General features: G+C 31.8%; 4 protein-coding genes across 10 annotated transcripts; 2 read left to right on the top strand and 2 right to left on the bottom strand.

The window, feature by feature from the left end:
- The first annotated feature begins 16,632 nt into the window (after positions 1–16,632).
- Positions 16,633–143,796, top strand: LOC118187504 (uncharacterized). Of its 5 annotated transcripts, XM_035357741.2 has the most exons (31): positions 16,634–16,773; positions 43,334–43,514; positions 68,359–68,564; positions 68,647–68,858; positions 71,724–71,887; positions 75,635–75,766; positions 75,904–76,016; positions 77,340–77,532; positions 82,519–82,671; positions 82,930–83,106; positions 85,777–85,983; positions 87,607–87,815; positions 92,312–92,495; positions 92,614–93,077; positions 96,467–96,673; positions 101,060–101,186; positions 103,447–103,605; positions 105,175–105,394; positions 111,754–111,896; positions 114,274–114,428; positions 114,513–114,794; positions 117,794–117,986; positions 118,652–118,876; positions 120,283–120,491; positions 126,306–126,489; positions 129,130–129,226; positions 130,562–130,771; positions 132,034–132,197; positions 136,953–137,158; positions 140,239–140,473; positions 143,471–143,796. In XM_035357741.2, exons 1-31 carry the CDS (start codon positions 16,744–16,746, stop codon positions 143,689–143,691), a joined length of 5,862 nt encoding a protein of 1,953 aa, XP_035213632.2. In that variant the 5' UTR covers positions 16,634–16,743; the 3' UTR covers positions 143,692–143,796. The 5 variants fall into 5 exon arrangements, with proteins under 5 accessions (XP_085680487.1, XP_085680488.1, XP_035213632.2 ...); XM_085824358.1 differs by lacking the exon at positions 130,562–130,771; XM_085824359.1 differs by lacking the exons at positions 16,634–16,773; positions 43,334–43,514 and adding an exon at positions 64,870–65,066.
- Positions 143,797–148,120: 4,324 nt separating this feature from the next.
- Positions 148,121–166,809, bottom strand: LOC118187505 (glutathione S-transferase kappa 1-like). The gene is made up of 8 exons (XM_035357742.2): positions 166,621–166,809; positions 166,409–166,490; positions 166,044–166,144; positions 154,069–154,197; positions 152,942–152,977; positions 152,740–152,856; positions 148,379–148,472; positions 148,121–148,296 (listed from the first exon to the last, which is right to left on the bottom strand). The coding sequence occupies exons 1-8, from the start codon at positions 166,690–166,692 to the stop codon at positions 148,247–148,249; spliced, it is 681 nt and encodes a 226-aa protein (XP_035213633.1). The 5' UTR covers positions 166,693–166,809; the 3' UTR covers positions 148,121–148,246.
- A 263-nt stretch (positions 166,810–167,072) lies between these two features.
- On the top strand, positions 167,073–196,200 carry LOC118187506 (COMM domain-containing protein 7-like). The gene is made up of 9 exons (XM_035357743.1): positions 167,073–167,177; positions 170,935–170,984; positions 173,111–173,164; positions 177,545–177,647; positions 182,807–182,863; positions 186,717–186,754; positions 186,854–186,944; positions 195,806–195,907; positions 196,004–196,200. The coding sequence occupies exons 2-9, from the start codon at positions 170,946–170,948 to the stop codon at positions 196,078–196,080; spliced, it is 561 nt and encodes a 186-aa protein (XP_035213634.1). The 5' UTR covers positions 167,073–167,177; positions 170,935–170,945; the 3' UTR covers positions 196,081–196,200.
- A 2,800-nt stretch (positions 196,201–199,000) lies between these two features.
- Rbsn-5 (Rabenosyn-5) lies at positions 199,001–252,524 on the bottom strand. Of its 3 annotated transcripts, none has more exons than XM_035357744.2 (9): positions 252,381–252,524; positions 247,851–248,030; positions 241,563–241,691; positions 224,261–224,401; positions 223,662–223,823; positions 210,262–210,473; positions 203,018–203,088; positions 200,791–200,877; positions 199,001–199,748 (listed from the first exon to the last, which is right to left on the bottom strand). In XM_035357744.2, the coding sequence occupies exons 2-9, from the start codon at positions 248,014–248,016 to the stop codon at positions 199,268–199,270; spliced, it is 1,449 nt and encodes a 482-aa protein (XP_035213635.1). In that variant the 5' UTR covers positions 248,017–248,030; positions 252,381–252,524; the 3' UTR covers positions 199,001–199,267. The 3 variants fall into 3 exon arrangements, with proteins under 3 accessions (XP_035213635.1, XP_035213637.1, XP_035213636.1); XM_035357746.2 differs by having other exon boundaries at positions 223,710–223,823; XM_035357745.2 differs by lacking the exon at positions 252,381–252,524 and adding an exon at positions 252,282–252,299.
- Positions 252,525–257,704: the final 5,180 nt, after the last annotated feature.

Here is a 257,704-nt window from a genome sequence, read left to right as displayed (position 1 = left end):
TATTTCAAAGCAAAAGAAGTAATATGCCTGTAAGAAATATTTTTGTATTTTCCTTCTGCTGTTACATATCCCTAAATATTCACAAAGATTCACAAAATCCCTAAATAATTTTATCCTATTACTGTGAATACTCTGTCAGAAGCAATGCTGTAAATTTTTGTGGTGTTATTACGCGTGTATAAATGTTTTCCTAACAATTTATTTTGGTTTCATATACACATGAAGTGAGGATTTGAGAACCCAAAAATCCTCATGTCAAAAGGAAGCTGAAGCGAGACTACCGAAATTGCATGTTTGGTGTGAGATGTTGCATAATAAGATTATAGGGCCATTTTTCTTTCATGAACAAAGAATAACAGCCGGAGTTTACCTTTATTGATTAAATACATTTGTTAACAGTTGGAGGATCGTCAACCAGAGATTATTTTATAACAGGATGGCACTCTAGCACCCCACGAGACACTCTTCACCAAAACTTTAAACCTTGCTTACCAAAGATGTAAGTTGTTTTATTCTCAAACATCAAATTATGTTTCTTACTTTGTTATGTTGTTAAACTTGTTCAGGGACCTTGGACATCCTGTATTACATTGGTAGGCAGAAGCGTTTAAGTATGTAAAAGAAAACTGTAAATATTCTAATGCCATTTTAGACTGATTGGATTTTTATCATTAAGCCAGTCTGGAAAATCAAAGATAATTCTTGTCTCTTTCTATTACCAAGTTCCTTACTCAAATAAAAAAAGTTCAACAACATGACAAAGAAACATAATTTGATGATAGAGAGGAAATGAATATTGAGAAATATTTTAAAACAAATTTAACTTTAATATATATTTTAAAAAAGTCGGAAAATATTCATTTTTATTTCATGGTTTATGAGCTGATCACCAAATAATTACTTCAAAGTTTGCTTTCTGCTGAATGACCCAAAACCAAGCATAAAATTTAGTATTGTTTTGTTTCATTTAAGGCATGGTTAAATGCTAGTTCTTTTATTAATTTTTAAATACAAGAGCAAGGTAAGAATGAATTTGTGACTGTGCAGTTGAATCAATTATTTTAGGACACTTTCTTATGGCAAATTACATGAGAGCCAGCTATGCAGAAGTGATGCCAACGAATATTTACACAACATGTGAGGCGGAAACAACAACCTTATATAACCAGCCTATTCATACGCAAAGATTAACCGGATAATTTTGGATTACACTAGAACATACTAACGCTAACTCTCTAAGAGAAATGATGCCTTCATAAAGGACTTTTAAAAGTCTTTCAAGTTTGACGTTTTCTGTATGGATGAAGCAACTAAAGCGCTTATGCAACAAAAGTTTGCCTTGATTCGAATTACTCAGCGTTCAAATATCTCATGTACTTGGTCAATGGTGGACTGCTTTGTTAAGAAAGGAAACAGTATGTGGATTTTCCCATTTATCAGAATGTAATCTGAACTTTTATATGAAACTAATAAGAGATTTTAGATTAAAGTTACAGCTGACAAATAGACAATACCGTTGAATACTAATAGTAAAGGCTGGCAGAACTAAGCAAAATAAGCACAGGGTTATAACAGCAAGGAAAAGCGACACCACAAAACGTCAATAGAAACTCAAAGAAAGGAGGTATCACAAAAAATTTCCATTGCAGATTTTACTGACGAATGATGCATCAAAATCGAGATCCCGAGAGAGAAATGATGGGGGAGGACAGGCGCAAATATATATGGAGTCACCCAAACCTTCTAAGAACGTAGGACAACTAAAAGTCTTAATCCGCCCCTGAAGCCCTGTTTCGAATCCCAGAGAATGGGTTGGCTGAAACTGACTTAGAAAGTTCTACACGAAAGTATCCTACCCTTAGGAGGATAAGCCTAAGATTGTCTTTTCCTTTACTCAAAACAACATACTGCTTAGTTATGATTGTGAATATTTAACATTTCTATTAGGCAATTACTTACTCTTTTATGCGCATTATATCCGAACTATATCTACAATACGAAAATGAAAATAAAACGTCCAATTTTTCTCTTGTCACATACATCAAGGACACAGTTACTGTAACAAACGATTACCATGACAACAGTCGAAGAAAGACTTTTTAAATCACTTAAAAAAAAAAAAAAAAAAAAAAAAGTCTAATTTTAATTCACTACATTGTGCTTTCTAGTAAATTAGTTTTAGTTTTTATACTAAAGTATTCGAAAGTTAGCTATATTTTGACTGCGAGAACGGGCAAAATAATTTTGGACATATCCAGAAACTATGCTGAGTAATAACGATTTCGGTAGACTGGTTCGGTCAGTCCTATTCTTGGCCTCTTTACGCTTGATGTGACACCAATGGACGTTTTTATGCGGGAATATAAAAAATATATACATTCTGAAAAATTTCGTGGCCTAACTATCTTCGAAAGAGAATCATAGCAGCAGCTGTTAAAGTTGTGCCGCAGCACCAGCGAACGAGTGCCTAAGACCGTTGTAAGTTTTTTTTTATGGGTTCGATTCCAGGTGAATGGGCTGGCTGCATAATTGGCTTTCGTATTTTTTCCCATGTGCAGTGTGAATATGAGCCAGTTTCCTTCAGAAAGTTTTCAACAAAGGCATCCTTTCCCTTTAGGCAGATAACTCTTCAGTACTTTGCCATTTATAGAAATCCAAAATTAACTACAGTTGCGAGAGACAATGATTCAACGCACGTGAATAAAAATAGATATCGCTTTGAAATCAACAAGGTAACCAAAGAACAAAATATTTTTTTGCTATTAGTTAGTACTTCCGCCTTGATTGATATAGTGGTTAGCAACTCTGGCTGAGGTAGCTAGGTGTCCAAGCTCAAGTCCCGAGAAAAACGTCGATATTTGCAATTGTATAATATCTGTGCACCACGGGAAGACTCGAAATACTGTAGAGCCAAAATGCCTTCGAGTCGCTTGGTGGTGGGAGAAGAGGGATTAAAAGTCCTCAGATCGTTCCGAGGGAAACTGCGTATAAAAATTGGAGCAGAGTTGCACAATTAATGTGGTGAAGCAAATGACGCAGACAGCAGTTCCAGTAGCATTGTATGCTTTGATGTCTTGGGAGTAGCAGGGATAACAATAAGAGCGGATGAGGTTCAAGATGCAAGGAAACAGAAATAAATATATTTCATTAGATATCAAAATATTAATATTATCATGTCATCTTACTAAAATATAGATTTCGTTTAAACAATTTTATAATGTTTTCTGGTAGTTTATCCATGACTACTTTTCATTTACGATGTTCTTATTGCAACTGCATCATTCGGAAATTAAATTATCCTTGTAACTTTCTCTTCTCGATTTTAATACGTCAAAATTAGAAGAAGAAGAAAAAAAAAAAAAAAAAAAAAAAAAGGGAAATATACTGGAATAAATAATACACTATTTTCTTCCTTCTTTTTTATAAGAACTACTCAACGCTTCTGGGAGTGCAAATCATTTAATTAAAAATAAAATGCTAGTTATTTAACAATAAGGAAATTGAGCATTTTTCTTATTGCTAATCATTTCGGTGTATTAAAAAGCTATTCATTTCACAAAAAAAAAAAAAAAAAAAAAAAAAAAAAAAACTCAAACTGGACCAGAATACCACTCTGTACACGCACAATACTAACATCATCTCTTGGAACAAGTTAAGTCAAATATCTTAGTGTTAATTTAGGCCAAAGACTCACGTAGATCCCACACGTTACACATGTCATTACTAAGTTTTGGGGTACTAAAGCTTTACTTAACCAATTTATTGCTCGAAACTCCGTCCTCTGCGCATGTTGCGTCCTATTTTTATATATGCCTATCCCGTCTGTGGTTTCCTATGCTATGTCGCCTTAAAAAAGCTACAGAAAACGCAGAACGTAACTTAAAGAAAAATCACAAAATGCCAGTGGTTTATCAGAAATGATGCTCTTCATAGTGAACTAGACGTGAATAAACTATATATATATTTTTTTTTGATAAATTTCTTTGCAAAAATTGCAAAGAAATTTATCAAAAAAAAAAAAAAAAAAATCTGACGTGTACACCACATGACTTCTTTGTACGGAATATTAAATTATACGCAATTTTCCTGTATTTCATTTAAACTTATTTTCTCGAATTTCATTAGAGATATATTTCTCATTCAATTAATTCAGTTCTCACTTCGCAACAAGACAAAAATACATAAAACCTCAAAATATCTTTATTAAAAATTAAAAAAATATACAAAAACATAAATACAGTTAAATTTAAACAATTATACATAATTGTAATATATATGATACAATTTAAAGAACAACTTTTACAATTAAAATTAGAGTTTCTACGCAAAAACAAGCAATTCGGCTAGCGGGCAGGATAGCAGACTTTCCAGTGCAAAAAACTGAAAGTTTACTTTTAGTCTCACTCTGCAAAAGACACTAAAAGCGTAGAAACTGACTTAATTTGTTGTGGACGCTATGCTGATTCAACACATGAGAAAATTTAACAACTTAAATAATACGTAATTCGAGAATGGATTAAGCATGATTTAATTTGCAATAATAAAAGAAGACGTTAGCTTTGTTGTTGCAAAGATTAGTTTCTCCAGGCTGGCAACAAATCCACTATTCTGTCTAAGTTTCATATGTAAACGAATATGGCTGCTATGGTAAAAAAATTAGGCTTAGTCGCACTGAAACAACTACTTTTAAATTGTTGATAATGGTACAACTAATGCATTCAGATTAACTACAGGCATAAAAATCTTAACCGGAAAATAAGAACAACATAATTCAATCATTTTTAAGGCAAAAAGTGCACAACTTACCAACTTATAAAAATAAAAAACTCAGCTCACGGAGGCGAGTAGCAGAGTGGGTATATACTTTTGGTGAGGCCGATTGCCACCAAAAAAGGAGATGCACAACTGCATGTTATAGCAGTCCTATGTACAAGATTTCAACGTTCTAAGGCTACTCGTTTTTGAGTTATGCGTGATACATACGTACACACGTACAGACGCCACGAAAAAAATCTCTTCTGAATCGATTTTAAACCAGTTTTATAATTCGTTTGGGGGAAATGAGTCCTTTATTCTGACCTTATGTACAGATGTCAAGCAGAAACATCGTTAAATTACATTCGATAACGGTCAAAATCGATATTTTCGTTGAAATATGGTACCCAGATTATTTCGTGCTTACAATACTTCCTTTATTTCTTACAAGGAAGTAAAAAATAGAATAACAGTTGAGTCTTTCTAATGAATGAACATTATTAATCTATATTAATGAACGAGTAATAAATAGCTTTTCTTTCTTTTTTTTTTTTAAATTCTTTAGATTTTGCTTTATCTTAAATGCCCTTTCCTCTCTTTTCCCAAATATTTCGGCTTCCCTTTATTCAAAATTGTATAATTCTGAAAGAGTCCCGCACAACAACAAATGTCTGACTACACCATTGATTCCAAAAGTATTCTACACCTTTGATTCCAAAAGGATCCGGTCAGATGCCTCCTTCTCAAGCATCCATCTTGTCTTTCACTCACTTTGAACCTCTGCATTATGCTACACAATGATCTGTTGGGCTGCTGAATAATTGCTTTCATAATTGCTCAGCATCTTCGCCCAACACCATCTATTTTAAGCTGGACCGTAGCTTCCTCATGTTGTTATCCATGATTTTACTTTGAACTAAAAGATTTATAAAGCATCCACTAGATTAGGCTTAGTCCAATCTTACTTCGAACAACTTCCATGTTATGCTTAGAAATGCTATACGTATCTTGCTTACGTATTCTACTCAGGATGTGGCTGTCACCCAGGAGACTGTCACAAGGGTCAATGCCTTTTTTAAACTGTTTAAGAAGGTATTGCAAGTGCAAGTATTGTAAGTAAGTATAGTATTTAGAAAATTATATTACCTAAAAAGCAGAGCTTAAATTGCGCCGGAGCCCAACGGAGCCCGACTCCGATACTTCTTAGTTTTGGGGATAAATTCCAATACTAGCCGGAGTGCACCCGGAGCCCTAAATAGGAGGCTCCGACACTTTTTTTTATGTAACTGAACAACAATTTGAGTAGAAATCTGATCTCTAAAATTTTATCTTTAGCAATAAAATTACATTAAAAATTGCTTATTAAAATTTATCTCTTTACGGTTTATTTAATGTTAATTATTTAATAACTTTAAAGTGAAATTATTTAATTATTTAATAATTAATTAATAATTAATATATATTGATTATTGATATGAATTAAATAATTATTAATTAATTTTATTTTTAAATTATGAATGATTTTAATACTCCTTTTATTTATTTATTTACTCTTGTTCCTCTTTCCTGAAGGTCTTTCATATCACTCATGCTCCGGCACTTCTACTTTTAGAAATTAAGCCCTGCCTAAAATGAAATATAAATCTTTCTTTATTCGTTTCTTTTACAATTAATTTAATGTTACTTATTTAATGACTTTAAACTGAAATTATTTAATAATTAATTAATAATTAATATATATTGATTATTAATATGAATTAAATAATTATTAATTAATTTGATTTTTAAATTTTCCTCTTTCCTGAAGGTCTTTCATAGCACTCATGCTCCGGCACTTCTACTTTTAGAAATTAAGCCCTGCCTAAAATGAAATATAAATCTTTCTTTATTCGTTTCTTTTACAATTAATTTAATGTTAGTTATTTAATGACTTTAAACTGAAATTATTTAATTATTTAATAATTAATTAATAATTAATATATATTGATTATTGATATGAATTAAATAATTATTAATTAATTTGATTTTTAAATTATGAATGATTTTAATACTCATTTTATTTATTTATTTACTCTTGTTCCTCTTTCCTGAAGGTCTTCCAAAGGCTCCGGCACTTCTACTTTTAGAAATTAAGCCCTGCCTAAAAAGAAATATAAATCTTTCTTTATTCGTTTCTTTTACATTTTCCAAGCAATAAGTAACAAATAACTGTCAACTTACAAATTTCGTATCCATTTGAATACGAGCGATATGTTGTTAAATATTCCGTTAGAAAAATCTGATGCTAATTCTTTGATGTAAGCTTACCAGAACTCTAAAACGTTTTACAAATATTTGCTGAGACAGTTTGACAAAAGGCATCTTTTATCTGATAAAACTACTTTTTTTTCACTCTAAAAAAGGATTTTCTACTTGGAACAGTATTAGATATATTTAATTTGTCATGATCGACTAATTATCTAATTAGTTATTTAAAAATATATTTAAATATTTATTAATTAACTAAGTAGGATTTCAAAACCGAATAATTGTTAGTGCTGTCAAGAAATAAACCACATAGCGCGGAAGAGATGCCAGAAACACTCTTTACCTTAAATACGCACACAGATTATAAAGTTGCTTATGTGGCTTCCGAAGGGATCTTAATAAGCTGGATAACAAAAATAAGCCTCTAATGGCACAAGACATTAACGAGCCAGCAGCTGAAACTTCAAGAATGGTCAAGAAAGTGCGGCGATCATTGTCTCCTCTACTGCTTGTGTGTCAATCAGGTGAAAAGTGACGAGAGACAAAAGTCGCGCCCCACAAGAAAACAAGTAATAGCTGGCAATCAAATCTAGGTTAGGAAGTTGCGATCTTGAAGCATGTGAGTAGCAAATGATCTAGTCAAATTTATCTTCTGGAAGGATTTCGTTAACTATTGACTTCCAACTATTGAAAAATGCAGCATCGTACTCAAGTCCAGTTTTGAAGAAACTTTTATGAGTTTTAGTAATGTGGTGCTCTAATAAGGTCGAATTTTAAGTCATCATGAATGAGTTTGTTTCTTATCAGGAAATGAGCATTCACAATTCTTCTCAGAATCTTATTCTGTAGCACTTGAAGTTTCTGGATGTCTGTCTTTGAGGCTGACTCCCAGACTGCAGATGCGTAGCTTCGAATTGGCCTCCCTTGCACATGTATATCCTTCTCGTTTTGTTGAGAGACAATCCAGAATAAGTACAGAAAGTTGGTTGTCCCATACCACAGGCTTTTCCTGTAACATGCTTGATATGACCATAGTACATGCGAGTAAAGATAACCCATAGATAACTTATCTTCTCTGTTTCAAATCCAAAAACCTCAGCTCAAATACTTACTACTAATTTGCATTTTTGTGAGGAATATGGAAAGGAGAAGTTATGGTAAAGACTAAGATATAATAACTGGTTAATTAACATGAGATTCCATACATTATCTTCAGCAGAAATTTAAGTAACAGCAACGAAGGTCTTTAATGACTTTACGAAGATTCTAAATTCTAAAACTGCAACATAAGCCCAGTTTTTACGATTATGAAGTTAAATGTTTAAAACTTAATTTTAAAAAAAATTTCAGAAGTTCTTTCCATCATGTCATCACCATTTAATTAAATGTTATCTTCTTCCAGATGCTGGAAGGAAAAATAGTTTAACAAGAAATTACTTAACAGTTATAATTTACAACATAATATTTACAACTTCATCCCACCTTTCTAACTTTTTGTGTCTTCTAAACTCAGTTTCTTTTCCCTGCTCTTCAGCATTGTAATGTATGCAAATACGTGTGAAAAAGTGTGCAGAGTTTCCACAAGCCACCTGTTAACCAAAATCCTACATGTTAATAACTTAACTCGGCGGAAGTCGCACCAAGAAAAGTTACTAAAGTGGGCGCGTGGGGTATCACATACCCCAATATTTAAAATATGATAAAAATAGTATTATTTAGTTATAAAACTTTTTTTTTTCTCGTGTATTATAAATAAGTGAATAATAATTGGGTTTCAAAAAATTAATTTCCGAAATAATCTTAGATTTAAAATTAAGATAAATGAAAATAATAAAAAAATAAACATCATCCTCTAAGTTTCATTGCATCTCTAATACACCATGCTTATTTTATTTCTTTACACTTTGAAAGAAATACATTCATATGTTCTTGGCACAGAATGTTTTCACATTTTAAACATTGCATTCACGTTCTTCTGTCCTTGCGCGAGGGCAAAAAATTTATCACATCTTTCATACTTAGTTGTTTCGAATTTCATGTATTCGTTTTAATTCTTCGTTGAAACTTATGCTTTTGTTTTGCATGCAGTACGTCGATTTCTTGGAAAAGTATTAATCTCTGATTCTTTGTTCAATACTTTTTTTCAGTAATTGTAATGCTATCTTATTCTGCAGTACATTCTGTGCTTCAAAAGCAGACTTCTGTTTCTGGTTGGTGGATTAGCAGTTGAATGTAATATAATTCAAGCATTTATTACAGCAACATTCAGTGCAGGAAAGAAAATTACCATTGGCCACCTCCTTGTTATTCTGGCAATTGCTGAATAATTGACTGACATTTCATCCCCCATATCCACTGCTCCTTTAGTCATATTATTAAAACATATAATTCCTGATATTTTATTTTCTCCAATAGTATCATCTATAATATGATCGTTATATAGCGTTGAAAGCATAAGAACAGTTTTTCTTTTTTTAGGAACATCAGGAATTAATGTTTTATCTTTTTCGAAACCAAAACATTGTAGAAAATATTCTTAGTTTCATCTTCAGTTTCCGAAATGCAATCTTCATCGCTTTCAAATATTTCTAATAAATCTCACATGCGTTGCATCTCCAGTTCATAGGGACTCTTTTTTACCATAATGCAGTTAGAAATTTTTAAGAATTTAATGTCAAGTACTTTAAAATCACTTGCGAGTAGAAATATTTACTGTTACACTCTAGAAATAAATTTCTGAACTAAGTATTCAGTCAGAAAAACACTTACACGGACAGGCACGTGGGGTGTGTCATACCCCAGTTCCAACAAAATACCGATAAATATTTTTCTGAAACACACAGGCAAAGAAAAAGCGGTTCTGAAAATCAACCACAACTAGAAACTCAGCTACTGAAAGCAGCACAGAATTTCAGTTTCACAAGTTAGGAATATTCCACTTTTATGTAGGTTTGGGATATGATAAACCCCACGCGCTTTCCCGCGGGTTAAATACACTAGACCTCAACAATGCCTTATTTCAAGACTGTATACCTGATGTTCTAAGCTTAATTTTCATTAAATCTCATATACTGATTAGACAGCCTAACTTCTAGCAGCTTATTCATTTCCAGCTGCATAATGGCTCCCTGGCAATTAATTTTACCCCCCGCTGTCTTTACAAGAATCCATCCCCAATATTAAATTGGCCTGTAGATTTTTCACAACAAAGAAAACCGCATTCTAGTGTTCATTTTATACCTTCATATTTAAATTTACTTTCCCTATGAACTCACACAGTTTGCATTGGGTGGATATTTAATCTTGTTCCTGCCATACCAAACACTCTATACCAGCAGTTATCAACCTTTTGACTAACGCGTACCATCTGCACAAAAATTGGAAAACCTTTGTACCACCACTACATTTTACAATCATTAGTTTTCAATTTCTCTACAGAAATATTAAAATATATATATATATATATATATATATATATATATATATATATACTGCGCCATTTGCACAATCTATTGGCTATTTGTATTGAATACGCACACATAAAAAACATTAGATAAAAAATTGGTTACCATTTTAATTATTAAAATTTAAGTTATAATACTGTAATTATAAATTTAGCGTGAAATTTGGGCCCATCTAAGAGATAGCTTTTCCTTATGTCTGGTTTTATTTCATTTGGTTTTAAACGTAACTTAAGATCCACTTTCAATTTTGTTCTGCATTTATTTTACAAATATAACATGGAAGAAAATCATTGCTCACAAAAATAGGTTATGCAAAATGGCAGTAAAAATTTAATAGTTTTTTTTTTTTTTTTTTTTTTTTTTTTGTTCAGCCAAAAGTTAACGTGTGTGCTATTTTTGGAATCTTCAGTTCGAGTTCGATCACAGAAAATTTCTATCAGTTATTCTTTTTCTTCACAAGATTTTTTAATTTAATAGTTAAAAATACTTTATTCCTTTTTTGCATACCACTTGTTTTTCTCTTCCTTACCACCAGTTGGGAATCAATGCTCTATACCGTTTAAAATTTTCCTGCCAAAAATTACTCTCCGTATCCAATAATCCTTTTTTTAGTACGTTATTTAACAAAATTTGAGTCACTAGAAGGGACATATTTTTATCAACACTGCATTAAATTGAATCTGAGAGGGATTTTTTCCCCTGTCCGTGATAACTGTATCCTCTTATTTCAGCACATTATTTTGGCAATCACCATCAGCGCGTGAAAATGTCTTCCGGTTATCAACTCGTCGGCTGCCGTCAAACTGGGCTTCTTCCGTTACAGATCTACGAAAATATCCCCTGGACTGCTGCGCATATCCCACAGAGCGTATACTTTTTGATATTCTCCGCTAGCTCCGATAACTGCTGTAGCGTACCCGAGGCTCGTAATTCAACAAATTCCTGAAACTGTGGCAACAACCTTGACAACGTAATTTTGATAATCATCCACATCATTTTTTTTTTTTTTTTTTTTCAATGCAAAAAAATTCACAACTTGATTTTCCTCAATATAAATTCGGTTACTTTTCCACCTTAGTTTGATATCCACCAAAGCAGTCCCTCTTCTAATTTTGCCCTGTTTTTCACCACTGGGAATTCTTTCACAAGGGGGGTTTTATACTTCACTCTCATTGCCTGGTTCATCCAATAAAAAGCTTACCGATGCTTTTATATCAGCTCTTTGCCTGTCCTCAAAACATGGCGGTTGCTATGGTAACCTTCTGTAATTATGCAACCGGGTAAAATAGAAAGTAAATCTCTAATCGTTCCAAAAATGTTACTATAACCATATACTTCTACCATCAAATATAACGGCTGGTTTCATCGACGCTTCTATAGTATCTAAGATGAACTCGAAGCCGTCCACTGGGCTTCCTGATGTTAGCAGATGTTGGGTAAATAATAATAATTTAAGCATAAAAATGAAGAAAAGGAACAAATACAAACATTTAGACAAGAGCAGACACTAAAGACAAAAACAAAAAAGCGAATAACAAACACAAACAATGGTAACAACAAATTATTAAAATATACCAACTAGTGATGGCAATAAAATGCAAATATCAGACACTGATTCCCACTGCTCGGCGCTCACCGTCAATAAATTTCATCACAGATTTACATAATTGTGCGAAATCTTTATAGCATAAAAAGGGATTTTCAAAATCAATATTTTTATTGTTTCTTAAGCCATCAAAGTAGGGACAGACCTCGAAGAAATGCTTAGCATCACCAAACAAATCACATAGTTTACATTTATCGTTGTTCTGTATCTTAAACCTAGCGAAGTATCCCGGGAAACACCCATGTCCGGTCAGAAACTGGTTAACTTCAAAATCATTAAAGATAATTTTTGTTTTCCTAATCAGTTCTAAATGTTTCAAATAGCTACTTTTCCTTTTAGAAGAATTCCATCGTAACTGCCATTGCTTAAAATAAAACGAATAAATAACTTTAGTTGCTATTTTTTTTTAACCCTGAACATAAGGCGTCCCCGAAACACTCCCTATGGCAGCCTCTTTTGCGAGCACATCCGCTCTCTCATTACCGTATATTCCGATATGGGCTTTAACCCAATCAAAACTTAATATTAAAGGATAAGGATAGTTTTTGGAAAAGATCTTTAATATCGATAATCAGACCATTATTATTTTCTGCATTATAAAGTGCATTTAAACAAGACATGCAATCTGTAAAAATATGGAAGTTATAATTTCTTGCAAAATTACTTTTCAATATTCATTTAAGGGCATAGAGGACGGCGATGAGCTCGGCTTGATAAACAGAGTTATATTTTTCAAGGCCCAATTTATAGTGATAGATCTCAGTATCAAAATAATATACAACAAAAGCCGAACCCACCCCGCCCTCATAACCCGATCCATCAGTAAAAATTTGGTAATGTTAATGTTGGGTGCAGTCTTGGGAGGGAGCCGACTAAATATTGCTTTTTCCTGACACATAATCTTTAATTTGTTCGGGCGCAACTTATAGGATTACGCTTGATTCGGTAAAGTTACTTAAGTCCTATGAGTTATCGCTATGTCAGAGAGCAAGAACAAAATCTTGAGAAGGTTAAAATAACTTTTTTATTTAAACAAAACTAAGAACATTAGTGCATGATATTGTGCTACAATGACCACAGTTGATGGTGATGGCAAACGTATAGAACAGCCCAGTTTAACTTAAACGTTGAACAGTAGTCAAAGACTTATAAGGTATTTCTCCCGCCTTCTTAACATGCCTTTGTGGTGAGGCGATCTGCACCCTGGGCGCGTATTCCAGAGGTCTGTGGTTTGATTCCCTGCGAGGGCGTTTCTCATTTTTCCTCTTTCCTTCTTCCGAAAAATCCTAATGTCTCTACAGACTCCACAGTTAAATACTGTACTTGAAAGCTGCCTCACTGCAGAGCATCAGAATTAAAGTGTCTGCAGGGAGAGACCGCAAAGCCAAATAACCGTTAGAGCTGGAAGAAAACTAACCACGTAGAACGCACGGAATGCTAGAAACGCTCTCTGTTTCAAGTCCAAAAATCTCAGTTCAAATACTCACTACTAATTTGCACTGTGGTGAAGAACACGGAAAGAAGTTATGGTTAAAAACTGAAATTATAATAACTGGTTAATTAACGTAAGATTCACTACAACCTTAAAATTCAATACATTTCATTAAAAGTTATTCAAACAGTGATGCCCATTTAAATCAGGAACCAAAAAAGAGAAGAGACTATATAACTTCTTCCTTTCTCCATGCCCTCGTGGTGTAACGGTAGCACACTCGGCGCGTATTCGAGAGGTCCAGGTTCGAATTGCTCATTTTTCATGTCTCCTGCTTGAAAAATCCCAACGACTCTACAGTGGCGCCTGAACTAAAAGGTAGTGGATGATAATTCATCGCCACCAGGATTTGGCGATTGGGCCCCCTCATCCCCAGAGTTGCCATTTAAAAGGGGAAGTATATAAGGTATTTTCTTTCTCTTTTCTTTATACCTTCGTGGTGTAAAGGTAGCACACACAGAGTGTATTCGGGAAGCCCAGGCTCGAGTCCTGGCTAGGATATTACAGTCAAAAGTCGTTAATTCGGACACCCATAATCCGGAATGATCTATAATCCGGACCTCAAAGCTAAAATCTTTCTGCGCATGCGCCGCATTGACGCATGCGCATAGGCGTTTTACTCGTGCGCGCAAGACATTTTCGACTGCGTATATGCGTCTGCGCAAGTGCAGAATACGTTTTCGCCTGCGCATTTAATGTATAACGGACGGTATAAGCTAAAATTATCTAATTATCTATTTCAGTTAATGTTGATGATTGCGTTGTTCCTTAATCTTCGAATTGGATCCGGCTTACTATTTTTTGCAGTCTGTAAGAGCAATTTTCTAAAAGTAAGCTTGAACTTTCGATTATGTCAAATAGAATTTCCGATGCTGGAGCTCCCAAAGGATCTAGAAAACGAAAGTATGTTCCGATGTCCATCAAACAAAAAACGAATTGCTACAAAAAATGGCTAAAGGCATATTCTTTGTTTATCTAACCGTTCCGAAATCTGTTTATCAATTTCACGCTGCTCTGCGCGGGGGGGGGGACGTCGCGGCGCGCAATGAACTGAAAGTTGATTTGTCAACACTATCGTTATCTTCAGGGCATTCCTTATTTTATTCGGCTTATAATTCCTTACTAAATGTAGTATTTAATTTCGATGTACTCCGTCTTTGATATGATTTAAATTAAATTCCTCGTCATTATAAATATCACGAATACAAATCAAATAGTTTTCTGGTTGCAATTTTCTAATTTCGGCTGTGCGTAAGGTATGCTTTACGCATCCGCGCGTTGAAAGAAATGTTTAATAAAGTAAACAAATAAATATTAGGTTTCTTTTTTGGTAAATTTTGATACCCTTTAGATCATAATTGCTCATTATTTTATAAATTACGGTTTCATATTTTTAATTTTATAATTTCTGCATGCCATCTTACCAGATTTAAACTGATGATCTATAATACGGAAAAATCGATAATCCGGAATCGCCGAAGTCCCGACGAGTCCGGATTAAAGACTTTTGACTGTACTCCTTTTTCATGTCTCCTGCTTCGAAAATCCTACTGACTCCGCAACTAAAGAAGTCCTGCGGATTTCTCTACAAACTTTAGTAAGTTATAGGAATATGACCAAATAAATACAATAAAGTTGTTTTCAATTCAGTAGTCAAACGTGTGAATAAAATTTATCCCTCTTCTGCTTCGTCTCAATAAATTAGTCAATTGTTATATAAATCGTAGATATCGATGATTAAAAAGTTATGGGCATCATATATATAATTCATATTATATATGCATATATTAAATCAGTCATAATATGATGTTTAAGATTAATATACTTAAATTCAACCTCAAAAGAACGGTGGTTTGCGATTGTTTTTCTAAATTCCATTCACCGCTTTTATATTAAGAAGTAATAATCACATTGTTGAGCTAAAATTTTGAGTTCCTAATCCACGAGTTCTGTTCAACTTGTTTTTAAAATTTGATATTTCTTTTAGACATTTTTAAATGTTTAGTATATATTAAAGCCCAAGAAAAATGTTTTAAGAATCAAACGATTGAACACTCCTGAATTTTATTATGTGTCATGATTTTATTAAAATGGACCTCAATGTCTCTCTTCAGTCGAAACGTGAAGTTGCAAATTCGATACTTGAGACAATTTACGAAATTTAAAAAATGATGGCGAAGAAAACAAAAGAAGGGTAATTAGATCCATCCTACTGAAATCTAGCACAGCAGATACAAAAGCAAGATAAAAATTGCTGTTGGCCAAGAAGAAGTAATACTCAAATTGTCCCTTAAACGGGAGGAAAGCAATGACATCACGAAAATATCACATTTGACTTATATAGTACAAACTCTATAACACAAAAAGCGACGGACGCACCACAGAGTTGTACGAATTGGATGAAATTATGTATTCCCATACCTTAGAATAGAACATGCAGATGATTAAATTTTAGCTGTTAATAACTGACTAGTTGAAGCTCCATTGCATTGGAAAGGAGCATCCGTATGGTATATAAGAGAAAGGAAGTGTTAAAGCTTTTTCTTTCATGAGAATTTTATTCTGTCGATATATTAGGTCTGTAGACAGACGTGTTCGGAAACTAAAATTGTAATCTATCATTATTAGAAGAGATTATACTGAAAATTTCTCTTCTTAATACCAAAGTAAATGAACATTTCTAAATAGAATAACTAATATATGTTTCTTCATTTAGTTTTCAACATTTATGTCATGCATACACTTCGAAGAAATGATTAACTTATTATGGAACATTCTTATAGCCAAATTTCTTAAAATTCCTTCCTAACCGAGATTCTGATAGTTTTCTTTCAAAAGGTGAAGGTAATAATAATATTGAAAATCACAGCAGCCAATTCTTTTTTTTAAACTATTAACTTAAGATAATTAATAAAGCAAGAACTAGTTACTTTACTCTGATTCAGTATTTAGGTTGTGGTAGAGTGAGCAGGATTGCTCAATAAGCTTTATCCTCTTAACCGAAATGGCAGAAAATTATTTACATAAAGGCAACTCAATTTTACTTGCCGTTCGGTGGTTCAATTGAATTTTCAGTAAACGGTAGGAGTTAACGAAGAAAATACTTCTGGAAACGAAGAGATCCAACTTAATTATCTCTTCTCTTCAACTAGAGTCTGAAGAAGTTACAGCTTGGGAAAATGGGTTTATTTTTCGGGATGTATATGAAGGTAAATATTTTAGTTTTTCCTAGAAAGTAAAATGAATTAGAGTCCAATAGTTTTCTGGTTAAATATAATCCCATGGTTGCATAACGTAACCGAAGAATAATTGTTACAGTTTCCTTACCGCAGAATTTTTCGTGCTTTATGTATCTTTTGCATAAACTGAAATTAAACAAAATGTCTGAAACTGAAATATTTTACGAATTTAGATGCTTGTTTCGCAATATATTATTCTAATTCATATTTGTAAAACAATAAGAATGAATAAAGTTTGGTACTTTATCTTGTATGATTAATATTAGAACTGACGAATATAATAAATGTTGCCATTTCTTCACGCGTTTAATTGCATCAGTAATTTAATTTCTTCAAGTGGGAATGAATCCAAACTAATCTTATGTTTAAAAAATGTAGTTTTTTTTAATATACGACAATTTACCAAACTTCTCATAATTCTTTACTTGCTGGAATTAAAGATATTTGCAGAAGGAAATTTCAATATTTGAAGTTAATAAATGATCCTGTCGCAAAAGTAAATTTCGAATTAATAGCAACACTGCGATGTACAGCTTTACTTATCCTGGAACTGTAGCAATTGCCCAGTATGTATTTAAATTGCTTGGAATAAATTATAACGCAATTGCTAATTGAGTTAAAACTTTTGAGGGTTGATTCATAGACACGAATTTATACTAAATCTCGTTATAACTGCACATTCGTTTGGTTAAAATAATTGAATAACTGCGATTCAGATTAAAAATTTGAGTTTCTTTAAATTTATAAATCTTTTTTTTTTTTTTTTTTTCTGTAAATATATATATGTGTGTGTGGTTTCTGTAAAATGTATATTATATGTAGTAACATTTGCGTTTTATAAGTAATTTTAATTAATAAGCTAACTACAGTTTAGTTTATTATTATTTAATTACCGATTTCTTGTTTTCTGTTTTTCACTCCGGCTAAAATCGCTCCAGGAGAGATCACTTTAAGAATATAGTATTTAAAGCAATTGTTCCCTTCAGAGATTTTTGTGGCAAGGTACTATTTCCTGTAGAAACTTTAGTGCAGTTTTTTGCATTGCAGATGAATTACAAAAGTGCCTATTTTAAAAAAGGTTAAGAGTTTTAGACCTTTTATTACGTCCAAAGGACCGTTTTTTAACGTTTTGAGTGTTACCTTTATTTATTAAATATCATGTTCTTCGCACTTAAACTATAAAACTTAATTCAACACCAATACACAAAATAATTTAAAAGAGCATATCTTTAGAATTTCCGAAACGCAGCGTGCTAGAGATAAAAACGTTTCTCTCTCTTTTTTTTTTTTTTTTTTTTTTTTCCGTGCAGTGTTGCGATTGCTCGCTTTGAAATCGTTGAGTTTGTTAATCAAAAATTCGTTAAGCTTTACAAAATTTCAAATAGCTAGTAAAATAAATTCTAAATTCCAAATTTGGGCTTCCAGATGCGCATGTTCAAGTCGATGACTATGTTATTCAAAATTTGATGTCTCAAGTTGCCGTTTTTTCACTATCACTGAAACGTACATTCATGCAGATTCTTCATTAATTAACTTTTTTAAATATAATGCAAGGATCTGATATTTGGTGGCAACAATTTGAAAAGAGAAACTCCGTTTATACTGAACCAACGCAAAATGCCAAAACGAAACTAATAGCCCTTCTGAGCAAATTACCCCTTTGGACTAAAAATCACGATTTATCTATAAAAATCATCTATAAAAACTTGGAATGCAATAAAAAGAATACAAAGGAACATAGCGACGTTGTTTATTAAAACTGAAGAATTGTTACGCGCATGATTGCTTGAGTTTGGCGAATTTTGAAAAATTTAGCTACATCTACTAAACTGGTTACTCTTACTGGTTAATTTTTCATGTTAGACATAATATGGTAACTTTGGCTAATCTTTGGAATATGGTAAAATGTAGTTTGGCGACATTTTGGTAAGGCGATAAAGGTTACTAGCTAGGACTTTAGCAATAATCTGAGAAGTACACAATTCGAATCACAGATTATTTTGTCTCAGAGAAATGAGAGATCATGAGACATGTAATGTGACATTTTCCGGAAAATTCCGATCTGGATTTTAGCTAATAAGCACTTAGAAACAATTTCGCTGCTAAAGTGCAGAATCGCTCGCTTATTTGTTTGGCGCTTTTTACAAGAGTAAGAAGAATTGGATTTTTGTCAATTTTCTTTGACTTTTTAAGTGAAAATAGTACGATGTGTACATGGATAAAGTCAAGAGTATGCGCAATGCCATTTTTGTGCAATTCTGGGATTTTTTTTTAAGTGAAAATAGGTCGATGTGTAGTATATGCAATTCTTAAAAACGCGGCTAGCAGTGGGCGATTCTACACTTTCTCTCAATTTCGCACATAATCTTCGTCATGATTGAGCACTTTTTTTCCATAAAAGTTCTAGCATAAGCGTAATTCGGCTAGCAGATTGTTGGAAAAATGTTGAGTAAAAAAAAAAAAAGAAAAGAAAAATGCCGTGAAAACAAAATGGCGTTCGAAAAACTAGCAGGGTTGTTCGTCAAAAAATCGCCAAGTTACCATAATCCGAAGATTCACCCATTATCTATATATAATTAATTAAAAATTAAATATATCGCAGCGTAATCCTTTGTTCTAATAAGGGACTGCCTAAATATATCAAGCATTTTTAACATTATCTGTTATGGTAAATTACTTGTGTCAAAATCTACGAATACCTTAAAAAGGGGGGGGTCTTGTTGAAACTACAAATTAATGGTAGCCAGTATGAAAATGATTAATAACGTCACTATAAGATTAGATTTTTTTCAATACTTTATAGGAAGCGAGAAAGTTATAAAATAAACTTTTGTTTAAACTCCCAAGATAACTAAATTAAAAGTAGAAAAACAATTTTATCATATAATTCAATGGGAGTAAGCTTACATAAGGGTCGTTCAAATATTCATCTATGGTTTTATATCACGGATAATAAAACCGTGGGGTGCCTTTGATAAATTTATAAAGTCAATGACTTATAAAGTCTGCGTACATCAAGAAAAGTAATATCAAATCCAAATTTTAAGGTGCGAAAAGGGTAGTTTCTTAAAGTTTTATTTTTTAAATATTGTTTCAATAAGGGACTTTGAAATTATTTAATTGTAATATTCTCATATCTAATAATTTATGTACACTAATTTTTAAAAGATAAGTGGCCAGAAATCAAAGCCAATAAAGTTTGCGTACAACGCGAAGGAGGCGGGGGATTTCTTATCTAACTTTTAAACTTCAAACTTGAGAATGCAAAGAAGGTTACACTTTCAAGGTCATTGACTTCCGAAGCAAATTTCACTTTGATTGGAAGTTAATATTTCTATTTTCTTTGACGAAAATGACAACCAATAAAGAAATTCGTTTAGTTACGAGATAACTAATTATCAAATTGAGAGATGAAGGTAAAACTCTTCGTTATATTGGTAAAACCATTGAAAAACCATTTTCCAGTGTGCAAAGAGTTATTCAAAACTATCTTGACAAGGGTAGTCTTGCTGTAAAACCAAGATGTGGGAGACCGAAGAAAGCTAACGCAGAAAGAAGAAAGAAAAATTCTTTTACGAATTAAACAAAATCCTAAACTTTCTGCTGCAAGCATTGCAAAAGACATTTTTTTAACTAGCAACAAGGAAATTTCTCCTGAAACTGTACTAACAGTTCTGCGAAAGTCCGATTATCATGGACGCAAACCTAGGTCTAAGCCATACATTTCCGAGACAAATAGAAAGAAAAGAATTGCTTTTGCCAAAACATATTTAAACTCTTCGCAGAACTTCTGGAACAATGTAATTTGGTCAGATGAAAGTAAATTTACAATATTTAAAGTTAATGGCCACCCTATTGTATGGAGAAAACCAGGAACAGAACTGAATCTGAGAAATTTAAATCCAACTGTCAAACATGGAGTTGGCGGTGTGATGGTATGGGGGTGTATGTCGTCGAAAGGAGTTGGAAATTTTCACATTATTGATAAAGTCATGGATAAGTATGTTTATCTGAATATTCTGAAGAAACATCTGCGAGACAGTGCCCGAAATTTAAACCTTTGTAATACCTTTATTTTCCAACAAGACAACAACTCGAAACATACAGCTAAAATTGTGAAGGAATATCTCCTCTATCACACTCCAAGACAGTTACGTACTTCTCCACAGTCACCAGACCTCAATCCAATCGAACATTTGTGGGCAAAATTGGAGAAATGAATTCGAAAACACAATATTACCTCGCAAAATAAGCTAATTAGTAAATTGCAGGAAGAATGGGCGAAATTTACGTCGGATGACACTGAAAAACTAGTTCAGTCAATGCCCAGATGTCTGCAAGCTGTTTTGAAGAATAAAGGATATCCTACAAAGTATTGAAGTAATGTAAAAACTTATATATATATATTTTTTTGAAAGTGTACTCAGACTTATTGGAGGGAATTTCTGAGTTTTTTTGACAAAATATATTTTGAAAAAATGTAAAAAGTATTATACTGATATTATTTACTTTTTATTAAAGCTTACAATTTTAGCTAATAGAAGAAAAAAATGCAATGATTAAAATACATTTTTCTATGCTTTAAGTGTTTTTTTAATTTAAAATTTAGTCTGTACGCAGACTTTTGTGACTAACTGTACTTTCATAAGCAACGCGATTCGATTATTTAGGCTTCATTATTCAGGCGTCAACGCTTTCGTTATTTGTAGCATAAAATTGTGAGAAATTCCTATAAAAGAATTATTTAATCTAATGCTCTCGTTGAATTATTACCGATAAAACTCCCATTAAAATTACGTTTCTATTTTTAGTTCATGATTTTGTGAGTTTTGAATAAGATTATTTTACAAAGAAATTTATTTAATTTTTAATTCTTTTCATTTAATCATTTTCATTTCGTTTAATGCCTTAATGACACGTTATCAATCAAATTATTCAATTAAGAAATTATTATTCGACAGTGAATAATCCTTTTACTTGCAACAAGTATTAACCTTCAAATGACTGGCAAAATAAGGAAATTTTGCCAAACAATCGAATTACATTAAAATCTCACATAAAACTTCATTTAAAAGAAATTTTCTGCTCTATTCGACGGTACAAATAGTAAAATTCTGAACAAACAAATTTTAAAAGGTTTTTAATTTGTTTGTTAAACGAAGATAACTACAAAAAAAAAAAAAAAAAAATCTTTTCAGCATTAAATTAAAAAATATCAAAATCGAATTTTGAAAACCAATCGGTTCACTAAATTTTTGTGCCTTTCAGCAACAGTTATGTATACTACATTTTTCTCCAATTCCGCAACAGTTTTGAGAATATCTATTACAATTTTTAAAACGAAAATTTTCCCGCCGTCTTATTAATATTTCAGAAGTGATTAAGGTACTTACGTATTAACGCAACCAGGCCAAAATTCGCATAAATTGCCAAATTTGGCGACCCTACTTACGGCAACCCTACGTGTGTGAAAATAGACGAAAGTTTATTTGTAAAAAGAAAAAATAACACTGGGCGTGTACTACCACAGCAATGGGTTTTCGGCAGAATTTGCCGAGAAAAGAAAGAGACTTTTTTGGTTACTGTACCTAACAGAAGCGGCCGTTACCCTCATGGAAAAAATTTGCGAAAATATCAAGGAAGGAAGCATCATTTATTCGGATTGCTGGAAAGGATACAATACAAGTGAGTTCGAAAATGCTGGATTTCTGCATGGAACTGTTAATCACAAATATAACTTTGTGGATCCCAACACGGGCGTTCACACACAACATGTGGAGCGCATGTGGGGCTCAGCCAAATGGCGCAACAAAAAACGGAGAGGAACAGCCCGTCATCATCTTGACTCATACCTTATCGAATTTATATGGCGCCAAGCTCAAGCTGTTAATGGCGAAGACGGTTTTCAATCGGTGCTAAAAGCAATAGCCAAAAGATTTCCGCCGAAAAAATAATTCTGCAACTTATTCAAATTCGAAACCGGAAGGGTTTAATTGCTATTTTATATTTTAAAACAAAATAATATAAAAAAACTGTATTAAAAATTATCTGCAATTAATAAATGTACATTTTCTTTCTATTCATACTTTTTACTCAAACTTACAAATCGCGCCAACCTGGTTGCGATAATACGTAAGTACCGTGATGGTAATTAATTTTAATTCTTGAAAGACGAGTTTTAATTCGTCCTTCATTGATTGGCAATTAAACATGCTGTAAACTATAAGCGAATCTAAACAAAAGTGCTTTGTATGTAATGATATGACGTAATGAAACTGTTTTCCAGGCGACGGAAAAAATAGTAGTTTGGTTCTGCTTTATGGCAATATTTTTTAAATGTGAAAAACTGGCCAATCAATTCTTTTATCATTCTTGTTTTAAAAGAGGACGGAAGTGTTTATTTTATAATCTGTGAAAATTAGAAAACTTTGTAACCGATACATTTTTAGGTGTTTAAATTTTAAAATAATAGACGTCAAATAATAGAAAAAATTGAGTGTTTTCAGGCATTTCGCCATAAAATCAAATTACGGTCAAAATTTCATAGAATCTTCATTTAAATATATTTTTGCTCTTTCTTTACAAAATTCTGAAAGTCTTATTTCTTTCCATAAATTAAGATATTATGATTCCATAAATTAGATTCCATAAATTAAGATATGAGCGAAAAATCCTTTCAACTTTAAATTTAAAAAATCTTAATCGAATTTTCAAAAGATTGCTTCACTACATAGTATTCTCATCTACAAGCTGTGCGCGTGCAAAACTGTAACTTGACAGCTTATCAGGAAATAATTTAAAAAACGATGGCAAACATTCTAAAATAAATAAACAAAAGGCTTTTAAAAAAGATCTGAAAGCTTTTAAATATTATGTTACGTCCAAAGGGGCGTTTTTTTTCCTTTACGCATACATACACGTTTCGAGAGCATTTGGGTCAACGCCCTTTCAGACTAAAAATATTTAAAAACAGTATATCTTTGGAATTTCCGGTAGACAGTCTTTCGCATTGGAGATGTTTTTTTTTTTTTTTTTTTTTTTTCTTTCTTCCGTACAGTGTGTTACCATTACTCGCATTGAAATCATTGAGTTTCATAATAAAAAATTCGTTAAAGTTTAAATATATATATATATGAAATAGACAATAAAACAAATTCGAAATCCATGTGCCCAATGTTCAGGTGCAGGATTACGTTATTTAAAATTTAATGGCTCTGGGTATCGTTCTTTTTTCAGTTTGAGAAACATACATACATTCTTTATTATTTAATTTCTTTAAATATAATAGTGGTAATATTTGGTGGCAACAATTTAAAAAAAGATACCCCCGTTGGTACTTACGTATTATCGCAACCAGGTTGGCGCTATTTGTAAGTTTGAGTAAAGTATAAATAGAAAGAAAATGTACATTTATTAATTACAGATAATTTTTAATACAGTTTTTTGTATTTTGTTTTAAAATATAAAATAGCAATTAAACCCTTCCGGTTTCGAATTTGAATAAGTAGCAGAATTATTTTTTCGGCGGAAATCTTTTGGCTATTGCTTTTAGCACTGATTGAAAACCGTATTCGCCATAGCCATGTACACGTCGACTTATTTTAACTTAAAAAAAGCATCCCAGAATTGCACAAAAATGGCATTGCGCAAACTCTTGACTTTATCCATGTACACTGCTATTTTCTCATAAATTACAAAAATTTGCACGAAAATGCAGGAAAATTTTGTGAATTTCCACATGCTCTTTTTACAAAACTACGTATAACACGTAGGGTTGCCGTAAGTAGGGTCGCCAAATTTGGTAATTTATGCGAATTTTGGCCTGGTTGCGATAATACGTAAGTACTCAGCCTGTAATAGTGATTCGACGCAAAAAGCCGTATTGATACTAATAGCCCCACTTTGGTCTAATAATTATGAAACGTAGTGTTTTGGTCCCCGAATTTATTATTCTACTTAAAAACAAATTTTCAAAGAATCTAAAAATCCATCAAATCATTCGAAGTTTATCAAACTGAAATTGTGAAAATAATTTATGAAACGAAAATTATTTAATAAATAAAAGTCGTCTGTGTTAGGGTTTGATTTTTCTAAAGATTTTTTTATAATGCCATTGCCGAGCTTTTTTCATTGATAAACTTTTTTATAGATCATTCTGCTATTCGTATTTTATGTCTGAGTATAAAAAAGATAAAAAATCTAATATAGAAAATGAAACCTTCCCGTCAAATCGTATGAATTCGATCAATATATTTCTTGTCATGCTTCTGTAGTCTCTCATTCAAATTCAGGTCTACCAGCGGCTGACCGGCAAAGTGGCTGAACACTGGGATTTCGACCTGGGTTCGTTTCTAGACGAACGGGGCTGGCTGCATATGCGTTTTCGTAGTTTTCCTCTTGTGTAATGAGGTTCGAAACCCGCGAACGGGCTGGCTGCATGGGCGTTTTCGTGGTTTTCCCCATGTGTAATGTGTGTACGAGCCAGTCTTCCTTAGAAAGTCCTCCACGAAGGCATCCCTCCCCTTAGGCAGATAGCCCTAGTGTGCTTTACCGTAATCTCAATAAAGCAAACTAAACCAAACCTCTTGTGTAATATGGATACAAGCCAGTTTCTCTTAAGGTCCTCCACGAAGGCATCACATCTTAGGTAAATTACCCTCATGTGGTTTCCTATAATCGAAAACTTTCATTCAATTGAATTCAAATATGTGATTTCACGGAGAGATTTTTAAAAAATTTCACTTTTCAGTTAACGAATTGTTAGTTTTAATCGGGCTTTGAATTGCCAAAAATACTAAGGCTGTTCGCCCATTTTGTAGACTATTTTCATTGTATTTACAAATATATTTTACCTGAAATTTTTGTGTTTTAAGTGTTCCATTTGATAACCCTTATTCTTCACTGCCTTTCTGCACCGCAATTTCCTAGACAGTAAAGTTTTCTTAGTAGCGGAAAAAGTATTTATCCTATTCCTCTTGAGCAGCTTTTCCAAAGTCCAAGGAGGATTGAGGGTCGACGTCTGGACAATTCGCTTTTTAGAAGTCCCAAAGTACAAAAATCCCTTGATGATTACATCAGGAAATTTAATAGGGATATGAATAAAGGCCTTGATACACACTTCTAATTCCTTTTTTTCCCCAGCAAATTAGCAGTGCATTTTGATGTTCAGCTGCTTGCTTTGTCTTGATGTAGTTCTATCGATTGATGGCGGGTAACGAGAAGATATTTCATCTTTGAAAATTGGGTATAAAATGTCCCCGATTACAGGTGGAGTTGACGCTAACAGTTTTTTGCACTCTCTTTAATTTTTATTTGTCATTATATCAAAAACTAGCAACAATCATAAAGCCATGTGAAAAACTTTCTTTAGATTCTTTGAACCATATTCTAAGAATTCTTCTTCTCTTTGATGATAATGGGTTTCTTTTATCCCGGTCATTTAAATACACCTCAGATTCATCTATTGTGACAACATTTTTCCATTTTTGTCCGAATAACTGTTTCTCACTGAGAATTTTGCAGTGCGTTCTGCTTTCGGCGATATGTCCTGGAGAAAGACTATGCACATTACGTTTTTTCGCATTGTTAGCCATTTGAGTGTCACGTGCGTTTGCTGTTTTCCCGTCCGAAAATGCCAAGGAGCGCTTTTTCTCCGATTAAAAATGTCAAGGAGCGCTGCTCTGTTTTCTGCTCTTATACGGTAAGTTGTAATTCTTTCAATTCAGTGTTGTTCTGACGTCTTTTTGAGCATAAGTACAGATATCAGCGTCTTTAAATAATAATAATTTTACCTAAAATGGAATGGTAACCATAAAATTGCTCATCGACAGAGGAAAACGGAGCTTGTCGCGGTTATCGGCTCCGCAGCCTAATAAGTCCCAATTGCATTATGTTTCGGCTACGTGGAATTTGACGTCGAAAGGGACAATTCTCAGAACCCGCACAATTCCAGGAAACACACGTAGCTAGGTTAACATTCTCACTTAGTGTACAAAGACTTGAACGCCAAACAGTAATCGATTATCGCTCAAATCGGGATCACGTGATCCTTCAGAAGCAGAACTTTCGTCTGATTGGTTGTCTCTACCCGGGACACGAGACATTTTCAGTGAGGTTTGAAAAAATCCCGCGTAGCTGCAACATTGCTTCCGTAGCTAGGCGGGGCTTTTTTTTTTTTTTAGGAATCCTCCCGTTTAAAGCAGTGCTACCAGAAAAGTTTCGTCTAGCAGGGACTGTAGCCATGTGTGATAACCTCTTAAAGCGCTGGAGTTTTTCTAGCAACATAGAAGAAGCGCAAAATCGCTCCTTGGCTCCTCCTCCTCAAATCAAAATCAATATGGCATTCAAATCGTTATTAATAAGTTTGTTTACTGTTGACACTGAGCATTTATACAACTATCCTTTGACCTTCGAAGATTTTCTTTTAATATGTAAGTTCTTACCTTTGCAACATTCGAAACATTTCGTTTTTTCTTTGGTTAAGTCTTTTCGGCTAATCTTTGGAATATGGTAACAGGTAGTTTGGCGACATTTTGGTAAAGCGATAAAGGTTACTAGCTAGGACTTTAGCAGTGTACATCGATAAAGTCAAGAGTGTGCGCAATGCCATTTTTGTGCAATTCTGGGATGTTTTTTTAAGTGAAAATAGGTCGACGTGTACATGGATGACACCGTGTATGTGCAATTCTTAAAAACGCGGCAAGCAGTGGGCGATTCTGCATTTTCTCCCAATTTCGCACCTAATCTTCGTCATGATTAAGCACTTTTGTTCCATAAAAGTTCTAGCATAAGCGTAATTCGGCTAGCAGATTGTTGGAAAATAATGTTGAGTTTAAAAAAAAAAAAAATGCTTTTACTTCGTGAAAACAAAATGGCGTCCAAAAAATAGCAGGTTGCTGTACCAGGGTTGGTCGCCAAATTTTCGCCAAAAAATCGCCAAGTTACCATACTCCAAAGATTAACCGTATTTTCAACAATATTTCTCCTTGAAGCCAAACTTTGACGTTGTTTTCCATTCTTATTGACAATATTATCTATTCTTGTTTTAAACACCGAAAAACCATGGCTTTCACAGCATTTTTTAATAACTAAATGCGAATAATTTTCTTTGGAAAACAGAGCCTTCCGTTCATTGCTTCTTTGCATGAAAACAAAATTGTCATATAGCAGATAATTTACGCTTTCAAAAAAATACTTGCAGTTAAAAAAAAATTCTCCAATCAGGCGATTTTTTCATAGCAAAGAAAAGTCATCTAAAAAATGTGCGAAGAGCCTTTGTTGTAAATTACTTCTTTACTTCTTTTACTTCACGAGTTACGCATAAGCGCTACGTTATTACGCATTAGCGCGAGGACTTCCAGTGGCAGGGCGGTAAAGTCGCTAAACACTGGTAGTTCGGCTCGAATCTCGGCAAACGTGCTGGCTGGCTGCATGGGCATTTTCGTGGCGTTTTTCCATGTGTAACGTGTATACCAGCCAGTTTTCCTCAGAAAGTCTCCAGCTCGACAGTACTGCTTGGAGACTGTTTCACTGTCGGCAATAATACTTAACTATAGAAAACCCTTTTTTTTTTGGGGGGGGCAAGAGTTAAATTATGCATTTCCTATTTCAAAAGAGATTGTATTGCTAAAATGTTTTTATTTCTGTAAAATAAAATACAAAGCGCTATTTTCTTGGGAAATTGAACATTAAAAATTATTTGCCTAAACACACTATATTTCAATGGCAATAAAGCGAGGAAATTAATTTTTTTTTTACGGGGTTAAACTAAACATGGAATTTTAGTTCTTACTCTATCAGTGCAAACAAAATTTTCGTTTGTATTTTGCTTCAAAGCTCATTTCTTTCTCTTCAACTAAAATTAAGTATTATTTTACAGGCAACCCATACACAATAAATTATTGCTTCTCACTTTATAGTTGTTACACATTTGCCGTATGCTTGATGATCAGTCTATGTGGCACATATATTCGTCTAAATCCAATTTTAACAACTTTAGTAAAAGGATTTTTACTGCATTGTGTTACCTTTGGTACTTGTTTAAATAAATGAAAGATTAAGAACTAATTAACAAGATGCTTAATTTTATGCCATCTGTCAGGGCCGTTTCCTAGGCCATTGGCTGCTCGCGTACTTTCCTATGTTTGCCGTCCCCAAATTAAAAAGCTCAATGATTAACACGTTGAGCGCCAAGCGTATTTCTTAGGCAATCCCGTTCAGGCCACGCGCGCCGCTTAAAAGTGCTGGTATTGTAGGGCCAGCGATTCTTATCGCTGTAGAAGATAGTTTACGTTTGGAACGTGATTCCTATAGGCATTCATTTAACACGTTACGCGCAAAGTCTGTTTTGTAAATAGTTACATTCTATAGAAAGATATTACGAACCAGAAAATTAGCATTACTGAAGTCCGAAAAGAATTAGCGCTATCCCTTACAAGTTGTGAAAAAGAAAATATTCCATCTAACAGATATGCAAGAATATCTAAAAAACGACAGCGTAAACTCCAAAGAAAACCGGGAAAAGCCTCTGAAGTACGGAAATATTGTAAATTACAGTGGGTACAAAAAGTATTTGCACACATACATTTTTGTTCACAATTTATAAGAAAATGCATTAAGAAATACAAAAATTGGCATTCAAAAAATAGAATAAGCTTATTCATTTAAATTAATTACAAAAAATACAATAATATTAATAAAAAACATTTTTTGCAACAATATTAAAATAGCTTATGTCAAAAAAGTATTTGCCCACTCAACTTTAGCAAATTTGCATTTTTATGCTATTATTTGACAGTCATCCCGCAGTAAATAACATACGTAAGAGGACTATAAAAGGAGGTGATGTCGAAACGTTATCAGTTGATTGTCTATTTCAAATTGTAATGGCACCTAAGACATCTGAATTGCCGATTTCGTTGCGAGAAAAAATTGTTTCTCTACGTGAAAATGGCCTAAGTTATCGAGAAATAGGTAAAAAAGTAAATGTTTGCTTCTCTACTGTTCGGTATATTATAAAACGTCATAAAGAAAGAGTATCTACATCAAATAACTTGCGCTTTGGACGCCCAAAGAAACTTTCACTGCGAATAAAGCGAAAAATCATAAGAGAAGCATCGAAAAATTCATTTGTTAGTGCAATTACTTAAGCCAATGATATCGCTTCAACATCTGGAGTTCAAATCTGTGCCCAAAGTGTTCGAAATGTCCTGCACGATGCACACATTTATAGGAGATCTCCAAGGAAAAAACCTCTCATAACTGAACGAAATAGACTGAAGAGACTTGAATTCGCTAAGGAATATATCAATATGCCAATTGATTTCTGGAAAAATGTCATACTCTCCGACGAGAGTAAGTTCAATATCTTTAAATCGGATGGCAGGAAATTAGTTTGGAGAAAACCTTGTACTGCTTTTCATACCAAAAATGTGTTACCTACAGTTAAACATGGAGGAAGTTCTGCTATGATTTGGGGGTGCATGGCTAGCAAAGGAGTTGGTAATTTGTGTTTCATTGATGGGAATATGACAGCTCGAACCTATATAGATGTGTTACGAGATAACTTGCCACAAAGTGCAATAAAATTGGGTATCAGTAATTCGTACTATTTTCAGCAAGACAACTATCTCAAGTACACTACCGGTATAACACGTATGTGGTTGCTTTATAATGTACCCAGAAAACTTGCTACTCCACCACAAACACCAGACTTAAATCCTTTGGAAAATTTGTGGAATTCTTTGGATTTAAAAATAAGAAAAAAGGAAGATTTCAAGCAAATCTGCCCTTAAACAAGCCCTTATTGAAAAATGGTCGAATACTGACCCTACTGTTACAGAAAATTTAATTAAATCAATGCCAGCAAGATTACAAGCAGTAATAGATGCTAAAGGAATGCATACTAAATATTAGTTATTTGAAATTTGCTTATATATTTTATTTCTTTTGTATCCATGCAGGTGTGCAAATACTTTTTTGATACGAGATATTTTAATTTTGTTACAAAAAAGCATTGTTATTTATATTATTGTAATTTTTCTGTTTGTTTTGGATGATTAAACTTATTCTGATTTGGCAATACAATTTTTTTTTCTCAATGCTTCTTTTTATGAATTGCAAACAAAAATGTAGGTGTGCAAATGCTTTTTTTACCCACAGTATGTTATGATAAAAATGCAACTGAAGCTATCAGAGTAATGGCCAGAAAAAAGACTAAAAGACAGTTGTCACAATTTGTAATAGTGGAGAACCGTTTTTATACTTACCGTGTTTCAATGAAATCCATTAGCCCTGTAATGAATGAAAATTAAGTAAATTTTAAATAATTTTTCTGTAATTCCATAAAACAGGGTAAATTGTATAGTTATATATCATGTTACACGCTGTCAGCCAGCAGCGGTCGACGCGGCCTAAACGGAAAGTCTAGTGTCAGCCACAGATGGCTGATGCGGCCTAAACGGAAAGTCTAGTGTCAGCCACAGATGGCTGATGCGGCCTAAACGGAAAGTCTAGTGTCAGCCACAGATGGCTGACATGGCGCTCAACGTGTTAATAAAATTTTTCTATTTCATACTCACTAAGTACAGTAGAACTCCAATTATCCGAATCAAATGGGACCGGACCCCATTCGGATATTCAAAAGCTCGGATAATTAGATTTTTTCCAAAGAAAGGGTCTAAGTAGAGTTTGCTAATTAATGTATATACAGTATCTTGAAAATGAGAGGAAAAAAACTATTTTTAAAGAAAAACAGGTTTTAATTAATTAAAATGAAACGGCAACGCTTTTACATACTACATGTTAGATAGCATACTGTACAGTACTTACAAGTGCTGAAAGTCGCTGTTTGCTGAAGAACTCTGTCAAAGAAAGCTGACGAACACCTGCCAGCACTTAAAATTTCTTAGCCAGCCGTTACACTTTTGAATGATGACCAGCCAAGCTTCTGGGCTAAGATTTTAGCTTTTTCACAAAGAATCTGACCCGAAATTCAGTTTCCTCATCGAACGTTGCTGCAAAAACCACTTAAAAACATCTTCTAAATTTGCGTTTGTTGCTGCCATCATCGATTTTCTTGAACTACCACCTTTGTTTTCAAGCATCGACACGGAGTTTAAAAGTGTAGGTTTGCTCCTTTCAGTGTCTGAAATCGTTGATTGTCCACCATCATGTTTGTCTTTATTGTTTACTTAAATTCTGAAAGCGATTCGGATAGTCGGAGTTCGGATAACTGGTGTTGTACTCTACTTACATACGACAAATTGTATAAAAAGTACCTGTATTTGACAAGTATTTATAACGAATTTAATAAATTTAAAATATTTAGTGGTGGTGTCGCGAGAATCCAGCCGCCCTTCATTTGATACTTTGATACTTTTGATATGCCTGTTTCAGCAGGAAATATATCCCGCTATTACAGGCACCTCAAATAACCTCGGTTAGGGGAGACATAACATACAATGCTTCGCAGGAATACCTTGACAAGGGACTGCAGGAAGATTGTGTAGATGTGGCCCAGACCAGTGTAAATGAAAACATCATACTTTGAAACTTCAAAATTGGCTGGAAGAAGTTAAGATTATTTATAGAGGATTCCGATAAATGTGGGTTGCATAGAGCCTTAAATTGATGTCAATTTCTAGGAGCTCGTACTCAGAATTGTCTGAATAATTTACCTCCGCGTTGGTGATGGCTTTCTTGAAAAAATTATTTAATTTATTGATGAATAACGCCAGACTTTGGAGTTTAAGGTCTCTGTTAAGCTGTTCATTGCGAACGAACCAGGGGGCTCCTGTGATTTTTCGTAAGTAGTTGTTTTTGGAAAACCTGAAATTTATTTGATACTGTGGGAACAGAGCACCATGCAGGGGAGGCATATGTAAGGATGGGTCTTAATATTGATGTGCAAATGTGCTTCTTGCGAGCAAGATCCAGTGGTGAGGAGGCGTGAAGAAAGTTTCGGAGCTTCCTAGAGACTCCTATGGCTTTCCCGATGGTCATGGAAATGTGAGGACCCCATGTGAGTGAACCGTTACAACGAACTCCCAAGTATGTAGCCTCTCTGACTTGCCCCTGATTTGGGACGCCCGCGTACTTTTATACGCTGCACCCTTGCTAGGAACGGCCCTGCAGTCTATAGAAAAGATAAAGCATTTTGGATACCTGGAGCTTTAGAATCTGTTGCACGGATAATCGAATTTCTACTGAAGCTGAACGATACTGAAAATACATGGAATTATTCAGAAGATAGTAGAAACTGCAACTCGAAATTAAAGACCCGTTAGCATAGTTAGTGACAATGGAGGAAAATGACAATTTTACTTCGAAACGCTGATTAACCAATACCTAACTGCAGATAGTTAAAAGTCAATAACATTTAGCTAACTAAATATTAAAGGAATTAATTTTTAATATTTAATGTCAGAAATTTTATTCCTAAAGATATAGTGGTTTCATTTTACCGCAAATAAAATTCTGGATCTTTTCTAAAATTGGTTGTGTGCATGTACTAGACGCTTTTAGCCAAATTTTGATGCACAACAGGCGCCAAACAGTTTTTTCTTGAAATCTCCAACTTGGTGTTCACTTTGCGAGAAAAGTACTTTCGTCGTCAGCTTAGTATTTTAGTAAAGGTAAAATTTGCTTGATCATACTAAATCTCTTAAGTTACTCCTTTTAATAAATATAGCACAAAAAAATGGCGCGTTTTTAAATATTTTATTGACAATATTTTGAAAACAAGAATACTGTTTTGATAAGAATAAGCAGTGTTGGCGTATGTATTTTCCCGTAGAAAACGTTTGGTACTTGTAATGGGAAAGTTCGGTAACGGAAAAGATCCGAAAATTTTCTTTAAGTGTCATCTTTTAATAAGATTAAAATCATTTTGCTTCGTAAGGCAGTAACAAGCCCTTGTGGAAATTTTCTCCGTTCCTGAGCTTGGCAGCGTTTTTAAATTCTTAAGCTGATCTTGTAGGTTGAATTCTTATTTCTCGAGTCAAGCATAGTATGAGATACTGAGTTGCAAGGAATGAAGGGTTTATTTTGTTATTAAAGGAAACAATAGAACGCTAAATACTTAGGGTAAAAACTACACTATTAAAATAAAAGTAAAAATTAATTACAATTTGAAAATTTCAGATTACTGCACAAGAAATTCGACGTAATTTTGATTTTGATGCAACAGTTTGAAGGATTTGTATGTCCTATAGCGTGGGACGTACGCTTTCTACTATGGGACGTACGCTTTTTTACTTCCTTGTAAAGAAAATATTGTAATCGTGAAAAATTCCGGGTGTCATATTTGAAGGAAAATATCCATTTTGGCCGCTATCTAATGCAATATAACGACGTTTTTGAGTGACATCTGTACGTAAGGACAGAATAGAGGACTTCCCCCCCTCCAAACGAATTTTAAGACTGATTTTTAAATGTATTCAGAAGAGATTTTTTGTGGCGTCTGTACGTACGTATGTATCTCCTATAACTCAAAAGAGTAGCCTCGGAACATTGAAATTTTGTATATAGAGCTGCTATAACATATAATTGTGCACCTCCCTTTTTGGTTGCAATTGGCAGCACCAAAAGTATATATAAATAGTATACCCACTCTGACTCAGCTCCGTGAGCTCAGTGTTTTTATTTATATGTTGGTAAATTGTGTATTTTTTGCTTTAAAAATGACTGTTTTATATTTTTATCTTCCGGTTAAGGTTTTTATGCCTTTAGTCAATCTGCATGCAATAATTGTAGAATTAGCAACAATTTAAAAGCTGTTTAAGTGAGGCTTTTTTTTTTAACCATAGCAGCCATATTTGTTTACATTTGTAACTTAGCAGGATAGTGAATTAAGTCAGTTGCTGCATCTTCAGTGCATTTTTCCTGAGTGGGACAAAACGGAAACTTTTAGTTTTATGTACCGAAAAATCTGCCTTCTTGCCTGCTGGCCGAACTGCTTGTTATTGCGTAGAAACACTAATTTTAAATGTAAAAATTGTTTTTTTAATTGTTTTAACTATATTTGATGTTTTATGTTTTTCTATACCTTTCAACTTTTAATGAACATATATAAAGGTTTTACGTATTTCACCTTGCCGCGAAGTGAGAACTGAATTAATTGAATAAGAAATCTATCTGTAATGAAATTCGAGGAAATAAGTTTAAATAAAATGCCGCAAAAATTGCGTATAATTTAATATTCCGTACAAAGAACTCATCTGGTGTTCCCATCAGACCTTTTTCATAAGAAATTGATAACAAAAGATGGTTTACTAATTAAGGCACTTTTTTCCACTTATTAGGCCTTCTACGGTCTTCAACAAACAGCGGTTTCCAATCTCTGTTATACTTAGTAATGCTTAAGTTCGCACCTATCCAGTGCTTGCCTGTTGATTGAGAAATAATTCGTAACTTGTCACTCAAAGATATAAACCAATACTGAGAGCTGATTCTTGTTGGAAAGTTCTCCATGAAGACATATCTTATTCTAAGCAGATACTTCTCAATATCAACGGAATCCTCTTCCAGAGGTTTATCGCTTAAGATGATATCTTTTGCATCGCCAAGCTAAATGACTAAACGTGTTGCATTTTCTGATTTGTCAAGGTTGTTATTATTTGTCGATTATAACAGTTATGAGTATTATTACTATAAGTTACATTTAGTTTATTCAATTATAAATGTATTAAAGTATTCTGATATTCAATGTACAGGAGTATAACGTGCGCCTGTAATTTTAAACTATATTTATTAATTTTTTCAAATATTTTCGCCGTATATCGCGCACCCATTTTGTTACGAAGAAACCTAAAAGATACATGCGCGATGCTGTTATCTTTTGAAGTCCTTCATTCGAAGACCCCCCCCAAAGTCCTGCTATGCTGCCTCAACGTGGCGGGGGGTGTCACTGGGCGGAACGGGCGAAGTACGTCGGGAGCATAGCTCCTGGTAGGGCCACCCTAGGCGTGAAGGCTGTTCCAACATGCCCAGCTAAAGCATAGCACGTGAAGAACCCTCAGGGGATTGCCGTCTTGGTGATCGGGTATCACACTCCCGGGGCCCCAGTGACCTTTCCTCCTCTCTTTCCTCTCCTCTTGTCTAGCTCTCTCTCCTATTTTTCTCCCTTGTGGTTTCCTCTACTGGAGGTTGGGGCTCACTGTGAGATGCAGCTACTACTCTTGGTTTCTGTCTCACCATGATCAGAATACCGCCTATGCGTTTGCCGTGCATGGTGACCCGTAGGGTGGGAAAGGAGGATCCTGGCAGTTGAGGGGCGAGGTACTGTCCCCAACACACTGCTTTGGCCTCTGCTTCTACTTAAAACGGGAGGCACTTAGCTGTCCCCGCTAGTGTCAATCGGCTGGCCACTAGTCCTATTGGTCAGTGGCTAGGGGATAAGCTCTCGGAAGTCTCCGCTTTTGGGAAAGCCGACTGTGGGGACTTCAGTTTGCGTATAGGCCCGGCTAGCCCTAACACAGGGATCTGTGTTCCCTTGTTGGGCTCCATAGTGGGTGGGGTGGTCGGGCCCGAAACCTTCTCTCTTTTCAATATGAATACTTTAACTTCTTCTCCTAACCATATGGATACGAAAAATTCTGGAGCTGCTAAAAGAATTTGTACTTCGATCTTAATTAGCACAAACAAATATCCAAAGTTCTTAGTTATCACTGGTGAGCTAGAAAATCTATCACCATTCTTCATCCATAAGCATATTGCGGCCTCAGTAGGCGAGCCAAAACACATAAAAAAGCTCCGTTCAGGATCTCTGCTCATCGAGACTACATCTGATGCACAATCTTCCTCTCTCCAAAAAATGACCAAAATGGGGGAACATTCTATTACTGTATCCCCACATAAGTCTTTGAACACGTCAAGAGGTGTCATTTCGGAAATAGACTTGATATCAGTCTCTGAGGATGAACTTTCAAAAGAACTCGCCGAGCAAAATGTATGTGGCGTCCGCCGATTAAAAGTCCGTAGAGACGGAAACTCGTCAACACAAAACATCTTATTCTGTCTTTCTCCTCTCCAGAGCTACCGAAAGCCATTAAGGCAGGTTACCTAAATTGCCCCATCAGACCTTACGTGCCGAACCCACTGCGCTGCTTCAAGTGTTAACGGTTTGGCCATGCGAAGGCCGCATGCCGGAGAAACCTGGCATGTGCTCGCTGTTCTGCAGGAGGTCACGAAAGTCAGGATTGTGTAGCTGATCCAAAATGTGCAAACTGTCAGGGCAATCATCCAGCATACTCACGAAACTGCCCTAAGTGGAAAGAAGAGAAAGAAATACAGCATATTAAGACTACAAGAAAAATCTCCTATCCTGAAGCTAAGAAACTTTTTAGCACGGGTCAGTCAAAAGCAAATGTCTCCTATGCACAAGCCACTAAATCATATCGGTCAATAAGTACACAAACATCGCATAGCACACAGAAGAAGATACCTGAACCAAAAACAAATGACAAAGAAAAAGTCTTTCTTCCACCTCCTCCCAAACAGACAATAGAAAGTCGAGAAATAAAAACACAAGAAACAGAGAGTTCAAAAAAGAAAATCAAAAGCTCAGAAAAGAGAAGCTCAAGCCGAAGCTCTATTGAAGGGACCTTTTCAGACTTTATCGATTCTGAGATGGAAACAGATGGAGGCGGAGATCTCTCGAAAAATGTTCTACCTCACAAAACAAAGAAACAGCATCGAAGCAATAAACATTCCTAATGGCTACTCTCATTTCGTGGAACTGCCGGGGCTTCTATCAGGGTATTGATGGCATTAAGCAACTTATTAATAAATATCGACCTATTTGTATAGCGATACAAGAGACATTCCTCAAACCTGGTAATTTTGCAAAGCTACGTAGGTACTCGATGACAAGAAAGGATAAGACATTCAGTGAACGCGCAAGTGGTGGTGTCTGTCTACTTACCTCAATTAATTGCCCTTCGAGTGCTCTCCCTTTGGATACTCCTCTCCAAGCAGTTGCAGTACAGTTGAGCATTCGAACACTGACTACTGTCTGCAGTATTTACATCCCGCCTAATGAGAACATTAACTTAAAAGATTTAGAGGATCTAATTGCCCAATTACCAGCTCCGTTTATTCTAGTCGGTGATTTCAATGGACACAATCCCTTGTGGGGTAGTAAAGACACCAACCCACGAGGAAAGCAAATTGAACAGCTACTCCACGACCACTGTCTCTGTATCCTTAACAACACAGAAAGCACTTATTTTCATCAGCCAACAAGGACCTTTCATTCCATTGACCTTGCTATTGTTTCTCCACAGCTTTTGCCTTTTTGTTTTTTTAATGTCGAGAATTATCTATATAATAGCGATCATTTTCCTATTATCATAAGCATTACAGGAAATAGGAGTGTGTTTATACCTAGAACACCACGCTTTTTGTTGGACAAAGCCGACTGGGACTCTTTCTTACATTATGCTCTTTTTACTGAAGAAATAATAAAGAATGTGCACATTGATCAGGCTGTGAAGATCATTACAGATAAAATTATTCAAGCAGCTGATATATGTATACCAAAAACGTTGGGTAAACAGCCAAAATACCCAAAGCCCTGGTGGAATCCTGAATGCCAGGACGCCATCAGAAAACAAAGAAAAGCTTGGAGCATTTTTCGGCGATATCCTTCAGAATCAAATCTCGTAATATTCAAAAGGGCTAAAGCAAAAGCTCGACAGGTGCGAAGGAAAAGTCAGAAGAATTCTTGGATCTCGTATGTGTCTTCGATTAGCTCTTCAACTTCGGGTAAGAAGGTGTGGGAGAGAGTGCGGAAAGCGTCCGGTATCTACAAAGAGCACACACTTTCCATTTTAAAGAAAAGTGGCGAAACAGTTACTAGTAGGGAAGAAATTGCCAACGCTATTGGACAGAGTTTCTCAGCCGTCTCACACAGTAGTAACTACCCTCTTGAATTTCTTTCCGCAAAAAAATTGCATTGAAAAACAACTAATTAATTTCAACTCTCCCAATACTGAACCATATAATCAGGATTTTACTGTGCTTGAACTGAAAAGAGCTCTGCTGCAGACAAAAAATTCATGTCCTGGTCCAGATGATATTGCCTATCCTATGCTGAAACATCTTCCTTCCAAGTCATTGGCAACCATCCTCTTTCTCTTTAATAGAGTATGGAAGGAACAAGTCTTTCCAAATGACTGGAAAATAGCTTTTGTCATCCCCATTGTTAAACCAGGAAAAGACCCTACTAATCCGTCGAATTACCGTCCCATCGCCCTTACTAGCTGCCTCTGCAAATTCTTTGAAAAGATGGTCAACACTCGTCTGGTTTATTATTTAGAGACAAATAATTGTATCTCCCCTTATCAGAACGGTTTTAGAAAAGGAAGAGCAACTATCAATAATATCCTACTCTTAGAAACAGGTATCCGTAGAGCGTTCGTTAGAAGAAATCATTGTTTCCATTTTCTTTGATATAAAGAAAGCCTATGATACCACCTGGAGATACGGTATCCTTCGTGACCTATATAACAATGGTTTACGAGGAAACATGCCGATATTCATCAAACATTTCCTACAGGATCGGAAGTTTCATGTGAAGATAGGCGATACACTTTCTGACATGTTCCATCAAGAAGAGGGCGTTCCGCAAGGAAGTGTATTAAGTGTTACATTATTTAGTATAAAAATTAATTCTGTTTTAAAACAACTGCCTCTAGTAGTCCAGGGTATGCTCTATGTCGATGACCTGCAAGTCAGTTGCCAGGGAGAAGACCTGAAAGACATCGAATGTAAATTGCAGACATCTCTCAATAGAATTGTTAAATGGTCACAGGAAAATGGTTTTAGATTCTCTACTCAAAAGACTGTGTGTGTACATTTCTGTCGAAAGAAAATTCTTCATCCTGACCCCGAACTTTATCTGCAAGATGTGCTGATTCCTGTAGAAAAGGAAATAAAATTCCTAGGAATGATATTTGACCATAAGCTTACGTTCCTCCCCCATATTACATATCTAAAAAAGAAATGTTTAAAAACTATGAATATTCTGAAAGTACTGTCAAATACTTCTTGGGGTGCTGATCGAAGCTCAATGCTTCTTATATATAGAGCTCTCATTCGTTCGAAACTAGATTATGGATCAATCATTTATGGGTCGGCAAGGCCTTCAGTATTAGCCAAACATCACCATGCACTTCGGATATGCACTAGTGCCTTTAGAACTTCTCCAGTGGAAAGCTTATATGTGGAAAGTAACGAGACCTCCCTGCGGTTAAGACGTGAAAATCTGTCTTAAGCATTATTTCAAAGTCTTATCACAAACCGAAAATTCTACACGGTCAATATTGCTTAATGACCAATACTCCCGTTTATATCAGGCACGACCATCATGTGTCCCATCTTTCGGCTTGCGGATGAGTGCTCTGGTGGAGGAGTATAATTTATCTAATATAGATATACAGATGCAGGATTTTTTTGGAATTCCTCCCTGGGAGGATAGGAGAATCCATTCTCTGGATACTTTTCGACACTGGAATAAATCACAAACTAATGAAATCATCTACAAGCAGATTTTTTTTCAACATAGAAACAAATATAGGAAATATATCCCTCTATATACAGACGGATCAAAATCCCAGGATCATGTTGGCGCTGCTTTCGTCACAGAAAAAACAATAGTAGGGGTTCGATTACATACAATTTGCTCTGTGCTTACTTCTGAGCTTACTGCAATCCATCTGGCTTTGACTTACCTTTCAAAACAAAAGTACACAAAATTTATTATCTACACAGATTCCATGAGTGCCTTAATGTCATTGAAAAATCACGCTCAATGTACCCATCCAGTTGCAATCAGAATCCTAAAGTTGAATCATTCTTTAAAAATTCGGGGATACCAGATTCTATATTCGTGGATCCCTGGACACGTTGCCATTAAGGGGAATGAATTGGCAGATATTGCAGCTAAAACTGCAACCACAATGTACAATCTTCAGATTCCACTAGCAGACATCAAAGGGTTTGTCAAAAGCAAAATCCTCAGCAAATGGCAGAAGCAATGGGATGACAGAGTATGTAACAAGCTGAGAAATGTAAAACCCACCATTGGATACTGGCCATGTATGGTTAATAGAAAGGAAGATGTCCTCTTGACTCAACTGAGAATTGGCCATTGTCGCCTGACCCATGAGTATCTTCTGAAGGGAGAAGAGAATCCCAGCTGCCCAAAGTGCAACGCAGATCTGACAGTTCATATCTTGGTGGAATGCCAGAGTTTTAATTATTTTCGCCAAAAACATTTTAATAGTTCAGAACTGGACTTAAAAAATTTAATTGGAAAAGCACATCATCGTAATTTGTTTCTGTTTTTAAAAGATATTGGCTTTTATAATGGATTTTAACCTGTTTTTTTTTAAGATATGAGCTCTTATCATAGACTGTAATCTGTCTCTTACCTAAGCTGGAAGTTTTTACAAATGACTAATTGCATTGTTACCATTTGTCTGGCGCAGATAACCTAGACAGGTTTTGTGCCAAATTACAATAATCCAATCCAATCCAATCCTTCATTCGAAGACTTATGACAGGCTTTCGAACAATGGCATACCGAACTGACAAGCGGTAAGAGAAACAACATGTGTGTGGGGGGAAATGACTGAGGGAGTAAATTACTCTGCAGGGAGAGTGGGTTGTATTTATTGCAGGTGTGCACAAGAATGTTATTCTGTGTTTGAGGAGAAAGGGGGACATAATTTGGGATAAGAATGTACTTCCGATCTCAATGAATTTGCGGAATTATGTGTCAGATATTTTCTATTTCTACAGCATTTGAAGCCGTTATTTTGAAGTGAACATCGAAGGCTTTAGTAAATCGTATTTGCTTTAGTTGAAATATAGTTGAACTAGAGTTTCTTTTAGTAGTAAATATGGCTCCTGCCAAACGAAACAAACGCAGTGCTGGTTTCATATCCAAAGTCATTCAATTTGCAAAAGAAAATGAAAATCATGCTGTACCAAGGATGTTAGGTATTGAATGTTAGTATAGGATCTTAAGTATGAAAGTTCCATACTTGAGTAGAAGAAAAATAAAGTCACAATAATTGATATGTTAAAGAATGAATGTGTTTCGGGAAAAGGAGTAACGAAATGGCTTACACTAGAAGAAATTGCTACGAATTGGGTCTTAGAAAATCGCAAGAATCGCCAATAAAAGCATTTAGGTACAAGTAGAAATCAAATTTTTGTATGCTGATCTTTTCCTTATTTTTAAATGTATCTTTTATAAATTCGGCGTATAACTCAAACACGTAAATTTCGATCTCATTTTTTGTATTAAAAGTTCGCATTATACGATCTGGAAATAACTCGGAGGAAAAAAAAAATTCCCGTGGAATGTCCCTAAAAAATCCGGTTTTCATTGCAGTGAGTTACTGCATAGAAAACATTCATAATAAAAGCCAATATCAATTTTGCGTATTTATCATTGATTTGAGAATAGCATAGGTTCTATAAACTAGATGAAGTTTCGCCTTGACTTCTATGAAAAGATTTTCTTTTGACGGATGATAATGCCAGATCTCATTAAGCCTGTATGGTAGATAAGTATCCTGAAGGTGAAGATATCGATTTGACTGGTCATCATTCTAATCGAATCTCTCTTATTGAACGCTCATCAGCGGCCGAACAATATAATCGCTGACCTGGGCCTTCCAGTTCCGGCCTCAGTCCGAATCCATGCAAATGGGCTGGCTGCATGGGCGTCTTTTTTCCTCGTGCGTAATCTATACGTAAGCCAGTTTCTCCTAGAAAGCCCTCCACGAAGGCATACCTCCCCATAAGCAGAGAGCCCTTATGTGCTTTATCGTAATCAAATAAAACAAACCTCCTGCAGAACATGAATGGGCTGGCTGCATGGGCGTTTTTTTCCCTCGTGTGTAATCTATACATAAGCCAGTTTCTCCTAGAAAACCCTCCACGAAAGCATATCTCCCCATAAGCAGATAGCCCTTATGTGCTTTATCGTAATCAAATAAAACAAACCTCCTTCAGAACATGAATGGGCTTTCTTAGTAGGCTGAGCTTCTAGATGCATTTCCCTCTATTTACCGATCTAAACTATTTACAGTCTCTTAAGAGACTGTAAACATCGGATCTAAGAGACTGTAAATAGTTTAGATCCGATGTTCTAGAAGAAGGCAGATTTAATTCACAGCCTAATTAATGTCGCGAAATGATATTGTGATGCTCATATTAACTCACACTAATCACATACCATACCGACTTCCATTAGGGATAATCGAGTTATCATGATTTACCTGAATGTACACTGCGCCAAAAAAAAAAAGGGGGGGAGACAGTTCTATATCTCTCGTTCTACTCGGCCGATTGACGAAATTCAACTTGCGTATTTCATGCCTCGAAAGCTCGACTTATGATGTGTATTAGATTTATACATTTGCCTGTTCTATCTAAAAATCTAATGTTCACTAATTGATAATATATTCAGAGCTTCAGTGGGAATTTTAAATACTTTAAATACAATATCTTTCAGCAATTTTTATGGATAATGACACTGTATATTGCAAGAGGCCAATCTACTCAAAGCACAGACGTCTCCTCCCTGCACAGAACACTTGCAGAAGAGAAAGTAGATGATTTTATGATGAAACTGCATCTGAATTTGGAAGATATTCGTATTCAACGGATAGGTTCAGTTTTTGAACGGAATGGGAGTAAGTTTTTTCAATTTCGTTATTTATATATTTAATCCAAATGTGATCTCATTTTCTTGGAAAATGCAGTAAATTCGGTACTTGGGTATTATCCAGCCAACCGTGAAACTGTCGCCAAGCAGAGCGATTTAGTTGTAATTATGTATAAGCGTGACGTCGCAATACACTCATAATATCTGCGCTGAATACGTCACCTCGAAAATTCAAACTGTCATAACAGTGCTGAGTGACTGAAGATTTTGATCATAGAAACTGAACATTATTTTACCAAAGCTGCTTCTATTGTTTTGATTTGAAGATTAGCCCTTTAATTCTTAAAATTCTATTCACTGAAACAGGCTCTTAAAAACGAATTTAATAAAAATGATCTGTTTTTAAAATTGTTTTCTAGATGAATTATAAATTTTTGACTTAATGTAGTTTTGTTACTTGAAGGCGTTGTTTGCCAGAGCAAAATTTAAAAATGCTAGGCAATCAGAAGTAATAGGGGGACCGGAAAGTAATGTCTCTTTCTTAAATTAAATTCAAACGAATAAATTTGTAACGAGATTTTATTTTTAATCAATAATATAATCACCCTCGTTATCAGCAACCTTTTGCCATCTAGTATGCCGATTTCAATCCCACACCGATAAAAAATCAATTGGTTTTTGAGTAAAATATCTCGAGATGGCATTTTGGACATCATCCAAATTTTTCAAATTTTTTGTCACTAAGAAAATGTTGTAGGGATCGGAATAAATGGAAATCCGAGGGCGCGATATCGTGTGAGGCAGTACCTCCCACCCCAATTCATTATATTTTTTCAGTGTTCGCCTTGCACAGTGCGTTCTTCAGTGGCGTAGCGAGAGGGGGGCATAAGGTGCATGATGCCCCGGGCGCCGCTCGTAGAGGTGCGCCAAATGGTCTCCAAACAAGATTTTCCGGAAAATTTCAGTTTTTATTTTGATCGATTTCGGGAAAATATATTTAAACTTAATAACTATTGTAATTATTTATATATAATTAATTATTTTCTTGATTTGTCTGATAAAATGTGTAACAAAATGTTTGCAGTACATCAACCAAAACGTTCTTCCTGACCACTTTATTTCTCCAAAGTAGAGATATATTTATATATTTTTTAAACGAAATGCACGTATATTGTCTGCTTTTATTTTGAAACGATTTCTCAAACATATCCAGTTTCTAAAACCCGATTCCATAATCTGGAAATGACATTTTGGGACAATCCTAACGCTTCCGCTACAATGGATTGCGTTTGACTCTCCTGTAAACGACTGATGTCCTTCCTGGCTACCCATTCAACTATGTCATCTTGCTGAGACATCGTATATTCACTACTACGAAGCATTCAACGCATGTGAATTGTTTTTAATCTCCTATTACAAAAGAAATACTGAAAGTCGCTCCTCACTCCTTATCTAAAACGCATAGTTTTTGACGTCACAGACTAAATTTGCATATTCCCAACTTTGTAAACGTTATAATTTTCCTTTATAATCTCTTTTATTTCCTTTTGTTCAAAAAAGTTGTCGATTATATGGTTATTTCATACCGAACCCACAATATCTCCTAATTGTTTTGAGCAGTGAATGTGACTGTATGACGTTACTCCGCAGTAGAAAAGAAACGGAACCTAAAACTCCACTACAGATCTATAGATAAAATGTTTTTCCAAACCTAAGTGTCGCACTTCAAATACTACTTACTATTTCATTATCAAATGCTAATTATGAAAGTTCGTTCAGCATATTAAATAAATTTTCCCATATTTACGATCAACGATGGGACAAGATCCCTTAAGTCATCTAGCATTTTTAAGTGTGGAAAGAGAAAAATTTGAAAGGATCGACTTTGTTGACGTAAATAATAAATTTGCTTCATCCAAGGTAAGAAAAATGTATATATAATAATTAATTGTATTCATGTATTACATTATTATTAATAAATATAAGTGCCCGACCAAGTCGAGGTGCACGTGATTGAAGGGAGATGAGGGCAAATTAAAATTTTAAAGTTGTCTGGCTGTGAGTCTGACAATTTCAGATCTTTGGCACTCCAAGCACGAACGTGTCTAGTTGGCTATGTTCTTTTGCATGCTAGGCCGTACGAAACGTTGGTGTATCATTTTTTTCGAAGCCTTGATGCCAGGATGTGACAGACGATGTAACTGACTCAAAATGGCATGGTGAAATCCGAAGGGAACAAAGGTCGAAATCTTGAATCCTGAACATCACAATTAAGTGATTTTCCAGGTGACAGCTGCATCGGCTGCAAGTTGAGATTGGTGGAAGATTTGCTTTTCAAGAGGTTTTGTAGTTCTGAATCCTGGTGTTATTCATTCGGCAAGGGCAGCAAACTTTATTGGCGAAGGAACGGCTAGTTCTTCAATACGAGACAAGGTGTCTGCAACAATATTCTGCGAACCCTCAATATAACGGATAGCTGTTGAAAATTGCCCTATGAAGTCTAGGTGTCTCATATGACGAGGAGAAGTTTTATCCTGTTGAAAAGCATAAGCCTTTTTAAAGGGCGACTGATGTTTTCAGGGAACCCCATCGCCAAATCCTGGGTGTGGAGAATCCTCATCCTTTTAGTTCGAGCGCCATTATAGAGACATTAGTATATTTGGAAGCAAGAGAGATTGAAAAATTAGCAACCGCCTTCGCCGGAAATCGAACCGCGGACCTCTGGAGTACCGGCCGAGCGTGCAGAATCACCAGACCACACCACACCACACCACACCTCGAAGGCACACTAGGAAAGCGGGAGAAATACCTTATAAACGTAGAGTGATAATGGTTTAGATGCGGAAGGATACTGCAAATTTGTTGACTAAATTAAATCATTTTTGCATTTTTGGAACGCTTCGCGAGATTCTGCGGTACAGGTTATAACACGTTTATCGTTTTTCTTGCTTCCAACCAAAAAAGAATTTAGAGGTGCTTGTATGGTTACTGCATGAAGTAAGAAACGTCGATAAAAATTGAGCATAGCAAGAAATCTTAAGTTCTTCACTGTAGATGGTTCGGGCATATCGCGGATAGCGGTGACTCTGGAAGGGGTTGAACGCCATTAGCGGAAATTTCATGACCAAGAAAGGATACTCTTGGTTGACCAAGAACGCATTTGGAAAGATTAAGACTTGACACCGTACCTTTGAAAACGTTCAAAAACTGTTCTCAAATGTGATAGGTGTTCTTGCTCTGTAGAGGAGGCGATTAAGACGTCATCAAAATAAAGTACACGAAAGTCGAGGCCGATTAACACCAGATTCATGAAGAGTTGGAACGTTTGAGCAGCACTGCATAAGTCGAAAATCATGACCAGAAACTCAAATAGTCCAAAAGGCGTAATAACCGCAATTTCAGCTGGGTTAACAGCTGGGACTATCAGCTGAGTTAACGGGCATTTGGTGATACGCCCGCTCAAGATTAAGGGTTTTGAAAATTGCTTTCCCTCTAAAACTTGCATACAGTTTTGAATGCGCGGGATTGGGTAACGATGAGAAATTGTAGCTGCATTTAACCGGTGATAATCGCCACTTACCATTTTGTTTCCGAACTAGATGGAGCGGAGTGGCCCATGTACTTTTTGAAAAACGGCAAATTCCCTTTTCCATCATGTATTAAAATTCCTCTTTGGCGGCTTTAAGCTTGTCCGGAGGTAAGCGTCTAGGTTTAGCGGCAATTCGAGGTCTGTTAGTTTCAATATAATGTAGTACATCGTTCTTGGGTTCGGAAATACACATAACTGTGCGCGTGATTGTAGGTAATTCTCTGAGAAGTTGATGTCATGGGGAGTTACCCGAAATCAGTTTAATGCTCAAATCTTCACTATTGCGAATTACTCCATGATAAGTTAAGTTGGTTATGGAATCTATCAAACTGCGATTTTTAATATCGACAAGCAAAGAAAATTTATGTAAAAAGTCAGCGTCAATAATAGGGCAGTAGCAATAATAAATTGTCATTGGAAGTTGCGGCGCAATCTTAAATCAACAGATATCAGGCGTTCACCAGAAGTTTGAATAGGAGTTCCATTTGCTATATAAAGTTGTAACTTAATAAGGCGCTTTTGTTCGTGAAAATGTGGTGGAACGACAGAAACATCAACCCGGTGTCTACAAGAAACCTTAAGCCCGAATTCTTTTCGATGACGAAAAGGCGTGCAAAATTCCGGCCGCTGTCATTCATGACTTTGACCAACGGCCCTTCTCGTTTCCCTGGTCACGGTGGCTGGCATTTGTTGGCACGGTGGGTCACACGGAGGGTGGCATTTGTTTGCCTTGTTTCCATATTTGTGGTGGTAAAAAACAAATACTCGGAGGAGGGCTTTCATAATGTTTCCTCAGTGGGTTAGGACGTGTATTTCGACTACGTGATGTGGAGAGGTTGCGGTGAAAAGGTTAAGCTTGGATGGCTACTAACTGAGCAACCTGTTTGGACAAATCATCAATTTGAGCCTGTAACGCCACAATACCTGAACCAGGAGCCTGCACTGCGTGTATTTGCGCAGGAATGGCCAGTTCGTGAATTTTATCAGCGATTTCGGGAAGATTGTTAAGTGGATCGCTACTGGCCGCTAAAATGGTTTGTATGTTAGATGGGAGTCTATTCGTCCATAATGTTTTAAGAATGTTATCCGTTAGGTTACCGGCGGCTAAGTCTGACATTTTAGATAGCAACTAAGAAGGCCTTATATCACTCAACTGTAAATCGTGCAACAGCTGCTTGATTTTAACTATCTCGGATTCTTCATAAACAGAAATTAATCTTTTTTTAAAGATTTGTATTTGTCCGTCGCCGGTGGATTCAAAATTATTTCACGAGCTGATTGCAGTACCTCTGATTCTAACGCGGCGATCGCTGTATAAAATAGTTCCGTCGACAGTTATGTAACTCAATTTAAACTGCGCATCCAACTGAATGAACCATAACGATGGGTCTCCGCGACAAAAAGGCGGTGGCTTAACTGCCACTTGCGCCAATTGTGAAGCAGCATCGTTGTCAACCACTTTAGATCAAATATGCACAGTAATAATATGTATAGAAAAATAATCAATATGTATATAGTGATACAGTTTCTTGGTACTTGAAATCAGAGAATTTGGCGGCTCAAATGCAGCAGGCGATACATATATCCGCTGAAATTATGACAGAAATACACTCATGTCCATAAATTAAGGATAATTCGGAGTCACGCGGAAATCGGAATCTAAAATAAATATATCACCTGTAAAATCACTACACACGTCTTCAAGAATCATATGCAAATTTCAGGAAGTAACCAGATGACACCGATGGTACGTCACAATGACGAGAGTGTAAGAGAGTGATATATAAGGAATACAGGCAAAGAAGTAAAATTGTTCGCAGGCGCTTTATAAGCATTTCAGTGCAATAACCGAATAGTTATGACACAAAGGACGCATTTGGATGATTTTTTACGTGGTAGAATTATCGACCATCTGGAATGTGGGCCTACCCAACTGGAAGTATCAGACAAACTTGGAATTGCCCAAAGTGTCATCTCCAGGCTTTGGCAATGATTCCAAGATGATGGTAATGTGAGTAGACGTTACAGCACAGGTCGCCCCAGAGTTACAACGACGCCGAATGAGGACCGGTATTTGGCAGTTACTGCCAAAAGAAACAGGCGGAGCACAGCCTTAGACCTGTCTCGTCAGCTCTCTTCAGCCACTGGTACGACAATTTCAAGGCAGACCGTGTACAGACGCTTAGGGCACATTGGTCTATATGCTCGTAGACCTGTCAGATGCGTTCCACTTACTGCAACTCACTGTCGCCTGCGGTTATCCTGGAGTAGAGAACATGCATTGTGGACACCGCAACAGTGGTCTTGTGTGAGTTTTCCGACGAGTCCAGGTTTAGCTTGCAGTCTGATTCTCGCCGGACTTTCATATGGAAAGCTACAGGTACCCGTTACCACCAAGAAAACATCATTGAACGACACCGTTACGGTGGTGCAGGAGTACTCGTTTGGGGTGGAATTATTCTAGGTTCCAGAACTGACCTGCATGTTCAAATTGGAACCATGACAAGCCAAATCTATCGGGACGTCATTCTGGAACAACATGTACGTTTCTTTCGGGGCGCCATGGGCGCACAATTTGTGTTTATGGATGACAACGCCCGTCCTCACCGTGCAAACATCGTAAGTCAATCCAGTAGAGCACGTGTGTGACATGCTTGGCCGACGAGTTGCAGTCCGTCAACCTGCTCCTACATGTCTACCGGGACTTCGGAGAGCATTGCTTTTTGAGTGGTATAATATCCCCCAAGATCAGATCGATAATTTGATACTCAGCATGCCTAGGCTTTGTACTGACTGTATTGCATCGTCTGGGAGACATACAATGTATTAAAAATCATACCAACCATGTAATATTTTTTTTTGTGTGTGTAATTTGCTCCAGGGAGAAAAAATCGCTAATTTTTTTAATAATATTAAACATATAGCATCTTTTTTTGATCTTTACCTTTTGTTTAATAAATAAGCTTTACAAATAAGTCAATTTTTTTTTTGCTTCTAAGTCTTCCTTTGCCTGATTTTGCATTATCCTTAATTTATGGACATGAGTGCATATTGACTCATCGGAATGCGGCACAACGCTTGAAATCACAGGTGAAATGTTTTACTTGCATCTCATCAGACTGGATAATTTACTGGTGCTCAGAATTTTGACATATACTCCATATTCGTACAATATTGAAGATTGCTATTCGTAATAAATACGGGTCACCTATTATGGTAGTACAATTTTTTTAGACAGATCGTTAAATAATTATAACAATTGAATAGAATAAATATTATTTTGTTTTTGGTTGATATGGGTTACCAGACTGGCAGAGTTGAGTTGTAGTAGGCAAGTTGCCACATATCTATTTATCTATAATGTATATTAAACTTGTAATTGTTTAAAAATTTTACTTTTTAAAAACACTTGTATAAATATGTAAAAGAAATAACAGCTTTTTATCTAATTCTAGATCATGGTATGTCTGATTTTTTTCGCCGACACAGATGCATTTCCGAACCCAAGGCTAGTGTAGTTAGGTAGTGACTATTCTTAATATATTTTTGAGTATTTTATAGCAATTTAGCATTTTATTATTATTTGCATTATTTTGTTATTACGAATATATTCTATACATTATATACTGAAAGTTTTTTTTGGGGGGGGCGCCAGTTATGCTTGCTATGCCACTGGCGGTCTTGCATTGTCGTGTTGCAGAATGACGCTTTTTCCAGATATCTTTCTATTAAAGATTGGTTTGCCAGATATTTTTCGATTAAAGATTGGTTCACTAGATCCAATTGTTCATAATAAAGGTCTACATTAACAGTTTTTCCAGGTTTCAGCAATTCAAAATGAACAATTCCGTGAATACTCCATCAAACACCCAGAAGCGCCTTTTCGGAATGTAAACCCTTTGTAAGCCCTATTGAAAGTGCCTTTTGAGTTTTGGATTATCATACAGGACTTATTTTTTTGTCTCCACTAATCAAACGATCAAAAAAACGGTTCTGTATGGTGCCGTTGAAGCAATACGTTGCATGTGATGAATAGGATGGCTTTGTTCTTTTCGGACAGATTATGGGGGGACTCAAACACCTGCTTTGCTTATTTTTCCATTCTGCTTTAAATGTTCTTGGATAGTCGACCAAGGTTGGTTAAGAGTGTTTGACATGGATTTGCTTCCACTTCTGCACTTGACATGTTGTTGTCGACATGAGCAAAAACGAGATTACTTTCCGGTCCTCCTATTATATCTAAAGAATTTGTAGGGATCCTTCCTTTTATCTATTAGCTAAGTGGGGAGGAACCTAGTGTACTACTAAGCGAATAATCGCATAAATCCAGAAACGTAAAATTCAAGAAGGGTTAATTACCCCTTATTGCTCACAATAAAGATGTAGAGACGGTCCTTTTCTCAGGACGTACAACAAAGCCTCCACTTGGGCTTAAACTCAAAAATGTAAGAGATAAGAACTCAACTAATGACTAACTAAAGAGAGTTAGCCGAAGCTAACACAATTTCTAAACTAGTTGTCCCGTAATATTAAATTAGCTAGCGAAGCTATCTTGGGCACGTAATACGACCGGGCTTATAGCTTAGAGAGACCGGTCTTATAGCTTAGAGAGTTTATAGTTATAGCTTAGAGAGACGTAGACAAAACTCAAACGCGCGCTATTCAGGAGATCTAAAATTAGAAGAGAAAGGAATGTGTGACAAACTTAAAAATAGTTGTTCTAAACTTAGGATTTACATTACAAGTTTAATAAACCGTATTGGTCTATAGTTCTAAAAAATTTATTACCATAGGTATGAATACAGTTGCTCAGTATATTCGCTTCCCATGTCTATCACCTTTCGTCAACTTTCTAGAAGACTTCGTACATTATTAGCACTTTGACTTCTATTGATACTCCACAGCAACGGCCACAAATCTCGGATGCACCTCCTCTCTACTATTGTAATGGATCCCTTGCAGTGGTTCTGTTGTTTAGCTGAAGAGATTATAGTTACACGGAATCATACCCAGCCAGTATGGCAGATGTTCCATTGCTCCACTAAACGGTCGATCGGTAGTCGCTGAATAGAGTTAATTCGAAGCGGACGGTTCGAATCCCAGCTAAAGGGCTGGCTGCATGGGCGTTTTCGTGTGGCTTACCCCATATGTAATGTACATACGAGCCAGCTTGCCTTAGAAAGCCTCTGGGCAGATAACCTTCGACATCGGACATCGCTGGTGGTTCTTGAGACATCAACCGCTAGAAGTTTTGACCATGGAGATAGGAAAGGAAGGAGGGGCCAGTCGGCACTAGAAGTGAAGCACTACTTTGAAGCTTCGGTCACCAGATGGGGTGTTATTTTTTTACATTCAGAAGCTCGCTTGACACGGTTCTGATAGTATTTCGACACACGACAGTTCCATACAAATCGAAAAAGGGACACTTTCGCATGAAAGAAACATTCATAGTGTGATGGATAATAGCAATTTGTATAGTTTAGTGACATTTACGCAAAAATCACATCTTGGTTATTTTTCGATAACTAACAACAGCGCGACTTTGATTATGAATTTGTTTTATAAAATTCTAAGCTGTTGAACTACAAAAATATAGATTTTAAGAAAAACGTTATGCTTAAAGAATGAAAAATACCTTACGGTACACTTAAAATTGTATAAGTCTTTCGATACCCTTGATAGAGTATTCGCTACTTTTATTTTATTTTCCAAATGCCAAAATGTTTTAAATAAAACAAATTTTTTTCACATCCATATATTATTGTTGCATATTATTGCAAAAAGCATGTATCTGCCTTTGACAAAATACATAAATATTCATTAAATTATTTATAAATGTATTTGAAATGAAGAATTTATTCACTTATAAACAACTGTGAAAGTACTGTGAAGAAATCTAATTATTAAATGTATCTAATTTATAATGATTATAAATGTTATCTAAATACATAATAACCTTAATATTGAATTGTAAACATAAATTGAAATCCTGTTGACAAAATACGTTATAAAACGATTTAAGCAAGAATTGTTCGTATTGGAAAGCAATCTGTTAAAAGGTATTGTAAAGCAAATGCTATGAGATGCGCACTTAAGAACGTAATAAAGAGTTTTGGAATATGTATTGTTGAAATGAAGGGTAAAAAAAAATCTGATAAGTATAATTAAAAGAATTATTCCCCTTACATTTTATAGTAACTCAGTTACAAGTTTTAAATAATACTTAAAAAAAAAAACTTATTTTATTCCCTTTCAGAAATGTTCAGAGAAAGTCAAGTACTATTTAAAGTATTTCGCTAATTCCTAATAATTCTCTAATTTAAAATGAACCGAATAGAGCATTTATTATAAATTGACTTACATTTTTCGATTTAAAAGAAGCCAAAAAATCATGTCATATTTAAGAAAGTATTTTAGGAAGAAGCTCTATAAATAGAAAAGAAATAATGCATAATTTTAATATTAATAATACAATAAACTTTGATCTTAATTTTTGTACCTTTAACCGAATAAAATCGAATTACCTTAATTTTTTGTTCTAATGTAATTAACGAAAACTTGTGAAAATATTTCATTCAAATTAAACCATTCTGAGAAAACTGCCCTGGGAAAAGTATAGCGTTTAATTCCGTTCAGAATGAAATGTTGTTTAAAAATATGTTGTTTTCACATACTTAGGACTCTGAAGTGTTGTAGAAAAAGAAAATATATACATTTATATGCATATTTACGACGTAATTACAAAATATTTACATCCGAACGCGTCAAATCCCATTGAACTCAATGGTAAATGACCCAATGTTTTGGTCACCACGTAGGGATCGCAGGTGCTTCAGAGCAGGGTACGGGAGAACTTGTTTAGTGCAACTCCATCTTACTTCCTACCTCCATGGTTTTGACCTCTAGGTTGGCGCTGTGCTCTGAGTCCTTTGCTTGGAAATAGAAAAATAAGCGCTTTTGCGCGACTTAGATTAGTATCTATGTAAAACAAACATGAAAATGTTATTTTGCTATATGAGAAATGCATAATAAAGTTGAAATTTAATAAACACAGATGAATTATATATCAAGAAATTGTATTCTTGCGATGAGGACTTGAAAATTATTTCCCGAGTTTAAATGCTCTAATACTAGAATAATGAAAATGCGTTGAGAGTAATAATTATATGGGTTGAAGTAAGGTACAACAAAGTCCTATTCCCGCTTTGTAGAATAACCTTCGAGTGCTTTACCGTAATTAAATAAACCAAACCAAATGAACCATTATTACATCATGACAGGAGAAACGAAACAGCGCTCGCTTTATGACACTGCGCATTGTCGTAGAAGATGATGCTATTTTTTACCAATATGCATCGTCGTTTTCTCCTATGCACTGGACGCAGATGATCATCATCATCATCCTTCCTATTAATGTGCAGTATCTTAAAAGCGAGCGCTGTCTTCTCCAAAATATCTTCTCCAAAATGAGAGAACCACTGTAAGGGTTACAGCCGAAAACATCGCGGCAAAAACATCGCAGACGAAAACGTCGCGGAGAAAACAACGCAAGGCGAAAACGTCGTGCTACAAAACATCGTAGGAGAAAACATCGCAGTTCTAAAACATCGCGGTACAAAACATCGTCGTCGAAAATAAAGCGGTTCAAAAACTTCGCAGTTTAAAAACATCGTCGTCGAAAATATCGAGGTAAAAAATAAAGTATCTACAAATCATCGCATGACGATAACATCGCAGACATGCTTTTTTCAGGTTTTAATAACTGTAAATGGATATTCCCGTAATGATTTGTGAGCGCAAGATGGAAAGAAGGATAATTTTTACTTTCATATTTTTTATTAATCAATAAATTTTTGCTGAGAAAATAAGGAAACTTAAGCATAGAAAATTAATGCAACTTATAGCACTTAATAGAATTTAAAACCGACATAGTTAACTAACAAAGGCCATGAATAAATCATTTTTTATAAAGTTTTTACTGGTAATTTTTCATGAAAAGTATAATCTATAAGTTGCATTTAATTTTCTATGCTTAAGTTTCCTTCTTACTTTTTCAGCAGAAATTTATTAGTTAATAAAAAAGTGTGAAAGTAAAAATTATCCTTCTTTACATCTTGCGCTCACAAATCATTACGGGAATATCCATTTACAATTATTAAAACCTGAAAAAAGTATGTCTGCGATGTTATAGTCATGCGATGATTTGTAGATACTTTATTTTTTACCACGATATTTTCGACGACGATGTTTTTAAACTGCGAAGTTTTTGAACCGCTTTATTTTCGACGACAATATTTTGTACCGCGATGTTTTAGAACTGCGATGTTGTCTCTTTGCGATGTTTTCACCCACGATGTTTTGTAGCACGACGTTTTCGCCTTGCGTTGTTTTCTCCGCGACGTTTTCGTCCGCGATGTTATCGGCGGACACCACTGTAAGTGATAGATTACCGTACCGCAGTGCATTCTTTAACAGCAAAGAGAGCTATCGGTAGTTTAAAGCAGTCACTGTGGATTATCAATAAAATTGGACGCGATGATGGTGTACGAGGCCTTCCAATAATTTTAGGAATGGTAGAATTGGCAGGAGATTTTTTAGAGGGATATATAAGGGGATCGTATTTATACCTATGCTAACAGTCTTTTTCAGAACTATCAACGAGTTGCCAAAACTTTGGTAACAGCTGAACCAATAGGCTTCGATTTTTGAAAATCCACTTTGCATTTACTTTTTTAAAACCTTCATTATCTTTTCAAGAAAAGACAAAATTCTAAAATATTGTTTCTAGAGACTTTAAGCTCTTTTGTGCAGGAAAGATGAGAAATAAGTCGTTCCGTTGCCGCGGTTTCAAGCAGAGAGCTTCTGTTTTCTGCCGCCCAGACGGTATAGTGGTTAGGGAAGCCTGACTGCGATACCGAAGGGCCTGGGTTCGAATCCCGCAGAAGGCATGGTTGTAACATAGAGCTGTAATGTACTAGAGAGAGAGAAACGGCAACCCTGAAGGGGAACAGGGATACGAACCACGTGACATTTGGAACATTTCCCAGATCGTATTTCCCGCGAATCTTCCTTACCATTACTGTTCAATGGAGAATTTGTGAGAAGCAAGTGTTTTGCGTGTACGCGCGTTGTTTCGGACTTAAAAAATGGTACTTTCGTGCTCCGCATATGGATGTAATTCCAGATACGTGAAAGGTGGAGGAGTAACATTTCACAGATGAGCTTTTTCTAATGTTTTAAAACCTAATTTTATAAAATGTAGAGATTTTTTTATCCTTTCTACTTGCCGTTTTCTAATAAAAAATAGATTTTCTAATTTTATATAATATATGCATACTTGAAATAACATTTAAATGAAAGTATCTTTATATATATGTATGTTTCTAATAACTGTGTTCTGAAAAAAAAAATGTTAATTTTAGTAATATGGTATAATTTTAATGAGTCTAGTATTCTGCTTTGGCGACATTTTTTATACGCCAACAGACTTTGCTTTGAATGCGTTTGTTTATATATTCTTTGTATGGGTTTGCTTATGCGGACATGTGCGAAGTAGTAATGTATGTATTTAATATTTGGTAATGATGATGTAACACTGTGTAAGAACTGCATAAAATTATGTTTTTTTTTGGGGGGGGAGGGGACATGAATGACTTTATTTTATCCCCTTTTCTTGCATCCAAATATAACAAATATGCTTTCTGGGCTTCACTTGTAGCTTTATTGCCTCTGATTTTTTAGTGTCTATGTAATGTATCAATTATTTATTATTATTAGTTAATTATTTTTATACATTTACTGTGTTATAAAGAAAGTTATATCTAATTATGATCAGATGCCATTAGATGTTATTTATTTGGAAAGTGCAAGTTTTTTTAGTCATATTCAGTATAATATATGCATTGTGATTGAAATAAAATTCCTTGAACTTATAGTTATCTTGGAGTTAATTACAATAAAAAGTTTTACTTGTATAAAATTTATATTTTACGATACTAAATTCGTCAAGAATCGTTCTTCATTTGAATCTATCACTGAAATTTTTGTATTTTTAATTTCAGATTATTATTTAGTTTGTTCTCTCCAGTTTTTATTTTATTTTATTTTAAATTTTGTAAACGCCGATGGACATATTACAAAATGTTATTCTACAGCATGAAAATTATCCTGTTAAATTTTAAAATAAAGTGTCCAATTTTAGGGAAATTATTAATTTTAGCTGGTGTTTATCGATTTAACCTCTTCTGCAAATTCAACGGCAGCTTCTGTGAAATGACATCTTTCCAAGTTCGCATTTCGAACTGAGAGAAAAGAGGGGAAAAAATCGCCAGCCATGGCGATAGTACGCCAAAGTCTGGGTTTAGTTCCATTTCATGCCCAAACTCCTACAGCTCATTCCTGTGCCGTTTTTTCACCCGGTTTTGAATGGCGAGGCTCCGTCTAGTATATAACAGGTCTATGGGTTGTAACTGTGGGTCTTTCAAATTTCACAGCAGGTCAGAGGAATTCATGAAAACAATCAGGAGATAAAAACTTCCACTACAATCGTTAATGGATCAAGTTAGACCTACGCTTGCTCCTATTAGGATCATGACATGGAATGCTAGAGGCATTGCTTATAAAACTACGGAACTTTATACCTTTTTCAGGGATCATGATATTGACGTGGCGATGATAACAGAGACTTTTGCTACGCCAAGTACCCAGATGAAAATCCCGAATTATGTTTGCTATAGATGCGATCGACTAAGTCACCGAGGTGGGGGGTCGCAATTTTTGTCCGCAGCTCCCTACAATCCTGTCTTATCAATGACGAGCGATTTAATGGACACGAGCTGGTCACGGTATCTGTCAATCTCCCGCACTATGGAAATGTGTATTTTAACTCTATGTATAATCCTCCGAGGAATATTCTTGATGTCAATTACTTAGCAAAGATACTGGATATTAACAAACAGGTTATTTTGGCGGGTGACCTTAATGCAAAGAACCAAGAATGGAACTGCAGGAGGACTAATAATAACGGTATTAAATTGTCGGAGTTCATTAATAATTACCCGGTTTATTTACATGTGCCGAGTGAGCACACTTATTTGCCCAATAACGGCAATTCGGGTGATATTCTTGACATCTTCCTCTCTACCATCTCACTATCTTTTAGCCTAGAGGTCTTACAGGATCTGGACTCGGATCACTGCCCAGTCATTGCGACTCTTGGCACGACTAAGGAAGTCATGGAAGAGCTTATCAATACGACGAACTGGAGGGAATATAATGAAATTCTCTCTGAAAGTCGCACAAACCTTATATTACGCACTCCCGATGACATAGGGCGTGCTGCGAGGCAACTGACGACAGATATACAAAACGCGTATGACGCTGCCACCAGAAAGATTCCAAGAAAGCATATCACAAATAAACTACCAATTAGAATTAAAAATCTCATCAGAGATAGGAACAAGATCAGAAAGAGGTTTCACTTTACCTATGACCCGAACACAAAGAAAGACATGAATAGGCTCAGTAGAGAAATAAAAAAAAAACAGATAAGTATATACCGTAAGGATCTATGGGATGAAAAGATTGAAAGCTTTAATGAGCCAAGTAATTCATTTTGGTCTTTTGTAAGACGTTTAAAAAATAAGAATACGGTAAACAGACCAATTTATCATGAGCATGGGATTGCACTTACTAATAGTGAAAAATGTAACACGCTTGCTGATCATTTTGAAAAGCAGTTTACCCAGAACACATCACCATCTAATCAGGATTTTTCTACCTTAGTAAACTCCACAGTTTCTAACTGGATGGATAACTTTAATACGCAGAGTCATCTTGAGCTCACATCACCCCAAGAAATACTTAGCATCATCAAAAAACTCAGGAACAGGAAGGCCCCTGGGCAGGACAATATAAATAATGTGGCGCTTAAGTGGCTGCCGATTAACATGATCAACAGGTTCACAGGCATTCTAAACGCTTGCCTTTATAACAGTTATTTTCCGCAAATCTGGAAACCTGTTAAGATGATAGTTCTCCCTAAACCGGGAAAAAATCTTACTAAAACAGAAGGGTAAAGGCCCATTAGCCTGTTACCCAGTATGGGTAAAATACTGGAAAGAATCATCCTTAGCCGTATTCAGCCTCACATGGATAAGCTACCTCTAGAACAATTTGGTTTTAGAAAAGCACTTTCCACGACTAAACAGCTATTTCGACTCAACGAATTCGTAGGCAATGCACTGCACAACAAGAGATATGTTGCCTTACTCATGCTGGACGTGGCGAAGGCGTTCGACCGCGTCTGGCATGAGGGGCTTATTTATAAGTTAATCAGCTTAAAGTTCAGTGATGCGCTGATTAAAATTATTTATTCTTTCTTGACAAACAGAACTTTCCACATTCAAATTGGAGAAAGTAAATCGATTATGAAAGAAGTAAAGGCCGGGGTCCCACAGGGATCTATTTTAGGGCCAGTACTCTATCTTTTTTATGTAACAGACTTACCTGCTGAACACCTTGATCAAAACTTCTTCATGGGGTGCTATGCAGATGATACAGCCTTCGCTGTCAAGTCTGGGACACCGAATTTTGCCCTAAAGAAACTGCAGAGATTTATGCCCAAGCTGGAACATTGGTGCGCCAAATGGAAAATAGCAATCAATGCTGATAAGTCTAAACTGCTAATCTTTAAGAAAAACAAGATGAATCATCCCTTAACAACACAATTGATACTCTTTGATACTTTAGTGCCTATTGCCAAAAGCGCTACCTACCTTGGATTAAAATATTGTTCAAATTTCCTCTGGAAAGAACATATTAACTACATTAGAGGAAAAACTATAGGAGTATTACGAAGTCTCACGCCGCTTCTGTCTGCGACTTCCAGACTAGATTTAAAAAGAAAAAGACACATATATATTTCTATCATACGTCCTATCTTCTCATATGCCTCTCCCGCCTGGGCAACTGTTCAGAAGAAGGAGATAGAAAAGTTGCAAATTTTACAAAATAAAGCTCTTCGAATGATTGCTAACGCACACTATTACGTTTCAAATCACACTCTACACCGTGACTTGAAAATGGACTCCGTAGAGATGTATTTGCATAATGCTAACAACAATTTCTTTAATAAGGCTCAGGAATGTGTACACATGACTGATCTTAATGTCTTGGATTATGTGATTCTTGATGAAGACCCTTCGTTAAGACCACTCGCGACCCACCTCGCCAGGGACTTAAATTTCCCAACGTAAAAATTTTCATGATGGGTACGCACTGCTCTTGTACATATTGTATATAGTGTAATTATTTTTATTTTCATTTTTTTATTTCTCAATTGTATTTTATGTATTTCCCTTTTTACGTTTCAGTAGTATGTATGTAATAAAGTATGTTATGTTTAAATTTCTTATGATGTGTCTTTAACTCAAATGTCAAGATTGAAATTGTTGGATTTTGTCTGTGTTTCTTTGATGTACAACACAAACACTTCACACAGATCCTCACGGCTCCTGCTTTGCGATTTTCTTATTGTGCGCGCCTTTATGGCCTTGCGACGCATGGTCGCCCCCTTTAAACACCTTTGACCTCTCTAAACTTGTCAAGAAACTGCAAAGTCATGTGCCCTTTGGGCTTATTTTCAAGAGCCGGACAAGTTGCGCAGCCGCGCGACATTTCGGCTATAGTCGCACAGACTAGACTAGAACTGTAGGTCCCTTCATAGGAGGCGAAGGTGGCCCACCTATTAGGTGCCTCAATAAATAGACTACCACATCTGGCCTTCTATAGATTAATGGACTGTATTACACTGTAACTGTTCACAATCTGCCATTGGGCCCCAAAAAAAAAAAACTTCTATTTTCTAACTGGAAGGACTAACCGCTTACACCACTTGAGGGCGCATGGGAAAAGGCGATTGCATTCTACTCCACTGAATACATTTATCGCTGTTATAAGAAGCCGGTTGTCAGGATTTTTGTAATCTCTCTTCTACAAAAATCCTTGCAAGGATTTTTGTAGAAGAGAGATTTCAATTGATTTCCCCATGATGAAGTGAATCCCCCATGATGAAGTTCCTTCCCCATGATGAAGTGACATTGAGGTTGATTGAATTCCTCTTCTGTTTTTGTTCATTTTTCATTAAATTTCATAAAAATTTTTGTAAGTGGGATTTTGCTTGTTTGAAATGTTTTGGTTTTTACATTTTAAAATTCTTTGTTGCATTTATATGATTATGAAATTTATTAATTATGAATTTCAGTTTCTGGTCTTTGTGAAATATTAGTTCTAAATTTCTTTGTCTTTAATGATAATTTTTCTGCAGCTTAATGCGAGGAAATACTAGGCATGTTTGTATTTTGTTTTCAAAAGAATTATTAGGTAATTATATATACATAAATATATACACATGAGTACATACATTACCTGTTGAAAGTACACGCTCGTACAAGATTAAGAACGGATGGAAGAATGTTAGAAAGAATAAAAGGGACATTCTTAAAGGAACCAAACGGAAAGATTTCACCATGAGAAACAATTATGACAATGAAAGTCGGGGATACGTAGATGTGAATAAACCTGAAAATAGTAAGAGTGCTCCAAATTTAGATGTGGATGTAAATTCTCCTGCATCTAGCAGAATTGTTGTGCCATCAAATAGTGAAAGAGGTGTTGTATTGTCAGATTTTGCAAATGGTCATAACTAGGTTATTTGAACTAGTAGGACCGTTAAAAAGCCTTTTTATTTAAGAGTATGTAATATCTTTTTATTTCTGTCAAAACGGGGGATATCACATATGTAACTATAGAACAGAATAATAGCTAATAGTATAGAATATATTTAGCTGATCTTATGATCACTATTTAATCTTATATATAATATATAAATGTTGGTTCTTGACTACTAAAATAATACACTGATCTTCAGAAGGTGTAATAAATAACCTTAGGTCGACCGGATGCAGGTCTTTGAACAATTGTTTTACCTAGTTTGAAATTATTTCCATGTTCGAAAAACTACTGAAGGATCAGTATCAAAGAAAAGAACGATATCTTTGCTTGACTGTCTTGCTTCAATTAGTCAGTACGTATGAGCTTACTGTCTGCCATTCTTCTTTTTTCAATCATACATACACGAATATCACACAAAAATCCCCAAGGGGGAATGTATCTCTCTCGACGCGGCATCCAGGTAGCGCCGAACTGATGTTTCGAATGAAATGTTTTCCATTCTTGACAAACAAGACGGGTGCGAGATCTTCAATTGTCCTCGGGCGCTGAAAGCCCTAGTTGCAGCTCTGTTAATTAACTTTGTATTATAAAGTTATTAAATTTTTTATCAACATTTAAAGGAACGTCATAAAACCCTTCAGAATGCTGTCGTCTTCAATGAGTGCCTAGTTAGCACATATAGTTCAGAGAGTCAGTTGTGATTGTCTGTAACATACCATGTTATCGTACTGCTATTTGAATTTGCAACGATTTTCAACAGTTGAATGTCAACCTTGTTTTTCAAAGTTACTCATTTACTTTACGTGTTTGACTTTTGGAAGCTAGTACAGGTGGAGAAATCCTGTTGAAGGCCTCTTGGGCAGGGCTTAATTTCTAAGATTAGAAGTGCCGGAGCCTTATGGAAGACCGTCAGCAAAGAGGAACAAAAGTAAATAAATGAATAAAATGACTATTAAACCCATTAATAATTTAAAAATTAAATAGTTATTATCAAATTAATTAATAGCTATTTAATTAATGTTTATAAATCGTTATTTAATCAATAATTATTATATAATTAAAATTTACTAGATAATTATTAGATAATTAATTTTTAGTTATTGAAATAAATTAAAGATTGAAGTAGGTTATTTAACCACGCCAAAGCCTCGAGAGCTATCTGCCTAAGGGGAGGAATGCCTTCGTGGAGGACTTCTGGTTCGTATACACGTTACACATGGGGGAAACCACGAAAATACCCATGCAGCCAGCCCGTTCGCGGAATTCGAACCTCGGACCGAACTACCAGTGTTCAGCGACTTTACTGCTCGGCCGCAGATGGGCCTTAAAGATTGACGTAATTAAATAATTAAAATTAAATAAAATGCAAAGAGATAAATTGAAATTTAATAAGCGATTTTTAATATAATTTTATTGTTAAAATAAAATTTTTGAGATAAAATTTCTACCGAAATTGTTATTCAATTACATAAAAGAAGTGCCGTAGCCTTCTTATTCAGGGCTCCTGTGCGTTCCGGCTAGAATTATGATTTATTAGAAAAATTAAGAAGCACCGTTGCCGAGATCCGGTGGGCTCTGGCCCAATTTAAGCTCTGATCGTAGGGGGGGTTTCTTTTATCATCACAAAAATTAAATATATTTAAAGGATAGCTGATGAAAATTCCAGCGCGATACAGAATGGGGGTATGATTGGATGGAAACAAAAAATGAGGGGAATCTTGGTGAGAGAGACGTTCTTTTTGACCGAGGCTCTCTGCTGATATACTAATTACAGCCATCAAGTAGATGTGTGTCAGGGGTAAAATGAGTCCTGAATCTGACTCCTAAGGGATGAATGTAAAGTTGTTGGTTACGCTCCCACCCCTTATTAGTGGATACTGTGGGAAGGCGATCGATGTATAGGACGTGCTTGAGCAGTTAATATTTCACTCTTATTGTACTCACTGTCACTTAACGCACATTTATGAACACAAATTTTCCTTCTTGCTAAGATAACTAATTGTAAGCATCGATAACAATACAGTAGATACGATGGTATGGCGAGAAATTTACGCGTTCCTAAACAAACTCCCCCAAATTTATTGACCTTCTTAAAGGGAAAGGTTTCCGCATGCGAGTGAAGGGACTTTACTTGAACGTATCATGTTCTCATAAGTTCCTATTTCCAGAGAAATACGAGTATTGCAAGGTCTGCTTATTGTTAAACTAAAATGTTAGGAGTTCTAAAATTTTTTCCCTTTAAATTGTGCTTCAGTTTTATAAAATGAAGTAACGGAGCTCATCTTATTTAGGGCTTCGGCGCGCTCCGGCTAGAACTGTAATTTATCTTAAAAATTGAGAAGTACCAGAGCCTGGCTCCGACGCAATGTAAGCACTGCTCCTGGGCAATGGCTCTTAAATTTCTCCTTACGGAAAAGTTCTCAATGATGAACGGTTTTTAAGACCACGGTGTGCTTCCGGCAGTAACGACCATTACTAAAAATTTCTTTGGGAAATTGAAATTGCCTTTTATCTGCAATAGGCATTCCCTAGAAATTTCTATTCTTGAAATGTTTCTTTTGGAATTTGGGAGAATCTTTGGAAAAATGTAGCAAGGAAGTTAGAAAAGCGAGGAGGTCTATTCTAAACTCCTTGGAAATTAGATGCTTATCCAATCATCTAAGGGCATGGGTTCTCAACCTGTGGTACGCAAGAGAAAAATAGGTAATACGCAAAGAAGCAAAGTGTTTTTAACTATTAAATCCAAAAATTAAAGCCCCAGCACGCTGACATAGTTTTTTCTCTAATACTTCTAAATTTATGCGATTTGAGCTTTGTTCAAGAGTGGTGGAATATATACTTTGTAGTGGTGGTGCTAAAGGTTTTTAATTTTTGTTTAGATGCTACGTGCTAGTCAAAAGGTTGAGGACCGCTGATCTAGGGCACAATATTCTCATCATAATCATACTTATTCTGATTTCCCTTAGAAAACAGGGAAATGTTTCAGGTGCTCAGGGAAAATTTCATCAGTCTTCATTTTCCCCAAATTTCCCTTTCACTCCTAGCTAACTGTGAAATTGCAGGCGCGAAATACGATGTTAAGACATAAGTTGAACTCATATTTGTAATTTTAGTTCCAAACTCAAGTTTGATTACATCTTGCATATTTCGGCATTTTAGTTTTCTTTTAATTTTTTGGGTACTTGAGTTATTAGCTGTCTGTCTGTATTTTCATCTACGATAATATTCAATAACAGAAACAAGAATATATTTGAGCCGGTATTTAGATTTTATGAACAATTTTTTTAGATTGTTTCAATCTATGTACGTTTAGATAATCTTAAGAGAAGATTTTAGAACAAACATCTGAAAAGTGACAATAACTAAAAAAAAGCTATTTTCCAGAGTATATGGGAGGTTGTATATATGTATAAAGATAAAAATTCATAAGCTATTAGAATATGTATAAACTAATAGCTTATGAATATATATTATATAAAGATAATTTTTCTTGCTCAAAACCGTTTTTAGAATATTGATTTAGCTTGTTAAAGAGAAAAAGGTAGTCCAGGAAAAGGAATCATAAGCAAAGAAAGTCTATGTTGTTTGTCATAAGTGCCACTGACAAAATGTAAACAATTGTCATTTTTCTGTTTATGTGATTTCCTGAAGAGGAATCTGATTGTTAAAAGGAAAAAGATACTGGTTTTTTAGTGTTTTCACGTGATTTTTATATTAACTATCAGTAGCTGTTCAGTAATTTGTTATATAACCAATAGACAATAACTGTTACTGGATGCTGCTGATTTTATCCTATGTTTGGGTGAATCTTTGTCCACACTGTTTTGTTTGTTTAGAATTTTTCCTACTTTTAATGCAAATCTGAATTTTTTTCTGATAATGTAACTCTTAAAAATACTTTTTAAGTTAGCAACCTTTTATACTGTCCAAAGTAATTCCAGCCGAAAATTTCTGCAATATTTCTATGGAGTTCTCTTATAAGAAGACTTATTTTAAATCAAATATTTTATTAGTTAACTGACTTTTATCACAGCAAAAAAAATTTATAATTTTGTACTGCAGCAATATTTAATAATGGTTACAGAATTTATTAAGTTTTCTTAAATTACTTTTAAATAGTTTTTATTAAAACTATTTAAAACTCAAATAATAGAATGAGATTAAATAGTACTTTTAATGGAAAACTGCATAATTTTAGACAGCATTTCTCAAACTGTAGTCTGCGAACCAGAAGTAATCATCATAGCCTGTTTTTGTGATCTTCTTAGATTTAAAAAAAAAGGCCATAAAATAAATAATAATAATAACTGTATGTACCACCCTATAGCTATACATGGCAATTGTTTGTCATTTTTCTGCGAAGATTGACATTTTATAAAATTTATTATCAGTTACCATACTAATGGATTTCTCATTCAAAACAATTAAATGTATTTTAAATATATAAGTATATGAAGAAAATAATAAGACGTGCTCAGATTATTCTAATTTATAAAAGAAGTCCCCACTTGAAAAAGGTTTTGAGAAATGCTGATCCAAGAGGATCCTTTGCATTATATACTGATCAGAAATTTTTAAAATTTATTTACTTTATGTAACATTTTTAACATTATGTAACATTTAAATTAGGAATTATTTTATTACTTGCTTAGAAATAAAACTGCAGTTTATGAATTTATTTTATATATAGCTGAACATGGATATTCATTTTATTGAAAATGAGTATACAAAATTTCTCTACATTGACATTAATGAAAAGAGGAAGGAAACTTCACAAAACTTAATTTAATTGTTTTTGGATATAATTTTCTTTTCCGTTAAAAGTAAGTGTTTAAATGAATAGCTTAACACCTTAACATTAGGTCAGATATATCAGTATACAGTCAAAAGTCGTTAATTCGGACACCCATAATCCGGAATTATCTATAATCCGGACCTCAAAGCTTCAAACTTTCTGCACATGCGTCGGGTTGACGCATGCGCGTAAGGCCTTTACGGCTGAGAATATACTTGTGCACGTGCGTAAAATACGTTTACGAGTGTGCGTTTAATGTAGAACTGACGGTAAAAGCTAAGCTAAAATTATTTAATCATCTATTTCAGTTAATGTTGCAGATTGCATTGTTCCTTAATCTTCGAATTGGATCCGGCTTATTATTTTTTGCAGACTGTTAGAGCAATTTTATAAAAGTAAGCTTGAACTTTCGATTATGTCAAATAGAATTTCTGATATATATTTATTAATATGTAAATGATCTACAAAGCAAAAGTATGTTTTGAAGTTCATTAAACAAAAAGTGGAATTGCTACAAAAAATGGATAAAGGCATATCCTTTGTTTATCTAAACTTAGTTTATCTTTAACGCCGCGGCACCGCACAATGATTTGAAAGTTGATCTGTCAGCACTATCCTTATCTTCAGGGCAGAAGTTTTTATTTTATTTGCTTATAATTCCTTATTAAATGTAGTATTTCATCTCGATGTACCCCATCTTTGATATGATTTAAATCAAATTCCTTGTCATTATAATTCGCTTCTGATAGTGAAGAAAGTGACAGAGGTTATTGAAAACGAAAAAATTTCAATTGAAAAATTAGTCGGTATTCTCGACACAGCAATTATAGGACTTGAACAGCGGAACTTTGTAACTGAACAAGAAATTATGTCTGTTTAAAGAATTAAAGAGAATGTATTATCACATAAAAAATGAAGCAACTTAAACAATTTACATTGAAAGAAATGTTTAATAAAGTAAACAAATAAATATTAAGCTTTTTTTTTGTAAATTTTGATACCCTTTAGATCATAATTGTTCTTTATTTCATAAATTACGGTTTCATATTTTTAATTTTGTAATTTCTGCATGCCATCTTACCAGATTTAAGCTGATGATCTATAATCCGGAATCGCCAAGTCCCGACGAGTCCGGATTATAGATCATCAGTTTAAATCTGGTAAGATGGCATGCAGAAATTATAAAATTAAAAATATGAAACCGTAATTTATGAAATAAAGAACAATTATGATCTAAAGGGTATCAAAATTTACAAAAAAAAAGCTTAATATTTATTTGTTTGATTAACGACTTTTAACTGTATTAAAATATGTTCAAATGCTGTAGAAAACTTTAAATATACAAATTCACACAAATGTCGCATTCAAATTACTTTCATTACAAAGCTTGCTTATAGAGTACATGTGGAATAAGCAGTTATAAGTATATTTAATTTTCTACTCCATTAAAAAACTTTTAAACTGTTAGCTTTGTATAAATGTGAAAATTTACTGAATGTTAATAAATTATCTTATTTGAATTAATGTAATTAAAGATTTGATATGGAAATCTGGTTTAAAATTTTTTTTTTTTTTGGTTTTTTTTTCTTTAAGAATTTGTGTTGTCATTTAAAAATTACATAAATTAATCATGCAGTTTTTATATAAATTTATTGGCTATATATTACTAATTTGTTGTGAAAAGCTAGCTTCTTCTTTCTTGTTTTGGGGATTTAGTTGTTTCATGTCACTAACATGATGAAATTGTTTTAATAGGAATATTTCTGTTGTCTCTTTCATCAAATGTTACAGAATTAACATTCAATTCCTCTGATTCTATAACTGCTTGGTATTCTGTGAATGTTAATGAAACGGAACTTATTTTTGGTGGGACTACAGATGGTAAAATTACTATTTTTTGGAATTTTAAACTTGTTTTGCTCAACTCACCTTTGTCACGACATAAGATTATTGATTTACAGGTATGTTTATATTAACGTATAAATTTTTTTAAAGTTTTTAATTTTGTTTTCAGTTTTTCAATCTGTTTATTTTAATTTTCAGGCATTTTGTAATGAATATGGACTATGGCTAGTTGCCATGTATCAACAAAGAAAAGAAAACTATTTCATTCAAGTTTATGATTATAATAATTTATCCATAAACAAAAAAATGCAGATAAACTTAAAGGGACTCTCTTTTATTTCTATTGCAAAAGCTAAAAAGAGAAACTTTCTTTTAATAGCATCTATGACCCCTTCTGATATTGTTTTACAGTAAGTATAAAATTTTCAACATGTTTTCTTCTATTTTTGTTGAAGTTAAAGATTAAAAAGTCATTTTACATTGTAAGATAATTCATGTGAATACCTGAAGAAAGTTTCTAATGACCACCCATTATTTAAGATTTTGATCTTCTGTGAAGATAGTCTCCCTAGAGAACCCGATTCGCAGTGACTTTTTAATACCAGTATTTAATTATAATTTTTAAAGGTGGTCTTAAAATAATTGTTTTGGGTGGTTTTGCTGTAATTTTTTATACATCACATTAGAAAATTATCTATACAACATAAATTCTGATCGAAGGTATGTTAATGAGTAATACATGTAAATTTCAAATAGAAGTAGGATGTATATTGGGGTTATTAGGATGACATCTGTTTCATGTAATTGTATACCTTTATTGTTTTAACTGTGAAAAATTTAACTTAAAATTGAATTATGTAATAAACAAAATTTGTTTGAGACTTGAAAAAAATTTAAGTTTTCGATTTCTGGAATATAGATTTGCTCGTTTAAATGCTTAGTAATATGCGCTAGTATATCTGTTTTTTAAAAAAGTTACATGTTTAGTTAAAGTTTTTGCATTGCTAACTGAAATTCAGTTAAATGATGTATAATAATTAGATCTTAATTTAAAATTTACTGATATGTAATATTATCAAATTAATAAATTGTTCATTTTTAGATTAAAATTTTCAATATTTAACCATTAAAATAAAATTTTAATATGGCAATATTTATAAAGTTTTTATTAGTCTTTTCCTATAGAGTTTGATTTACTTTGGGAGCACAAACTCCTAACAGACCAAGCGAATTATTGATGTGCCCGAAACAGCTACAGAGACTTGAATAGGTTTTAAACAACCTTTTTATTTAATAGAACTTAGAATGTAAATCCACTCCTCATGCTTGCAGAAATAAACCATCATTTGCAACATTCAAATTTAACTTAAACATACACGGTTAAATTTAAGTTAGCTCTCAAAACTCGAATTGGCATAGCAAATTAAGTATCGGCAGCAAATAGCGCAAAGCCGAATGATTACAAAATTAATCGAGATGGCAAAACTAAAGTTATGTGGCCTTGAGAAATTGAAACAACCTCTGTCTTACAATCCTAAAACATCAGCTTAAGTATTATCTAACTCATTTGCATTTATGGTGAGGAAACAAAAAAGAAGTTAATGGCTGAAATTATGAATAACTGGTTAATGCAAAATCATAGTAACAAGTGTAAGCTAAATTATATTCTCCGGAAAGTGTTACTTCTAAGGTTTTGAGGTATTATACACAGGAATTTGAAAGAGTACTTCAGAAAATGAGAATTGGTTAAATTTTTTGAGCACTTTAACTAAGTAACATTTCTGGCACATTGTAATGCTGAAATTATACAGAATATTTATATTGATGAACTAGAGCCTGTTTTCTTTAAAATATCTCAAGACATAGCATTTATGTATTTTATCCAATATCTTGAAAGTTTGTGCAGATAAAACATTTTAAGAAAGATGCCAAAAATTAAGAATTTATTGTAGTTAAGAAGTAAATATGTATTAATATATTTTTTTAACTAGGAAATTGGTTGAAACATCAATCATGCCTGAATCACTCGCTGTGTTTATAGTAATACTTTTATTAGAACAATTACTAGAAATTTAGATTGCAGTGAACTGTTACTCCACTGTAATATAAATACCGAAATTCAGATTTCTAGTATTGAGAATGATCCAATGCAGACCCCTGCCTACAAAAAAATTCTTAGTTTCAAAATCTCTAGGGATGAAGAATATAATATTCAACAGAATAAGCAGGTGTGTCATAAATGTGATTTTTCTTCCAACTAAGATCTCTGCATGCCACTTTCAGATATAGTGTTAAATGTTTTTAAGTGCCATATATTAATAAAATGTTCATACCTTTGTATCTAATTTGTTGAGTTGACACAAAATAAAGTCCACCTGCGGCTGAGTGGAAAGACTGCTGGAAACTGTTCAAATCTCGGTGAATGGGCTAGTTGCTAAAACTGTTAGCCATTTCTTTATTTAGCAAGCTCTGTAATATTTATTCTGGAATAAAATATTAAAAAAAAGTTAGAAAATAGTTCATGATGAGTTCAAAATGGCAAAACAGATTTTAATGAGTTTGTAAAAAACTTAAATGTCTTGTTATTATTTTTACTTTGAATTAAAAAAATGTTCATTTGTAATACATTTATATATGTTTCTCCTTGTATCATATACATATGTATATGATGTTGAATTTTCATTTCCTCTGTTTAATAATTTTTTGAAGAAATGATCAACTTCAGAATTTATTTTAATAGGTTTTTTCCTCTAGTTGATTTATTTTTAAATTTCTAAGTTAGTAATATTATTCTATTTACTATAAAAGACAATTCTTAAATAATTATATCTGTAATTTATGATTACTGAATTATTGTATTTATCTGTTGTTGAATTAGAACAATTTATATGCATGTATGTATGTTCCTCATATTATGGAAAAATGACAGCACATAGAACTACCAAATTTAGAATATACATAGTCTTCAATGTTTTTCAAATTCTATTATATTGAATTCATTAAAGCAATTTAAAGACTATAAACACAGTTCTTCATGCCTATTATTATTAATTACTAGCTGAACCCATGAAATTATACTTATTGCTCTTATTAAAATCTGCATATAATTTTTGTTCTTTTGTAATTAACTATTTTGAGCAGCTGGCCATGCAGGTGGCTAGAAACTGATACAATTAGTTGTGAAATAATTTAAAACATTGAATTATTTAAAAGAAATTAGGAAAAGCATGTCTCAAAATTTTAGTAAGAGTATTTTAAATTTGCTCCCTTTTTAGATTGTATGAATGGATGAACACACAGTTTGATTTACTTTCAACAACAGAACTGCAAGGCAATGCAGTCATTAAGTCATCAGCAATGTGGGATATTGATGGTTTGATTTATGTTGCTATCAGTCTTGGTATCAGGAATTATGTAAGGATTATGAGATGTAGTAATTGTAAGTATCTATCTTATGTATATAACTGTTTATATGAAAATTTGGTACTTGTGTCTGCTATTGACAGAAATTTTGGCAATGGTTGCCAATCATTATTGTGAATCTAAAGGATATGATCATTCATAATTGGTGCTAAATCATGCTACTTGTCTGAATTATGAATGATGCTGAATTGTGTTGTGAATTGTGCTTTATGAAGTCTTTTCTTGCAATTTTTTTCTTTATTAAAATTGCTATGAAAATTTTAGCATCAGAATTTTGTTAAACTCTTTGTTTTAAATTAGTTGTAAAATTATCATTTATAAAGCAGATAATTTAACAGCAATTACTTATATCTTTTTTTACATCTGTTGTGCTTGTAATTTGATTTTTTACCATTATTGTTGTTTATTTTAAATAATAATTTTTTTTAAATAATGCTTCTATTCCTTTTGGTAAGAAAATATATACCACCATATGCCTCAAATCATTTGTTTTATTATCAAAAAAGCGTTCATCATAATAATCTACATATATTACCAATTTAAGATACCTTCTCTGTTGGGTTTCCAACAAAGATCTTTATTACTTGAAAAGTTTTAATTAAAACAGTATAAGTTAGTAAGTTTTAACTGATGTGAAAAAATACACATTGCTGAATGCTAAGATTTATAGCAATTTGGAATTAAATAACTTCTGTAATTTATTGGACTGGTAATTTTATTAGAAGTCTTTCATATCAACACTGAGATAAATCCAATATTAATTCACATTAATTAACTTGTATTGCATGCGGGCCAAATGCATGAATTGAAAGTAGCCATCGGGATGCAATAAAAAAATTAAAAAGAAAGAAAAATTTTAACTTTAGTTGACAATTTTTTAATAAAAATTTTAAAAAAATGTTACTACAAATTTGCCGAAAAGTACATATAAAAAATCACCCCCTCAAAAAAAAAATTCAAATTTTGCTCCTGTGTATATGTAAGAGATTGTATTTTATCCATTTATTGTATGTATTAACTATGCTGTCCTGTATTTAAATATATAAACTTTATAATATTTCTTCAGTCTTAAGAGAAAGCTGATTGCTTGTAAGGAAATATAATCTGTTATTTAAAAATACACAAGATTTTGAAATTTGCTGATAACTGTTCACTCTACCAAACCAATCAATGTCGTAATGTTTTTTGCAAAAATGTTCTGTCAGTATAAGGGAAAAATAAAGTATAATTATGAGTTTTATATTTTTTATAATTTGACATGAAAATATACATTAAAAGTGTACATTACTGTACAAAAAATTTCGAGATGGTATTAAATAAGGCCAGTATCATGAACACCTTGAATGAATGTGTATGTATATGTTCTGCAAACTGGATTTCAATCCTAGCTTGCGAGGATTTCAATCCTAGTTTTTTAACGCTTTAGAAAGTTACGAGGGGTGTTTTTTTAAGCAAGAGCTGTTTGAAAATAAAAAACCAAGCGAAAAAAAATTTTCAAAATCAAATTTATTTTCAGATTCTATATATGTTTTTCTATTTTTCAACATACCTGCCAAGTTTGTTTAAACACTCACACCTTAGAACTAGATTTTGAATACCCTCTTCATAGAAACTTGCTGCCTGCTTCAATAACTAAGAATTCACAGCCATTTTCATATCTCCGTCATTGTTGAAATGGTTGCTGCCAATATTTTAGAGAGCAAAAAGATGAAAATCGCTTGGTGCAAGATCTGGGCTATAGAGGGGTGTTCAGAACTTCTCAGCCAAAAGAGTTCATTAAAGCTCAGATCTGAGCTGCAGTGTTGAGGATTTGAATTGTGCTGGAGTAGCAAAATTTCTTCTGTCAGGGTGCCATGTCTTTTGTTTTGAATCGTTCTGTGTATCTTTCTCAGGGTTTGGACATTGGCTACTGCATTTATGGTGGTTTTGCATTGCATGAAGTCGACTAACAAAACATCATGCCTATCCTAAAATGTGGACTTCATGATCTCGTGCTGGGACACAGTCTGTTTGGCCTTGACCTTTACAAGAAAGAGTGTATCTCCACTCCATCCTCTGTTTCTTCCATTTGGGCCTGACATGCGAAACCTACTTTCATCTCACATGGTCCGAGTCTACACGGCGTTACCTTCTTCGTTACAATGAATAAAAAAATTCAGTGTACACTCAGATTTTTTGTTTTTGTGGTCCTCGGTTAGGAGTTTAGGGACCCAACGGGAGCACAGTTTCTTAAACCTTAACTTTTTAGAAACAATCTTGTGCAGTACTGTCCTAGATACTTTAAGAAACTCGTTTGAAAGAGTGTTTATGGTGAAGCGTCTGTTCTCAAGAATTTTTGCTTTAACTGAAGCCACCGCATCGTCTGATCGCAGATGCATGACCGGAGCGGGACTCATCATGGACATTCTCGCCGCCAGCTTTGAAGTGTCTGATACACTTATGCACTTTGCTTTCACTCATGTTAGTAACTCTGTAAACTTCACAAATCTGCTAGTGAACGTCTGCAGTAGACAGGTTTCTTGTTGGTAGTAAACATATCACTGACCGTACCTTGCACGTGGTGGGCGATTCGATAATCTTAAACATTTTAAAGACACATAACAGATCATACAGGTTACCTACATAGCTGCAACTGAGCACAGTTGTTTCCAAGGAGTGCAGCGAAACAGCGCAAGCACCCATTGCGGCGTGTGCCTTCTTTTAGTGTACACAACAAAACGGCCCTTAATAATCAAGCTATGTATTATTTTTCAGCTGTTAATAAAATACTCTTAGTTCAGAATAATAAGAATGAAAGCATGTTGATGTCAGTTGGCAATGAATTTAACTTCAATTTATAAAAGCATGTTTTCCTCCAGCAAACTACATAAATCATAAAAATCTTTGTTTCTTAGTGGTATTTCATAGTATGTGTTCTAGTGAAAAAATTCCTATTCTTTGGGTTGAGCATTAAAGGCTAGTTTCAGAAGAAATGTAAAAGTTTTATCATAGCATAGATCTACTGTTGGGGGATTTTAACCATGCTGTTACATTTTCATTACAACTAAAATATTAAATGACAGTCATAAACAATATATATTTATTAGCATTAATAATCTTATTTCTTATATGAAAACTATAACATGCCAGCCTTCTACAAAAAAATTATTTTATTATGTCATTAATTTAAAACTTAAAGTAAAAGTGAATTTTTTAAAGTATTTTTAAAGTGCTAGTTTAAAATATTTTAAAAAGAAAAGAACTATTTAAAAAAATGATCTAAACTTTTTTTAGGGAAGTTTTGACCTAGTTTTTGCTTTTAATTTTCAATGTAACAATAGTGCATGAATAATGGTAGAAATATGATTTTGAGACATAGTGTGGACAAGATGAGAAATACAAAAATGAGCTTGAAAATGATCTGAAATTTCTGCTATTAGCACTACTTGTATTAGAGCTGTTAAAAAAAGGGGGGACATTAAAAAAAGGTGTGTAATCCAGGTATAATAGGAAGCTGATACAATAATGTCCCCTCTTCAAAAGACAGTGCATTTGTTGAATTATTTAAACAATTTATCATACTTTACTAAATTTTATTTAGCTCTATGAAGTTTAAAATCTATTCAGAGGAGTTTTATTCAGTTATAAAAACTATGAAATTTTACCTTTAAATATAGAAAATTATAGAATATTAATATGTAAGGTATAGAATTTGAATAGCTCATTAAAATTCTTTTTTTCTCCTCGCCTAAATACTTATTGGTCTTTTTCTTTTTCATTTTAGTTGAAACTGGGAAATTGATATTGATTCAACTTATTGACAATAGCCCTCATATAATTAAATATTTTAAAGTTGCTGGAAATCATTATATGATTCATGGGCTAAACGAAACTGTTATTATTTATTGGTGGAATGGTAAATATAGATTAGTAAATTTTAATTTTGTGATTTTATTTTTATTTTATTTTATTTATTTATTTATTTTTTGCAGAAGGAATTAAAAAAAAATATTTTGAAAGTAATTTTTATATACAATTCTAAAATATTTTTAGGAGTAAAATTTTTAAAGCAGCAAGAATTTAAGACTTCCAGTTTAAAGGATGTGGTAGATATTTCAGTAATAGAATTGTACTGGACTGTTCCAGTGATAGCTATTGCTACAGATGTGAGTATTCTTTGGATTATTTTAGATGAATGTATATGAGCTTTAGTATTTGTGAGGGTAAACTTTCATATGCAATCATAAGAAATTTAACATTGACTATGTAAAGATTTCAGTGTGTTATTGAACTGTCAGAAAGAGATGTACAAGAAAATAAAATTTCTGGAAATTACCCGAGTTAAATCTGGTCTCTCCCTATAATGTAAAAGTAGTTATTAATGACACTGATGTACAGGTCTTGGAGTCCTTCAGATCTTTAGCCATTATGTATTTGAATATGCCTTTTAACCTGTATATATGTATTTGAATATGCTTTTTATGTTCTGTACAGGATCAAAGGAATAACATTTCAGTTTGGATTTCAGGCTAAAGAATAAATTCAGGTGGTGCTGGATCTGACAAATAGGGAGAATGAGCAACAATGACAAATTTTCTTTTTTCCAAAAACCTACCTGTGTAGTATGCTGTGGTTTTAGTGTTACTGCTGTAAAACAGCCACTTTCCATCTCTGTACTGGTGGAAGTCTTGTAGTAAATGACCTTGTCTATTCTGAGGAATGAATTTCTAATGCACAATCCCTTTCATGTAAAAAAAATATTATCAAAATTGTTTTTATTTCACTGTTACCTTTTTTGATTTAGTCTTCAGAAATGTAAAATTTTATAATGTAAGACCTGTTCCTTCAGTTTAGCATATTGGAAATCGGTTCTATTGATGTCATAGAGATTGTCAAAAGTGATATTCAGGCTGAGTAGCTTTAAGGGGCTATAGAACTGCCATAGTTTTTGGTATGTAATAAATGCAGTGTTCTGAAAGTATTTGGGGCCCACTAGCGGCCGAGTGGTAAAGACGTTGAACACTGGTAGTTCGGTCCAACGTTCGAATCCCGCGAATGGGCTAGCTGCATGGGCATTTTCGCGGTTTTCCCCATGTATAACGTGGATACGAGCCAGTTTCCCTTAGAAAGTCCTCCACGAAGGCATTCCTCCCTTTAGGCAGATAGCCCTCATGTGCTTTGCCATAATTGAATAATCCTAATCCTGAAAGTATTTGTGATCTAGATATTTCCAGTTCTAGAGACACCAAAAGGCTTTCACAGTGATATCCTTTTTCATGAAGTATTGAAATCAGCATACTGACACAGAAGAGAATATTTTATTTGTTAAATTTCATAACCTCATTATTTCATTTCTAATTTTTATCCATATGTATTATTATGTTACATTCAACTTTAGATTTCCTTTCATTCTAAATTTGACTGAACAAAATGTCAACTAATTTACACTAATTTTTTTTTTTTTTTTTTTTTTTTTTTTTTTTTTTTAGAATTCTGTGGAATATTTTGTGCAGAAGTATTCTTATTTGTATGAACAAATAAGCTTTACTGATTTTTCAAATTTTGGTGAACTGAAAAGTATTATTTTATGGAAAAATGAAACAGATTTATACCTGCTGCCTGTGCTTAAAAACTTGCACCCGCCAGTTTTGGTTAAATTGCAGTTAGATTTACAGAACTTAGGTAAATATTAGATCTTGTGCAATTTATTTTTAATTTTGTGTTGTTAATCTACAGGGTGTCTAAAAATTATTAGATGCATTTTAAATTTATTTTAAAGAAATGAGCGCTGCTAGTTTTCAGTTTCAGGTATTATTCACATGATGTAAAGTTTTGTTTTGCAGAAGTGTTTTGTTCAGAATGTTATAGATGGTGCTATATGTGGCATGATGACAAATGGCTGAGACAATTTCATTTACTAGTCATAGGGCATGTAAGGTAGAAAATTATGCACAACTTAAGGGTAACAGAATTAGTTTATCATGAAAATTAAAAGATGATACCAGAAAGAATATGGTTCTAATCCTTTGTCAATGAATTCATTTAAGCAGTGGATGAAATGATTTAAAGAAACTGGCAGTATGATATATTGTAAAGCAGTTAGGTCTCATGTGAGCAGTGAAATTATTAATTATGTTCATAATAATTTCTATCAAACTGTAAGGAAATCCATTTGTAATACAAGTGGAAAACTGTGTAATTCAAAACTGACAGTTCATGATGATATTTTGCACAAGAAATTAAAGATTCATATACATGGTGATTCTAAATTGTTTTTATAAATTAAGAGGGGTGATAGTACCCATCCAGGCGAGCAATAATTACCATAGAATATAGGGTCACATTCCACTCTGAGAGGCAGAAAAGAGGAATATTAGAATTCCAACCTGGACTTACAACAGTGTTTTGAAAGCAAATGAATGAGACCAAAAGTTGCGCTATCAGATTTATTGTTTAGTGAAAAACTCGCAGAAAGGGCTCAAAATGCTGATAACTCACTCTTCCATTTCAGGCTCATACATTTTGTGGGAAACCACTGTTCACACAATCTTCATGTCCTTCCCTTTTACTTCACCGTATGCGAGGTGAATATCTGTCAATTCTTCGTACATGTACTCTGCCATAGCATTCACGAAAAATTTCAGATGATGTTACTAAGGTAATATTTGAAGCAATGATGTGCCGTTTTCAAGAACACAGTTTGCTCTAATTGGCTTTCTCCGACACCAATTAAGAGCAAAATGCCGCTTCTTCTCAGTGCAAATTTGCGTATGGTTAATTTTTCACAGTCCTTAGGAGATAGTCTCTTTGTTCTTCTTCGATGTGTTTCTACTTTCCTCATTTCTGTCTCTCAGAGTGGAATGCCACCCTATGTTCTATGGTAATTATTGCTCATCTGGATGGGTACTATCATCCCTCTTAATTTGTAAAAATAATTTGGAATCATCCTGTATATAAAATTAAAACAGTACTTAGAATGCTTTCTAAATGATCACAATATAGGATTTAAATTTATGGTAAATGCTGAATCAAGTAGAAAACAATGGAAATTTTCTCTTTGCTGTTATCTTTTAAAGAATTCATCAGATGCTGTGAATCATTCTGATTATCAGATCTGGGGCAGTGAATCACTGTATACTTCAATTAGACTGGAAGGCAGTTCTCCAAAAGTTGTATATCCTGTGTCGTATATGCTATCAAAAAGTTCATGATTGGCCTTTTCTTTTATGAAAATAGGATAAATCATAGCATTTACTTTGATATGTTAGAAATTGTTTCCTCCTCCTTCCTAGATCAAAAGGTATAACTCTGCAAGATGGTGCTTCTCTACATTGGCTAGTATGTACACATAATTGCCCTAAATGGAGATTTTCACAACAGGTTGGTCACAGTAGTCCCATTTCTTCTCTTCATTACTTTCCAGGTACAACTTAATTAGCTTTTATTCATTGAAGTTATGTTAAAGATTGTTTATAAGGGACTTTTAATGCTAATTTGCAGGAACTGAAACAGCCTATCACAGATGCTGTTCATTCTGTAATTTCTTGGTTGCTTGCCAATAGCTGGCAGGAAGAGCTAAGGGATCTGTCTTCAAAATTTGTTAATTTTTGTAATTATATTGTTAGTGAATAAAACCATATTATACCTATCCCTTTTAATTCTTTCTAACATAATTTTGAAATGTGTTCAATAGTTGTTGGACACCCTATATTTTACTTCTTTATCCTTTCTTTTAGCAGCAATTTATTCTGATTATATATATTTTTAAGCAGTGAAATCTAGACTCCTTTTGATCATCATATTCTTTCAATTTTGTGATTTTTCAATATTGGGGATGGGGAAATACACAATAACTTTTTCTATACTTTTATAGAATTTTTTATGTTTTATAATAATTCATAATTCAAAATTTGTGATACAAAAATGGAAATAAATTAACATTGAAGAATAATCTTTCAGTATTAAAAATATGCCAAACAATTTTAAAAATGTTAAATAGTTTTCTTAACATTTCCAGTCACAGTTTGAACCAAAATAACAGCAGTGATTATGTATAATAGTAGTTGCCTTTTATGGTAACCACCTATCATATAAAATCATCTCTGAAATCAAACAGTATTTCATAGAATATAACTAAATATCAGTGTCAAGCGTCACATCTCTAGAATAACCACCTCTTTTTGAAGATCAAAATTGTTGCTGTGTTTGTTGGGCCTTACCAATTTCAAATTAAAAATGGGGCAAAACTACTGTTTTATGATATCAAATCAGAATTGTTTACTCTATCAAATCAGTTTTTTTTTATGACTTGCTGCTCACTTTGAATAACCTTAATGAAAAACATCAGGAACAGGGCTTGAATTGAGTGGTTAGTGAGGAGGGAGGAAAGAATGAAAGGAATCAAATGAACAATCGGATCGGTTATGGTTAGTCAGGTTTGATTGAAGAACAGAAAAGAATCAAACAAGCAGTAGGTTCGAAAAAATAGACTCGGTTATTCCCAAAAACATCCTTTCTACACACAACAAACGATAAAATTCTAGAATAAAAAAATTTTAAAAAGTTGGGAAATAATAAGTTTAACATGTAAGAATAAACATTCTTTTCTTCCATAAAGTGGAAACTGAACTTCTGTGATAAGCTTCCAACAAAAGCTTCACTCTTTTCAGGTGAATCAGGTGTTTGCCTGTTTAGTAAAGTTAATTAGTTCATGAATGAATAGCACATCTCTATTCCTGGCATGCTTTCAATAATAGCTCTCTATGAACCTACCATTCCATCTTCTAGAATTAATTGTTTATTCGTTCAGTCAAAATGAATCAGTTCTGAAGTGGATCGTCCAGCCCTGTTTCAGACTTGGGCTGATTGAACTGATAGATTTATTAACTTTATAGTTTTCTTATATTAAAGAATATATGAAAACCCATGCCAGATTTGAACCATAGTTGTAATGCTTTAGAATATATATTATGTTAAATACTAAGAATACCTAGCTTATTGATATTAGTCTGATAAAAAATTTTATGATAAACTAAACCATTCAATGTAATTCTTTTCAGTTAAAAATATGAGTTCTTATTGTTAGAGATGTGAATGACTGATAGATGTATTATGGATTCACCTCCAAATGGCAAAACAGGCTGGCTACTTGAGTGTATTGATTATCTGTTATGTAAATAAAACTAGTTTATACTATATAAGCCTCTTTAAACATAACCTTGTAGAGGCATTAGGTTTATTTTGGCACAGGCGATGTGAAAAATGAGCAGTGCCCTCGTCAGGACTCTAACCTCAGACCTCTCGAATACACGTCGAGTGTACTGACCATTACACCACAAAGGCATGCTAAGAAAGTGTGAGAAATACCATATAACCCTATTTAAAGTTGAGGCCGTTCCTGAGCCCATTGACTGCCTGTGTACGTTCCTAGTATTGCTGCCCCACAATTTAAAAAAAAGCTCAGTGATTAATAAAATTATTTCAGACTCGCTAAGTACTTACAATGAATTTAAAATATTTATTTGTGATAACGCGAGAGTCCGGCCACCCCTAACTTTTGCCACCTGCGTAATTTTACGCTAGGAATGGCCCTGCTTAGTGTGGATATGTGAAAAAAATATTATTGGTTATTGAAGTAATTTTTCCAGAATGCATAAATTTTTTTGCCTGATCCTAAAATAACCAAAAGTTTGCCTACAATTGATGCAAGAAATACTATTTAAAACCTCTAATATTTCTTTGGATGGTGCTGGCATCCCAAAAGTATGTGGTCACTTGATATTCTGATATCCATTGGCCATGAATTTTTTATGCAGTTAATTTTCTGTTCAAAAAGATAGTAGGCATTGTTTTCATTTTTAATTTTCCCTGCCGAATTTATCTTTTAGTCAGTTTGCCTATTTTCACTTCACACTTAGTTGCTTTGTTACATGGTCATGCCAAAATATTAGTCAATATCTTACTGCTAGCAGTGATATTTAGAACATAAGTTTGTTTCAATGGTACAATTCATGCCATTTGATAAGATAGCACATGCTTAATTTTATTTCCTCATTGACAGTTTTCATTACAAAGTAAGATCTTGGTATCAGATAGTCATGTAGAAGCTTTTATATCTAGTTTTTAGCTGATAGATAACAAAGTTTATGTAATCAATCTTTTCAAACTGTTGCTTGACAGCTTTCATTTGTTTTATTGGATTAAACTTGAACACACTTCAAGAATACCTACCAGTGGCATTGAAGTTTTTTAATATCTTTACTTTATTTAAAAATGAATGTATTTGAAATTATGTATGACATTAGTTAATATGTATAACATTTTTATTTTGTATATAGTATATAAATATGTGCATTTTTTCAATAAAATTATAATTTTTTCATATGTTAACTTTAATATGTTTAATATGAAAGTTAACATATGAAAAAATTATAATAAAATTATAATTTTTTCATATGTTAACTTTAACAATACTACTCTCTTAAAGGAATAAAATAGAAAACTGAGTTTTTGTGGCATTTATTTTTTAGAAATCTGCCTGTAAAATGTTTTCTGTTATGCAAATGACTTGTAAGAATTATTTTGTACCACTCTATTTACTTTTAAAAATAAATTCTGCTTTTATATTTTTATAACCCCAAAAATTAAAATTAAATGTTTCTTCTCAAGAATCTGCGTTAACTGAAAAAGAACCAGAATGTATAATTGGTATTGAGACACTTTTAAATAAAAAGACAAAGATAATTGATGATATATCTTCTAAGATGGTCAATGTTTGGCAGAAGAACAACTCAATGGCTTTGCCTTCTGTGGCTATTAATGGTAAGTATTGTTTATCATTATTAAGTATTTATTTTGGTTTTTTTAACCAACTATTAACATCTTTAACAAATGAAGCAGAAAGGTAGTTGATTGTAATTTTTTAAGCAAAAGAAAAGTATTGTGTACCTGTAAAGCGTCACTTATTTAAAAAAATTTACTCTATATTTTCCTTTTTTTTAATTAAAGAATAATAAAATAATTTTTCTTACAATGCTGTGGAAGCTTTATTTGCATTTTAAAATAAACTTTTGCTTCTAGGAACTGTGACAATTAATGAAGCTGTTCCAGAGAAAATTGGTATTACAAATGAAAAGACTGCTATTGGAATAACTCAGAAAATCTTTAACCTTTACAGGGTTTTGCAAAATCAATCTACAATTATATTTAACACTCTTAACAAGGCAGTTCTGAAGTCTGGATATCAACAAATCAAAAGTATACTTTTTAATTTCTGTTGCTTTTAATTTTAGAAAAATAAATGATACATTGATTTAAGACTTAAATCATGCTTTTAAAAATGTTTTTATTTTTAAAATGCATTCATTTTATTAAATGTCAAGCCTAAAGATTTCTGTCGAATACACACTTTCTCAAAATAAAGACAGTTTTAGGAAAATACTTTTTCAACACCTGATTTTTTTATGGTCTTGCTGGGTAAAACTTACAATTTGTAAAATACTTATTGTGCTTTAATAAATGAAATACAAAAGTGTGTATATTAATGAGCAAAAATCATAGGGATAAGTGTAAGTAACATTTTCTTTGGGCAAGTTCCAAATTTAATTGTATTATTAATTTTTTGAATTTAATAAGTGCTGGTATTCTAATACAAAACCAGCAAATATTGCAATGTACAATTTTTGGTTCATGGTTGCTTCCTAATTTTGTTTAAAAATTCTGTAATAGGCACTGGAAAAAACCTAAGTTAATATTTTCTTTTTGAATACCTCTGTAAATTTTGCATGTATGGAACTTTCTGCATTTCTTTTAATGCAAATGTATCGAATATTTTACTAATTCGAATTTTTTTTGTACAAGTATCCTTCCCATCCACAATACTCGCATTGTTTTTAGAACATTATTTACCTTATTTTGAAAAACTTTGTAGCTGGGAGTACAAATCTAAAAATCTGGTTTTAATGAAATAAAGCCTTAGCCACTTCTTCCAGGCCTCGCATATAAAGTTTAAAATATTCAACTTTTTCATTAATAAGTATCAGAATATTTTCATTGATATTGTTTATGGAATATTTTGTTACTTGATAAGTTTGATTAAGAGAAGGACTTGTCATTCTCCAACTTTTTAAGACTCAAACAAGCTTAGAAAGTTGGAGAATGAGAAGTCCTTCTCTTATTCCTGATAGTCCAAGATGCAATGCAGTTATGGCTTTCCATGTGTCTTCAGGACATGATTGCCTTGCTGTTCCCCTGCAACGCATAAAGATTTCAAGCAATCTTGTTTGCCTACTTTGTGATTCTGGAAAAGAAATGGACAGAGACCACCTGCTTCGATGTGGGGCTCTTGTGGTCTTACAGAATAGTCGAGACAACTGGGAGGCAAGAACACTCCTTAGGCAATGACTTTGGTCTTTTTGTTCTTAGTTCTATTGTTTTGTAACCTCTGTTTATAAGATTTTAGTTCTTTGCAATTTTCTTCCTAGCCATTGTTTAAAAAAAAAAAAAAAAAAAGAGAGAGAGAGAGAGAGAAATTATATTTTTCAGCTATTTTGACCTTTTTATGTAGCAAAAAGCTGTTGGACACAATCAATTGATGTTACTTTAGGCTATTTTGTTATTAGTATTGATATCTTTTTGAATAAATTATCTAAATTCCGGTAAATAGCAGTAATTTATCTCCTTACTCTTTAATAAATTTACATTAATTTACATAAGGTAAAGATTGAAAGCCGTTCAGTTACTTTCGGCATGCAACCAGTGCTGCAATTCAGGTTGAAGATATTTTTTTGTGATTTAAAGTTGGGGCTTTGTGCCAAATGGTTAGATTCTTTTCAGCTGTCCTTATTTTCATATCTAAAACAAGTATTTTGTGAATAGATGCATTATCATATTGAAAAAAGAATATATATGTCTTAAATTTTTGCTACAGTGTAGAAAGCCCATTTTCATTCAAAATATCTCAACCAACTCATAGAAACGGCGGGGGGAGCCCTTATTCATACCACTGTATTTCAGTGTAAATATAAAATGCTCTTACAAATGCCTTTGACTGGGTGTTTACCAGATCAATAAAATGTTGTTATGGACAGAGCTGGTGAAATTTGTCAGTTAGAGCTACTTATTAAAATTCAGATAATGAATTTAAATCATTTAAGTGTAAATTATTCTGAAAAATTTTAATAAGTTTCTGATGAAGACCTACCAGTGTCCTAATGACAAAATATTGACATAATAGTTCATACAGGTTTTATTCTGAGGGAGTAAATAGGCTTCTGTATGGGGTTTTCCATGTGTAGGGTAAGTACATACAGTTTTCCTTAGGAAATCCTGTATAATAGCATTTCACCATAAAATAACTAACAATAACCAGAATTGGCATAGTTTGAGTAAACTTGCAATATTATAGTTTCAAAAATCTAATAGAACCAACATTCTTCAACTGGGAAAGTAAAAACAACAAAACATATGTTTGATATGTTAGAACAGAAAAAAAAAAAAAAAAAGATTGAAAATTTTCTAGTCAAATAACAGCAAAACTTCTAGCACCATCTTTTGATGGAAGAGTGAATGATGCAGATTTTGAATGTTTTACTGTATGCAATCATACTAGGAATAAAATCAAATTTAATTTCAGATCAGGTATACTAATTAAGTTGGGATAAATTGTATTTTAGTCAAATCATGGTATTTAATGATAGAACTCTCAGAATGTTTTCATTCCGATTTATTTTTGAGTGCATGATATGTTTAAATGTATTGAAAAAATTAATGAGAAAATGGGATAAGGGACCTGTGGTATGTGAAATTTCAATACTTGCATTATTTTATAATTTTAGAAAGTTATAAAGAATGTCATTTTTTCCTTACATGAAATTGTAATTTTAAAAATGTATATCTAAAATCTAATTTATTGATTTTTATTTGCAGCAAACCTTCGTTTTGAAAAAGAGATGAAAATTAATGGCACTATTGCAGAGCTTACAATATCTTTGATTAATGGTATCAACACTTCCGTACTTAAATCAGCTCTTAAACTTGGGAAAGGACAGCAGACCTGTCTTTCTAATATGACTGTCACGTCTGTAAATGCTAAAGATATTGAGGTGACTTTCTTAAATTCCAAGTCTGTAAATGGTAAGAAGCAATATAACTTTTATTATTTTTTTACAAGTACTTTATTTGAAGGTTTCAATTTTTATAAATTTATGAAATAACATCCATGGTTTTTTCATTTCATGTTTGTCCAACATTTTAAACTGGAACTAGTTATTTCATACTTATATACATTTATATATTTCATAACATATAATCCATGTGATTATACTATATTTGATAGTTTTCTATTTGACATTAAAACAGTAATTTCTTATTAGTAGTGCAATAGTGCAATCTATGTAGTAATTTTACAGAAAGTAATTGGATGTGAAATAAAAACCAAAAACTTCTGATGAGGGATTATTTACAAATATTTATTTGAAAAAGTGTAATATTTGTGTTGTCACAGTTTTTCTAATAATAGTTCATTAATATTCTCTTTCTTGGTGCTGTTTTCAGGTAAATAACACTAAGTCTACAAATAATTTTTAACTACTTTTTGTGTTCTTTTAATCGTTACTGTTACTTGTTGGCATTTGAGCTAAATGGGAGAAATTATACATTTAGTGAAAATAATTTCAATTCTATTACTTCTTTATTTTGGAGGACTAATATTATACTAATCAACAATATTCAAATATTAATAAGCCTTTGAATATGCGTTATATTTATTAATATGCATGTATTAATTTTGCTTTTGCATACATCAAAATTAAATATTAAATTTATACAATATTATATACCACGTTCATGTTTATTTCTGACATTAAATTTAAATTTTGAAAATGCCTAAATTTTGCTCTTTTTTTTTTTAAATTGACTACATATTTTAGTGGACAGTAATGTAGCCCTGTTTCTTTTATGCATATTATGAAGTTTTAAATATGTAATTTAATCTGTAATTCATTTGTAAAGCATGAAATGAGTAGTGTAGCCCTGTTTCTTTTATGCATATTATGAAGTTTTAAATATGTAATTTAATCTGTAATTTATTTGTAAAGCATGAAATGATATATACAGACTAAGATATTTTAAGAGTTTTAATTTTGTGGGTCTTAAAAATGATATATTTTTGTAATTATTTGTAGGATTGAACTCAAACTATCAACAAATGAGTTACTAAATAAAGAATAATAGTTATTCTAAAGGGATTAATCTTATTTTACACATTTTTTATAGCCTGGGATATAGTTATTTTATAAAAACCAAACCATTTTCTCTCATGATATAAATGTAAATTGAACATGAGTTTGTTTTGTTTGCAGTGTGCATATAATGCAATTTCTGAGCTAATATCTTCTTTTTTCATAGAACCAAACTCATTATTCCGCAAGGGTATAAATGTTTCTTTTCAAATTATTGCTGCAAAATTATTTCATAGAAATTTGGCTGTTTTGCTTCAGAACTTTTATTTTTAATCAATTATTTCTGGAAATAAAAGTTAAATGTAACATAAATATGCATTACCATATAAATGATTATATAATCCATTATTGTAATAATTAGTGTAAATGTTGATAAAATTAATACAGAATTTCTTAAGAACAAATTGCATGTTTATGAATGTTATTATAGATCATTATTATTATAATATAAAAATTTTTACTTAAGTAATAACCAGCTTGTTTATCATGTGCTTTTGACTTGTTTATCTATTATTAGATTTTGTGAATTTAAAGAAAAATGTCCAAACTATGAAGGGTAACTTATCCTTTATGGATCTTAGAGCTGGAAGTTTAAGAATACTGGATGATTATACCTTGAATGGATTAGAACTTGGGCATCTTGTTCTTGCTTCCAGTCCACAAGAAATAATTCATAAAAAATGTTTTGACAACCTAACAGCTAAAAATATAAACTCTGTTGGTGGGGTAAGTTTAATTAACAAAATTTATTTTTCAACCTGATAAGCTCAATTTCCTGAATTTTTACGTCTTTCCTTTAATTATTTTTCACTGTACATAAAAATATGTGACATTGTGCTAATTCATGTACTGGTATGTTTGAGAAATTATACATTAATTCAAAGATAAGAAATAGGTAAACGTATAAATATCTTTATCTCAATGCCATTATAAGTACTAAAAGTTTCCTTTTATGATGCAAAATTATTTTTTTGTATTTGCAAATCTTCCACTTCATTCTGTTATATTTTAGAAGTAGAGAATTTAATGAATTTGTTTGCACTTTTGATCAGAGGGGTTATGCATGTTTTAGAACCAGTTATGCCATAATGATCTTTTTAGAATAAAATGTTAACTAAAAACAAATTTAAATCAGAAATTTAAACCATAATGTTGAAAAACAGTTAATTAAGGGGCCTGCCTAAAGTATTGCAAGTAAAGTTATCACTAAGCACTTCCAAAAATTTAATGTTGCACTGAGTTACAGTAATAGCTTGCTAATAGTATTGAATTCCTCATTACAACTATAGCCTCATCCTTGCCAACTGTTTTTAATCACATGTTTATTCTTTTATAAGCTTTGACAAATTTTATATTTATTTTTTAATGTGTTTTAGGGATTAGCCAAATAATGAAATGGAAGTTAATCACTTTTTTAAATTGCAAATATTTATTGAATACGCAAGAATGTTCTAATTTCCATAAAATAGAATTGTCATTTAAGAAAACAAATAGTTGATATGATTAACTAGTTTTCAAAGTTTAGTTAAAAAATTGTGGAATAATTTCAGAATTGATTTTTAGAATAAGTTTGAAATAATTTGTTTGTTTTTGAAATAAATTAAAAAATTTCAAATTAGTTCAAAATGGGAAATGGGGTTTGAAAGAAAATAAATCAAATTAATAACAATCATGAAATTTATATAGTGTTAGTAAAAAGAGATACAATTCTTGACAAAATTTAACTGATATTATGTAGTCTATGAAACTAACATCAATTTTGACAGTTATCTTTAAAAAGTTTGCATTATCAAAATAGAGGCAGAATCAAAATTTTCAGCGTTCAAATTGCCAAAGTCACTGGCATCCACAATGGCAGCCAAGGCACTTTAGACATATTCCAAAATTACTTTGCTATTAGAGTTCTTGGTAATGGTTTGTGTATTAGAAGTGAAAAAATTTCAAAAGAATCACTATGGTTAAAAAGGAGGGGAGGCAGTAGGAAAAACTTGGAAGAAATTTTTAAACATTCTGGGAGTGAAAAAAAGCAGCAACAACACAAATATGTGTTTTAAATGACAAGAATCCCCAACATTCATATATGTAAAGTAAGTTTTTATTTTATGCAAAAGCTTCTGTCCCATAAGAGATGAGCCTAAAATGCAGTAGGTCTGTGTGTGCATTTGCTTTATTTATTCATTACTGTAATATGCTCTTTCAAAATGAGAATAATTCTTATCAGTCATATGTAGAACTTTCTTGATTATAAGTTAATAACCAAATAATTTATTAAATGAAGCATTATTAGAAACTGATTGTTATTAAATTTGCAATTTACGAGTTCCTTAGTAAAATTTTTATCTTAGCTATTGTACTTTTATCTTATGAATATTTAAGCTTACTAAATACCTTAAAAATTCTTATGAATTTTGAAGTTACTTTTTTATTGAGAAAATCATTATGCTTAAAATTTAAGGTTTTAAAATATACTGAGAATACAATTGATAAAACACAAACTTAAAAAAGCTATAATTGCTCATGAAGCTATCTTATAAAAATTGCATAGATACTCCACATTTTGGTGGTGTTACTATCAAGTGATATAGTACAACTCATTATGTTTATCATAATTTTTAAAAGTTGAACAGTTTTTGGTCACATTTTCCTATCATAATGTTTTATAATAGTGAAGTTTTATTTTGTGTTGTATGTAATTTTTTTGTGAAGACACGTTGCGTTTTTAAACATTTGATTTTTTTACAAGAAACTGTTATTTAACCATTTGGGTTTCACTGCCACCGATAATACAGCATTCAAAATATGAACTTTAAATCCATTGTCGCTGCTACAGTAGTTAACTTGTTTTGCTTATTTGAGCGTTTTTGTATGAACTGATGCATATGTTTATTGCTGCAACGTCTTTATCTTTGGCACTGGATTCAAAAATATGAATCTTTCTCTCTTGCTCACTAGATGGCAGGTCTTGCTGGCCACACATCAGTTTATATACTCCAACCATGAAAACTGTTCCTGACAGTGTGCCAACCAGGGAGCAGTTATTTGGGGGTTGGAATATATAAACTGATGCATGAATTTATCTTAATGTGTTTAGCAATCACAATAAATGATTTTTTGTTTCATTCAAAATATTGTAAACCCATATGTAAGATGCCCTAACAAAACAGTAAAAAGGAAAAAGACATGAAATTAATGATTTTTGTGGTAGTTGCCCCAGGAAATCCTGCATGTGTATGGATGATAGTGTCCAAAAATATTACACTATGACAAATTACAAAACATGAAATTTTCTTTTTGTTGAAGATTTATAAACTTGAATTCACTTTAGTATAACTGAGGAATAAATGTTTCCTTTTATTGCAGCAATTATACTTTTTTTCTGTATATGTACACTTGTAACTAATGTAGTGCTGGAGTTATTGGTGTAGTATTAAACGAGTCACTAGGCTTGAGTGCAAAAACTTTTTTTCAGGCATTATACTGTATGGTAAACTAACATTTTATTTACAATGTAAGCTATCCAGAAACATATTGCAGTAAAAGCCTGACTGCCCAGAAAGCATGAGAAATGCTGAATATGTGAAAATTCTGGACAATCAATAATTTTATTTGTTATTAACTTGAATGCCCAATGCCAAGATTTAAGTTTATGTAAGATCTTAAGGGGGGGACATAAAACCAAGGTGTTTCTTGGACCTTAAACATGTGGAAGTAAAACATCTCATTTGGTAATGAATTCCACTGGTTTTCATATATAGCAGATACCATCAAACTTGCACCAATCTGCCAAAAGTTAAAAAAAAACAAAACAGATTTGTATTTATTTAGCTAGGTTACAGCCAGGTATCTACAGAAATAACATATAAAAAACTTAAATTACATATCATAATTTTTCACTTTACATCATCATTCTTTGTTTCCAAATAAAATTATTGTTACTAACCTCTCTTGTCTGAAATCAGAGAAAGTCCACAAAATTCATCGTGACAAGGAGTCAAGACTGCAGCTCACATTAGCTAAAGCCATGGGCACCATAAGACAGTACGACTTCGCTCAGTTCAGGCCCCAGTTTTGAAGGTCATCCGGGGTGGGGGGGCAGGTCCTAGGGTCTCCCATCCCTCTTTCTCTATCACTAGTCTCTTAAGAAGACTTTTGGCTTCCACATATTTTGAGTGTCTAATGCTGCACAGACACAAACATCCATGCCTTCTCCAGGATACGAAACCAAGCCCTTTGTTAACCACTCTTCCAGTTGGTCACTATTCCATTTGGGCTGGAAGTTGCCTTACCACTCGTGTTTCTTCAATGACAGGTACTGTTTGAAAATACTCCACTGCATGCTGTTCCATTAAAAACATGTCCCAAATTTTGATCAGTTTTTGAAAATGTAATGGAAAAACAAATAGCTGTTAACTCATATTATTTAAAAATTTAATCTGGCTCATCAAGAATTAATTGATTTTACATAAAACCAGTGCAAAAATCTTATGATTACATTGTGAGATCTTATCCGATTGCAAGTAGGTAGGAAAATCATGCTTATCTATTTTTGGTTTGTAGATTGCTGCAGAAAGCAGATGTTGAAATACATTGTTTCACTACAGTTTTTGTTTGTCAAAAACAATTGACAGAAAAGTCGAATGGTCGATTTTAAACATATTGGTGAGAACAGTTCTTGCAGAGATGGATTTAGTGCTTGTGATGAATTTTGGAATTTCTGATAAGCTCCTGTGCTATTTCTATGAGTGCCCAGTTCCAAGACAAATTCTTGGAACAGTAAAATGGATACTAGGGTGTGAGTAATCAACATCTTCTGAAAGAGAGTAATGTAATTAATTGCATTCACATTTTAAATGCTATAAGTAGGATGCCAATACAAGTTTTACATATGCTTTATAATGGCTTTAGTTTTTCATTTGCTTAGATTTTTGCTAACAAATTATCTAAAATTCTAAAGGCTTCTGTTTATTTGAGCTTTCTGATTAGCAGAATGTTGAATAGTCAGGCTTTTATTATATAAAGACTTGTTTTACATGTATTCTTATATGTTGCTTTGAAATGATTTGAAAATGCTTCGTTAAAGTTTTTTTAGGTTTAAAATTTATCAATATCTTTAATCTTTTGCTGATAAGTTTATAATGTATTTGGATAAGTACATGTCTTTGTATTATACTGAAAATGGAAAACTTTATGAATACAATTCTGTATGTATATTTTTATTTCAGGCAAAATTAATTCAAGTTATAAAAGATGCAGTTTATTTAAACACAGAGATTTTAACAATGCCTTTGACTTTCTTATCAAACATTACTGTCCTAGCTAATATAACTGCAAAAACTATTAATAAAATGAATATTACTGACTTTGTGGAAAAGGGAATTAAAAAAGTTGGTGATGAGGATATAAAAGGTGAGTTCTATTTTTGTTTCTGGTCTTAAAAAGTATTTCAGATTAAATTTGATTGTTTTTATATTTGTGTACATCATAAAATATCTGTAGTTATTTATGTATTGAATTATTTTTTTAGGTACAAAAAATTTCTTCAAATTATTCAGCATAAGGGAAAATCTCACACTTGATGGACTTGTAAACAAAATCAATGTGTCACAACTTATGTTACTCAAGCTTTCACAGATTCTGCTTGGAAATATGAAATTCAACCATATTTTATTTAATAGTGTGGAAGTAAATTTATTGAATAGAATTGAGCTAAAACATGATGTTGTGAAGAGACTTGAAAATAGCAGTGTTAATGGTTCTGTCCATTTCATGGAAACTGTTTATGTTTCACACATTGCTATGAAAGATGAAGGATTAATTAATAACATAAGCCTAACATCTATAGCTTCTAATATTTTAACCAGTAAAGATGCTGAGTTTAAAAATGATATAACCATTGGCAATATAAATGTGACTCATAATGTAGGTATTGAAAATGATATGCATAATCTTAAAAATTTGACAAGAAATGTTTTGCAGAAGAAATATCAGGTTATTATCTCTTTTATATAGTCTGTTAACAATTATGTGTTATTTCCATAATAATGTTAGAAGTATTATAGTGTGAACAGATTGGATTCTCTTTGCATTCATATTAATCTGGATATGACATAGAGTTATTCTGTTTGTGTAAATATTATCAATTTTTTGTGTAAAGTATGAAATACACTTGCATGAGACATAAAATTGTTTTTTCTATTTTATTTTTCTCTTTGTTTCTCAAAATGTCTTGTGAAGCTAAATATAACGAAGTGCCAAAAGAAACTTTTATACCTGCTTACTACTTTGTGCCACTTCTATAGAAGTGAAGAACTGCAGAAAAATGAACTCTGCAGTTATGCAGAAATATTCTATAAATAATGAACATCATATTTTCTAATGTCAATAATTTTGCTGTATTTAGAGGAGTATGATTTCTATATTTAACAGCACATTGCATAGCATCTCAAATTTGTTCAATAACTTTAAGATTTGGTCGTTAAAGGGGTTGTGGCCAAGTTCTAACTCTTTGTGGGTAAGAAAACATTACTTATGTAACTTTGTGGAGACCATTCATAAAGATCTAAGCTTAGATGAATGAACCTTAATCAGAGTGAATGCAGTGCTTTCTAGAAAGGATGTGCATACTTATCAGAGATGTTTGTAGACATATCCTAGTTCCCAAATCATTGCATTATCATGATATTTTAAGAAACCAGGTATGGTTATGGAGATAACACAGTTTGTAAAGTCTTTAGTTAACATGTGGAATTCATAAATTCATGGGAATAATTCTTCCCTCTGCGCAAAACAGTTTTAAAATGTATGTAGTTCGACCAGACTACTCATTTCTATTTATCAGGTATCAAATTGCTGAACTTGGACTAGTTGCATAGCTCTAGATCAATAACTCTATATTCATTAGGACTGGGATGGTGAATATTTATTCATTTATGTCCCAGTTTTTTTTAAGAAATATTTAATGTGGTCATGACGTGCCAACATGCAATATTAATTCAGAAGTCAAACAACAAAAATCAGCATTATATTTTCAAATTTTCACAGGATTAATTTCGATGGTTTCACCTAACCACCATCCTCTGCTGCGGAAGTGCAAATGAACGAGATAGGATATAATGATCAGATAAGATAAGAAAGCCTGGTCAGAAAATAAGCTAGTGGCGCCATCTGTTAATGAAATCAGAACTAAAACATAATTTCTTTAAAGGCCGAAGGCAAAGATGGATTGGAATTAGAATCGCTAACTAGAACAGAAAGATTTTTTTTTAATATGAAATGCCTCTAGAAAATCCAGTTCTCCAATGGAAGTTGCTTTTTGAATAATTTTGGCAGCAGAAAAATTGAAAGTGTGATTTTCGGACCAACAATGTTGGGTAACAGAAGACTTTTGTGTTTCCTTTTTTCTAACATATGCCTCATGTTCCTTGATGTGAAATTTTAAGGTTCTCTTAGTTTGGCCAATGTAAATTAAACCACACTGGAAAGGAATCCTATAAATACCCCAGGAATTCATGTCCGGAATGGAGTCCTTGAGTATGGAATGGGGTCCTTCAGTATGAGTTAGTTCTTTCAACAATGAATTCCATTGATCCTGCTATTCAGTTCACTTTTGAACTTGAGACTTGCAATTCTCTTCCGTTTCTCGACATTCTGGTCACACGTAACACATCGAACTTCAGTACTATGTTTTACCGTAAACCTTCATCGGTTTGCCTTCCACCACACTTTAAATCATGTAATCCGAATAAACAAAAGTTAGCTTCATTTTATTCCTATGTTTTCCTTGCTCTTCAAGTTTGCTCCTCCAAACTGTCTCTTCATGAAGAGCTAAATTATTTAAAAGCAATAGCTATTGACATGGGCTTTTCACCCAACATTATCAATCAAGCAGTTAAAAAATTCTCATCTCAACACACTGTAAGGCACTCTTGTTTTAGGAGATTATAAAAATTCTGTTGCCATTTCCTTCTTTCTATCAGTTAGCTAGAGTTGCACATATTTTGCAGAAATTTAACTTTTGAGTCGTTTATTCTACCATCAATAAAATTCAGAGTTCCATACTCAAGGACCCCATTCCGGATATGAATTCCTGGGGTATTTATAGGATTCATTGCCAGTGTGGTTTAATTTACATTGGCCAAACTAAAAGAGCCTTAAAATTTCGCGTCAAGGAACATGAGGCATATGTTAGAAAAAAGGAAACACAGAAGTCTTCTGTTGTCCAACATTGTTGTTCTGAAAATCACACTTTCAATTTTTCTGGTGCCAAAATTATTCAAAAAAACATCTTCCATTGGAGAACTGGATTTTCTAGAGGCATTTCACATTGAAAAAAATCTTTCTGTTCTAGTTAACGATCCTAATTCCAATCCATCTTTGTCTTCGGCCATTAAAGAAATTGTTTTAGTTCTGATTCATCAACAGATGGCGCCACTAGCTTATTTTCTGTCCAGGCTTTCTTATCGTATCTGATCATTATATCCTATCTCTTTCATTTGCACTTCCACAGCGGAGGATGGTGGTTAGGTGAAACCATTGAAATTAATCCTGTGAAAATTTGAAAATATAATGCTTATTTTTGTTGTTTGACTTCTGAATTAGTATTTGTTCGGCGTGTTATTGTGTCTTAATGTAATATTAACTTATTGATTAGTGAGGAAAAAAATAAAAATAAAAATAAATACTTCTGCATTAATGATTTTTTATTTGCAAACAGACATTTGCAACACCAGAGTAAATTGGTGCAATTTCTGCTGTTGCAAATTAGATACCAAATAATTTATATAATAGGTTCATACTTTTAGTTGTTACTTACTGAACTATGGTCATCTGACAGTTTCTAAGTCGATTAATGTTACTTCATTTCTGAAAATAACTCACAGGCACAAGTAACTAAAAATATTATAAAAATAACATACATTAACTTCTTCTGACAGATATATATGTCTGGAATTGAATTCCACATTTCTATAATTTTAGTATTGGCATTTTTACTCTTATAGCCTGATAATTTTTTCTAATTCTATCAATTCCAACTCTTTCCTTATTTTTTAAGGGTTTTGACGAAAATTCTTTGACAAAAAATGTGTCGCCAAAGAAAACTCTTCAGGGACTGTGTTTTTTTATAGTTTTTTTTACTTTGTTTTTTCTAGTTTTAGTGGCCTAGTTTTTCATGTACGCAGATGTTTATACACACTGGTGATGTGCATAAGTAATATAACTATGTCTTCTGCATAGGCTCATCTGAAACAGTTTCTTTAGTACTTCAGTGTATCTTTTAGTGTTATAATTGTAAAAAGTTTGTTTTTAATTGTGGCAAACAAAATATGTATTAAATGGTGTCTTTTAAGATTGAAATTAACTTTTTTTTGCCTTCTTAGAATTTTTCAGATGGTTATTTTGAAACATTTTCTGTAAAACATCTATTGGTGAAGTTTTTAAATAATATTCCTCTGAATGAATTTTTAAGTATGAAGTCAGTTAATATCCTTAATGCCAGCAAGTCATTTCAAGATGTTCATGCAGGATCTATTAAATTAGCAAAGAATAAAACTATTAATGGTTTTGATCCATCTTCAGAAGTGTTGGTAAATATTTTTTTTATTCTTTTTATTAACTACAGTTCCATGTAACAAAATTTTGGTAAAACAGACTGAGCTTTAATGTAGATGTAATTTGTAACTTTCAGACGTAATTTTCTTTGTTGTTTCATATTAAAAATCCCCCTCCTTCAAATACATGCAATACAGATTATTATATCTTTGGGCTTTGTTTTTCAAAAATATTTTCATTTGTCTTACATTCTGAAACAAAAATATTTGTAAACTTTTACTGTTGAATTTATTGTATTTTTCTCTTTTCTGAATTATTAGAAAGGGGAAAAAAGAATATACTTTCAATGAAATATTTGAAATCGATTCTTTATGTTAAAAAAAAAAAAAAATTGCATTTTATGTCAGTAAAAATAATTCTGGTGGTGTGTAACTTTCTTCTGAGTTATGTTAAAATTACTGAATTTTTTTTCTTTAATGGCCAGAGAACCATCAGTTTGCAATTTGCTGGTGGGTTGGATGAAAAGGGGGATGGGATAATATTGCATTTGCAGAACAGAAAAGATATGACACCAGAAATTTCCATATTTTATTTTGGAATTCAAACTTGACCTTATAGGTATAATAACTAGTGTCTGCTAATCTGTTGCTTTAAAATATATTTTATCTTTCTGACCCTCTCCCATTTGTAATCACAATGTGTTATTGCATGACATTATTTTTTTCACCTCATTTTAGACTGTAGTTCACATCTGCCTTTATTTGTGTGCATTTTATGCTGCGAAGCATGCTAAAAGAAAGTGGAAGAAAAGGCTTTTGGGGGTAACTTGTCTATCTATTTCAGGTATTGTTTCTGTGGTTATGAAACAAGCCAAGTAGGGATAAATGACTCTAAAGTAACAAGTTACAGTCAGTATAGTATTGCAAAAATTTAAGTGCTAAAAATTCTGTACTTCAGCCAAAAATTTTAACTGGTGATTATTTAAATTACTTTTGGTAGTCTTTAAGTTTTCAATTCACTTAAACACATATGAATAATGCTTTACTGCTTAAGTTAAGCACCAGATATAATGAATGTATAAATGCTATACCTTTTGCCTTCAGATGTTTCTAAAAGAAATAAATTTTTATAAGAAATTCCTATATTTGTGAGGTAGACTGTCTGCATTTTAGTATGTGTATTGGATATCTTCATAGCATTTCTCTAAATATTCAGGCCAGGTATCTTTAGCAAATTTCCAAAGAATATACTCCTTATTTTAAACCAGTTATCAAAAAAGTGTAGTTAATGTTACCCCTTTTTCTCTGTGAATACTTGATTCATCCCTTTCCTATTGTATGTCAGTGATCTGGAGCAGCAATGACAAACGGGTAGCCTCTGAGCTGCATGCATCCCTTAAAGTAGTTTTATGTAGCCTGCAAAAACATTTCAATTCTGTATCTGTAGCAGATAGGGTGTTGAAAAATTTCAAGATTTTAGTTATTTGAAGCCTGTGTTCACATTTTCACTTCCATTAAAAATGGACATGAATAAAGCACCAAAAAATTTATAAATAGACCCAATTAATTTACATTGTGTTGCATGTCTTAGTCAAAGATTTGAAGATAGATTTCATTAACTTTTATTCATACTTATCAAAAAATAATCTCAGTTGCAAATTTTTGCAAAAGAATAATGAATTTATTTATATATGAACAGCTTTTCTTCACAGTTGAAATTTAACAAGAAGAAAATCCAATTAACCGATCAGCATCTACAACACATGTTGAGGATTATTTCTAAAAATTTGTCTCCAAAGCTACAAATTTATCAGAATTGAAATGCCATTGTGTGTTAGGCCATATTAAGAAATAAAGAAGTTTATAATTATTTACAAACAAGCATATATATTTTTATTTATATGTCAAAGAAAAATTAAATGAATAACGGGCTAAATTGTCATTATTTATTCACAAATTTTGTCCTACTTGGTAAATTTTCTCTGAAAGCGTAGTTTTCATAATTTGCATATTTATCATTAAGTTAGATTATTTACCAATTAAGTAAAGATGTTAGAACTATTTGTAAGAAATGTCAGTTTAAGAATTTAATGTATAACTGTCATTACACACTGCTGGCCATTAAAATTGCAAAACCAGGAAGGAATTATCTGAGGAATGTCAAAATCATTTGAAAGGAAGAAGAGGTTGGGATATGCAAACGATTAGTATTTCAGCACATTTAGATGATGCAGGAGGGAGAAACAACATTTGAAGCACTGCATAAAAGAAAAGTTGTATAGTGGATTTCTCATTTGAAAGGGCTTTCTAAGGTCAGAGTTTGTTCAGAATATTGTGTTATGCCTTGAATAATAATAAGAAATGCTTATGAGCAAGAGTCAAAATTCGATAGAGGCAGTATCGTTGCCTATCAAGAGTGTGGGTTATCGTTCCGCAGTATCGCCCATCACACTAGTCGACACCCAACCTTTGGATAAATATCATGTGAATATTGAATCAATGGGTTGCTGAGGGTCATAATGAACGGCATGCAGGTTCTCAATACCCTCCCATGAATAACACCCGAGAGGACAGACATAATGTGATGTCAGCCCTGCAAAACTGTACAATCACATCACGGACCACTAGACAGGAAATAGGGATTTTTGCAGCATGCCCAGTATCGCCACCATCGAGATAGATCTCCGCTGGTATGAAGTATCTATGTTTGCAGCACTGTGGACTGTTAGCACGGCTACCATTATTTCGACTTCCCTAAACATTGCAACATAGAGACGACGAATCTGATGTACCGAATGACGGCTGGATACAGGAGTGTCACAATGTCGTCTTTTCAGATGAGTCCTGGTTTTGTGTGCAGTATTCTGATGGCTGTATACGTGTCTGGAGGCTCCAAGGAGACTTCATGTCGCCTGCTTGCATTTGATATAGGGGCCCTGCACCTGGTGTGTTGGTTTGGGCAGCCATTGGGTACACAACATGAATATCTCTAGTTTGAATCAATGGCAATTTGAATGCAAATCGGTACATTTCTGACATCTTAGGTCCAGTGGTTGTGCTCTATATTTGAAGCCTGACAAACGCCATCTTCCAACAAAATAATGCAAGACTACCTGTTGCACGTCTTGTTCTGACCTTCCTCGATATACAGGATATTTGATTGCTGCCCTGGTCTGTTTTCCTGGTGTTCCTGGCCCTGGTGTTCCTGTTTCTCGCATTGTGATCAAACAAGAGTACCTAGAGCCATCAGCTTTTGAATAACGTAATCTTCCACCGAATATGGGCATCTGAAAGTTTTAATTTGAAATCTGTTTTATTGTCGATTTCATAATTTGTAAAGCATTTATGAGTTTTTGATTAAGAAACTCGAAGATTTCAATGCGAGCGATGATAACACTGTATGAAAAAAAATATTTTTATCTCCAGCGGGTGAGACTGTGTATCAGAAATTCTCAAGATATGCTCATTTTAAAATTATTTTGCTAATGCTGTTGAATTGAATTTTATGGTTTAAGTGTAAAGAACATGATATTAATTAAAGGTAACACACAAAATGTTAAAAAAATGCCCCTTTGGGTGTAATGTAAAATTTTTAGTTAAGAACATTTTTCATTTTGCTTTAAAAAAAAAAAAAAAAAAAAAAAAAAAAAAAAAAAAAAACTGCTCCTTCAGCGGTTTTTAAATTCTGCACTTGGCCTGCAGGTAATTTAGTTTGAGACCACAGATCAGCTGCATTTTTTTAATTTTCTGCTGCCTTTAATTTTAAGTGATTATTTTTTAGGAAACTTATAGCTATTTTTAGAATTATGATCTAAATTTCAAAACCATTCCTGCTGACCACCCGAACTGCTTATAACTGTGAAGAAAAAACTTCTGGAAAGTTATTATTTTGTGTCCAAACTTGTGTATATTTTGTCTTACATAACTCTAAATTTTATTCTGTGTTAGTATCTTTTTACATGATTTAAATCTATTACATATTTTGTTGTGCACATTAAATTTGAATATGCTTCACTTCAAAGCGAAAATTTTCTTTGTGTTTATATTTTAGGTTTTTAAACATGATGCAGAATATGGTTTAAAAGTTTTTAATTCATGACGTATAATTTATATTTTAAATCGCATCTTTAAACACAAATTTTCTATGTGTGATTAGTAAAAGAAAATTTAGATTTCATTTTAAATTACTCTTTTTCTCTTTACTAGTCTCATACATTTTCAAAGCTCTTAATTAATTCATAAGTATTGTACAGCTTTATTTTGTTGCATCTCAAAATATGCTTCCTTCTATTTCTTCCTATTATGCCAAGTATCTGAGGTTAAATTTTAGTGTATTTAATGACATTAAATTATCAATCATGATGATAAAACATATCTAAGACAATAAAAGAATAAAATTTGTAATGTCCTTTATAATTCTAGCATAATATTCTTCTGAATGATATCAGCCTGCAGAATATGAGAGTAGGAGGTAATTTAACTGTCTTCAATATAATGAACATTAATATATCAGATCTGATGAAAGTTCAAGAAATGTCAACATGTTCTGGTATGGATATGAGATATTTCGTTAATGATTGTGTGTCAATTGTATTAATATCAACTTAAACTAGATTTACTTTTTAAAGTTCTTGTACTAAAATAACAAATTTTTATGACATAAATTATATCATGAAGTTAATATTTAATCTGTATTAATACTAATTTCTTTTTTATATATAACATCGAGAGCAATTCATGGATATTTGGGTGGTAGCACAAATGCAAAATGGATGCAAAATGATTTTGTCATAAATTGTCATGTGTTAAAAATTAATCAATTGCCATGTATAGTTTTTTGTACCACTGAATAGAAAAACAGTTCATTTTTCTTGCATGTAAAAAAGGCATAAATCCTTTTTATAATTATAAATTTGTAGCTTCTTCTACTCATGCTGATAAATCTCAGATTATTATGTTAAAAATTTTCATTAATGTACAAATAAATATTACTGAAGCAAGCTCATTTCCTATTAAAATAGAAGTTATTGTTTCTGTTTAGATAGGACTTATGAAGTTGGTATTTTTTGTTTTACTGCTAACATCAGAAAGTTTTTAACCATACTTGGTGACATATCATTTGTGTCTAGCTAACAAGGAAGTGCCAGTTTATAATATATTTATTTGAAAATTTTAGATCAGATTAAACTTTGATTTTTTTAGATCCTGTAATATAAAACAATTTAATTTATGTGTGTGTGTATTGTGTATATCAATCTTTGTCTATACATATAGATACACACACAGTGATCAGAAACTGGATAAAAATTGATTAAAAATACTATTAATGGCTTGCAACATACTGTAAAATTAATTAAGAGAGAAAATAAATAGAATTATTACATATGTAAAATGACAAACTCACTATCTGGAAACCACAGTTCAAAATGTTGCATAAAAAAATATAAAAAAACTATAAGCAATATATATGCTTAAATTTGCATTTTTTATTTTTGGGGCTCTGACTACTCAAAATATTTTTGGTTTTTAAATCTGTTTATATAACTGATGAAGTCACAGGCTACTTTGATTGTTTTAAAATGTAATTACTGTCTTTGTTAGTTCAGAAACAGGCTGATTTATTTACTTCTTTCGTAACTTCAACCCCCTGATGCCGATGCAGCAAAAGATGTAAATTTCAAATATGTAATAAATGTATATATGTAAGAAAAATAAAGAATATGTAAAAGATTAAATTAGCAACGTAAATTTCCCTTCTCAATTCTAAAAATAGTAACCCCTCTCTGCACTGCGTCATTTCGAGACTATTCTATGTCATATGATTCTTACGTAATTATGATCATGTAAATAAATGGAACTAAAACTCAACCAGCCAATAGTAATTTTACAGCAATATTAACTGTAGAATCAAAATGCTTTGAAAACCAAAACTAACTCAGTCTGACTTAAGATTTCATCCTGAACGTTACACACTTGCTTTCCATGCTTTGGCCTAGTTAAACTGCTGTCTGTCTGCTGCTGTTTTCTTGCTACAAAGTTATCAAAAATGTAAGCCCTTTGGAACAGGCACATTTAATGTGCCGACTTGTGTGTAGCCCTAACATGTTGCTGAAAATAAAACTGAAGATTTAATCTGCCTTCACCTCCAATTTCCTAGTCATTATGGATCGACACTTCTAAGCCATCAAAATTTCTGCTCCTGAATATATTACACATATATATGTAATAAAAAAGGACTTTCAATTTGAAAGATTTTCAAAAAACATCTTCCATTGGAGAACTGGATTTTCTAGAGGCATTTCACGTTCAAAAAAATCTTTCTGTTCTAGTTTACGATCCTAATTCCAATCCATCTTTGCCTTCAGCATTTAAAGAAATTATGTTTTAGTTCTGGTTTCAGCAACAGATGGCACCACTTGCTTATTCTTGTCCAGGCTTTCTTACCTAATCATTATATCCTGTCTGGTTCATTTGCGCTTTTGTAGCTGAGCATGGTGGTTCTATAAATCCATCAAAACTAGTCCTGTAAAAATTTGAAAATATAATGCTTATTTTTGTTCTTTGACTTCTGAATTAGTATTTGTTCGCCGTGTTATTGTGTCTTTAATTATGACTAGCTAATGAACTATATTTGGTAAAACTTTTATTACTTCTAACGTAATTTTTCAGGTATCCAAGGTATTGTATGCTATAGAACTTGAGACATAAAAATGTGTTTGCATTAGTTTTCTTTTTGTAAACCCTTCATTAAAATGTTTATATGCATCTTTTTCTTTTTTTATTCCTCATCAAGTTTTTCTTTTCCTCAGGTATAAAACACTTTAAAGAAGCAGAACTTCATAGTTTAACTGCAAATAAGCTCTCCTTTTCCCAGCTTAATTCAAAAAATTTTACTCATTACTTGGATAATTCCATCCTCTTATCACCTAGAAAATTTATTTTGAATAAATGGTTTGAACACTTGGAAGGTAAGTTTGCTTTTGATAGAACTCCCAATCAAATTAGAATTCATTAATTTGTACTAAATAGCATTATCTCAGAGCATGGAAATATTTTGAAGTAAAGGTACTGCATTTTTTAACAGGAATATTTATGATTAATTGTAAATTCATCTTCGAAAAATAAACCGAAAGTATAATCATATTTATAATGTGTATGAATTATTTGCAGAAATTTTAGTTCCAAATTTTTTACACCAATCCAAGCAAAGCTAGTATAATAACAATGATTATTAGAACAGCTTGTTTCTTTAAATTATTGTTTATGTAAGAAGTTTTATGTCTAATTTTATGAAGCTAATATCTGCTAGTTTAGTTTTAAAGGTTAAGCAAAAAGTAATACAAATCTCCCCTCTTTTACAGAAGTAAAGTACAGTCAAAAGTCGTTAATTCGGACACCCATAATCCGGACCTCAAAGCTACAAACTTTCTGCAAATGCGTCGCGTTGACGCATGCGCGTAAGACCATTACGGCTGCGAATATGCATGTGCGCATGCGCATAATACGTTACGCCACGGCGCGCAATGAATTGGAAGCTAATCTCTCAGCACTATCCTTATCTTCAGGGCAGATGTTTTTATTTTATTTGGCTTATAATTCTTTACTAAATGTAGTATTTCATCTCGATGTACTCAGTCTTTGATATGATTTAAATCAAATTGCTCATCGTTATAATTCGCTTCCGATAAAGAAGAAAGTGACACAGAGCTATTGAAAACGAAACAATTTACATTGAAAAAAATGTTTAATAAAGTAAACAAATAAATATTAAGCTTTTTTTTGAAAATTTTGATACCCTTTAGATCATAATAATCCATTTCATAAATTATGTTTTCATACTTTTAATTTTATAATTTCTGCATGCCATCTTACCAGATTTAAACTGATGATCTATAATCCGGAAAAATCGATAATCCGGAATCGCCGAAGTTCCGACGAGTCAGGATTAACGACTTTTGACTGTATAACAATTCTTCCTTTTCGCTAGCCAGCTGAGCGATCTGAGTACCATTATCCACTTTGAGTGTATTTTAGAAATTTAAATACATGTAAAGAAAGAATTGATATATTCTAATAGTACTCGACTTCTACTTAAGCATCCAGAATCCTATGAACATGCCAAGAGGAGTAATGCATTTGAAGGCTTCCCACTAATGTGGTTTTCTTGTTGTCTAAATTTTGTATTAATTAATTCATTAAAACTTTCTTTACCTGTTCTCTCTTATAAATGTTAATTAATATTAACTGGCCCTGCTCGAGTATTTTCAGTGCAGTAGATTATCAGTATTGCTGGCATCTCGGATAAATTAAGCATTTAATAATTCAAAGCAAAATATCCTTTTTATTTAGTTGTCAAGTGACAACTTATCAGGTGCACTTAAAATTTGACACACTATATGCATGTCTGTCATCTATACTTACATACATTCTAAGTGTTAAATCATATTCCGTAAGTATTTGTTTAAAAAATGTATTAATTGAATAATTTTCATTTGTTATTTTACTCTATTAAAATCCTATTTTGCTTTCTTTACTAGGAGATCAAATTGATGATCAAGTTTTAGTTAAAAATATTAGAATATTGCAAGAAGCTGTTGTTACTTTGGATACACATCAAATAATTCATGAGAAAATGACATTTACAAACCATCTGAAATTAAAGTCATTGTTAGTTATTGATTTAAATGGCATTAATTTGTCTGATGTTGTTCTGAAAGATGTTGCAGACAACATACCATCTGTTAAAGTATTCAAAGGGTATGAGTTTTACACTTAATTTCCCATAGCACATATCTTTCAATTAATTTTATGAGTTATTTAAAATTTTGGATTAAATGTTTGTTTCTTTAGTAAAAAAAAAGTATTTTGTTAAAATCTTTATTCAGTATTTTACTTGAAAATATTCTTATATGTGTAAATTAGTGTGATGAAGTTAACTTTGTGTTCTAAAATTTGTTTCCATTCTCTTAAATGTTTGCTATTCATATGAATGTTTAGATACGAGTTAAAAAATTGTTATGATTCAATAGAAGGGTATTTAATGTAATCACACTCATTACTTGTGAAACTAAAAATTGCTCATAAGAATTCTTTAGCAAAATCATGCCATATTTATGTATTAAGAATTCTACAAAGTCATAATCGATTTATATAAGTATATACAAGTCGTTATTGATCTGTATTTTTAAGTAATTATCAATGAGCATTTTTGGATTTCTTGAGTTTTTAAAAATTGGTAAAACACTGAGGAACATGATGCCACAAATTGATAAAGATTTCATGTGCTTAATTCACTGATCAAAGACATTTTACTTTTTCATGCATAATTTTTGTATATTTAAAATTTTTTTATGTATAACAAAGCAACAAATATTGTCTCTAAGCACTTCATAACCAAAAATATCTTAGTCATTTGATATCCAAGCATGTAAATAATCTTTTCAAATCAAGGGAGGTTGCCATTTGTTATGAAACCAAAAAATGTGTAGACTTCTTTTGAAAATATCCTTCATTTTTGTAATTCATTTTGCATTTTTTCCTTTTCAATGATCCAATTATACAAGACACACAGATAAAATGTATAAAATACAATTAGAGAATGATTATCTTCTCTTGTGTCCTTGTTTTTCCTCTTCCATGTTTACTACTGTCATTTTGGTAATCTTTGTTCGGAGCAGTAATGATTGTTCATTGCTTGGATATCTTCATTGTGAGGCTGAATTAATTAAGAATTTTTTTTTTAAATGCTTTGGAATCATACTGAAAATGTGGGCTTGATTGCAGAAAAAGAAATGATTTATTTGGCACAGTTTTTAATAACTGAGACCTGAAAATAATACTGATATATTTGCCTTGAAGCTGATATGATAATTAATGGCTAGCTTCATAATGTGTTGTTGCACACTGAAGTTTACTTTGACCTATAATAGCCGTTATTGCATGTTATGAATCATATTCATTTAATAATAAAGCATTGTTCATTTATTATGAAACCAGAAAATGCGTAGACTTCTTTTAAAAATCCTTCATTTTTGTCATTCATTTTCCATTGTTTTTTTTTTTTTTTTTTTTTTTGCAATGATTCAGTTATACAAGGTACGCAGATAAAACGTATCAAGCAACCAGAGAGTGATCTTCTTGTCTAGTACCCTTGTTTTTCCTCTTCCATGTTTACTAGTGTTATTTTGATAATTTTTCAGAACAGTAATGATTGTTCATTACTTGGATATCTTCATTGTGAGGCTGAATCAGTGCTGACATGCTAGAAAATTATCTTAAAATGCTTTGAAAGCATACTGAAAATGTGGGCTTGATTGCAGAAAGAAAAATGATTTATTTGGCATAGTTTTTAATAACTGAGACCTGAAAATAATACTGATATCTTTACCTTGAAGCTGATATAATGGCTAGCTTCATAATGTGTTGAACAGTAAGGTTTACTTTTACCTGTAATAGCTGTCATTGCTTGTTATGAATCATATTGACTTAATAATAAAGCAGAACATTGTTCTTATTAGCAGTTTTGCCTAATGTAACATATTAATTCTTAACTATGTAAATGCATTCTGTTGAACCATATGAATGTAAAGTCCAGGTTTACTAGTTTTGTGTTTATTTTCAGGTGAAAATGAACAAAGTCATTCTTTTGTAGACTTCATTTTGAGTAAATATTACAGTAGACGTTCGTTTTTACGAACCTCTTTTTTACAAACACTCTCGATTTGACGAACTAGCGAATGGTCCTGAATACACTCCCATAGATGAAATGTAATTTTGCGCTCTTATTTACAAACTACAAATCGGGAAAATCTCTTTTTTGCGAACTGAGTTTTCATAAATCTGCGTGTTTCATTGGGACGAAGTGTGAAGGTCAAATAAAATCTCCAACTATTTTGAGGCAGCAAGTGCAAAACATTTGAAGAAGTACAGTAAGGAAGGAGGGGGTGGAGAAGAGGGGGAATTAGGACAAATTTATGGTGGTGTTTGTTGTGGGAGGCTCTCAGAAGAGCATCGGCCAGATGTTGTTGGGTGGGGGTGAGACCATTCGTCTTAAAGGTGTTTGGGTTCTAAACTCTTCTAAAAGAGAGTTGTTGCTTTTTGTAATGTCATAGTCATTTGATCTGGACAACTCAATCAGTGAAGTCTCGTTAGTCGAGAGGGAGATTGGGCCAGTTTTTGTTAAGTAAGATTCTTAGAGCTATGTCGCAAATAAAGAAACGAATTTGTTTAGCGGTTGAAATAAAGATTTTAAAAGAAGTTGACGAAAAAATATTAAGCAAGACACAAATTGCTCAGAAATATGGAATTCCTAAAAATAGTTTATCAACGATTATAAAGGCAAGAGAGAAGATCTTTGGAGCTAAAAACGGAAACGATGAATGTGGACCCTCCTCTCAAAAATATTTTCGAGAATCAAAACACCCAAATTTGGAAAGGGCTTTGCTCGTTTGGTTTCGAAAGATGAGAAGCTTAAACATTCCAATTGATGGAAATGTACTTAAAGAACAAGCACACTTTTTTACTTCCAAATTAAACATCAAAGATTTTAAAGCATCGGATGGTTGGTTACAGAAATTTAAATTTCGGAATGGTTTGAGTTTCCGGAAAGTGTGCGGTGAAAGTACAGCAGTAGACACGTCATCAGCAAATGAATGGAAAGAAGAAGAGTTGAAATTGCTTCTTTCTGAATGCGCTGCAGATGACATTTTTAATGCAGACGAAACGGCTTTGTTTTTTAAGATTTTGCCAGAAAGAACATTAGCTTACAAAGGAGATAAATGTGTTGGAGGCAATAAAGCTAAAGAGAGACTTACAGTTTTGATTTCGGCCAACATGACTGGGTCACAAAAATTGCCTCTGCTCTTTATTGGAAAATATCTGAAACCAAGGTGTTTCAAAAATGTTCAGAAGATTCCTGCTGCATGTTATGCTAATAATAAGGCCTGGATGATTGGCAACATCTACGAAAAATGGTTGAGAGATTTAGATAACCGTTTTTCAGCAGAGAAGCGCAAAGTTCTCCTAATCGTGGACAATTGTACTGCACACATGGAAGTCACTGGGCTTCAGGCAATCCGTGTGGAATATCTCCCACCAAATGCAACTGCAGTTTTACAGCCAATGGATCAGGGGATAATCAATAGTTTCAAGCGAAAATATAAGACAATGCTCTTGCAAAGAGTAATCCTTGGCTTGGAAAGGGAACAACCTTATCAGATTGATATTCTTGGTGCAATGCATTTATCAATCAGTGCATGGAATGATGTTTTAGATGAAACAATTTCTAAAGCCTTTTGACATGCAGGTTTTATTAAAGAAACAGATGTAACTGAAGAAATCCATGACAATAGATCTCACGACGAAGATGATGTTTTCATGCATGAACTTCGCCGTAGAAATCCACAGTTGCCAGAACTTTCATTCGAGGATTTTTTAAATGTGGATTGTAATGTCATCTGCACGGAGGAAATATTGGATCACGATATTATTAGCAGCATAATCAATGAGAATGAGAGACTTTCAGATCCAGAAGAAGAAGAAAATGAAGTAACACCAAGACCACTTTAAAACAAGCTGCTGAATACTTGTCAGAACTTAGACGATTTTTTGAGGCCAGTGATAATTGTGAAATGCTAAAAAATATAGAGAAGATGGAGTCTTGCATTGTACAATCTGTTGTTTTAAAACAGACAAAGATAAGTGATTATTTTGTTGCTCAATGACTTAATAAAGGTACGTTTTACAAATACTTTATATTTCTTGTTTGTTTAATAGAATGGATATCATTTATTAAGTAGTAATACTATTAAAAATAATTCCTAATACATAAATAAAAGCATGGAATAGTATCACTAACCTGTCTCGAAAACATTAAAATGTGAAATACTAACAATTTCCGATGCCTTTCTAAATTACGAACTCTCGATTTAACGAACTGTTTTCGTAGTCCCTACGAGTTCGTAAAAACGAGCGTCTACTTATATGCTTATTCTGTTGTAAACAAACCATTCATCTTTACTAATAATATGTTTATCCATGTTTTAACCAAGATTTTTTATTTCTGATCTATTATAAATCATTTCACAATATGCTTCCTTTTTATGGTCTGTATTTCCAAACTGACAAGAACAGCAACAGCAAAAAGATTACTGAAATTAATGGTTTAGCTGCACACTTGGTCTAGAAAGAAACCAAACTTCTGTAATTCTCTAACATTACATTAACTATGAACAGCACACTTTTATTGGAATGAAACCCACAATGTAGCAAATATCTTAACTGATTATGCATGTAGTGTGAATTTAATTTCAGTGCACACCATCTTCAGATTCTATTTATATTATTTATGTTTATCAATCAATATAATAGATAATTTCAGCAAGAAATTACAAATAAATAATACCAATCAGAAGGCAAATAGTATTAAAATATTTGCCTTCATGATTTATTAAAACACTGAAATGTAAGCCTGTATTAAATTGTACAAAATATCTAGTTATAACAGAAGTTTTCTACCAAAAAACATTCTTAATAAAGTTATGGCAGGGGGGAGAAGGAAAAAAACATGAAAGCAATATTTTTAGTGCAGGCAGTTATCATCACACAAATCTATGATTTTTCTGCCATTATTTTGGTTGTTTTTCAAAGTCCTTGGGCCAGAAACTTGATAGCTGAGAGTCCAAAAACAGATCAACCTCATTTTGGACATTCTGTGCAGAATGGAAGATGGCACCATCAAGATGTAGCTGAAAGTGTGAAAAAAGGTAGAAGTCTGAAGGAGCGATGTTGCACGCTATATGGTGGGTCGGGTAAAAGATCCCATTTGAGTCCATACAGAGTCTAGCTGGTAAATGCAGACACATGTGGTCTTGCATTATCTTGATGGAACATTGCTGTTTTGTGCCAGAATTTGGTTTGACGTTTTTCCTTAATAGCAACATTAACACTGAATAGCATTTCGCTGTACACCTTAACTGACAATTGTTTTACCTTTTTCCAGATACTCTTTGTGGATAATACTATGGCAATCCCACCAGATACACAGCATTATAATTTTGTTAGTCAGATTACACTTTGCGACATTACCGACCAGCTCACCATGTGTACACCACCCCCCTTTTTGTCCTGTGTTGTTGAAGTAAATCCACTTTTCTTCACAAGTGATGATACAGTCCATAATTTTGTCCTTCCATTGATATTTGAGCAGATAAGTGCAGGCTTGAACACGTCTGTACTTATCTGCTTGAGTTAGCTCATGCGGCACCCAGCGAATTGAACTTGTACATCAAGTTTATGTGATGCATAGCGTGATTAATGGACATGGCAGTAACGCCCAACTCCTTTGCAAGCTCTCAAGTGGTTGCATACTGATCTTCTTTAACAAGTTCTGTCAGGCAGGCCTCATTGACATCAGTAGGCTGACCAGAGAGCTCTGCTTCTTGAATGTCATAGCCCTTGTTTTTGAAGTTTCGGTCCTAAACCTTCACAGTGTCGTATGATACAACATTAGTATCTAAAGCTATACACATGATTTGGTGACATTCTGTAGCTGACATTTTGCAACAGAATTGGAAGTAAATGATAGTTCTAATCTAGTAGCTTGATAGTTCCATTTCAGACACCTTGTACTTATTTGATACCTATATTTTTTAGCAAATTTCACAACACAGTGTTCTAAAGCAAGTCTCTTTCTTTGAAATGGCAAAATATGATTAAACATGTCAACTTTAACTGTTTGTGCAGACGATATTTGTGGAGGTGTGAAACTTTCATTGAAACCCGATAAAAATTGTACCACAACATGTTAAAAAGTCATTAGAAAAGGTGAGGTTGTAAAGGCAAAAGACAACTAGTTAAAAAAATATTGTGTATGTAGGTGGTTTTTCTTTTTAAAGGAGTGATTCATCATTACTAAATCTGACAAAACAGTTGAGAATTTTTTAGATGTAAATAAGATTTCCTTAAAACTGTTTATATTAATCAAAATTGCTCAGTTTTAATTATTTAAATTTAATCAACTAATATTCAGAATAAATTGCTTATACTAGTACATTATTTATTTTGTAATTGTCTATTTCAATTTAAATTTAATGTACATCAACTGTTTTTCATTTCAGATTTTTGTGGGCTGATGACACACAAGTTGATAAAGTGAACAACATTGATATTGAAAATCTGCAGCTGCATGCTTTTAAAAAAAACCAGAATAATACTATATTTGAAACATTCACTTTTGAATCACTTTTAAATGTGACAGCTAGTAAGTCATTTTATGCTATGATTTTAATGATTTTTAAATACATCAGATAATAAATTTTCCATGCATTTAAAGCTGGTTTGAAAATATTTCATTCCTCTTAGTGCTATATAATTTTTTAAAAATCTTTATTTTGCAGTTTAGTATGGTTTTATTTGCATATAGTTTGGTATTATTATGTTTGGAGATTTTAGTGCAGGTTTTGTGTATGCAACTTTAATGTAAATATCTGAGCTTGAAGATGTATTATGACAATTCTGGGGGGGGGTAAATTTAAATGGGTAATACAGTCAAACCCCATTACAAGGAATTTCAAGGGAACAGAGTTCAGTTCGTTATCCGATCTGATAAGAAAAATGAATTAGCATGCAGAAACTTGTAAAAACTGAATGATGAATAAAGAGAAAAGCTGATTAACATTTTCATGTTTATCAAAAAAAGTGAATAATAAATCTGATTTAAAAAATCATATCACTATTTAATTAAAATTATTTTTAAGTGAAGTTATTAAATTTGTTGTTTTCAGTGTGTGGTAAAATTTAGCTTTTGTCTGAAACATTTATCAAGGTGTTGGCAGATGGTGGTTCTTTTGATGACAAATGATTTCACCTATGGTTCTTATCTAAGTGAGATATACCCAGTGAGAACAGAATCATGTTCCCCAAGATATGTATGGTTGTATCATCACAAAGGTTCAATAATCTGTACAAAGAATATATTGTGCCTTGAATTGAGTTCTATCTGGTAGCTCAAAGAATGTGAATGAAATCTGAGAACCTATTCATGTTTTTTAGTTTCAGTGGCCATTTGCACCATATGGTGTCCTCAGATATGTTTATTGCACTCTGTGTCAATGCTGTAAGCCACTCCATCGAGTTTTGTTAGATGTCCATAATTTGCGTGACTGTGGTTGGATTTGGACCAATGGAAGTAGCAATGTGAAGGTATGATAGTTTGCAATCGTTCTGTTGCGTGCGTATGAATTCATAATAGAATGAATGCCCGAGTCCGATAATAGGTTAATAAAATTTATTTTGATTAAAAAATATTTCAGAACTGGAATTTTTCACAGAAATATTCGTACAAGTCTTCACAGTATCACACACTATGATCAGTAGTTGTACTTCAAACTGCTAAGAATGTTAAAGGCAACACAATGCCAAGTGTATCTAAAGAGGAGGCCATCTTGGACATATTTCAGTTCACCCAGAACTAAACAACTCGCAACAACAATAACTAAGCAAATGAGAGCAGATGTTCCCTCTTCAGCCTTAAAGAGTCTACACCTGTCTCGTGTAGCCTTTCTTTAAAACAGAGAAAAATGAAGGGAAAAATAAAAGTAATGTGACATAAATGCAATTTTCTTTGTGGATGGAATGGGGATTCTAATATTTTAAAGGGAAAGGATTTTAATCGTTAGTAATTTTTTTCCCTAAAACTTAGAAATTCTGAAAAGTGAAATACAAAAAATGTTTCAGTCAGAGGTATCCATCCAATTTTCATAGTATTGGAGGTTTGCTATAAGATTATAAAATAACAATTTGGCAACAAAATAAGTCACCCAAACCGTTGTCAGCTCGGCTATATCTTGCCAAATTATAGAGATACCCATTTACTCAATGTTAAATGTAGTTGTCCCTGTATTCTTTTCTGTCATAGCTTTCTCTTAAAAATTTGTCTTGTGCTACATTATGCAGAAAAATACAATTTTACTTGCAATTCTGCTAAAATTACCCATCTAAGTATAAAATTCGTAGCAGTACATTATTTTTCTTTGATCATATTTGGACTCAAACTTCTATATATACCTTCTTTTGGTTTGAAACTGATTATAATAAAAAAAGAAGAATTCCTTTTTTCTGGACAAAACCTTTTTTCTATTTTATATCAGTTCTGGTTAGCATGCAAATGCTGCATCATTGCTTTTGTAATATGCTATCTATTATTTATACAAATACTGCATTATTATTCATTTTTATATCTTACCATACTCTGTTAGGCAAATTTCATTTTGATTTGCTGCATCTTTCATGGTGTTTCTGTTTTAATGGCCAGCTATGTGTAGGTTTCAGGTAACTGAAATAATCCCTGTATCATGGAATAAATATAAAGGATGGAATAAAGGCAGGTGACCCAAAACTGGGAACTGAAAGCGCAACTAAGTTCAGAGATGTTCAGAATGATATTTAAGATAAGATAATGCCAATGCAAAATTTCAATTTCCAGTAAATTTACTTACATGGGATAAAAACCATTGCAAATTAGTTGTCTTTTTATCTAACTTACACTATGAGAATTTTTGAAAAGGTTGAAATTGTTAATATTTTTGCAAAATTTGTAAATTGTACTTCTTAACTTTGGGAGTATTTTATTCTTATAGTTCAAATAGGAAGAAACATATCTGTTGATGGTGTGAAACTTGAAAGCCTTATTTACTTGAATGAAGATGTATCCTTAAGAAATTTGAGGTTAACTAGGACATATGCAAAAAATGTGAACATATCTGGCTATATTAATGAATGTGATTTATTACAGGTGAGACTTATTTCAATGTGGTTTATTTTATTTTTTATCAACTAGATGTATTTTTGATTAATCATTTTTCACATATTGTTACAGATTCTTAATAACTCTGTCTATTTGAAGAATAACCAGATATTCATAACAAGTAAAAAATCTTTAAAAAGTCTGACAATAGATGGTCATTTACATGTGAAAAATGTGTTGAATGGAATAACAGAAGATGAATTTGTTAAAATTTCTGGGAGTCTTAATAGTCAATATGATATGAACATTAATTTTGTAAACATTAATGCTGAAAAATTGTTCCTGCTGCATAGGATTAATGGTGTTGAAATTGGATTTTTGTTAGAAGATGCTGTTTTGAAAGATATTTTCCAGGTAAATGTCTTTTTAATTTAAATAAAAACCTGTCTTTTAATTTAATAAAACTGACATAATAATAATAGTTACTTTACTGCATATACATGCATATGTATAATATACATGGAAGTACTCGTTAAGACTTAAACCAAAACTCTAGAAATCTTATTTTTATCTATGACTTTTTTCTTTTGTTATTGGTAGCATATTGTCCATGCTCTGATAATGATGTTATGCGTAACATATCTTTTTATACATAATAGCACAGACTGATTTCATTGCATGACGTCTGGCTCTTAAAATAATTAGTGGCAAATGCCCCATAAATGATTTTAGTAAGCTCTTCTAGCCCTGCAAATGATTACCATTCTGAGCCTATACTGGAATCTGAACAAGGCAGGTATGTTTGTGAATGTAGTGACTTTGCAGAACAGTGAAATTTTAAAAAAAATGTTGTGGGGATTTTACTTACTGTAATGTTAGCTGTAGGACACAGCATGCTTATGAAAAATTATTATAATTTTTATTATATTAAAATTATTACATTTTTCATTTCCTGCTTCAAAAAAACCTAATGACTCTACAAACTGGCAAAATGACTTGTTGACAGGAAAATTCATTGTACTGAAACAATCAGAAAGAACAAGAACACATTTCTAAAAGTGGTTAGAGGAAAAAAAATGAAAACTGTTGCAAAGTATGTTGATGATATAATGATTGCTAAATGGGGAGATAAAAGATACATCACTTACATTTCTAATGAATATGAAAATGATATTGTAGAAAAAAATAACCCCCCCCCTCCCCAAAAAAAGCAAATTTAAATCAGAGCCACTTCTGTGATTCAATATAATGAATGTATGGCAGGCATTGATAAGCAAGATCAAATGCTTGCCTATTATCCACATGAAAGGAAAACCATTGGCCTACCGAAATATTTTTGTATATTTTTCAAATAATGATGATGAATTTCCCAATTATAGCAAATATTGCAGAGGAAATATTACTTTGATTTTTGTTTATTAATGATACATTGTTTCTTGAAACAGCAATCTGACTTTCATGCCTTTGTTTGTGATCTATCTGAACTGGAATGTGTGCTCAAGCCATAAAAAGAAAAGAGAAGTGGAAAAGTGCTTTAAAAGCAGTGCAAAAATTGCTGTTCCCAAGGAAAACATAAAGGATTCAATCTATATCTGTGAAGTGTATGAAAGAACTCCCAGCTATTGTTTAGATTGTGCAAAAATAATACGCAATAGCATTCTGAAATTAAAAGCTTCTGATAATATCATTGTAACTAACTTGGGATTAATTCGTTTGAAATGTATGTGTTTTTAATACAGTTCCATACCCCCCCCCCCAAAAAAAAACATGCATACTGTTATTATTTTGATTCATTTTTAAATGTCACGTGCCAATGTGTAATGTGGCAGTCAAGGAGTAATTTTCCCTCTAATTCTAATCATGCACTTCAAATCATTTCTTCAAATCAGAAAGTTAAGGAAAGAGCGTATTTTGCTTTGTTAAGTGAACTTAGATTCTTCGAAATCTATGCCCCACTAAGGGTCAAGGGATTTAAACTACTGAATACTGGTAGTTTGATCTGGCTTAGGTTTGAACCTAGGTTAATGGGCTAGCTGCAGAGTTGGTTTCCATGGTTTTCCTCATATGCAGTGTGAATAAGAGCCAGCTTCCATTAAAAAGTCCTCCATAAAGAATTAGAATACCAGTGAACAGTCTGACTATATGGGTGTTTTTGTAGTTTTCCCATGTATAATGTGTGTACAAGCCAGTTTCTCTTGGAATGTCCTTCATAAAGGCCTTCAAAGGATATTGCCTTCAAAGGCTTTGCCATAGGCAAATATACCAAACCACAAAGGCATCCCTGTTCTTAAGAAGACCACCAGAACCTGAGGGGTTAAAGTCTCTGAACACTGGTAGTTTGGTCTGAGATTTGAATCCCGCGAACGGCAGGCTGCATGGCCGTTTTTGTGGTTTTCCCCATTTCTAATGTATATACGAGCCAGTTACCTTTAGAACGTTCTCCACGAAGGCATCCTTCCCCTTAGGCAATAACCTTTGAGGCTTTGCTGCAATTTCATAAACCAAACCTTACTCTTAGGTAAAGAGTTCCTGTGACTTTGCCATATTCGTATAACCTAACCATCGTTCTTGGAATCTAATCCTTTCCTGCTACCATGCCTACCCCCCCAAAAAACCAGTATAAGCAAAGATCAACATCCTATTCTAAATAAATATATCTTGATGCTTTACTTATTGTTTCGATCAGATAGAAAAATGCTAAAGTCTAAAAGTGGGATCATGGCAAACATATCAGTCAAAGCATTGTTGTTGACCACGCTGTAATTTAACCAGCAGGTGTTTGAAAATGACATCAGATATCAGGTAATTGGTAGAAATATTGATTTCAAGGCACACCCTGTTTTTTCTGGAATCCTACATTTTGTAGGAGAAAAAAAAAATGTTGCTAATGGTTTGGTAGTCCAGATAATAGATTATTCTGGATATTGGACATCTGGATTTCGGACTTTGTACTGCATTTTTTAGTCTTTTCTTGTATCACCAACCTCATTAAAGAACTTTCATGCAGTTTTGATATTGGTGTCATGAATAGTCATGCTTTAATTGAGCCTTTCAGCATAAGACAATCTTTTTTTATTATTACTTGATTTGGCAGCAAGGATACCTTTTAATTTTCGGTATACATAACTTCAGTATGTCCTTGTTATTAAAGTATCTCAAATAGAAAGTTCTTCCTTTAAAGTATTCCTTTAAAGACAGACTGCTTTCAAGAACTTGGGTTTAATATATTAGCTGTTGACCACCATATTTTTCTCTGAAATTTTAATTATCGCATAAAATTGGATAGTCCTTTTTAGATATAATTCAAATTAAACATTTCTATGCATCCAATATCTTTTAATCATTCGCTGAAAAGTAAATTATTATATATTTTTATATAATGTACTATAATAGCAGTATTTTTCTCTTTATAGAATATAACAGGACTGAAAATATTTCACAAACTTCATTCAAATACATTATCCATCAGAAATTTGAAAGTTAGTAGTACACTTTGTGAAATAAAGGTTCATCCATTCTTTAAAACATCTGTAATGAAAACAAGCAAGCAGAAATTCTTTTTATCAAGAATGCCAAAAATTGTTGCCAGAAATGTTACAGTTAAAGGTGATATTTACGTATTTAATCTTTAATAATAGTTTTGTTCTTGTGACCTACACTTCAAATAATAAATGTTATGAGATAGCATTTCATAAATATGTTTTGTCACAGCTTTACAGAAGATGAAATTTTATATGTATGGCCTCATAATATGCAGATAACCAAATAATTATCTAAATTGCTCAAACTGAGGTGCAAGTCAAAATAATTGTTTTCAAAATTAACATTAAAAAGCTTTTGTCTATATTACAAACTGCAAATTCTGTTTATTATATTTTCTCAAATACAAATGCAGATATTCTTTTCAAATATTTATCCATATATTTAGATTTTAAGTCATCAGAAAATGTCAGGTTAAATGAATTTGTAGCTTCAGGTTAAATGACTGTAATTTGTAACTGCTTTTAAAAATCTATATTATTAATTAGAAAAACTGAAAATTTAATCTTTGTAACTCATTAGGAGAAAAGAAAATAGATATTAAAAGTAATAAAATCTGTAAATATTTCTATTTGGTAATTATTTGCATTTACTACTGATCTGGTTTTAAGTTTTTGTGCTGTATCAGATTAAAATGATGCAATTATTTTATCTGTTATTTACTAGTAGGTAATAATATGTGTCACGTAAATTTAATGACTCTTCCCTAAATATACCCATTATATTTTCAGGGCTTCTGAATTCAGTGCAGTTACTCAATGATGTGGTGTTGACATATACTGATGATTCTGTGTTGTCTCCTGTTTATTTTAATATATCAAATATGTCTTCTCTTACTGTTTTGGGTGATATAAATGGCATTTCCCTTATAAATTTTCTAGCACAAAGAGTTTCATTAAGTCTTACTGAGGAATTGTTTTCAACTGTTATTTTTGAACAAAGCTTAATAGTAGAAGGTAACTTTACATTTTTGTATTCTTAGTATGATCAGAGATTTGTAAATTTATTTACAAAATTTTTCAAAATGTTATGTTATTTATTATGTTAGTCATGTTATTTAAAGTTATGTTTGTCATATTTTATTATGCAAGTCATGTTATTTTCAAAATGTTATTTATTTATATTAGTCATGTTATTTAAAGCTGTGTAAACTAACTTTATTTTTGTTTGGTTATATTTGAATTTAATAATTTTTCTTTTTATATATATAACTGCTTGTTTAAAATTTCTTTAAAACTACTTAATTTCTTTGTTACCTAATTTAATATCACTCTTCTTGCACAAACACTATAAAATAGCTTTAAAAGTTAAAATAGCTCTTATAAAATTTTTAACAAATTAACTTTTGATTAGTTTTATATTTTCAGATATTTCCAGTGAAATGCTAAATTTCCACTAAACTTATACAGTAATCTACTGTCATTTTGTTCTGAAATGTCTAAAACTGAGTATCAGTCTGTAATTAAATTTTTGATTGAACGACTTAATTCCAAAGAAATTTTTAAAATGCTTTCATCATGTGTATGCCCTTCATTTCCTTTGTTTTCTGCAACGAAAGAATGAGTAAAACAGTTCTGCATGGACTATTGGAGGCACTGCATTAGGAAATGTTGCTTATGTCCAAAAAATATTGAATGGTAGAAGTCAAGCAGTAGTAAAATTGGCTCCGTCTAAAACTATTTAATACATTCCACACAAACATCTTCACATTAACAAATTCTCTGTAAGATAGTTGCCCCTACTTCTTTTTGAAACAGGAGTTTGGCTTTAAGGAGCTTGACCAATCCCCTTACAACCCAACTTTAACACCAAGTGATATTTATAAATTTTCCAAATTGAAATCTTGAAAAAGTATCTCAAGATTTCAATTCTCCAAATTGAAATCTTGAGGAAAGATGACGATATTAGCATGAAAAGAGCTTGCATGGAACATTTTGGGGATGAATCTTTAGATTGCTTATACAGGGGCACGAAGTAGCTCATTAAAGGATATAAAAAGCATATAGAAGTATATGGATGTAATATTTGAAAAAAAAAACTATTAAAATATTCTTTCCTTTAAAAGTATATCAGCCAGAACCTTTTGGATCTACTTATATAGATAGGCATTTGTTGGATACAAACCTGCTTTAAATTCTTATTTTTTTAATTCATTTAATGACTTCATTGATTACATGAAATTTTCTTTTGAAAAATTAAAAGAAAGTATTAAATAAAGTTAACTGTGCTTTAATTAAGCATACTGGAAAATTTTGTTCTCTTAATATTTAACTTTATCCTTGTAGTCTGCAATTTAATATGAATTGAAGATTCCAAGATTTATTTTAAACTTTAATTTTTTTTTTTTTTTTTTTTTTTTCAGGTCAAACACATATAAAGGGAAATTTAAATTCTGTAAATTTTACTGAAATTGCTTATGGAAAGTCTAGTATCAATGGTTCAAAAATATTTCGAAATGAATTATTTCTGGATTCAAACTTAAATGTAATCATTGCTATCAATGAAACAAATCTGGAACTTCTTGTTGCAAATTTGTTAAAAATCTGTTCTGAAGAAAGAATAAATGATTCAGTAAGTATTTATTTGTTCAAGAGGAATTTGAATTAAAATTAAAATTTTAAAATGTAATTCGTCTCTTGAATTTTGCTCCTGATTTGATGTAGAAATTTCGTGAATATTATTTGGACCTTTTACGAGAGAAGAGGTTTTATATGTAACAGTTTATAATTCATAGTTTTTTCCATAAAAAATTTTATTATATGATATTATCAAATTCTGACATTTTATTAATGTTCATTATTTTACTCAATATTAAATGGGGACATGAAAGTTTTTAACATTAGGTTTTAAGGAAAGGTTTTCTGTGAAGACTAGAATTATGTTCTACATAGTTATATTCATTTATTTTTATATTATTACTTGAAATGTCATCTCAGATATTGAAAAATTCATATATAACTTGTTCGTTTTGCTTATTTTAATTCTAAGTAATCAGCATATTTGAAATCAAAGCTTTAAAATTAATGTATTTAATTTTTAATTTATATAATACAATTAAGAAACCTTTCAGAATAGTTTAAATTAAAATACTACATATTTGATTTGCATTTCAAGGTATTCATTAATTAGAAAATTGAAATGTTTTGTAATCATAATGATTATTTAAAATTTAAGTTGTAATAAGGAAATAAAATACAAGTGATTTCATATTTTTATGCTGTAGTAATAAAATATTCTCTTAAATATGTTATGGATTAAAAAAAACAATTTGTTGAATGCTAGTGTTTAATTTAGATGTACTATAATAAAATATTTATATAGATACGTTTTATGAAAATGGGATATTTGCATAAAAAATTAACAGGAATAATATACTTTTGTTTCCCAAAATACTTGTGGCGTATGAATTATGCAGTTCTTGAACTAATATCACTATGTAGGAAGTAAATCCTTTTATTTGGGGCATCATTAGACAATTGTTTATATAAATTAATAACATTGTTTTATATTACAGTCAAAAGTCGTTAATTCGGACACCCATAATCCGGAATGATCTATAATCTGGACCTCAAAGCTACAAACTTTCTGCGCATGCGTCGCGTTCACTCTTAAACGCACATGCGTTTAAGAGTGCACGTAAGACCTTTACGGCTGCGAATATGTTTGTGCGCATGCGCTTTTAATGTGTAACGGAGGTATAAGCTAAGCTAAAATTATCTAATTCAGTTAATGTTGCAGATTGCGTTGTTCCTTAATCTTCGAATTGGATCCGGCTTATTATTTTTTGCACACTGTTAGAGCAATTTCATAAAAGTAAGCTTGAACTTTCAATTATGTCAAATAGAATTTCCGATATATATTTACTAATATATAATTTGTATCTACAAAGGGAAAGTATGTTTTGAAATCGAAATCTGTTTATCAATTTCACGCCGTGGATCGGAAGTTGATCTGTCAGCACTATCCTTATCTTCAGGGCAGATGTTTTTATTTTATTTGGCTTATAATTCCTTACTAAGTGTACTTTTTCATCTCATTGTACTCCGTCTTTGATATGATTTAAATCAAGTTCTTCATCATTATAATTTGCTTCCGATAGTGAAGAAAGTGACCCAGAGGTTATTAGAAACGAAAACATTTCGATTGACAAATTAGTTGGTATTCTCAACGCAGCAATTATAGGGCTTGAACAGCGGAACTTTGTAACTAAACAAGAAATTATGTCTGTTTAATAGAATTAAAGAGAAAGTATTATCACATGAAACGAAGCAACATACATTGAAAGAAATGTTTAACAAAGTAAACATATAAATATTAAGCTTTCTCTTTTTGTAAATTTTGATACCCTTTAGATCATAATTGTTCTTTATTTCATAAATTACGGTTTCATATTTTTAATTTTGTAATTTCTGCATGCCATTTTACCAGATTTAAACTGATGATCTATAATCCAGAATCGAAGTCCCGACGAGTCTGGATTAACGACTTTTGACTGTACCTACATCAGAAACTACAGTGGCAACTATATATATATGGGTTAGAGGTAAACAGTATGTGTATTCAGTGGCACTTCATACTATTAATCAAATTTGGGCTTATATTATGATGATTACAAGATTTCATCATTCATATTCATAGTGAGTGATCTTTCAATACCACACCAGCAGCTGAGCAGTAGAGTTATTGAGCACTGGTAATTTGACTCAGGTTTGATTTCAGGCAAATGGACATTTTGGAAGCTTTCTTCATCTATAATGTGGATACATGCCAGTTTCTGTTAAAAAAAAATCCTTCACAAAGGCTTAGTCCTCCCCTTAGGCAGATGGTCCGTGAGTGCTTTGCCACAATCTAACCAAACTAGTGCTCTCTCAGTAAACATCTTGCATGCTCTTACATAAATTCTTTAACTTTTAATTCTGTCAGATTTAAGATTATTAATAATATAATTAATAGTTAATTTTACAAGGTACTTTATTTATTATAAAGCACTGACTTTTTTTGGTATCTTGCATATCATTTTCATAGAATTTGTATTTATACTGAAACTGAATATTTCATTTATCCCTCTGACTATAAAATTATTGTACAGTGAAAGAAAAAAGTTAACAAAATCACCTGTTTCATAAATATATTACAACTAAAGGAAGAAATGATTAAAATTTCAAGAATTTTGACATACAGAACATAACAGAATCAACAGGTCATGTATCTGCCTCTGGCAATAATAGTAGCTTATACAAATGGACATAGAACAGACTTTTGTTGATGTTTATTGATATTGCAGAGCATGCAGCTTCGGTCTTTGTCATAATGGCTGGTAGATATTATTATGCCAATCTATCTGCAACCATTAACCCGGCATTCTCGTTTGATGAGAGATATAGAAAAGGCATCACTCAAATACACTTTATATTGAGGAAATTTAGGGCAGGTAGCATGCAGCCTCAATAATATCCTATTGAAAATAAGGTGATGGAAGCCTCAAAGGTTGCCTTCAGTTATGTCTAGGTTTGAGCTGGTAAGATGATGAAGTTTACAAGATTTCATCAGTCACTCACTGGAATTTCTACAGGCAAATACTCTCATCCTGATGTTGTAACAAAAAGTTAAATTTATCAGAAAAGATGTTTTGTCATTGATGTGTCTATGTGCATTATTGAATACCATTGTAGGCACTGATTCCCAGTACTGTAGTATCAATTAAAGCCAAAACATTAGTTGCTTTGCTGATAATCCGTGGTACTGCAGGTACACATGCAGATATTTGGTGCTGTACAATATACCCAATTTCATAAGCTGGATGTATGTGGCTATATAATAGCTAAAGGGGATGTGGGCAGGATGTCTATCATGGCAGTCATATGTGAGTGGGAGTTGTAGCAATCTCCTACACATTGTTCTGTAGGGCCTTCTTGGATTTGCAGTTTTCAAATTCTCACAACAGTTATTGGATCTTGATGATTGGAAGCAGCAGTTGCATGATATGATAGTCTGCAATCCCGGTAGGCTACAGTTCTCTTGCAACTGGATTCTGAGACATGGAGTTTCTCCTTGCATGAGGCATAGCATAATCTCGGATACAAAATGAGTAAACACGATTTCAGAATGTAAAATCGGTATTTCTGTCTTCATGTATTGCCTTAAAAGGGTCATTATTCTTGCCTGCAATGTGTGCATGTTATGGAATTCTAATCATTTTGTATATCCTACCATGTTTGAAATTTTCGTAAAATTTCAGATTTGTTGTATATTTCTTAATGGTAGAGAAATTTTAATATTCATTAGGATAGTAAATAGGAATTACTAGTACTTAAATTTCAACTGAAAAACAAAGCATTTAACTTTTTTTTAATTTTAATTTTTTTAAATTTTGTATTAAAAGATATTAGTGTAAATTGGCCTGTTATATATTTGAAAGTTATATAAAACTTCAAATTTGATTTTTAATAATTGTGTGGAATTAATAAAATATTTTATTTGAAGCTTAATTTTGCTTGTGTAATACAGTTCTCAAAATGTATGCATTTAGCTTTTAATGCATTTCTTATTTTATTGCCTACTAAAAAATGTTACATATTTTGCATTTTATCAGTTTTACTATTTTGTGTATCTAATAATGATATTAAATGATTTTATCAAGTAAAACTTGTGAAGTAAATTTTATTTAGTAAGAATCAAAGATGAAGATGGATTGTTACATGCTTCAAATCAAGTCGATACTTTTTAACTTGAATCCAATTCCTCTGTGCATTTTGATGCTATAAAAAAACATGAATAAAATAATACCTTTATTTTTATCTAATTTCTCACTTTTTAACATTTTATTTGTTTCTGAATGTTAAAAAAGCATTCAGTACTCTTCTGTTATCGAGACCACATTCAGAAATGTATGCTTGTATGCATGCATTCATATATGCATATATACATCCATATATTTCTGAATCCGGTCCTGATGACAGAAGAGTACCAAGCATTCATTTTTGCTGTCCTGTATGATATACTGGTTTGCAGTGTTGCATGTCATACTGGATCCAAGTCCTGGAGAATACTTGGATATTTGTAATTTTATTTAATTTCTGAGGTTACGGTCTTCTTTACCACCCTCTTTTTTTAGCGTGTCTCTCCCACCCTCGAGTGACCTATAAAGTGGTGCTTCCCTCCTTGATAAATGTGTTGCACCTTGTGCAACATTCTTAATAATGACATGACTAAATTACTGATGGCTTCAGCCATTTCTGACCAGTACTTAACAAGCAAGTATCCATTTATTAGGAAAAGAAAAAGCATTCTTCTTAAGACAGAAATCTAAAATGTTTCACTGTAATTAACTACAAATAACATGAATTTTCTCTATTTATCTGTATTTTGTTCAAACTTATCCAATATGTTATAGGTTGACAAAGTAAATGATTTATAATCTGTTTAATTAATGGGAGATTTATAAAGAATAGTTTTATTTTATAATTAGTGTACATTTACATACATCTCTTTTGAAATAGATATCAATTACATAATGAATATTTTCAAATTTAAAAGCAAGTTCTGTTACCAAAGGGGAAGAGAAACACACCAATGCAGAATTTAGATTACCTCCCCCCCCCAAAGAAAAACTGATGCAAGTTTTGAATAAAACTCAAAACAATTTTGAGAATGATCCTGTTACATGGTTCTGAAGGCTTATATTTGATCACCTTCAGAATCAGAGTTTTTTTTTTTTTTTTTTTTTTTTTTTTTTTTTTTTTTTTTTCCAGAATCAATACCAATTTAAGATTACCAATTCTACCATTTATAAATCAGGTGTCAGTTACAAAATTTCATATTTTTGTTTCATTTAAACAGAGATGAAACTAAATGAAAATGGTACACTCCATGTGAAATGTTTTCTTCGAGAATATTTTCAGTCTTGAAAATATGTTTCATAAAATGTTTGATGATTTTGCAACATTATTCTAGCCTAAAATATTCTGCCATGCACTAAATAAAGGCATAAATTATTTTTGAATACATTTTATTATGTAGAATAATTGTATATCTTTGCCCAGATATTAATGGGTTCAATAAGGTTGATACAGTTAAGTCAGTCCAAATTATCTCAGAATAAGGGAAAGTGCATATAATGAATTAACTTAGATTATGTCATTAAGTAGTTAAAACTTATATATTTTTTTTTAATTAAGCTTATAGGTAATCGTAGCTAAGTGTAACTGTCTAAGCTTAAACAAAAAAAAAAATTGTTGCATTAACTTGAATTTAATTTTGTCATGCAGCATTTAACTGATGACATTTGCTGAAAACTCGTGCTTTTGAAAAAAAAAAAAAAAAAAAAAGTTTATTTTTATCATGATTGTATAAAGTTAATATGCACCATATTAAAATATTTTACAGGTTGAATTTCACAGCCTAAATGTTTCTGATTTGGTCTTTCAAATAATAAATGAAGTTCCAATAAAATTTTCATGGAACTATATTCTTGATCTTGAAAAAAATATTCCTGCTGTTCTAGATGATTTAATTTTTGAACTTGATTCTAACCAGCAAAGCTTACAGCATTTGGATGGAGAAATTGGAAGTAAGTTTGTGTTCATTTAAACATAAAGTTATTGAGAAATATGTTTGTATAATTAGAAAGCTTTAGAAAAAGTTTTATGCAATTGGCATTGTTCCAATCATTCTATTATGCTTACTTTTAAAAGATTCTTTACTGTTATCTGAAGAAACAGATTTTGTTCTGCAATTAATCAATTAGAATTCTGGCTTCATTATTATTGTAGCATGATAGTTAATAGTAACAGCAGCAAATGGTGAGTGAAAATCATGAATAGAATAATAATCTTAATAGCATTGTGTATTATAGAAATGAAAAAGAAATTACCAACTTAGCTTCCTGTTTGGATGCAAAAAATGTTGTCAGGCATGGAAACTTAAGAATGTCTAGTGTTGCCCTGAGAAAAGTCTCGCCATATTCATTTTAATTGCACAACCTGGCAAAATAGATTTTGCAATGGTTGGAGCCAGTGGTCAACCATATCCCAAATGTGTTCAATGAGAGATAATTTGAGCATTTGAGATGATAACAGAAAAGTTGCCATGTTGCAGAGAAAATCTAAGCTAAGTGTGCTGTGTGCAGACAGATATTATTGTGCTGAAAAATAGCCCCAGCACGCCTAACAAAAGCACTATTACAACAGGCTGCAGGATGTCAGCAAAAGATGGTTCTTGAAAGTGGCTAGCAAATTTTCAGTGTTCTCTTAAGTTCATTCCAGATGTGCTCATTAGGGATTAGATCTAGAATTCTGGCTGGCTGACTTGCAGTTTACCTAATATCCTCACTCTGAAGATACTTGTCCATTAGTTGAGCTCCATGTGGTGAGCATTGTTACTGGTTAAAAAATAACTGCTTTAGTAATATATTCTAGAACCTACAACTCTGATACCATAATAATCCTTTTGTCTGATGTTGGTGGAGCAGTATCAGGATCCAGATTAGCTTCAGATAAGGAATCTACTGACAGTAAGTGTCTAGGCTGAATATGAGGAGAAATGTGGCCACTGAAATTGGATCAAAGATTTATGTTCTCTGTAGAATGCCACATATCTCTTTTTGGGGGTGTGAAGTAAAATGGACACAAAATATCAGGTCTTCTGTCAACAAACTCTCTATTAAGCCTTTCGGACACAGTAATCCTTGAGGTTAAGGCTTTAATGGCAGCAGAAAACTGTATGTCTAACATTCATCGGTTGAAAGTGTCGAATACTAATCCTCTATAAAACTGAATAAAATTTTACAACAAATATTATAATTATTATTGATGTGTATAAGCAAAGTAAGAACAGAATAACAGGTGACCACTTCTTATGCCCACCACTGTCTCAGCATAACCTGCCTTCTACAAGCATGTAATCAATATCATCACTGTTACAATATTATCCACATAGCTTCCTGTTTTGGTTTAGCATTTTTGAGAAATGAGAAATTCAAAATGTTCATCTTAATTTTAAATAGGATCTAAATATTTTATATTTCATAATAACTGACAAATTCATTGTATTCTTTTTACTTTCTTTTCTTTTTATGGGAAAAATCCTGAATATTTTCTGTTGTCGATATGAGAGTTGTGTATAAACTGAACCAGCTTTAATTTTCTTCAAAACCCATGGAAGATCAGCACATATATGTGCCTATTTATCAATGACGAAGGCCATACCTGAAATTTATTCTATAGTGTGTAGAGACATAAGGTTATTTTGAAGCAGAAGACATGAAAAATGAGAAATTCCCCAGGACTCCAATCTGGATCTATTGAATATGGATAGTGTTCTACTATTACACCAGGAAAGCATGCAGAAAGGAGGGAGAAAATACCGGGCATGGCCTGTTATGACTATAAGACCAACTTGTTTGGTTAGGTAGATTGGGCTGCACCCACTTCTGGTACCTTATATATACTCCCTTTTTTAAAGGCTGACTGTTGAGTAGGGGACCCAGTCTTCAAATGCTGGTGGTGAAGAATCATCAACCACCGCCTTTTAGTTTAGGTACCACTGAAGATTTATTAGGTTATTTTTGAAGCAGGAGAAGAGAGAAATGTGCAAGGCCCTCACCGGAACTCGAACCTGGGCTTCTCGAATATGCACTGAGTGTGCTACCGTTACACCACGAAGGCTTGCAGAAAAGAGGGAAAAAACTCCTTATAAATGTAGTAATGAAATGATTTAATTATTTTAATGCAATTATTTGTTCTGTATTAATAAATATGAATATTAAATTTTGTCAAAATAATTTGATTTCTTCTGCGAAAGAAATTTTTAAGCTTAAAACGCATCTGGATTATTTCAAGTAATGTTATAAAAAGAAAACTTATTTTTATTAGAAATTCCCAAGTATTGATATTTTAAGGGCATGCAAATCACTAAACACTGAAAAAATAAAAAGAGGAATATGCAATGTAATTTTGATGACCGAGTTGTCTTTCTATTCCCTTGTAATGAAAGACTTCAGTTTTAAAGTAAAAACTAAAGAAACTGCATTTATTTTTCTTTAAATGTACTGAATATAGTATCTTAAATTTGTATAGAAATACAAGCAAAATATCTTTGTAGTTTTACTTCCAGATAAGTTATTTAATATTTGAAGAAATTTACTTTTACATATACTTCAATTTACATCTGCAAGTTTCTCATATTTTTAAAATATTCTATTCCTAAATAGATATATCACCAATTTTTGTCTTTTTTGAACTTCATCAACTGTTACATCTTGGACAAACAGAAAGGTTCTTATCAGTATTTACACCTGGAAGAATTGGGTAAGACATCACTGGTAACAAATCGCATGTCTGATATGAAAAATTACATTCATCTGTAATGTCCAATTTTTAGATCTTAATCAGTCTGGAAATAGATTAAAGTGAAAATTATTTTCTTATAAATGAGGAAGGATATATGTAAGTCTCTTATTTCAAAAGTAAATTAAATATTTCCAAATATATGATTATTCAATGCATATAAATAATGAGAAAAAATATTTTCCCTTTCTCTTTGAAAAATATAATTGATTATTTAAAACATGTTCCAAGAAGTAAGGTGATTTAAAGGGGAATAATTTCAATAAGGATTCGAGAAATGTAAAACATTAACAAAAACTTTGTTTCATATCTACTGCTTATTTTTGCACAGTTGAGCACAATAAAGAAATTATTGCATATTATTCCAAATTTGTGCAAGTTTACATAGTTCTAAAAGATGCAAAAGTTAAAGCAAAATCTAAGCTTTATTATTTATCTAATAAGTTTATTTAATAAGAAAATGAAATAAATATGTAAATTTTATTCTGTATCTATAAACAGTACAAATATAATTTTTAAATACATTTATGTCCAAGCTAAGCTTCAACTAAAAAATGAGAAATAGATGAATTCTGGAATTTTCCTGTAGAAATGATGTCTGTCCGTATGTCTGTTTAGGATTCTGATTTTATCAAGTTGGAGGATAAAAGGTAATATAGAAAAAATGTATTTTTAATTTATATAGGGGACTGAATTTTCTAAAAACTTGTATGAAAAATATATTTTATATAAAATTTAAAAGCATTTTCCTGTGTGTTGAGGGGCCCACCAGCGGCTGAGCGGTAAAGTCACTGAACACTGGTAGTTCGGTCCGAGGTTCGAATCTCATGAACGGGCTGGCTGCATAGGCATTTTCGTGGTTTTCCCCATGTGTAACGTGTATACGAGCCAGTTTCCCTTAGAAAGTCCTCCACGAAAGGCATCCCTCCCCTTAGGCAGATAGCACTAGTGTGCTTTGCCATAATTAAATACACACACACCTGTGTGTTGAGGTATAAATTTTAAATGAAAACGTCAAATTTGTTCGTTAATGCTTTTTAAAATTTAAAAAAAAAAAGTAGTTTTTGTTTTGATTTCAAATTAAAAACCTTTTCTTTTTATTTTGATATATTGATGTTTTCCAGTATTGGTGGTATCGTAACAATCATTTAAGGATATTATCTCTTAAGGATATGTACCATTTTATAAGCACAGATATTTAAGATTAGTACAAAATAATATCTTTATTCAGATATAAAGTGATGGGTACTTAAAATTTCCCTCTGAAATTAATTCACCTTTTTTTTCCTCCCAAAGGAATGCCTATGAACAGTTTACAGTGCAAATAATAATTTGGGTACAAAAGAATAAAAACTGCAGTGCCATAAGATCCCTTATTATGGATATTCATGAGAATGGTACTTTATATGAAACTAAAAGAATAAATGAAAGAGTTTATCCTTTTTCTTTACAAATGTTGAATGAGAAAGCAATTGGATTTAGTCTGCATGTTGATAGAACTCATCGGTGAGTGTAAATCTTAAATTTTCTGGCAAGCAGGGTACTCTTTTGCTTTATATTAAATCAAATTCCTGAAACTGGTGGATTGCCGGAGTTTCAATATTATATTTAATAAATTAAATGATAAATTCAAAAGTTGCAGTAATAGATTGGAATATGTATCTTTTTACCCATTAAGTTGATATTAGACTTATTATTACTGTTATTTTTATTAAAAATGACTAAATATTTTACTGAAAATCTTTTATTTAAAAAATTATCTTCAAGAAGTGTATAAGGATCTGTATTACTATATTAATTTATTCTTTTACATACACCGCTGTTATTTATTATTCACTTGATTATTTTGTGAGTATTTGTTTTTATTGCTATTGGTTTAAGTGGCCAAGAGCCAGACATTTGTAAATAAATTTGACACTTTTATATAAATTGATTTTTGATACAAATTTATTTGATAGGGTTATTTGATTTTGATTTTTGATATGCATTTATTTCATTTGTAAATAAATTTAAATTTATATTTATTTGGTATGAACCCAGGGGTATAGAAAAAGTTCATTAACTATGCAAGTTATTAAACAGATGTTTTAAAATATTATTTGTGTTTTGATTTAAAAGTATTAATACTGTATGATAAATATAATTTAAAATAGATTTTTAGCACTAATGTAATTTTTTATTTTCAGTATTAGCACAATGAAGCAATATAAAAGCATTGTAAATTATTACAATAAATATAAATTTGACCATGTTATGGGCATTTTAAGTTTATTCTTTATAGACTGAATAAAATATGTACAAAATTGTCTTTTATGGCTTTATAAATCTCAAATTGTTTTACTATAATTTCAAAATTAAAGGTGACAACATGGTTTGTCAGTAATTGTTCACAGTAACATGAATATTATACCGAAATAGTATACAATAAATAGAATTCATTTTAACAAATAGCATTGAATTTAACAAATATTTTTCTTGAAGCCATTTATTATTTTCCTGAATATAACTGGAAAAAATGCTTATCCATGGGAAATTGTGTAAATTTTAACTTATTTCACTGCAATAAATGTTTAAAGTTTTTTAAAACAGAATAGCTGAAACAAGAATACAATGTTGTGGTCAAAATGAGGTTATTTTCATATATTTAAATATATTACCTACTAGATATATTAAAATTTGACAAGTAACAGTGTTTTAAGTACTTTAAAGCACTTAAGTTTGAAAAGTAGTATATTGCTTTCTTGCTTTCACCTTTTTTCTTTTTTCAGATGTGTGAAAAAGAAATTAAACTCAACTATAATAAAAACATTATTTTTAAACGGAGAAATAAATTTTAACAAGCTGTTGTCTCCTATAAATGCAACAGTTTTAGATGCTAAATTATTAGAAAGTATCGATGAAATACTTATCCTAATTGCTTTTAACTTTGAAGGTAAATAGAATTTCATTATTTTGTTCAGTGCTTACAAATTTGTAATCTTGATTTCTGTTATTTTGAATTTAAGAATATACAAGGCAGTCTAAAAATTAGTAAATATTTAAAAGTAATTGTATTTCTGAAAATTTTGTAATGTATAGAAATGCATTTAGTACAGAAATGCATAAAAATTATGCATTTTTTAAAGTTTTGTTTATGAGAATTTTTTGGTTAGAAATTCGTCCAGTAGATAACAGTTTGTCAGAAAGGTCATTACAAATATATCATCTGTATAAGAACTACAAGAGCAACTGCTGATACAATATTTAGCATGTTCTCATTGTCTGATAAAACACTATAACTTTACTATATTAACAAGGACACAGCTTTAGAATCTTTATATCAACTCCTTGAGCTCACGAGGTATGAGATAATAGTAATGGACAGGGATATGTAGTTTATATTTACAAAACAGATGTGAATAAATGAAAAATTTACTGGTATTATCAATTAAATGAGAAATAGTGTTAATTTTTTGTAAATTTTTCTTATTTAGATGACTATATACAGCATAATGTTGATTTTCTCAAAGAATGAGATATTTTGATAATGAAATTGTACTCGTATGGAATTAAATAGACTTCATTTATAAATTCTGACCAAAAATTAAAAACTGATTCAGAATTTAGAAGGGTCAAACTATATATTCACTTACATCATCTAGAATTAGTCACATGATTTAGGTATAAGACAGGACGTGTTTTGATAAATAAGAAAGATGAAGTTGAAATTGTATTCCAGCACTAAAACTAATCTTCCATTAGATATTCATATAAAATTCAATATTTTTATGAACTTAAATCCTTCTATTGAAATTTCTGTTCTCATTGTAATTCAAAAGCTATTTGGTGGCATAATAGGAGGAGGTATCAAAAACTTCCAAGATTAGCTCCATTGACGAGAAACTACTTTATTTATCACAGAATGATGCTGATGAGAGCATCACAGAAGTGTTTAAACAAACTCTCCATCTGCTATTGGGCTCAATAAATGAATCTTAAAGCATATTTGCAAATTATTTTGTCCATGTGTAGTTGTGAGCTTTTCTACATAAGCTTTGAAGTCAAACTTATTAATGGAAAGCTTCTCTAAAATAACCATAATAATTTTTCAAAGCTTTTTTTTTTAAAGAGCTGATTAATGGCTGCCATCATTTTTACAGCTGACTTCTCACAATTGTGAATCAAGATACTCGCTTCAGTTGTATGCAAGTCTTAAAGCAGTAACATTTTATTGCAGAAACTTCAAGAAAGTAGCTTTCAGAACCTTCATAGTCTTGTGAATAATGTGAAGGGAAGAGATTTCTCTTATTTCTTACATTTTCATTGCAGGTAGAAAACAAAAATTCGAGGCAGAGAATATTAAGACTACTATGCTAGCTTCTGTGTCTGTTTTTTTTTTTTTTTTTTTTTTTTTTTTTTCCATATCCTTGCACTTTATTTGAATACAACTGGTTTGAAAAACGGCGATTTTTATCACTCTCACTCCACCTAATAAATGCAAAATTTTCAATTTTGATTTCTTATTTTGTAAAATTTATAATTTTTAAATTAAAAGTTGTATATTTTTGGTAGTAGATGATAATTGTTTTAGGATTAAAGAAAAATTTGAGATAGTTTTTTTTAAAACTTTTATCCTGTGAAATGGAAGACCCATGACTGTAGTTGAAGAAGAACAGAGAGCTGTTTTGACAGCATCAACACACATTGCAGCAAGATAGCAGAAAGTTTGTCTCGAAATTGTATTCCAGCACTAAAACTAATCTTCCATTAGATATTCATATAAAATTCAATATTTTTATGAACTTAAATGCTTCTATTGAAATTTCTGTTCTCATTGTAATTCAAAAGCTATTTGGTGGCATAATATGAGGAAGTATCAAAAACTTCCAAGATTAGCTCCATTGATGAGAAACTACTCTATTTATCCATGTATATACACTGTCAGCTTCGAAGTAGTCTACTCTGCATAGAAATATAGTGTTCCCAGTGTTCTTGCCACTTGTGTAATGTGTCCTGGATGTCCTTCTCGGTACAGGAAAAGTATTTTTCGTGATTTCTACCATCAAAATGGCATCCTTTAAGCTAGATTTTGAACCACAGGTAGAATTTGAAGTCCACAGTAGCTTAATCTTGCAAGTAGAGCATATGTGGGTATCAGATAATGTTTTGTCTTTTGAGAAAAATCTCGTGAGGAGAGAATGGTAACTGAATGCCTTGTCATCATGGAGCATCCAGTTTTTTTTGTATGCCACAGCTCTTGTTGCTTTTACTGGATATCCCCTTAAACTACCTTAAAACCTAGCAGAACTAATTCCAACTCTATGCCACCTTTTAGTATTGAAAATGCATATAACAAAATTTTTAAAGTAGAATAATTTTATGCATTTTTATTAACTGTGTTATTATATATTGTAAATTTTGTGAAACAGTCTTTTTTTAATAATTATTGAAAATTCAAATAATAAATTTTCTGTTGAAAAATAATGCATTTGTTAAAATTAGCTAATTTAGTGAAGAAATATTAGTTTTCATCTTTGTTATGAATTTGTTTGCTGTCTTACAGTCCCAGTAAGCAAATAATAGCGTAATTTTTTACATACAGCAGGGTATTTCAATGAAATTATTTAACATTTACATGCATTTAAAATAACTTGATTGTAGTATATTCATCAGGAAAAAACATTCTTTGAATCATATAGCATTTAAAATGAGAAATGTGTTTGATATTTTCATTTATTTGCAATGATTTTAAGTTCTAAATCATTGTCATCATCTTGTGACTTGGTTGAATCTTTTCAACACCTTCAAATGTCTCACTAAATTTCATTGATCACATTGTGTTAATATTCAGAAAATCATGAACACTCCTATTAAGGATTTTTAATACTTCAGATTCATCTAAAATGGTTAATTTTTTCCCTCATTTCATTGTCTCATTACCTTTCCGGTATCGGAGAACAGAAAGAAGTATTTTATCTCTGGAATTCTTGATCAAATAACGCTGAATCGTTTTTGTAACCATTCCTGGCCATAAAATCTAAATATCTATTATAAAAATTGAAGTAATTGAAAACATTTCAATATCAGACTAATTAAAAACGTATAGTCTTTTCTATAAAATTAATGTTTCCAAAATACTAGTATCTTTTCTTTAATCTGTTTATAGAAAGTACATTAAAATTCCATACATATATTTCTCCTTAGATAAATTTTTTTCTCTGACATATGGAATGCAGAACTACTTTGAAATAGATATTTAATATAGTAAAACAGTATTTAAATGAAAGCACAGTTTATGAATTTCATGCTACTTTGCAGCTATTAAGTTATTTTGTCTCATGTGGAACTTCTGCGATTATGAGAGCATATGCAGGTTCACAGACATTTGACCAAAAACAACTGGCATAACTATTTATTTTTATAGAGAACACTTAGTCATTATTTGTATTTGCACTTTTCTGAAGTTATCTTTATTCACGTTCTAAAGAATTTAGGTGGTATATGAAAATTTGAATCAATTGGGGCAGAATTTATAATACTAAATGCTTTTACTGCTAATTGGAAAATGTAAAACAACAAAATTCATAATTAAAATTTTCATTACACAACCAAATGCAGGCTGTACATTTAATCTTTATATGTAGGGTGCTGCAGATCTACAACAAATAAAAACTAATAAATTTTTTTAAGATTTTGTGTATTGCTGAAAGCAGTAAACATAGAAAAGTTTGGGGACCAGTTTTGTCAAAAAATCATTTCCTAGAAATATTCAGGTACAGCGTGGATAAAAATTTTGCAAAACACTTGTTTGTAACCTTCTTATGATTGCTGATATGTCTTTTTGTGATTAGTAACAATAGTAATTCTAGAACAGATGTAGATTGTGTTGTAGTTTGTTAAAATTTAGTTTAAATTTATTTGTGCACTGTTACATGTTGCCTATTAGACACTTTTGTCTTGTGTTTCTCTGGGGTTTAAAAAAATTTTTTTTTGCCTTATATTAGGCAAGATAGTCCTCTTTTTGAAGTAATAACTTGTTTCATGTCATATGTGTTGAATACTTAGTGCAGCTTTTCTAGTTGGCAACATTGTAACTGCTATTCATGTTGCCAGTCTTCTGTAATTTACATTTATAATTTCTACTGGGTTTTTCATATTTCATGCACCTGTTTGGATTATGGTGAGTTGGATTATGGTGGCTATGAATCAACCACTAATGTCATTACTACTGGTCTTTGATTTAATTTGTAAGATTCAGTTTGTACTTTTAGACTAAATAAATTGTAAATATTATGGGCTTCTCTGGTAAGTTAACAAAGTAAACAAAGTAACAAAGTAAAGAAAATTTTCAAAATTAATTTTAAATATCACTACCTTTTACGATTGATGTTCTTTGTTAAATAAAACAGTGAGAACAATATATAAGTTAGAGAACTATATGTGTCAGACCGATATCCATACTGATATTTGTGGTAAAAACATGAAAGCACGTGCATGAAGATGCATAAAGTTACTTTTATTGAAAAGGCTGCTTTTGTCTTGAAATGAATCTTTTTATTAATAAATTACTTTTTTTCCTTAGAAAAAAATTTAATAAACTTCTAGTTGACACACTGTTCTTGTATCTGCTGTACAATATTTAAAACATTTACAAAGCCTATAAATATTATATGTATAAAATATGTTTCTAACAATTTTATTTTTGCAGGCAATGAAGAAAAAATTTATTTGTATCGGTATGAATCTGGGAGTGATAGCTGGTCATTTCACCAGAAATTCTTCTCTCATAATCCCACAGCCCTTGATGTTACCTTTTTAAAGGATCAAAATACGCCCAGTATATATTTAGCCATCACTGTTAATGATGATGTGTCAGGATTATATATTTATGAATTTGACTTTGACAAGAGTATTGTAAGTCCTGCTATGTTTTCAGTTTCTTAATATAATATTTTGATTTTCTCGAGATATGATTAATTATACAGTTATTGTAGATTTTTCTTGATATATTCAGAGTTATGGTCGAGATTTCTATTCAAAGAAAGAACATAATTTAACTAATGGGGAAATAATATTTTTAACGATTTCAAATTATTTTTATTAAAGAAATGCATTCAATTCTTGTTTTCATTTGCTTGATTAAATCTTTTATGGCAAAGCATTCAGGGTTTGTCTTCTCGAAGGAAGGAGTTCCTTCTGAGGGCAACTGGCTTATATTTATATTGCATATGTTAGACTATGAAAATTCCCATCTCGCCTACCCATTCACCAGGATTTGAAAATAAATCACATTACTACTACTTGCAATCTGAAAATATTAGATTACTGTCCAAGATCTCAAATATTATTTTACCATTAAAAATTTTTAAAAGCATTAAAAATATGATTAAATTAAAAAGTGAAATATCATTTAATTATTTGCCTTTCCTTAAATAAAAATATTTACATTACAAAGTCTGAGATCAGTAATCATCAAGAATTCAGTAGTAGTTCCAAATTTTAGGCCCTCAGTTTAACACATTTGCTGTCAAATCTGAGGTGGTGCATATGTTCACACGAGCCAGAATTCTACCTGTGCTTTTATGCTTTTAAATTGTTTTCTATTGTTTTATTATTTAAATATGGATGCAACAGATCACTTATAGAATTAAATAAATTCACACAAGTATGTTCATAATTAAACATAGTCAGATTTCAATAAAATATCTTTTATTTGTTGTAATCTTCAAAATAGGGATTAGAAATTTTTTCATGTTTGAAACATTTAGTTATTGTGTCTATAATTTGAGAAATAAACAGGCATAAAAGCCCAGCTGCTTAAAAAAAAACCTAAATGACTGTTGGCACATTCCATGATGTGGGGAAGGGTAGAGAGGAGGAATAGGAATGACCTTCAGACATCTGAGCTTGGATCTGCGAAAAATGTGCATTAAAAACTGAATTTGACGTAAATTTTGCGCATATGCGCATGCTGAAAGGTTAAATGTGACATGCAGGAGAGTTAGTAACAGTCAGTCAGAAAAAAATATCACATTTATGGCATACTTGCTTCTGTTTGTTGAATAGTATATAAACCATTTCTAGATTTATTGGGGGTATTTGTTATTATCATTGTTATTTTATTTTTCTTTAGTTTGGCTCATGGTCAGGAGGTCTGGATTTCAGGCTTTGTACTTTATTGTTGTCAACTCAAAGTTAAGTATTTACTGTTGAATAAAATAAAACTCAAAATAAAGTGTGGCCATTTTTGTACTATTTTGCATGTAAAATGGTATACAAGAAAAAATATCAAAATATTATAGATACATAATGAATAAAATTAAGTAAAGAAATGCATATGTAGGAGCTTGCAATCTGTTATTATAATATTTCATCAGAATCATTAGATATGATTTTGGATACAGATGACAGTGTACTTAGATTAGAAATTTTTAATCTGTTTTTTAATAGGTTATAAAAGTTATATTATTTATTATATTCATGATATAAAATAACACTAATAGCAAAATATTTTTCAGGAATCCAAGTAAAATAATAAATGATTAACTTTTTGAGCAATACAATATTGAAGATGAAAATCATATCTGTCATCAGTTGAAAGTTAATTATTTATCAGAGGTATGATTTTACCCAAACAGAAAGTAATATCTCAGATTTTTCTTAAAGATGTTAGAGTTAGGTTGAGGTTATTGATAAATAGTGAGAGATTATATCATGGCATGATCAGCAAAAACACTGTTGACATTTTGGCATTATTCCTAAATGTGTATTTCTTACTGCATTACATTTATTTAAAGCATTTATTGTATAATAAAAAACACCATTGTATTTTGTCATGTTTTTAATATACACATATAAAAGAAAACTGCAATAATTTAAAGTTTATTTTTGTTATGGATACAAGTTAATGGATATAAGTTAGATTTTATTCATATACATTTGAAATTCAAAATATTGTTACGAACTTTCTACTTAGATAGGTATGTTTAGTAGAATTGGAAGTAAAATTATTGTATTTTTCTGTGTAATGTAGTGCAAGACAAATTTTAAGAGAAAGTTATGCCAGAAAAGTAGGAATACAGGGGCAAGTGCATTTAACATTGAATAAATGGGTATCTCTGCAATTTGGCGAGATATTGGCAAGGTGACAACGGTTTTTGGCAACTTGGTTTGTCTCCAAGTTTGACAACATTTTGGTCTGGTCCCTGTATCACTGTAATATGTATTGAAATTAAATGTAATTGATCGCTATGTTAGCTGTAACCGTAATTCCACTATTGTAGAGCTTTCTAGTAATTTCGAGAGGCAGAAAGTTCTGGAAATATTTCTGTTGAAAACCATAAAAACCTGGACAGAGACCATCCGAGTTCAATTGCTTCATTATTGTTGTGAGTTGTTTTTAGCAGTTTGAAGTGTAACTAACTGGTTGTACTGTGAACACTTGTATGAATATTTCTGTGAAAAATTCCAGAGTTCTTAAATATTTCTTTTGATAAAAATAAATTTTATTAACCTGTTATCAGACCTGTGCATTCAATCTATTGCAAACCCGTAAGCATGCAACAATATATTTAAGCCAATCGGCAGCCGAGTGGTAAATGTGCTGAACACTGGTTGTTTGAGCGAGGCTCGAATCCTGGCGAATGAGCTGGCTGCATGAGTGCTTTCATGATTTTTTTTGTGTGTAACATGTATACAAGCCAGTTTCCCTGAGAAAGCCCTCTACGAAGGCATACTTATCTTTAGGCCTCGGGTAATCAAAGCCCTCGAATACTTTGTCATTATCAAATAAACCAAAATATATGTAGATTCTTCATTCATAATTTATGCTTATTATATATTTAAACAAAATTAAAACTTCCCAAAACATTTCATAACATAAAACAAATTAATGAATAAATACTAACATTCATTTCAGAAGAGTTTAAATTTCAGTTTGTTAAATATGTATCATAACTTTTATCTTGTTTAGTAAATTATAACTTTTTTAACAGTTCAGCTTGAAAATCAACTCTTCAAATGCAGTTTCATCTTCAGTACTATGGGTTGATAATGAATTAGATGTTTTCCTCCTACTTGCAAAAGAAAAGACAAAAATTTTGAAGAACTCAAAATGGGTTGATGTCTATACACAACCACTGGAAGTATACGTTCTTTACGATGAACTGATTTTATATCAAACAGTTGAAGTCCAAGGCATCAGTTTTCTTGACAGATTCAATTTGGATGGTAAATTTTTCTTTGGCTACTTTTTATTTTATTTTGTGAAGAGAAATATTTTTTAACAGCAGAGCTCCATAATAACACAGTTAAACTTTATCAAACGTGAGGGTTTCATCATTAACACATGGCACTCGTACTCTGCAAAGTTAACCTTGTATGAAAAAATGTTAGCTATAATTCAGGTTAAGAAAGCATATATAATTTAAACAAGCTTAAATAATAAAATAACAGTTAAAAGGAAAAAAGAACTAAACATGTCAACTGAAAGGATTTTTACTACTGCTTAGTAAATACACCAATTGTTTTATGGAAAGCTGGTGATTTTTGCTTGGAATGTTGTCTGATTCAACTCTTTCAAAGTTTTGCGTTAAGGAGCAAACTTTTTTCCCATTCCTTCTTCAATTAGGTCAATCTCCACTGCAAAATCAGTTTTTCTGTCCTTTTTCATTTTTTTTCTATGATTAGCTTAAATTCTAATATAAAGGCACTTTATCTTTTTTTTATTTTTGTTTTCATTGTCAGCTGTGTTGTAAAATCATCCATTTTTTCATCTGCCGTTTCTTATTTAATGCTTTGACGTTTTTCCTTCTATAGCTGAAAATCCTTCACAGCCAACAGCTTTTGCAATTTGGCTTCATTTTCAATCATTGGAAACTCTTTAAAATTGTTGCTGTCAGCAAGCAATCAGTGTTGATAAATAAATGTTGAACTGCATACAAATGAAATTCTAGCTTTTGTTAAATTAAATGGAAATGATTAAGCTAGCACTTATAAATGAAATCACTGTCCAAAATACCAGTCTCGGCAAGGGTTTCCTATAGTAATATAGGTTTTATTTAAGCATCTAGAAAGGTTATTTTGTTTCACCAAGTTTTTAATATTTTATATTAAAAATTTAAAAAGCAAATCTTTATATAAACTGTTTATGAATGGGATAATAATAAAATATTTGCAACAGTAATAATTTATATTATAAATTAAAGATATTAAAAATATTAAAATTGATATTTGGTGTTTCTGCTAAATCTTATTACAATATAAAATGAGTGAAATGAAGTGTAGGCTATTCTTCCTTCCTAGGAATTCAAAATTGACATTTTTTTCCTCAATCATTTAAAAATATTCCTTAATGTTTTATAATTTGACATTTTTTGTCTTTCTCGTGGCATTTGCCACCTTCATAGGGAGTAGGCCATCCTATCATTCATAGAGATTGTTTCATATGGTGGCTTGTCCGCATGCGTTTTCCTACTTGTCTTCTAGATATTTGCTTTTGAATGTTGTTCATGGAACAATTTGGTAGAACTTGTCAATATGTTGCAAGGCAATTATTCTAACCTTTTCTTACACACCTATAAAAAATGCAGGGCTTTTATTTACTTGTTAATTTTTTAGTTTATGAATATAAAAAACTTCTTTTATTGAAGTTTTGATATTAGCATTTGCTATATCTTGTTTAATTCAAAAATCACATTAATAACTTGAATTTAAATAAGTGTATCTTTTTTCAAGTTTTTGAAGTAAGGGGAGGAAATGATGATCTAGTAATGGTGAAAAAGGTGCATAAGACTTAAAAAAAAAAAATTGAGAATCACTGGGTTAAGGATTATAATTGTAAAGTGTACTATTTAAATCTTGCAAGAAAGCTCATATGATATATTTTGTAATTTTTATAAAATTTAACCATTATAAATTTTCTTGAGGTTTCTAAAAATAATGCACTATGCTTATGTTGAAGTTTTCACAGAGCCACAGTTTTTGGTAACTTTTTAGCGTGCATACTAAAATTTACCTTCTAATTTCCTTAATTTTGCAGCACAATATTTTTTACCACATAGGTCCTTTTTACATTTGTTCTTACAACTTAACTTTAAATTATATAATATGTATACATATATACATGTAACAGCTAAAATATTTGCAAGATTTGTGTGTGTTTAAATTAGTTATTCATGAAGATCATATTTTTAATAACATAATAAAAGGTGATGCAGAAATCAAAGCAAGCTTTTCTGATGACAAGTTTATATATAAATGCTGCTCAGTGCTGGATTTACGTATAAGCTGCACAAGCTCTAGCTTAGGACCCCCACTTTGTTGAGAGCCTCTCAAAAAATTTAAAATATAGTATAACAGACTTAGGCCCTTTATCTTAAATAGTTTAGGGCCTTATCAAGTCTAAATTTGGCTCTGATGCTGCTATTAAAAAAATGATTTTGTATCTAGTTTATATATGACTATTGAAACTTCATATTTAATCCTCTAATTCTTTTTAAATACAGGGTGAATTTGAACAAGTGGGCAAAACTTTAGGTGGTGATAGATGACAGCTATACAAGTAATATTTGTCATAGAATGTACAGTCAAAACGCAAGCGGCAAGAAGTTAAAGGGTAGTTTTCCACTGTCATATTTACAGAATTCACACAAGAACGAGAGAAGATATTTCAGAAAACACTCGTAGAAATTGCTCAAAAGGCCTTCCGCCAGCTGTACACCTGTGGGATAGGGATTGACGCACATTTGTAAAGATACAGGCATTTCCCGATATCATCGGCAACAATGGCAAATAGATCCCTATTGGTTTCAATGGGGCACTCGGAGATTAGGCTTTTCATATGGTCTCGCAGGAAAAAGTCCAAACATGAGAGATCCAGTGATCTTGGTGGACCACTTTGATCATCCTGGAATCCATCACCCTGGAAATTCCGTGGTCCATATAACCAGCAATGCTCTCAGCAGTCCATAATAGAAAATGCTTTGGGTGCAAGGACCAAATCCTTTTATATTATTTACTTACAATGCTGCTTGGCGGATTGCCATTTGCGTTCTGACCATATATCCTATGATGAATATTGCTTGTATAGCTGCCTTCTATCACCCTCTAAATATTACCCACTTGTTCAGATTCACCCTGTATGTTTAATATTAAATTTTAATATTAAGCATATATGCTTCAAAACTAAGGTTATTGAATAAATTTTTTATTTCATTCTATTTTTAGGAGAGATGTATGTTTTGGCTTGTAGTAAACACTTTCAGACTATTTACATTCTGCAATATCGAGGCTATATTGGCTTTCAGGTCATTCAGAAAATTCCAGCACCAGGAATTAATACAGCAATGGTGTTTACATCATCAAATAATGATCTTTTTATTGCACTAAGTTCTATTACAGGCCACACAAGGATACTGAAAGCTATCATTGGAAATAAAATATTTTGATATTTATTGCTCATATCTGACTCTCTCATTATCTTATTATAAAACAAGCATGATAAATTTGTGCATATTTGTTTAAGCTTTTTAATTTTGTTAATAAAAAAATTCCATTACAAAATATTATTTTTCATTCATATAATTTCAATATTAAAAACATTATTTAAGAAGCACTGAAATTTTGACTGATAAGCCATTTCAAAACAATTTTAGATAATTTAAGGGTGGCATTTAAAAATAAGTAATTATGCATGTATTGCAGTATGGTCTTTAAAAAAATCTGAAAGGTTTTATTTTAAATTACATCCAAAAAGGTGTTTTTTAACGTTTTGTGTGTTACCTTTATTAAGTTCTTTGCACTTACACCATGAGATTCAGTTCAATAGCAATGTCGCAAAATAATTTAAAAATGAGCCTATCTTTAGTATTTCTGATACACAGTTCCACACACTGGAGATAAAAAGGTTTTTTTTCCTCCATAGTGTTACCATTGCTCGCTTTTAAATCGTTGAGTTTGTTACTCAAAAATTCATTAAAGTTTTACAAATATGAAATCGATAATAAAACAAATTCCAAATTTCGTCTTACACATGCCCATATTCGTAGGAGGATGACGTCATTCAAAATTCGATGCCTCTAGGTACTGTTGTTTTATTACAATGTGAGAAATATACCTACATTTATGCAGATTTTTTGTTATTTAATTTCTTCAAATATAATGCAGGACTCTAACATTTGGTGGCAACAGTTTGAAAAGTGAAACGGACATTTATAGTGATTCAACGCAAAATCGCAAAATGAAAATAATACTCCTTCAGAGACAAAGCCCTTTTGGACTAAAAAAATTAAGGCAAAAGTTATTACTGTAATTGCCTTTAACCTTTCTTCTCTTTCACATACTATTAATATATTCCCAATTTGCATATTTTTATACATACATGAACATTTTAAACTCTGATGTGATAGAATATTAGAGATCTGCTATTCTAGATAAAATTTTTTGTCAAGCTATCATTAAAATAAGTTTTTTCGGATTATTCTTTCCAGTTTTCAAATCTTACAAGTTCTGTGAAAAATTTGTTTCAAAAACTAGAATCTTTTTTCTTCATTTAAATCTTAACATAAAACACCATCAAGCTGGATAATCATCATCCTATTTGGTTATCCTAAATGTTACTCTTAGTTTTCTTGAGAGAATTTATCATTCGATTTTTTATGCTTATCTGAGTTAACTCAGAAAATAATACTCATCTCTCTAAAATATAAATTAAAAGAAGTAAAATTTAATTATTACTCAAATATGCATTGTCAAAATAAAATTAAGAATTAGACCTTAAAATGTGGGAATTTCAATTATATATTTCATTTACTTAAATCTTGTGTATTTCAAAAAACATTCTTAAATATGTTTCTCATTAAGCATCGACTGAAATTTTACTTTAAAACATTTCTCTAACTTATTTTGTAATTAGATTCAAATAAGTTTATGAATTTATTGGTAATTAATACTTGATTCCATAATGTACTGACGGTTTCTCAATACACCAATTGGATTTCCTTAAAAAAATTAATTGTACATAACAACTATATTTCTAAATGCATATAAAAGTGATTGTGATAATGTTTACACATTTTTTAAATTCACAGCAAATTATACCTCTAGCAATGCTTTACGTGTTTTATAAATTTGTATATAGTTTTTTTTTGGGGGGGTGGGAGGACGCAGCAGGCAGGAAATGTTCCAGTTCTTGCAATTATTCAACTATACGCAAATAATTTATTATTCAAAATCATTCTTTATATTAATAATGAAACAGTTCCATACTCAATTTTTCTTCACACAATGACTAAAATTTCTAAAGTTGGAAGGGGCAGAATTAAAAACTCTCTATATAATTTAATCTCACTGCTATGTTAAATGAAATAAGTAAAATAAGAAATAGTATTTTACTTATGTCGTGTAAAGATTCATAGAACTGAAATTAGAGTGAAATTTCTTTACGAGACCATCTGAACAGAAGATCAAAATCATCTGGAATCGTGAGTCATCACTGCAGAGAGGGTTTATTGCATTATTTACAATTAAAAAAATCTTACAGTATGTTATGAGCTAGATACATTAGAAGTACAGATAATTTTCTACTGTAGGAAAAATGTCATTTAAGAACCACAAAATTGTTTAAAATCAACTGTTGCAGATATGAAAAAATTTTAAAGTTTAAATTTCCAGTTCATTGCGCATCACGGCGCGCAATGAACTGGAAGTTGATCTGTCAGCACTATCCTCATCTTCAAGGCAGATGTTTTTATTTTATTAGTCTTAAAATTCCTTACTAAATGTAGTATTTCATCTCGACATACTTGGTCTTTGATATGATTTAAATCAAATTCTTCGTCATAAATATCATGAATACACATCAAATGGTTTTGGTTGCAATTTTCTAATTTCGACTATGCGTAATGTATGCTTTACGCATGCGCGCGTTGAAAGAAATGTTTAATAAAGTAAACAAATGAATATTGAGCTTTTTTTTTTTGTAAGTTTTGATACCCTTTAGATCATAATTGCTCTTTATTTCATAAATTACGGTTTCATATTTTTAATTTTACAACTTCTGCATGCCATCTTACCAGATTTAAATTGATGATCTATAATCTGGAAAAATCCCTAATCCAGAATTGGCGAAGTCCCATCGAGTCCGGATTAAAGACTTTGTACTGTATATGCCAGATGACTTGCAGCAGCGCATGATTCTCATTGGAGAACAGGAACACGACGTTTTTAGACTCTCATACACAATGCAGAAACGCTGCATATTTCAGGGATAAAACGACTTCTGTCATTTTTATATGCATCTAAAAAAAAGCATTTTCAGACGTCAAAAATCACTTTTTTGCGGGCAAATGACGAAGTTTTTTTAGGGAAGGGTCCACTTTACTAATTATTTTTAATTACTCTCTAGCCTTATGAAGGCTTTTCCAAAGGAAAACTGGTTTGTATTCACATTATACATATGTTAAACCTAATAAACTATTGAATAATAGTCTCTACAGTTTTCTTGTCTTCATACTTAATTAAAAGTTTAACTCTCAGAACAGACATTTAGTAAAACTTAAATTAAAAGCTATGCTTGGTAGTACATTTGAAATTTAACAAAGCTCATCCATCATTACTTGTAGGATAATAGAAATATATTTTCCATGTTCCATTTATCATTTGCCAAACCAAAAATTAATACAGTACAAAGTCCGTAATCCGGACTTGTCAGAACTTCGGCGATTCCGGATTAGGGGTGTTCTCAGATTTATAGATCATCAATTTAAATCTGGTAAGATGGCATGTAGAAATTGTACAATTAAAAAAATGAAACCATAATTTATGAAATAAAGAACAATTATGATCTAAAGGGTATCAAAATGTACACAAAAAAAAGCTTAATATTTATTTACTTTATTAAACATTTCTTTCAATGTAAGTTGTTTCGTTTTTTGTGCTAATACTTTCTCTTTAATTCTATAAACAGACATAATTTCTTGTTCGGTTACAAAGTTCCACCGTTCGAGTCCTGTAATTGCTGTGTCAAGAATACAGACTAACTTGTCAATCGAAATTTTTTCATTTTCAGTAGCTCTCTGTGACTTTCCTCACTATCACATAACTGAAAGTTCAAGCTTAATTTTTATAAAATTGCTCTAACAGTCTGCAAAAAAGAATAAGCCAGATCCAATTAGAAGATTAAGTAACAGCGCAATCTGCAACATTTAGACAACAGTTGTGGCCTTTTCTGTAGAGGTCTCTACATATTTCGAGACGCATACTGCCAGTTTTATCAGCATAAGTTTGTTCAGGAGATACTTTTTTTTTTGTTATTAATGAATTCAGTGACCTAATCTGCAAACTGCTGGTTTGATTCAATTCAGTATCAACTGAAGCTTTTCTGCCGAAAATTTTTACTGTCATATACGATGAAATTTTATGGTTAACCAAGCTGCTAAATGAATATGTGCACTTGGTTTTCATGCCTATTTCCTCATGAAATATTTTGATTTGAGCTATTAAGCACTGGACCTATCAATGGCACACCCTCGCTGCATAATGAGATTTTCTGTTATTCATTACAGGTGGGTTGACGAAAATACCGAAAGTTCCTTTTTCTGTTTTTTAATATCCACACACTTAGCACCATTTTGAGATATGTATGTCTTTATCTAATTTTTTCAGAAATTTCAAATTTTATTTGTGTAACAGTGAAACTTGCTTTCACTTGGCAGATCCTGCTGCAGCTTCAGAGTTAAAAATTCTTCTCATATTACAAAGTTAAGGAAGAGCATAATTTATTACATTCACTGAATTCAAGTTCCTTCGAATCTTAGAATTATCTTTAACCTTGGAAGAATTATCATTAAGTACTTCACTGTGAAATGATTTGCAGGATTATAAAGAATATTTATATTTCATACACATTACATTATTTACATTTCAATAAACAAATATATTCCCATATACAATTAAGCTCATGTAGCTGACATATATATCATCTGCTCTCAAATAAATTCACAATTATAGTTTACATGTCAACTTGTTGGGTACAGGTCCCATCCATGTTTCACCTGAAACAAAATATAAAAATTATTATCTATAGGGTAAAATATCATTTAAAATTATATTCCAGTTTAAAAATTTAAGCATTACCTAAGGTGTATGCAAGTAATTCAAATCTGTCAGACCCAAAAAATACTTCTGGTGTTCCACTGACATGTGCTACAATCATTGGTGCTCCAAAGGCCTATATCAAAAATTTTAATTTTCATGTACACGCATAAAAGAAATAAAATTGATATTCTAAAGTGAACATTTTTATAAATTAAAAATATTGAATAATTTTTACCTTTAAAAATACTATGAAATAAAATATTAAATAAAGACGGTTCATATAATAGAGTAATACTTAAATTAGAAAAATGGTCAATGTTATCTGAATTCCTTTTTAAGATTGTTATTTTCCTTTTCTGATAACCAGAAATAAAAACACGAAAAAGGTTCATGCAGATGAACAACAAAAAATATTTAAGTACTTACTAAATCAAATTAAAATTAGATACTGCAGAGTTACAGATAATTATAACTAAAATGAAATTCGAAAGAAAACTAGATTTTTCTTATTATCTGCACTCCCAGTCTCAAAGAAAGAAGAAGAGAAAGAAAAGTCGCAAGAAAGATTCATGAGTCAATGCAGTATGTCATCAAAATGATTATGCAACAAACCAGGCATGCAAGCAATACATGTCTGTTTTGGCCAGTGTGCAGTGCTGACTTTGTACAGATGATAAATTGTTTCTTTAAGCGAAAAACAAACTGCTGTGCACAAGGGTAGAACAACACAAAAAAATTACATAAGAATTTCTCAAGAAAGGTAACTGTTTTATTATCGATGTTTATTGTTAATTTAATTAATGGCTCTTGCCTTTGGCAAAAAAAAAAAAATTAGTTGCCAACGGGTTTTCAAATACTCTCCAAAATTACCAACAAATTCGTCCAAAAATTCAAATTTTCGGTGGGAATGCAGATAATTAGAAAGTGCTGAAAATTGCAACTATCATTAAAGAACAATACCTGAAATTCAAACTAATCATAAATGTTTACAAAAAGATTTAGTAAGTTAGATGAAATATTACTGAAATGCTAAAACAATTTGAAATTTCTACCTATTTTTTCTATTCTATTTTTTAGCAATATTTTCACTTTTCAGAGTTCAGTTTATACACTTTATCATTACACTGGACTTTATCCACCAAAGGAGACTCAAATACAATGATAAAATAGTATTTTGAAAAATATGCATCAAAATCCAATAAATAATAAACATTCTGAAAAACAAACTAAAATTACTGATTTATTAAGAAATAAATGCACAAAATATGCATGAAAAATTAATAATTTGGATTATCAGTCTTTTTCAATTATCTATGACCTGCTTCCCCGGCATTAGCCCAGATAATCAAGAGTATACTGTATGTCTTTTTACTTCCTTGTACGAAGTAAAAAGGAAGTATTGTAATCGCAAAAAGCTTCAGGCAGCATATTTCAACGAAAATATCCACTTTGACCGCTTTCGAATGCAATTTAACCATGTTTTTGCATGATATCTGTACATAAGAACAGAATAAAAGACTCTTTTCCTCCAAAAAAAAACTAAAAAACTGCTTTAAAATGAATTCTGAAGAGAATTTTTCGTGGCGTATGTACGTACGTACATATCTCGCATAACTCAAAAATGAGTAGCCTCAGAACGTTGAAATTTTGTATATAAGACTACTATAACGTAGATGTGCACCTCGTATTTTGGTTTCAATCGGCCGCGCCAAACGTATATAAATATATCCACTCTGTTACCCGACTCAGTGATCTCAGTTTCTTTACTCTTATATGTTTGTAAATTGTACATTTTTTGCTTTAAAAATGATTGAATTATGTTGTTTTTATCTTTTGGTTAAGGGTTTTATGCCTTTTGTAAATCTGCATGCAATATTTTTAAAATTATCAACAATTTTAAAATTGTTTAAGTGCCACTATGCCTTTTTTTTATGGCGGCCATTGCTCTTGTTTGCATTTGAAACAGCTGAGTAGTGGATTTGTTGCCAATCTAGAGAAACTTAGCTTTGCAACAACAAAGATAACGCCTTCATTTATTATTTAAATCATGCTTAATCCTTTCTGGAATTTTTTCGAGGAAATAAGCGTTTAAGATTTACTTCGTAATTTTTAATACAGATATTTTGAGTTTTTATGTATTTTTGCCTTGTCACGAAATAAAAACTGAATTAATTGAATGAGAAATACTCAATCGTCTGTGAAAAACTGTTTCTTTTTTGTTTTGTTTGCTTAATTTCTTTTATACATAGTTCTAGCTTTCATAGTATTTGAATAGAACATGTGGCAATGATTAGATAATTCTTTAAATGATATAAATTTTGTGCATTCTGAGTTATAATAAGAACAAAATATAATACTCTTAAGTAAACCTAGCGCTATGGTAAGTAAACCTAGCGCTAGAGTGTCGCTATGGTAAACAAAGTGAATTTTAAAGAATGCATTTATTCTATTGTGGTTTATGTGCTGTCGACTAAGTAGGTTTAATTCAATCTAATAAGTTTAAATGAAATGAAGAAAAAATGTGTATAATTTAATATTCTGTACAAGGAAGTCATGTGGTGTACACATCAGATTTTTTTTTTAAAGAATAAGCGACAAATAATATTTCAGTATTTTTTGAGTATTACCTATATGTATCAAGTCTAGTTTCAAAAAAGAGATATCAAAAGAAGAAAAATCATCTTCAGATCAAAACAGTATTTAAAAGAAAACTGTTAAATTTCAAAACTTATCATACTGCTACTAATGCTTTTAGAAAATATGTAATAAATTTTACTTTTTAAAGCATAATTTTAATTTATATTTAAAAGTACATTTTCATAAGCATAGATTTTTAGAAAATTTGTTTTTTCATCATGAGTTAAACATTACTAATTACAAAAATATAAAGGTCTTACACTTAAAATGTGTACTTATAATGTTCTTAACTTGGTAAAATAAAAATTAAATCCATTAAAATTAAGGCATAATATATTGTATATAAAATTGCTGCATTATGATGAAAAGCCGTTAGAAAAATCATATCTATTTTATAAATACATTATAATGGAGACGAGAAATAATTAAAATTTCAGGTAATTTTGAGGTATGAAACATGCTGAAACGATATGATCCAATTATGTATCACTGTCAGCAATAGCAACAGTTATAAGGCTGGATACAGTCAAACAGACTTTGGATGGTAGTTAACAAGTTTTGCAATCCTTATGGCTTCAATTCTATATTCGAATTCATCTGTTGCCCTGGTTGGAGGTGGTATCATGCCAGTCTCCCTACACACATTGGCCAAATGTTTTCAGCTGGGGAGAAATCCAGAGAATGTGCCAGCCAGGGCAAACATTGTGTGTATTAAGGAAATGCAGGTTAGTGCAGATAATACATAGTCTTGATTGTCCTGTTGAAAGGCAGGATGGTAAATCCCAGATATTGCACAAGCATGGGCATTAGTCTCCGTAATATAATGGTAGCTGGTCAAAGTACAAGATATGCAGACTAGAGGTGAATGGTAAGTGTACTAATGAACTTCATACCACCAATCCAAGTGCTGGGTTAGGATAATGATAATGAAAGCATGCTTCCAACATGCATTCCCTCCAGTGCTTCCAAAAACAGATATGGCCATCCTGTTATTAGTAAAACAGAGATTTGTCAGAAAATGACATCATGCCACTGATACCTCCATTCACATCATTAAATAATCACTGTATTTGCTGATTACTATATCATTACATCAAGAGATACCAAAGCAATCACTGCCTTGCTAAGAATCTGTTACCCTACTGTATATGTGAATATTTGGTGGTGTGCAATGCACTCACTTTTCTGACACAGGGTACGTGATGTGGATGTATGATTCCTAATAAGGATGTTGAAGAGATAGCTTTTATCTTGTGCCTTGATCTGTACAGCCTTACTAGATTCATCAAATCCAAGTTCTCATCACAGTCATTAGATCTTGATTAATGTAAGCAACAGTTGTGCAAGATAACAATTCACAGTTCTAGTAGATTATGATTTTTCTGCAATTTACATTATAAGACACGCTGATATGAGCTCTGTTTTCTTATATGAGACATAACATGACCTACGAGATTAAAAACAAGTAAATGCGATTTTTGAAGGAAAAATCAGTATTTCAATTTGCTTTTCCAATGCTTCAAGGAATCATTACTTGTGTTGTGAACTGTTAATCATTTGTATACCTCATAATCATCAACCATTATGCAAATTTTAGATTTGGTGTGAACTTCTTTCACAGTGGAATTATTTTAATCTTGCAGTGTTAAAAAAGGGATCAAAGGTAAAAAATAAAAATTCTTGGTCTTTCCTGGTTTTTTAATAACTGTAAACTTTTACACAGAAACCATTTTTTAAGCAAATAGTCATTATTAAAATCTTACGCTATATTCCAAGGCATCATCTGTATATTTTCGTAATCTCTGCTTAGTCTTGTTATCATGCATTGCATGAAGAGATTTTTCTAGTATTTCAGGATCCATTTCTATTAAATGTGCAGCCTGTAAGAATAGGTAATATTTAGAAACAAATCAAGCTCTGCTCAGCTGAATTTTTTTAAAAAACACACTGTATAATAACACTTACTTCTTTAAAGCTTTCTTCTTCAGTAATATCCTTATGCTAGAGAAGAAAACAAAGAGAAATTAATTTCTATTCTTTTAAAAAAATTGTATGGGAAAAAAATGAGTAGTTATATTTTTTTAATTAAAAAGGCATTAATTATTTTAAATTTCTAATTTTAAGAATGCATGGAATTAATCTTCCAGAACTAACCTGTCATGCAATAGTGTTATTTTTTTTTTTTTCCCTGTGTGTGTGTGTGTGTGTGTGAGTATGTGTGTCCAGAAAGAATTAATTTTGTCAGAAAACTTTCATTTCTTTCAGATCATACAAACCCAAATTTACTAGAATTAACAAATACCTCATTGCCTTCCATTATTTATTTTCACATTACATACAGTATTTGAAATTCTGAAGAACAATGTAAAGATCCTTTAGAACACAGTATTCTTGCGTTGTATGGGTTCGTAATAGATTAATTGCACAAGTCCGATAAAAAGTTAATAAAATTTTTTATTACAAGAAATATAACAAATCTGGAATTTTCCTCAGAGATATTCATACAATATCACACAATATAATCAGTGGCTATACTTTAAAGTATTAAAAATCTAATTATAACGCAATCCATAGTGCAAAGAAAGCTAATCCGATCAACAAAATTACAGCAGCTAAGTAAACAACTGAGCTGAAATTTTCTCTTCAGCTTTTTAAAGTTTTTAATCAGTCACAAGAGAGTCTAGTAATTTCCAAAAAATCTCAAGATTTCTGGAAAGCAAAAGAGTAGAATTACGGTTACAGCTAACATAGTAGTCAATTACATTTATTCAATTTATAGTACGAGATATCTATTTATTAAATGTTAAATGCACATGCTCCTGTATTTTTACTTTTCCGGTGTAGCCTGTCTCTTAAAATATGACACGTGTTTCATTGCACAGGGATAAAAAAAAAAAAAAAAAAAAATTATAATTCTACTAAAAATAGCTAACTAAATACAAAATCCATAGCAGTATTACAGATAATGCATGTTAATTAAGTATTAATAAAAATTTGTGCCTATTTTATTTCAAAGATTATATAATTTCAGATGCTTTTTACAATTAAAATCTTAAAATATTTCTTCCATGAGATAAAACATATACACATACTTGGTCATATAAACGTAACCATAATGCTCTTGAAATTCCTTCTAAATACTCTGGTTTTAAGATGTCAACAGCAGTTATGAATCTCTGTGCATTCAATGATCCTTGCTTCATGATTAAATCCATTAAGTTCTACAGGGAATGTTTAAAATATCAAAATAATTAAAATTCAAATAGCAATAAAAAGGGCACATTTTTAGCAGGTAGCAGAAATATTGGTCTATCTTAGAGTTGTGAAGAAAGATTCAATTCAAAAGATATTCTTTTAAAAAAAATAGTCACACTTAAAAAACAATTTGATAAAATTTCAAGTATATTTATACATTAACCACAACTGGGAATTTTGGTTGGTGACAGATATTTTACCAATGAATATCTGCCTCCTAGCTGCAACCATGATCTCAATCTCTAGCATGTTCGATCTCATTCAATAAGTTCCAGTACTCCCCAATGGTTATTTTTAATGAAGCTCTACAATTTAAAGAAACAAATGTTACTTGCTTTTTTCAGAGAATCACAGAGTACTGCTGAAAGCTTTATATCTGATGTAATGAGATTACACATCATTAAAAGTGAATAGACTGATAGATAGTAAGAATAACATCAGGAAATATGACTGAAGAAATCTGAATTATAAGTGTGACACAAATTATTTACCATCAGTATAGGAAATTGGCATTAGTGTTTTTTTACCAAAATATCTGATTAAAGCAGATAAATCTGTCACAGTTTGAAACAAATACCAGTACCTGGGTATTAGCCAATACAACAAAACCAATCTACTGATGCCTTTAAGCAACATAATATAGTACAGTGCCAGCAAATCAATAAAGCCAGTTTAACTTTCTCTCACTCTTCTTCTTCTTCCTGGCATATACTGTTTTGCAATTGCATTCAAAATTGTTCTCCATAATTGTCTCTGCCTTCATATGAACTATTATAGGAAGGCAAATGACTTCAAAACAGTTCCAAGTTCTTATTCCAAAGCTATTTTGCTATTGCTAATGTTGCATTGCATATCCTCTGTTATGCATAATTTCAATACATGAGAATTGAAATACTCATGTACTTTTTGGCAAAATAGCACAATGCCTGGAAATATTCCTTCTCTATTTCTTGACAAATTTAATAAATACATGATTAAAAATGCAGTAAAAATTACCGCGAGATAAGCAAAAGTTATTTTGAGAAATTTCTACAGGCAAGGACTACCAAAAAAATTATGCAATGGTGGTATGTGCTTGCTTTAATTGCTTATTTTTATTAGATTATTTGCTTTTATTGCTTATTTTATTTGTCTTAATAGATGCTGAAATAACTTTATCTCCCTTAGCAAATAGAAAAAAAAGTCATCAACAAGAAACTAAAAATCACATTAGCATCTTTCTATCTGGAACAGCTTCTAGAATTCTCAAATGCTTGCATGAATGAGAATACTTTTGGCAAACTTTCAGTGAGTACTGGTTATATACAAGTACCTAATTATCTTAAAAAAATTAACATTACCAAAACAGAGGAAGAACCAAAGTTGCTTGTATACAGATTGCAAGTGAAGTTATCTTAGTACCAACCAAACTTCCCTAAAGTGGTTAAATCCAAATATCATTCCCAGATGTAGTAAATAATAAAAATTTTCCGATTGTACACCTAAAAATTTACACAGTTCACATCATTATCATTATGTTAAAATATGTTACCATGCACACTATATATACATATGGCATACAACTTTATGCACAACACAGTGGTCTCAAACTCAAACTGCATGCAAGCTGGACTGCATGATCTAAAAATAACTGATGGGCCAGACATTTTTTTTCATAAAATGAGTTTTTTTATTAAGAAATAAAAAAGTACTTTTAATAAATTTTAAATTTTGCTCACTAAATTTTATCAAAACATATATAAAAAATAATAATAATACTGGGAAAGGAAAAAAATCAATTTTATATTTACTTTCTATTGAAATCTAAAGTTTCATACCTGCAAGATATTTTTCATGGCCACACTTAGTAAATCAAATATAATGACAACTAAATATTAAATTTTCATAATGACATTTATTTAAAGTTATTCTAACATGTTTAATTAGTCATTAAATACCAACTTTAAACTAATTCAAATTATGAAAACTTTTCCAAATTATAACCAATCAACAAATTATAAAATGTAGAAAATTTTCCAAATGGAACAAAACTTAAAAATAAGTAATGGCAAGTTATTTCTAAATTTTTCTTTGACACATAAATAAAAGGACAAATGTTTTTATGTAAATAATAACAAGGGAGATTAATCTTGGCAAATTTGCTTTCTTAATTTTTAATTTCTACATTCAGATCAATGTCTTAGTATCTTAGATTTTTACTTTGCTGTTTTTCATGTAATACAATACTTGGTAGAATTCAAGTCTTCTTGCTGATAAGTTGGATCACACTTTACATTTAAACTTTATGTAAATAATTATAAACTTCTTTATTTCTTACTACCACCTAAAAATTGATGGTGCTTTGATTCTGAAGTTTGAAACCTTGAAAAGAAATTTCTGGAAATTATCTTCATTATAATTTGTATATATACAAAACACTGTTTTGGAAGCCGCCAGTTTGAGACCACTGGCATACAACATACAAGTGAAATTTCTACAAAAATAAAAATTGCATGCTCTCAGATATTCAATATTTCTTTCTTATTTTACCTCTTGTTTTGATTTCTATACATTTATATGTGAAGTTTTCTTTCTTACATTTTCCTCGAAAGCTCTATTAAAATAATGAATACTTTTCAGATTTTTGTCAAAAGTATGGTAATATGAAAATATTTTATCACATTGTTTACTATGGTTATGTTTCTCATGCAGCATAATGATTTAATATAAATTTTTTATTACATTTCTATTAAACAATTAAAAGGTATTTTTAATGTTTCATAAAATTATACTAGAAAAATCATATTTTCTACCAGTAAAGAAAATCAGTATTACACAGTAAATCAAAGAATAATCTAATTCTACAGTATTTCTTTATTAAAGTATTAAAACAAGCATCTTAAAATATTATGAAAAGATATGCAGTTTAGTAAAAAATTACAAATCTGAAGAAAAACTGAAAAATTTTGATTATACAAACCTGATTTTACTAGAAATAAAATACACAAGACCAAGAAATCTAATCAAGGGTACAATAATCAATAAACCCAAAAAATTAAGCATTTCACTTCCCAAATTAAAAATGTGCGAGCTTCAAAAACCATTACAATAAAAGCATAATTTTCTAGCACTAAATATTTTAGGAATCAAACACTTACATAAAACAACAAAGCATGGTTTTATCCCAAATTTATACAGATTACATACAGCCACCAAATTAATTCCACCCATCCATAATTTGTATACATCACAATGCACCAGCAATTTATTATTTTTTCTTTGCTAAAATATGAACAACTGTCTGGTGGTGCAGAAATCTTCCACATATGCTTATAGGCATTTCATTCATACTCTTTGATAAAGTTTTAGCTTTTTGATATATTTTTAAAATATTGATATATGTACTGCAAATTTACTTTTTTAACAGCATATACCATTTTTTCATTTACTTAATGAAAAAATTAGCGAGATTAATATTTTTTTCAGTTATTTAATATGCATATTTCAAATATATATTTTTCAAGATATATGCAAGGCCACACTTATAATTGGATAAATACTGTAGCAGGTTTTTGACCATTTATAAATGTCTCTTATATCATTTTAACTTATCTTTATATACATGTTAATAAAATCTACAATTCTATAATGATATACATATTCTAACAGAGTTTATCCTCACAAAACAGTGGTGCAATTTGATAATGAATATGATTTATCATTTCATAATTCTTATCTATTTCCACAACATTTATAATCCAAGGGTGAATATGATAGGTAGTTAGTAAGAAATTTTGAGAAAAAATTCCGGTAACAAACAAGTTGGCCATCTTAAGATACAGATGAATAACATATACAGTACAAAGTCCGCAATCCGGACTCGTAGGGACTTCAGTGATTCCGGATTAGAAGTTTTTCAGGATTACAGATCATCAATTTAAATCTGGTAAGATGACATGCAGAAATTATACAAGAAAAAAAAATGAAACCGTAATTTATGAAATAAACAGCAATTATGATTTAAAAGGTATCAAAATTTACAAAAAAAAAAAAGCTTAATATTTATTTGTTTACTTTATTAAACATTGCTTTCAATGTAAGTAGTTTAAGTTGCTTCCTTTTTTTGTGCTAATACTTTCTCTTTAATTCTATAAACAGACATTATTTCTTGTTCAGTTACAAAGTCCACTGTTCAAGTACTGTAACTGCTGTGTCGAGAATACCGACTAACTTGTCAATCAAAATTTTTTCGTTTTCAATAACCTCTCTGTCATTTTCTTCACTGTCGGAAGCACTATTTTCTGGATCTACAACCATACTACAGATTTTGATGTCTATTGATTGATTGATGATTGGGGCATTGCTGTTGCAATGGAAAACTTCTGCTATAGCATCTTCATTTATTACCGCTTCTCCACATTTCTTTACAAAATCCAATGACTGGAAAATTTCACCTTTAGTTTGCGATGGCCGATAACCTCCAAATTCGCGGCTATCATCATCGCGGCTTCGAAAGTTCAAGCTTAATTTTTATAAATTGCTCTAACAGTCTGCAAAAAATAAGAAAAGATTAAGGAACAGCGCAATCTGCAATATTAACTGAAATGCCTTAGAATCGGTAAAGATAATTTTTGCCTAGCTTATACCATCTGTTATACATTAAATGTGCAGTTCGTGGCTTTGAGGTCCGGCTTATAGCTTTGAGGTCCGGCTTATAGATCATTCCAGATAATGGACGTCCGGATTACGACTTTGTACTGTATTGGCTTCAATAAATTAATAAAACAATGACTACCCTTCACCCTTCCATATTATGCATATTTTAAAGAAATTAAGAGATAATATGATTCTGAATTTTAGCACAGCTTAAAGATTTTTAACCTGAGGAATATTTTCACGAAAACTTCAAAAGGAAGGATTATTTTATACACTGAAAATAAGTTTTCGTAAGCTTATTTGCCATTTTGATTTGATAATCATAATAGTTTATTAAAATTACATAGGATTTAATCTTAATATAGCAATTAATTGGAAAAAATATTTCAAGAGAATGTCACATTGGCTTTGATTTTATATTGGCTGTTTAGTGTCTACTGCTGGCTTCACCTTCATTTATCCACTTTGCACAAATACTAACAATCACAGATCACGAACAACCTACCAGGTCAGCAGTTTTGGAGATACTCGTTCTGAGTCTTCAGGCCATTACAATCTGCTCTCTATCAAATTTGCTTAGATCAGCAGCCCTTCCCATCACTCACAAAAGTGTAAGAATGATTCCCTATTTTATCCAACAGCAGTTAAATACCATTGCCACTTAATCACGTGCCCTTCATGTCATCCAGACGAGTTCGTTGAAAAATGTGAGGATAATTATAATGTTTTGCCTCAAAGTACAAAATGTGTTTTATATAATAGTTTTTCATCACAGATTTAAGTTTTTGGGATATGATATTAAGTATCTCTCTCATAAAATAATGAAGAAAGTGTATATATGTATGTATTTTCCTCACATAGTGGAAAAACAGCATCCACAGATTCTTTGCATCAAATTTTGAATACACACCTGAACACATGTGCAGTGTAACATGACCGAACTACCAGGATGAAAATAGCTAGACAGATTATCTTTTTAGATTTATTTAAAAACTTAACATAGACTTTCTTGGTTAATTTAAAAAAGTAAAATTACAGCATTATCAAAAGGCAACAGTTTTTTCTACGCCTGAACGCATCTTACTCTCATTTCATTTCACAGACGAAAGTGGCATTTTATTTACAAACCTAACATAGGCTTTCTTAGTTAATTTACAAAAGTAACATTACTGCATGGAAAAGACAACAGCTTTCTCGATGCTGGAACGCATCTTATTCTCTCGGCATTTCAAAGAAAAAAGCAGCACTTTCTTTACTATTACCAGATGAATAATGGATACACCACCAAAGGGGAATATCCTTAATGAATCTTTTATTGATCACTTTCACCAGACCCATGGCAGATACTGGAGTTCATTCCCAAGAGAACAGGAAGTTTGGTACTAGTACTACTCTTGTATATGACCTCAAGTCGCCAAATGTGGCGATATGCATTCTCCAATAGTTTTTGGCACGACTGTGTGTTCAGATGGTTTTTGGCATGATGCTGTTTGTATGGCAACCCTTTTGATGTTGAAAATTATATTGCTGTAGTGGTTTTATTTGCTGAGTGATTGGTTGGTTTGTTGAATGTTTGTAAATGGCTTATGTTGCAATGAAAGATATGGTGGTAAAATTTCAGTCGCTTATTTTGCATTGTGTGCACAGTAAATTTAGTATTAAAATATATGATGTTGGAGTTTTTAACGAGTCTTTTGTTCACAGGTGTGTTTATGCAGATCGAAGTATATTTTTGGAATTTCTGTGAGAGTCAGGACTTCTGTAGTAGAGTTTGCCGAAATGAAATAACGAAATGTGGAGCTGATATGAGAACTCGTATGAAGAATGGCGTTTCTAATGGACTTGTGTGGGTTTTTGCAAGCAAATGGTTGCGGGTTACTTTTTGTTTTCCAGATGCTTGAAATTGATATTTCTGCTGTTTGAAGAAGCATTCACAATTGTAAGTGCATTTTATTGTTGTTCTTATTTTGTAGAATGTTATGTTTATTGTTTTTCGCTATAAATTTCTGTTGTTATTGAATTGTTTGTAATTTATTTTAATTTATTTTGTTGATTTGTGCGCAATGCTGAGGGTGTGCAATTCACTGTGTTTTTTTAAGTTAAAACAGAATGCTGTGTACCTGGTATTGTTTGAAATTTATTGCAGTTACATTAGTTTATTTAGAGAGAGATGTATGTAATTCCCAGATTCCTTCACTGCATAGATTGTGCAATTCTCTGATGTTTTTTTAAAGTTAAAACAGATCAAGGTGTACATAGATTCTTATCAAATATTTTTGGTTAGAAACTTTACATTTTTGCTATCTAAATTTTTTGTTTCAGATGTTTGGCGTAAATTGTGTGTTAAAAATGTGGTTTTTGCACACATTTTAGGCTTAAAGTTCAAAATGTAGACAAAAAATTTTGATAGTAATAAGGTGCCGTGGATGGCGAGAAATTTGTTGCCAACCTAGAGCGTAAAACTCAAGCAAATATGTTTAAAAGAAGCATATTTGCTTGAAATAAAATATTTTTATCATCCAGGTCATTGCCAGTATGTTGCTGTTCAGGAAATCTTAAGATATTCGATTTTTTAGTACTTTCTAATTTTCATGTTCCTCTATTATAATGGTGCAAAGATTATCAACAAGTTCATCTGAAATAAATTCATCTGAATTTTACCCTTTTTCTTGGGTAAAATCATGTTAACATCTTCCTCAGTCAGCGGTAAATCAAAAATTGTTAACATTAAAAATAAATATATTAAAAAGTGGTCTACTCACAACTTTTATCTTCTTCAGTCATGTTTTTTTTTTTTTTTTTTTTTTGAGTTACTTCCCAAACTACTTAATCGATGTCAGTTTCTTTACCTCTGCCCAACAATGAATAAATCAGTAAATAGTACAATTACAAACAATATTCTAAAGCCAGTGAACCAGTTGTCGGAATGTATACCTTTCTTTTGCTCGTAACTTCTTCCGTTGTATCTTCATTTATATATAGTTTAATTTCATGCCCATATTCGAATGCATGGTAAATGCATCTTTCTCAAAAGACAGATGTATTGGGTTGTCCGGAAAATAATGCAGGTTTTTAACCTATAGCTTTAAAGAATCATAACTTAAGAACAATTTTATTAATCAAAATAAGCACCAGCCGAATGAATACATTTTTGTCAATGAAATATAAGTTTATTTATGCCAGTAGAATAAAATTCTGGAGTTCTAAACATGATAAAGTTATTAAAGGCATTTTTGGCCTAGTCTTGGTTTCTGAAGCATTTCTTCACAAGAACATTACCCAGATGTCTGAAAAAGTGGTAATTGGTCGGCAAGATGTCAGGCGAATATGGGGGATGAGGGAGAGTCTCGTATCCCAAATCGTTCAATTTCTGTAGGGTTGGTTGCGTGACGTGTGGCCGAGCATTGTCGTGGAGAACTGCCCTCTTTCTGTTGACCAATGCACATGCGTTGCAATGTTTGGTGCATTTCGTCAATTTGTTGACAGTACTTTTCTGCCCTAATCATTTCGCACAGATTTACGAAGCTGTGGTGGATGAGACTGGCTGCAGACCACCAAACAGTCACCATAATTTTCTTTTGGTGCAAATTTGGCTTTGTAAAGTGTTGTGGTGTCTGACCACGGTCCAACCACTGAGCTGAACGTCCCTGGTTGTTATAGAAAATCCATTTTCCATCACACATAACAATTCAATCAAGAAAAGAGTCATTTATGTTGCAAAGAAGAAGAGCAGATACTTCAAAACAGTGATTTTTTTTATTTTCGCTCAATTCGTGTGCCACCCACTTATTGAGTTTCTTTTACTTTCCCATACGATTCAAGTGATCAGAAATCGTTGTTTTGCTTACGCCAAGCTCTCGAACAGCTGTGCACAGGTTTGCTTCAACTGAAGTCTTCAAATTGTCATCATCAACAGTTGAAAAGCATCCACCACCCTTTTGATCTTCCAGATCAAATTCTCCATGGCCAAACTTTTGGTGCCAACATTGAACTGTAGATTGATTCATTAACACTTTTCTTGACCCATACTTCATTGACATTTCGAGCCTTTTATGCTGCACTGCGGCCTAGCTTGTACTCATGAAAGTAAATTAGCCAAAAATCCTATTTTGGCATCTTAAAAAAAACACCTAGTAAATATTTTTTTTTAATAATTTTAGAACAAAATGATTGTTATAAAAATGTAGAGAGAAAATAGAGCTTCAAAATGATGCATAAACCAATGTAATTAAAAATATTTTTATTGCTAAAAATGTACAGGAAAGATAAACAACTGCAAATACCAGCATTATTTTCCAGATAACCTGATAACATCTTCCTCAATTGTCAGTTAAAAAAAAAAAAAAAAAAAAAAAAAAAAAAACTATAAGCATATTTTTTAAAAAAGAAAAAACTCAATAACATGTAATCTTCTCACAGCTTTTCCCATGGCGATTAAACTAATTAAATGATTACTGTTAGTGTAAATGTCACTACAACTTTCAAACAAATTGTAAGTGTAACGAGACTTACTGAAATGACATTACAAAATAAACAATATCATACAGAGCAGTAATTATCTTACAGAACTGCAATACATGTGCTCTATCTTTTTATGCAATTAAAATTTTATCATCACAGTGACTAAACAAATAGGACGTGCTTTATTTTGCCAAATTTAAGTGGTTTACATTACAAGAATGCCCCATGACCAATGCATTATGCAGCAGCACCACAGGTCCTGGATTCAATCCCCGGGCTAGGCAAGGATGACTCAGCCTTTCATCCCTTGAGTGGGTCAATAAAACAAGTACCAAGTTCTCACGGGGACTAAACACCAGGTGCAACAATCTGGCCACTTGCGTATATCTTCACGCACCCTGGGGAAGGGCACAGTCAAGAAAAGGCATCACGGCACTGCAGGCCATGGCTCGATAAGGACTGTTGTGCTACTGAGTTTAGTTAATTACATTATAAGTATATTTTGTCTGATATATTTTGTGTGTTTTTATTAGAAATGTCATTACTGATAATAAATTGACATTAAAATACCGGTTTAATTTTTTAGCTCTTGATAATGCTATGACCTAACAATTTGGGTATTACACAATAACAAAAAGATTGCAATACAAATTTTTAAAAGAAAAGGCATCATTCATGATAGAAAATTATGTTCGAATAACCACAAGATGAAATTATGCTTCAGCATAAAGTCGGTAGAGAAATGGCAGTGCAGGAAAGAAACGGTACTATTCGGTTTCGAGGGCCGTAAAAAATTGCCAAACTATTGTTGATGCCAATGCTGCCAAAAATAATTGTGGCAAGAAAGGAAGTATAATAGTAAATAACTATTTAAGATTGATGTTTTAATTTAGATGAAAGGTTAACTTCATATAATACTTTTTTTATTATTATAATATATATGAAAAAGGCTAAACATGACTGAATGGAAGCATAACAGTAAATAACTATTTCAAATCATTATTATAATTTCTTGCTGAACATAACTGAATGGATGCCTGCATCGCTATTTCGCTATCGACTTATCGCTAAAGCATAATGTCATCTCGTTGGTTGTTTGAACGTAATTTTCTATAATGAATGATGCCTTTTCTTTGAAAATATTCTCGGTAAAGTGCAGAAGCACTCACTTATTTGTTTACCGCTTTTTACGAGGGTAAAAACAATTGGATTTTTGTCAATTTTCTTTTACTTTTTAAGTGAAAATAGGTCGATGTGTACATAGATAAAATCAAGGGTGTGCGCAATGCCATTTTTGTGAAATTCTAGGATTTTTTTTAAAAGTGAAAATAGATCTATGTGCACATGGATACCGAGTATGTGCAATTCTTAAAAATGCGCCAAGCAGTGGGTGATTCTGCACTTTACCCAAGATTCTATTGCCGACTTTTCGTCATGGACAATTATCAAATTGTTAAATCCATAGGATATCAAAAAAGGATTTAAATTCAAAAAAAGGATTTAAAAATTAAACTAGTATTTCAATGGCGTCTTAAGAAATATAGAACTATATAAACTTACGCAATCTGAAATCAACGCGTATGCTGGATTTGGCATGCTGTTAAATAAGCGTGTTTGCTAGATTTGGCACATACATTTTTGCTGCAATTTTTTTACGACCCTCGAAACCGAATAGTACCGTAGAAACTGTAATGACAAGAAAGTATTAAGAAGTCAAACTTGGTTCAAAAGATCCGAAAATCTTCTTCCTTACAGTCATTGGGTTCATCTATTTTTTGGTGTCAGGAGATGACATCTATTGAATTTTGTGAATTCCAGTTGAATATGAACCACAATACAACTGTAGACTGGAACAGTTACATGCGCGAGGTGTGTGCTGCAGCACACACCTTGTGCATGGCCTAAGTTAAAAATCAATGGATGTGGCAAAATTATTAAATAGATGGAAGACTTTCCGAAAGAGCTTTAAACATTTTACTGTCAACCACAACTACTATTCTGTAGACCCTGAAAGTGGGTGTCATACACAAACTATACAGTGGCTGTGGGGCAGTGCTAAATGGTGTAATAAACAATATCGGGGCACTGCTCAAAGCATTTTGTTTCTTATTTGTCTGTACATTCACTTGCACAAAAAAAAAAAAAAAAAAAAAAAAAAAAAAACTGAAATCTCCTCTTCAGTAATGGAAGACAAAAAAATTTACTTCTTCCGCTTGACTTATGCTTAGCCATTTTTTTAAATTAAAATAATAAAAAGAAATGTATTATGTGAAATTAACTTTCATCAAACTAAACTAATAATCTTAGACAACTAATTACTATCATGCTTTCTTTCATTTATCCTTTTTCTTATAAATTATAATAATACATAATGCATTATATGAAATCAACCTTTCATCTGAATTAAAATAGTAATCTTAGATAATTATTTACTATTATGCTTCCTTTCCTTCCTTCAGCTTAGGGTTACCATAATTATTTTTGGCATCAACAATAGTTTGGTGATTTTTTTACGGTCCCTATAATGGAATTGTATTCAAAAAGGTAATGATATAAAAAATTCATCCTAAAAACAAGCACATGAATACACTAGTAATCAAGATGAAATAGTACTTTATATAAAACTATCAAAAACATTACAAAAAAACTTATTAACATTAAATATTAAGGAATAAAAAATGCATTTCATCAGTACTAGTAATTTCTTTGAACTTACATGTGGGAGAGATAATGGAACTTCAAAATACTTTTGAAGTCTTTTCAAATCTCGTGCCATATAAGCACCTTTATTTGGAACCACAGCAGGTGGCGAATTACCTAGAAAGGAAATCAGAATTATTATAGAAATATGTTCTGCTTCTGCATAGTAGAAGTGAAAATAAATTAATCAAACTTCAACATACTTTTGTTTTAACCAAAAGAAAGTATAAATATCTATGTTAACTAATTATCCACAAAACAGATAATAGCATAATGTTGACTGCTTTCATTTCTCGAAGAGTGGTCACATCATTTCATACAACTAATTTAAATCCTAAATAGCTAAATACATGTAACAGAAATATAAGAAAATACAGTTACCCGAACTTTTCATTATTCCACCTAAAAGTACAGGTTTCAGTTTCAAATTTATATTCCATATTGGTTTGTAACGATGTAGAACCTGTAAATTAAAAAAGTAAAAGAGAGAAATTTAATTCCGCATTTAAGATAATAAAACCTCAAAAAAGAATGAGGGAAAACTTACTTATATTTCGATAATAAAAATATATATTTTTATAAAACTACCTCACCTCAAAAGCAAGAAAAGAATAAGGTGATATTATATCATAAAAAAATTCTATAAGGACTGGACACTTTGCCATTTTATAAAATACGAACGCTTTCAGAAAATAATCTAGCACTTTCTAAATTAACTCCCGTAAAAAAGAAGGAAGGAGGAAGTTCAAATTGGTCTACTTCCCGTACTGACTTTGTACTCTAACCTCCTTGAAAAAAACAAACAAATATTAAAACAATAATAATCAAAAGAAGCTGCCAGATAGCTACTCGAAACTTGTAAACAATTTCCCTAATTTTTCGCATATATATGTCAAATTATGGTATTAAGTTCCACTCTCTTATTCAACCCAAAATTTTTTATTTTCTTCAAGAAAAAATTTTTATAAATGTCTAAAACAGGCATGAAAATTTAATTTTAAAAGATAATTAAAAAGGGGGGGGGAATTATTTTTATTCAGAGTATTAGGTCGAGTTTTGGCAACAATATTCTTGTAGGAGGTTTCGGTTAAATGATTTGTTTGTGTTTATTGTTCAGGGTTGTAATTTTTGTTGTGATTGCCATTTAAACGTAAGTATATGAGGTGTGAAATTATGTATATAAAACTGATGTACCAAAAATTTCCGGAAACAGGCGAATAATACTTTAAACTATTTTATCACATGTAGTTTCGTTTAAGCTTTGGAAACTGTCAAATCAACAATACTGCATGAGTATATTTGTGTAACAAATGCTATAGTATAAAAAGTATTATTTGAAAATTCGGTACTTACGTATTATCGCAACCAGGTTGGCGCGATTTGTAAGTTTGAGTAAAAAAGTATGAATAGAAAGAAAATGTACATTTATTAATTACAGATAATTTTTAATACAGTTTTTTATATAATTTTTTGTTTTAAAATATAAAATAGCAATTAAACCCTTCCGGTTTCGAATTTGAATAAGTTGCAGAATTATTTTTTCGGCGGAAATCTTTTGGCTATTGCTTTTAGCACTGATTAAAAACCGTCTTCGCCATTAACAGCTTGAGCTTGGCACCATATAAATTCGATAAGGTATGAGTCAAGGTGATGAAGGGCTGTTCCTCTCTGTTTTTTGTTGCGCCATTTGGCTGAGCCCCACATGCGCTCTACGTGTTGTGTGTGAATGCCCGTGTTGGGATCCACAAAGTTTTATTTGTGATTAACAGTTGCATGCAGAAATCCAGCATTTTCGAACTCACTTGTATTGTATCCTTTCCAGCAATCCGAATAAATGATGCTTCCTTCCTTGATATTTTTGCAAATTTTTTCCATGAGGGTAACAGCGCTTCTGTTAGGTACAGTAACCAAAAAAGTCTCTTTCTTTTCTCCGCAAATTCCGCAGAAAACCCATTGCTGTGGTAGTACACGCCCAGTGTTATTTTTTCTTTTTACAAATAATCTTTCGTCTAAACGTGTAGGGTTGCCGTAAGTAGGGTCGCCAAATTTGGCGATTTATGCGAATTTTGGCCTGGTTGCGTTAATACGTAAGTACCGAAAATTCTTTAAATTAAAATATCTAACATACTATCGGTCATTGTGCAATTGGCTGCGAAAGGATAATATGCAATTTTGTATTAGTTAAATTATTTTTGATAAATGGGTGCAAATGTTTTGGGTAAAATGCTAGGAGAGCCCACATTCTTGGCGACAAACTGGGAAAGTGCGGAATCACCCACTGCTTCACGTGTTTCTCAAAATCGCCAACTTGGAAATAACAAGTCAAAAAATTGCACAAACTCGTTATCAATGTACAGATCGACCTATTTTCACTTAAAAAAACATCCCAGAATTGCACAAACTTGACATTGCACACTCCGTTGATTTTATCCATGTACACATCGATAAGCGCCATATAAGTGGGCACGTCAAGGGTGTGGGCTGTGTTAGGATCCAACCATTTTTTTGTTATAAACATGGTTGGATCATAGTATTTTTGTTTGGATCCTAGCAGAGCCCACACCCTTGGCTGGATGTGTACATGAACAAAGTCAAGGAACAACAATGCCAAGTTTGTGCAATTCTCTGATTTTTTTTTTTTTTTTTTTTTTTTTTTTTTTTTTTTTAAGTGAAAATGGGTTGATGTGTACATGGATACAAATTTGTGCAATTCTTTGGCTTGTTATTTTTAAGTTGACGATTTTGAAAAACATGCGATTCTGCACGTTCCCAGTTTGTGGCCAAAAGTGTGGGCTCTCCTAGGATTTTACTGTATTTTTTGGTTAAAGTTGGCATCTCTCTCTCATACATATATGCTGGTATATCTCAACTTGCTGAGATACATTAAGTGAATTTATTGTGAAATCATGTTATGTAATAAAACTGAAACTACAGTTGGTTAAAAATAGCATGTACGTTATCATAAACGATAATAGCTGCATTTTTATTGAAAAGAATCTGTGGTTGATCTTTACATTACGGTAACTGGTAGTTTGGTGACATTTTGGTAAGGCGATAAAAGTTACTAGCTAGGACTTAGCAGTGTACATGGATAAAGTCAAGGCGTGCGCAATGCCATTTTTGTGCAATTCTGGGATGTTTTTTTAAGTGAAAATAGGTCGACGTGTGCATGGATGATACCGTGTATGTGCAATTCTTGAAAATGCAGCAAGCAGTTTGCGATTCTGCACTTTCTCTCAATTTCGCACATAATCTTCGTCATGATTAAGCATTTCTGTTCCATAAAAGTTCTTGTATAAGCGTAATTCGGCTAGCAGATTGTTGGAAAAAATGTTGAGTAAAAAAAAAAAAAAAAAAAACATGCCTTTACTTCGTGAAAACAAAATTGCGTCCAAAACAAAACTAGCAGGTTGTTGTAGCAGGGTTGGTTGCCAAATTTTCGCCAAAAAACCACCAAGTTACCATAATTCAAAGATTAACCCAGTTTTCTAATTTACCTTATTTCTTATTTATAAAAAGTAAAATGTCTTTTAGATTGCATAATATAAAAGAAAGAGGTAGGAAGGCTTCTTATTCATCTTATTCTTCAGCTTACGTCAACTACAGAGTTATTTACTACCAATCAGTTTGATATCAATTACCAATTTAAATGAATTGTATTTTATATATAAAAACAAAAAATGAAGAACTTATGTATTATCCCATTGATTGTGAAAATATCACCAAGCAGTGCAATTTAGTGCCAGTTAATGGATAAGCATGGCCTAATAATGCATAACATCTGTGCTTTTGTTTGACATAACCTCAATTGATTCTCAGTAAGCCAGCCTTTGTCATTATGAACAAGGATATAAATTAATGCTTTATCTTCTTCATGTATTTTGGAGAAACAAATTAAAATTTGTGAAGGAAATATGTCATCTACAGAACAAGCTGTAAATTACTTTCAAAGTTGTAGGATCCTACTATTAAAAAAAAAAAAAGTGCATTAATTGCTACAAGAAAGTGTCAACTTTTGCAGGATATTTGCCTACTTTCATGGTTGATGGGATGATATGCAAGTGCTGAAATAGATTATAATTAGTTTTGTGGCATCCCAAAGTCTTAGATAAAAAAAAAAAAAAAATTAAAAGTTATATATTTACAATATTATCAATTGACACAATGAAAAATGTGAAATATTTTGAATATTGCAGTTTTAAATCTTTTCCCCTCTATAATCTGTTGCTAAATCTAAAACTCTTTAGGTTGCCTCACTTCTTTAGTAACTAATACTTTTTGTGTGCTTGTATGTACAGCCGTAGCTAGAAAATATTTCAGTGTAGGCTGTGATATTTAGAGATTATATAATTTGTATTCATTTTTAATAAGAGAAGTGGCTGAGTACTGCAGTTTTTCTGAGTTTGAGTACTGCAGTATGTGCAATACATTAGATATTATTTAATACTTATCTGGCTTCGTGTTTCCTAAACTTCCTAACTTGTGACTCATAATCTTGTAGCAGTGACCTATTGCATCTTATGTCTATCAAGTAAGAAAATAGAAAGAGGTCTAGAAAATAATGTGCTGATATTAAATAAATATGCATAATTATTAACAACTAATAATTTTAAGTAAGTATAAAATTTTATAAAGAAAAGAATTCACAACTTTTCCCGATCTATCAAAAATTGTCTCACTGTCCACAATTTGGAAATCATTAACATAAATTCATGACAAAAAATGAAAATTACTGACTAATGTTAATAACTAAAAATGCATATATAAAAAAATTGTGCGAATTAAATTTTGCAACATGAAATTAAAATTGCATTTTAAAAAAAGATTTTATGCATTTAAAACAGATAATAATCTCTTCTTTATCAAAAAATATTTTATTTTTTCATATTCAAAATTTTTTTTTTCAGGAACTTTAAATATGCCGGACTATCAGATATTTCAAAAATTTAATCAAGAGGTATGTTGTATTATTATGCATATATTTACCGTATTTCAGATAAATAAAGTAATTAAAATGATTAGAAATAGATGTATAAGTTTTTAGAATGTTACTTTGTACAGTATAAAGTCCGAGATCTAGATATCCAATAGCTGGAATGATCTAAAATCTGGATCTGAATGCCACCACCAACTTTTTAAAAAATTTTTTGTCTTTATGCATGTGCATTTGATTACATCCCCTTCCACGTATAATAAAACACGTGGAAAGTCCCGATTCATGATTTCACTTCGGCACTAAATAAAATGCCTCGTTATTGAAGAAACAATCATTTTAGCATAAATTTGTATGATCGAGAATTTCGCTCCAATCCATATCTACTTGGTGTACATCTCAAACCGAAACATTCTACATAGATACATCGTTAATTTTACACCTACTTATATTTTATATCCCTGATGCTAACTTGGCAAATTAATTATTTATTACATTTTGCTTTCATCATCACATTTATCAACACGACAACTTGAGTAATGACTCAACTTGAGCGATGCCTAAACAATATTTTATGTTAGTAATTGAATAACAAAGAGTATGGCAACCTTTTACATTGACATTATACTTGACGATTAGTACAAATTTAAGTTAAATGGTGTAAGAAGTATTGATGAGGAAAAATTTAACAAAAATTTCTTTCCATATGCTAAAAGTAGATTTACTTAATGACACTCATAGGCCAAAATATTACATTTAGTGCTATTTGAATTAAGAATAACTGATTTGTTATCCACATAAAACCAGAACCAGTGCCAGAGCTTGTATGGCTGCACTAGGCAGCAGAATTTAGGGAAGACAAAGACAGGTGCTTGGTAGCAGAATTTAGGACCCACAGAGACTGCACCAGGCAACAAGATATCTAGCACTGGCCCTCAATAAGCCTTAAGTACATTTGGATATTTATTTATTCACGACTCAGATAAGCCTTAAGCATGTGCAAGAAATAGACATAAGTATAATAAATAGCTGAACTAGTACATTTCAGGTTTAATTCAGCACAATAGAAGCAAGATAAAATTTAGCGGAGCAACTTGTCTTTAGTCTCCAATCTCATGATACATAGCCAAATATGTATAGTGAAGGATAGCTAAATTTTATGATCATAGCCACAAATTTTAAAGGTTTTTGGATACCGCAAACCTAAGGTAAAATTTTCAATTTAAAGGATTTTGTAAAGAAATGTGGAGAAGTGGTAATAAATGAAGATGATATAAAAAAAAGTTTTTCATTGTGATGATAATGCTCCTCAATCATCAATCAATTAATGGGTCGCAAAAGCTGTAGTATAGTTCTAAATCCAAAAAATACTACTACTGATAGTGAAGATAGTGACAGAGTTTACTGAAAACGAAAAAATTTCGATCGACAAGTTAGTCGGAATTCTCGATACAGCAATTACAGGACTTCAGCAATGTTACTCAGCAAAAAATTATATCTGTCTACAGAATTAAAGAGGAAGTATTGGCAGGAAGAAACTTAGCAACTGAAAACAACTTGCATTGAAAGGTTTAATAAAGTAAACAAATAAATATTAAGCTTTTTTTTTGTAAATTTTGATACCCGTTTTTCATAATTTTGAAGCATTTATTATTTTGATCATAAATACTTCATTATTTCAGAAATCATGATTTCATATTTTTAATTTTATAATTTCTACATGCCATCTTACCAGATTTAAACTGATGATCTAATATCTGGAAAAATCCCAAATCTGAAATCGCAGAAGTTCTGACGAGTCTATATCTCAGACTTTGTACTATATATAGTTTGTCTTTTTTCATGGGAATACTGATAAAGAATAATTTCAATTTGCTTTTTAAGTGCAGATCAATCGATTTTAGATTGAAATTGTCTTGGATTTGCATGGTGCTCTACCATTGATAGATTCTTCAGGTTTATTAACTATTCCCTCGAGAATCAAATTTCATGGCCTTAGTGGTCTATTTCTAAAATATTTGCCAACTGTGAATAATCTTAAAATTATTTTACATTATGGTGGTATATTAAAAAAATAACATTAAATACTGGAAATTCTGCATTAAAGATTTATGTAGATTTAACTGATGTTTTGAAAATAATCTTTTTAGGCATTTACAGAACTGTTAGATATCAGTTTCAAGAGTCTTACACAGAAGCAACAGGTATGTAAACATTTCTGAGTTTCTTACTATTTCCTACATTTTAACCTTATCAATCCAGTATCTTTTGGTGGAAAACTAATTGTATATCCATATCAACATAAGATGTTCACATCTGTTCTGATGAGTGGCTGTCTCTTAGTAAGCAGCTGAAGGCAACAACCAATCATCTGTTATGAGGCATGCTGATTATTATTTTATGAACCAATATAAAATCTGTATAAACCTTTGGACTGAGCGAGTACAGGATGAAATGAAGCTTAGAAACTCAATATTAAGTCAACTGTTAGTAAAATTTAAATAAAAAGTCACTAATCTTTAAAATATGTGGAACTGTTATAAGTGTAAAATATAAATGTTTCAAGAAATTTTATAATTTAATGCTAATTACTTGAAAGAAATTATGAAGTTAATTTTATTCTTGAATTTGTTTTATAGTTAAGTTAAATGTTAGATTAGGTTTAATTATAATGCACCCTACTTGCAGATTTATTTTAGTCTTGCAAGTTTTTAAAAAGTTATATTTGGGTGTAGATAATTGCTTTAGTTTATTCAGTTGGTATTTGCTAATAGGTCCTTAATTTTTTCATTGATGGGTCTTAAAAGTACTTAATTTCCATGTTTCAAATTCATGTTAGCATTTTCCAAAATTTTGTGACTCATTAAAAATTGTAATATATGTGGATTTGAGCATTACTAAGGCATTTGAATAATCTTCTAGCACTTGATCAGAATTTTAAAAAAAAAGTTGAAACATTTAAAAATTTAAAAAATAAGAAATTAAAAATGAATTAATAATTTAAAATATTCAAAAGGCCCTTATATAAACTAATTCAGTCCTAAAAAGTAGCCAGAGTGTTATCTTTTAGATAGCGGGCTTACTGCAGGATTGTTTCTGAAAAGAATGAATGATGGCATTGCTGAAATAGCTGGATGGTTAAGGATGGCATTATCTTGCCAGTTTTGTGTTTGGTACATTTGTTTTGAGTTTTTCCAAGTTTCATTGTGCAAACAACATGCCTTATTTTTCTTAACCTTTTCGCGACGGCGCACCTTTGTTTAAGACACTCGTGCGGGAAGGAAGAGAATCGAAGGCAGTCACCATACAGGACAGAGATTTTACATCGCTAAGCCTAATTTTATAACAAAAATCAGAAAAACAAAAGTTTCGATTCTAGCATCGTAACTTTTGGTATCATTTTAGATTATTACTTGAGCTCTTATATATGTTAAAATTAGCCCTTAAAACATTCTTTTATTTATTTTACATGAAAATATACTTAAAAAATTGCTTATCTTCTAAAATAATATTCGGAAGTGCTATTCAAATTGTTCCAAAGTTTTAATTGATAAAATCCATCAATAAAGTTTAAAATTGTTAAAAAGAACACAATAAAGACTATTTACAGTAAGAAGTAACAAAATTTAAAAGGAAAACGAGTGTGGTAAATCTTGAAGCACAGAGAAGTATCACTTTGTAACTCTTAGAAAAAGTACCACTTTTTAACTCTTTAGAAAATGAATCTGTACTCTCATTTGCGTTAGTAAATGGTTCACTAACCATACTAGGGTATTCTTCCTCTGATAAATAGCGCCTTTCCGCCATAATAGATTGGAGGCGAGGCTTTCCTAAATAAAAAAGAAGGAATGGAAATATATCTGAAGGCAATGCAAAACGTAAAAAAACTCCGCACAGTAACCCTAAAAGACCGTACATAGTAGAGGGAAAAAAATAGAATAAAAAAAGGAATTGGATATAAATCAGATACGAGAATGTTTTCATTAGCACACAGCGATTTAAAGAGCCCACCCCTGTTTACGCTTTCCCACCCTCAAACAGCTGATGAGTAAAATACCAAAGTGAAGCAGAATATATCAAACTCAAGGTCAGGAACCTAAAACTGTGTTCATTTCAAAAGTAATGGTCACAGGATGCCATCTAGTGGCCTTCAGAAAAACGTTCCACCTTAAAATGCATATGCTCATCACCCGTCCTCTGAATGCGATCTTTACTGATGAACGGGTGGAACGCCCGGCTGTAAGAGACGTTCTTAGGGAATGCGTATATGGGACGCTCGTCCTGAAAGGGTTAATGGTACTTTCCTATGTGTTTTCTACACTGCTGTTCCTATTAATGAGAAATAGTAACTAACTTTAAAATTGTTTTAGCTGATTCTTCTACTTTTTTTTAATATTCTATTTAATAAAGCAAGCCTATTTAAGACTTTTAATTTTTTCTCCCACAAGTTAAATTTTTTATTACTGTTCTATAATTTATTTTTAAAAATATTTTTCTTGTATTTCATTTAATCTTGTGTTATTCCAAGTAATTTTTATTGTTTCCTAGCTTTTTATGTCTAATTTCTGTACTGCATTTAGCTATCTGTAAGTGAAATGCTATTCATTTTTAATATTCCTGCCTCCCCTTTGTATATGTATATATATATATGTTTAACTGCAATAGTTCATAAAATTATTTACTTTACCAGCATTATGCAAAAGTAATGTGATATGGGTTAATCTAGAAATGATGCAGTCCAGCGAAAGTTATTATAAATAGTTACCAATTAAAATAATCATTTTGATTTACCGTAATTTCCGGAAGAAAGGCCGCATCAGCGTAAAGGGCGCACTCGAGAAAAATGGCGGGAAAAAAATTAAAATTACACAGAAACGCCGCATCAGCGTAAATGCCGCAATAGATTAAATTGCGCGTGACATCGTCGTGGGCCGTATAGATGCAAAAACTCAACCTAAGTCCTGATATATGACATACCAGTTAAGAAAAATGCATGAAATGAAACCATAACTCAAAAATAAATTAAAGGTAAGAAGTGTATAGCTTCTGTGCCGTTTAGAGACATTTTCAAAAATTTTCCGCTCCCTTCTTAAAAACTATCCAACAAGTACTTGTACCCAAACTGATGGGATCTGTATTTGGCAGAATGCCAAGAAAAATACACTCATGCTGAAGAAAAATACGTCAGAGTTCAGAGTTCGTTATTGCCAGGCAGGTGGAGTCATGTCCGCCTTTGAAAAAAATTGCAGAAAAGGCAGGGGTGGGGAGAGGATGGGTCCTGGAAGATTCATCGAATGGCAGAGGAGAGAGACTATTCAAACTGATGAGAATGTTGATTTGAAAGGGGGAAGAATGTTATTGTTCTGAGATCTCGTTTAGGGTGAATAAGGCATGTAGGTCCGTTCAAGGGAAAGAATGTAAACAAAATAACGTTCGCAAAAAGCAACTGAGTGGTCTTTTGTGTGGGAACAGCACCAGTCTATGCACAATGACAAGGCCATCCAAACTATGTACAATGACCATCATAGGAAATATTTTATTTTTAGTGCACCTAAACGCCGCATGGGTAGAAACGCCGCACCCGCTGAAAATTTAAGTTTTAAACACGTAAACGCCACGGCGTTTCTTCCGGAAATTACAGTACATATTTCGTTATCTTACATATGTATGCATTATATTCAATCCATAGATACTTTTATCTTAAACTAAGTTAAAGGAATTAAGGAAATGTTATTTAGATGTTTAAAAACTTTCAGAATTTTATCAGACATTCTTCTTACTGTGTTTTGCAAAGGTATACTACTAGTGTTCAAAATTTAAGCAAAATTTTCTAATTTTGGCCATAATTCTAGAAAAATCAACTGGAAGATATGAAATTCATGCTAAAGAGACGCAACATAGTACTTAGACGATGAGGAAAGTATAGAAGGAAAAAAATAATTGGATACATACAGTATGGAATGAATAGAAAAAGGCTTTATTGTCAGAATAGCATTGGTATAAAAAACTGTTTGGCCGAGAGGGAGGACAAAAAAACCAAAGAGTGTTCATAAGGGATTATGACCTCCCCTAACTACAATGGTTCTGTTATACTATTGGTTATCTGTTACACATATAAACACATTCTGATATTTTCTGCTAGCAATAATGTACAACAATCTCTCTTTCACATACAGAAGAATGCTCGGAAATGTGGCTTCCTTTCCACCCTGCATGCTGACTTTGCCTTACCCTGCATGCTGACTCCTCACATTTTACATGCCCTGACATACCTTCTGATGTCATGGTGTTGATATTCGTAACATATATCACCTTTCTACTGAGTTGGCTTTTCATTAAATAGCAATTGTCCTTTTCAACATTCTCATGGTTGTATGTTGAAAAATGCATTAGTTGCTTAAGTTTTGCACGCTAGTGTATATATGTATAATTTCATGGTATTATATTATTTTCATCAATGTTCATACTATTTTATAACCTAATGGCTTGTTTATTTGATACAAAAATATTGTGTGCTTAGTGTTTCCATTTTGTAATTTCCATAATGTTGTATCACTTTCATGCTAATTCATTATGTTTTGTAGCCTAACGAATCATTCAATCGATACAAAACAGTGTGTGCCAAATCAAGCATTGAATTTTCAGACCTTGAACCTGCAATTCAAGCATTTTTGCAAACATGTAGAGGTAAAGATTCTCTCTCTCTCCTTTGCTTAAAAACTACAGAAAATTAAAAAAAAGGTATTTTTATATTACAGAAAAAGTCTATTATTCAGTACACTTCTTAGCCAGCTTGTGAGTTCCAACATAGCAAGAATTTACCATTGTTCAAAAAGAGATATGTACCTTCACATGTTTTACATTTAGAAAATAAGTGTTTAAAAACTCTGAAAATCTTTCACATACATATTCATGAATTAATTCGTGTGTTCTCTGTGCAAATCGAATTAGTTTCTGTTATACTTTGTTATTGATCTATTCTTTATGAATCCATATAATTATTTATATTTGTTCTCAAAATTTGATTTTAATCCCCCATCAAGTTTGTTAATTTCTTCTAGAGTGAAGAATAAATACAACTAAATATTTAAGCAGTTGTTTCTTTGAAAAAGTAGTTTAATTTATTTGACATCAAAAATATTCTTCAAAGTCCTTGGAACTCATTAGTATTTTGTGTTGCTTATTGCTAATTGTTCTTTGGTTACCATAATTAATACCAAGTTTGGCATGCTGTTACCATAATTATTACCATAATTAATACCAAGTTTGGCATGTAATAATACCAAGTTTGGCATGCTGTTACAGTTAATTTTCATAATTGCAGTTATTCGAGATGTTGCAAATATGCATTCTGTTTATCCCTGTGCTTGATTTTGGGAGTTGCAATCTGTGTTTGACCATTCATTTGTTTATTATGAAATATTGTTTAAATAATATTGAATAAAATGAATACAATACAACATATATTGAATTTTCTCTTCTGCATTAGAATGTTTTCTAGGTTGATCTTTGGATTATGGTAACTTGGCGATTTTTTGGCGAAAATTGGGCGGCCAACTCTGCTACAGCAACCCTCTATTTTTTTTTACCGCCATTTTGTCTTCACAAAGTAAAGACGTGTTTCTTTTCTTTTTATTTACTGAACACTTTTTCCAACAATCTACTAGCTGAATTACACTTATGCTAGAAATTTTATGTAACAAAACTGCTTAATCATGACAAATATTAACAGCAAATTTGGGAAAAAGTGCAGAATCGCAAACTCCTTGCACGTTTTTCAGAATAGCACATACACATAAACCATTTACACGTTGACTTATTTTTACTTAAAAAAAAAATCCCAAAATTGCACAAAAATGGCATTGCACACACTCTTAACGTTATCCATCTACACTGCTATTTTCTCATAAATTACAAAAATTTGCACGAAAATGCAAAAAAATTCTGTGAATCTTTAAACTCGGTAAAAAGCACATATATGAAATTACCTGATCGCGAAAAAATATATACCCTTTCCAAGGATGAACATTTCCACGTATAAAATAAATAAAATATCCAAAAACTTTTACCTCTAAATTGTCTATTATATTATAAACGTCACCAACGAATTCATACCGCAAACATTACAAATGGTTACAAATACTTAGTGTCAAATATTTAAATTATTTCCATACACGTTTACTTCAACTGAAACGTATACCAAATTCCTACAAACATAAAATTCACAAAATAACTATCATTTAATTAAAATATCACTAAACCATGTACACGTCAACTTATTTTTACTTAAAAAAACATCCCAGAATTGCACAAAAATGGCATTGCGCACACTCTTCACTATATCTATGTACACTGCTTTTTTCTCATAAATTAGAAAAATTTTACGAAAATGCATGGAAATACTCAACGTATTCCAAAATACTACAAACATATAACTCACAAAATCATGATCATTAAATTAAAATATAATTAAATTAAAAAACACTACTTAAAATATAAATAAGCACATACATTAAATTAATAAAAATTAGATTACAATCCTTATTACTTTAAACTAAATCATTGCTAATAACAATTTTCCAATAATATCACATTAATTTATTTACTCCTTATATTTAGAACAATGCATAAAAATAATATCCTCAAATGATTAAAAATACTAACTTACCTAATCTTCAGAATCTTCATTACGTGGCATGCACACTTCCACTATTTCACACAACACACAATAAAGCTTAATACAAAATAATATAGTTCTACAGTTTTCCAAATCCCCCCCTTTTCCGATTAAAGAACTGTAATTCGTCCATTAATGTCACATGACATATCTCATGATCTCTCATTTCCCTCACACAAAATAATATAATCGGAACTAAGTACTTCTCACATTATTACCAAAGTCCTAGGTAGTAACCTAGCTAGTAACCTTTATCGCCTCCAAAATGTCGCCAAACTACCAGTTACCATATTCCAAAGATCAGCCGTTTTCTAGTTTGTTGAAAATTTACATAATCAATCTTACAGGCATTTTAATAAGGCTAACAATTTTTGAAGAATGCATGCTTTTTTATAAACATTGATTAGAATCATTTCTTTAACTTTTCAAGCTGGATCTAAAATGTTTTTGATTAAAAAAGGATTATGTTCTGTTCTTTCTCAAAATGCATAGAACTTTTCTGCAAAATTTAATACAGTACAAAGTCTGAAATTCGGACTGATCGGGACTTCTGCGATTCCGGATTTGGGATTTTTCTGGGTAATAGATCATCAATTTAAATCTGGTAAGATGGCATGCAGACATTATATAATTAAAAATTTGAAATTGTATAATTTATGAAATAAAAAGCAATTATGATCTAAAGGGTATCAAAATTTACAAAAAAACGAAAGCTTAATATTTATTTGTTTTTATTATCAAACATTTCTTTCAATGTAAGTTGTTTAAGATGCTTCCGCAAAAAATTCAAAAAGTTCCTTTTTCTTTTTTCTTGTGTCATATACAGTGCATGTCCTAATGCCATACTCCTCGCATAATTTTGAAACAGATATGCCTTTCCATTTTTTGCAGCAATTCCACTTTTTACTTTTTGTTTAATGGACATCAAAACATGGTTTCACTTTGCAGATACTTTGGCAACTCCAGAATTGGAAACTCTTTTTGACATAATCGAAAGTTCAAGCTTAGTTTTTATAAAATTACCGTAATAACAACAATCTGCAAAAAATAATAAGCTGGACCAAATTAGAAGATCAGGGAGCAGCGCAGTCTGCTACGTTAATTGAAATGCTTTAGAATCAATAAAGATAATTTTAGCCTAGCTTAATAGCGCCTGTTATACATGTGTATTTCAAGATTGGCGATGAAAGCCAAGTTGTTTTGCTAAATTTTGTCTTGTTCCTATTGCGTACTGAATTAAGCCTGAATTGTATTAGTTTAGTTATTTACTATACCTGTGTTTATTTCTTGCAGATGCTTCAAAGTAATCCTAGTCCTGAATAAATAAACTCCCATGTATACTTAAGGCCACTTATCTAGGGCCGGCACTCGATACCACCTGATGCAGTCTCTACGCCTAAATTCTGCTACAAAGCGCTTTCCTAAGTTCTAAATTTTCCCCATGCTTAAACTTTTGATCCCAGTGCTTTCCGTAAATCATAAAAACTCCTCATCCCTTAATTTTGTCGCTTGGTGCTTCCCCAAATTCTAAAAATTTTATCTTCCCTAAATTCTGCAGTCCGGTGCCGACATATTCTGCCACCGCTTTTGGGTTTATGGTGAATAACATATCAGTTATTCTTAATTAAAATCGCATTAAATGTAATCTTTTGACCTATGCATTTAATTAACAAAATCTATTTTTAGTATATAAAAAGAAATTTTTGTTGAATTTTTCCTTGTCAACATTTCTTAGAGCATTTAAAAATCTATAATTATCGTTAAGCGTAATGTTAGCATAAAAGGTTGCCATTCTCTTGTTATTCAATTGCTAATATAAAAAAAGTTTAGACATCACAGCATGAGTTATTACTGAAGCTGTCATGTATTGATAAACATGCAGTGATGAAAGCAAAGTATAATAAATAATGACTCGCCAGGCTGGCATCAGAGATATAAAAATATGTGAATGTTTCGGTTTGAGATGTATGGCAAGTAGATACTCAGCTATGGAGTGAAATTAAGAATTGGAATTTTTAAGTGAAAAATCTCCATGTGTTTTATTATGGAAGGAAAAATCAAATGCACATGCGTAAAGCATTAATTAAAAAAAATGTTTGTGGCTTTGAGGTTTGTATCTTAGGTCATTCTGGATAATGGAAGTCCAGATTTCGGACTTTGTATTGTATAAATTTAAGGTTGAATATTATCCATTCTTAAAATTGATATCTTCTGTATGTTACGTGCTATTGAAAACAATATTAGGTAAATATTTGTATTTGTATACGAATGCACCACAGAAGATTATCTATTTGTTCCATATGCATTGTTGATATTATCACATTCTCTTACAAAGTTTTTAGGAATGAGATAATTTACTTCAATTTCAGATTAGGATGCTTCTCTTCCAAGCAGTGAAAGTGTTTGCTGTTCACTGTTTAATACAACTTATTAACCTTTTGGACAAACCAAGATTAATTAAATCTTTGGTCCCAAATAATGTGAGCTGTGTTCATTTGCGCTCACTGCAATAGATAACTGAAATGTGAGCTTGAACTCATTGATGACCATTAAAAAGTTAAATATCTTGAGCAACATAAAATAAAAAATCCCGCTTAAAGGCAACAACTTGAAATGAAACTCAGTAATGTAGGGACAGAAATTCATATACAGAGCTAGAATCTGAAAATATTTATCATAAGGAGCTTCTTTTGGGTCATTTGTAGCTGTCATTTTAATTCAAAAAAATTGACAATTTTCAAAAGATAAAAAAGCACCCTTCTACTAATTTTTAGTTTTGGTTAAAAATCAATCTTTTTACATAAATATTAGGTAGACTTTTAAAATAGTGCCAATAGTTGACATTAATTGAGAATAAAATATATAGCCATTGTATAGATCCAGTTGAAGCTAGTTACTTTTTCCAGTTGCAATATCCATTAAAAATTGTAAAATTCATGCAATATAATGTTAGCTTGTAAAGATGTTAATATATTTGACACTTGCTGATTAATGAAGACCTCAATAATTCCCATAGTTTTTTTTTTTTTTTTTTTTTTTTTTTTTTTTTTCAATTTGGAAGGGAGATAGTTCCTGATTAACTAATCTGATTGCATAGAGAATGTTCTGCATAAACTTGCTTATTAACATCATTTTCTTCAAAATGTATTGCTATTTTTTAATTTTATAGATGGTGTGAAAAAGTGTAAACCTATAGCCCAGCTCAGTGATGAGCTTATAAATATTGGTAAGTTCCATTATAATTATTTACTTCAAATATTTTCTTGTGATAAATTTTCTTTCTTTATATAGTTTTAATATTGTTGAAATAACTGTTATTTATTGTTTTATATTGCTGTGAGTTGGAATTATTGATGATATTATGAGTACATATGTAGTATTATAAATTAATCTCTGTAAAAAATTCTGTATTCTGTGTAAAAATATTAGCTTTGATAAGATATGAAATTGGTGAAGATAAAAATGTAATATTTAACATATGATTATTACTACCCCCCAAATTAGAACTAAGAATATTTTATTATTTTTTCAAGTAGTTTATCTCGATTTTAAATCATTTATATTGAAATACTGTTATTTATTCCTTTGCATATGCTCTTATATTTTGGGACTGAGACTGATGAAGTATTAGAGTATGGTGAGTAAAGGCTGTCCGCCCATTAAGCATTGATGCTTTCATAGAATATTTTTTGATAACTTTTCCATGAAAGCATCATTTCATGGAACTGACTTGAAATGGAAAATCTGACTTGTATTTACATTATATGTAAAAAAAAACATGAAAACATTATGTAGCCAAATCATTCAGCCATTTGAAATAGAACTGAAGATGAATTGCTGGTGTTTTATGGCTTTAATCACTCAGTTCCTAGTTAGTGTCTTAAATGTTTTAAAAGGACTTGTATATTTTTTAATCATCTGAATGTTAAAATGAGATTAGAACTTGTTTTGTGAAAGAATGTATACAGTTTCTTATTTGTTGTGCTTCCATAATTTTAATACATGAATTTTATTTTTTATTGTATTTAACACTGTCTGTTTCTTCACAACAATTTTATTATTAAAAGTTAAGTTTTAAATGTTTTATTTTGAAATATAAAAGTTTAAATGGCTTTCACAAAGGCATTTTTCCCCTTAACCTTTAAAAGACGCGTGGCCTAAGAATCGGTCAGACCTGAAGTGTCTCAAAAAGACAGCTGTGGTCGAAATATCGGCCAGCGAATTCCTCTCCCCCCGTCCTTCAGGGTGCGGAGATAGTCATTGTCCGAATAACCTCCCTTGCCACTTATGCGAGATGACCTTTGCGCCTCCCAACTGTGGAGTTTCGTAAATTCCCTTTCGTTTCCTTCAGCAGTGAAATCTTAGCAATTTTACATTAGTATTAATTTCACCAACATTTCAGTGTCATTAAAAATGTATTTTTTTCTCTATATTTTCCCTTTTTATTGTAATTTTTGTATTTAATATTGCTGTTTGAAGCATGGAAAATGCAATGGAGTACAATGCAATGAAAATATAATCAATAAAATCTGTTTTTAAAGTAAAGGAAAATAATTTTAAAAAAAATGCTGAAGGATAAAAAGAGCTTTTATCACAAAAACCACAAGAAAGAACAATGAACAATAATGTAGTTGAAAGATGAAATAACTTACGATATAGTGGGGGGGGGGGAATCAATAAATTAAACTGAATAAGAATACTAATGAAAAAGGTAAACGAAACTAATGTAAGAAAAATACATTGGGATTTGTTTGATATATAAATATAAGCTGTTATGCAATGCTTGGAAACAAATAAAAGCGAACTGTCGATTTATACGAAAAACAAATAGTTAAACATCGTTTTCGAATATAAATTAAAAATGTTAATAAGTACATGTAATTCTAAACTAAATTCAGTTTGGAAACAAATAAAAACTGAATAAACTATGAACTGATTGTAGGTGTGCATTTGCTGCTAAGGCGTATTTTTATTATGACAAAATGTCAAAAGTTAATATTCCAACATACGACAATTATTTAGCTACGAAATCTCACCATATGTTTCCCTAGTTTAGGGAAAAGAAACAGCAGAAAAGAGAGCAAATTCAACAAATTCTTTTATATTATTCCCAAGTCCCTTATCTGAAAATTAACAAAGGTGACCTACAGGAAAAGTTGCAAAAGCCCTTTACAATGGCAGCTAAAAGGGGGGTGGAAATGCATTTGGATTTCCCGTCTTTTTAAGTGAAACCTTTCCAAACTGCCTCGTCTCTTAAAGGTTAAGCTGCTATCCGTAGTACAGGCAGACTGTAGGGATTTTCATGCCTCATGCAATAGCATATTTTACTGCGTCCTTGCTAATTAATTATGGGTCATCTAAAAAATTCTGTGGTTTTTTTTTCAAATCAAAGTGCATTTTCTTTTTATTAATTTGTTACTGCTGATAAAGAGTGACTTTGTTGAAGGCAGATATTTAAATATGTTTTTTTCTGCTCATGTTGCACAATTCTAGCATATGTTGTGGCATAATTTTGCTTTCAATGTAGTGCTAAGACCCAAAAATTCATTTTTGTCATATTACTTTGAATAGCACGCCTGCTCTGGATGACCATCTGGAAATGCATCATACTGTTCAGGAAATATCAGATAAACTAAGTATTCCAAAAAGTAGAGTACATGATCAATTAAAAGAAAATTGGGTGTATAAACTGCTATGATGTATAGCAGCCCATACTTTGACAGAGCAAAATATGCTTGTTCGAGCTTTGGCATGCGGTTCTTTTCTAAAGAATCTAAAGCAGCTTTTTTTTTTTTTTTTTTTTTTTTTTTTTTTTTTTAATCAGCTTAAAGAGCTTCAAGTAAATCAAGTGTCACCGTTTCCCCCCCCCAATCTAAATGTTAACATTTCAGAATCACTGATAAGTAATAAGAAGAGCTGTGAGTATTCCATCTATATTTTAGTAATAAATAGATATACAGTCAAAAGTCGTTAATCCGGACTCGTCGGGACTTCGGCGATTCCGGATTATTGATTTTTCCGGATTATAGATCATCAGTTTAAATCTCGTAAGATGGCATGCACAAATTCTAAAATTAAAAATATGAAACCGTATTTTAGGAAATAAAGAACAATTATGATCTAAAGGGTATCAAAATTTACAAAAAAAGAAGCTTAATATTTATTTGTTTACTTTATTAAACATTTCTTTCAATGTAAGTTGTTTCGTTTTATGTGATAACACTTTCTCTTTAATTCTATAAAGACATAATTTCTTGTTCAGTTAAAAAGCTCTGCTGTTCAAGTCCCGTAATTGCTGTGCCAAGAATACCGACTAACTTGTCAATCGAAAATTTTTCGTTTTCACTAACCTCTCTGTCACCTTCTTCATGTCTTTATCCATTTTTTGCAGCAATTCCACTTTTTGTTTGACGGACATTGAGACATACTTTCGTTTTGTAGATCCTTTGGGAGCTCCAGAATCGGAAATTGACATAATCGAAAGTTCAAGTTTACTTTTATAAAATTGCTCTTACAGTCTGCAAAAAATAATAAGCTGCATCCAATTCGAAGATTAAGGAATAACGCAAGCATCAGCATTAACTGAAATAGATAATTGTATAATTTTAGCTTATACCGTCCCTTATACGTTAAACGTGCACGCGAAAACGTATTCTGCATTTGCGCACACGCATATGCGAGTGCGCGTAAACGCCTATGCGCATGTGTCAACGCAGCGCATGCGCAGAAAGTTTTTAGCTTTGAGGTCCGGATTATGGGTGTCCGAATTAACGACTTTTGACTGTATATAAAAACAAAAACTCTGAATTATAAGGTACAATTATCATCTTTTGTAAATAAATGTGTATTACACATTAATATTATCAACAAAATTATGTTTCAAGCTACAGATTCTTATGTAATCAATTTTTTACTACACATGATGGAAAACTTTAAATCTTGTGAAAATTACTTTTCAATTGTATAACATTTATAAAAAGATAATTTTATTTTTAAAATATATATTTTTGTAAGCTTTAAAAGATAGTTTTGTACTATTAGTTATATTGATAAAATAATGAAACAGTTTTTCTTCAAAGGCATGAATACAGATCAAGTGGATATGTTTTCTAAAAAGGTAATTAAACACTGGTAAATTTATTTCACAATTTTCATCCTTATATATCTGTTTTAGTTTGTCAGAGTTATATAATTACTGTGATTAATTTCATTTTAGTGGGAAGAAGTGTATTCTGCTCTGGTGCAAACAACAGCTGCTGAAACAATTCATATCAATCCATTAATAGACATGGAATGGAAATTTGGTGGTAATTATTGAGTGCTACGTACTAATCTAAAATAAAATACAAATAATTTAGTAAAGCTGTGGTATCTTAAACTTTCATAATATCTGCCCAAATTTTGATTCAGAACATTTTTCATAAAGTTTAAATATGAGAGAGTCATGTAGATTTGCCATTCATCTAAAATAAAAAAGCAACTTCCTTTTCCCCCCTCCTTCTAAATTAGCAGTTTTAATAAGACTGTATTTACTTACATATTTTCATCTTTAGATGTTAAGCCCAAGATTCAGGAAAATTTTGAAGTATTCATGTAATTTTCTTCTTCCTCAAGATATTCAGAAAGCAAGCTTTCTAAATTTTAAAACTGATCCACCAACACAATGATTGCTTTCATCTTGCTAATTAATTTGCTTGGGGAATTTACATGCATAGGCTCTGATTGTAGAAGCAGTAATAGTGAAGATCTTCAAGAAAATGAAGATATCTAATGTTCTTAATAGTACTGGATTGGAATGGATTATTCAATTATGGCAAAGCACACGAGGGCTATCTGCCTAAAGGGAGGGATGCCTTCGTGGAGGACTTTCTAAGGGAAACTGGCTCGTATACATGTTACACATGGGGAAAACCACGAAAACGCCCATGCAGCCAGCCCGTTCGCGGGATTCGAACCTCAGACCGAACTACCAGTGTTTAGCGTCTTTACCGCTCGGCCGCTGGTGGGCCCCCTTAATAGAACTGAAGATTATTGTATGTGGGGAGTCAGACTAAATGGTGACAGAGGTGATGATGCAAGCTGTAGCAGATGACACCGAGAACACTTCCAACAGCATTAAATGATTTGAGGCATAGATATTAGCAGTGGAGAACAATAAAAATGGATGAGATTCAAGATACAGAGAAGTAGGAATGAAAATATCATATTAGATGGTGTAATATTACCTTACAATCCTATTAAAATGCAGGTTTCTTGTAAATAAATAATGTGTTGGTAGGCAGTAGTTTATCTTTGAACACTTTTTATTTGTTTGTTTTTGCTGTAACCATATCCTTTGAAAATTAAGTTATTTGCATAATTTTCTCCTGTCGATTTTCGTAAGATAAAATTAGTAAAGAAAGGGGGAAAACAAGTAAATGCGATATTTAATCAACATCATTGTTAATCATTTATGTTAAAATTTAGCAAAAATAAAATAATGAATAATTTTTTTTAAAAATGTGCTCCAAAGTAATGCCCTAATTGGTACATCATCATGCATTCAGAATAAAGCATGCCTAAATGTTTTGTTTTATTTAAAAAAAAAAAAAAACTAATATAAACAACTATATTGATACTCAAAGTTTATGGCACATGGTTTTCATGAGTACATGGTGAATGTTTCAGAGATTATAAAAAATACATTAAATTATTTAAAGTCATGACATTTCAAGATTTCAATCATTATTAACTAATCAGAAATGTATGCAGAAGTATTCCAATTGGTATAAAAATGTAACATTTTGAATATTAATTTATACGTTATTCAATTTATGCGATTTTGACTAAAAATTTATTCTCCAGAAGGTAACAGAAAACAAAGAAAAGATATGCTTCAGTACTTTATTGAAATCTACAGGCTTGCCCAAAATTAAAAATTTGCATAGTGAAAGCTAGGGTTGAAAATAATGTTCCCCCAAAAATCCAATGGCAGGTACTTCCATTGAGCATTGGCCACTTTTAAGACCATTTTATTGTGGAGGCACCTAATAGGTGGCCACTCTTACCTCCTAGGAAGAGACAGAGAGTTACAACCATGCCTGCTTTGGGATTCAAACCCAGGCCCTTTGGTACTGCAGTGAGCTCCCCTAACTGTTAAACCATCTGGGCAGCAGCTAGAAAAAGACATCATTCATTGTGAACTTGCTGCAGAAGATAAAAGTGTTACAAGGCAGTAGCACTATTTTTGTGTTATGAAGCATCTGGTAGTGAAGAATTATTAGAATTAGGCTAGAATCTTAATAGCTAGGAAGTGGTATGTGTTGTTTGGCAATGCTTTCTTTATGAAATCAAAATAATATATTGTTACGAAATGTACAGGCGCAGTAAGATGGCTTCCTCGCAAAGCAGTTTTAGGGTTGCCATAAAATAACAAGGAGGGCATGGTTGCCATATTTGGTGAGAAATTGCCCATTTGGCGACAAAATTGGCGATATCCCATGGACGGTGGGAGAACCTTCTGGAACAAATTCTTACCGGTTTAGTCCAGAATGTTCCTGAACACAAGCCGAAAGCTATATAAACCATGGTGGTCTGCAGTCAGTAAGTGTGTGTCTCTCATCGAGAGTGTGTATGCCTCGTCTAACGCCAAGTGCATCGAGAGAGTCTTTTAGTGCATCATAGAGTTTTGTCTTAGACTGTGCTGAGTCAAGAGCTATACTCTTGTGTATCGTCGAGTGCATCGCGTGGAGAGTCTCGAGAGTACGTGGAGTTCCAAGAACAACCAAGCAGAGTTGGGAGCTGTACTCGGGTGCTTTGCAGTGAAGCTGTCTCCACCATTATTGGCTGACAGTGTGAAGGCTGTGTCACTGATTGTTCCAACGTGTTTATAGTAGATCTCCGACGACTGTAAAAAGTGTCATTAGAGCTGTCCTGATTAGCATTGGCTAAATAAAGTGTGTTACGATACTTCAAAAAGTGTCGTCGTTATTCACTCCAAATCTACACAAACCCAGTACGAATGTGAAGGAAGGAAATAATGCAACAATATGAATTTTTGGCAAAAACATAAGTTTGTGGCATCCAACATTTATCTTATTTGCCAAATCTGTTACTTTGTAACTTGAAGCTGTATATACAGCAGTAGTAAAGGTCATTGAAGTTATCCTTAAAAAAGTTTGCAGATCTATATATACATTGGTTTAGTGTGCCTAATATTGTATTGGTGTAAAAAAGCATATTTTAAGCATAAAATTTAATTTTTTGGCAAAATATGTTAAAAGCTTTAATTTCTTTTCAAACACAGTTTGTATACGTATACATATTCATTTTTTGCACAATTTTATTCAGATTGGCTTTTCTGTCTACAGTAGACTCATCATTAACTGGAGTAATACTGGGGTCAATGCACATGGTTAATCCAAAATCACCAGTTAACCACTTAACTGATTTGCCTGCATTCTGTACATATGTTACTTACAAGGTGCTCTTGAATTTGCCATCAGTGGCATATGGGTTAGAAGTTTATGCACTCTGTTAATGTTTTGTCCATGTTTTTGTTTTCTTTTTAGTTCAAAATTTTGTTAAGAGATGGCTAAAGCAGTCCTTTAAAGCATGATCACTATTCTAGTATTCCCCCTCCAGATTTCATAGAAAAGTATTTGGGGGAAAGTTTTTCTGAAGCATAATGTATGGGAAAAGTTTTGCAGATGAAATTTCATTCTTTACTAATGTTAATGAAATTATATTATATAGTATTTCTGTAATAAAATGACTCTTTTTTATAATTATTATTTATGGCTTATTGTTATGAACAGCACATAAATTTTAAGTAATAAAATTTTTATAATTTTCCTTATGAAAGTTGCTCTAAGTGCTTACATTTAATAGTTGTGAGCATTTAAACTGAAATTAACCTTTGCTCAAGCCAAATTTAAATTTTAAAAACTCACATTTTTTGGACTAAACTGGTTGCAAAAGAGATATAGGTAAGTGCTCAATCCAACAGCAGTTGAAAGAAAATTGAAAAGGAATAACATGCATTAAGGGGGGAGGGGAAAAAGCTTTTAACAATTTATCTGTGTTTTTAAGTGGTTTAATTTGGAGAAAAAGTTTATTTTTTAATGTAAATTAAATCAGCATTCAAAACAAGAAAAGTGCATTTCAAAACAGAAAGAACAATGTTCAACCAGTTTAAAGTAATGAAGTACTCTTGTATTCCAACTATCAATGGTGAAAAGCGAAGAGCAGATTAATGGCTGCACACTTATTTTTAACACGTTTAATATTTTTTTTTTTATATATATATATATATATATATATATTACAGATTGTGTACAATTAAATTATGCACTGTTAAGTATGAAAACAATTCCTAAATATTTTGACATCATCTGCTAACTCTGAATTTATCCCATGCATTTTCTTTTCCTTTTAAACATGCATAACTTTTCATTTAGACAAGGCTCAATTAATTGGAAATTAATTGTATGGGTCAGATCATACAGATCTTAATATCAATTTCTGAATAACTTTTATCAAGCTTTTTGAAATTTTATACACATGTGGGGTGCAATAACAAAGCAATATTTAAAAAATAAAAGCATTGCTACCTTAAAAACCATTTTATTAGGACATGAACAGTATTTTCAGGAACAATAAAAGTATTAGTGCAGAATGACATATGTAAAAATAATTGTATAATTTTAAGTTTGATTTAAAATATGTTATTAATGACCGCACACCTTTATTTTAGTCACATATGACCAAAAATTATCCTTTTTAATTAAGTAAATGTGTACAATTTTATAGCTTAAATGTTAAGTTTCTTCCTTATTATGGTGGCCGCTGAGATCAAATCGTTAATAAACCAAGATATCTCACCACATGTTCTTATATTAGCATTGTGTTTCATTTTTGCTGAGATTTTCCATTTGGCAATGTTTTCTTTTTTTTTTTTTTTTTTTTTTTTTTTTTTTTAATATGCATTGCTTATTTTTTTCTGAATGTTGGTTAACAATCTTTAACCTTTTACACGCCAAACTATAATACAAAAGTAAAATAAACTTTTTTTTTTTTTTTTTTTGTGTGTGTGTGTGTGTGAAAAATCGATTTAAAACTCAAACATAAAAATTATGAAAAAAGAAAAAATAATTAAAAAAAAAATTTTAATGATTTGTAACATGTTCCATAAAAGGAACATTGGCGGGAAACAGTTAGTTTTTTTTTACATGATTTTTGTAAAACATGACTATCGACATTCTAATTCGAAACTTCATTTTTGTCTGCACTTTTTCAGCATTATCAAGTGAATTTGTCAACGTTATTCGGAAGTAACATAGATTAAGCAGAAAAATAGGGAGCCTACACCTTTATAACCGCAAAGCTACTCCACCAAAATTTCTTAGGAGAAGATATGAAGCTTCCACAGAAAATTGCGTTCGTAATAAATTAAAACAAAAGTTACATAGTTGATAAGAAAGAATTTATAAATGAATTCTACATTAATTGTTAGCAGTTTATACTGAAACAAGGAAAAGAGTTGTAGAAACAAGTAACAAATAATCTCCATACAAAAATTCACACTGCAGGAATGGAAGATGCCGAACTGTGGAAAGTTTTTTTCCAGTTCTTCATAAAAAGAAACTTTTCCTGTTTTATCTCCTAATGCCAACTATGTATTATTTATAATATGAAAATATTTTTTCAGTTTTCAACATCTATTTCTTGGCATTGCAGAAGAAACTACTGGGACAGATAAATCTTCTTGAGTGCTCCAGTATAAATCTTCGCCGGGTACTCCATGATACCCACTAAACAACAGTAATCCAAAAAACTGTCCAATATCGTTTTCATCTACTGCTAAAACTTCTCCTTTCTGCATTGTGTAAAGACCTGTCATAAATTGCTAAATGCAGCAAATATTCTCTAGTTAGGAATTTGTGAAAAATTTCAACTGGGGATAAAGTAACTAGTTCAGGAAACACTTCGCAAATATTTTCAATGCTGCCAGTTTTTAGAATTTTGTTAAAATTAAAATTTTTACCCCATAGATGTTAAATGTTTTTCTCTTTCGCATTTAGTTTTGGCTTCAAATTCTTCTTTCCCTTTGAAGATGAAGGTTCTTGAGGATCAAATGAAATTTCTTGAGATATTTCATCATCATCTATTTTATTAGAAATTTCGATTTTTCCACATACATCCGCTGGCAGAACAGGCTCAAAAATATCTTCATTTACATCTTCCTCATCTGTCAAACATCTGGTTTCCTTTGGAGGCAGTTGACAAATATCAATACACTCTTCATCATCTGATAATATATAAAAATATTCCAATGCTTCTTCAATAGACTGAAATGGTTTTGAATGACCCATCTTATCAGCGTAGCGTATCTTCACAAACTGAAAAAAAAAAAAAAAAAAATGCAAACAATGGGAAAATAATGAAATCCACACTAAAAAATATATGCCTTTTCCACTGAGTCATAAACAACCTCTAGCGTCTAGCCTATCAAGAAATGCTACGTGCTTTTCTCTAGCAGCTGCAAGTAACTCACTTCAAAACCCTTATGGGAATGTGTGAAAGGAGAGGAGGGGAATATACAGGAGTCGAAAACAGATTAACAGTCATAAACATCTGTTTTCCACACTTAGTGGAACTTTTCACGTTTGGAAAATCATTCTCCATGCCTCTATTCACGGCAATCAAAGTAATTTCATCATGTTAAAAAATATACCTTTATACGCCAATGTTTCCTTTCTGGAACATCCACATTTCTTACCTCAAAGTAAAAAATAATAATCATCTTTCTATGATAACTTACTGTCTATGCATAAAATGATCCTTTTTAAATATCCTCATTGAGTTTTAAAAACATTTGTTAAATTTTTAATTTTATATGAATTTCTGAATTTTGCTCTTAGAAAAGAAGGAAAAAAGGTGAAATAATGAATTTTTTTATCAAGATAATTTTTCTTTTAGAAGAATTATATTGCTACTAAAACATCAATCCATATTTACTCTCCATGTAATAATTTATACAAAGCAATATTAATAAAATTGTGTTTTTTATAAAAATTTTAAATTCGATGTTCCATTTATGGAACATTGGCATGTAAAAGGTTAATTTGCCTAATAAAGAGGTGAATGCCATATCATTTTTTCAAGAAAGAGATCATTTACCTGAAAAAAGAGTGTGCAAAAATAGCTGCAATAGGAAACTGTATGTTAATGACAAAACCATTTGGAGGTGTAATTTGAAAAAATGTAGAAAGAAGGACTTCTATGTTGGAATTTGATTTAATGGTTTCAGAGTATCGCTGGTTTCTGCTATTAGGTTTATGTATTCTTGGTCAGAAGAGCTGACGTCCATCAAATATTGTGACAACCAATATGCATGGAAATTCTTCAGTTGATTAAGCAATTGCATGCAGGAAATGTTTCCTACATCTGATGCTAAGATTTAATGGGCAAATAGGCAATCCCAATAAAATAGAGGAAATCGGTTACAGTTTGTTCATCTGACATTAGAGCTTCAGTGGCAGAGTGCTCTCAAAACAGTGGATTTTTGGAACAATATGTTGGGAAGATGGGAGTGCTTTTTCATTCAAAACTCGAATACAAATGGAGAAAATTACTCAACATGTGCAAAATGGATCAACAATCTATTCAGACTTCTGGAACGGTTATAAAATGGAGCAACTTGAAATTAGTTACAGTCAATTTAATGATTATTAAAAATATTTTTACAAAATGTCCAGGCCCTTTAAGATAGCTTACCCATAAAGCAGGTTCAGGGTTGTCAACAAATGCAAGGAAGGGTAAGGTTGCCATATTTGGCAAAAAATCGCCCATTTGGCGACAAAATTGGTGATATGCCATAGACAGATGAAGAACCTTCTTGAATGAATTCTTACTGGTTTAGCCCAGAAATGTTCTCGAACACAGGGCAAATGCTATATAAACCCTGCTGGTCCGCTCAGTCAGTGTGTCCCTAGTCAAGTCAGTTAAGAGCCAGTGAATGAGTGTCTCAAAGTCTAGTGCCAAGTTGATCATCGAGTGCATCGAGAGAGTCTCTTAGTGCATCATCAAGTTTGATTTTAGAGTGTGTTGAGCTCTGAGAATGACTGAACTGAATCGGGAGCTGTACTCTAGTGTATCATCGAGTGCATCGCGAGTTGTAGCATGGAAATTCTCAAGAGTACATAGAGTTCCGAGAACAACCGAGCGAAGTCGGGAGCTGTACTTTGGTGCTTTGCCGTGAAGCTGTCTTAACCATTATAGCTTGAAGGCTGTGTCGCTGATTGTTTCAGCATGATTAAAGTAGTTCTTTGACGACTGTAAACGTGTTATTAGAGCTGTCTTGAATAATATGGCCAATAAAGTGTGTTTTGATACTTCATCAAGTGTCGTTATTATTCACTCCAAATCTACGAACCCTTAACGTGAAGAGAAAAACACAACAATATTCTGATCAATATCTGTGCATTACTTTGTCATTTTATTTTTAAATTCATGATTGACAAGTTTGAGCCACTAATAAGGAATTACCAAATATTATAATTTCATAGCATTTGTATTTTGCATATATATTTGTTTACTTTTTCCTCTCAACATATTTTCACTATATAATGTGAAAATAAATTTGTAACACAAGCGGGTTGTTCCTCAATTATGTTGTGAAACTATAGTTGTAAAAATAAACTTCATGCATCTATTTTCTTTTCAGCTTCCTAGTTTGGACTAATTTTAAGACTTTGTTAAATAAAGCAAATATTTCAAAAATGGGAGTAATTTCATCTATTCAGTATTACGGTATAAAAACCTGCCTAAAAGAGGAAAAAGTACACAATCTTTTAATTATTAATGACTTTTAACTTCAAATGTTTGACAGTTTTTTCAGCTCTTGAAACAGCATTAGGGATCATTTGCTGTAGTAGTAGTTCAGAAGACATTGCTATTTACATTTTTACGAAACAAATTAATTTATAAAATGTCAACAAAGATCTGAAAATGTATGTTAAGTATATAAATAATATAAAATAAAACTTTTAAATATATTAACAAGCAGGTTTTATAAATTGGAATATTAATTTGCAATACTAGTTAAAACAAATTTCTTTTTACTTTTACACATAAATTGAATAATATATATTTATATGCAAGGTTGGAATTCTGTTCTCTATTATAGTATCATCGGCAAGTAACCAACTGAATGCTATTGGGAATGTTTTCTTACAAATCAAATTGGATCTGGACATAGGGAATGGAAGGACTAAAAGTGTATGTTTTGGTATGTAACTTTTGGAAATTTCTTTTTACAAATATGAAGCATTTTGTCCTTAATACATTATATGTGTGTATTGACTTATTAATTTTCTAATTTTAGAGCTTCAGCTTTCTGAATTTTATGCATTTTTACATGAGATGGAAAGAGCAAGAGCAAGTCTGGACTATTTAAGTTGAATGAAATCGTATGTTTAGAAGGTTCAGTGTAAAAATATTCTTATATTTTTAACAAACTAAGACAGTTGTTAAATATGTATATTAAAAATTCTGTTTCAATAAATTTGTTATAAAATTTAATTATGTACTTAATTTGTCATAGAAATATTCTCATAAATCACATAATATATGGGAAAAATCATTTTACATTTCTTTAGAATTTATTCATTTTTCTAACCACCAGTTTTTCAGCCAGTTATTTTCTGTTCAAGACCTTTACTGTCATTCTCATTTTCCTGCCAGAATGCATATTTTAGGTTGCGCATATTAAAATGAAATAAAAAGATATAGTATTTAAAGGCAAGTAATCAGAGTGTGTTCTGCCTACTGAAGGCCACATTACTAGTTGAATCTCTTCAACAGCAGTCTATCTATGGTATTGCAATATTCTAACCATTAGGCTTGTCATGTCGGTATTAGGGCTGAACCAACTTGCATGTTATTTATTCTGCTTAGTCTTTGGCTAACTTAAGACTTAGTTTAGTTCCAAATTGAATTTATTACTTTTTTGAGTTATGCCATAAATGCTGGCTGATTGTTGGTTTGTGCATTAGCACTGAAGGCATAATGAGTAAGTTTCCTCAAGCGCATCTAGTGGCCTTCAGAAAAATGTTCCACCTTAAAATGCGTATACACATCACCCGTCCTCTGAATGCGATCTTTACTGATGCATGGATGGGACGCCCGGCTGTAAGAGACGTTCTTAGTGAATGCGTATATGGGACGCCCATCCTGAAAGGGTTAAATAAATAAATATTGTGATAGTCACTGGTAGTTTATCCATGAATACTTTTTGTCTGTTATGTTCTTACTATAACCACATCCTTTGGAAATTAAATTATTTATGTAATTTCCTTCTCTTGATTTTTGTACAATAAAATTAGTAAAGAAAAAGGGGAATGCACGAGTAATTATGGTATATATCCATGCTTACAATTACTATTCATTAGAACCAACATTATTTGTATATAGGATTCATTTCTGCTACATAAGAATAATATTGCTGTTAACCAAGATTATAATAATAATATCTTAATTCTCTTGAAAAGTATGGCATGTTACATGAGAAAGGCATTCTTCCTGAATCCCTGTCCAAGCATCCTGAATCGCTTCAAACACACTGTAGGAAAAGTGGTTATGATAAAAAGAGCTCTTGAGCACTATTATTAATAAACGAAATGCCAACAAATCCTGCAATTTGTTATGTATGACTGTACTTTATATTTAATGACTGTACATCATATAACTTTTTGTCGTTACTCTACACTCATTAAACTTCATAAAAAAATTTATATTTATGATTCGATAAGTCCAGTAATTTGCAATATAACTTTAATAAAAAAGTTTTATCCCTATGTATTTTATTAAAATAAATTATCATAGTGCAATGAACAGTATTTAATAAAATATGTAATTTTGTGTGTAATATGTTTTTACTATCAATAAGTTCTAGAAATTTCCAAACAGTGAAATTTTTAATTATCATATAAAACAGTCATTGTCTTTCTTTTATGTTTCTACTTATAAATTTCTACTTATAAAGTGTATATTATACAATACAAAATATAAAAATTCTCTGGTACAATTGTAAATATGCTTTTTTTATTATGCACTTAGTTATTATGTAAGTATGCTTCTTATGCACAAACTTTTCATTAAAAGAACATAATCTGTTTTTGAAATTAGTTCCCCAATTTAAAATTTTTATTGTATTTGAAAACATTTCACTCAGAATTGTGGCTGTGCAGTTAATATAAAATTATTTTTAGGAGGTTATTATACACTTCCAGTACGCTGTAGGCTCTCTAATTACGTTAAGAAATATAAACAGTCACAATTTATTCAGATATTTAATGACAACCACTTACATATTTTTCAATTTATTTTTAAAATGATAGGGGAAAAAAATTAGATAAATGTCTGCTACATGTTTTGCATTACATTAAAATTTTTATATATAACGTAAGTTTTCAAGTTATAAAGAAAACTAAAAGTCTTTCAATACTTAAAAATCCATGCAACATCAAATATCAACGTCAATGGCAAATGTTGTTAAATGAAATTCAGTTCTGTTAATAACATAAAAAATTTTACAACTTTCAAATTAAAAACTGGAAGTATATAAATGTCATCACTAAAAAGGGAAAATATTGGTCATAAAAGGCAACAGATAATTTTCCACTGTTTGTTGAGTATTGAAAAATGGGGGGGGGGATACAGCGAAGAGGCTAAAGTTAAAATAGTAGCATTACATGATTATGTATCAAAAATGTGTTCATTAAGCAATTTAACATCACAATGATTGGAATTTTTCACTTTCACTATGATCGAACTTCAAAACTATATAATTTGTTGAAAACTAATGACTGCATAATTTGGATAGTAGACAAACATATAACATCTAAAAGTTTTAAAACAAACTTGCAAAACAGACGATTGAAAAATATTATTTTTTGTTTTCTTTATGCTTTTAATTATTTTCTTTTTATATCAAATTGTAACATATTGAACATATCTATAAAAACGTTAAGGGGAAAAAAAATTAATGGACATCTTAAAATCCAGTGTTTTTTTTTTAATTGAAATATGCTAAATTAAAATCTGCACAACCTATCACCCCATGCTGTGTGGAATTTTATCTTCTGTATTTGATTTTACCTATCTATTTGAGACTTAAAACTGATGCTGGAGATGGGGGAAAGTTTTATAAATGGATTAATATCCCTTGTTTTTAAGTTTTAAGTTATTTAAAATCTTTATGCTCCAAAATATTAATATTTTTATTACAATGTAATATTTAGCTTTTAATCAATCATACTGTAAAGATAATATATGCAGTAAAAATTAGAAATCTCAGTTGCAATTATCTTTCACACTGCAATTAATTATAACAAATTATTTTATTAGAATGTAGTAAATGCTCAAAACTTTTATTTAACAATCTCATAATATTAAATACTCCTTAGATTAAGCCAAAATTCTGGCTATCTCTAATATAACAATTAAAATTTAACATATAGAAATTCTTCAAAGAAAACAAAACAAAAAAATCACAATTTTAGTATGTATAAAATTTAGAAATATACATAAAAATTACATAATTTGTACATAATAAAATTGATTTTACAAATTTGCATAAATATGAAAACTAGGAAAACTTTTTTTGTTTTGAGAATTCTTGCTCCAATTCTTTTAAATTATTCTCGAGCATCCGTACTTCATCGTACTTATGATCTAGAGTAGCTTGTTGTATGTATTTATGAATAATATTAATCTGCTGTAACATTGGATCTTCCTCTTCCTGAACTTTGTCAGAACTCACGCACCACCCAGTATCTGGAGATACAGGTTCCATCGTTTTTGGTTTAGACACAGTTACCGGGGAAGGGCTTTTAGAGCTTTCTTTTTTATTTTGCAGCATTTCAGCCTGTTTTTCTAACTGGATTCTGCGCTGAACCTGCCCAAGGCGTATGCTTTGATAACGGGAAACTTCTTCAGGTGTTGGAGGTGAAGGAAGACCTAAAATAACATTTCGTAAGAATTGGGAAGCAGCCATTCTGATACCAGTCTGAAGCTGTTGCATCCGACAAGAGTTTTCATCAGTGGCTTCTAATTTCATTATTTTCTTACTGTAATAGTAAAACAATAATGAGAGTTTAAAACATGACCTCACAAAATTTAAATTCATTTTAATTTGGGATAATTTTAAAAATATTTAATTTATAATCTATTCTACTAAACCTAACCTAATCTAATCTTTCTAAATTATTCAGAAGTGAATTGCAGAGCAGATTAGTTTTGGCTGACTAAAAGTATCGATAATTTAATTCTTCTGTTTGCCCCATATAAAAAGCCAATTTCAAATATGTAAATCAAATTCATCTATTTAAGTTTTTTTGCTTATTTTCTAAACTGCCTTACACTTATGCTAAACTATAAACTTATGCTAAATTACTTTACTATTGCTACCCTACACTCATGCTAAATGTGCATAATAGACTAGTAAAAAGACCAAGTAAAAGTTGAAGAAATTCTCCAAGTAAATATTCACTTGATGTAAATAGTAAGTGAACAAAAATGTACTAATTCTTGAAAATAATAAAATATACACTGAAATGAAACTAAGATTATTATCTCACAAATTCAGAATAAAATGTTGCTAAGGAAGAATTAAAAGCAGATACAAAAACAATCTATCCATCTCATTCTAATTTCAGATTGCATGAATAATAATAAACAATATTTTAAATAAGTAATTTTATTAACAGAATTTTATTTAAATGCTTGTTAAATTTATGTGAAAATATGTTAAATGTATAGTTTTAAGAAACAAATAATGCCTAAATATGAACATGTATAAGGATATTATTTCCCAGTTAGTGAGCCTATATAAATAAGTTTTGTAAAATTCATCAAAAATTTATTCAGCAACTGAATAACTCAGTTTTCTGTAATACTGAAAATAATGTTCTTAAAACAAAGTGATTTGCAATTAGCAGTTTTAAATTACAAACTACAATTGCATTTTAGTTATTTAAAAAGAAAAAAAGTAGTACAAATTTTTTAAAACAAATTATGTGAAGAAATACAGAAGTTAAAAAGTATATCTAAATAATTACGTTTTATTTAAAATCTGGCAAGATGTTTGAATTTTACTAAATTTTAATTTACCTGTGAGCATCAATTCTTTCAGCTAATTTTGTTATTTTCATTTTCAGCTCTCGGGCACTATCTAACTGATACTCAGTTTCACCAGAGCTAGAAATTACATGATTTTTTATTATATTAATGATATTACGTGATATTTTATTTGTATATTATATATATATTAACAGTAAGTAATGGTAATTAAGTAAATTATTTAATGGTTTATTCAACATAACAGAATTTGAAACAAATATCAGTTTGAAAATTTAACATTTAGCTGTCAAAATATTTGAATTATGTAATGTAACCAAGAACAATTTCTCACATGTACCAAAATTTAGATTTCTGACAAAACACAAGTACTAATTTTGATTTTTTCCTTTGTATTATTGTTGGTGTTAATTATGTTTAAAAAATATATGTCAAAGATTAGGCAGACAAAGAAAATGGAAAAAAAAAATATCTGAAAGAAACAATCCAGATCAATTTTAGCCAGGAAGTGAAGGAAAAAGCTATAAGTTAGAGAAATAAAAAATAGGTATATAGAAAAAAATTGTAGAAAATACAATCAAATATTACTGAAAGAAATTTTCAGTTAAATCATGTTTGAGTTAAATTAAATTTAAAAAATATAATTTTCAAACATATAAATTTACATACAACATGCCCCACACATGCATCATGCATAAGATCAGGTTATGAAGGGAGTGATATCCATACATTATGAGTATATGTGTAATAATAAATTGATACAAAGAGAGAATTTAATAGAACCATTCACTAATTTTCACAGTGTAGTGCAGTGATGATGATAGCAGATACCTTGACTCTGTGGCATAGTAGTCACAAAATTACTTGATAATCTGACATCTCATTATTACTTGTCGATTCTTATCAACATATTTTATTGCATAAAATTTTATTGCTCATTATATGGCAGAGCACATTGAAACAATCTGCATCCCACAATTTTAAACTTCATAGTTACATCGGGGGGGGGGGGGGAATAATGGAGAAATAGATCTTAGTAAAGAGACATGATTTATCAGGAAAGTGCAAGTGGCAAAAGAGCAATGTAGTAAGTATCTAGTACTATTTATAACCTTCTAATGCTTTGTTTTAATTCTGAGCATTGAATGGGCTGCAGCAATGTGGAATGCTGCATGGGAAGAGTGACATCAGTTAGAAATAAAGGAGGTTTGCCTTTTAATTCAAATCAGAAATTTAAAGATTAATTGCCAATTGAATATCTTTTATATTTTACATATTTATTCAGGTATAAGTGCGCTTTCACCTCCAAGAAAGATAACTATTATTATTGCAAAAATTCATGATGGGTAATATTTACCTTTTGATAAATAAGAATAAAAGTTACTCAAATCAATATCTTCAAATCCTTGAATAAGGTTTGTACCACACTAGTAAATTAATAAGCTCCATTTGTCTCCATTTCTTTCATGCGTTAATGAGTTTTGTTTTAATTAACGATTAGATAATTCTATTCTTTAAATGATATAAATTTTGTGCATTATGAGTTATAATATGAACGAAATATAGTACTGTTAAGTGAATCTAGCGCCAGAGTGCCTATGGTAAACAAATACTAGAGTGAATTTTAAAGAATGCATTTATTCCATTGTGGTTTATGCGCTGTCGGCAAAGTAGATTTAATTCAATCCAATAAGTTTAAATGAAATGCAAGAAAAAATGTGTATAATTTAATATTCCGTACAAGGAAGTCATGTGGTGTACACATCAGATTTTTTTTTTTCTTGCAGTTCTTTACTGAGAATATTTAAATGTCTGGTTAAATCAACAACAAATGTTAAATTTCTTACCTATATATCATTATATACCTAATCATTGTTGTCAGGAAAATTTTGATTACATTTATTAAATAAACTGTTTTAATATAGCTTGAGATAACTACATCATCTCATTATACTACACAATTTCTCTGTATTTAATTTCTGTTTCTTCAAGTAGTGTGACAAACTCAATAAATTAGAGCTCGAGGATAAGATTTACTATTTTAGCTATTGTTTCCATAACCTTATCCATCTGAAAATGTCATCAGCAAATACATAACTAAAATGTATTAGTATGTTCCATAAAATTGCTTTGGGAGCCAAATGTAGGGCATCAGTTTGAGACTACTGCCTTACAGAATGCTTTAAAAACATCCATTTGTGCATAAAATTCAATTACTTAAAAATCTTGAAAATTAATAAGAATTTATGACTGAACTTACTTGAGAGATTCGATCATTTCCAAGTATAGTGGTACAAGTCTTTCTACTTCTTCCATATATTCTTTCATTCTCTATGAAAATAAAAGAAAGATGCAAAAATTAATGGAAATTTTAATGCACATAAAGGAAGAATAAATTAAAATAGTTAATATCATACAATGTATACAAAATATGCAAATCAACTTGAATTTTAAGAGGTGGTAAAATTCAGGATTAATTTCAATAAAAGTAGGCCTAGCCATCCCCTTGAAATGCAACAGCTCTCTTTCTATTAAAAATTAAATTAATAATCAATTCATTTTATTTTTTAAAGATATATAATGTTATTTTTTAACATATTTCAAAACTTCTTAATAATAAATAATGCATCAGTATTTTCATAAGCTTTAATACTTTTATACTAATACAACTCACGCTGCAACCATGAATATATGGGAAGTTAAAAATAAAAATTAGTTCAAACAGAATGAAAAAGAACATATGTGCACTAAAAAGTTTCTCTTTTTTATCATTGGAATATATTGGATAATAGTAGAAAAGGCTTAAAAGGTGTAAAAAAATAATTTTGTTTAATTCATAAGTAATAAAATATGATTAATCCGTGAATGGTGGTGGTATTTTTATTAGCACAAAAAGCGGCAGAGTAACAAATAGCAGAACAATTAAAAAAAAAAAAATCCCGACATTTACTCCTAAATATTTATAAAAAATTGCTACTTCTGGTATTCTGTTTCACCACTCATTTTTCATATATTCTTTTCCAATAAAATTATGAACATCATTTTCATTAAAATCAGTTGAAATGATTTTTAATGGAATGTATTATTTGCATCAAATTTAATCCGTGAATGGTGGTGGTATTTTTATTAGCACAAAAAGCGGCAGAGTAACAAATAGCAGAACAATAAAAAAAAATAAAAAAAATCCCGACATTTACTCCTAAATATTTATAAAAAATTGCTACTTCTGGTATTCTGTTTCACCACTCATTTTTCATATATTATTTTCCAATAAAATTATGAACATCATTTTCATTAAAATCAGTTGAAATGATTTTTAATGGAATGTATTATTTGCATCAAATTTAATATACACTTACATTTCATATGCATATAGTATTTGCTTTAAAATATGTAAAAATAGCATAACTCTAATCTATATTTTTGATAAAGAGTTCATACAAATTATTCTTTCGAAATCATATCAATATTTAAAACCAAGATTAATTGAAACAAAATGATAAATAATTTTTTTAATTTAAAAATCAATATTAAAATCTGAATTAGAATTTAAAAGAACTTTTTAAATCTAGATTTAGATTTAAATCAATTAAAACCATTGTAACCAATCCTTTAACATAAACTGTGGGACTAACTGTGACAACAAGGCTACCCTCTGGTGAGTAGCCAGAGAAGGACCTTGTAAAAGCCAAGTGTCTAACTTGATAGGTTGTATCAGACTCTTGCTCTGCAAATTTCTTAAAGTTAAATGTAGTGTCCGTGTGTAACTTAAATCTGTTAATAAATACTTGTTACACTATACAGGACTTTTGACTCTTCTATGACCCTATCTAAAATGACCCCCCTCACAAAGTGACACCCAACTTTAATGTTTAGCTTTAAGAATTTTCATTGCCTTTTACTCACTTTCTTTTCAGAAATAGTACTTGCATCCGCACCCTGTGGATCCAACTCCTAAAACTTTAGAAAAAGAAACACCTCGCCTGTCAGGGATGAATTTTTTTGTGTGTGCCACTCCGATGGCTTATCAGCAACAAATAGTTGTTGCCAACGATACAATTTGTTTTACATTTAAACACTAATGTTCTATAATGTGTTAACTCTTAATGTTGAAACCATGAAAATACTTAAATATGAAAACGTAAAAATATTTTACTGTGTTCTTAAAGTATATATGTATATCTTTTATGAATGTATCATTTGAAGTGATTTAAGAAATTCTTTCATTTTGTTTACACATAATGAATGCATGAGAACAGCATAATCATAATATTCAGTTTTGTTTCAAAATGGTAATTGTGGTAAAACATAAAAAGGTGTAATATATTCAAAGCGAGGCACTTAAAGAGTAAAATTCTGTATTAGAAATATGCTGAATGTATTCAATCTTATAAATGCAGTTTTGATTTGAGCTTAACTTGACGAACCAGTAGCTCAATGACATGTTTATTACCCTGTTGCCTCCATGACGGTTTTATTTATTGATCTTTTTCCTTGCATTTCCGGTTACATTGCTGAAAATTGTTTTTATTTGATTATATAAAGAAGCATAAGATTTTTTTTTTTGGCAAAATGTTATTTTTTTTATACTGATTGATAAATGTTTCAGATGTGTGAGATTCTTTTAGTTTCATAAGTGTATTGCTATCCAGGAATGTTTTTGTTCTTTGAGAATAGAAATAATTAAAGGAAAAGGATTTTTATTGATGTTATTTAAACTGTGCCATTTCTAAGCCCTGTAAAATGTTTTCTTTTAAGGAAGAGAGTGTTTTTTGTATATTATTTTAACACTGTGTTACTTTTGATACAACTAATTTTAGTATAGTGCTCTTCTATAGTAAAATGACTACAAATCTTTTCTAGGTAAGGTGACCTCATTACAACCTTCTAGTTAGTGCCATAATAAAGTGTTTTTTTTTTTTTCATCCAAGAATTTATTTTAAGTGAAACATGTCACCATGTTGTTTTTTGCTAAAGGACGTAAACAAGATATGTGTGTTCTAGCAAATGAACTTGGTGTGAATGTTATGGAACAAATGACAATAGTTGATATTAAGGATGCCATTTTAATGAGTAAGAGATATAATGAAGAGTTCACTAAAGATTTATTTTTTAGCATTATTGCAGAATGAAAAGAAATAGAGGAATGTGAATTTAATGAAAGAAAACAGCATGAGAAACGCAAATATAATGAAAGGAAAGAGATAGAAGAATGCAAGCATGAGCTTGAGAAATTGAAAAAATTGAGAAATTGAGGCTCTGATTCTGTACCTGCTTCGAAACTCACTGACACGGATATTCTTAAGTTACAGTTACAAACTTTAATTCCTCACTTTAATCCAAAAAGTGATGACATGAGCCTTTTTTTCACTTTATTTGAAAGGCAAGTAACAATTTTGAACATATTTCAAGGGAAATGAGGAGTGTATCTCTTACGTTTGTTACCTAATGACATTGCAAAACTTATTGCAAAGGAATCTGCTGTTGATACACAAGATTATGACAACATCAAACAAATTATCTTAAAGCATTTTAAACTAAGCGCTGAAATGTTTCGACAGTTATTTTCACAACATCGCCAAAGTCCTGATAGTACATGGTGAGATTTTTACTTCGATTCAAGAAATTTCTTTGATGGCTGGATTGGCGAATTAAAAGTCAATACTTTTGAGAAGTTAAAGGATTTGATGATATTGGACCACATTAAAAGACGGTTCCCTTCTGAGTATAGAGAACATTTTGTGGATCATTGGTCCGAGTGGACTGATCCACTTGAACTGGCTGATATATTAGATTTATATGAAGAAGTTAAAAAAATCAGAAGTAGAAACATCAGTAATAACCGTCTCAACACTACGTTAAGACACTATGTTGTGGCCGTCTCAATGTAGTGGTCCTAAAAATTATAAAAATAACCCTCAAATTGTTAAAAACTCAGCGAGAAGGAATTCTGGCATGAGAGAAGATCAACCAACTGTTAGTTGTTATGGTTGTGGAAAATCAGGTGTCATTAAGGCTAAGTGTCCAACCTGCTCTCCTCCTTTAAGTAAAGAACCAGCCGACTTCAAAGCAATAGACTTACATTCAGTGTCTGTAGAGACACCTCACACGACTCTTTTAAGAGTAAAAATCAACGGACTTACAGGAATTGTCTGTGCTGACACTGGCGCTACTCTCACTATAGGAAACCAAAAAAACTGAGACTAGAAACAATGTTACAAGAGCTCCCAAATCCTCCAGTTCTGTCTCTCCTTGCCGGGATGTTGGCGGAGCCAGAGGGGAAGTTTGTAACCAATCCTTTCACATAAACTGTGGGATTAACTGTGACAACAAGGCTGCTTTCTGGTGAGTAGCCAGAGAAGGACTTAGTAAAAGCCAAGTGTCTAACTTGATAGGTTGTATCAGACTCTTGCTCTGTAATTTTCTTAAAGTTAAATGTAATGTCCGTGTGTAACTCAAACCTGTTAATAAATGCTTGTTACACTATACAGGACTCATCAATGACTCTATCTAAAATGACCCCCTTACACCATCAGTTAATATTAAATTACGAGATACAGATTAAATTAAAAAGGATCCTTTAAAACCACATAAAAATACACAGCAAATCTAGCATCCAAAATAATAAATGTGGTAAGGAGTCAAAAATCAATGGCTATGATTTAGCTAAAAGCTAATATTATGTGATTAAAAAAATGTATGCTTCTTCATTTTAATACTCATGAAAATACATGAAAAACTATATATGCTGCTTGTAAAAATTTTGTTATTTTGCTGTTGTGCAAGTGTTGCTTAGTGTGCTTTCGTGGTAAGCATGAAGAAAGTGATGTTGAGTAATAAAATTAAAAAGACACAAAAATACATGTAGGTCATTTGTTTTAAAAAAATATACATACATATGATTAAACAGAAAAAAGATTGAAAAAACAAACAAAAAAAAGTGTGGCAACACATGACTTCCTTTCAGAAATTCTAAAAATTCTAAATTTTGAGATTTTACTGTTGAATTTTATGTGGTGTAAGTGCAAAGAAAGCAGTGTTTAATAATAAAGTTGAAAAAACAAAAAAAAGTTGTGTTAGCATAGTCTAACAGCAGATTGGTAAACTGTGAATGCAGCAAGAGTATAGAAAACCTTAATAAACCCTCTGGTGCAATGTTAATATTTGAATCCTTTTAGATTTTCATTGTTTAAGTGGGGAGGGGTGCAACCACAGCTGACACATCAGCGTTACAGTAACAAGAAATTACTGAAGAAATTAATTTCAAAAGAAGAAAATTTAGATAGAATAATTTTAGTTAGAAAAAATTACTAAAGGAATTGATTGTCTTACTCAATTTTAGTAATTCCTGCTTTGATGGAATGCAAAATTTTTGCTTATAGGATATAAACTTGGCTTTATATGAATAATTTGATGAAAATTTTATCAAATTTTCCTTTCCTTTAGCACAGGGTAGCCAAACTTCCTGACAGCAGAAGCCACATTTTACAAATTGAAAATTTTGAAAGCTACAAATATATTTTCCAGTATTTGCACACATTTTCTTATTTACATTGTTTTAAAAGTAATTAAATAAATATTTATGAAAAGAAATATATGAAATAAATTATGGAATTAATGTAATGCAATATAAATATAAATATGGACTTTTATTTCTTCTGCTTCATGTCCAGAAAATTTTGTAATTGTTGACTGATTTCCACAAAAATAAAAATTTTCATTTAACAGAGAATAAAGTATTAATTGTAAGGATATATCCAGTGATTTTTCTTTATTTGTAACTTATCTGCTCTTCTTTGGAAAGAATAAAACAAATAAAACTGGAGAGCATTAGAAATAGCTTTTTGAGAAAGTTTTATTTGAATCTGGCAAAGCACACGATGGCTAACTGCTTAAGGGAAGTGATGCATTCATGGAGAACTTTCTGAGAGAAAACTTCTTGTATGTTAGCTATTTGAGAAATTGTTCAAAATAAACTTTCAACTTTAGCTCTAAAATAACATGGCTATTATAGTAATTTTTAAAAAATGGAATTATTTATCACTACGTTTCTACTCTGGCAATTTACAGACAGTGAATAGTTCAAAAATGATTAAATTATGACATATATAATGCAAGTTAATTTAAATTACTAATTAATAAAGAAACTGCTGGCATACAGACGAGTGGTATTTAAAGAGCAAAAGATCCTCATGTGGTTTGCAAGTTTGAGTAAAGGGGACTACAATCCACAGTTTGGCCATGCCTGCTATAGTACTAAAATCTGAAGGAATGCCATATCTGAATGTATTTTTAATCCACTGAAATTTATCATAATTTTGAGGAAACTACTTGTTAAAATAAATGCTGAATTGAGCTAATGATCTTTGAATTCCAGAAATGATATCTGTAATAAAATGTATTTCATTGTCTACAATAAAATGCTGCAAAACTTGGAAATAACTCATTTCTTTTACTTCAGTGATTTTTCCTTTCCCTCCCCCTACCACAAAAAAAAATTCTTTTTATATGGCAAAATTTTATCAACAAGTAGAATCAAATGAGTTTCACTTCCTAACACAGATGCACTCAAAAAGCTGAACTTTTTCAGAAGCAAATTGAACAACTTTTAATATTTTTCATCGAGATTATAACTAAACCGTTGCCTCAGTTCAAAAATAAGAAATAATATCTTTCCACTAGAAGGTACTACTAAAGAATAAAAAATCAATATGTTCAGACCATAGAATGTTTCACACTTTGAAAAATCTAAATTTCTGTGATCAAATGTTAAAAGAATAAAATAATAATAATAAAAACACCTTAATTTGCAAATCAGCACTCAAGTTATGAGCAACAAACTGTTAAATGCTTCTGTAGGTAGAACAGAACAGGTCCAAATTGCATCATGAGCTTTCTCAAAGATGAATGCTTTTAACAGCCCGACACTTAATGGCTATCAGAGCATATATAAAACGTACATTTTACATATATGTACGTAGCATTTTAAGTATATGTGCATACATAAAAATCACAGCTCTCCTATCTATTTAATTTACACCTCTTCCAGGAAGTTCAAACCCTCTTGCTTACCACCATTAATTTATTCACGATTTCAATCACAATATAGTTTCTCATTTCTACGTTGTCTTTACAGAGGGGGGGGGGGATCATTCTATTTTTAAGTAAACTTTATTTGCAGAAGATTTTACAAATCAGTGATTGAAAGAAGACAATTTAAAGTATTCCAACATTCCATTATTACAAAAACTAATAAAGCAGATTATAAATTATAAAGAAAATATATGAATAAGTGGAACATGTTTAGCAAAATTTAAAATAGTAAGTCCATTTATTTATACTACCTTAGTTTACATTCATTTTTTGCACGTTCTGTTAAATAATAAGTTCTTGATAAATATTTTCAGATTTTATAATTTTATTAACTTTCATAAATGTCAATAATAGCAACTTCTTTTCATTTCTAGTTACTTTTATATAGAACAAATATTTATTAGAATGTACCTCATACATTTGAACCAAAAGTGGCCTATGATGCTTTTGCTCCACCATCTTGTCATGCCTTTCCAACAACATATGACAATCTTTACAAATTCGAATTAAATTCTCCCCACCAGCAACAGACATCAAGCTTGCACTGCTAGGCCTACGAGGAGTAGAACTTGGCTTAGGTAATAAATGTTGGTCGTCAGATACCATAGGAAGTGTTAATTTACCTGGAATTGGAATATTGAATTAATTTAATTGGAAAGAAAATAGATGTATATAAAATTTTCCACAGCTCGCAGAAATTAACATATTTAATTCAGCAGATTCAGTTTAATTCAGTTTTGTTAAAACAGAAACAAAGAAAATACATACATAAAAGATGAGACAAACCAAATGATTTTTGTTTATTATCATTTAAAATAAAATTTATACCAAAAATAGACAGCATGTGAAGAAACTATTGTAAAGATAAGGTTTTGAATGAACAAATGCAAACTTGCTTATTCGAAAATTTAATTAACTAAATATTAATATTAAAATAACCTTAATTAACTTAAACTAAATTACTTAAGATGCCATACTGTTATAAACATAAACTTCTTGAAATCCTTATGCTCAGCTTATAGTATTTTCAATCTGATCAACTTTTTACAGCATGTAATAAATATTTGTTATTTTTTTTTTAAGATACATGCAATTAGAAACAATAAAGTGCACTGTCCTTTATCTAATATATATTTCTTCTTCTTTTTCTTTTTTTCAAATTTTTCATAACACAAAAATATTTTCTTCAGACATACAGTGAAACCTTGGTCAGGGTTCAAAGCCACATTTTAGTTAAAAAAATAAGCACCTATAAGCACTTTTCAAGCACATTTTAAGGAAAAAATAAGCACCTGTCTAATTACATTATACACAACTGCATAACCTTTAAAGAAAAATTAGACTTGTAATTTAAAATATGAGCTATGCAATATTTATTAAGAGAATGAGCATTACCTCAACAATGGAAAACAATTAACTTTTTTTTTTTTTTAATTTTAAATGACAGTTCAATTTACAGAATTAGTTTACAATGAGAGAAAAAAAAACTATGCAATAATAAACTATATTACAAAATTTAATGATGATATTTCAGTTGAAAATATAGAAAATAAATAATAATAAGCCATTTTAATTGTATTCGTTTGGCACCTAATAATAAATACAATTTATTTTTCCACTCATAATAATATTTAAATAATTTAATTTAAATCAAAATTCTGAACATTTTCTAAATTTTCATTGCATAACAGTTTTCCCTTAACATATATCCCAAGCAAAGTAATTTAAGTAATAAAGAGGCACATTTCTGAAATCAGAAGACAGGAAATTGCTTCATTCAGTCATCCTTTAACAGTAAAAGCTTAACTAACCCGCATACTCGAAATTCCCGAATATTCCGGATAGTAACTGGAAAAAGAGGAGTGGGGGAGATTGTAGCTGTTCTTTAGATTTAAATTTAAGCTAAATAAATTATTTTGACATTTCGATATGTGCATCATATAAAACCAACGGAACTGAGAAATATTCGGCTTAGAAAGCACAGTAAAACTCTTTTAAGTGTGCATAAACAAATCTCAGACTGAACATCAAAATTAATTATCAATGCAAAATACCGCAAACGTTATTGCGCAATGCGTGCGGCGTAATTCTTCCATATGGGATATTACGCAATCGGAATCAACACCTGCCGGTATTCGAAGAAAAAAGAACTAAATAAAGGAAAAGAAAGAGACTTACTAATCTGGGGTGTTTCTGATTCTAATTTTCAACACACAGTATTAAATTTCCGAAATAGAATCAATCTTCGCTTGGGTTGGGTAGACCGCAAAAACTTTTAGTCCTATTCAATCCAGATTGGACAGTGACCAAAAAAGGTCCGCTGCTTCAATATCAGAGATTTTGCGGAGAAACTCCTAACCTCCGTACTGTATAATGTATTGGCAAAGAAAATGAAATTATTTTGACTATTCGATTACTTTCCTTTTATTTAAGCCATTCCAGGGTTGCCACTCAAACAGGAGAATGAAATTCCCTGACTTTTCCAGGTTTTCCAGGTGCGTTTCAAGAAAATTCCAATCTATCCGCGTAATGTACGTTGGCTACGCTAAGAGGTAAATTATGGTATTACTTGTATTGTGTAGCAAATTCACTTAATTATTCAATAAATCCCAGAGGACATTTATTCTTAATTATTCTTGGTATACTTAGTTTGATAATTTTGTTTACTTTTCCACTTAAAAAACTTAATAAAATTTAAGATATATACATTGGATAACAAATGTATGTTTTATTTAATTATTACTCATGATCATCACCAGTTCATCACGAGGCTAATCCGGTCCTTATAAATCACAACGCAATGCTAAATAGTTAGGTTAGATTTTAGGTAAATTTAATTTGTGTGAGGTATGTTCTTAAAAAGCACCTTAACACTTGAAAACACAAATATAATTATAATAGTTGTTGTTTTCTCCATTGAAGATTGAGATTAGAATCTTCCCAATCTGGAATAAAATAAGGCTTTTTTTGCAGACATTCTGCAGCTAAACGAAAGAAAGAAATCTATTTTAATAAATTGAGGTATTTTATATTTAGTTCGCAGCATACATAAGAAAAAAATATGTGCATTAAATTTCGTGATGGTATGTCATCATACTGCTAGAATTAATTTCAAGATTATGCCAGAGAAAATTTCCTGAAATTTAAAAATATTATTTACTAATAATTAATAAATTTAGAGGGAAGAAGCATCATTAAATTATACGAATAACATAAAAATAAAGATAATTACTTAAAAATTGAATTAGAATAATCAACGATATTTTGCGGTAAAATTCTAGTATACGGTAAGGCTTTGTGGCACGATTTTGAAAATTGTCGCCAAGACCAAAATGATCCGTTTACTGCGCATCATCATGTCGCCAAATCCATACATGGAGATTATTTTAACCAAAAAACGTCTAAAAAAAGCAAAGAATCTCTAATTCTTTGGTCTATGTAAAGAAGAAAATTTTCCATACAAGTAAAATGCTATTACGCCGCTAGAATGCGGAGGGAAAATTTGCCAAGGGATTTGGCGACGGAACCTGGCGGCCAGAATTTCCCTCTCCGCGATGTGTACCGGAAATTGAGAAACGTGTTAAGAAGAAACGTTCTTTGACAAAAAGAAAGCTATGAATATCCGTTTTTAAATTATTGCGAAAAATCCAAGAAGAAACGTTTTATCAAAGGACGTTTCTTCTTGGATTTTTCGCAATAATTTTAAAAACGGATTTTCGTAGTTCCCCCCCCCCCTGAAAATTACTAACCCATGAATTAATTTATTTGCGCCAAAAAATATTTTCTTTTAATTTAGAGTTTAACTACTTGCGCTAAGACTAAACTTCACGGTTGCGGTGCCGTGCGCTACAATATAGCAAGTGGTAAAGTGTCTCATTTACGCCGCTCCGCATCTGTGAGTGCAATCCAGAGCTGTAACTCGAGAAATAAACAATCTCGTTGTTAGGCGACGTGTGCACCATGTTATTTTCATTTTTGCGATAAATGCTTATCGACGTGGTGTTCACGTCGCTCGCAGTTTGAAACAAAAACATCTCGACGTGCGTGGCACGTCTTTTTAGCGCAAGTGGTTAAAGAAATTTTAAAGGATATTCATTTAATGAACTCTTGATAACGTGACCTTCGAACTTCGACACCGGTTTCCAGCTTTGGCGGCAGATATATCACGCATGCACAGCTGTTTCCCTCTATGATGGAACGGAGCCACGTCTGTTGCAGAGAGGTTTTCCTTCTTTACAATACATATTCTTTGATTCTAACCTCCATGGTGCCGTATACTAAGATTAAACCCATTTTGTTTTATACGAGAACAGGTACTTTCTTTAGTTCATGCACTGCACATGCGATTCTCGAAAATACTGGAAACCAAAAGTTGCGGGAAACTTGCTTTGCCTTTCTAAAAGGCAATCAAATTGGAGCTGCGAAAATTGGCTCTATGCCAGCAGACACTCACGTGATAGGCAATTCACCAAAAAAGTTATCTCTTCCGACGTCGGCGCAAAAATCGCTTTTTTTGGCGGGATCATTGTATGAACTTCCCTGACTTTTCCAGATTCTTGAAATCCTTATGCTCAGCTTATAGTATTTTCAATCTGATCAACTTTTTACAGCATGTAATAAATATTTGTTATTTTTTTTTTAAGATACATGCAATTAGAAACAATAAAGTGCACTGTCCTTTATCTAATATATATTTCTTCTTCTTTTTCTTTTTTTCAAATTTTTCATAACACAAAAATATTTTCTTCAGACATACAGTGAAACCTTGGTCAGGGTTCAAAGCCACATTTTAGTTAAAAAAATAAGCACCTATAAGCACTTTTCAAGCACATTTTAAGGAAAAAATAAGCACCTGTCTAATTACATTATACACAACTGCATAACCTTTAAAGAAAAATTAGACTTGTAATTTAAAATATGAGCTATGCAATATTTATTAAGAGAATGAGCATTACCTCAACAATGGAAAACAATTAACTTTTTTTTTTTTTTAATTTTAAATGACAGTTCAATTTACAGAATTAGTTTACAATGAGAGAAAAAAAAACTATGCAATAATAAACTATATTACAAAATTTAATGATGATATTTCAGTTGAAAATATAGAAAATAAATAATAATAAGCCATTTTAATTGTATTCGTTTGGCACCTAATAATAAATACAATTTATTTTTCCACTCATAATAATATTTAAATAATTTAATTTAAATCAAAATTCTGAACATTTTCTAAATTTTCATTGCATAACAGTTTTCCCTTAACATATATCCCAAGCAAAGTAATTTAAGTAATAAAGAGGCACATTTCTGAAATCAGAAGACAGGAAATTGCTTCATTCAGTCATCCTTTAACAGTAAAAGCTTAACTAACCCGCATACTCGAAATTCCCGAATATTCCGGATAGTAACTGGAAAAAGAGGAGTGGGGGAGATTGTAGCTGTTCTTTAGATTTAAATTTAAGCTAAATAAATTATTTTGACATTTCGATATGTGCATCATATAAAACCAACGGAACTGAGAAATATTCGGCTTAGAAAGCACAGTAAAACTCTTTTAAGTGTGCATAAACAAATCTCAGACTGAACATCAAAATTAATTATCAATGCAAAATACCGCAAACGTTATTGCGCAATGCGTGCGGCGTAATTCTTCCATATGGGATATTACGCAATCGGAATCAACACCTGCCGGTATTCGAAGAAAAAAGAACTAAATAAAGGAAAAGAAAGAGACTTACTAATCTGGGGTGTTTCTGATTCTAATTTTCAACACACTGTATTAAATTTCCGAAATAGAATCAATCTTCGCTTGGGTTGGGTAGACCGCAAAAACTTTTAGTCCTATTCAATCCAGATTGGACAGTGACCAAAAAAGGTCCGCTGCTTCAATATCAGAGATTTTGCGGAGAAACTCCCAACCTCCGTACTGTATAATGTATTGGCAAAGAAAATGAAATTATTTTGACTATTCGATTACTTTCCTTTTATTTAAGCCATTCCAGGGTTGCCACTCAAACAGGAGAATGAAATTCCCTGACTTTTCCAGGTTTTCCAGGTGCGTTTCAAGAAAATTCCAATCTATCCGCGTAATGTACGTTGGCTACGCTAAGAGGTAAATTATGGTATTACTTGTATTGTGTAGCAAATTCACTTAATTATTCAATAAATCCCAGAGGACATTTATTCTTAATTATTCTTGGTATACTTAGTTTGATAATTTTGTTTACTTTTCCACTTAAGAAACTTAATAAAATTTAAGATATATACATTGGATAACAAATGTATGTTTTATTTAATTATTACTCATGATCATCACCAGTTCATCACGAGGCTAATCCGGTCCTTATAAATCACAACGCAATGCTAAATAGTTAGGTTAGATTTTAGGTAAATTTAATTTGTGTGAGGTATGTTCTTAAAAAGCACCTTAACACTTGAAAACACAAATATAATTATAATAGTTGTTGTTTTCTCCATTGAAGATTGAGATTAGAATCTTCCCAATCTGGAATAAAATAAGGCTTTTTTTGCAGACATTCTGCAGCTAAACGAAAGAAAGAAATCTATTTTAATAAATTGAGGTATTTTATATTTAGTTCGCAGCATACATAAGAAAAAAATATGTGCATTAAATTTCGTGATGGTATGTCATCATACTGCTAGAATTAATTTCAAGATTATGCCAGAGAAAATTTCCTGAAATTTAAAAATATTATTTACTAATAATTAATAAATTTAGAGGGAAGAAGCATCATTAAATTATACGAATAACATAAAAATAAAGATAATTACTTAAAAATTGAATTAGAATAATCAACGATATTTTGCGGTAAAATTCTAGTATACGGTAAGGCTTTGGCACGATTTTGAAAATTGTCGCCAAGACCAAAATGATCCGTTTACTGCGCATCATCATGTCGCCAAATCCATACATGGAGATTATTTTAACCAAAAAACGTCTAAAAAAAGCAAAGAATCTCTAATTCTTTGGTCTATGTAAAGAAGAAAATTTTCCATACAAGTAAAATGCTATTACGCCGCTAGAATGCGGAGGGAAAATTTGCCAAGGGATTTGGCGACGGAACCTGGCGGCCAGAATTTCCCTCTCCGCGATGTGTACCGGAAATTGAGAAACGTGTTAAGAAGAAACGTTCTTTGACAAAAAGAAAGCTATGAATATCCGTTTTTAAATTATTGCGAAAAATCCAAGAAGAAACGTTTTATCAAAGGACGTTTCTTCTTGGATTTTTCGCAATAATTTTAAAAACGGATTTTCGTAGTTCCCCCCCCCTGAAAATTACTAACCCATGAATTAATTTATTTGCGCCAAAAAATATTTTCTTTTAATTTAGAGTTTAACTACTTGCGCTAAGACTAAACTTCACGGTTGCGGTGCCGTGCGCTACAATATAGCAAGTGGTAAAGTGTCTCATTTACGCCGCTCCGCATCTGTGAGTGCAATCCAGAGCTGTAACTCGAGAAATAAACAATCTCGTTGTTAGGCGACGTGTGCACCATGTTATTTTCATTTTTGCGATAAATGCTTATCGACGTGGTGTTCACGTCGCTCGCAGTTTGAAACAAAAACATCTCGACGTGCGTGGCACGTCTTTTTAGCGCAAGTGGTTAAAGAAATTTTAAAGGATATTCATTTAATGAACTCTTGATAACGTGACCTTCGAACTTCGACACCGGTTTCCAGCTTTGGCGGCAGATATATCACGCATGCACAGCTGTTTCCCTCTATGATGGAACGGAGCCACGTCTGTTGCAGAGAGGTTTTCCTTCTTTACAATACATATTCTTTGATTCTAACCTCCATGGTGCCGTATACTAAGATTAAACCCATTTTGTTTTATACGAGAACAGGTACTTTCTTTAGTTCATGCACTGCACATGCGATTCTCGAAAATACTGGAAACCAAAAGTTGCGGGAAACTTGCTTTGCCTTTCTAAAAGGCAATCAAATTGGAGCTGCGAAAATTGGCTCTATGCCAGCAGACACTCACGTGATAGGCAATTCACCAAAAAAGTTATCTCTTCCGACGTCGGCGCAAAAATCGCTTTTTTTGGCGGGATCATTGTATGAACTTCCCTGACTTTTCCAGATTCTTGAAATCCTTATGCTCAGCTTATAGTATTTTCAATCTGATCAACTTTTTACAGCATGTAATAAATATTTGTTATTTTTTTTTTAAGATACATGCAATTAGAAACAATAAAGTGCACTGTCCTTTATCTAATATATATTTCTTCTTCTTTTTCTTTTTTTCAAATTTTTCATAACACAAAAATATTTTCTTCAGACATACAGTGAAACCTTGGTCAGGGTTCAAAGCCACATTTTAGTTAAAAAAATAAGCACCTATAAGCACTTTTCAAGCACATTTTAAGGAAAAAATAAGCACCTGTCTAATTACATTATACACAACTGCATAACCTTTAAAGAAAAATTAGACTTGTAATTTAAAATATGAGCTATGCAATATTTATTAAGAGAATGAGCATTACCTCAACAATGGAAAACAATTAACTTTTTTTTTTTTTAATTTTAAATGACAGTTCAATTTACAGAATTAGTTTACAATGAGAGAAAAAAAAACTATGCAATAATAAACTATATTACAAAATTTAATGATGATATTTCAGTTGAAAATATAGAAAATAAATAATAATAAGCCATTTTAATTGTATTCGTTTGGCACCTAATAATAAATACAATTTATTTTTCCACTCATAATAATATTTAAATAATTTAATTTAAATCAAAATTCTGAACATTTTCTAAATTTTCATTGCATAACAGTTTTCCCTTAACATATATCCCAAGCAAAGTAATTTAAGTAATAAAGAGGCACATTTCTGAAATCAGAAGACAGGAAATTGCTTCATTCAGTCATCCTTTAACAGTAAAAGCTTAACTAACCCGCATACTCGAAATTCCCGAATATTCCGGATAGTAACTGGAAAAAGAGGAGTGGGGGAGATTGTAGCTGTTCTTTAGATTTAAATTTAAGCTAAATAAATTATTTTGACATTTCGATATGTGCATCATATAAAACCAACGGAACTGAGAAATATTCGGCTTAGAAAGCACAGTAAAACTCTTTTAAGTGTGCATAAACAAATCTCAGACTGAACATCAAAATTAATTATCAATGCAAAATACCGCAAACGTTATTGCGCAATGCGTGCGGCGTAATTCTTCCATATGGGATATTACGCAATCGGAATCAACACCTGCCGGTATTCGAAGAAAAAAGAACTAAATAAAGGAAAAGAAAGAGACTTACTAATCTGGGGTGTTTCTGATTCTAATTTTCAACACACTGTATTAAATTTCCGAAATAGAATCAATCTTCGCTTGGGTTGGGTAGACCGCAAAAACTTTTAGTCCTATTCAATCCAGATTGGACAGTGACCAAAAAAGGTCCGCTGCTTCAATATCAGAGATTTTGCGGAGAAACTCCCAACCTCCGTACTGTATAATGTATTGGCAAAGAAAATGAAATTATTTTGACTATTCGATTACTTTCCTTTTATTTAAGCCATTCCAGGGTTGCCACTCAAACAGGAGAATGAAATTCCCTGACTTTTCCAGGTTTTCCAGGTGCGTTTCAAGAAAATTCCAATCTATCCGCGTAATGTACGTTGGCTACGCTAAGAGGTAAATTATGGTATTACTTGTATTGTGTAGCAAATTCACTTAATTATTCAATAAATCCCAGAGGACATTTATTCTTAATTATTCTTGGTATACTTAGTTTGATAATTTTGTTTACTTTTCCACTTAAGAAACTTAATAAAATTTAAGATATATACATTGGATAACAAATGTATGTTTTATTTAATTATTACTCATGATCATCACCAGTTCATCACGAGGCTAATCCGGTCCTTATAAATCACAACGCAATGCTAAATAGTTAGGTTAGATTTTAGGTAAATTTAATTTGTGTGAGGTATGTTCTTAAAAAGCACCTTAACACTTGAAAACACAAATATAATTATAATAGTTGTTGTTTTCTCCATTGAAGATTGAGATTAGAATCTTCCCAATCTGGAATAAAATAAGGCTTTTTTTGCAGACATTCTGCAGCTAAACGAAAGAAAGAAATCTATTTTAATAAATTGAGGTATTTTATATTTAGTTCGCAGCATACATAAGAAAAAAATATGTGCATTAAATTTCGTGATGGTATGTCATCATACTGCTAGAATTAATTTCAAGATTATGCCAGAGAAAATTTCCTGAAATTTAAAAATATTATTTACTAATAATTAATAAATTTAGAGGGAAGAAGCATCATTAAATTATACGAATAACATAAAAATAAAGATAATTACTTAAAAATTGAATTAGAATAATCAACGATATTTTGCGGTAAAATTCTAGTATACGGTAAGGCTTTGGCACGATTTTGAAAATTGTCGCCAAGACCAAAATGATCCGTTTACTGCGCATCATCATGTCGCCAAATCCATACATGGAGATTATTTTAACCAAAAAACGTCTAAAAAAAGCAAAGAATCTCTAATTCTTTGGTCTATGTAAAGAAGAAAATTTTCCATACAAGTAAAATGCTATTACGCCGCTAGAATGCGGAGGGAAAATTTGCCAAGGGATTTGGCGACGGAACCTGGCGGCCAGAATTTCCCTCTCCGCGATGTGTACCGGAAATTGAGAAACGTGTTAAGAAGAAACGTTCTTTGACAAAAAGAAAGCTATGAATATCCGTTTTTAAATTATTGCGAAAAATCCAAGAAGAAACGTTTTATCAAAGGACGTTTCTTCTTGGATTTTTCGCAATAATTTTAAAAACGGATTTTCGTAGTTCCCCCCCCCTGAAAATTACTAACCCATGAATTAATTTATTTGCGCCAAAAAATATTTTCTTTTAATTTAGAGTTTAACTACTTGCGCTAAGACTAAACTTCACGGTTGCGGTGCCGTGCGCTACAATATAGCAAGTGGTAAAGTGTCTCATTTACGCCGCTCCGCATCTGTGAGTGCAATCCAGAGCTGTAACTCGAGAAATAAACAATCTCGTTGTTAGGCGACGTGTGCACCATGTTATTTTCATTTTTGCGATAAATGCTTATCGACGTGGTGTTCACGTCGCTCGCAGTTTGAAACAAAAACATCTCGACGTGCGTGGCACGTCTTTTTAGCGCAAGTGGTTAAAGAAATTTTAAAGGATATTCATTTAATGAACTCTTGATAACGTGACCTTCGAACTTCGACACCGGTTTCCAGCTTTGGCGGCAGATATATCACGCATGCACAGCTGTTTCCCTCTATGATGGAACGGAGCCACGTCTGTTGCAGAGAGGTTTTCTTTCTTTACAATACATATTCTTTGATTCTAACCTCCATGGTGCCGTATACTAAGATTAAACCCATTTTGTTTTATACGAGAACAGGTACTTTCTTTAGTTCATGCACTGCACATGCGATTCTCGAAAATACTGGAAACCAAAAGTTGCGGGAAACTTGCTTTGCCTTTCTAAAAGGCAATCAAATTGGAGCTGCGAAAATTGGCTCTATGCCAGCAGACACTCACGTGATAGGCAATTCACCAAAAAAGTTATTTCTTCCGACGTCGGCGCAAAAATCGCTTTTTTTGGCGGGATCATTGTATGAACTTCCCTGACTTTTCCAGATTTTGACAAAAATACTTAAATTCCCTGACTTTTCCCTGAATTTTTTGGTCAATTTTCGAATTCCCTGACTTTTCCCGGTTCTCCAGGTAGCGTGGCAACCCTGCCATTCCGAATATTATTCCTTAGAAAGCTAATCTGTGTAAAAACACACCCATTTTTGGAAGTTTATCTATACTTCAGCAGTTACTGCAACTATACTATTATAAATATTCATACATATACTCATAATATAAGCATAACGATCATAATAAACACGAATATGAACTGACCAAGCAGAACGAGAATGCAAATTATTAAAATCTTGATAGAAATTAGTATTTGGGTGGGAGGAATTCTCGCGCGCACCATAGGTTACGTAATGCAGAGAAAGGGGGGGAAAAAGCGATTTCCGGGAGTATGATTCACCATCTGACGTTGCATATAAGAAAGAAAAGTTGTTTATTTAGTTTCGGCTTTGGTACGGGGGAAAAATGCGCGTTCATTAAAAACAAAGGATTAAAAAAAAAGCACTAAAAGCAAAAAATAAGCACTAAAAACAAAAAAATAAGGGCTTTAAAGAAAAAGTAAGCACCTATAAGGGCCTTTATATTTTATTTTCAAATATAAGGACTTATAAGCACTTGTAAGGACCGCTATGAACCCTGTTGGTTCATGAATTTAGTTTGCTTCTGAATGCTATTCATCACACAAAATGTTTATAAACTGAAATAGTTTTTTCCATAGGAATTAATGTAACATGGATTAATTTGTCTTGGACCACTATTTAAATTTTATGATACAGCACCTTGTGCACAATTTTAGAACCCAAAACCAATGGAAATCAGCAAATATAACAAAAAATATAAACACAATATTAAAAAGATAAAATAGACAATAATTTAATTTTATTTTATAGTACCAGTATAGTAGGGACAAAAAAAACTAAACTCAGTGCATAACAGCCTCAGTGAGCCAATGCCTGCAGTGCCCCGAAATCTGCTTTCTTGACTGTGGGCCCCAGGGTGCGTAAGCATATGTCCTGAAAAAATGGTCGGCTTGTCGCAGGACCCCCAGTGTTTAGTCCCCAAGCAAACTTGGTACTCATTTTATCAACCCAAAGGATGGAAATCAAAGGATGAAAGGCTGACCTTGCCCAGAAAAGCCCCTGGGATAGAACCACAGACCTGTGGTGCTGCTGCACAATGCAGTAACCACTGCACCACCGGGTCTATGAAAGTGAGTAGATTAAGAGGAAAATGATGATGTTATTGCTTGGACATGAAATTCCCTTCCATTAAAACATTGAGTAACTGCCTTTAGAGACACATTCTTTTATCTTTTCCTTGTCTCTAAGCTCCATTCTGATTGAGACTCATTGGGTCTCAGTTTCACTTAAAAATAGTGCAAAGCTTTAAAATCTTTCTAAAGTGAGACATGGCACTGTCATTGAAACTGCTTATGCTGTAGTTTGTGACTGCTTTATCAGAGTGGTATAAATGCATGAAAACTATACATCTTATTGAATTTTGCATAAATTTTGTTAATCAGAGAACTAAAATAATTTTTTCTTCTTTTGTTCTAAAGACATTTCTTTCAGTCGCTTTTTGTTACTACTTTTGAAGTTGTTGTAATTCTTTCTTGTTAAGCTTCTTTTTATAACCTCTAATAACTTCTTCACATCTTTATTGTTAACTTCTTAAGCTACGACTTTGCTTAAAGACACAGTATCATATGTAATAAAAAGAATCATAAGCATAAAAGTACTCAAAGTCTCTGCAAGCCAATCTGGCTGTAATTTATTCCCAGAAAATTCATGGTTAAATCATTTGCTGCCAGGCTTTGTTAATGAAAGTTAAGCAATGCAAAATATTAAAATGATATTTCCAGAAATCCCTGAATAAGTGTACAAAGTTACCTCAGAACACTTTTGAAAATCATACGTTGCCCAATGCTCGTAATTCGACACCATATGTGACCCAAGATTCCACTATATATTAATACATGGCACCTATGTATTAGCAGTTCTCTCATATTCTAAGTAATTTGACTAATTTCTTAAGTCTTTCTTAAAAAAAGATGGAGGATCTTTTATTTTTTTAAAATATTTCATTAATAAACATGTACAAAAACATGGTAACACTAGAAAACTTCAATAAATGAAAACATACGAGCAAACTCGTAAGTTAAGAAATATGAGCACGAGTGACACATTACACCTCCACATAAGCGACAATGATGCCTGCGACGAGACAAACCAAATGATTTTCCACATCCTGGACAAAGAGGTACATCAGCATCAGGAACCCATGGAACAATACTCTTTTCAAATTCTATGAAAATTAAAAATCATTGATTATGTAAGCTTTCAGTATTATGATTTATTACAAAGATCTATAAGCAAATTTTTATTACTGACAGTATTAAACTTTTGCAATTTTAGATACTTCAAATAACATTTAATGCAACATAATATCATAAATGTTTAAATTGAAAACATTTATGATATCATTACTATATGGATACAAACATATTATATTACAGCAAAATAATGGAAGATTTTGAAATATAAAAATATTTCTCTCATCAATGCTCCAAAAATTTTCAAATAAATTAAAAAAATTTTTTTTTCTTCAACTACCCAAATAAACTACCTCTGTATTCTTAATGAAAAATCTGCATTAGAAATACCATTAACAAAAAACTATCACAAAAATGAAATATGTATTTCTTTAACTATATTTAAATATGTGATAATATTTAATCTTACCTTTCCGTTTTTCAGGATCATCAGTTATATCACAGATGAGTTTATCTAAGCGTATTAATAGTTTATTTGTTTCAAGAACATATCTGTCCATTTTCTTGTCACGTAATTTTTTAAAATACCAAGTATGGCTTGTTGTCAAACCTAAGAAAGAAGGAAACTTGTCAGTATTTAACAAAAATTCAGAATGAACAAAAGATACTATTTGATAACAATGATGAATAAAAGGAGCTTCAACAGAAAACATTATGTTTAATTAATAAAAAGCACTTAAAATTTTAGGCTATATACCGTCTTTCTCCAAAAATAAGACACTGTCTTACTTTCTTTTTTGGTCCAAAATATGCGCTAGGGCTTATTTTTGGGGAAGGGCAAAAATAAAAGTATATTTATATATTTTTATTTAATATTTATTTTACACAGAATACAGAAATTTAAATTTATTCAATTACAGTCATGTCATCTTCTTCTGGAACATCGTCATAAATAAAATTCTGATTTTCTTCCAAATCCATTTCCTGTTGAATCATTAGTCCGAATCTTTCATATCTTGCGATATAGCTATCGTTAAATGAATACTTCTTGTCTAAGTAGCCTGTTCGTAGTGCATTGGAAACATCACTATCAGTTATTTTGTCCCATGAATTTTTTACCCAATTCACAACTTCTTGTAAGCCTGGTTTTGCAAAATGACCTCGATGATTTCTCACCATTCTGTTTTTAATATATTCATTGATTTCCATCTGCAAATGATCCTTGAATGGCTTGTTTATTGCAATGTCAAGTGTCTGGAGGTAACCAGCCATTCCTGCCGGAATCATTATTTGATCAATCTTCCTCTCAGCAAGAAAGTTTTTCATGTCTTTAGTGCGGTGAGTATTGGCTGAATCCCAAACTAGTAAACCTCTATTCTAATCCCTCAACAGTGGTGGCAGCATAAAATCAACCCACTTTCTTATAACTGCTTGGGTGCACCAGGCTTTTTCACTTTCAATGACATAAATTCCTGAAACACGTTGAATCTGGTCTTTTTTACCTTTAGTGATTAAAAATGGCGATACTTTCTTGCCATCTAGACGAATCGCCAAAATACAGGTAACACATGCACTATCGTAACTGGTAGAAGGAACGTAAATTGACGAAGAAGCCTTGTGGTGAACTGTCGTTTGAGCTCCTTGGCCTAGGAACACTGTGGTCTCATCCATAGCAATCATGTTGGAGAGTTGGTATTTCGAAAAATCGATTCCATCAACAAAAAGCTTAAACACAAGTGCACGCTTAACAACTTCATCGTCTTCCAGCTTAAACAATGTTGTTGATCTCCTTAGAGACAGTTCATATCATTTAAGGAAGTTGTCCAACCAGTGTGACAATGCTTTAAATTCTTCTGTGGATATATCAAATTCAGTTGCTGTTTCAAGGGCAAATTTTTTAATATCAGCTCTGCACACAACCAAAGCCATTTCTCTCCTGCCTGCAATCCATTCCCAGATGCAATCTTCCAACTCAGAAAATAACGGCTGCCGACCTGATCCAACTCTGCATTTTTTCTCATTTCCTTGGTCCACCAGTTGACACAGGTAATCATAGTCTGCACGCCATTTACGAAACATATGGAGATCTAGCATCTTCTCTTTACAGAATGCTACAAGATTTACACCCCTGGAGTCTTCCATGATTCCCTTTTTGTACTCGACAGAATAGCTCTTTCGTTTTGTACTCATTTTAACTGGGGTTAAAAATTATTCACTTTATTTTTAAATAAAATTACGTATGAGGAAATAATCAGACTTACAAAACTGAAGTGAATGAACGTTGTATACCTGCACTGTCGTTCAATGTAGACTGCTACCTTATGTTGTATTTTTAACCAGTTCGCTGTTAGGAAAATTGCAAACATTTAGTGCCATTTTTTGCATCCAAAGGTAAACTTTTTGTGTCTAAAACTGGGCTCAGAGTATTTCTTTCCCCCTTTCACCACCTGTGAAAGCCTATTTAGAAGTTCTGTTCAAATCAGATTGAACAGCGTACCTGTCACACTGAAGGATGGTGAATAACGACCCCCTAAGGGGCAACATAAAACACAAAGACTGGTGTAGTCCTTAGAGCAGATATTTTTCCCTTTGCACCCAACCCCACTTCCACTTCCTGCACCCAACCCCAAATCTATTGCAATCTATTACAATGTAAATGTAATTTTTAATTATCAAGAAAAAGCTTTATATAAAGTAAAAATAAGGGCATTAGCTAGTATTTGAAATGTTCTTGAATTTTGTCTTATTATTTTCTTGATGGCCTGTAACAAAAGAGAATTAAATCGTTAAGAATTGAAAAGATAGTATTCAAATCCCTTTGTTTGTTAATAGAAAGGAGAAAGCTGTTGTGGATCTCATAAGATATGTTGAGGGGGGTAGCTATTCGAAGAAAGTGTCCCCATCCTTTACTTTCCCGAAACAGCCCCGCGGTGATCCTAATGCGACACCGCTGAGAAGATAAGTAACCCATCAATCACCCCTTTTGATTTGCGGCTCATTCTGTGGGGGTTGGAAAAAGGTCGCTGCGTCGTATGTGTCTCGGGGGTTACGGTTCAGCCCAAATTTCACCCCAACGAGAGTCTGCCGATGCTAACGGATGACGATGCCTTTCCTGTGAACGTATCTCTCTCGGGGCAAACAGTGAACTGGTTAAGATAAATTCCAAGAATTAATTTGAAAGGAACTGTAGAGGTAAACAATTAATTTCTCGGAATATTTTGTTTCAAACATTTCTCTGAAATACGAGTATTAGGAAAGCTAAACATATTATTACTTAATAAATCAACAGCATTTTTTAACGAATTCTTTTTGTCACATTATTTTAACTAGGAATTATTTTCGAGGGATGTCTTATTTTACAAAAAGTTCCGAAAATCACGATAGGACTTATTTCCGGAGGATGTCTTATTTCACAAAAAGTTCCGAAAATCACGATAGGGCTTATTTTCGAATTATGTCTTATTTTCAGAAAAAGACGGTATATATACATAATATCTTATTCTATTAGCTGAAATATATCACTACTATTTAAGTCTAGCGATCAAGAAGTTAAATCATCTAGAAAATATTCCCCTCATCTTCATTAACAAAGTTCATCCTAGATTAAATAAATAAATAAAAACAAAAAGGAAGAAGATTAATTGATGCAAAGTCCGGGGAATACAGACTCAGTCACAACTTATTATTTTCCCCCCTTTTTCATTATTTATTTTTAATAATGCTCTATTGGGGCCTAATATTATGAATTAATATGTCAACATTCTCTCAAAAAGTCAAAATCAGGAATTAACATTCTTAGGTCCCATTTATGGAATACTCTTGAGATTTAATGGAAAGTGTTTCTTAATATAACAAAGTTCTAGCACAAGCTACGGCAATATCACAGATGAATTAGTCAATATAATTTTTTTTTCTCTTTCCTGTCTCTGTAAAACAACATGTAGACCTTACAGCTAATGATGCACTGCATTAGCATTAAGAATATGTTTCATTGATGACAGTTCACTGTGTATCAGACTGAAATAATTCAACTAATAATAATGTAATCCAGACTCATTGGGACTTCAGCAATTCCGGATTATCGGTTTTTCCCAATTATAGATCATCAGTTTAAATCTGGTAAGATGGCATGCAGAAATTATAAAATTAAAAATATGAAACCATAATTTATGAAATAAAGAGCAATTATGATAAAAAGGGTATCAAAATTTACAAAAAAAAAAAAAGCTTAATATTTATTTGTTTACTTTATTAAACATTTCATTCAATGTAAGTTGTTTAAGTTGCTTCGTTTTATGTCCTAATACTTTCTCTTTAATTCTATAAACAGACATAATTTCTTATTCAATTACAAAGTTCCGCTGTTCAAGTCCTGTAATTGCTGTGCCAAGAAAACCGACTAACTTGTCAATAGAAATTTTTTTGTTTTCACTAACCTCTCTGTCACTTTCTTCATGCCTTTATCCATTTTTTGCAGCAATTCCACTTTTTGTTTGATGGACATCGAAACATGCTTTCGCTTTGTAGATCCTTTGGCAGCTCCAGAATCGGAAATTCTATTTGACATAATCGAAAGTTCAAGCTTAGTTTTATAAAATTGCTCGAACAGTCTGCAAAAAATAATAAGCCAGATCCAATTCAAAGATTAAGGAATAACGCAATCTGCAACATTAACTGAAATAGATAATTAGATAATTTTAGCTTAGCTTATACCGTCCATTATACATTAAACGCGCATGCGTAAATGTATTATGTGCATGCGTAAAGGTATTATGCACACGTGTAAATGCATTATGCGTTTACGCATGCACAGAAAGTTTGTAGCTTTGAGGTCCGGATTATAGATCATTCTGAATTATGGACGTCCGGATTAAAGACTTTTAACTGTACACAACTCATCATCAATTTTCTTTTGCACAGATTGTTACTGAGATTGTCTTCTTCCTTCTTGATTCAACAGCTTTTGCATGTAACATTAACATAAATCACTCACTTCTCATAACCATTATAAGCTGAGACAAGTCATCTTATTTTTTTAATGGATGCAGGTCACCAGTTATATAAAGTTAGATTTGGTCAGATAAGATATAAGACAGAAATGCCTTAACTGCTGTAATACTCTGTCCAATTTAATCTTTAAAGCATGCATTAAAGCTTCATTACTTAAATTATTGCATTTCCCATTTATGAATATGTAAAAGATTCTGAGCATTTACTTTGAAAATTCGAACTAATTAGAGCTTGCAATCTGTCCTATGACATAATCATTAAATGCCATCTCTCATTTTACACATGCTTTGTATGTTTTCATCTTGCTCTAATATTCATACTATAATACAGAATGCACATCTTTGATTACTCTACTATATCTTTAACTGCAACAATGCAATTATTAAAGCCTAAATCCCATTTCTTGTGCACACTAATTTAAGACATTTACAAACTCAGATGCTCACTGTGCTCCATAATCAAATATTTCAAATTATAATTTTTTGAAATCTTCTTTCATAACCTAAAAACACAAGTTTTTAGTTGCAAAGCTTCTTATATATTTTTCTAAAGTTATACTGTATTTGTTCGGATTTCATCATCTTTAAAACAAAATTACACATGAGCATGCTGAAATTTCTAATCAAAAATTACTCTTCATACTCTTGAATTATCCACTCAAACCTCCTTCAAAGTCACCAATCATTGGCGGCCAATTTTTCACTAACCCAATATGTACAAAACAGTAGCCAGTTTTAAAAATGATGCTGAAAGTTACATAAAACAGCAATGAATTCATGAAAATAGAAAAACAAGAAACAACTGTAATGAAACACTAAAAATTAAATAAAAACAAATATCTATCATCAAACACTCACAATTACATAAAACAGCAACAAATTAACTGAATTAAAAATGCAACAATCATTCATAATAAAACACTTTCTTTTAAAAGTAAAAGAAAATAAAAATTTCTATTCTTCTGACCATAAGCACAGCAATCCCTTTTAACTTAAAAAACATCAAAGAATTGCAGAATTTTCAGCATCGCAGAGTGAACTGGCACTGCTCTTTATGTAAACATTGACCTATTTTAACTTAACAAATGAAATATCAGAAAATTTCAGAAATTAACTTCATAGAATGCACTTTCTACTACTAGGCAAACAACCTACTTCTGAAAAAATGCAATATTTTATTTTTCTTTAGTAGGAAACTCCCCAGTGGCATTATGATTCATTATAAAGGGGAAAAAAGAAAAAAAATCCACATACCAGACACAGTTAACAGAAATCACAAATATGACCTCTGAATTTTAAAACTGTGTGCATTACCACAATTACTGAGATAGATGATGACATTATATTCAGGCATAATTCATGCACAGCCATTAATGGGTTGTGAGATATACGTATTTTATAAAATTTGGGATTTTCTACTTGGGTGACATAGCACTCTGCCCAGTGTTTCTTATCAGGGTTGAGCTGACAATTGGATAGTACCTTAGTCTTTCATTCTATACATGGCACTCTAAATTAGGATGTTAAAAAAATTAATTTAAATCAGATTTTTTTTAATAATCAGATCAGATTTTTTTAAATTAACTTATTGAATGTTTTCAGAGTAATTAAACCTCTGATTAGGTGATCAAAAGTATTAAAATATATATTTTACTATAACTTAATATAATCATATATCATATAAATTTAGGAGTAATATTTTACTCCTAAATTTATATAATATATGATTATATGTTATAATATTCATACTTATAATTAATAATTAAAGATAATATAGCTTGTAGAAAGTTTGACTAATTAGTAGCATTAAAAGCAATAAAATATCATAGCAGCTGTTGGCATTAGTAACTTGCAAAGTCACTTATATAAAAATTTATATACAAATAAATACTAACAAAACATGAAAAAACTCCGCTCTTGTACTTTTATCTTTTACATAAACTATAACAGTGAATATAGCCACACAAATGGCATGTATATCTGCAATTCTATATAATATTTTCAAAACAGTTTACCACAGTATATCTCCAATATTGTCATCTGCGTTCAGCTCTTTAAACACAAGAATAAAGAAATTTTTGTTGCTTTTTCAATGTCTAAACTGGTCCTTCAATTTGCTGTGCATAATTCCAAAAGCATAAAACATTCTTCAGTCCCAGCTGAAGCAGTTCTTGCTGTGCTTAATATTTCAGTGATGTACAGTTCTTTTAGCCTTATTCATTCCTTCATTATTTCCACCACTCAATTATGGCCACTCACTCAATTGCCCCATTTTCGAAAAGGATTCTATGGAAAGGCAGGGCATAGGTTACAAATTTAATGTAATGCTAAGCAAAGCAGCATCTGCAAATTTTTCTTTTACTAATTCCAATACATTTTCCTTTTCTCCTGCTAGAAAAGCTTCAGCTTTATATTTGATTGGCAAAATATATACTAAAAATGTGCTGATGATGAGCTTGTTCATGCAGTGTTTTAAATAATTTTATGCATCTTTATCAAAAAAAATTCCAGTACATTTTCCTTTTCTCCTGCTGGAAAAGTTTCAGTTTTATATTTGATTGGCAAAATATATACTAAAAATGTGCTGATGATGAGCTTGTTCATGCAGTGTTTTAAATAATTTTATGCATCTTTATCAAAAAAAAAAAAAAAAAAAAAAAAAAAAGAAGAAGAAGCTTTTAAGATTATTGCCAAATTACCGAATTTTTACAGCTCTATCAATGTTTCAGAGTGACTGAAACTCCCTTCAAATGAAGCAAAAAAAAAAAAAAAAAAATCTACATTTCAATTGACTGCCATATTCTTGTATATTGCATCTCAAATGCAAGAAAATTAACCAGTGTCTTATATAACTGTCAAGGGAGTTAACATACTGAGTTTCAACATAAGTCAGATGATATTTCCAAACCAGGTTCATTATCGTTATAAATTTGGATTTTGAAAGCTGGTGAGTTTGGAAATACTTTTTGATTTAAATAACATGTTCTGTAACAATCGATACATTTAAACTTTGGCGCAATAAATTAGATATATGTGCTAAACAAACATAAGAAATTAAGCTGGATATCGTTTTCCTATACTTTTTGCATTTTTGCTGTATTATTGGTTACAAAACTATGCATTTTGCATTTAAACTTGTATTTAACTTTTTTAATGGCATTAACAACAAAGATAAATAAAATTTCTTTTGTATGCAGTGTTAATGATTGCTGTGCTTGTCGGGATGGCAGATACGTTACACAATACGTGATTAAAAATTTAGCATTTTTATTATCTAGAAACACAACTTTTATGTACAAAGTATGTACGTGTTGATAGAGTATGATTTAAGAAAATACCCATGGATTATTCGTTTAAACTCAGTTGTTTCTAGTAGCCTACAAAGTTGAATCAGCCACCCTGGCTAAAATTGAAATTCAAACTCAGGCACGAATGCCCTACCAAAGTTCTGCAGACAACTCTCATCTGCCACACACTCTGTCTGTCTCACCTGCTGGGTTCTCGCCACGATAGGAGGCAGCTGATTGGCTGACCGCAGAGAGATACATGACAATGATGTACCAACAGTTTTTTTCTATTATACAAACACATATGCAGATTATTGGCTAGACCAATTTTCTAACATCATACATACTGTTTGACTTACATTACTGCATTTCTTTATTCATTCTACATATAGTATATCATTTAATATTACAATTGAAGTCACTTTAGATGGATGTAGCATTTTCAATAATGTTATGAAATGGAGGTTTTCTGCACTATGGATTAATGTATTTGCAGTATAAAAAATATGCATTTGATGATCTTGTAGTCTTTAAATTTATCAATGCAGTAGATATGAAAAATGTGCAATGCTCTCACCAGGATTACAACTCCAAACCTCCCAATTACATGTGGGACATGCTTCCAGTTACAACGTGAAGGCACACAGAAAGAAGCGAGAAAATACTTCATAATCTATTTTAACTTTTTTTTTAAATGGTGCTTTTATAACTTAATTTTTACATCATGCACCATGTGTTTTGAATGAATACACTCATTATCAGATTTATGCTTGAGAACAGACGGCTATGAAATGTCACACTTTCTTGCATTATAAAAATACTGTTTGTTTAAAAAATTTTACTTCTTTAAAAAACTTCTATATTTTATATGCAGTAATTAAGACCTTTTTAAAAGCATTACAGGTACTTTAATCTTTGATTTTGATATATTTTTCATCATTTTAAAAAATACAAATTTTAATTAATGGTTTAAAAAATTCACAAATTAAAACCATAATTTAAATAAATGCTTTTAATCATCCAATTAAAATCATTGACATATTGATGTAGACTAATTGAAAAACGGTGGTTATAGGCATTTTGTTTCTTTAAATACTGACAAAAGATATACACTTTATAAAAAATTTCCCATAATACAATGCAAAATTTTATGAAAGCCCTTTAAATAATGCAAGTGAGAGCATTTGTATGTCCCACATAGAAGGTATTCCTCCAAACAATGTTTGGAACTGTTTCAATGACGAATACAGGGGTATCATAAAAATTTGGTACTGTTATGATATCTCCACATTTTACAGGAGTAAACAAAGATATTTTCTTAATCTATTATCATAAATACATATATCAGGTGTTTTACCAAACCGAAAAAAATCTAAATGACACACTGTTTTGCAAAAAAAATCACAGCACCAAGAAGGACTTTTGCGATCGTGACAAAATTTTGGTATGCAAAAACGTCTTAATCGAGCATGCAAATAATCAAAGTTTCAAGGCAAATGAACAGGAATTGCAATCATAGCGTGCATTTCTAGTGCGTAATTTGCAAAGTATAAAACCAATAACAGAGGTGGAAAATTTATCTTTTATGTTGCAGCTATTGTAATTCTGTAAAGAAGCAACTAAAGATGCCATTACGACGATATCGAAGACCTTGCAGGCAACTAAACGACTTCGAACGTAGTCGCATTGTATAGTTGCGTGAAGCTAGGTGGTCATTCCGAGCAACAAGTTGACACCTGCAGCGTATAGACACTGCTGTACACAGATGTTGGCAGCAATGGTTGCTACAAGGAAATTGCCGATAAAATGAAGGTTCTGGAAAGCCAAGCAGCACAAATGTGAGGCATGATAGGATAATTGTTTGCCAGGCCCAAACCGCCCCAATGGTATTATTGTCGACTATTCAACGCACTACAACCAGGTCAATACCTCCTGCAGTACTGTCCACCATCTCCTGCCGCTTGTCTGAGGCGGGATTATGCCCACAGAGGCCTTTAAGAAATTTGCCTTTGACCCCATAACATCAGTAGAGTCGTCTGGAGTGGTGTCACATCATCATGGCTGCCAGCAGACTGGCATCGTATAGTGTTCAGCGATGAATTCTGAAGCAGATGACCACTGTGTTTGTGTCTGGAGAGGATGGGGACAGTGGTCCCAATCAGCTTTTGCTTTACAAAGGCATACAGCCATAACCTTTAGTGTGATGGTGTGGGGCACTATTTCTTATGACAGCAGGTCATCTTTAGTCATCTTCCGTACATCTTTATCAGCTCAACGATATGTTGACACCATCCAGCGGCCAGTTGCATTACCCTTCATGGCACGTCATCCTGGGGTCATTTTCCAACAAGATAATCTCAGGCCACATACTGCTTGCATATCTCTGGACTGTCTCTGTGTGGTTGCTACTCTTCCTTTCACCAATCGGGCATTATGCCGCTAGATTCGGGCACCACAAAATATCGCAGATCTGGAGCAACAACTGATGAATGCCTGGCAGAATGTGTCGCAGGATGACATTAGAAACCTCTACCACTCCTTGCCTCAACGAATTCAAGCATGCATTGCCGCCAGGGGTGGGTCAACCAACTACACATTTGAACACACAATGGGTAATTGTGAGCCATGAACAGGTACTATGACCTTGATCTTTTAATCATTTATTATCTGTGTATGTAATACAGATACATGTTATACACATACAGTCAAATACCGAAAATCCGCCAACCTGAAATCTGCCAACTCCTGAAATCCACGTTGCCTCTCAAAATATAAACATTTAGTTTATAGGTTCCGGAAACTGTAACATTGAGTACGAAATATCGAAGAAAAAATTATGACTTACCGAATAATGACGTCATAATTACCGAATAATAATGAGTCATAACAGAAATACCAAATTATTGACATCATGATTTTTTCCCTCTAATCTGCATCGAGGTAAAAAAGCAGACGATTTACTCAACTCTTCTTTTCAAGTTCACGATTCCCGTTGTTGTATTTTCTGAGCTTTGTTATTTCATGAGATTATTTAGTGCTACCTTTTTTTTATTCGGATATTTTGTGGATAAATTAAGAATATTTTAAATTTCACCCCTTTTTCATACAATGACAGATAAGAAACCCACTCATGATTTTTCTGCTTGCAATGTTGAAAAATGTAAACATGTTGCATTGACAGTAATGCAAAAAGGGCAAATTCTACAAAAGATGGAAGCAGGTGCTACTCCTTTATTTGTAGCAGAATGGTATGGAATTGCGACACGATTGTGTATGATATACGAAAAAATAAAGAAAAGCTGTTGAAATTTTACAGCAACAGTAATTCTAACATCGGAATCTGAAATTGGAAATCTTTGTATGAGGCGAAATCGGCAAACCTCGATGCTGTGTACCTATAATACAATGAATAATATAATCAATTTATATATGTAATAATAATTTAATGCATATAATAAATTAAATGTACCTAATATGCCTTATTTATTTTGTACTTTCAGTCTGAATATTATGATTTATCTTTCCTGTCCTGAAATCTGCAAAATCCTAAAATCCGCACAACCTCTGGTCCTAAGCTTTGTGGATTTCTGGACTTCTACTGTATTCAGTTTCATCAAAAACAACCACTTCCTTCATGGTGCTTGGATTTTTTTGCAAAAGAGTGTATTTTAATGACCTGACGATTGTGATACAGATACATAAAGTAGTATCAGATTTTGTTCCTTGTTAAACACTACAACAAAATACATTGATATCAAACATTAAATTAAACAATTTAAGAAACTCACAGCAAATTCTAAGATAATATTCATACAATGGCTCTTTTGACCTAACTTATTGAGTACTAGTAAAAAGTGAAAAAGGGTAGTCTCACTGACTGGCCTTTTAAAAGGCCCCAATTCGAATCCCAGATAAGACATGAATGTTTGAAGTGCATAGTATTGGTGTGGCAAGGAACACTCAAAATACAATGGCGAGCCATAATCGTCTTGACAGGCTGGTGGTAGGAGAACAGGGATGGCAGATCCTTGGACTGTCCCCAGGGTGTTCTTCCTCAGAATTCCATCTGGAACAGAAGCTTAACAGTTACCCAGGTTCAGCAATACCTCAATCACTTAAGTACTACAGAGGTGCAGGCCCAGCTTCTACTTAACCCTTTGTATTCTTCAAACATGTCTTCAGTCTTCTTAAGGTACTGCAGCTCCTCTCTCGAGTTGCTGTTGCAACTATTCTAAAAAGCTTGTCAATGCTGGGAAACATTTCTTTTTCATATCTATTTAACATTTTGATAACCGATGATTTGATGTCTGGAAATGCATATCCATACTAATCCTCCTGGGGTGTCAATACAGAGAAGTCTGTGAAGCTACTGGCTAGGATCTATACCTAGGCAGTATCGGCCATGGAAGTATAAAATCACTGAGCCCCACGAGCTGTGCATGTTCATGGGTAAAACTGTTCAAGTTCATTCAAGTGGCCCACAGGGTAAGGTGGAGTAGGCCCCAAGTTAGACCCAGTGCAGGCTTTGATCATACTGCATAGTAGCATTTTGCAGGTAGCATTTTCTAACAACTAGTCAGTCCCACCACTGTGAAACCTGGGAACTGGGAGTGATGACCCCACGTACCAGGAGGTAGCAGTGGGTTCAAGAGATATCTTTCAATGTTTGCTGCCTTGGATTGTGGCCCCAGGCTTAATGATATACTTTATTCTCTCGAATTATTCACCACTCACGTTATATACAAAGCTCAGCTATAATTTCTTAATTGTTAAAAATTCTCTAAAAAATTAAATTTCTTAATTGTTAAAAATTCTCTAAAAAATTAATGTTCTGAGAAAAAGATATAGCTTGTTTACCTGATTTAAGATTTCCCTGTTTCTTCAGTTTTTTAAACATTCAAACCTTTTAAGATAATTAATCAGCTGTATTTTTTCCCCCAGGAAACAATTCTCAATTTTCTAGAGTTTCTGAAACATGCTATCTAATTTAACACTAAACCTTACGAAGCTCTTATTTTTACCTGACTGAAAGCTGGTAACATTTTAGTTCAAATTAGTGAAGTAATTTTTGTAAAATATTAATTTTAATTCTTATATTTATCAAATAAATTCCTTCATTATACATACATTATTAAAAAAGGATGGATTATTTATTAAAAAAGGATGGACTTCATTAATATATGACTGAGAAACCAAAATTATTTGGAAAATGTAGATCAATTTTTCATTTTATTTTGGAAAGAGATATCAAGGTTTGAAAGCAATGTTTCTCATTCTCTCAGAGGGAATTTGATGACTGGATGAACCGTTTTCTGCCTAATATAGACGTTTTCTCAAGAGGTCAACAGTCCATGTAGGGCCATAAAAATGTGTTGGCAGAACGCATATTTAGTATACATATTTATCCATACTAAATAGTCAGCATATACTTATTCAGTTGTGATGAATGAACCATTTTCAAAAAGGTAATCCTCATAAAATTTGACCAATATATTAAAATCACTGATGCTCAGTCAGTGAAATCGTGAAAAGGAAGAAAGAATATCTTTATGAACTAAAAACCTATTCTGATTTTGAAATGAAAACATCCAAAAATGGAAGAAAGAGAGAAATACAGTAATATAATTTGAGATCAATAATATCCCCACTGGACCAATTGACTTGTCATTTATTTGTCCTCGCAAATATATAATATAGTATCTTGTGTTTCTCATCCATTGCTCTTTCTTTCAAAAGAAGTGTCTCAAAATGATCATCTACTTTTTTTTCTGATGTCCAACAATGGATCTTGAAGCACCTGGGCATGTTTTACCCCAACAGCCAAATCCAAATCTTCTTTTTCTAAGCATCTACTTCATAAAATGCTGCTGCTAAATACAAATTACAAAAGGGCAAGTCATAAATTTCATAATGTGGATGGAGCTGATTAATTCCATGGCACCAGTTGACACATCACGCTCAGTCCAATAGTTAATTTTTCATCCAAACCTTCCCATACAGCAGCCTGAAGTTCAAAGAAAATCATTATAGAGTCATGCCACTCCTCTTATCTTGTGCAGTATAGTTTCTTTAAATACATTTTTTTTTAATTCAGGGTAAAACTCATATATTGTTTTTCATAAAACTTGCCTCTTTGCAGTGTTAAGAGTCCACACTCAGATTTTCAAAATTGTCAATGAAATACTTTGTGCAGTTGTAGAAGTAACAATAATGAAACATACACACAAAAAAAGTTCATAAATCTTCATCTGCTTCTAGTCAAAATACCTCAAAGAGAAAGACGATAGCTCGATAGTTGCAACATCAATTGTTTTATAAAATAAGACAGAGAAATATTTCAATTTTTTATCAGTTCTATAATTTTTCCTTGTATCAGAAAACCAAAGATTTCATTTTTTGTTTTACATTAAGAAACTTGTATATTGTGAATTTTTCTTTGCAGTTCATAGCTGATCATCCAGAAGTTTATCTCGAGACTGAATGGTAAATCTTGAGATAGCCCTGAAATCTCCTTCATTTTTAGAGGTAAGTTATCCAAATCAACTGATCCCTATGCTTGCCAAATCTTAATTTCCACAATATTATGGTTTTTATTATGAATTTCAGTCACTCTTGATTCTCTTTAGGCTCTTTTATTTTATTTGACACGATAAAATATCTACAGTTTGTTGTCATGTACTCCTTCAGTTGGTGTAGTGAAAAAAAATTTTTTTGTGATTCTCCAAGGTATTATGGTTTCTGAAATACTGCAAGGTAGGTACATTTCCATTTCTCAAAACCTTCTTGCACCAAATAGCCAACAGATTGTGAAGATGTGCATCCAACATAATGCAAAACAAAAAATAAATATTTGAAATGGTGCATCTTCTATTTTACAGTATGCCAGGTAGGAATACTTTCTAAACTATGCATACTGAAATTTTTTGGAAAACTTTTCGTCTGAAGCACTATTTGATGGTAACTCGCAATTTTTGGATGGCTTCATTGAAAGTTTTGACAACTTCAAATAACCTTGAGCTTTTTGCAAGACTTTTTATTTGTTTTAGTAGCATGATGCCATTGCTATCCACATTTAAAGAGAGCATTACAAATTCTCCTCATTATTATTAATACTATGACTATTGCAGGAATTGGAACTAGAATTGCAACATTATACCATCAATAAAACAGTGCTACTACTACAAATAAGGAACTACTATGATCATCACTAGAGCTATTCTGAACTACTTCAGCTTCCCTCTACAATATTATTTGTTTACAATATATATTTGTTTACTCAATACAACTCTCTACAATATATATTTGTTTACTCAATACAACTCTCTACAATATATATTTGTTTACTCAACAAAGAAGCTTTTTTTCTCCCCCCCCCTCCTTTTTAGAATCTGGAATATTAATAACTAGCGACCCGCTCCGGCTTCGCACGAGTATAAAATATATAGCCTATGTCACTCACTGAAAAAATGATTAAAATCAATCCAGTAGTTTTGATTTATTCATTACTGCCCGTGGCCCGCACACGTTAAATTTGGAGTAAAACAATTCCCCTTTCCCTATACCATGAAGATTTCCTGCTATATTTGGAATATCTAAATTCATACACTACATTTTTACTTATTTACTTTTTACATTTTTACCTATTTATTTTATTTTTACAACAATTAATATATTTGCATTTAACTCTAAATTTTAACCAAGATCTTAACAGAAAATTCCAATCCATAAATTATGGTTTTATTTAATCTAATTTTATCTAACCTTATGTACTTGTAATTACAATAAGTGCGATTTAAAAATTAACCTTAGAATAGAATATCATTTATATTTTAAAACTACTATCATACAATTATTTATCATAACTTACTTATAATTACTGATACGTTGTCGCGCTGTAAAGCACGTTTTTATTAAGTATATTGTTATTTTCCTCGCTAGAGAGCTCCGATAATAAACGCATTCGATCGCTGTTAAATTCAAAGTGCTACAGGGAGAACCGCGGCCTCTGACGCACTATTTATAGGCACGCTCCCGCCGCCCCGGTCGGCCGGTACCGCCGCAAATGCTACGTCCCTCAATTTTTAAATCTGTACACCTTTTCTACTTAGTACATTATTTTGATAAATCTCGTAGGGTTCAGCCTGCGTTTGCAATGTAAGTGGAAAAAATGCAATTATTTACAACATCACATTAGAAACCTCAAAAATAACAGTATTTCTCCACTATTTAATGGACGTTAATATACATATAAACCTTCCTCTTCAATCACTCTATCTATTAAAAAAAACCGCATCAAAATCCGTTGCATAGTTTTAAAGATTTAAGCATACATAGGGATATAGGGACAGAGAAAGTGACTTTGTTTTATACTATGTAGTGAAAATATGTTTATATAATTACTCATGCAGGAATTTATAGTATCATAAAACGAAAAATTTAATTGACCGAGGGTAATGCCATGATTGAGGGCATTAAGTAATCACAATAATTTAACAATTTTAACATAATTCAAATTTTCTAAAATAATGCTCAATTACAATAAGTATTATTTTCAGCAATATTCTCTAATGGAAACTAAGAGAAATTTTCCAAAACATTAATCACTAATGCCAAAGTACCAAATTTATCAAATATCAAACCTTATGACTTAAATACATCAAAACACTTTATTACTACGAACTTTACTTACCTGACAAGAAGAATCACAAAAGTCACTACAATATTTTTTATAATATAATAAAAACACACTAAAATAACTAACCAAATATTGTTTTCGACTGTGTCAATGTTACAAGTACAAGTGGAACAACTACAAAAGCAGGAAAATTGTCAAGTCTGTCAAGCCAGACAGCAATTCTGCAACATTTTTTCTTTTCTTTTTTTTTTAAAGGGGGAGGGAGATTAAGAAAAAATAAGTGTAATTTTTTTTTTTTAAATCAAGAATTCTAGTTTAGCTCTGAGGAAACTGCAGCCCTATAGCACATTCCTTCTCCCCTGTATTTGCTGCTGAACTGTTTTAATAAAATTTCTTATTTTATTTTAGAAAGTGATTGAGGCACATTCATACAGTCAAAATTTAAGGAAACAGACCAGCATAACACTAAGACATAAAATTATCTTTATGATTACAGAGCTTTTAACAATACAGTTTAACATAAGCTCAACATTCTTAATTCAGAAAGAACATGCTCAATAAGATCTTCAAACAAAACTTATGTGAAAAGTAATAGCAAAATCTTCCAAGCCTTTTGAGAAAGTCATTTCAAAATGCAGATTTACATATATTTTTGCTATTCTCAAAAACAATATTATCTAGACAACACTAAATTGAAGCATTGCATTTATATATTCTAAAGATGGATGACAGTAAATTTCATGTAACATGTATTTGTTTCTATAGCAATTTTTAAACGATCCTTTTCAGAATTGATTTATCTGATTTAGCTTCCTTTTTTTTAAATTAATTTAAACATACCAACTTCTTGTTTTTGCCATGGTATGCTTGGAGAGTCTAGTGGAAGTGTATCTGATTCAAAAGAAGCTTTGCTCACATCATCATTCCCTTGTACAGTATCTTGTTTCAAAATCTTTCTTTTAGCCTTATCTGTAAACACATTTTCAAATTGATTATAAGCAATTTAACAATAATACAAAGTAATATATTATTTAAACTTTACTTAAAAATACAATGTAAATTTTTAATATATTTATTTAATTAATCATTATTTTTTTAAATGTTGGATGTATCTGCAGATAACCAAATTTTACCATTTGAAATACTGGTCCTAAAAAAGCTTGCTGCAGTGTTTCACAGCATTGACCATATTATAAAACCCATTCTTATTCACGAGAAAGTATTCAAACACAAGTATATCTGATATTTTATGTTAAAATGTACTAGTAACCTGACCACATATTTTTGGAGGTAGGGAAATCAAAGGGCCAATAAAATGTTTGGTACTACTCTTATATGCGCCCTCAGGTCGCCGAATGCGGCGATATGTGTTGTGTGCTGGTTTTTGGCAAGATTGTGTGTTCTGTGATGGTTTTGGGGGCGATGTTAGTTTCTATGGCAACCCTTTTTACGTGGAAACTTTGATTTTACTGTAGTGGTTTCAGTTGCTAGTTGGTTCAGGTATTTAAGTGATTTAATGAATGACGTGTTGGCAAAATTTTAATTGCGTGCCTGGTAACAACTATTTTTTCGGGTGGCTGGAAATTCTACAAGTATTTAAGAGAAGAAGGTTTTGAACATTTATTTGTGAAAGATAGTATTGATTTTGTGGATAGTGAGTCTGGCTCTCACATAAACATGATAGAGATTACATGGCAACATGTTAAAGCTACGTTGCCTACTCATAATCAGAAATGCGATTTTGTGTTTTATTTGGTGGTTCATATATTAATCCATCGTTGTTCTGAAATGGGAGAAGATGCTTTTAACAAATTTGTGGTGGAAATTGTTTTGGTGATGTTTGAAATTGGTAGTTCTGCTGTTCGAAGAAGCATTCATTCATGTAAATTTTATTTTATTCTTGTTCTTATATTTGTAGAATGTTATGTTCATTGTTTTTTTAGTATGAATTTCTGTCATTATTATTGTTTTTTTAAATTGTTTGAAATTTATTTTAGTTTATTTTGTTGATTAGTGCGCAATGCCTAGATTGTGCAATTCGTAGATTTTTTTAAAGTTTAAACAGAACGCTGTGTACATGGTATTCTTTGAAATTTATTGTTGTTATGTTAATTTATTAAAGCAAGTTGTGAATAGTTCATAGACTCCTTTACTGCCTAGATTGTGCAATTTGTAGATTTTTTTTTTTTAAGTTTAAACAGAACGCTGTGTACATGGTAGTCTTTGAAATTTATTGTTGTATTGTTAATTTATTTAAGCTAGGTGTGCTTAGTTCTTAGATTCCTTCACTGCATAGATTGTGAAATTCTGTGATTTTTTTTAAGTTACAACATATCCCTGTGTACATGGATTCTTGTCAAATATTTTTGGTTAGTTGCTTTTGCCATCTAAATTTTTCGTTTATGTTTCGAAGTTTAAATTGTGTGTTCAAAATGTGGTTTTTGCATCCACAAAAAGCGCATTTTTTGAGATATTTTAGGATTAAAGTTCGAAATGTAGGCAAAAATTTAGATAGTAATATGGAACCGTAGAGCTTCTCGCCAAATATTTTTGGTGAGAAATTTGTTGCCAAGTGAGGGCATATATAAGAGTAGTTCCAGATGTTTTTATAATCAGACATCTTAAAGTATCAAGGAGAGAGTTGCATGCCAATTTTAAAATTAGGCTAGGCTATATCTTAAATTGGCAATGACTTCAAACAGAAGTACTTCAAAAGAAACTGACATATCCATAACAAAATAATACAGCTTGCAAAAATCCTTTACTTTTCTAACGCATAAATTTTTATGAAGTGAAAAATTACTGGTATTTATGTATTGTCACAGAAGTCATCAGATTAACATAATTACCAAACTCTGTCAACCACTAAAGTAGACCCCCAATTATCCGCGCCTGCCGCACAAAGTTTTTTTTTTATTTTTTTTATTTTTTTTTTTTTTACAAGCGTAAAGCAAAGAAAATAAAAGTGTTCATGAAACTGAGCAAAACGTTAAATTTGCTAACATCGTGCTTATTTATGGCAAAAATATCCCAGGCCTTCTCGGAACCTTCCCCTCTGATGAGTAAGTGATTTCTTACTCACACTTGCAGTGCCCGCTCCACGCCCCTTTCGTCTAAATCTTACTGACACGTCCACTTCCTCCCACTTGCCATTGTTAGTTTAAGCCTGATGGTGTTTGTGAATTGGTTGGAGTTAATTTCTTATCTTTTATTGTGTTCAGTGCTTGTGCTTTTTGGTTTTGTTTTTTCATTACTGATTTAAAGTGTCAGGAAAACGGAAGAAGGTTGTGTTGACGACTGCGCAAAAACTAGAATTAATTTCCAAAGTAGCAAACGGCGCTACAAGGCAGCAGATGGAATTGGATTACGGAATCGTGGAAATAACAGTGCGTGACATTCTAAAGCAAAAAGACAAACTGGTAAACTTTGCATCAATGTCGGACAGTGTTTCCGTTATGAAAACACGAAAAACTATAAAGGGAACTATGAAAACACCTTTGATGAGCTAGTGTGTGTGTGTGTGTGTATGATTATGGCAAAGCCTCGAGGGCTATCTGCCTAAGAGGAGGGATGCCTTCGTGGAGGACTTTCTAAGCGAAACTGTTTTTTATACACGTTACACATGGGGAATACCACGAAAACGCCCATGCAGCCAGCCCGTTCGCAGGATTCGAACCTCGGACTGAACTACCAGTGTTCAGCGATTTTACCGCTCGGCCGCTGGTGGGCTTTTGATGAGCTAGACACAGCATTGACAGAGTGGTTAGCTCAAGTTCGAAAAGAGGGTACTCTTGTAAATGGTCCTATCATTGCGGCGAAGGCAAAAACCTTTTTTGAGTTGTTAGGCCTGAAAGGAAATTTTGATGTGTCTTCTTGCTGGTTGACTCGTTTTAAGCAGCGACATGGAATTCGAGAAATTGGACTTCATGGTAAGAAACTTAGTGGTGACCAACAAGCAACTGACGATTTCCACCATGAATTTGAAGAATTTGTTTTAAAAGAAGAGCTATCTTTTGAACAAATTTACAATGGCAACGAATTGGGACTTTTGTGGAAATGTCTTCCCACTCACACTTTAGCATTTGAAAGTAAAGCGGCAGGTCATAAAAGCAGCAAGGAAAGGATCACTATCATGTCTTGCAGTAACGCTACCAGTGGACATAAACTTAGACTTGTTGTCATTGGAAAGTAAAAAAAAAAAAAAAATGAGATCTTTCTAAGGCACAATGATAGAAAATTTGCCTGTTGATTACTTTAACCAAAAAAAAAAAAAAAAAAAAAGGATGGATGAACCGAAACATTTTTCAAGAATGGTTCAAAAAAATCTTTGTTCTTCAAGTGCATAAACATCTTAAATCGAAAAACCTGCCTGAAAAAGCTGTGCTATTGATCGACAATGCACCTTCTCACCCAGCAACAAGCGTGCTAAAGTCTTCTGATGGACAAATTTTTGCAAAGTTTCTCCCCCCAAACGTTACTGCGCTAATCCAACCCATGGACCAAGGAGTCATTGCAACAATGAAGAGAACATACCGAACCAAGCTGCTAATGACTAAAATTGAAGAAGGTTATGATCTGAAAGAGTTTTGGAAACACTACACAATCTTGGATAGCATCTATGATATTGCATCTGCATGGGACTCAGTGAAACTGTCAAGCCTTGTCAAATCATGGAGAAAACTCATGCTTAATGTTGTAGCCAACAACAACCTAACCCCTTTGAGTTGTGAGGAAGAGAATGAAGATGTAGACATGCCCACGCCAACTCTTGCCGATATGGTGAAAAGAGTTCCAGGTGGTGAGAACATCGATACTGAAAATATTAACGAGTGGTTGGAGTGTGATTTCAACGAACCTGGCTTTGAACGCTTGACAGATGATGAAACTGTGAAGAAAGCAAGGGGAGAGACCGAGAATGAAGGAGAGCAAAGTGAAGGCGAAGAAGAGCCCACTGTGCAGATGCGGACGACTCACGAAGCGGCTTTGCAACAAGTCGAAGGACTGCTGAGCTATTTGGAAGAACAAGACGATGCGGAGTTGCCCGAGAAACTTATGCTACGAAAAATGCAATCTCGGATCAAGAGAAAATGCTTCCAAAGCAAGAAGCAAACACAAATGACTGATTTCTTCAAAAAGGTGTAGTTTTACAGTTATGCTTTTGTAATTACATAATACATTACAATATTAAAACAGTACATATGCATTAATTTTTCTGTGTATCCTTTACGACTCTTGTAAGCACTTTTCTGTTTTCATTAACAAAATGCATTTTAGGCTAGTTTTGAGTGATATACTAAAATATTAAGTGTTAGTTAAACATTTCCTGCTGTTTATTTCACATTTTATTGTACAAAAAATGATTTTTCAAAGTTGGAATAACTGTTTTCTCTTGTGCTATACCCATTTTTAGCTTTTCTCGGATTATCCGCATTTTTTGTTATCCGCGGTGTCCGCGCCACCCAATTCCGCGGATAATCGGGAGTGTACTGTATGTGTATAAACATTCTTAAGGCAACCATGTTCATAACAACCCTTGGATCAAGCAACAACATAATTTTTGTATGTGTTCTTTTTTCCTGTATTCCAAGTTCCAATGGTTTTTATAGACAAATTGAGTTCATTTTTGCCTTCAACTCAATTTTAAAGTATGGCTTGTGGAATATGCCAGCAATAGAATAAACTTCGATAAAATTTCTGCACGAATACAACTTTTTCTCACAATATTACTAATGAAAAGAAAGCTGAATAGACAGAAGAACAGCGCTAAAAAATTAGAGCATGGAAATAAATGCTAAAAACTGGAGATATATCATATAATCCTTATTTAATAATAAAAATCTGTATTAATATTTTTAAAGGTGTGTTTTCTTCTTGATATGTTGTCTATATGCATGCCAGCTTAAGATAAACATTTGCAGTTTCGGATTTTTTTTTTTTTTTTTTTTTTTTTAAATGGGCCAAAAATCTGTAACTTGCACTTGATATGTAATTTTCACCATTTTGTTTGTAAAGAAGCTACAAAATTTTACCAAGGTTTTTGACTTAATACACAAGTACCAAAATACTATTTAACCCTCTCAGCGTTAAGGCTGGAAAATTACGTACAGAAGGTTGCCTTCTACATTCATTATACAAGAAAATTTCTGCTAGCTTTTAACGTATCTGATTTCAGTTTGGATGTATATTGGAAGAAAAGGAATCAAGGTACAAAATGAAAGAGTCATTTTTTAATTAAAATCAAGAAAATATCCCTTATTCATGACATTTTGAGGAACTTTGAAATTTCAAGGCTAAACCCGTTAACGCTCAGAGGGTTAAGTCACAGTTTAATAAAAGTTTAATTTACTGCATAATAAACTTAACTTTCTAATAGATCTGTTATGCAGTTAACTAACTAATATAACTACATAATAGATCTATTAGAAAATCTTCAAAGAAATTATCAAGAATTGTAATTCCTATTCTTCCCTATTAATTTTCCTATTCTTCCCATTAATTTCCTTGCAATTTTCAACAACAATATTTGGCACGTGTTAGGGGAAAAATTATAGGGGAAGTAAATTTTTCACACTTTACTCATTTTTTTTCAGTAAACAATTTTATTATTAAATCTAAAAACATTTATGAATATATATATATATTATTGAATTATTTATGAATATATATATGTAATATTATATATGAATATATTATGTAATATTATTTATGAATATATATATGTAATATGTATTGAATTATTTATGAATATATATATGTAATATGTATGGTAATATCTTTATTATATATTATTATTATTTATGAATATATATATATATTATTATTATATAAACATTTATGGATATATATATATATATTTGTATATAGTCAGTATGATATGTTAACAATTTATTTTATGAATTTATTCACACTTTTTCCTAAAAATATGTTGCTTTTTATTGTTATGAACAAATTTTATTTAATGATCTTTCTAAATTAAAATTTAAGGACATTTTATTTACTTACTGTATGTTTAACTCATTGTAAATTCTTAATTTATATGCTAAAAAAACAATAAGTCAACTATGGAAAAGCCAAACATATATTTCTCATTAAAAGAAAAAACATTCATTATAAATATTTTATTTTTACCAATGAAGCCTTTAAGAGCTTGGAAAACATCATGATCTTCAGAGGAATGGCTGATTTCAAAATGTTCTTGCAGTTGATCTACAGTCTGGAGATCATATAAGCAAATTGGACATAAAAGGCCTTCTCGTATTTCACCCTCAGAAATTCCAGAGGATGACTTAGCCATGTGGAATGTTTATGCTGCAAAATAAATGTCTATATTTGAGTTCACAAATAGGATGTACAGTGGTTGATGATAATTGAATGCAATAATTCTTTCATGGTAAATAAAAAAATGCAATGTCTATCGTACAATCCATTCAATTTTAAATAATTAGAAACAATACCATGGACATGATTAGATAATTCTGAAATACTAGAATTAACAATTTATTCTGATATAATTCTTCAAAATTTTATTTTTCTTCATCAGTAAGAGTATCTACAAATTACATATTGAATTGAACATAAGGGGAAAAAAACTGCTCAATCAACTTATAATGAAACAAATCACATTTCTATTAATTTTTGCCTTCAGTTAAAACTATGAGATTAATGAAAGCACATCATTCAAATGGATCTATAATTTGGGGACAACAGCCTATTAAAAAAAATTGAGGCATTCTATGATTATCCGTACCCAATCCCATGAATATGAACAAATGACTAAAAAAAAAAAAAGGTTTATATGGAAACAAATTAAAACTCGTATTTATTATTGAAGAAAAACTTTACTTCCAACATTTAAAAATTACATTATTATTTTGCTTGTCGTTAATTCTCAAAACCAATAATGGTATCATACAGGTCTACTTAATTACTTCGGTTATTATTATGTAGTCAGGTGAGAAAGATTTCCTAAATGTAAAATAAATGTTTGTAGATCTTAAATACGTCTTAAACTATTTTAAAAAAAACTCTTCTCTCAGCTAACAACACTGACAGCAATTGTGAGAAACATATGCAGTAGTATTTAAACATTATGTACCCATATGATGACAAGGTACATATGAATTCTAAAATCTGGTTACTCAATTCAGAAAAGGTCCAGAATTCTAGCTATGTCTGGATCACAATTTCCCTGACAAGAAATGTAAAAAAGCTTTGAAACATAGTACAGTCAAAAGTCTTTAATCCAGACTCGTCGGGACTTCGGCGATTCTGGATTATCGATTTTTCCGGATTATAGATCATCAGTTTAAATCTGGTAAGGTGACATGCAAAAATTATAAAATTAAAAATATGAAACTGTAATTTATGAAATAAAGAACAATTATGATCTAAACGGTATCAAAATTTACAAAAAAAAAAAGCTTAATATTTATTTGTTTACTTTATTAAACATTTCTTTCAACGCAAGCATGCGTAAAGCATACGTTATGCTAGAAAATTGCAACCAGAAAACTATTTGATGTGTATTCGTGATATTCATAATGAATTTGATTTAAATCATATCAAAAACAGGGTACATCGAGATGAAATACTAAATTTAGTAATGAATTATAAGCCGAATAAAATAAAAACATCTGCCCTGAAGATAAGGATAGCGCTGACAGATCAACTTCCAGTTCATTGTGTGCCGCAACGCCCCCCTCCCATACACACAGAGCAGCGAGAAATTGATAAACAGATTTCGGAATGGTTAGAGAAACAAAGGATAGGCCTTTATCCATTTTTTCAACAATTCCACTTTTTGTTTGATGGACATCGGAACATGCTTTCGCTTTGTAGATCCTTTGGCAGCTCCAGAATCGGAAATTCTTTTTGACATAATCGAAAGTTCAAGCTTACTTTTATAAAATTGCTCTAACAGTCTGCAAAAAATAATAAGCCGGATCCAATTCGAAGATTAAGGAACAATGCAATCTGCAACATTAACTGAAATAGATAATTAGATAATTTTAGCTTAGCTTATACCATCCGTTATACATTATACGCACATTAAGCGCATGCATACACGCATATGCGCATGCGTAAAGGTATTACGTGCATGCATGAACGCATATGCACATGCGTGAACGCATTCTGCGTTGACGCATGCACAGAAAGTTTGTAGCTTTGAGGTCCGGATTATAGATCATTCCAGATTATGGGCGTCCGGATTAAAGACTTTTGACTGTATATATTTATAATTTACGAATTAGAGGTATATCTTTCAGGGAAGTTATTCATTGCCAAAAATATCACATTTAATTGGTATAACACTGTTGGAAAGCTTGAAGACAAATCACTTTGAAATGATCTGTGATAATTTCCTGGGTGCTGTCCAAAAGATTAAACCAACTACCCATCAATTGAATTCTTGATCTAGAAGTACTGAGAAAGTGCTCAGATCTGTGGACAGATGATACGGAACTACCATGATGCAATTTGAATTTAAACATTTAATAATGGTCACTGCTAAGTGACAAGAAACACTATAATGAGGCACCAACCAAGTACCTCAAATTCCAAATAAATGACTCTTCTTTGAAGCCTTTTCAAGCTTCACAGAAGTAATGCCAATTCATTACTTGCTCATAAGGCAAAAATTCCTAGTGAATAATCACCTGATAGTTGATAAAGCAATAATTTTAACGTGGATTTCTTTATCTCTACTTTTCTAAAATGTAATGATCTCCTGGTGTTCCACTCCTAGTTTTGATACTTCATTTGTACATTGTATTCGAAAATCCAAGCTCTGTCATCAATTATCACTTTTTTGAAGAAATTCTGATACTTTGCTACCATTTAAAATTAGGCAATCAAAGTGTAGCTTAGACTTTAAGTAAAACTATCAATTTTGAGGTCATTTCGATACAAGTGCAAAAGTCAACTTATTCAGTGGAATCTAAACACTGGCCACACTGGCAGTGTTCAAATGCTTTGTATACTGGGCCATCAGTAGCTCTTTATAAATAATCACACATCTGCACATTAAATTGAATGAAATAATATAAACCTATATTATTTGAGTTATAAATGTATTTCCCGAAATCAATAAGATCTGAATACATAAATACCTTTTGAGAGAGAAAATAATAATGTATACAATTTTTTCATTTTTTTATATTAAGCCTTTTATTACTACTAAGAACATATAGTGAATAATAATTTCAGAATGCAGCAATTCCTTTTTATCTGCATCGTGTGAAGACCATCAGTAAAACTAAATGAGCAATGTGAGCAAAATAAGATGAAAGAATTACATCAAGTGGCTGCCATTACTCGATGAAGAAGGTGAGTCTACTATGAGTAAAAAATATTAAGGATGGAGAATGTCAGATGCATATTTGCATTTTTCTCTGGGAAATGGAAAACATCTAAGACAGTCGATACAGTTGCTATGATGATTGAGAATTTGAATAAAAGAAATTTCTGAATATCATTTTGAGTTGTATCTCCTGCTGAAGAACTGCTCTCCAAGTTAAAGCCTGCTTATTGGTTTTCTGCTCATCTTCACTGCAAATTTGCTGCTGTGATTCCACATCAGAATTCTGAAGGAACTATGTACACAAAATTTCTAGCTTTGGATAAGTGTCTGCCACGACGTAATTACTTGCAAGTTCTTGAAATAGGGAACAAAAGCGAGGCAGTAGATATAAAATATGATCCAGAATGGTTGTGCATTCTTCAGACCACTGATCATTTGTTAAACACATCGAAAACGTGTGTTTATATACCAGGACCTGGAGGTAAAGAAAAATGGGATTATACTCCGTCGAAAAAAGATATACAAAGAATTACCGAACTCTTTAAAGGCAATTTTAAGGTACCAAACAATTTTTCAGTCACAGCTCCAACTTATGATAATTCTCAAACAAGCAATGATTTTACTGTAAAAAATTATATCATGGTGGATATATAAATTTTGAATGAACCAAGGCATGTTGATAATCTGTCTGAGTGCTTTGTTTTGAAGAACCTGGATATGCTGAAGGTGAGTTTTGGCAGCGTGGTATCAGACAGGACTAGCATAATGTTGGTCAATAGATTTATATAAGATGAGATTATTTGAAGTACCCATGTGACTTCTCTGCCAAGAGGTACATAAATTAAGTTATTTACTATATTTTATAATTTTCAGTACACAAAAAAACTTCTACTTTAACACTTTTTTAATACTAACTAGTCAATTAAGTAGCTAAATAGCACAAACAGAATAAAACAACAAATTTCTATACCTGGACTTAAGGTATTACTATTTAAAGTTAGTGCTGAAATTATTACAATGAATTAAATTTTTTACATATGGAATACATTAAATTTCATGTATTTTTTAGTTCATATATTAATTTATATATGTAAGTAAACTACAATACTATTTACAATTTTTTAAAATTTTCTTAGACTAAAACAGAATTATTAGCTGAATGGTTTTACTACATTCTAGAGCTAAGAATATATTCCCTTATTTCTAGTTTTGGTGAAATAACTCGGCAGAAAATTTATGTGATTCTTAAATTTCATTACCTTAAAATTAAGACATAGCTCATTAATGCCTAATTATTATGTTAGTATTTACTGAAATTACTTTGAAAATATCGCAGCAGTTTGAAATAAAGTACTCACTGTGATAATTAATGAACGAAAAATGTATTTGTTACATTTTGCTTCTCATTTGATAAGATATTTTTAAAAAAATTTTAGGAGGATTTTCAATTTGCCTGGTTGACAGTCACGGATTAGCGGTGGAAAATAAAGAAGATTGAAAACCTAGGGTAAACAATTTACATATAAATAATAATATCATTGATAAAAAAATCGCAATATGTCTGAGAAAAAGGGAATACTAATACCAGATTTAATTTACATCCTACATTAAACAGGTGCCATGAAAAATTACTTCAACTTCCAATGTTCAGGCCTTGGCGGTAGCTCCGTGCTGTCAAAATCGTAAACAACGTTGTTGACAGGTTATCTTCACGAGAAAAAATGGGAGGAGTTACGAGATTCTCTGGGTTGCATGAAGATCTACTAATAACTTTCTCGCCAAGTAATTTGGCGTCATCGGCTCATTCTTATTTCTGGAACTGTGGTTGAAGAGTGGTCTGGTTTTGATCCGTAAGTATGCTAAAATTCTACCATAAATTTTTAATACCTTGTTTTCCAAATTTACACATTTTGCTTGATTAATTTGAAGTTGTTTGTTTTTAGATGTGCGCAATGGCAAATTTCAGGTTATTCGTCAAATAACCAAGGTTTCTATTTCTCTGGTAAGTGTTTGCTTTATATCTTATATTTAGTATTAAATATTAAAAGTAATTTTTTCATGCTCATTTTCTGTTTTATGTGCTGGTAGATTTCTGGCCGATTACCGTGTTTTTAGATAAATGCGCCGTTTTCATTTAGGTCGTGTAGAGATTACTGTTTCCATTTTTTTTAAGTAACCACGAAAATTCTAACACATGAAAAAGCTTTACTAGTAAACTTTTGATTGAGGATATTTCAAGTAAATGTGCCATTTTTACTGAATTTATGTAGAAGTTGCTCTTCGTTATGCCTTTTTTGAGCCAATTTGTTAATTAGTTGTATTCTTTTAATGTGTTGTTTTGCAGATTAATGCAGTTTATTTGACAGATGTGTAATGCTGTTTGTTGAAAAATGCATTAGAACCAATGATGGTAAGATCTTGGCCTAGCAAATTGGTAAAATATTACCTGCTCTTAATTACTGAATCATATTGTAGGATAAAATCTGCTGTTTATGTATGAAAATTTGTACTTTATCTCTGATTATGTGGTATATGCCCAGAATTTCATTATTAATGATAGATTCATTAAAATTACTATTTTTAATTGTCTACTTTGTTTTGTGTTGCTGCTGCTCATTCTGCATTTTTTTTTTTTTTTTTCTTTGAGTAGATATAAAAATTAATTCTTGTTTTTTATTTTTTTTCCCTCCATGTCTCTTTTTATTGTGCTAGTAAATTTTTGAGAAAATTTCAAGTAAATGTGCCGTTTTTACTTAGTTTGCGTAAAAATTGTTCTTCTTTATGCCTCTTTTGAATAAATATGTCAATTATTGTTTGTATTATTTAATATCTTGTTTTGCATATTAACACAGTTTATTTGACAGGTTGAGATGCGATTTGTTGAGAATATTCATTAAAACTAATGCAGGTAAGTTCTTGGCCTAACAGATTGGTAAAAGATTTTCAGATCTTAATTACTGAATTTTTTATTATATTCTAGGATAAAATTCTGCCTTTTACGTGTGAAAATTTTTATTTTATCTGAATAAGTATGATAATTAGTTCTTGTTTGTGTTATTTTAATCCCCAACAATTCACTTTCGAATGTTTGTTAATTATAGAAGCTAATTTTACTTTTTGCTTGCAGTTTTTAACTCTGTACCTTTTATCCAGACATAAATAACATCTGCCTTTTCATTTCTAAACTTAAAATATCGCAGTCGGGAAAAGGTTTCAATTTGAAAGGTAGTGGCTTTTCTAATTACAAGAATTTGTCTTCAGAATTATAATTAACATAAGCTGTGCATTTCTCAAAATATCTAGTAGACCTTTTAAATCGCAATTTTAATCTTTAATTTTTTGGATATAATTAAGAACAAATTCATTTGGAAGCAATTTAAAAAATAAAGGCATTAAAATATTTCTGTATAAATCAGTATGGTACTTTTCTGTTTCGCTGGCGCAAATCTCACTAAGTGCACTTTATTGGCAACAACACATAATACACATAAAAATTGTCAAAAAATGTTAGTTCTAAGATTTTCTTTATTTTAAAGGCATAAACATTTTAATATCGTTTAAAGTTTTGTAAAAAGACAAATTTTTTTTAAAACGTTAATTTAAGAATTTACTATGCTTTCATGGTACAACATCCTGATTCGCAGGTTCGTATCACGTGAACCCAAGTGATCTCATTTCACGTAATTCTTTGCTCAAACTATGCTACAAAAATCTAATTCTCTCAATGATTCAGTAATTATCTACAATAATTTCAAGTAACATTTTAGTATGGAATACAAGTTTAAATGCAAGTATTATTTCAGTTCGTACGAATAGCTTACTTAAGAATTATGTAAAACCCAGTACTTTACTTCGCTAGTGCATTCTCATTAGAATTGATGAATTTAACCCTTGATTTTATCTTTTCTATATTTTCGCTTTCCCTGAGCTGTGTGATTGCATCCTAATTGACTTAAATACCGCGAATGGCATTAGGGCATAAAATTGAACTTTCTGGTAAAAATTCTATGTAATTGTATGCCAGTATTGAAAGAAACAGTGGCGTAGCTAGGGTGGGGCAAGAGGGGACATCTGTCCCCGGGTGCAGCATCCAGGGGGCGCCAAATTAATGCTACGAAATTTTTTAATGAATGTTTTGCATTCTTGACACAGAAAGGGGCGTAAATTCTTCAGTTGTCCCCGGGCGCTGGAATCCTAGCTACGCCACTGGAAAGAAACAATCAATCTGATAAAAAAAATGGCTGCGATATGTTTTGAAGATGAATGTAAAAGGTTACCAGCGGAGATATTCCGTTTGGCATCTGTTGTACCATTTTTGGCGACTTTATCTCTTGCGCCGGCAAAATGGAAAAGTACCATCAGTATATTTTTAATGTTGCCATGCAGCGTAAAAGCATCTCTACTTTCTCCCAAAAGTCTTGCTATTTTTCAGATTTCAAGTTTGACTTCTGTGCCTTGTTTTGCGGGTTAACATGCTTTATTTGATTGCATAGAAGTTAACTTTTCGTAAAAAAGCCTTAATTATAGTATCATTATTGGTAAATTCAAGGCTTAAACAGATTGGTGAAATGTTTGACCTTAACTACTGAATTCTGCTAATTATATGGGATATGTCCATAATTTAAATTTTCTTCTAGTAAATCGATCAATTGGAACAAAATGTGAAATGAATTTATTAAAGAGTATGTCATTTGCTGTATTCATAAATTTCAAGCCATGTGTATCATTTAATAATTATTTGTTTTTAGTATAAAAAAAAGTAGTAGCAGATGATCCTACCAATTTGAATAAATATGGAATTTAGTTTTTAATAGTTTTATTTATTTTATGTAATTTATGATATTAAAGTATAAAGGCTATGCTCGTGTATTTTCTAGTAAAGGCAAGTTTCCAATAAATAGCAGTTTTTATTTGAGTATGGTGGTTGAGCTATTTATCCAGCATTTTTTTAGTATGAAGACTAATCATACTAAAAAAATTTGAGCATTTCTTTTAAGTAAAAATCAGTGTGTTATAGCTGTGTCATTCTGCATAATGACAAAAGTTCATTAAACACGTTAGTGACATTTAAGTGTTGGTTTTGATTATCGTGCAATACTGAAACTAAATTCAGAATTTCATTATTGACAAAAACAATTTTTTTTTTTTTTTTTTTTTTTTTTTTAAATTCTGGGTATGAATGTCTGAGCATGTGTGTAAATTTTAAGTCATTCTGGATTTTCTTTCATTTGAATAATTCGTTAAACTTGCTGTTATCTGTAAAAAAATTTCCTATTGAACTTTACCCTTCGTTTTAGTGGCACAGGTGATAATAGATTTTTAACCCCCAAAAAATGAAAATTTCCAAGTGTGGCTATAGAGAGTATGCTCAAGTTCATAAAATAACTTAGTTTTTCTTTATCATCACCTTTCTGTTCGAGAAGCTTTTCTGCAGCATACAGTGACCACCCCTTTTCTATTATAAGAATACAGTCAAAAGTCTTTAATCTGCACGTCCATAATCCGAAATGATCTATAATCTGGACCTCAAAGCTACAAACTTTCTGCGCATGCGCATAATACGTTTATGAATGTGCGTTTAATGTACAATGGACGGTATAAGCTAAGCTAAAATTATCTAATTCACTTAATGTTGCAAATTGCGTTGTTCCTTAATCTTTCTAATTTGATCCGGCTTATTATTTTTTGCAGACTGTTAGAGCAATTTTATAAAAGTAAGCTTGAACTTTAGATTATGTCAAAAAGAATTTCTGATTCTGGAGCTGCCGAAGAATCTACAAAGCGAAAGCATGTTTTTATGTCCATCAAACAAAAAGTGGAATTGCTGCAAAAAATGTATAAAGGCATATCCTTTGTTTCTCTAACCATTCCGAAATCTGTTTATCAATTTTACATCTCTCTGCGGGGGGGGGGACATCACGGTGCACAATGATCTGTCAGCACTATCCTTATATTCAGGGCAGATGTTTTTTTTTATTCGGCTTATAATTCCTTACTAAATGTAGTATTTCATCTCAATGTACTCCGTTTTTAATATGATTTAAATCAAATTTCTCGTCATTATATTACGGATACACATCAAATAGTTTTCTGATTGCAATTTTCTAATTTCGACTATGCGTAATGTATTCTTTACGCATGTGCGCGTTGAAAGAAATGTTTAATATAGTAAACAAATAAATAATTTTTATTGTATATTTTAATACCATTTAGATCATAATTGCTCTTTAATTCATAAATTAAGTTTTCATATTTTTAATTTTATGTTTTCTTCATGCCATCTTACCAGATTTAAATTGATGATCTGTAATCCGGAATTTGAGTGTAGTAATTTTAGAAATTTATCTGAATGTCTCCTGTGGACTTTCATTTAATAGATAACTAAAGCCAGTATGGAAATTAGGACATTTTGATATTGAAGAATAATTCATTGCTGCCTACTCTCCTTTTTTTAATTTTTAGTCTTAACAAAGAAAAATGTTTCTCAGAAATAAATGGAATGTATTTAATTAATTAAACTTAAATTAGGCAAATTCCATTCCCTCAATCTCTAATGATTTTCAGAATTTTTAAATTCTATTTCATTTGAATTGTACTTGTTACATTTTATTGACGTTATTAAATTTCATTTGGTCAGAGTTGTCTTAATCTGTAGTCATTTCTAAATTTTTAAAAAATGGAA

The sequence above is a fragment of the Stegodyphus dumicola genome, chromosome 9 (genome assembly GCF_044657685.1).
Source record: "Stegodyphus dumicola isolate Sdum_Otavi_A_Nest chromosome 9, ASM4465768v1".
In the NCBI taxonomy this organism is placed as follows: Eukaryota; Metazoa; Arthropoda; class Arachnida; order Araneae; family Eresidae; genus Stegodyphus; species Stegodyphus dumicola.
This window is presented reverse-complemented; position numbering and strand designations above follow the sequence as displayed.

What these genes read in the sequence shown, in the direction of transcription:
- LOC118187506 (XM_035357743.1), top strand. Translation starts at nt 170,946, where the DNA reads ATGCCGGACTATCAGATATTTCAAAAATTTAATCAAGAG. An exon ending in GTCTTACACAGAAGCAACAG is followed by an intron (nt 173,165 to 177,544) that starts GTATGTAAACAT and finishes TATGTTTTGTAG; the next exon opens with CCTAACGAATCATTCAATCG. An exon ending in TGGATATGTTTTCTAAAAAG is followed by an intron (nt 186,755 to 186,853) that starts GTAATTAAACAC and finishes ATTTCATTTTAG; the next exon opens with TGGGAAGAAGTGTATTCTGC.
- Rbsn-5 (XM_035357744.2), bottom strand. Translation starts at nt 248,016, where the DNA reads ATGGCTAAGTCATCCTCTGGAATTTCTGAGGGTGAAATACGAGAAGGC. An exon ending in TGATCCTGAAAAACGGAAAG is followed by an intron (nt 223,824 to 224,260) that starts GTAAGATTAAAT and finishes TAATTTTCATAG; the next exon opens with AATTTGAAAAGAGTATTGTT. An exon ending in GAAATGATCGAATCTCTCAA is followed by an intron (nt 200,878 to 203,017) that starts GTAAGTTCAGTC and finishes TGTAATTTCTAG; the next exon opens with CTCTGGTGAAACTGAGTATC.
- LOC118187505 (XM_035357742.2), bottom strand. Translation starts at nt 166,692, where the DNA reads ATGGCAAAGTGTCCAGTCCTTATAGAATTTTTTTATGATATAATATCA. An exon ending in ATGATGCCTTGGAATATAGC is followed by an intron (nt 148,473 to 152,739) that starts GTAAGATTTTAA and finishes TTTTTGATATAG; the next exon opens with GCCTTTGGAGCACCAATGAT. An exon ending in ATTACTTGCATACACCTTAG is followed by an intron (nt 148,297 to 148,378) that starts GTAATGCTTAAA and finishes ATTTTGTTTCAG; the next exon opens with GTGAAACATGGATGGGACCT.
- LOC118187504 (XM_035357741.2), top strand. Translation starts at nt 16,744, where the DNA reads ATGGGTTTATTTTTCGGGATGTATATGAAG. An exon ending in GCCTTCTGTGGCTATTAATG is followed by an intron (nt 82,672 to 82,929) that starts GTAAGTATTGTT and finishes TTTTGCTTCTAG; the next exon opens with GAACTGTGACAATTAATGAA. An exon ending in TTTTGCAGAAGAAATATCAG is followed by an intron (nt 93,078 to 96,466) that starts GTTATTATCTCT and finishes TTGCCTTCTTAG; the next exon opens with AATTTTTCAGATGGTTATTT.